At 38.8% G+C, this 288,358-nt stretch overlaps 3 protein-coding genes and 1 pseudogene across 7 annotated transcripts; 2 read left to right on the top strand and 2 right to left on the bottom strand.

Moving 5' to 3' along the window:
* Window positions 1-12,521: 12,521 nt before the first annotated feature.
* Window positions 12,522-88,349, bottom strand: MCM9 (minichromosome maintenance 9 homologous recombination repair factor). 3 transcript variants are annotated; one of them, XM_065888455.1, is made up of 12 exons: window positions 88,046-88,349; window positions 78,747-79,063; window positions 78,198-78,279; window positions 74,285-74,485; window positions 70,322-70,447; window positions 68,704-68,823; window positions 38,951-39,125; window positions 22,178-22,380; window positions 21,351-21,554; window positions 20,164-20,246; window positions 19,301-19,446; window positions 12,522-13,995 (listed from the first exon to the last, which is right to left on the bottom strand). In XM_065888455.1, exons 1-12 carry the CDS (start codon window positions 88,347-88,349, stop codon window positions 12,522-12,524), a joined length of 3,435 nt encoding a protein of 1,144 aa, XP_065744527.1. The 3 variants fall into 3 exon arrangements, with proteins under 3 accessions (XP_065744527.1, XP_065744528.1, XP_065744529.1); XM_065888456.1 differs by lacking the exon at window positions 19,301-19,446 and having other exon boundaries at window positions 13,918-13,995; XM_065888457.1 differs by lacking the exons at window positions 19,301-19,446; window positions 70,322-70,447 and having other exon boundaries at window positions 13,918-13,995.
* Window positions 52,554-65,181, top strand: ASF1A (anti-silencing function 1A histone chaperone). The gene is made up of 4 exons (XM_065888458.1): window positions 52,554-52,914; window positions 58,695-58,810; window positions 63,312-63,488; window positions 64,783-65,181. The coding sequence occupies exons 1-4, from the start codon at window positions 52,806-52,808 to the stop codon at window positions 64,993-64,995; spliced, it is 615 nt and encodes a 204-aa protein (XP_065744530.1). The 5' UTR covers window positions 52,554-52,805; the 3' UTR covers window positions 64,996-65,181.
* Window positions 88,350-166,445: 78,096 nt separating the features above from the next.
* Window positions 166,446-286,075, bottom strand: FAM184A (family with sequence similarity 184 member A). Of its 3 annotated transcripts, XM_065888811.1 has the most exons (18): window positions 285,908-286,075; window positions 229,038-229,892; window positions 228,189-228,324; window positions 226,574-226,755; window positions 222,240-222,437; window positions 218,500-218,622; window positions 210,247-210,408; window positions 207,893-208,014; window positions 207,278-207,428; window positions 187,693-187,905; window positions 185,498-185,651; window positions 181,684-181,811; window positions 180,131-180,315; window positions 179,541-179,687; window positions 173,147-173,264; window positions 171,084-171,188; window positions 168,379-168,581; window positions 166,446-166,792 (listed from the first exon to the last, which is right to left on the bottom strand). In XM_065888811.1, the coding sequence occupies exons 1-18, from the start codon at window positions 286,073-286,075 to the stop codon at window positions 166,711-166,713; spliced, it is 3,432 nt and encodes a 1,143-aa protein (XP_065744883.1). In that variant the 3' UTR covers window positions 166,446-166,710. The 3 variants fall into 3 exon arrangements, with proteins under 3 accessions (XP_065744883.1, XP_065744884.1, XP_065744885.1); XM_065888812.1 differs by lacking the exons at window positions 179,541-179,687; window positions 285,908-286,075 and having other exon boundaries at window positions 166,711-166,792; window positions 229,038-229,691; XM_065888813.1 differs by lacking the exons at window positions 171,084-171,188; window positions 179,541-179,687; window positions 285,908-286,075 and having other exon boundaries at window positions 166,711-166,792; window positions 229,038-229,691.
* Window positions 241,222-241,998, top strand: LOC136132050 (spindlin-1 pseudogene; annotated as a pseudogene).
* Window positions 286,076-288,358: the final 2,283 nt, after the last annotated feature.

The raw sequence follows: 288,358 nt of genomic DNA, 5'->3' as shown, positions 1-288,358 counted from the left end.
CAAGGTTACCTTTTTTAGATTCCACATTTTAGTGAGATATAGTATTTGTCTTTCTCTGTCTGACTTGTCTCACTTAGCATCATATGCTCAAGTAAATACAATGAAATATTATTCAGCCACGAGAAAGGAGCCTATCCTGCCATTTGCTCCAGAAAACCACTTTGCCAAAGGGGAGTCTTGACCTGGCCCTACAATCCATATTTTTGAGGAGAAGGAGACGGGAGGGAAAGGATGGGAGAAAAAAACACTAATATGTGTTAAGTGTCTGGGATGTGCCAGGCACTGTGCAGACACTTTAGACACATCCCTACTAGTGATACAGTCCTTGCTAGATTGTAATGTGCAAGAGTGGCACCAACCACGTCTGTCTTACCATTTATCATATCCCCAGTGCCTAGCCCGGTGCCTGGCACACAGTAAGTAGGCCCTTGATAAATACTTGTTGGTGTTGAACAGTCCTACAAAGGTGAAACTGTGCCGTTTTGTTGATGTTCAGATCAAGTACCTCTGGCAGTCACAAAGCTAGTGAGTAGCAGCTCTGTCTGGCACCCAACTCCATGCTCTTTCTGTTGTCACACCTGCATGGACGCTAAAATCTGGATTGCCAAAATGCAGGCTATTGGGAGGAGTGATGTTAGCATCATGGCAGAATAAGATGTCCCTTATTTTTATCCCCCTTTAACACCTAAGATTTGGCCTCTATCCATGGACAAAAGTGTCTCTGGGAGCTATGGGATCCAGCACCATATGCCAAGGGACCCAGAGGCATCTCACCCACCCGTGCATTGGGTAACAGGCAGACAGACCCTGGTATGGGCTATGCAGCCAGCAGGAGCCTGTGAGCCAGCTCCAACCCCTCTGGGCCACAGTCTGAGAGCACCTGGAAGATGCTGATTGTGGCAGATACCCATGGATGAGAGAGCCTTAATAGAAGTTCAAGTTTCTAGAGGAGAAGTTCCAGCACTCTGTTGGTGCAAAAAAATAAAAAAATACAAGTTTGGATGTGTTGGAGTGGGTAAGAGGAACTTTGCCAAGTTCCTGCCCTCCAAGGCAGCCCAGCTTAGAGAAGGAAGAGCCCAGGGATCCCTCTGGTGGGGGACTGGGGGAGTGGTGAGTGAGCGTCTGGCTGTCCCAGCTGTGCAGGACGCTGCTAAAGAAATCATCTCTCCAGAGCTGCACCCAGAGTACTGAAGCAAGAGTTCCATGATTATGGGGAGGGAGGAGGTTGGGAAAGAGGCAGATAAGCATATCAGAGGGCATTAAAGGGACACGGTTCCTGCTGACTGTGTTCTAAACTCCAGCAGAAAGCCTGCTTATGAACTGCTGGAGAAACCTCACCAGAGGATCCCCCAACTGGCTTGTGGGTACCCCTAACACCCTGAGGGCCAAACCCACACCTACTGTAAAGCTCCTACAAGAAAACAATGGTTTCTGTAATGACCTATATGGGAAAAGAATCTAAAAAAAGAGTGGACATATGTATAACTGATTCACTTTGCTGTACAGCAGAAACTAACACAACATTGTAAATCAACTATACTCCAATAAAAAAAAATTTTTTTAATAGGAAAAAAGAAAAGAAAAAACAGTGGGTAAGTTTCTTGACATAGGCCTTTGCAATTTTTTTGGATTTGACACCAAAAGCAAAAGCAACGAAAGCAAAAATAAGCAAGTGGGACCACATCAAACTAAAGAGCTTCTGCATGGCAAAAGGAACCACCAACAAAGTGAAAAGGCAACCTACCAAATGGGTAAAAATATTTGCAAATCATACTCCTGGTAAGGGGTTAATATCCAAAATATATTTAAAAAATCATACAACTCAATAGAAAAAAACTTCAATGATTTAAAAATGGAGAAGCTGAATAAACATTTCTCCAAAGAGATGCAAATGGCCAACAGGTACATGAAAAGATGCTCAATGTCACTAATCATGAGGAAAATGCAAATCAGAATCACAATGAGCTATCACTTCACATCTATTAGAATGGCTATCCTCAAAAAAAAAAAAAGAGAGAGAGCGATAACAAGTGTTGATAAGGATTTGGAGAAAAGGGAACCCTTGTGCACTGTTGGTGGGAATGTAAATTGGTGCAGTCACTATGGAAAACAGTATGGAGGTTCCTCAGAAAATTAAAAATAGAATTACCATATGATCCAGCAATTCCATTACTGGGTATATACCCAAAGGAAATGAAAACAGGATCTGCACCACCATGTTTGACGCAGCATTATTCACAGTAGCTAAGATACGGAAACCACTTAAGAGTTTGTCAATAGAGGAATAAAGAAAATGTACACATAAACAATGGAATATTATTCATCCATGAGAAAGGACATCCTGCCCTTTGCAACAACATGGATAAACCTTGAGGGCATTATGCTAAATGAAATAAGCCAGACCAAGAAAGACAAATATTGTAATGATATCACTTATATGTGGAATCTAAAATAGCTGAGCTCATAAAAACAAAGAGTAGAAAGGTAGTTACCAGGGGCTGGGGAGTGGAGGAAATGGGGAGATGTTGGTCAAAGGCTACAAACTTACAGTTATAAGGCGAATAAGTTCTGGAAATCTAATGCACAGCACGGTGATTACAGTTAATAATACTGCATTAGATTCTTGAAAGTTGCTAAGAGATTAGATCTTAATTGTTCTCACCACAAAAAAGAAATGATAATTATGTGATATGATGGAGGTACTGGCTAGCTCCACAGCAGTAATCACACACTATATAAACGTACCAAAACAACTGTTGTACACCTTAAACTTACCCTATGTAATGTGTCAATTATACCTCAATGACAAAAAAATAATGCAGGCTATTGCTTGTGGGAGATTCTGGGCATTTTTTTAAAGCTTCTGATTAACAAAAATCTATCTGAGGGCCTTGTGGATTGGAGTACAAGGCCCAAAGGAATCGTGTGATTGAATGTATATTCTTTCAGAGTACAGCTTCTATGAAACGGACTCTGACCTCATGGCTCAGAGGGTTTCAAAGCCCTGCTGCCGCCGGCTCTTCAGGTACACATTATCAAAGTCTTCAGAAGATGGAGCCTGTCCCACAACGATCGAATGGGGCGCCCGCTGAGGTGCTCCCACCTGCTCTGGTCCACCCCTCAGGTGGCCTGTGTGTCTGCTGCTGGAAGTGCCCGAGGAGGCTGATTGTGGAAGAAGTGTTTTCATCATGAGAGTTGAATGCAGGCAGGTCTTCAGCTTCTGCTGGTGAGTTTAGGCATTCCAGCCTTTTCAGTTCCCCTGCCAGATATCCTTCATGCCCCCTAGCGGTGTGAGCAGTAGACAGAACGGGCTGGCCTACATTCCCTTTCCGGGGGACTTGGCTTGTCAGAGCCATGTTTGTTCAAGGCAAGTAAACACAGGAAACGGACAGACAAAAACCCCTTCCGGAGGGTTATCTAGGGTCCCATGACTGAAAGCTTTTTAATGAGGAAAAGTCCTCCAGGAAGGAAAGTATTTGCACACATTTGATGGAAAATAAAAAGGGCCCTTTGGCTGGGCTGCATCTCGCCGTCCTCCACGGCAGCCTTCTCAGTGTGTTCTACGCGGATGGTGCCCAGAGCCCAGCACAGGTGACGGCCCTCCTGGCGTGGTGAAGTACAACTGCCCTGGGGTGTTACTGCATCTTCTTAGGTGCTGAACCAGGGCTGAGGCGTGGAGGAGTCCCCTGCTTCGGATATGGAGCAGCTGCCCAGGTCTGCTTGTAGAGGAGAGGGACCTGCACTCAGCCCAGCACTGTTGCCCTAGCTTAGTGCCCATAGGAGAGGGCTGTCCACACGTTTCCTTCTGAAAGCACATGATGACTATATGGGAGATGAGCCAGCGCCCTTATGACTTTGGCCTTGCCCTGACACAGTCACATTTCTTTTGGGAGCTGTCGTGATATAGCTGACGAGGCACTTGTTTTGAATCAAACAGTGCCTCCTCCAGAAGCCATTTGTTAGCTGTGTGACCTTGAAAAATTAACACAGTCCCTCTGATCATGTTTCCATCTGTAAACAGGGTTAATGATAACTTTCTTACAGAACTGCTGCGAGAACTAAATATCTATCTATCTATCATCCATCTATATCTCATACATGTGGACTCACACACATACATGAAGTGTCTAATAGGATGCCTAGCACATAGCAGGTGCTCAATACCAGTCAGTTCCTTCATCTTCCCATATCGTCACAATCGTCCACTCTCAGATCCCTCTGTGCCTGGGAGGAGAGCGGTCCATACATGTCATGAGGCAGGACCCCATCACCACCCCAACATCTGCATATATGGCTCTTGCTCCTCCAGAGAGGGGTGAACAACGAGACTCAGTTCATCTGCTTCTGAAACTTCTCAGGTCTAAATTTTTATTTGGCAGGCTTGTTTCTGTTTGTTTGTTTTGGCTTGTTTGGAAATGACATTGGAGATCTGGTGCTTGGGATTTCTTCTGTACTCCAGCCTTAGCAGGACACAAACAATCTCATTTTTCTATAGTGAGTGGGAGTTGCCTTTAACCCCCTGAGATTCTCATCTGACCCAGACTCCCAAGTTCCCTTCACTGACTAAAAAAGAACTTAGGATTGGTCGTGAGTGCTAAGAGGGCAGGGTGTGGTGACAACAGGCCCTCCAGTAAGGAGGGGACTCACTAGAGTCAGCGCCCGGCAGCCCTGACCACATCCTCTTCCAGCATCACGTGCAAAAATGCTCTCATCTCAGCCACACCTGGAGGGCGTTCCCTCCACGTGCTAACACCAACCTTAGTGCTCCGCTCGGATAATCATAAGTCTCAAGGAGATAAAAAGCAGGGAAGGAGAGCAGCCTGCTGACCTTTACATTCTCCACTTGGCATCAAGATTTGCTCTTCTGCTTTTGGTCCTGGAATCCTAAATCCCTCTATTCTTGGGGGCAGGGCAACTTTTTAGGAGCAGTTCTGAAAACTGTTTCTCATAATTATACAAGCCTGACAACAAATTAGCTGTTGTTAGTTAGCACAATGACATGCACTACATCTATCCCTTAAATCCGATGATGAAATCAAGGAAGAAAAGGCTTTCAAACACACACATCTCAAAACTGACCTTAATAATAAGATACATCCTATTTTTGTCAGGTGCTTTCCCTACATGGCACAAAGCTCCCTTCGAGTCTCCTGGCTCCAAGGAGAAGCAGCCTCTTGTATCTAGTCAACACTAACTGAGAAACACTGGGAAAAGAAGAGGGAGAAATGGGGAAGTGTAGACAAATGGTCGTTCTTCCCTCAAATGTCTTAAATGTCTCATTCAACAAATGTTTATCGAGCATCAACTATGTGCCAGGAACTCTTCTAAGAATTGGTCCATCAGTGAGTAAAACAAACAGAAACCCCTGCCCTCAAGGAGCTTACACTCTAGTGAGGATACACAGACGGTGCCATGCTGAGGCAAAAAGAGAGATCAGTAACGTTGATCCCGCCATTATTTAAAAGTTTGATATTTTGCTCCTCGTGGATTTTTTTTTTTTTTTTTTTTTTTGTGCTTTGACTTTTAAAAGTATTGCATCAGGGCTTCCCTGGTTGCGCAGTGGTTGACAGTCTGCCTGCCGATGCAGGGGACACGGGTTTGTGCCCTGGTCCGGGAAGATCCCACATGCCGCGGAGCGGCTGGCCCGTGAGCCATGGCCGCTGAGCCTGCACGTCCGGAGCCTGTGCTCCGCAACGGGAGAGGCCACAACAGTGAGAGGCCCGCGTACCGCAATGACAGCTCACAGCCGAGTCTCCGCCCCCGGAGATTACGCTCAGCCCAGAGCCCTAGCCCAAGGACAGGCCCTCTCCCCAGGGGCAGCCTACATCCGATGATTGATCCACGTGGAGAGAGAAGATCCCAGAACCCTAGAGGCCAGATGACAATGCTTAACTGTCAGAAGCAAGGTGGGAGTAAACGCCTCACTGAGGAGCAGGGTCAGAACAGCAGGGAGACGCTCACACAGAGCTGTGGAAATGGCTGGAGCCCGGAGATGAGTCCTGAGATCAAACTATACACAGTGTTTTCAAAGTGTAGTCTCTGACCAGTAGCATCAGCATTGCCTGGAAAATTGTCAGAAACCAATTCTCAGGCCCCAGCCCAGACCTACTCAGTTAGAAACTCTGGGGGGGTGGGGACCAGCAATCTGTAGTTTAACATGGCCTCCAGATGCACTGGTCAAGAGAAAGGATCTGGAACAGGCTGAGGGCAGCTGTGCCAATAAAGTCAGAATTCTCTGACCAGCTTCTGGACCTGGATTAAGTTCTGGACTCAGGGCCCGTTGACTTAAGCAAAGGTCAGGTCCTTAGGTAGAAGTACCCTGTAACACCTTGGCAAGACTATATGACAGAGATTACTCCAGTCCTTCTACAAAGGGACTGGCAGGTATTTACCTGGGTAACTATACCCTGGGGAAAGGAAATAGCCCAATACTTAATACTTTGAGAACCATTGGACACAAGGTCTGAGTTGAAAAATGATACCCAGTATGATACAAACACGTCCCCCCGGTAGAAAAATTGTGTGTGTGGGCCAGGTAATAGATGGACCCAGGTCTACTTCAGAGTAGGCTGAAATAGATAATACTTGGAAGTTGCCAGAACACTCACATATCCACACTGGTTCCTTAGCCTGTGAATAAAAGTGGGAAAGGACAAGTGGGAGCCTCTGAAGCTCCCCCTCTACTCGCCCTCTGAGCAAGACTGCAAATTACACACATCCCCGAGGCAAATAGCAGAAAGTAGCGCCACCCTTGAAGACCTAAAGGAAGGAGAGTGGTGATCCCCATCAATTTCCATTTAATTCATCAGTCTGGCCTCTACAAGAATTAGATCGGGGAAAATGTCAGCAGAGTACCCCAAGCTCCATTAACCTGTAGCGCCAACGGCAGCTGTTGTGCCCGATGTGGTATAAGCCACAGCCGCGCGCCTACCCCTCAGTCCCCCACCCCCTGCCCACAGCAGCTGATCTGGAGGCAGCAAATGATACTCAGGGTCTCTCTCCTCTACCATCCATTCTAGATATCCCTCACCCTTGGTTAGCACCTGTGACAGACAGTAAACTAAATGAGTAAATGTTATAGTGTCAGATGATAAGAATGCTACAGAAAAATTAAGTAAGGGGAAGAACGTTTTGCAATTTTGAAGGTAGGTAGTCTTCACTGAAGTGACATTTGAGCAAAAACCTGAAGGAAGTGAGGAGTGATTACCTCCAGAGAAAAAGCACTCCACAGACAGAAGAGCAAGTGAAAAAGCCCTGGGGCTGCTTCATGTCTGGAGAATTATAGGAACCAGCATGGTTAGTGTTTGATGTCAAAAAGGTAGCACGTGGCCAGATGTGCAGGGCCTTAGAGATCAATATTATATGGACTTTGGCTTTTACCCAGGATGAGACGAGAGCTGCTGGAGGGTTTGAGGTAAGAAGTAGTATTACCTGACAGGTTCACTCTGATTACTGTGCTGAGAATAGCATGTAGGGAAGCACAGTGAGAGAGTATAGTGGCTTGGACTGGTGTCATAGCAGCAAATGTGGTGAGAAGTGTACAGATTCTGGATATATATTTTTCTTTTTAAAGATTTTTTTTTTTGATGTGGACAATTTTTTTTAAATTATTATTTATTTATTTATTTTTGGCTGCGTTGGGTCTTCGTTGCCGCATGTGGGCTTTCTCTAGTTGCAGTGAGCGGGGGATGCTGTTCCTTGCGGTGCGCGGGCTTCTCATTGTGGTGGCTTCTCTTGTTGTGGAGCACCGGCTCTAGGTGTGAGGGCTTCAGCAGTTGTTGCACACAGGCTCAGGAGTTGTGGCTTGCGGGCTCTAGAGCGCAGGCTCAGTAGTTGTGACGCACGGGCTTAGGTGCTCCACGGCACGTGAGATGTTCCCGGACCAGAGCTCGAACCCGTGTCCCCTGTTAACCACTGCGCCACCAGGGAAGTCCCTAGATATATTTTAAACAGAGATTCCACAGGATTTGCTAACAGATGGGGTGTGAGGTACAAGAGAAAGTAAACGGTCAAGGATGACTCAAGTTTTTGGCCTAAGCAATTGGAAGGATGGAGTCTCTAATTTCCCAAGATGGATAAATCTGGGAAATGAACACATTTGATGGGGACAAGATCAGGAGTATTATTTGAAATATGTTGAGGTGGAGGTATATTGACTAGGAGTTGGATAGAGGAGTCTGGAGTTCAGGAAAGGAATCATCAGCTGACCAATAGGTGTGGGGAGTCCTAAGACTCAATGAGAACATGAAAGGTCTGGGAGAGAAGGAGAAACTAGGTAAGGAGAAGAAAAGCTGAGGAGACCAGAAGAGGTTAGTAAGGAAAACCACAGGCATGTGAGGTCCTGGAGGCCAAGTGACAAAGGGTTCCAGGGAGGGGACAGGAGTCAGCCACACCAAATCAAGTAAGATAACTGCTGCTCAGTGATCATTCAGTCCTGGAACCCAATTCGCCCGATTCCCAATTTTGCTGTGCTGCCAGTCTCCTTGATGTATCAGTAGGCACTGAAAAAGTTAGATCTGAAATATTAAGCAGTCTTTCAACACTGGTTTATTACGGAAGCCCTAAATTAAACCAACTTTGTCCCCACATAGAAGTGTGCCCGATACAGATACTTGCTTTCTGGTGGTTCGATTCAGCCAGGGCTTAAGGTTCCAACGAAACATAAAGAAGAGCGGCCTAAAAACCATTTACACTCACAAGATAAATAACTTACACCCGACTCCTTAGTGAGATCAGGCCCAGCATGCATATCCTATTTCCCTTGTTGTTCTATATCTTGCATCAGAGTATTTACGTAGACACATGAACAGTTTACTTGAGTTTAAGTTAACATTTCTGTCAAGTTCATGTTTACAAATATTACCTTCAGATGCATTTTTAAGCCTTTAAGAGGGAAGACGGTGGAACTGATGTAAGAACAACGGAAGAGTTACCACAGCTTCCTGTGTGTGTCCTCTGAGTGGCAGTGAAGGGAATGAGTGTGGGTGATGCTCCCCCGTATACCTGGGGTGGAGGGCTGCTTCGCCACTTGCAAGGTGGGTCATAGACAGCAAAACCTCTACTGGAGACAGTACTAATGTGAGCCAGGAGCCTTCTTTTACCTTTCCTGAATGTTAACAATATGGAAAGCAGACATGGAAAATGTTATTCTGAACACTGAGGAATACACACTGGCCTCGCCTTCCACATTTTGAGTTTGTCAGGTTTGGAACTAGGGTGTCTGATAAGCTGCATCTGAAAGGTTAACCTGGTCCCAGGTAGTCCCTAGACTTAGACATTCATCAGGGTAGGTAGGTTCTGAACACCCAAGTGTTGTGGATTGGCTGAAAGTGAGCTCTAGGGATCTTCCTTGTGGCTGACCTAAGATTTTCTCTAGAACTGTTCTTCCAATAATTCCACCAGCTAGGCAGATTTAGCACTAGGGGAAGGCATAGAAACCACATACAATACACACATAAAGAATACGTAGGTTTGCAAGAATTAAAGCCTGTCAATCAAGAATAGATCTCTATTATTATAGTTTTGGTATACCTTCAAAAAAAAGTTTACAGTTTGGCTGAGTTAAGCCAAAGAGTTAAAGATATCAGAATAATATGCTTGCTTTGTCTGTATTTCTAAGAAACACTAAAAATTAAAATAATAAAATCCCTATTATAAATTTTAGAATACCACATATACACTGAAAAGTATATCTTTAACAATGTCAGAAAACTCAACTCTTTTATGTAGTTATGATAGAATTAAGATCCTCTCACAAAGAAAATTAGGTACAGCTTTTATTGTGTTTATATAATATTACATTATTAAAATGTTTTCAAGGAGTCCACTGGCCTGAAAAAACTATATCCTGACATGTTGATTCAGAATTAAAGGTTATTTTTATACTTTCCTTTATTGACTACAAATATGATTTTTGAGACTGTACATATTTCCCCTGAGACATGTGTTTTTCCTTGGTACACACATTAAATACCATATAAGAGAAAGTCTTAGTGGTTGTGAAATCACACAGTATAAAAAAAAGTAGGACACAGCAGGATAAAACGTGACCTCAGGACATTAAACATTTTCGGCTCTGAAACTCAGGGACCCCACAGTAGTGGTAGTGCTGACTTCCCCATGCATCCCCAAAGCCCTATGTTCGGCCTTTAATACTGTTTGTCACTAAAGGAATAAAGTGCCTTAGGGGTAGTGGATTCTATGACTTGAGTTGGGAAAAAAAATAAAATGAGTCTGGAACATGCTGTTGTTTTCAGATAGCTTGGGTGCTTTTGGGACAGTCAGAGTCTTAAAAGGACATTGGTGTGAACATAAAGGGACTTCCCATTGACTGAGTTGTAAGAATTTGCACATCAAAAACAAGTACAGAGGCGGTCATAACACGAAACTAAGCTGTGACAGAAGTTTATTTTTTTTAATAAGTAGGGGAGCAGTCATATTGAGTAGTTTATTTCTTCTAATAATTATGTCTGTTTATAATATTTACATATATAGTTATTGCTCTCTGGGTAAGCACTGAAGAATAAACACATGGAACTTGTAACTTGACCAAATGATCCTGGCAGAAGAAGGTACTAAAAAAAGTAGGGTGGATTTATTAGCACAAATAATAGGACATATGGTGAGATAATACCAGGTGGAAGATGGCACAGACGGTCATATACAGTAACTAAGGAAGATGGACAATTCAACACTGTATTTTAAAATGTGAATTACTCAGTGTCCTGAAGAGACAAGTTAACTACATGAAACTAAGTGCTCTACAATCAAGATTGAAATGAAAGCTCTAGAATACAACCATATTAAATGATAAAAAACAGAACAGATCAAAATACCCTAATGGCAAATCAATAGGTTAGGAATTATCAGCCATGCCCAGCTTCATACCTCACTACTGCAAAAGAAACCAAGTTTCAAAGACAATAATTTATAAGAAAGGAACTTAAAAGTTTACCATAAAAAAAGTCAGCTCGACACTGTGGCTCAAGTTTGAAATACCCTAGTCTTCACAATCAGACCATATCCAGGCCAAGAATCACCAGTCAACAACCCAGATGCTTTGCTTTTCCTTTAGTTCTCGTAAGAATGCTAAAACTCAGGGAAGTACTAATACTTAAAAATTAGGACTATATCACATTAAGAATCATACTACACTGGGAAGTTAGTAAAGTACAGAAATAATGAAGAAACTACCTAAACCATAGCCTTGATGTTTTAGGACAGGTTTATGGGAATGTGCAGTAATAACTTATAATCACTGCTTGTGTATGTTGTTCATCAGCCGCTTAAGGTGTTTGAGGATTTCAAGACTCATCCGTACTAAATTTGTACTCATAGTTTAAAATTTTTCAGAAAATTTAATTAGTCAATTTTGGAATTAATGTTTAAACGCTCAAGAAAAATTGAGATTCCTAATTTTTTTTCTGTATGAATTTAATGAAGTGATTAGACAAAGTACATATAGTTTCCAGTATTCTTCATGTCTAAAGTCCCTCAGACAATGAAAGATTCTATTATCATTTTCCAAATTCGAACTTCAGAAGAGAACATCTGTAATTATGAAATCCTAACAACCCTTGCTAGACTCTAAAAGAAAAAGTTACTCTAAAAGCATTTAAGAAAGACAAAGCTTGAGTGGTCTTTTCCTACCAAACACAGTTATTGCTTGGTTTTAAAGACAAATGAATCATAACTTAGTAGGAATCATGTTTCCATGTTAACCACTTGGATGGATGCCATGATATATGACTGAGACTACTGCACACTCTCTTCTTCCAACTGTAGGATTTAAATTGTATTGAAGGTAAGTCCCCAAGACATAAAAAAGAATCTGAAGCACAAACCGTTGGCTCAAGAAAGAAAGGAAGACTCAAAAGGTCAATACCCCAAGAAAGCTACTATTTGACCAGTGGCCAGATCTCTATGACTATCATGGAACTGTGAGAAGACCTCTCAAAGAAACAAAAGCTTCAGTCATATTTAATCTGACACATGAGAATAAGTACAAAAAAATTATTTAAAAATCACATGATTTTGGCAAGTCATAATAAATATTTACCACACTCAGCACATCTTGGGTGAAAAAAAAAAAAACAACAAAGGAAAAAAACAAACAAACAGAAAAAGAGTTCATCTGACTTGTCAGCGTTGTGAGTGTTACCTTCCTGGCATTTGCTCCTGAGTGAATGGAGGGATCGCAGGAAAACCTACCCCCTAAAAAAAAAAACCAAACCCAAACAAAACAAACAAACATCTTTGGGAATATAAGTACTCTGCAAAATCAAGCACAATTGTTAATTAATTAGATTCAAGCACTGGTATCACACTGACCTTCATTGATTGTACAGCTTTTCAAATCATGAAGATAAACCTGAATTTATAAGATCTGATGGGGGGGCTGGTGTTCAGAATGGCGCCCAATATGGTCAATACTTCTATATATCCATAAACACCATGTTGATATCCTGAAGGTGCGGGCTTGAGTGGATGAGGGTGAAACTTGACCAGAAAGCTTTTCATGATTATGGCTTTTTTCTTATTTCTTCATCCCAATCAAAGTCTAATGGTTCATCATCTAGTTCCGGTAAAGTGAAGAGAGATGTTTTGGAAAGATTCAGTCTCTCGATGGATCCCCCCAGCTGAAAAGTTTTCCTTTTCCTGCCAAGCACTGTAGCTGCGGTCACAAGAAGAGGGCTGGGGCCTCCCTCACCCGGGTTCTTACTTTCAGGAGGAGGAGGGGATTCTGATTTGGATTCAGAGGGGGAAGTAAAGGAAAAGTTTGCCAGTCTCGTTAATGTGCAAGCATGAACCTTGCCACTTTTACTATGGCACGAAACCTCTTCCTTTCTGTCTCTTTCAGAAGCAAGATGGAAACGCCCAGTGTAGCTCCCAAGCTCTAATTCAGGCTGGACAGCTCCCTTTGCAAGGGCACGTTCCCTCTTCTCTCTCGGTCTGTCTCTGTCCGGTGGCTGCCGTGACACCTCCTTTGTCTTATCTTGCAGCTGAGCTGGGCTTCTGACTTCTGAGGTAGAGGCCAGCTTGTCTGGACCCTTCCCAGGCAGAGCTGCTTTCCCTCTTGCTCTACATTGGGGAATTTCAGGACTCTGAACTGCTGTTTCACTTGTGCCAGGAGACACAGGGCTGCAATCTTCAGGAGAGTGGATCAGTTTTGACTTCTTTTTGAAAGTAAATTTTGCTAGTTTGGCCACAGGGGGACCCGGACTCTCAACACTTTCAAGGTGGGGCTCTTGCACCCGAGCAAGGGATTTCTGTCTCTTTCTTTTGGGGGTTCCAAGCACTCTCTCTGGGCTCTGTACAGGAGTGGGCCGAGGATGAGGAGAGCTTGTGGGCTGCGAGGGCGGCCTGGCGGGATTCCTGCACCACTCCTGGGCCCTCTCCTTGCGCGGCTTGTGCAGTTTCCTGGGGACGTGATGAGTCAGTACTGAGTCTGGCTCGTCAGCAGATACTCCAGCTTCAGAAACCATTGCTGCCTTTTTTGCCTTTTCACCCTCAAGGCTGTCTGGCCTCAATGGAGCTTCTGTCTCTTCTGGTGTTGGAAGCGGTCCAGTTTCCAATTTGCTCCTTTGGCCTGGCTCCCTTTTCTCCTTACCCTGCGATTTGTTGTTGGAGATTTTCAAAGCCATTTCCCCCCCACTTGTTTTGGGACTAGGAGACACAGGAACGGTGTTTTTAGGTTCCATCGGATGAGTTGCTATGGAGTCAAACCCGTCCAAACTGTCATCTTGGCTATTTTTGTGCCCAGCTGAATGCCTTCTACTTGTGGGTCTATCGGGCCCCAGATGGGATGGGGGATTGAGAAGCGGGCTTCCCCCAGGCCTGCCTCCAGTAGAGGACAGATGTGTGCTACGGTTCACTTCCTGTTGAGCTGATGGTCTGAGCTTTGATTCTTCCCCTGGATCATCTCTCAGGGACCCTGAAGTCATCTCTGCTTCCATTGCCCGTGGCTGGTGTTGACACACACTCTGATTCTGTAACCTGCAGAAGATAAGGAAAACGTGTACTGCTTTAATCTTTTCATTTCTTTATTCTCTGAGATGCCATCTGAGGGTTTAAGTCCAATGTAATTCCGGGTTAATACCACATATAGTCCCTTAGAGCAGCAGGAGGAAATTATACTTTCATCAGGACAGAATTCAAGTGTTCTGATAATCATTCTAATTTGACCTAAAATGGTAGTAAAATAAAGAAAATGAAGTAGCAGGTTTGTGTACATATTTTCAGATCTCTCTGAAAGTCCATTTCATTCATTTTAGAATGCTCAGTCTTCTCTCTCGTGTTAAATGTTCTCCTACAAGACAGACTGGTGGCTATGTGCAGAGTCGCTGATTATGGACCAAGAGAAGTGGCTTGAGTTGTTTGGTAGCCAGTCCGCAGATCTGAACCAAAGTGAAAGACTATAGTTTACGAGCTCCTCACATCTCTTGACTTAACTGAGGTACTGAATTTTCGTGCATCTGAAAAATCACCTTCCTCAGGAGTAAACAGACTGTGACTCCTCCGCGCTGTGGCCCCTGCCCCTCTGGCAGCCACCTGCATGGTAGACCTCCTCCAGGCAGCTGTGACCTCTTCCCTGCCTAGCCCAGCCACGTTTCAGCCTGTGTTCTGGGCAGCCACTCTCCATTAGACTGATACAGAGTTGAAACCTACTGACCTGCCCAGAAGGAGGAGCTCATCTTGTGATATTCGTTTTAAACTGGAATAATGCCAGAGGACCAATTTCTAACAGGGATTGTAGCTTCTCAAAAGCATGTCCCTTAGAAAGCCCCTCCTAACAACCTAGAAATGCCTTCTCCGTATAAGGGGCAATATGACTCTGCTTCCGTGCACTAAATCCAAACAGAAACGACACCAAAAAGCAGATGAGTAAATTATTCTAAAGGTCATGGGTAATCATAGAAAAAGAAACAGGAGAAAACATGTTAAAGTTAAATGGATTTTAAACTTAAATATATTTAAATACATTAACCTGTTAATGATAGCTCTCTCTGGGAAATAAGATTATGTCTGATTTTTTCCTTATTAATTTATTATTGATACTTTCAAAATACTCTATGAAGAATGTGCATTATTGCTTACAATTGGGGAAAAAAAATACCCGAAAATTATTTTGGGCTATAGTCACTGGTAGAGTTGGGAACATCAATACAGGAAAACCTAGGTTCACTGTAGTCACAGCCAGACAAAGGCAAAACAAAAAAAAAAACCCAAATAGCTTTCAAAATTACTACTATCTAGTATACTTGCAGTATCAAATTGAGGTCAGGGATACTCGTAATTGTTAACACTCCATAACTTTAAAAATTTATGGGAATTTTAAGGGTAGAATAATTTAGCCCTACTATCTTAGTCTGATTCTGATGTGGGAAATTAATTTCTCCACTGTTTAAATTCTGCATTTTACTATACCTCCTAAGACATCTTTACACGCTGTTTTTGTTTTTTAAACATCTTTATTGGAGTATAATTGCTTTACAATGGTGTTAGTTTCTGCCTTATAACAAAGTGAATCAGCTATACATATACATATACCCCCATATCTCCTCCCTCTTGCGTCTCCCTCCCACCCTTCCTATCCCACCCCTCTAGGTGGTCACAAAGCACCGAGCTGATCTCCCTGTACTATGCAGCTGCTTCCCACTAGCTACCTATTTTACATTTGGTAGTGTATATATGTCAATACCACTCTCTCACTTCTTCCCAGCTTACCCTTCCCCTTCCCTGTGTCCTCAAGCCCATTCTCTACGTCTGTGTCTTTATTCCTGTCCTGGCCCTAGGTTCTTCATAACCATTTTTTTTTTTAAGATTCCATATATATGTGTTAGCATACTGTATTTGTTTTTCTCTTTCTGACTTAATTCACTCTGTATGACAGACTCTAGGTCCATCCACCTCACTACAGATAACTCAATTTCGTTTCTCTTTATGGCTGAGTAATATTCCATTGTATGTATGTGCCACACCTTCTTTATCCATTCATCTGTCGATGGACACTTAGGTTGCTTCCATGTCCTGGCTATTGTAGATAGAGCTTCAATGAACATTGTGGTACATGACTCTTTGAATTATGGTTTTCTCAGGGTATATGCCCAGGAGTGGGATTGCTCGGTCGTTTTGAGATGGGTAGAACAGCCACCATTTGAGGCTGGCTGTCACCAGTAAAGCATTTTCCCAAAGAAAAGTGATAGAAATACAAACAGCTTTATTATTAACATGTGCTCTCCTTAAGAAATAGAAAACTCTTTCCCAAGGGGATGAACCCATGCGCTACTGGGGGTTTTCCCTCTTGCTAAGCTTAGCTTTAGAGTGTGTCTTGGAGGTAATTCAGTTCCTTTGTGGGGCACCTGGCTTTGCTGCTGTGAGGATCAGCTCCAGAACATGCCCTTGCATTACAGAGAAATACCAGAAGAAAAAAAACATTTTAAAGGCCACTTTAAGGTCTATTTTTTAGACCATCACCTACTCTTTTTTTCTTTCCCTCCAGGAGGGTCATTTTGAATTTGGTAAGTCCAATTGCTATTTTTCTACCACACAACACTGGTTCTGAGCCTCACATTCCTTCTTTCCTGAATCCAGCATGTCAGTTTAGGGTAGTCAAAATGACCGGTGTCTGGCCACTCAAAATGAGCAGCCTTTCCAAAAGCAAAGCCAAACCCAGGACAGGCCTGAAAAGGATCAGCTACATCAAACTATAAAAGAACCAGAGGAAGAGCTTTTATCGTGAAAAAGCCAGGAGACCAAAAAAAAAAAAAAAAGAGTCTGATTTTAGACAAAGTGCAAGTTTACTGCAGGCTGGCACCTGGGTATTAGTGGGACAAAACCAGTCCCCACACTTCCCCAAAAGGCTGTGCTGAGGTTTTATAAACAGAACAAGAACACTGCTGGATAAAGAGAGTGAGCAAATAGGAGAGAAATGCCAGGAAAAGAATTCTCAAGGTTTTACTTAAACAGTCAATAATCTCAGTGTGCTCCCCAAATTCTCGCTGTGCAGCTGCTCTGCTCCCACATGCCCTCCATTCACCAGCCCCCAGCTTTGAGATCAACACCGGTAACCAGATTCAGGTCAGTCATTAACCCACTCACACGAACGAGGAAGAGGCCCGATGGACACACTTGCCATTCCTCACTCTTGCTTCACAGGCACAGACTCAAAGTCAGGCTTTTTAGAAGCTCATGTATTTAGGGAGCATGCAAACGTGAAAGTTCAGGCAAAAATTCTTTAGGTAATGTGTGGGACACATTCCTTCCCACATGTCCACATTTTAACAAGCCACTAGAAAGGGGAGTTTTGAAACATTGCTGTTGTCATTCCTGAGTTGTTCCCCTGTAGGATGAAAAACAGTTCCTTCATGGTCTTCCCTGGTGGCAAAATCCCAGTGTGAATAAGGCCGTAAAATCAGTCATTTATTCAGTATTCCATGTGAGGCACTGTGCTGAGTCCTGATACTAAAACAGAATACTTAAAATAAATGTCGGGACTTCCCTGGTGGCACGGTGGTTAAGAATTCGCCTGCCAGTGCAGGGGACACGGGTTCGAGCCCTGGTCCGGGAACATCTCACATGCCGTGGAGCAACTATGCCCATGCACCACAACTACTGAGCCTGCGCTCTAGAGCCCGAGAGCCACAACTACTGAGCCCGCGTGCCACAGCTACTGAAGCCCATGTGCCTAGAGCCCACGCTCCGCAACCAGAGAAGCCACCGTGATGAGAAGCCTGAGCACCGCAACGAAGAGTAGCCCCTGCTCGCTGCAACCAGAGAAAAGCCTGCACGCAGCAACGAATACCCAACGCAGCCAAAAAATAAATGTATAAAAAAAAAAGAAAAACAGTTCCTTCTTTAACATAAAATACCTCATTCTCACTGGGGAGTTTTTTTAGTCTGACTGTTAAATTGTAAATTTTTAAAAGTCATGGATTTGGGCATGTAGGGAAGGAAATCGTGATGCTGAAGGGAAAGTCAGTGCTGCTGCTAATGGACCAGGAAGGCCTTTCCTGGGTGAGAGTCAGTACTTCCACCTCTACTTCTGTAACCTTCCCAGTGTGCCAGCACAGGCTGGCCTGAAAGCAGTCTGGGTCTCTACCTGCGATTTTCTTCTACCAGAGATATATAATGACTAATGATCAAATATTTATTATGCTTTGAAGAAAGCTTTACAAACAGTAAGAAAAGAATTAAAATATTAATAAGCACTAAGATTCTTTATGTAAAGGCCATTGCACATGTCCTCTCCTGGTGATGAAAAACGATACAGCCAAGTTATAAAATATTTTGTGCCTGGGTCTGGCCCAGGATGGGATAGATCTCTCCCTTAGAGGCCAACTTCCTCTTCCTCAACAGCAGTCCCAGCCACCTCTCTGAATGGCACTGCTCTACTTCTTATACTGAGCCAAAGAAGGAGAAGAAGAAAAAGTGGTGGCAGTAAACAGGATACAGCCCATTCACCAAGGTTTCTTGATGGAAACTGTGTGTCATATTGGGTGTAAACTGTAGGTGGCACACCTTGGTGCTTCTCATATAATCAGGACCCAGTTTATTACATATAGTAAAGGACCAGTCAGTGTTCTCCATGAGGCTCACCAAACCAGTAAGCCAAGGAAATGCAGCTGTGGAAGGTGGTCTCCAAAGAGGCAGCCATCAATTCCCTCATTCCTACATGTCTATCCCACTTCTCCCATCAAGATGTGGTGTCCATTTCCCTTTACCTTGCATGTGGGTTGACCCTGTGACTTGCTCTGAACTACAAAATGTGGTAGAAGTGATGCTGAGTCAGCTCCGGCCCAGCCCATAAGAGGCCTGCAGCTTCCACTTTTGCTAAGCTACTTGAGTCCTAAGCTACCACCTCAGAATTCTTACTACCTTACCGTAGAGAGAGCCCAGCTAGCCCCCAGCCATTTAAGCCACCCCTGCGAAGGCACCACACATGATGGAAGATATCTTGGATGTTCCAATTCCAACTGAACTCCCAGCTAAATAAATGCAGGTGTATGAGTGACCCCAGCTGGCACTATGTGGAATGGAGATAAGCCATCCCCACTGAGCGCTCCTGAATTTCTGACTCCCAGAAAAGTGAGCACTAAAAAGTTGTGGTGTTTTTTTTTGTTTGTTTTGTTTTGTTTTTAAGCTACTGAGCTTTGAGGTAGTAGATTATACAGTACTAGATAACTGAAATCCCCTACTGAGAGTACAGACAGATTTTCCACTTACTTGATACTTCTTCCATTTCACTAAATGCCAAACAAGCATTTTCCATTATATGCTTTTCTTGGTTTTCTCTTCTCACCTTTCAAGTCTTCTTAGCTCTTCCCTTAAGAGGCTGTGCAGCTCCAGCTTTTCCAGAATAAGTTCACACTGCTTCTGGTACTGCTCCAGAGGGTTATCAGGAAAGGATGTGTGGAGTGCATTCACACCTCCCAGCAGAGCACCTCCCTGAAAGGGTGAGAAAATGGGAAATACCAGGGAGAGTCACCAGGCTAGCCTGCAGACAGGAAGTACACACTAGGGGCCACTGATCCCAGATGGCTGAGACCAGCCCTCTCCACCCCCATCATGGTATCAGAATCACCTGGGAGCCTTTTTCAAATTTCAGTGGTCCTCTCCCTCAATTCCTGGTGGCATGCATTGCTCTGGGAAGCCACACTGTCTCTAGGGGGACCATAATCATCTCCCAGGCGTGTTGAGGAGAAAAAGGATTGAGACCCACTGCTTCATACCAGTGGGTAAAGCAATGCTACTGATGCAGAGACTGTTTCTATGACAATTTTTACCCCTTCTTTTAAATAGTTTCCTTTGGGTATATTTCCAGGAATTACTAGGTCTAGAATATGATTATTTTTATAACTCCTGATAGGCTATAAATTGTCTCTTTTAAACAATGCTTGTAACTAGGTTCAAACATTAGGTACAGGGCTTCCCTGGTGGCACAGTGGTTGAGAGTCCGCCTGCCGATGCAGGGGACACGGGTTTGTGCCCCGGTCCGGGAAGATCCCACATGACGTGGAGTGGCTGGGCCCATGAGCCATGGCCGCTGAGCCTGTGCGTCCGGAGCCTGTGCTCCACAATGGGAGAGGCCACAACAGTGAGAGGCCCGTGTACCGGAAAAACAAAACAAAACAAAACAAAACATTAGGTACAAAATATCCTTACCTGCATGGAGGACTCCATGACCGACACCACTGTAATAGCATCTTCCAGAGTCACTGTGTCACGGAACATCAGGCGAGCATGAGCTAATAAGGTGCATTTGAAATTATGAAGAATTATTTTTATGAATTTTTGAGGTGATAAATGTAATACTCTCCTGGATCCCCCCTATTCCAAAACTGTATTTTATAAATGAGCTACTAATAACAAATAAATTTTACTAGAGCAAGCACATAAGTCTAACTTCAACTAGCTTTAAGGTTGTTTCTCTAATAATGGGCCTAATCCTTCTGCACAGCCCATGGCAGTTCTGTGTATTTACATGAAAAGGTACTCTGGGCTCCAGCAAAGAAAGGTGCTATGCGGCATATATTTAATATTCAGTGACTTTTAATCCTTACTTTCTAATCTATTATAAATCATACAAAATTAAAATTAATATTCATTTCTCATCTCTGATACATCTCTTTATCTGTGAGCTTTTCAAAACTGCCAAATTTGCAAGCCTGAATCTTGGGTATTTCTTGCCTTAATATTCATTATAAATCCTTGAAAAAGTGAGGGAGGCACTTTTGTTTTATAGAACTTTTTGGTAAGCATATTTATATCATCATATGATACAGTCAGCTCATGTGAAAAAAATTTAGGATTGTTTAATAAGGGCTAAATGTAAAAGCCAGTATTAGAAAAAAAAGAAGTCTGGAGACGCATATTGGCTGCAAGTACGCATGTAAGTCTCATACCTTAGGGATGGGATAGAGCATGGTACTGTTAATTCAGCATTATTGTGTTAGTGGTGGGCTGTGAGCGGCAACTGGTGAGAAATAACCCAGGGTGCTATATAGGAAATATTTCCCAGTAAGGGAGTATTCCACCCCACACGCTAATAGAAGCCATGGAGAAACAAAACATCTGTAAATAAGACCTTCTAAATGAATGATGTCTTAAGTTATGGGAGGTTCTGAGATGTCACAAAGATTCCACTTTGTGAACGACGCTTCGTTCCACTCAACAACTATAATCCGTCCCCAGAAGAGTGGTTTCATAGCTCCGAGTTTTTACTTTTTAAGCAACTGTGAGCAAGCACCTCAGAGATCATCCTCACTCATCTCTGAATTCATGGTGCCAAGCCCCATGCCTTGCTCACACTGGACACCCAATAAAAGTATTATCTGCTGAAGGAAATCAACCTTCTGCCAATCGTATCAAGCTTTCCAGCAGGCGGATGGTTGTCCGGGCAGCGTTCCGGGAATCGCTCTGCCTCTGCATCTGGTAGTACCGGAGGAGAACTTGATTACCCTCATCAGACAGTGTGGGCTGCAGATTCCTAATGAGGCAGAAATAGGTTTTCATCTTCTCCATGCTCCAGAGCTTCTCTGATTTGCTTGGATAACCTGTATATATCAGGTATTGGGTCAGTAATTTCTAACAACAGGCAAACATCTCATAGTAAGGGTTTTGCTGAAGTTCTTGTACTCATTTTTAAAAAGATAACCTTCAGGTTTTGTGGCCATTGAAATCTAGATGTGTCTCTGCATATAGTTCTATAATAAACAGTCTTAGGCACTAAGCTTAACAAAGGTAAGCTTCCCACAGAGGTTTAAATTATTCAGAATAATTCTGTTCTGCCATATACAGAGATAAATAGTACTTGGTAAATCTAAGTTTTTGACAGAAGTCCCACATTTAGAATTCTGTTTCATAAACTCAGTCCATTTTTTGTGTGTGCAAGAGGTGAACCACGTGGTAATTATATATCATAAGGTTGCCCCCTTTCACCACAAAGGACACATTTACCAACTTTAATCTCATCGATGGCAAGCAGAGAAAGACCCTTTTCCTTCCGTTTGTTATTCTGGGCTCACTAACTGACTCGTCTCACTGCTTTCTATCTAAGCCTCTCTCTACTGCCCATTAGTTACAGTACCTTGGGTATTTATTTAATTTTCTTCAAGGAAAATTTCATTTGTTACGTCTCCTTTTTGTCAATTTGAATGATTTGCTCGTCTCCACGTACCTTTGTTTTCTAAGATAAAGGCAGAAATTATACGATCCCAGTCTTCATTCTTGGTATCAAGCAAAACCAGGATCAGGTCAAATCGACTTAAGAGTGGGCTGCCAAGGGCAATGTTCACTGACACAGACTCATGGGGGTCGTACTGGCCTTTGGGGTTGGTTGCTGCGAGGATGGTGGTCCTTGTGTTCAGCTTGCACACGAGGCTACCAAAAGAGAAGGTACAATTCACTGCCTGTTGGGATTCAAATGAAAAGCAAGATTAAACCTGTTAATAGGAAGGGACTGCTCTTGCACTCATGTGAAAGAGAACGTGAATGATACAAACACCAAGTTCAAATGAAGGACATTTACACTAGCCTGTCTTGAAGAGAAGTTAAGTATTTAACAAACACTTCTTATGCCCTGAGTACGAGCAGACCCCTCTGCTAAGGGGTGTTAAGAGGTGTACAAAGTTGAACCACACATGCATACTGCTCTTAGGGAGCTTGCAGTCCACTAGCTATAATGGTAAGACAAGGCAGAATATGGTAAGTTCTAGAAACATAAATTTCCCAGGGGAAATAAAGATGATGTGTATTCATCTATGTGGATGGAAGAGACAGAGAAACATTACGAAGTAGTTTTTGAACTGGGCCTTTCATGACATCTGGACTTGTTCTGTGCGTTTACTTACTTTGTTTCGATTTTCTAAAAGTGAAAGAAACAGGATGAAGGGAAAGGGAGGGAGGGAGGGAGGGAGGGAGGGATAAAAGAAGAAGAAATCAGGAAAAAGAAAGGTTGATCACCGTAGTGTTTTTGAGGAGCAACAGTGAAGGGAAGGCTGCGGAGGAGGGTTGGTCAGATGGGGAAGGACCACGGACGGGACACGTGGGAGAGACAAGGGCAGTGGCCCAGGAAGAGGCACTCAAGTCTTCAACAGAGCAGTGACAGGATAGATACGGAGGTGACATAACTTAGATGTTGTTTTTAAACTTGTTTATGATGGGCAAGCCCTCAAAATAATATGGCACATTCACTGACAATAACAAGTATAGCATTCTTTCTCTGTAAAGTTGTATACTCTCTAGTGATGACTGTTTTCAGTTACAGCGGCATGTCTGCCTCTCAGCAGTCAAAACCCTGGGACATCGGCAAACATGTGCTATGTCTGTTAATCCCTGATCTATTTCCAGTTGGCTCTAGCAATTACCTCATGCCTGAAGACTGAAAAAGTTTGAGAATTTTTATTTTTGGTAAATGACACAAGAAGACACAGAAGAGAAAGACAAATGAGGCACTTTCACTGAAAACTAAATCCTCTTTTTAAAAAAATTATTGATAGGGAAAAATTTTGAACAGAGTGTCCACATCTTAACATTTATGTAACCAAAATGACTTTGTAAAGGCAGCTGTTTAGAACTCAGATTCAAGTTTGCCATAAAAACAATGTAATAAATGGTCCCTAACTAATCCCACAAAAAGCACATTTAATCCAATACTGAAGCAAGGCTGTTTGCATTTATCATAAAAAAGGAATATTGCTGCAATACTGGCACTGAAACAAAATACAACTGTATATGAATTAATTTCTCAAAAATTATGTTCTGAGAGGTAAAATTGATTGTTCTTCCTCTCTCTGATCAAGAGCTATTTACAAGCCATTTCCTGTGTGCAGAGGACTGTACTGAGAATTGAGAAGGGTGTATAGCTGGTCCCGGCCTTCAGTTAGTTTACAATAGGACTGCTGGAGGATAAGGCGGCTCAACACAGCGCCTGCCAGACAGGACGTGTGCAACGGAAGCTGGCGTCAGCGTCAGTGTCCGCAAAGAGAGACTTCTGTGGAGATGCCTGGATACGTGTAAGACATAGACTCTTACCGATATCCATGACGTGAGGAGGAAAATGAGCAAGCCAAGACAGAAAAAAGGTGGTGAGTTATTCCTGAGGTAACTGGGAAAAAATGAAAGGAGAAGCTTAGGGAAGGGGGCTAAGGAAGATTTATACGTGAAGAAAACAGGTTTCCTGAGGGGCAGCTTGTGGAAATTCAAGCAATGAAGGTAGAGCGGTGGGCAGGAGAAGAGAAGACTGTGTGGGGTAGTAAGTCAGGCAGCTGCCAGTAGCAAAGAGGAGGATGGGTACGGCGTCAGAAGGGACAGAGTGGTCTCGATCACTTGAAAGAGGGGAAGACAGCATATAAACCTGGTGGCTGCAGACCTGTGTACAAACATGACTGCATTACAAACTGAATGGGGCTGCAGCGAACAAAGATACTCACACAGTCTAAGTACTGTGTGCACAGTACTGCTTCGCTAAATACTACTGAACGAGGAACTCATGAATTAGTGGAAGGTAAGAGTCATTCTCCCAATCCAATACGAGCTCTACCTTCCTCAGTAATAAGAAGATAACTACCATATCTGTAATACCAAGCACTGTGTTAGGCTTTGTGTATACATATTACCCCTAATCTTCACAACAACCTGAAAGGTAGATATTATTATCACCAACTTGGAAATAAGGAAACTAGAAGTCCCAAGTTGTTAATAACTTCCCCAAGGTTACGTGGAGAGCTACAGAGCTGTGATTCAAACCCAGATCTGCTTAACTCCAAAACCAATGCTCTTTCATCTCCAGACTTCCACCCTGGTGGTGTCACATTTTAAACACTTCCTGTGGTCTTGAAGATTCTGCCTCATGTTTTAGGTATTCATTACTTGCCCTATTCTTTTATTTTTTATTTTTTTTGCGGTACGCGGGCCTCTCACTGTTGTGGCCTCTCCCGTTGCGGAGCACAGGCTCCAGACGCGCAGGCTCAGCAGCCATGGCTCACGGGCCCAGCCGCTCCGCGGCATGTGGGATCCTCCCGGACCGGGGGCACGAACCCGTATCCCCTGAATCGGCAGGCGGACTCTCATCCACTGCGCCACCAGGGAAGCCCTCCTTGCCTTATTTTTTTCCTACTTAATTTGATCCCCCTTGAGGGCCTGTGACTTACTGTTATAATGCTCACACTGTCTGTCACATATTAGATGCTCAATAAACATGTACTGTATAAGTGATAAACAAAAATTAATCTTTACTTTACTTAGTACAGTATTTCTAAAATTCAGAGTCATTTTATACTCACAGGCTTCATCAGTCATAAAATAATCACGCTAGTATATTTTGTTTTCTGCATTAACTTCAAGGAGTGAAAACATTTCAGTTTCTGAAAAAGCTATTTTCCCATTTTTAATCCACATGTTTAAAACTTCCTATATACATGGGAGTACTTTTTCTAAACATCGTAAAGTTAAGTTACTTAAATTATTTTTACCATGACAGGCCCTCCGGATAGTGCCCTTATTTTTGTGATGGTCCCCCATTACTCTCATTACATCTTTACCGGTGATCCCCATCTTTGCTCATGGGTTTAATCACTACCTATAGGCTGGCACTTCCAAATTTAGCTCTAGCCTGTGGCAGTGGCTGCTCTGTGTTCACCAAACCTTGTTTTCCTTTCTCCCTGGGGACAGAGCAAGATTTAATTTCCCATCCTTTCCAGTTAAGGAGAGCTGTAATAACAAGTCTTGCCAATGGAATGGGGGTAGGAGAACATATGCTACTTCCAGGTCAGGCTCCTAAAAGCCTCCCTGTGCAACCCTCCCCGCTTCTCTCTCTCTCTGCTGGTACAGGTGAGGATAAGGCCCTGGAGTCAGACAGCCACCTGAGGGACTATGGAGCACAGTGCCTCACCCACCACCCACATCAGACTGTGACTCAAGCAAGAAAAACTCCCTCTGGCAAAACACTGCAGGAAGAGATGAGCACAGGAGAGAAGTGACCACTTTTCAAGGAGTAACGAAAGAGAATAGACAGCTCAGGAATTTGAGGCTTTGAAGGGCTGGAAAAGACAGTTGCCTCTAGACCCCAGAAAGTAAGGGGAAAGACTGAAACAGGCTTTGAACACAAAGGCCCAGTCAATTTTCTCAGTAGTATAAAGTGGCCCAGATTAAGAGTGAAGCCTTGGGCTTCCCTGGTGGCGCAGTGGTTGAGAGTCCGCCTGCCGATGCAGGGGACACGGGTTCGTGCCCCCGGTCCGGGAGGATCCCTCATGCTGCAGAGCGGCTGGGCCCGTGAGCCATGGCCGCTGAGCCTGCGCATCCGGAGCCTGTGCTCTGCAACGGGAGAGGCCACAACAGTGAGAGGCCCAAAAAAAAAAAAAATGAAGCCTTCAGCTTAGATGGCCTTAGGGTAGCCACCATTAAGTTGAAGAAAAATGGAACGAAGGCCCACCCATGTTCACAGCAGCTATATAATAGCCAAGAGGAGGAAGCAATACAAGTGTCCATGGATGAATAAATGGATAAACAATACACACACTCACACAATGAAATGTTATTCAGCCTGAAAGAAAGGAAATCCTGCCACAAAATACAACATGGATGAACTTTGAGAACATTATGGTACGTGAATTAAGTCAGTCACAAAAGACAAATACTATATGATACCATTTATATGGGGTTTCTAGAGTAGTCACATTCATAGAAACAGAAAGTAAAATGGTGGTTGCCAGGGACTGGGGAGAGGGGAAAATGGGGAGCTGTTGTTTAATGGGTGTAGAGTTTCAGTTTTGCAAGATGAAGAGTTCTGAAGATTGGTTACATAACAATGTGAATGTACTTAACACTACTGAACTGTATACTTAGAAATAATTAGGATGGTAAATTTTATGTGTTTTTTGTTTTTTAACCACAGTTTAAAAAAATGGAATGGACTGCGTTATGGACTGAATGTTTGTGTCCCCCGAAAATTCCTATTTTGAAGCCCTGACACCCAAAGTGCTGATATTATGAGTTGGGGAGCTTAGGAAGGTAACCAGGTTTAGATGGGATTATGAGTGTGCAGCCCTCATAATGGCATTCACATCCTGAAAGCAGAGGATGAGAGACAAGAGCTCTCTCTTCGGGCTCGCACATGGAGGGGAGGCCATGCGGGCAACAGCAAGAATGCAGCTGTTTCAGAGCAAGGAAGTGGGTCCTCACTAGGAATCGAATCTGCTAGCACCTTGACCTTGGACTCCCCAGCCTCTGGAACTATGAGAAATAAAAGTCTGTTGTTTAAGCCAATCAGTCTACAGTATTTTGTTATAGCAGCCCAAGGCAAAGAAGGAAAAACCCCCAAAACCCAACAAACTGAGCTTGAGAAATATGTCAAGAAGGGAATTCTGGATACTGGCATATGCAACTGACTAGAAGCAAAGGGATCAGAGACCTAAATTACTACGGGATCTGCACTGCCAAAGAAACCATAAACTCAGTCTGAAGAAGCCTTTGTTGTGATGGAATAAAATTCATATTTTATGGCAAGACAAGAAAATTTAAACATAAAATTCTCTGCCTATTTGGGCCTCCTCCCTCCCCTTTAGTGTGTATTGTGTATTTGCATTAACCAGACCTCCTTAGGAGATAACCTTCTTTCTTAATCTTGTGAGGGGCCACGATGACCCATGACCTACAACTCACTTTGTATGTGTAGATCTGGATTGTGTAAACTGTCAATAATACATCCTTTGACATATAACCCATCATGTCAAAAACTTACATAACTGTGCTTTGACCTCAGAACAGTCCTCAGAGCTTCCTGAAAGACTGTCACCCAGGTTATAATCTCAGATTGGCTCAAATAAAATTCTCCATTTCTTTCTTAGATCGACTATTGATTAATTTTTTTCATTGACAATTGCTTTCAAGTTGTAAAAACAACCTTTTGCACATATGACACCAAAAGCACAAGTAAAAAAAAAAGACAAAATAGGTAAAATAAACTGCATCAAAATTTGAAACTTTTATGCTTCAAAGGATGCCATCAAGGAGGTGAAAAAACCCACACACAGAATGGAAGAAATTATTATTTGCACATCATATATCTGATAAAGGACTTATATTCAGAACATACAAAGAACTCTTAGAACTCAACAATAAAATGATAAATAACTCAGTTAAAAATGGGCAAAGGATTGGAATAGACATTTCTCCAAAGAAGATATACAAATGGCTAATAAACTTATGAAAAGATGCTCAATGTCTTTAGTCATTAGGAAAATGCAAATCAAAACCTCAGTGAGGAAACCATAAACAAAATAGAAAAGACAACCTACAGAATCAGAGGAAATATTTGCAAACAATGCTACTGACAAGGGATTAATTTCCAAAACACACAAACAGTTCATATAGCTCAATATCAAAAAAACCAAACAACCCAATCAAAAAATGGGCAGAAGACCTAAACAGACATTTCTCCAAAGAAGATATACAGATGGCCAACAGGCACATGAAAAAATGCTCAACACTGCTAATTATGAGAGAAATGCAAATCAAAACTACAAGGAGGTATCACCTCACTCTGGTCAGACTGGCCATCTTCAAAAAGTCTACAAATAATAGATGCTAGAGAGGTTGTGGAGAAAAAGGAACCCTCCTACACTGTTGGTAGGAATGTAAAATGGTACAGCCACGATGGAGAACAGTGTGGAGGCTTTTTAAAAAACTAAAAATAGAGTTACCTACCATATGATCCAGCAATCCCACTCCTGGGCATATATCCGGAGAAAACTATAATTTGAAAAGATACATGCATCCCAATGTTCATGGCAGCACTATTTACAATAGCCAAGACACAGAAACAACCTAAATGTCCATCAAGAGATGAAGGGAAAAAGAAGATGTGGTATATTTATACAATGGAACATTACTCAGCTGTATAAAGAATGACATAATGCCATCTGCAGCAATATGGATAGACCTAGAGATTATCATACTAAGTGAAGTAAGCCAGACAGAGAAAGACAAACATATAATCTTGCTTATATGTAGAATCTGAAAAATAATAAAATACAAATGAACTTATTTAAACAACAGAGATAGACCCACAGACATAGAAAACAAACTTATGGTTACCAAAGGGGAAAGGGGGGTAGGAGGAATAAATTAGGAGTTTGGGATTAACACATCCACACTACTGTATATAAAATAGATAACCAACAAGGACCTACTGTATATAGCACAGGGAACTATACTCAATATTCTATAATAACCTATAAGGGAAAAGAATCTGAAAAAGAATATAGATATATAGATATATAACTGTATATATATCTGGATCACTGTTAATCAACTACACTTTAGTTAAAAAAAAAACAGTGAGATACGACTTTAGATACACTAGTACTGTTATAATCACAAAGACAATAACAAGTGTTAGCAAGAATGTAGAGAAATTGGACCCTTCATACATCGCTCGAGAGATTGTAAAATGGTATAGTGGCTTTGGAAAACAGTTCCTCAAAAAGTTAAATATGGAGTTACCATTTGACCCAGCAATCTGCTCCTATGTATATACTCAAGAGTAATGAAAACATATGTCCCCACAAAAACTTGTACTTGAATCTTCTTAGTAGCATTATTCATAATAGCCCCAAATTGGAAACAGCCTAAATTTTTATCAACTGATGAATGGATAAACAAAATGTGGTATATTCATATAAAGAAAGACTATTCAGCCATATAAAGAAACAAACTATTGATACATGCAACAACCCGGATGAACCTTAAAAACAAGTGAAAGTTGCCAGACACAAAAAGTCACATCTTATATGATTCGATTTATATGAAATGTCCAGAACAGGCAAATCCACAGAGATAGAAAGTAGATTAGTAGTTGCCAAGGACTTGGGAGAGACGGAAAATGGGGAGTGAGAGCTACAGGATGTGGGATTTCTCTTTGGGGTGACTGAAATGCTCAGGAGCCAGTGGTAATAGCTGTGCAACTCTGTGAATACACTGAAACCTACAGAATTGTGTACTTCAGAGGGTGGGCTTTATGTAGCATGTGAATTATACCTCAAAGCTGTTAAGAGAAAAAGTCAGAGGAAAGAATCAAAATAAAATGGTACGTTTGTAAAAAGCAAACAAACAAAAATAACAATCTTGGTCCCCTAAGCTTGCTCCAGCAGGATGCAGGCTGGGAAGCTCAGGGGCCGCCTTCAGATATGGCCAAAGGAGGATAATGGACAAGAAGAACCCTTTGTGTGCTGAGCTGAGCCAGGGGCCAGAGAACAGAGCAAAAGGAGTTATCTTAGAATTAGAACCAGGGTTTAATCACAAAACCTCCCTTAATAATGCCCGCTCACCAGGACCCCACTTTACTGGATTAACTCATTTAATTTTCACAACAGCCGTATGAAACAGAGAGAACAATTCTCACCATCGGACCATGAGGAAACCAAGGCACAGAGGAGTCGGGTGATATGCCTGGCTAGCAGGAAGTGGAGATGGAACCTCAACCCAGCCAGACTAGCTCAGGGACTCTTGCTCTTCATCATTATGATAATTCTTTCCATACCCAATACGTTCTTGTGGTCATTTTTTAAAAGGCAGAGCTCTTGATGCAGTTTCCTGAACTTGTTCCATGTCTAGCACAGATCATGTTCCATATTTCATGATATAACGGGAAACCATATCTTATGTATGTACATATTCTGCAATAAACCAGCCAGCAGCTGAATTCGTTCGTCATGGCTGAGTTTGTGGGCCAGCCCATAATTTGCAGCATCTCATAGGTGGCACCTTAAAGGTTATCCATTCACTCATCAGATGCTTGAATTCCTTATATAATTTTTTTCTAGATGAACTTGAAGACCTCTAAACCCTATAGGCAGCCTACTTATCTCTAGGCAGCTCTAACCACTAGAAGTTTTGCTTGTACTGATTCTAAATATGCTTCCCTGAACCTTCAATCCATTGATTCTAAAGAATATAGAACAAGTCTAATTCCATATCTATATTTGAGCCCTTCAAAATGATTGCAGATAACAATCTAATTACTTTTTCTGGAAATGGTTCAAGGAAAACACAGGCAATGTTTTAAAAATATACAGCAAAAGTTGGTGTTATTTAAACAACAAGAAAGAATAGCTTAAAAAACAAAATGTTGACTTCCAGGCTTCTATAGGATAATGGCAGCTGCATATATCCAAATCTCTCAACACATGTTCCAGAGACCTTAGGGAAAAACAAGAAGGGCAAATAAACCTGTAAAACAAAACTGAAAGCTAGCTAAGAGAGAGACAGAATACTACAAACTTCAGTTTCCATGTAAACAGACATTAGAAACCAGCAAAGCTAATCTAGAGCCCATGTTGGAAGAGGAAGATGGGTGGAGACTTAGTGAAAAGGAGGAGAGGGCAATGGGTTCCTCATGATGGAGCAACACAGATAAAACCACCCTTACAAGGAGGGAATCCCACACAGAGCGGGGAAATATTGAGAACAGCCTTGAGACCTCATCAAAGCAGTGACTACTGGGCAATAGAAAGAGGAACCTGAAAGTTCCTGAGACCAGAGGTGGCAGGCTTGGGAAGGGTCCTGGAGTGGATGGAGGTGACTTACAAGGGGCAAGGGTCCCTTGGAGTGTTGGCAATCAGGAGAAGGAGGCAAGCAGTACATTAAAGATCCTACAGCACAAATGAGAAACACAAAATCAGAACACATCACCTGCCCCCCTTAAACCTTAGGGGGAAACTCTATTAAGTAAAATGCACTGAGCTGAGATTACTCTGAACTAAAAACTAGTACACCATCCAAACCTCTGACCACCACCTTAATAGAATAACTACTACTGATTCAGGAAAAGATAAGACATTTCAGAATGAATGGAAATAATATGCATTATTAGTACAAAACTACCACAAGAATCAAAATACCTTAGTTGGTAAAATCCCCACCCCACCTCCCCCTAAAAAAGCTCACAAAGCAGAAGCAACCTGTATTTAATATGCTCACTTAAATTAAATATTCTTAAACAAACATTTGTACGTACGAAGAACCATTCCAAATCAGAATTCAAAAACTCAGAACAGAAAAATATAAAAAAGAGGAAGATGAACATCCAGAGATGACTCAGGGAAGAAAATGGGAGAAGGGAGGAAGACAAAATAATTTCAGAAATGAACATTTAAATCTGGGCATCTAAAGAGAGGACAGACAGGAATGAAAATATAATAAAGGTTGCTAAGGGGAGGAATAAAAATGCCAAGAGAATAAAAACAAAACAGCTAAAAAGTCTCAGAAAAAATTTGCTATAGAATCTAGGCAAAGAAGACCTAACATACATGTAATTGGAATTTCTGAAAAATAAAAACAAAACAAAGAACAGAATATGTGAAACTATAATTCAAGAAACATTTCCAGAGAGAAATGAAGTCTTCTATTGATACATTTCAAAGAGCTCACTAACATCTAAAAAAAATGACCAAGGATAATCAACTAAGATATAGACTAGTAAAAGTATTACACTTAAACCACAAAGAGAAAAATCCTTCTGGGCCTTCAGGCAAGAAAATCAAATCACCTACAAAGCAAAGGATATCAGGATGGCATTAGATTTGTCAACAGCAACATGCAAAGCAAGATGACAGGAAAGAAAGTATACGGCTAGGTCTTTATATCCAGCCACGCTGTTCTTCAAGTATCAAAGCTATGAAAAATATTAATAGCTTTAAACCTGCACAAACTCAGTACAGTACTCAGGAACCCCTCCCAAGGAATCTGTTAGAGGAGACCTTCATTCAACCAAGAGATGACAGTGATACTCTGGCAAAAGGATTGATGGTGGACCCTGAATATATTTAATTTTAGGTCTAAGACCAAAACAAAGGAAGGTATAAAAGTAGAAGAAGAGTATATAAATATAAGTGTTATTTGTCCTGACAAAGTATATATAATATAACAATTTTTTAATAGTAAAGAGAAGGGAGAAAAGGGAAAGTAGCATATGCTCATTGGTTACCAAATGGGTAATGAAGTACAGTCAAAGGATATTATTTAAAGCTCCCAAGGGAAGATAAAGGGGGCTGCAGGCATTATAAAAGGTATTTATAGGTAAGCCCTAGAACAGGCGTCGTCAGACTACAGCCAGCAGATCATATCCAGCTCACTACCTATTTTTTAAGTAAAGCTTCACTGGGAAACAGCTACACCTATTGTTTTACATATTGTCTATGGCTTCTTTATTCTGTCCACATCATAGACATATTGATGCAGTCATATTGTCTACATTAGCAGAGGTGAGTAGTTGCAACAGAGACTATATAGCCCACAAAACCCTAAAGTATTTACTATCTGGACCTTTATACAAAAAATTTGCCAACCCCTAATGTATAACAAGAATGCAAACCTTCTTAAATGCCAAACAAATAGAAAAAGAAACAAAGTTTTTTAAAAAATGAAACACTTGACACCAAGCATATTGGTAAAACCAATAAATGTAAATGTGCTTAACTCACATTGAAAGAAAAAGATTTTCAGGTTACTTGTAAGACAAAGCAAAGTAAAATAAAACCAACTTTATGCTGTATACAAGAGAACAAATTGCAATCAAAAGGCTGAACATAAAGGAAGAGGCAAATATATTAGGCAAATGTAAGTAATATGAAATCAGGAGTTGTGATCTTGATACCAGGCAAGGTAAAATTCAGGCCACACAGCATTAACACAAACTGCAAATGCTAAAGCCACAGCAACTACCTTGATAAAGCAGAAACTTTATGCAAAGTTTCTGATGTGAGACATGCAAAGAGAAAACAACAGACACACAGTAATAATACTTTAACAAACCACTTTCAGCCTAAGATACATCAAAGAGACAAAAGGTAAATAAAGATATAGAAGACCTTATAAGGTATAGTTTATAGGTGTGTGTGTGTGTGTGTGTGCGTGTGTGTGTGTGTGTGTATCACATCTTGATTATAAAGAATATAACTTCTCAAGCAAAGATGGGCCAGTCATGAAATTGTTCTAACATGAGGCCACAAAGAAAAAACACTCATGAAGCTCCTTAAAGTAGAAATAATACAAACAACATTCTCCGACCACAATGCAATAAAACCAGAAATGAATAGCACCATTGAAAAACAAATAATTTTCAAAAGGTCCTTCTACCTGGAGGTTAAAAAACTTTTTAAAGCAAACCTTGAGGGACTTCCCTGGTGGCACAGTGGTTTAGAGTCTGCCTGCCGATGCTGGGAACATGGGATCGTGCCCCGGTCTGGGAAGATCCCATATGCCGCGGAGCGGCTGGGCCCATGAGCCATGGCCGCTGAGCCTGCGCGTCCGGAGCCTGTGCTCCGCAACGGGAGAGGCCACAACAGTGAGAGGCCCACGTACCGCAAAAAAAAAAAAAAAAAAACCTTGAGAGAAAGGGGATGTACAAACCAAAACTGCAGAATTTATAAAAAACATATAAAAAATGATAATGAGAACACTACATATAATAATTACAGGATACCATTAAAACAGTGCCAAAGAGCATATATATTATGCTATCTTTTGCATAAGAAAGAGGGGAGGTGCGCATGCGAGTGTGCACAAATACCCACACGTGTGTTTTTGACTATTTTTGCTAAAACAAGGAATATAGGAAGGATAAATCAGAAAGCAAGGTTTATGAAAGGGATAGGAGAAAACAGAATGGAAGGTGAAGGGATGTAAGTGTAACTTCTTTGGTATAATAGTTTTGACTTTTGAAATATGTTTTACAAATTCAGAAAACAAAATTAATCAAAAGGCAAACTCTAAAAGTGTACACAAACATAGGTTTAAAGACCTGTTTCCTAATTGTATACCAAATCAGTAATATGACCACACAAAGAAAAGAATTAATTCAAATAACTTTTGAACATGCACTCTGACCATATATAACCTTAGTGGAATATACTCTAAACCCAAAAAGAACAGCAAAGAAGTCTTAAATATTACTTAGTTTCTTTGTGGTGGTTGTTATTGGCAATGGTGTTGGGGTAATAATTCCGAAACTATTTTGGAGAATCAACTGAGTTCATAAACACGAGGAGTCCCTGTGAACACCTTCATATACAAATGAAGTGAGTAAGTTTGGAGAGTCATAGGTATCTTCTCACCCTCACTTTCCTATTGGCTAGAAAACTCTTTTGAAAAGTACATAAATGGTTGTACAACAATGTGAATGGGTTATATTTTTTCAAATTTGTATATTATTTTTTATTGTGGTAAAAATGCATATCATAAAATTCACCATCTCAACCATTTCTAAGTGTACATGCAATAGTGTTAAATGTGTTCAAATTGTCGTGTGACCAGTCTCCAGCACTTCATCTTGCAAAACTGAAACTGAACTGCAAAACTGTTTTCCATAGTGGCTGCATCATTTTATATTTTATATTTCCAATAATCCACAAGGATTCCAGGTGCTCCAATTGCTCCCCACCCTCACAAACACTTGTTCTTTCCTTTTTGTTTGTTTGTTTGTTTTATGGTAGCCTCCTAACATTTGTGTGGTGATATCTCATTGTGTTTGATTTGCATTTTCCTAGTGATTAGTGATGCTGAGCATCTTTTCATGTGCTTGCTGGCCATTTGTGTATCATCTGTGGATGAATGTATATTCAAGTTCTTTGCCCAGTTTTTAACTTGATTATTTTGTGTTGCTGAGCTGTAGGAGTTCTTTATATATTCTGGCTATTAACTCCTTTTCAGATACATTATTTGCAAATATTTTCTCTGATTCCACATGTTAATTTTTCACTCCATTGCATCCTTTGATGCTCCGAAGTTTTAAATGTTGATGTAGTCCAAATAAATAAATACATAAATAAATAAATCTATCATCTTGCTAATTATATTCTCTTTGTCTCATCTATTCTTTGTTCCCTTTTTCTTCTCTTCCTGCCTTCTTTTGGATTATTTATGATAGCATTTTACCTCCACAACTTACATATTAGTTTTAGTTTTGTCTCTTATTTTCTAGTGGTTGTTCTAGCATTTATATCTTTAATTGGTTACAGTCTACCTTCAAATAATACCATACCACTTCAGGTACAGTGCAAGACCATCACAGTTAGTCTGGGGATTGGCACTGCTGTTGTGATCTTTACCCTTAACGCAGCACAGACTTCAAATTCTCTCTATGCTGAGCTGTCATTACCCTGTGCTTCGTGTGGCAGTGTGAGCAGAGCTGGAACATTATCCTTGCAGTTTCTGCTCCACCTTCAGCTTTCAGCAGTCCCTGCATACCTGCACCAGAGGGGTCTCATTCCGCACTCCAGTGCCTTCCCCAGTGGCAGACTGCTATTGCGTGTTACTGGTGTTAGGCTTATTTTGGGGCCAGGTTGGTTCTTGGTCTCCTGGTCTTAGGCAGGTGCTGTGTACCTACTCTTGCAGGGGACAGACCAGAGAGCTGTAAGCCTTCCTGTCCCTCCCACCTGTGGCAGCTGAACCCTGCCATGTATCTGTGGTGGGTCTCAGGCAGGAAGGGTCTTTCTCTCCCTTTCCCAGTGGCACGGACCTCTGCTTTGTACTGGGTCAGAATCCTGGACCCGAGAGATTTTCCTGCCCTTCCCTTAGGAGATGATGGCTTTTGTTTCTACCCTCCTCCCAAAAGCAGCATCTTTTTGCCTGGCTCCTTTGGGAAGAAAGGAAGGAAGATTCTCTAACCTCCTCCTGAGGCAGAAGGATTTTTTTGCTTCTAGCCTTCCTCCAGAGGCCCCGGGGATGAGAGGGTTTGTTGCCCTGGCCCCAGTGAGTTAAAAATTTTGCTTCATATGAAAGATGTGTCTGGAGAAGCAGCAGGGCTTCGTGCCTAGTGCCCAGCAGCAATCCCCCCTCAGGTCTGCATGAATGATGAGGGCAGGCGAGGCGTCTGTGGAGACCCAAGGAGGAAGGGCTTACAAGTGAGAACTCCCCTTGTGCTTGGGGCTCCCAGTTATTCTAAACGGATACCCTATCCCATATTTGGACTTCAGGGAATTTAAAATTTTTTAGTTATTTCCTCTTATTTGCTTCCATGGCAGCCACCACTTCCTCTCATGCTCTGTCAAAGGTGAACAGTCTATGTGGCTCACCTCTCCTAGGAGGGGCTTGTCACACTTTGGAATTGAGTTCCCTTGATTTCCTTGTAAACTCAGCCCTCTGATATGTTCGGAAAGTTATGACTTTTGTGGGCTCTCTGGATTTTTCTCATTAGGATGAGAGTGACATGCTCTTACAGCTTTCTACATCCTAAGTGGAAGAAGAACTCAGGCTTATGTTTTGTATGTCTTTGCTTTTTTATTTCATTTAAAAAATAAATTTTATGTTATAAAAATATTGTTCTGTGGTGGATTGAAAAACAACAATAAAACTGGTCCTTCACCACAAATAGTACAAAAAGCAGCACTGTTCCAGTGCATAAAGTAGTCATGGTTATGACAAGATTGTCCAATCTGAGGGAACACTGTTTAGCTACAAGAACATTTCTTTTGGACCTTATGACATACTTATGGATATAGCACAAAAGGTTCATACTAATTCACATTTAGCAGAGGGTAAGGCAGTAGAAGTGGTTAATAAAATATTTTCACTTCCAAAGATTTCTTCTGTAGACTATCATACAGCGCTGCTAATTTTCTCCCTTTCTAAAACAGGTTCATAGCATTTGTCCCAATTTTCCCTGATGTAAGGGTTAATTATTTAGGAATCTTTCAAAATGTCTCAGATTGCCTCTGGAAAAGGCATATCAAAACAAACCATAGTTTCTACCAACCAGCAAAGGCGCTAATTAAATGGAGACATAATGAGAAGAGAAAGTAGCCTTGAAGACACTTGGTAAACTATATCTCTAATTTCCCCTGATAAAGAGTTTAGAAGCAATCATTGTTTTAAAGTATGTTCTCTTATAACACTTTCATTATGGACTTATCCTTTTGCTGCTCTTCAATCTTTCCCAACAAAATACTGAACACCTCAAGGATGGTGTTGTATCCATCTTTGTACTTCTCAGGGTCTAGCCCAGTGCCTGGCATATGCCAGGCTCTGAATGATTATATATTAAGTGAAATGAATAGATTTGATAATGGTTCTGCATAGCTTTATCGTGTATCTTTTTCCTCTGGGGTATATCCTTCTCTTACCACCCTCTCCCCTTTCCTTTTTTGTGAGTGTATATATAGATCTCACAGAATCCCTATCTACCAGCGTCTGCCTGGCTCTCAGGTACCCACTACTGTTTGAAGACTCTCCTGGCAGCCCTTTTTGCCTGATCAGCTGGCTTCACATCTATAATAGGAGCCTTAGGACTGAGATAGTTCTGGTTCTGTTCTTTGCTTGGATGACCTGGCAGCCTGCTTGATGGTCAGCCTTTGTAGCCAGGTAAGTTTCCCATAACCACCTCAGCACCTGGGTGAATGGATTTCTATCTGAACCTACCTAAGTCTCCTCCTCATTGGTCACGTGCAGCCAGAGACTCACATACCTGAACCTCTGAGTATCCTTGAGTCACAGTAGGTACTTCATCTTATGCTAATATATATTATTTAGGTTTCTATATGCAGTGATAAACCTTCCATTAGGATATATAAGGATAATGCCATCGAAAGCAGAAATTATATTTGTTTTCTTTTCGAATCTTTCAAAATTCCTAACATAGTACTATGCCCAGTGTAGACACGCAATTACTGAATGAGAGGACGAGTTGAATGCTGCATTGAAAGCTCTTCATAAGTTCCCTGCAAGAATTAAGTCAACTTACATTTATACTTTAGCCTCACCTTACTTTTTCTCAACACCTCATTTTTACTTCTTCACGTATCTCCATGGGAAGACTAATGTGTGTTGAACGGTGACAACTGATAATCTCTTAGAGGGCCAAACATACCTTGCAGTTCAATATGGCTCACATTTTCCCATAGTCATATATTAACTAATCTCACTATTCCCATACATTTTAAAGAAAAGAAACTCTTACCCAGCCTTAGCAACACTTATGGTTTGTTGCTCCATTGCTTCGTGGATACTGGTTCTGTCATGCTCTTTGAGGCTATTAAACTCATCAATACAGCAAAGGCCTGCATCTGCAAGGACTAACGCCCCAGCCTCCAAATTCCATTCTCCTGAGTCTTTTACAGCAGTTACCGTCAGACCTAAGGAAACAAGCAAGCTATGTTAGCTTTTATTTTCGAAAGCATATCTTATAACTATGAAGGTAAATAACTTCCTATATTTTAAAGGGAAGGGGATAGAGTCAAGGCTTTAATTTCTACCAACAACAGATGGCATCAGAACAGCTACTTCAGGTATCCATTCACTGGAAGATCTCGGGAGATTCTATGTTCTGAAAATCTAATATGTGTTATTGAGTATTTTGTGGCAGACAGAAGTCCCCAAATGTTCTGTCTCTCCTTGGTAGGTACGCTCACTGAGCAGTCTAAACTTTTAGACAGAGCAAACAGATCTCCAGAGATCTTATGACAATAAGTGCTGAACTATATGCTGTTTACAGAGAAGAGTCCAAAGACCGAGAACAGTAGGTACTGCAGTCCAATGATGAAAATGAAACGTTTGCTGCCAGTCACAGTGTGAAGGAGAGGATTCCCTTCATAAGTATTATCAGATTTTGAGTCATCCTTTATACCAGTCAATAAAGCAGAGCTGGTCAAACACAAAGGCTCTGGAGCCACCTAGACTTGGATTTGAACCTTGGATGTGTCATTCTGGCTGTCATATTATAGACAAGTTTCCTAATACAGGCATACCTTGTTTTATGGAGCTGTGCTTCACTGCACTTCACAGATACTGTGTTTTTTACAAATTGAAGGTGTGTAGTAACCCTGAGCAGAGCAAGTCTACTGGTGCCATTTTTCCAACAGCATTTGCTTACTTCATGTCTCTGTGTCACATTTTGGTAATTCTCGCAATACTTCAAACTTCTTCATGATTATTGCATTTCTTGTGGTAATCTGTGATCGGTGATCTTTCCTGTTACTACTGTAACTGCAGGTGTGGTGGGAATAGTGAGAGAACTAGAATTAGAGGTGGAGCCTGAGGATGTGACTGAATTGCTACAACCTCACGATAAAACTTTTTGAGGAGTTACTTCTTATGAATGGGCAAAGAAAGTGGTTTCTCGAGATGGAATCTACTGCTACTGAAGATGCTATGCAGATTACTGAAATGACAGCAAAGGATTTAGAATATTACAGAAACTTAGCTGATAAAGCAGCAACAGGATTTGAGAGAATTGACTCCAATTTTGAAAGAAGTTCTACTGTGGGCAAAATGCTACCAAATATTGTCACACGCTACAGAGAAATCCTGAGAGGAAGAGCCACTGATGTGGCAAACTTCCCTGGTGTCTTATTTTAAGAAACTGCCATGGCCACCCCAACCTTCAGCAACCACCACCCTCATGAGCCAGCAGCATCAGCATCGAGACAAGACCCTCCACCAGCAAAAAGATTATGACTTACTGAAGGCTCAGATGATGGTTTGCATTTTTTAGCAATAAACTATTTTTTAATTAAGGTATGTACTATTTTTTAGATATAATGCTATTGCAGACCTAATGGACTACAGCATAGTGTAAACATAACTTTTATATCATTGGGAAACCAAAAATTTCATGTGACTTGCTTTACTGCAGTGGTCTGGAACTGAACCTGCAGTATCTCTGAGGTATGCCTGTATATCCAGGCCTCATTTTATTTATCTATAAAAAAAGGATAACAATAGAAAATACTTAACAGATTCTTAGATTTTCAAATAGAATATAAATAAAGCTCTTTAAAAGGAGCACAATGAGTAATTATAATAACTACTGTTGATAAAAATTGATAAACCTCTGGCTAGACTGACCAAGGAAAAAAAAGGAGGAGACACAAGTTATAAATATCAGGAATGAAAGAGGGGACATCACTATAGGCCCTAAGGAAATACAATGAATGACTCTATGTCCTAGCTTAGATGAAATGGTCAAATTCTTCGAAATATATAAACTGCCAAAGTTTACCTAAAAAGGAATAGATAACTTGCAAAATCCTGCATCTACTTTGAAAATTGATTCTATAGTTAAAGACGATGCAAAACAGAAACCTACAGGCTGAGATGACTTCATGGTTAAACCTACCAAACATTTATGGAAGAAATAATACCAACTATACCGAAGCTTTCAAAAATATAGAGAAACAAGGAACACTTCCTAACTCACTTAATGAAGCCAGCATTATCATGATACCCAAAACAGATAAAGATATACTAAAACTACACACCAGTACCCCTCATTAATATAGATGCAAAAAACCCTGAAAAAATAAAAATCAAACAATACATAAAATGATAACAGATCATAACTAAATGAAGTTTACCTTGAGAATGCAAGACTAATTCAACATTCAACTATTGATCACTGTAATTCATCATATCAACAAACTAAGGAAGAAAAAGCAAACCTCAACAGATACAGAAAAAACACTTGATAAAACTCAACAATCATTCACGATTAAAAAGAAAAGAATAAATCTCTCAGAAAGCTAGGGAACAGAGGGAACTTCTTCAATCTGAAAAAGGGTATTTACAAAAATCCTGCAGCTAACATACTTAATGATGAAAGACTGAATGCTTACCCCCAAGATCAGAACATGGCATGGAGATCAACTCTCATCACTTATTCAAAATCATACTGGAGGTTCTAGCCAGCAAAATAAAACAAGGAAAAGAAATAAACAATGTACAGATTGAAAAGGAAAAATTAAAATTGTTCATATTTGCAGAAAATGATTACGTAGAAAATTCCAGATAATCTACAAAAACATATTAAAACTAATAGTGTAGTAATGTTGCAGGGTGCAAGTCAATATACAAAAATCAACTGTCTTTCTATATATTAGGAAAAAACAATTAGAAATTGCAATTTTAAAATAATATATTTATAATATTACCCCCAAATATGAATACTTGGTTATAAATCTTAAAAAATATGTGCAAGATCTGTGTGCAAAAAATACAAAACATTGATAAAGGAAATCAAAGATGATGTAATCAGATCAAGAGATTCTCCATGTTCATGGAATGAACTGAAAACTCAATACTTTTAAGATGTTTCCCCAAACTGCTCTATAGATTCAATGCAAGTCCAAACAAAATCCTAGTGGGATTTTTCTTGTTATAGAAATTGACAAGGTGATTCTAAAATTTAAATGGAGAAGCAAAGGAAATAGAAGAATCAAACCAAAAAAGAAACTAGGAGGTCTCACACGACCCAATTTCCAGATTTACTACAAAGCTGAAGTAATCAATTTTGTGTGGTATTGGAGAAAAGATATAGACAGACAGAATAATGAAATAGAATAAGAGTCCAAAAATAGGCCCACAAATATATGGTCAAGTAATTTTTGATAAAAATGAAAAAGCAATTCGATGGAGGAAGGATAATCTGTTCCACAAATGGTGCTGTAATAATTGGATATCCTTACGCAAACAGAAAAAAAATCATTTTTTCTCCATACCTCACATTTAATACAAAAATTAACTCATAATGAATTAAAGACCTAAATGAAAAATGTAAAACTTATAGAAGAAAACAGGAAAAAAGCTATGTGAACTCCTCTGGTTTCTGGTGCAGCACTTAAAGAGCTTAGAAGTTGCTAATCCATCCTAAAAAGTGAAAGCGTAAACAAACTGAAAAATCAACAATTGTTCTAAGATCCATCAAAAAAAATGAGCTCACAGGGCAAACTGCTGCCCCCAGAATTGGAAAGACAGAGAATTATAACTTACCAGAACAGAATCCTCTACCAGCACCAGCACTGGGACAGGAAACCCTGAACTGTAACTGACAAATTGCTGGAGCCTCCTTGTGGACAACTCTGAGAATTAAAAATTCCTTAGGAACCCAGTCATGGAGGGGGTGGGTACACACACTTCTGTGAGTTTCATCTCCAAGAGCTCTACCAGGTTCTCACATTGAATATCAACAATTTGTCTCTGACATTGTAAACAGAGAGATTAAAAGTCTAAGAAAAAATCAAAAAGAAATTCTAGAGATCAAAATCACTAGAGATGAAGAATGCCTTTGATGGGCTCACTTGTAGAGGGGACATGGCTACGGAAAGAATCTCTGAGAATAAGGATACTCAGTAGAAATTTCCAAAACTGAAAAGTAAAGAGAAAAACATGGAAAATAGCAGAACAGAATATCCAAGAACTATGGAACAACTACAAAAGGTGTAACATACGTGCAGTGTATGTAATGGGAATACCAGAAGAAGAAAGAGAGAAGGAATAGAAGCAGTATTTGAAGCAATAATGAGAAATTCCCAAAATTAATGTCAGACACCAAACCATGGATCCAGAAAACTCAGAGACTATAAAGCAAGAAAAACACTAAAGAAACCATACCTATGCATATGATTTAAACTTTAGAAAATCAAAGGTAAAGAAAAAAGTCTTGAAAAAAGCCAGAGCGGGGGAAAAACCACCTTACCTATAGAGGAGCATAAATGAGAATTATATCCAACTTCCCCTCAGAATATTTCAATACAATCTAAAAAATACATTAAGGCAAGACTAGCATTCAGAAGTGAAGATAAAATCACACTAAGTTCTGCACTGGTTAGATAACATCCAGAGCAGGAGTCAGCAAACTATGATCTGTGGGCCAAATCTGGCCCAACCACCTGTTTTTGTAAAAATCGTTTTCTGGAACACAGTCATGCTCATCATTTACATATTGTCTATGGCTGTTTTCACACTACAATGGCAGAGTCAAGTAGTTGTGACAGACATTGAATGGTACTCAAAAATCTAAAATATTTATATCTGGCCCTTCACAGAAAAAAGTTGCGACTCCTGATGTACAGTATTAATATCTACATTGAGACATCAAATTTTAAAAGAAATAAACAAATAATGAAGGACATGGAAATAATGCCACTTAAAAAATAGTTTACTGCATAGGCTATGATTAGCCTGAAACAAAGATTTAGAGAAGAGAAAGTAATAATTATTACATATCTAGAGAACTATCCTATGGAAGAGCAATTAAGCTAATTTGGGGTGGCTTCAAAAGAAATTACTGAGACCAACGTGCAGAATTTTACAGGGAACTACTGGAAACCTTGAGGTGTTTAAAAAGGAATGAGCTACTTTGCAAAGGAATAAACTTTTCGTCAAAGTAATCTTTAAGTAAAAGTGGAAAGTCCAGTTATCAGAGATAGTGTAGAAACGTATTTATGCAGTGAATAGGTGGCTGAACAACGTGAAATTAGAAAACACCGAGATGAAAGAAAATGAAGATACAACATACCACAACTAATGGGATGCAGCTAAAGCAGTGCTCAGAGAGTAACTTATAGCTATAAATGTCTACATTAAAAAAGAAGATAGATCTCAAATCAACAATCTATGCTGCCACCTTAAGACACTGGAAATAAAGCAGAGCAAACTAAACCCAAAGAAAGCAGAAGGAAGGAAATAATATATAACAGAAACTACTGAAACAGAGATATAAAAACAATAGAGAAAATTAATGAATCCAAAAATTGACAAATTTTAGCTAGACTGACCAAACCAAAAAGAGAGAGAAGAATAAAATTACTAAAATCAGGAATTAAAAAGACGGGACATTATTAATGACTTTACAGAAATAAAAAGTATTACAAAGGGATACAACAATAACTGTATATCAACTAATTAGATAATTTAGATGAAATTGACAAAACTCTAAAAAGACACTACCAAAACTGACTCAAGAAAAAAAAGAAAATCTGAACAGACCTATAATAAGTAGGGATTGAATTAGTAATTTAAAAACTACCCACAAAGAGAAAACCATACACAGATGGCCTCACTGGTGAATTCTACCAAACATTAAAAGAATCAAATATGAATCCTTCACAAACTCATCTTTAGAAGTAGAAAAGGAGGAAATACTTCCTAACTCATTCTCTATGAGAACAGTATTACCCATACACCAAAAATCAAAGTAAAGACCAATATCTCTTATGACTACATATACGAAAATCCTCAACAAAATACTAGCAAACCAAATCCAGCAATATATAAAAAGGACTATATAACCATAACCCAGTGAGATTTATCTCAGGAATCCAAGATTGGTGGTATAACATCTGGAAATCAATTAATGTAATATCCTCATATTAATAGAATTAGGGACAAAAGGCATATGATCATCTCAAAAGAGGCAGGAAAAGCACTTGACAAAATTCAACCACCCTTCATTAAAAAACACTCAAACCAGGAACAGAAGAGAACTTCTTCAACCTGATAAAGGACATCTTCTTCAACCTGATAAACCCAGAACTAACATCATTCTTGATGTAAGACTGAATGCTTCCCTGTTAAGATCAGAAACAAGACAGGGATGTTCACTCTCACTACTCCTATTCAACACTGTACTGGAGGTTCTAGGAAGGGCAATTAGGCAAAAAATGAAATAACAGACATCCAGAAGGGAAAGGGAGAAGGAAAACTATCCCTGTTTGCAGATGACACGATCTTACATATAGAAAATCCTAAGGAAATCACTAAAAACTACAACTAACAAATGAGTTCATCAAGGTTGAAGGATACAAAATCAATTTTAAAAAATCCATTGTATCTCTATATACTTGCAATGAAGAATACGAAAATATAATTAAGAAAGTAATTTCATTTAGAAAGCATCAAAAGGAATAAAATACTTAGGAATGAATTTAACAAAAGAAGTATATAAAACTTATACTGTGAAAAGTACAGAACGTTGTTGAAATTTAAAATGACGTAAATGAAAAACACCCCATATTCAGACTTTTTTTTGCTTGTGCTTTTTATCATCTCTCAAAAATACTGCCTAATCAAGGGCCAGAAGATTGATGCCTGTGTTTTCTTCTAAGAGTTTTATACTTTTAGCACCTTACGTTGATGTCTTTGAGCCAGTTTGAATTATTTTTTGCATATTGTGTGAAGAGGGATCCAAATTTATATTTTTGCATGTGGATGTCCAATTTCCCAGCAGTAACTTTTGAAAAGATGATTCTTTCCCTAATGAATTTTCTTGGAACCCTTATCAAAAAGGAACTGACCATAAATGTATGGGTTTATTTCTGGACAATCAACTCTGTCCTGTTGGTCTATATCGTTATGCCATTACCACATTGGACTTCATCAAAATTAAAAGCTTTTGTGATGCAAAAGACACCCCCAAGAAAATGAAAAGATAAGCTACACTACAGGAGAAAAATTTTGCAAACCTGGTAAATACAAGTCTCTTATCAGAGACTATATATTCTATATATATTTAGAATATATAAATAACTCACAATCTAACCATAAAAAAGACAAATAACCCAATTTTTTAGATGGCTAAAGGAGCTGAAGAGACATTTCTCTACAGAAGACATACAAATGGCTGATAAGCAAATGGAAAATGCTCAACACCTTTAGCCACCAGGGAAATGTAAATCAAAACCACAGTGAGAACGACTTCTCACAGCACCCAAAGGTATAATCAGAAAGACACAGTAACAAGTGTTGGTGAGGATGTGGAGAAATTGGAAAGCTTATACACTGTTGGTGGGAACGTGAAATGGTGCAGCCACTCTGGAAAACTGTCTAGTAGCTTCTCATTACCATATGATCCAACAACTTCACTCTTAAGCATATACCCAGAAAAATGAAAACATATGTCCCCCACAGAAATCTGTATACAAATGTTGATAGCAATATATCTGTTATTAAAAAAAAAATCACTGTGTAATCATACCGGGGGTATTTAGAGATAGATTCTTTGCATGCTGGATTCAAGGCCTTAACGGGCACAAATTCTACCAACAAGATCCACCAATTAATTAGCTATCAGTTCATTGTGAAACCTTTCCACTTCCTATCCTTGCTAGTTTTCTACCTTTTCTAAAAAACCCTGCATATAAGGCCTCCAATCTCAGGAAGCTGACTTGCCTAGCTTCCGTCAAGCGTGACTCCATCTAACATCATTTGTCTCTATAGTAACTGACTAAAAAAGCTGCTGTGCTTAGCAGAGGTTTTGTGCAAGCAGTGGTCCAGCCTAGAGATGTTTTAAAGACTTGAGTCCCCTCTCTACTTACCACTGAATGCTTCCTGGTACTAGGGAAAGGACAGAGCCTCTGACAAACAGGAGAGGTGGAGGGTGAAAGCGAAAAGGACTGAATGTAAAACATGAAGGACAGTGGACTACAAGTAGAGACTGAGTTCAAAAGGAAACGAGTTTAGAAGGAGCTTCATTTATAAGAGGACTAAGAACACATGGTTAAAAACTAGACACAAGAAACAGAATATAGGGCTTCCCTGGTGGCGCAGTGGTTGAGAGTCCGCCTGCCGATGCAGGGGACGCGGGTTCGTGCCCCGGTCTGGGAAGATCACACATGCCGCGGAGCGGCTGGGCCCGTGAGCCATGGCCGCTGAGCCTGCACGTCTGGAGCCTGTGCTCCGCAACGGGAGAGGCCACAACAGTGAGAGGCCCGTGTACCGCAAAAAAAAAAAAAAAAAAAAGAAACAAACAATATAATTATCAAGCATTTCCATCCATATTCTTCTGGTCAGAAACAATACCATGATATTGACATCAGCAGATTGTCCACAAGAAACATGATTATGGTGCTTCAGAAAGCTGTCTAGTATTAATAGTGATCCAAAAGATGTTTAACAGTATAGTCCAGCTATGGATAAGGGGCCAAACACAGCTTCTCATCAACAAATTTGTAACCTAATGGTGGGTAGCAATAAACACAAAACAGTGAAACTGTTACAGAGAATGGAGGAGGGGGACATACTTTATGTAACAAACATAAAAACCTTATTAAGAGTATAATGATGCATTCCAGGATCTATCCTCCCCACCTCCCAATCACTCCTCCCGCAACAGGAGACTTGGCATCTGCAGCCTCAATGGGGAGGCTCCCACAGCTCTGCCTTGGCTGCAGCCTCCTCTCACTCCCAGTATATACCGGGGCAAACCTCATTCATGGAGCTTTGTTCCTCAAGAGTTCATTCATCAAGTCATTACTACAGTGTCTGCCAGCCTGTGGGTTCTTCCAGGAAATTATACCAATTGCTTTTCTGCACCACGTAAAGTCCACTTTAAATATTATCCGACACAGTGGACAGAAAACAGAGAAGCACTAAGTCAGCACTTAAAGGAGCAGGTTTCTGAGCACCAGTGTCCTCATTTGTTATCTGGAGATGATAATATCTTACCTTCCTACCATACCAGTGTGCTACAAGGCTCAAAAACAGGTTATTTAAAAATTTTTTACAAATAGTAAAGAAAACATCATAGGTATATACATATATGCCATATATCTGTATGTATACCGTATATATATACACACACACAGCCTTTATTGTGATACCATATTTTGCCTCCTATAGAACTTTAACCATTACTGTTAAAGTTGCATGTAACACTTTCTATTCTGTGCCATACTGCCTTGATTACACAGTTATCTTTTCTACTGGACCATAAGGTCTTTGAGGATAATGTCCACATGCGTTTTTGTCTTTGAATATTCCGCAGAGCCTAGCACAATAATTCACATAATAAATACTCTCTCTCTACATATATAATGAGTTATTATTATTAAAATCATTACTCTAGGAGTATTCCTTCTGGAAATGTCTGTAAACTGCAGCAAATCTCTACGTTCTACATTCATACAGAAATTTTCATTTAAAACTATCGTGAAATTTTGACATCCTATAACTAATAAGAATAGGGAGCCCTTTAAACTAACTAAAGATCATATTACAACAAGCCTTACATGAGAATTTTTTTAAGAGATGGGGACAATAACGCAAATGTCTTCTCAAAGAGAATTCAAGACAGTGATAATATAATTACCCCAGGTGAAATTTAGGATTTGAACAAAGGCAAGAGGTCAGCATTTCCATACCTATGATAACTTCTGCAGCAGGTAGGGTCTGAGACTTGATTTAATTCTTAGTTCTAATACATTTTAATCCAGTATATTTTAATTTATTTATTTTTAATTTTTGGTTGCACTGGGTCTCTGTTGCTGCACCCAGGCTTTTCTCTAGTTGAGGCGAGGGGGAGCTACTCTTTGCTGCGGTGCACTGACTTCTCATTGCGGTGGCCTGCCTTGTTGCGGAGCGCTGGCTCTAGAGTGCAGGCTCAGTAGTTGTGGCGCACGGACTTAGTTGTCCCGCGGCATGTGGGATCTTCCCGGACCAGGGCTCGAACCCGTGTCCCCTGTATTGGCAGGCGGATTCTTAACTACTGCGCCACCAGGAAGGTCCCTAATCCAGTATATTTTAACTTAATCCAATTTAATTCTAGTACATTTTAACTCACTCCTTCATCTAGTTTTGTGCGTGACTTCAATTTAACTTCAAGTTTAAGATACTTAGGAGCCCTCTGTAGATGAGCTTTGGAGCACAGACGCGAGTTGCATCTGGTCTGCTCAGAATTTAAGGTGTGCACGCCCTACAGCAGGCACTTCCTCTGAGGAACAGCTACAGCACCCCACCCCACCCCACCCCACGGCCTGCTGGCATGGCTAAATGGCCCCTTGATAGATGGACAGTACGTGGATTAAACACACTTAGAGTACCAAATAAACTTAATTCTGGGAGGAAAAATTACACCTGCATTAGTTGGCTAGGGCTGCCATAACAAAACACCAGACTGGGTGGCTTAAACAACAGTAATCTATTTTCTCACAGTTCTGGAGGTTAGACATAAAAGATCAGGTGTCAGCAAGGTTGGTTTCATTTGACTTACAAATGGCTGCCTTCTTGCTGTGTCCTCACCTGGTCTTTCTCCTGCGCATGAGTGCCCTTGGTGTCTCTTTTTACGTCCAAATTTCCTCCTCATATACAGATGCCAGTTAGAATGGATTAGGGCCCAACCTAAAGGACTCACTTTAACTTAACCACCTCTTTAAAGGCCCTGTCACCAAATACAGTCACAGTCTGAGGGACTGGGGGCATAGTAGTGCTTCAACATATGAATTTGGGGATGGAGGGCACAATTTGGCCCATAACGATAGCTAACTAGGTTCATTTATCTCTGTCATTGGCATTAATTTAGGCTTTGTTCATTTAAGAGCCAAAGCATCCTTTTTCAGCCATCCTTCCCCCAATCAGTCTGTACAGAGAGAAGTGATTTGGGGATTACATTCGGTGTAGACCTCCAAGCATCATGTGGGTCCCCTTGGGTACCTAAGACATGACAGCATTCATGGTGACCCATCTGTTGCAATATGGTTAACTGTTTGAGGGTCACCAAAAAGTTGTTCAGCAACAGATCTTATAGACTGCCTCTGAAACCAGAATAATGCTTTTACAATCTTTACCCCTATGGCATGCCAGTTAATTTAGAGATATGCGAGGGTACGTCTGAGAATCCCTTTGGCCTTTCCTAGAAAGCACTGTCAGCGGTGAGGAAACTATTGGAGAGCATACCCAAAGGCTTTTAAATACTTCTGAGGGGCAGTAACAAAGAGAGTTAAGATGGGAAAGGCAATATGAAAGCCCTGGAGCCAATTCTGTGGCTTCCAGTGAACCAATAGGGAGGGTTTTTTTTCCCCTTAAATACTGTTATATACGACATGTTAAACAAAAGATTTCAAAGAAAATAAGCCAAACAAGTAGTATCCAGTAAATCTTCTCATTCTTCATGCTGCATATCCACCAGAAGCGAATCTTATGATAAGACGCACCTTATTATGACACACCTATGGTCAGATTCAAAATGCACTTGATTTTACCAAGCTTATAAGGTCATTTTTATAAAGCAAGTGGATTAGAATCTCCTCTTAATTGTGCCTGCAGTAATCAGGAAACTCCATACACCATTCTCAAGGGAGTCATGTTTTATACTTCAAATGGTTATTTATCTTATATGTCCAGTGTGTCTTACAGCATACAGCAATTTATACTTTATCTGAGGCGGTGTTAGGCGCAGCACTAATAACAGCGAACAGAAAATACAGTTGATTACTCAACGCAATCTGCATCTGTCGCCATAGTATCACTCTTATAGTCTAATGCACACAAGCAACTGGGCTTGAGGCAACCTTTTCTAGTAGGTCATATATGACTGCTAATCCACTGATGAATAAATGGGATCCCCACTCTAAGTACTTTCCCTAAATGCAGGGAGGCCTGGTATTAGCTGTCCCATATTAATTTTCAAAAGACCATCAGATGAAGAAGTCATCAAAAGCAAACTACTTAGGTATGAACAACGCCCAAAGAATGATAAGTGAAAAATTCTCCGCACCATACTAAGAGAAAACTTCCAGCATAGATGATACTTAAGAAGTAATTTTCTCTCTGAATTTAATTAGCCAAGTTTAATGGTTTCATTTCAAAATACTTAAGGGAAAAAAAAGGTTTATGCAGCAGCAACAAAAAAATCCCTTTATACCCCTCTTACTTAGTAAACAGAAACAGTTCAACAACCTTAAAACTGTGTTACAGCTCTCCCTTTCCCTACAGAGGTAGTAAAGCAGCATAAATACACTGACACTGAATGGAGAATAATCAAGCAAAGGTTCCTCTGAACTTGTGGTGTCTGCCACAAATTTTTACTTACTAACGGTTTAGGTCATGAATTTTTTGAAAATTGCATGTCTTGGTATGCTTTTGTGGTTTCTCCTCTGCTTTTCCCTTCTCTGTTATATCTGTTGCCCTTTGGTCTCCTGACACTTCCATTTTCTCCTTTTATGTTCCTGCTGTGCCCACCGCACGGGAGAAACCTGGGCGTAACTGATCCCACCTTTAATCATCTTTTTCTTATTCCAGACTTTCCGGTTGGAATGGGAGGAAGAAGACCCAGGTGCAGCCCAAATATTACCTATTCCACAAAGTGTGGGTGGAAAAGCGTCTCCTCGCCCTTCATTTTGTATCTATTTAACTAACGGCGCTGTCGTGCCCAAACGCATACTGGCCAAGAACTAGATTTCCAAAATGGCTTTGCTCCTTTCGAGCTGGCATCAGTCTATAAAATGCAATTTACTTCCACTGCAACCAACCCTTCCCTGTACCTCAAATACTACCCAATATACAGACAACTGAACCTAACCTAGTGTAGACAGCGGATTCACATCTGCTAAATTCAGTAGAGAGCCGGCACAGCCGTTGGACTTATGTAAAGAAAGCGTTAAAAGAAAAAAAAAAAAAACCAAAAAACCACACTAAGCAAACCCGAGGGGCGGGCTTCGCCGGAGATCGCGCTCTCCCGCCGCCGTGCGGACGAGCAACCCTCCCCGCCGTGGCCACGCCCCCTCCGCCTAGCCGTGGCCACGCCTCCTCCTCCGACCCCGCCCCACCGAGGCCACGCCCGACGTGAGGCGCGGGAGCCGCCGGGCCGGAGGCGGGGCTTGAGCCGCCCCTCCCACCGCCGCCGCCGGCGGCCTCCGCGCGGGCCTCACAGCCCGTATTCCACTCACTTTGTTCTCCGCCTTTGTCCTAATCCACACCAGCAGGTGGAGCCGCAGTTAAAGTTTCCGAGTCCATTCCGAGAGCGGGAGCCCATCTTGCTCGCCGCGGAGGCCCTCGCTGGAGGAGGAGGGTCAGAGCTCGGGTGCAGCCAATCGTGGACAACGCTGCTAGTTATCAGAGCAGAATGGGCTGTAGTTTAGTGAAATAGGAAAGCTGCAAAACACTGTGGAGTGTTCCCGTGTAAATAAAAAGAGGAAAAAAAAGTTTCTCAAGTCTCCGCTGCACGACGTCGGGCCGGGGGTCTGCGCTCTCCCGAGCGGCCACGCGCTGGACTTTATTGTGCCGCAACAAGCCCCCGTTCCCATTGTTTGTGTTTTTTTCAAAATATGGCAAAGGTTCAGGTGAACAATGTAGTGGTGCTGGATAACCCTTCTCCTTTCTACAACCCATTCCAGTTCGAGATCACCTTCGAGTGCATCGAGGACCTGTCTGAAGGTGAGTCGGGCGCCCGCCCGCCGCCGGGCTGTCAGTTGCGGGCTGCAGACGTTGAAAGTTTCCCGGGCCCGGCCTCGCGCGGGCGGCCGGTGCTTAGCGCCGGGCGGGCTGCGGGCTCGGCTCTGCGGAGGGAAACTTGAAGTTGATGGACGACGGCCGGCGAGGCGCGCGCGGCGTTCGGCCGCAGCCGGGGCGCCTGCCGCGGCTCAACTTGCGAGGAACTTGTTCGAGCGGAGGTAGCCATGTTGTCAGCTTTGTCTGGCGGGCGGACGGTTCGCGAGACCCGCACTCGCGCCCGTGGCGCCGGCCGAGGGTCGCGCCGGGCTGGCCCCCGGCCGCCAACGGCCTCCGCGGCCCCCACGGCCCCAGTGAGGAGGTGGGAAGGAGAGGCATGTATGTGTGGTCGCGCCGGCGAGTTCGCAGCGGAGCCATCTTACCGAGAGTAGAGAACTGGGCCACCGACCCCGGCGTCACGACGCCTCCTCTCCGCGGGTGACGAACGCGGCGCCCCGCCTGCCCACCTTCCTGCCCCCGAGCAAGAGGCAGATCCATTTTTAGGGCTTACGCTGGAGTTGCCGTACTCTCCTGGGTGGCCATGCCCGGCCGCCTCGGGGAGCAGAGCGAGGCTGTCCTTGCGCTGATTTCTGGCTCCCTGGACCAACCAGCAGGGGAGGCGGGCGCAGGCTCGGCCCCTCGGCGCCGCGGGCCGGTGCTCCCGGGGGCCGCCGGTGCTCGCGGGCCGGCGCTCCCCGGCCGGCGCCCGGGATGCTCGGGGCGCCTGGGGATGCTGGCGCTCAGGCTCGCCCAGACCAGCGTGGACTCCTCATCCTTAATGACCGAAATCTTCTCTCCTCTCAGGAAGAAAAATATTGCTAAGCTAGGAAGTTACATTTAACCCGAGAACAGAAATAAGTAAAATACTTAAATGATTTCCAAGACTTAATCACTGGCTTCTAAGTAGTCTGAAAGAAGACTTTCTTCAAGAACGTGTTGAAATCTAAATACAGTAACTCTACATCCAAATACCCTGAACATAAAACACTAAAGTGGGCTAGGAAATAAAAGGTAAAGTCCTGATGGCAATGCAAAATCTTTTACTATTTTTTTCTAAGTACGTTTTAAGGTCTTCAAAAAGATAAATATTTAATATATGCAGTAATAAATTTAAAAAGCTAAAATTTGCCAAGGTCTTTGCGATTTTATTAAAACAATCCAGTGCTCCATTTTCAAAATTTATGGGGGAAAAAGTTTAACTTCATCAATGGTAATTTAACAATTAAATAGGGGACATACTTCTTTGAACTTACAAGTATGTTTAGCAAAATGCACTTCAAATTATATGCTAATCAAGGCATGTAAAGCACTTTCACTTTAAAAATTAGTTCTTAATCTCTGTATAATGTATTTTATGTAGGGTGTTAACTTGTTAACTTTTTAAATTACGAAAACAATATATGCTCATTGTAATAGACTTTAAAAGTTGTACATACATATATAAAGTTAACAGTCCTCTGTACTCAATACCTTTCCCCCATCTCACTCTAAGTAACCATAATTAACACTTTAGTCTGTGCTCTTCCATATAGTTTTACTACATATATAAAGCACAAATGCACATATATAAGTAGGGCACATTTTCAAAGACGATTCATTTATTAAACTAATTCCTAAATAGGCCATTGGTAATAACATTAAAGGGGATTTTTCTTATTACGGTACTTTGAAACTATTTGGTTACTTTCCCATAGTACTACCATAAGCACTTCAGCCACCAGGCCCATTTTCATGCCCTTTTTATTACCAATTGCATATAAAAATGGGCAAATGCATGAAAAACTATTGAGTCCTTTCCAACTTATACTACAGTGTTTTAGGCATTAGAACTTCTTGAAATTACGGGTATTTCTAAGTGATACCTTCCATTTTAGGAGCCAGTTCTGAACAAGGAAGTTAGATGATTCAGGATGTTGTTACAGGGCTTTGACATTGGATGGTTGAAACCTGCCATTGATGTGTTCTGTTTGTTAACTAGGATCTGTTCAGAACCCAGCTGAATCACATAAAAGTTTTTACTAATGTCAGGAATATACCTACTTCTGCTTGTATACCTCTCTTCCCAGGGCATCTATACTGGGCGTTTATTTAGTATTGTTTAAGTTTAAGCTGAGTCATACCAAAGCTGCAAAGGAATCTTTCAAAAAGGTGCCATGCTTACATACTCCACCTAGAGGCTGTGTGGATTAAGGAAATTGAGTTTACTTAGCAAAGGTTTCTTATAGGTCCCATCTTTTATACTGCAGTTCTTTAAAAAAATTTGTTCTTGAAATTGAACTACAGAATATTCTGAAGAGAAATTTTCACTTTATAATTTTGTCTCAAGTCCCAAGCCAGAGGTTGGCCGCCATTTTCCATACTTTAAGTTGTCAATAGCCCCCAAATGTTTTCACTTTCCTTTAAAAGCTGCCCTGTAGCTTTGCTTCAGAAAAAGCCTTGAGGAGTACTTACTCTTAAGAGAATATACTTGTTTCTACTGTAAGACCTATACAGGGGTAGGACAGCAATCCACAGATTTAAGCAGAGGCTTTCCTGTAAATCTGGGAGATAGGAGACCTTGGATGTGTTTGATCTGATGGTTACCAAGCCTGTACAAGTTTTGATTGACTTTATTTCTCTTTGTTATGCCTTGTGGATTGCTGACTCTCTGCTTCTTTACTGAATGGAGCCTTTTTTTTTAAGTTGATCAATATCAATAATTATAGCTACTGTCAGTTGAATACTTATAATGTACCAGAATTGAATGGTGCTTCCTACTTTAAAACCTCAGGCTTGTACTAATTCACAAAGACTACATACTTCCCCCTAGATCACAGGTCTTCCCAAGTAGTGTAATTAGTTTGAAATTCCCTTGGTGACTTCCCTCACCTCCACCACAAATGGAGATAATTTGCAGGCTGGGATTACCATGATTAAATGAAACAGTTAACTTTTTAAACAAATGAGTAAACTCTTTCAAGTGATAATCTGTGCAAAGCATCTGACCATATATATCCCTTCTTGTTTCAAATATAGGAGACAAGGGAATGAAAGCTGAGTTCCAAAAAAAAAAGGACAAAACAACTGATGCTGATTTATAAATAAGTACTGAGCATTTTAAACCCAGTAGCTACAGCAAGCATCCATAAGCATAAAAATTAAGGTACAGGTGTTCCCTTAGTTACAGCCTATACTCCTTAAGGCTAGATTATCTCCTCATGGCCTCTGCCCTCACCCATTCCTTCCCACCTCCCACAATTAAGTTCCTTTATTTCACTATTCATTTGAGAGCTAAAAGGAATAATTTATCTTCCTTAGATTTTTGGAAAGAGCCCAGGCTTTGGAGTTGGGTCCAAGTTGGGTCCAGGCTTTGGAGTTTATGTCCAAGCAGAGACATAGCTTGGATTCTGATTCTTCGATTTACTAGCTGTATGAATTTGGGTATGTTACGTAGCCTGAGTCTTAACTTTCCTATTTGTATAATAGGTATAATTAAATCCATATGATACAAAGCTGTTGCGGTTTTAAACAACAGGTGTGAAGTGGCAAGGCCAATGCCCAGCACATAGTAGGTATTTTATGAAAGTAAGTTTTTAAGTCATAACCATGTTCCTATGCCAGACCACAAATGCCAATTTATACCAATTAAGCTAAGAGCACGATACAGAGTGGTACAGATACACATGAAATGAACAAAGCATTATGAAAACTTCTGTGTGACAATTCCCAGTCTTATCTCTATTCAGCTAGTTTAGTAGCTTCCACACCCCTTTCTTCTTAAAACCGTTTCTCCAACTGACTTGGGTTACCTACCTCACTAGCCACTAGTTTTGTAACTTTATTGATCTTATCTCCCCAACCTCTTAACTTTGGAGAGTGCCCAGGCTCACTCCCTAGGGATCCCACCTATTTTCAACTAAATTTTTACCAGACCTATTCATTATCTCCACTTATTCATTATCTCTAGAACTCCTGATTGTTTCCCTCCCCTGCCCCCTGTAAAAATAAGTGGCTCTTGCTGGCTCTATCTTCGGGATTTATCCAGAATATTACTCCTTCTCGCCCCCAGGGCTACATGTGGTCCAAGCCACCATAATTTCTTGCCTCAACTGAACTATTCTCCTGTTTTTTCCCTTGCCCTCTTACAGTCTACACTGAACACAGCAGCCAAAATGATCCTCCTAAAATGAAAGTCAGATCATGTCACTCCTCTACCCAAAACCCTCCAGTGGCTTCCCATGCCACTCAGTGTAAAAGCCTAAAATCTTTATGATGGCCTTCAAGATCTTGCATGAGCTGGCCACGCCTTTTGCCCCCAATCTCATGGTTGGCTGTTTTCCCCTTTGCTCATTCTGCTCCTGCACTGGCTGGCGACTTTGCTTTTTCTTGAGCGTGTCAAGCATGTGCCTACTGCCTGGCCTTTGTACTTGCTGTTCCTTCTGACTAGATATTCATACTGCTTGTTCCCTCTCTTAATCTTCATCAACAAACAGATGATCTCATGAGATGTCAGATGTAGGACCCTGCATCTGGAAATGTGCTAGAAACTGGAGATAAAGTGGTCTAGGTCTGGGACAGAACCATGACATAATAAGAGAAATATAAACCTAAGGGATCTTTTAGTTCAATAACTTGCAGTTTGTAATACAGTATGAATAAGTATTACCTATACTATTTCTGTTATCTATTTAGGGAACAAAAATATCTACAAAGTTACACAAAAATGACAATACATGGTGGCATTAACTGGATTCTCCACAGGTGGCCCAGAAACACCCTCTGGGATTGCTGGTGTAGACTCTGTGGAGTGAATCCAAGAGGCAGGCCACACAGTGCCAAACACCCTAAGAGGACCAGGAGGTCTCAGAGAATTTGTAGCGTGGTCTTTCTCCCCCTACTAAAGAGGAGGCCTCTTCCAAAGAACAATCATTTGACTCATCTCTGGGTTCTTCTCACAGAGCACACTGTAAAGGGTGCTCAATAAAGTCTGAATTACACGGAACGTCTTAGGTTGCACTTTATTCTGTCTTGTTACTCGTGCCTGTTCCCACTGTAAATATTCTGATGTATCAAGTGGTATAAGGATCCTTGGTTTTCCTCTTCCCAGTGTAAAGAACGTATGCCATGAAGGGGTGCCATGAGGGAAAAACCCCGCTGTGGACCCTTAACAGTTGATGAGTTGAAGCGCTAAGGGGCTTCTGATCCACAAGAGAAGTTTGCAAGTAATGATTTTTCCACTATGGAGCTCTTCGATGATTTGGATCTGTGCAACACAGCATGGGGGAGCCCTTCAAAAGTGTGTTTAGCAGGTTGTTAAAAGATGACGTACAGAAAAGGGGGGGAGGGATTCCTTAGCCAAATAAATTTGGGAAACACTGGATTAATGGTACTGGTGTTCCTTACTGAAGGATTTTTTCAGACCCCTTGCTCTGCCAGTGTGCTTTATGAATCCTCAAGAGAAGGTTGTAGTATTTCCCAAGTTTTTGGCCATGTTGTTTTGTTTGTGAGGAGCCCTGCCCAGGGACCAGTATTTCACAAAACAGCATTTTGAGAAACTCTGCTATGAAATATAAGAATTTCACACCCAAAATTTATAAGGAGCACTTCGGTGCCTTTCTGGGTTTTCTGCTATGAAAAGCCAATGTTAGCAGCCAATAAATGGTGTAAGTGGACATTCAAAGGGTCTTTGATGTCATCTCATGATGTAATTAATGAATATGAAATAATGTTTTGGTTTTTAACCCTAGACCTGGAATGGAAAATTATCTATGTGGGCTCCGCAGAAAGTGAAGAATACGATCAAGTTCTAGACTCTGTTTTAGTGGGCCCTGTTCCTGCAGGAAGGCATATGTTTGTATTTCAGGTAAGATTATTCTTGGTAAATATGTATGCCAAATACATTTCTAAATGGTCCTTAACCCTTTCCTTTTGGGTTAAATCACTCTGGTTCTGCTGCATTCACTTTTTGTCTGCTTCTATCATGTTTTAAGAAGTCTCTGTGTCATGAAGGAATGCCACTTCCTGATTTTGTGTGCTGAGAGATGTTACTGTGATGTTTATACTTCAGGGTTTGCAGAGCATGCAGTAAACCTTATACTCTGTCAGGGCCACGTGGTGGTTAATTTGGGCTCTTCCTGTGAATAGTCCCTTAGTATGAGACCTTCAGGGTGGCTGTCCAGCAGCCCCAAACAGGGATTCAAAATGCTTACTACTAACTGGGGATAGTTAGTAATATGCATTTTCAGATTATAGTTTCAGCCACTAGGAATGATGATGATATAACAAAACAACTTTATTTCAGCATAATTAATAACTCAGCTAGGTTATCAGGTATGTTAGAAGACAGAGATCTACGAGATCTTGGGTCACTGGAACTAAATGAAGTCCAGTGGTCTACTAAAGCATCTACTCTACACTTCTTATAGAGGATTACTGTTACAAATCCACAACTCTATCATTTGTGAGGAGAAATTCTACTAACATAATTATGTTCTCAGATACCACTGACAGTATTTAGGTCTGTGCCAAGTCTTCAGACATTGTCTTCTGCATTCAAAAATATTACTTCCTTTTAATCCATGTCAAATTGTTGTATAAAACTATTCAGTCACTTCTCAATTATCCATGTTTATTAGAGGGAGATATTTATAATAATCCAAAGAGTAACTAGCCATTGCTTTTTTTTTTTTTTTTTTTTTTTTTAACTGTATGCGGGCCTCTCACTGCTGTGGCCTCTCCCATTGCGGAGCGCAGGCTCAGCGGCCATGGCTCATGGGCCCAGCCGCTCCGCGGCATGTGGGATCTTCCCGGACCGGGGCACGAACCCATGTCCCCTGCATCGGCAGGCGGACTCCCAACCACTGCACCACCAGGGAAGCCCTAGCCATTGCTTTTTAAAAAACTATTAATTTTGTTACAAGTATTTCTACCCAACAGAGTCTCATTAGTTAAGTAGAACCCACTGAAAATCTAACTTTTCTCTCCCTGACCTCTCACTTCACTCACTGCACAGATGGGACCAATTTAAATAAATACTGTTGGTCAAATAATCCCACCAGATATGAGCTAAGAATCTCTCAAACATATGGTATCTCTAGAGCTGCTACTGCTCCCTCCCCTCTCCTAAACATAGAATTCAGAATTTTGTTCTCCTAGCCCTAGTGCTTTTTATTAAATAAAAAGCAACAAATACTGTATTTTAAATAAACAGTTAAGAAAAGCTTAAATATATTGACTAAAGGCTCAAATATATTAAAAGTGCTGTGAAGCTGAGTTGTGTGACTGGGGATGCACTGCAGTTGTAGACCTGGTTCAGATCCCACTCTGCTGCTTATTAGCCACGTGTGACTTCAGACAGGTTCCCAGCCTCCCCTAGTCACTCCAGTCATCCCTAAAACGTGGATACTAGCCTACCTCATAAGAACGTTATGAGGATTAAATGAGGAATAAAGCAGTTTAGTATAATCACTGACAGGCAGTGCCTATTTCTTCTATAATTGGAACTAAGCTTTTATTCTCTTAGCTTCTTGAAATTGTTATACAAAGAAGCAGTATTTGCTCTGACCCACAAGCCTGGAGAACCTCTACTTCACAGATGATAATTTATGATGCAAGAAACTTGATTTGAGAGGCAGTAATATATACCTTTCTATGCTGCTAAAACAAAAAACAGAACTTGCAAATAAATGCCATGTTTTTGAAACAAACTTTTAAAAATCTTTTCTATGTGTTTATGTTGGTTAAGAATACTCCTTAGCTTTTGGCTTGAAGTATCATAGGAAAAAAATTACTCAAAACTATTTCCCTCTAGTGATTTTTACCTTGGTATTCTGTGCACATGTTGCCAAAAGTACAAAGCAAGTACAGTGTGATTTAGATCATATGTTCAGCCTATGCATTTTTCAGAATTCACCATTATCAGCAGAAAGGAACTAAAACAGTTTTTATTTTATGTTTTAAACAAACTACCATAGCATTCTCCTGGTCTGCCAGGATTTTGCCTCAGAATAAAGCTAGCAGGAAGGTGCCCAGACGTCTGCCTAGTATTGCCTGTTGGAGTCAAAGATCTCTGCTGATCACTTCTCCATCCTAAATGATCTGAGAGGCCTGCAGGCTTCTCTCCTTGAATTTGCTCAAGCTGAATCCTTTAGCAAACAACTTTTAAAACACAAACATGCCTAGAACCAATTTGCTGAGGGGATGGGAAGCAATAGAGGGGAAAGTTCCCATATTACTGAACTACCTCTATTTCCCATCTCCACCCAAAGGCAAACGGCATATTCTGAGGACAGGCCCTCTGTCCCCATTCTGGTATCTCTCCAAGAGAGATCATAAACCACGTCAGGGCAGGAACTGAGTTACGAATGAATTTCAAAATACTAAGTATATACTGTGTGCCTAGAGCTATGCTGGACTCGAGATCACAGAGATGAGCTGGATGGGATGCCTGCCCGAGATAAAGCTTAGAATCGCAGAGAAGACTGAAGGGGAAACATATTTAGATCATTGGACATACATTAATAGAGAATTTGTGGGCTTCCCTGGTGGCGCAGTGGTTGAGTCCGCCTGCCGATGCAGGGGACACGGGTTCGTGCCCCGGTCCGGGAAGATCCCACATGCCGCGGAGCGGCTGGGCCTGTGAGCCATGGCTGCTGAGCCTGCGCTTCCGGAGCCTGTGCTCCGCAACGGGAGAGGCTACAACAGTGAGAGGTCCGCGTACCGCAAAAAAAAAAAAAAAGAGAGAGAGAATTTGTGTTGAATAATATGAGTGCATAAAGAGTGCTATTAATTACACCTTTGAGTTAGAAAGGGTTTCACTAAAAAGGATACATTTGATGCAAGCTTCAAAGATGAATTTTTCAGAATGTTAGGGAAGGAGTATATGCAAGGCACAGAGGCATGAAAGCTTATTATTACATTTTAAAGAACCTACATTTCTAGACCAAGAGATGTGGAGTTAAAGGGGTTGTGATGTTGGTTGGAGACCAGTTATGAAGGGCCTTATAAATGAAGTTAAAAACTGAGATCTTTATCTCAGAAATGAGGGTAATCATCTGAGGTTTTAAAACCTGGTAAAGGGATGGGAATGGATCTGTGCTTAGATAGCGAATGCTGGCCTCAGTGCAAATAGGCTACTGCTGGGGCAGACCAGTAGGGAAGTTTTAGCAATATTCCAGATAAGAGATAAAGACTTGAATTCTACTGTCAGAGATGGGAAACATTGAAACTGCCTAGATGGAGGAGGTAGGGAAGCTGAGGGTGACAGATTTTTAGTATGGGTAACTAGGTGAGTGTTTTATGCCTTTTTGTGTCACCTACATGTGGTAGGTATACTGTAATCATGAGTCTTCTATGATAATGGCCTGATTGAGAACACTAGTCAAGCTAAGACATTGGCTGAAGTGTTCACCAAGGCCCAGGGATGGTCCTTAGTGTCGTAGCAAGAGTAAGCCAATCTGCTGGAACTTCATGCACTTACCACTCAGAATAGCTGCTTCAGGTCATGCTCAGTGCCTCACCATCACTGCCTGTCCCCAGTCTGTGATTCCTTCCAACCAGTGTCCTTACTGTCTTCCACACGGCTGTGGACAGGGCGCTAGCTTTCACTCACGTTCTCAGCCACCTCTAGCTCACTTGCCCCACCTTCTGTGTTCCTCAAGGTTCAGCTTACAGCACTTTGATTCAAAACAAGATCATTGATTACATCTGCCTCAAACAATCTTTACCTTCATTGAATTTCCATATGTGGGACTATTTGTATTTTTTGAAAATCTGCTATATAACTATTTCCATTCCATTTTCAGTTTTACATTAATTTACTATTAGAATATCTGTGAAGGGTGGATGAGTGGATATGAGAATATGTGTCCTGGGAAACTGGATAACAAACATTTGCTGCCAAAAGGCTATATGGAGATAACTGAATATTTACTAATTTAGGTCTGAAAATTATGACTGGGAAAACTGAATATTTACTAATTTAGGTCTGAAAATTATGACTGGGAAAGGTTGGAATTAATAAGACTATTGATTTGCTTACTATATTTTATAAAAGGTTCTATTATTGAATACTGCATAATCCCTCATGAACAACCACACACTGTAGCCAGAATTATTTTTCTCTAGACGTAGTGATGCTTTCAGGTGCCCAGGGTACTTAGGTATACTGTGGAGAAACACGTGAATTATATTTTCTAGCTATAAGTCAGTTTCAAAAAAGTGAGCATTTGCCTTCCCAGTATGATTTCCACATTTTGGTTGCGGCACCCTTAACCAAAGGTGCTCAGTGTAACCAAAACTCCAGTTTTGCTTATGGTTAACAACCTTTTGTGATGTGTGTTTCTTTTCTTTTTAAATTATTCTAGGCTGATGCACCTAATCCGGGACTCATTCCAGATGCAGATGCAGTAGGTGTAACAGTTGTGCTAATTACATGCACCTATCGAGGTCAAGAATTTATTAGAGTTGGTTATTATGTAAATAATGAATATACTGAGACAGAATTAAGGGAAAATCCGCCAGTAAAACCAGACTTTTCTAAGGTAATGCTCTGATTATTCCTTTTTCATTAATTTTACTATACAACTTTTTTAAGCAATTGCCATTTCATGGTACACTATGAAAATGGCTTTGAGACAAAATAAATTTGAGGTCCTTGTGCCAACTGAGCAAACTAATCTTTGTTCCATTACCATGGATGACCTCAAACCCTACCTCCAGATTAGTCATTAGTAATTACTGTTGGTTCGGCACCTTGAGAGTCTCTGATGATTTAGAAAATTGAAAGTGCCTCCTATAAGAAACAGGTCTCTATTAATGGCTCCCTGTATGGCATTCCCCATACGTCATGATTCTATCCATTTCAGTCTTTAGACATTCAAATTCATGTTTGTTTTACTGATTATTCAATAATATTTTTGTCTGTAACTCTTCCCAAAATTGTGGGGGGAAGTTTTGTGTTTGTTTTTCATAGGAACGTTGTTATCTCAAAACTCCTATACGCCTTGCTTTATGTGCTGTTCTCAGAGGTTAAACTAAAGGTCTTAAATATTATCTGGTGGTGAAAACAGCTTAGCTTCTGAGTGAGAAGCTGAAAATCTGTGATTCGGTATTCTCAAAAATACTAAGTACTTTATGATTTTCCATTGGGAGCTGTAATAGTTTAGTAACTGGTGATTTTTGTGAGATTGAACATAACACTCTATCTGCCAGACCATGCAAGAAGAATTACATGGAGTAAAATGGAATGTTCTCCTTTCTGATAATAAGGCTGGAAGGTTTTTTATTCTGATGTGGAACGTTCCATTTCTAATTTATTAGTTACCTGTATGGTTCCTTGTATAGCAAAAAGAGAAGAAACTAGAATATTGTTTCTAAGAATGAGCCATAATAATTAAAAGATAGGAAACTATTAATAATGAGAGGTCATATGTGGGAATATTTTTCATTTTCCTTGAAAATATTAGTGAAGAAACACCACATTAATCTAGAAAGCATGTTAATTTGTTAAATAAAGCATCCTCTGAAGCACTCAAGAGATTCTCTCCCCTTTAGGAAACAAGTACAGAGTTAGAATATTTTGTTGGATAGTAAAAGAGCTGGATAATTCCCTCAGGTTCTCCACATCTTGCTTCCATTAGACTAAAATAATTTCTTTGCTTCGGCCCTATTTCTTGCTTATGTTATGTTTAATGTGTTTTACTTGACTTACACTTTTGTATATGAATTAGCCCTTAAGGAGTACTAACATAAAGAACCATTCTATTAAGGTCTATTTGTGTATGGTAATCTAACTTTCTTAGTGTTTACCATTTATATATTTCCTTCTTCCTCTAGCTTCAAAGGAACATTTTGGCATCCAATCCCAGAGTCACAAGATTCCACATTAATTGGGAAGATAACACAGAAAAACTGGAAGATGCAGAGAGCAGTAATCCAAATCTACAATCACTTCTTTCAACAGATGCATTACCTTCAGCATCAAAGGGATGGTCCACATCAGAAAACTCACTAAATGTCATGTTAGAATCCCACATGGACTGCATGTGACCACCTGCCATCCCTATAGTACAAATTAAGCTATAAAAACACACAGAACTATTTCCCTGAAATTCCGTAAGTCCATAGTCAAGATACAATGTGAAGAATTTGTTTAAAAAACATCCTGTAGAAAGTTTATAAGAAAACCAGTATTTGAGCAAATTGTGGAATATAAATACAACTATTTTTAAGTAATTTTTTTCTCTAATGTGTTATTTTATTTGTTCTGAAACTAATCTGATTAAAACATATATATTATTTTCTTTTCCTCTATATGTAATTAAAGCACTTATAAAGAAAAGTGAATCATTAGACCAGGTTGTAAAGATGTCTTAGCCTCTTGGACAGTAATCTTTGGACCACTATTTTACTAATCTTTGAAAGAACAAAGTTAACTTCAACTAAAATGTGTCTTCCTGTGATAACACATAATTTGGTTTGATTTAAGGGGCAAGTTTTCATTCTTTTTACAGCATGCCCTTAAAGAAGGGATTTGAAGTCAACTGTATGCTATCAAGAACTCTAGGATCTGATTTTCCAGGCCACCTTGAAGCTTCTTATGGCTACTGTTCAGTTCATATAATGTTAGCCAGCATTCAGTTTGGTTTCTAAGACAACAAGTGTGGTTAATTGTTTATAAGGTCCTCTGGCTATGATTTTTGTTTTTGTAACAGTTCAGGACATCAGAACACTCCTCGAATCATACATCATTATTACCCAGTGAATTCAGCAGGTCAAGAGCAGATACAAACTCCCTAAGTTTAAGAGCAGGAGAGTATAATGACTTCGTTCCGTTCGTTAGATTTATAATACTATGAACTTAACTCTTTAAAACTGTTTTGCTAGGTCATCTGTTGTTGGCAGCATTTATATAAAAGCAGTGGATTTGGAAAGATATATTTAGCTTTATCATAATAGATAAGTTACTATTTTGGAACTATATATATTTTCACATGTAGTACTCTTCTCCATATCCCCTGACACTCATGCACAATAAGATTAGGCATATTTGTGGTGGACATATTTCAGATAGCTTTTCCAGGTAAGTTTTTTAAAAGCAGTCTTGGAAAGGAATGCATTAACTAAATGGGCCAAAAGGTTCTTTTTCATTGATGAGAGCTAGGTCCTTCCTCAAAAAGTTTCTTATGCTCCAGTAAATTAAATGTAGAATATTCTCATTACTCTTGCTGCTAAGCAAGGCATTAGCCATATGATGCAGAGTTATGCAGTGCCTTCATATCTCAAACTTTTATACTGCACTTTTTAAAGCTTATTTTGAGGAAGGGAAAGGGGCATTTGTCTGCATATGGATTCTCAGTTGTATATATTTCCTGTCATTCTAAAAAGTGACTTTGTGAAGCAGAATTTTGCTAAATGTTAAACTTTGAAATTTAATATACCAGATAATTAAAATACTGTCCACTAACTAGTTCATAGACTTTAAAAGTAAAATACATCCGGCTGTTAAAACAATATGAAGAAAATTTCATTTTTGTCTAATTGCAATTAAAAGAAAATGTTAAAATATTAAAATGAAAATAAAAGTAATACTTTCCAACCAAGAGCTCAGTGATTAATATAACAACACAATATGTGCTTGTTAGGAATAAAGCATATATAAGCCAAATTTCCAAATCAATTCACTGCTGAGTTTTTATTCTGATTAATTATGATTGGTTTGTACTGACATCAAAGGGTTAGGTTTTTATATCAATTTGTAAACCAACAGCCAATTTTCACAAAAGTTTGAGACTTAAAAACTATTATCTCTTATTTAAAATTTTTATGGTTCTATAAGAGAATTTTAAAAATTAAAATATTTAGTATTCAGACATTAGGAACTAAGAAACTGTAATGCACAGGTTGTTTTTTATTTTTCCTGTTTAGCTAGATACTGCCTGAATTATAGCTAGAAAGTTTAGAACTGTTTTTTCCCTTTCTGATCACAGCATATAGCTGTGTCCTGAGAAGATAAACATGAACAAATTAGTTATTGCCACAAAAGAGATAGGCGCGTAGGCTGGAGGGAATGAGGATATCATTTGAGCTGAGAAAACAAGCAGAAGTCTGAGAAACGTGCATGCATTCGTTCATTTATAACCTTATACAACCGTAGGCTTCCATGTGGTCTTACCCTCAGGTTTGGGGTTTCTAGTTTTACCAAGAAAGCCCGTGGCAGCAGTTTTCAAAACTTTTTATGTAATCCATGGTAAAAAAAAAATTTAAGTATGACCTGATAACACAAATATGTATTTATATTAACAATTTTCATGAAAATGTGCCCTTAATAGTGCACCTTTACTGTGTGTACTAGTATATTCTAGTATCTTTTATTTTGAAAGTGCTGGTTTTGACCCACTGAAATAACTTTATGACCCTCTAATGGGTTGTGATACAGTTTAAAGAAAGGCTAGTCTGGCCCTTTGGGTAGACGAGAAGTAGCAATAACTTTTCTACAGTTCTAAAATTTATATTCCCTGTACCTGTCATTTCTTTCATATTCGGATTATGAATTCGGCAATAAGAAAAAGAAGGAAAAGGGCTAATACAGTGAATTCATCAGCCATTCACTTTAAAACTGTCCAAATACTCTGAAGTTACTAATAGTCCACAAATTGGACTCATTTCTTGACACTCCATATAATTAACTTAGGAAACATTCCACATTGTTACTCGGGAAACACCTTTATTTGTTTGTTGTTAATATCATTTAATACAGAACTCTAGAACACTGGGTTATAACAATTTTAAAATGCATATGAAGTGTTCTTCATATATGCTTGCCTCTAGTATCCTAAAGCTTGTCTACGCCTCTCAATCCATAAATCCCTTATCAGTGCTTAATGTACTGTTTAGTTATATTTCAAAACCTAAGAGCCCCATTTTAAGGAGCTCTTTAATGGAGCATTTGCTGTTTTATGGTAAGTTTTCAACTATAAGCTTCTCATAGGAAATCTGAGCACAAGCCACGGACAGTAGGCATCCCTAACAAGTAACAAATAACATTTTTTAAATGTGTGAAACCAAAGGCCTATTATAGGGGAATAGGAGAAATATTTCCCCAATCAAAACAGTGTAAAAATTCAAAATGGCATCAAAACATGTTTTTTAAAATAATTTTTTCCTGAAGTCACTTTATAATCAAATCTTGACATATCAGCAAAGGCTTTAAATATACTTGTTGAAGAATCATTACAATGTATGAATGAAGCTACACGTTGCAATGATGAAAGTATGCTTTCCACATGCTAAGACAAATTTTCTACCTAAGAATTTTCAGTAGGAATTACTGTTGCCCGTGAGATCCATGAGCATGAAAATGTCTTAAGCTTTACGCCAGCTATGTACTTTTATGAAGTGAGATTTTTTCCCCCTATTAATTTCAGCACTGTTCGCTGGGTCTTCACAGAATAACAGATGCTGCATAAACATGTTTGAAAGTAATCAGAGAATGAGAAAATTGAATAGGATCATTCAAAACTAAGATACAAAAAGATATATGGAATAAGCTTTTGGAAAATAACTTTAAGTGAAGGTGGAGGTTTTAGAATATTTTCTTGGAGCTACAAAAGTAATGCTACATATTTACTTTGGTTTTTGGCAGTAACTCAAAAATCTTGAAATGTATCCTGTTATAGGTACTTTTTCACAAGAAAGCAACCATTGTGTTAGCTTCTGCAGTAACATTAAATTAATTGAAATTGTCACATAAAATACCTGCACTAGTAGATCCAATTCCTGTGGTGAGCACAGACCTTGGTGTAATTTTTGCTGCATATTTGAGGAATTGAGATTTCCCTGTGCCAGGATCCCCAACCAATAAAAGATGAGATTCACCTAGAAAAACGTAAATAATGTAGTTTTAAATTTCTATGAAAAGACTTGTAAGTGTAATTAATCAAAAAGAAAATGGTCCACTTGGGATGCCCACACAATTTATATTTTATATGGTGCTTTGCTTAAGGTCATTCAAGGAGGGATTTAACCAGAATATCTTAGAAAAGTTGACTTTCAAGCACAAGCTAAGAGCTTGTGGAGAGCTCATGGAGCTTCTCCAGAGGTATAAGAGAGATAAATAACAATCTTTTAATTGATTTCTGAATACCATTTAAAATCTAAATTTTTTAACAGATTTTTGTGCTATTTCCAGATGTTTAAGACTTTAACATTTAAAAAAATTTTGGCTTATAAAGTTTCTGATTTTATTTAATCTATTTTAAGTATCAAAATACTGTGATTAAATCTTTCCATCCCACCATATAAGTATTTTATTCTATTTTTATTTAAGTATTTTTAAGTGTCTGGGACTTCATAAGTGCTTTATAAATACCAAATCACTTATGATTCTAACAGTTAAGTGAAAACCTTTTCATTCTATGAAAATTTTAGTAGTTTAATGAAATATCTATCTTAAAGTACTCTTATTTTTCAAACATAACATAGATGAACATATGAGCATCCTGCAGCATGTTATCTCACTGATCAAGCAAATTTATTCAGTAATATTCAAGTATTTTCTGAATACATTAATAGGGAAATACTATATAAGCTCAACATTGAGCAGAAGGCCTTGCAAACAGTAGGTAATCAAAACATACAATACACATAAACCTTATTATACTTACTATTCTATACTGTACAGTATGGTTTTTGAGTCCCTACTAACAGTCTGATTTACAATAATGTCCTTTTAGTCTTTCGGTTAAGCCTTTGGTTATGACCCTCATATTGCCTATATGAGGGCCATAATAAACCTAGTTTATGCCAGATTCAGGTCAGTTAAGTGTGTTAACCACAAAAGAGCTTTCTGCCATTTGGATGTAATTACACACTTAGCGAGTAATTTTTGCTGGAATGCATGACCTATGGCAGCACCTCTTGGCAGATGGCACGTTTGCAACCCACCAGCAGAAGGGGAACCAGCAGGCAAGATGACTGAGAGCAGCAGTCTGAGACAAACACTGACAGTCACAGATGGAGAGACACTGACTTGGAGACATTCAAAAGCACTATTTCTTATCTTTTCCTCTTGGAGAGAGACTGGGGATCCAATGAAAAACACAGACAATAAAAGAAATGTAAAGATTTTATTTTGTGGCACCCTGATAGGCTAGAACAAAAATATATACTCATTGAAAGTCTTTGGAAAGACTGGTATTCTACACAGTAGTTCCTGATGCTGGACTGAGTATTACATAGTGAACAACTGTCAGTTTTAAAAGATTACATTTGGAAAATAAAGCTCAACAAGCAATTTTTATTCAGGAAAGAAAAATTCTAGCTTCTCTTCTTACTCTGTGTTAATATTTCTCAAAAATTTTAAATGGGTACTAACCTCTGACCCGTGTTCCTGTAGCATCGGTCCTTTGAATACCACCAGCCAGCACCAGGGCCACAGCAAGCTTTACTAGGTACATTCCAAAAACTTGAGGGCACAAGCTAGCCAATATTTCATTCCTTCCTGGGAAAGGCAGAAAGATGAGTTACTAATAATTTTCAAGAAATCCTAGTTGAAATTTCCCTTTCTATCCTATCTTCTTAGAAACACTCTATGCTCTAAGATGATCAAGGGTACCATTTCCAAATGACTAAAAGGAGTGAATAACTTTGTTTTGGTCCTAAAAGTCTTCTTCTTATAATGCCATGAGATGAAAATTCTTTTTATTCCTGGGTGCTACCTGTTTGTTTCCATAAATTTAGCGTACTTTACAAGGGACAGAAAGAAATCTCTTTTCTCCCTCATTGGACCAACATTATCCCTTAAAAATAATACCAGCTGCACTTCTTGTGCAATAATTTCAGTAAAATTACTCCACTGCCTAAATAAAAGGAAGGTGTTCCATCTCAGAAACAATGAGACAGATTGTAGAAGCCTGTAATCTTTAAATACAAAAGGTACCTGGAGCTCATGGAGCTTCTCCAGAGGTATAAGAGAGATAAAATCAACCCATCCTGCAAGTCAGTTCAGCATTTGCTCTGAGCAGTTTGGTAAATTGTCTTATCTAGACTAAGCATCAATGTATCAGGATATTTAGAAGATCATTATAAACAACAACTCTAGCAATCCAAGCTGGAGGTCTCAGGATTCTTCTGATAACATGCTTTAAATAAGCGATTACCACGGTTTTAGGTTCTGTTTTCAGAAATATCAAATACCAAATCTGAGGTCTGCCTATGCCATCAATGAATAAAGTAGGTATTTCATTCTGTCATTGGCCAATCAACCAATGAGGCCCATAGAATTTACGAGACTCTAACAAGCCCCTACGAAGTCTGTCTTATACAGCATTCACTACTGTGATGGCACTCTGTATGTCTGCATTCAAGTTACCAGAAATTAATGTCCACGTGCTGGTAACTAATCTGAACGTTTGAGGGCTTTTATATTTAACTCTGAGCTTGTACTCATGTTTCAATGATAGCTCTTTTGAGGAGGAAAATAATCATAGAAGTACTACTTTAGCTGATGATTCCAGTTCCAGAAGCTTTTCTGTCAAGATAAAGGAAAGGGCCTTCCTCCATAATTTGTGTCCCTATGCACAAAGGCTACTTTTCCTAACGAATCAAAATTGACTCAGCGGCAATTAAGCTATGGTGATGTGACCTGGGATGGCAGAAATGGTTAAGAAAGAAAACATTTTAGTAAAAAGGGAACCAAAAAGAAGAATTAGTAAATCCTGGAAGGAAGTTCATTAACTGCTGGAGGGAATCCCTCCTTTCTGGAGGTAGAAAGTCTAGAGAAAAAAGATGAAAGGTCTGAGATCTACATAGTTAAGACCCGACAGCAGGTACGTAAATTCTGACCAGAATCTGGAGATTACACATACAAAGAAAGAAAGAATAGCCTCAACAAGCAGGGAACAAGTAGGCAAACTGGCCTGGAAGACACTCAAGCCAGAGCTGTTAGAGCCAGCTTTTTCAGTAAAGGTGGATTCAGTGACTAATGTGCTGACAGGAAGCACATCCCACAGGCTCTGGTGGCAGAGCCCAGTGCTACTGTTCACTAGCTGTCTGACCTTGGGCAGGTTTCTTACTCTCTCCACCTGCATTTCCTTATCTGTGAAATGGAGATAATGATGGTATCTCGTAGGGTTGTTAAGGAGCTAATAGGTGCACAGCACACAGAATAGTATCTGGCACATAGTAGGAGCTACTTACTTGTTAACTATTATATTACCTGTACTACTTGTGCTTATTTCTCATCTCAAGGTTTCCTCACACCGTGGTCAACACAAAAGATACACTCTGAAGTCAGGTCTGAGGTATCAGAGAAAAGCAAAGGGGAAGGTCCATTCCCTAAATTTGTTATCTAAAGTTGAAAAACTTGATTCCTTGGGTCATGGCAATAGAAGCTCCCATGACTATATCATGGAAGAGAATGCATTAGGGTGAATACTACCCCATTCCTTCCCTCCCTCCCTCTCAAATTTCTGGTTCTAGACCATGTTAATAGTGTGCCCATGTAATCCACTCTTGTGTCACGGCCTTCAGTTACCCCAAGGAAGAGAACTTCTGGGATTTAAGATAAATGAGTCACCCTGGAGTGGGTTGAGATGGCCCAGAAGACCCCAACCCCTATATTTGGGTTTCTATCCAGCCTCTATGCATCAGGGCCAGGGGATCCCTGAGATCAGTGTAGATCAGAAGAAAATCTTTAGCTCCTCGTCAATACTCACAGCACCAGAGCTTAATGAAGCAGGCCAACCTCCCAGAGCTGAGCAGTGAAGTCATCTCTGGCTTTAGACCAGCAAAATGAAGACACGCTTTTGGATGCAGCTCCCCACCTCCACCCTCCTCCCCACACCCCCCAACACACACACATACACTTTGAAATGGTAAAATATAGTGGGCTGATAATTGGTACTTAGGAAATGAAGAAAGCAGAATCTGTTCATACTAAAAAGAAAATAGTTGCCTCGTTTTCTCCCTGTCTTCTCACAGAATATTATATTTATTTCTTCTTTTCATCCAGTAAATGAGATGTATAGCTATAGCCTTCTAATTAAAACAAAACAGACTAATCACCAGCACAGAGAACTTCTGACGGCCTAGCTGGAACACTGTATGATGCCCTTCCTTCACTGTTACTAGGTGGAGTGTAGCTGTGGCACTGGAATTAATAAGGAATGATTATGATCCAAGGAAGAGTTACAGGTTTTTTGTGAGGATTTGAGCCTAAGAAACAATTTTAAGTAAAAAAGCTTATTTAAAAATACATATGATTCTTAAAAGGTTTGCTTAATAAAACCACAACATAGAGACCTTTGCTTCTTTCTGTGTGGATCAAATAAAAGAATGATCCGTAACTACCATACTCGTGTTACACACATAAGCAAAAAAAAAAAAAATCATCCCACAAAATAAAAGCAAACTGCCTATATTTAGGCAAGTGAAAGCCTTTTCTTAAATTAATTAATTAATTAATTAATTAATTTTTATTTCATTGAGCCACACAGCATGTGGGATCTTAGTTCCCCGACCAGGGGTCGAACCCACGTCCCCTGCGTTGGAAGCATGGAGTCTTAACCGCTGGACCACCAGGAAAGTCCCTGAAAGTCTTTTTTTGTGAAATAATATCTGTCCAGTTCAGCATGTGATTTAAGAATAAAGTAATCACTGTGTATTAGATTTGAGGTGAGGTTTATCAGAAATAGTCTTTTACTGGCTTCCGTTTATTTTTCTCAGAAGATGCCTCCAAGGAAGAATGAAAATAGACATTTGAAGATTTAATTGGTGTTTTATACATTTGGGATTTTTAAATAAAAAATACTCTACAAACCCAATGGCTATGTTTTAATCTGTGTAATGACATCTTAGTGTCAGTCAAAATTTTTTGCTGTGATGACAAAGCTTATTTTTTGCATCTCTTTCCTACTTCATATTTTTAAATCTTCAGCTAAAACCGTGTGAAGCTGTCTTAACTGTATCAGATACATCAGAAAAGAAATGGTTTTAATAGGATGAAGTTTCATAATAGGATGAGTTTTGCCTATTTAAGGCAGAACTATGTATTTAATTGGTAAAGAAGGTAGAAAGCTCTGAAACTATTTTGGCAATATAAGAGATGTTAAAATAATAGTTGAAATGGAAAATCTCTTGGAATTTCCAGTAAGATCTCTAAATAGAAAAGATTATACCAGAAAAGGGCTGCAAAGGGAGACTACAGCTAGAGGTACTGACTAATGCTACTCCCTTTGAACACAGTCACTGATACATAGCATGTAAATCACAAACATTATATTTAACTAATGAATAAAATGCCGTTAATAATTATCAGCTCTATACCCTTAACACAAACCTGCAAAAGGATCGCTCTTATAGTATTCCCAAAAATCTTCAAATTCTTTTCGGACCTCCTCATCCATGTTGATCCCTGCAGACTGCTCATTATTTACTTGGACGTAATTGGCTTTCAGGACTATCTCCACTTCACAGCGCACATCTTGCTGAAAGGGCTTCCACCGTTGCATTACAACCCCATAAATAGTGAGGTCATCACCTGGAACAAAGCACCGAGTGAGTCCAGCAGTAGCATCCTGCCTGCTTGGGCACAAACTCGACAAAGGACCAGAACCAAGAAATAAACCACTACCCCACCATGGTTTAGAGTAGTACACATTCTTCCAGAAACCATTTGGGGCAAAAGACCACCACAGAGTCCCGATTTTTTTTTTTAAACAGGCACTTGTATTTGCACGGCTAGAAGCTAAAGCCAGCATTTTAATTTTTCTTAATCTGCTACATGATAATCACACCAAATTCTAAACTTTCCCTGGGAAAACAGTTTACTGGATGATTTATTCATCATGATTATATTGGGTGAAATGTTCATCCTCTCAGAATCTCTAACCATATAGTTCTCACTTAAAGAAGAGGTGGGAATTGCAGCCAAAAGGTTAAAGTGCAGTCTGCCCTCAGTATCTGCAGGGGATTGGTTCCAGAACCCACCTCAGATGCCAAAATCCACGGATGCTCAAGTCCACAGTCAGCCCTCTGAATCTGAGGTTCCGCATCCACAGATTCAAGCAACCATGGATCGTGTAGTACTGTAGTATTTACTATTGAAAAAAATCCGTGTATAAGCGGACCCACAAAGTTCAAACCCATGTTGTTCAAGGGTCAACTGCATAATCAATTTGGTGTCAGGAAAGGAGACAATCTCATGATAATGGATACTATACTAGTTTTAGTTTCTTGTATATTTCATTTTTACTTAACTGCATTTGTTAACATTCACTCGCTGCCTTTTTTTTTTTAATGAACAAAAGAATGAGTGCACTAAGAAATGAATGAATACTTGTCCTACTTCAAAGCTCCTTTCCGTAAGCTATGAAAGCAGAAGATACAACCCTGCTTGTTCTTTCTTGGTTGGTTCCTTCCCATCTAAGGAAACTCTCCCATTCCTAATTGATGGGTAGAATATTAAACTTTTACAGATTTTCCTAAGAGGCCTTGGGTAACTTATAGGCACAATGACAACTTATAGGCACAATGACAACTGTTTTTATTATTACATACAATTCGATTAACGAGTATAGGTGAGTGCTTGGCATTCGATATTTTGGTACTGGAGAAAAGGGGGCAAAAAAGGAAAGATAATCCTAGTCCCCCAGATTTCAATCTTGTTGAACATAGGATGTTGGACATACCTTAAATCCAATCCTAGTACTTACACTCTGAACTAACAGGCAAGTCTTCATTTCCAAGCCTATGTCAAATATATGATATCTGCTGATACAAAATGCCTTTCACTCTCTAAATGTCAATGTATAATGTGTAATCCGCAGGGCTTTTGATTTCCTGAAGAAAAGTGTTCTGTGAATGCTAAATGCATGGAACTGGTGGTATAGCAATTCACCGAATAGAAGGCATATTTCTAGCCAAAGGCAACTTCACAGTAAATGGTGATGAACACATTAAATCTTCACACATTTTCAAGATACTTCCTCAACCACTGCTGGATGGTTTTCAAATCCAATCAGGAATAGTGATCATTTACTATATTGTCTGCCCCCAATTTTTTAGATAAAAATGGCCAGGGCAACTTTATATGAGCACTTCAAAGAATTCTCTACTACGGTCATTTTAATGGGTTATATATAGGTTGTTTCTACATTAAGTCAAATGAGAAATTTAACTTTCAGGTATTGCACCCACTACTAATAACCTGACTTTACTAAGCAGCAGTAATGTGGAAAATGTGAAGTACTCAAGAATGGACAAGAGCACTGACTCATCACATGTGGATTCAAATCCCAGCTCCACCACTCACCGGCTGTGTGGCAAGCTACCTAATAAACTGAGCTTATTTCTTGACCTACAAAATGGGAATAATTATACTTACATCATAGAACTATAGTGAGAATTGGGTCAGATAATATATATAAAGTACTTCATGCAATATCTAGAATACATGCTCAATAAATATTAGCTATTATTATAGTAAACCTACTTTACATTTGTAAAGCAACTAATACCATTAAACACCCTTTAATATATACATGTTTTCATTTATTCAGATATTTGAGAGACAGATTCATATGATCATCAGAACAATTGTGAGGTATACACGATAGTCCAAGGCAATAGATACTAATTTGAAACTTGCATGTTTTTCCATAGTAAATGTTATTGGAAAAAATGTGATTTTCAGAAAGCTAAAATTCTTACTTTTACAATCCAATCTCTTTGTCCCCTCTATCTTCTGCAGCATATTTACCACTGCAGCCACCCTGGTCAGACCCATCTTTGATCTCTTGCAGCACTTAACAGTTATCAGTACACAACCTCCAACTTTATTACTCTGCAACGTCAGACTGGGGTTCCTAACTAGACTGTAAATTCCTGAAGGGCAAGGATTATGCCATTTATGTCTTCTGATTCTCACAGAGGTTTGTAGCAATGGATAAATGAAAGACAGCTGATGACAGACTGCTTCCATCCATTCTCTATTGTTAGTGACATGTGAAAGAAAAATAGCTTAAGATTTTTTTTTTTTCTTTTTTGCGGTACACGGGCCTCTCACTGTTGTGGCCTCTCCCGGTGCGGAGCACAGGCTCCGGACACGCAGGCTCAGCAGCCATGGCTCACGGGCCCAGCCGCTCCACGGCATGTGGGATCTTCCCAGACCGGGGCACGAACCCGTGTCCCCTGCATCGGCAGGTGGACTCTCAACCCCTGCGCCACCAGGGAAGCCCAGATTTTTTTTTTTTTTAAGTGCAGAAAGAATTTAGTTTAGATGAACTGCATGAAAACATCTTAATCTCTATCAAAGGACATTTTCATGTTCTGGCTAAGCTCATACAAGCACTGCTTTGCTGATCCAGACATTACAGATTCTGGTTAAAATCTAGAGTCTTATATGAACAAGGTACTTTGACACAGCCTTGTCCATTTAGCAGGCAAACCATGATCAGAGCTGTTATTTACTTAGAATACTGTTTAGACAAGTATGAACTGTTAATATATTTGACATAAATTTCAAACTATGGGTTGGTGATTCTTGGTGGAAGGGGAGAATCTTTTGACAAGGAATTATTCTTGACTCTAGATACTGAACTCTGTTTCCATAGAGCCTTTGCCTCATCATTTTAATGAAACAGCAGCTCAGTAAAAATGAGGCATTTGGAGAAGCTTAGGGTTAAGAAAAGGAAATGATGGAATTTAGAGACATAAAGCATTTTCGACTTGTCCAGTAGGGGAGCACTGGGATATGAAATAAGAGGTCAGACATACCTGTTACTGCCCAGGGGACACATTGGTGCTAGTTTTTTTTTTTTTTTTTAAGAGATTAAGGGGTTCTTAGTGAGGGTGGGAAATATTTAAAGCAGGAAATGTTGAAGTTAGTTGAAAGGCAATCGTTGACAACAATCATTTCCATTTTCTGACCCACCTTCAATTTAAATTAAATGTTAAACAGCCAGTGGAAACTGCTAGGCAAACAGTAAAAGCAACAGTTTTTAAGTTGTTTGGAATAAGAGGAGGAAACACAAAGGATAAGCTCTCATGGGCAAATCAGGTTCTTCATCTGTAAAACAAGCAGCTAGACTAGATTGTTGAACTCCAGCCCAGCTTCTTTCCTGCTATTACCTACCTCCTCATGCCAGTCTCTGTTCTCAAGTTCCCCACACTCACTTGCCAGTGATCTTGGGAAAATAAAAAGTGGCTTTTCCTAGTCAATACTTTAGGACATACTATATAAACATTCTCACCAGATTTGCAACTGTCTACTAAGTCATCTTCCAGGATAACCTTCATTGTTCGTGGGATACTTCCAACAGATAGCCTTTGAACCTAGCAAGGAAAAGAAAGCAGACACTGAGTATGCTCAGATACATACTAAGTATTCAGAAGCCTAGCAGTTCTTGCAATTCCTGTTTCTATTTCTCTGGTATTATCACACAATTTAATTACGATGGGGATTTATGGAATTTTCTTGAAACTTGTGCCTACTATCAGTTTAAGAATTCACTAAAACTACAATAAAATAAAAAATCCACATGGAAAATATCTCAAAATATAATCTACCTTGTGGATGGTCAAAATAAACACATGCTCCAACTACTAAACACAATAACATTTACTTAACTTGAAAAGAGAAGCAGTTCTTTCCTGCATCTAGTCATAAGACAAATCACTCGGTTCCTCTGATTATTTCTTAGTAACAGATTACAAACGTGTTCCCTAGTCCTGGCAATTTGCCCATAGCTGAAAAACACTTCTTCTAATTTGTTATTTTTTGCATTTATTAGATCATTTACCTGTTCCTGAATTTTGATTTCCTGATAATCTCTACACCTAGCTGGAGATGAAGACAAGTCTGAGAGGCAAGTGAATTTTGCAGAATCACAGCTCTCCAAGCTGGGACATGAGGATGGCCGACAGAAGGTATAATACTGCTCAAAGTCGGCCCTGACCACAAATACATGCTTGCATTTGTTGCACATGTAATCCCGCTCAAACTCCAGGATCTTCACCAGACTCGTTCGAATCACTGTCCCAGTGACAGATAAAAAGTGTCCCACATCCTTGGTTCTAGGGATGTGCTCCCTCACCAGCTCAGGACAAACAGGCAATCCTGATGGAGAAACAAAACAAAAACACATCAACTTCTACTTGGGATTTGACTCCATGCAATACATTTTTCTCATATTTTCTGAGGGAGAAAGTATAATTTCAGGAAAAAGAAATCTTTGTGTTTTACTTAAGAAAAAAGATCAACTGAAGAAAATATAAAAGAACTATTTCAAATAACAATTATCAACGGACTCTCTTTAGAAGTATGTATCTAGATGATATATTGATAATAACCTGGATTAAAAAAAGAATTGATTCTCTTAAGAGGGCTATCTCAGTAGGATGTAAACGCAGTATATAATTTTAACCTCACTCAATGAAGAATATACTGCCACATACCACACATAAAATCAAAGCTGAGTGGTAAAGAGATGGTAGTGGAATGAACAAAGGCTAGTGCTTTTTCTAGTTAGGTTCAGGATTTATTAATACATAAATCGGATAGTGGTTTCAAGTCTTGAATTACCTAGAGGTTTACCTACAGCACCACTTCATCCTTTAAAAACCTTGTGTTTTTCATCATTAATAAACGGGCAACTTAAAAGGTGCAAAATGCCAAAGAAAATTCTTATGTGGAAATGCCCTCTTTCTCGTATTTGGCTACAAGCCACCACTGGAGTAGAGAGATGCTGTCTGTGATGGTCAAAGGCTGCCTCCTAACAGGTTTATCAAGGGAGCATTTGTTACACTGGTTCATGTCCCATGGTTTATGGTCTTGTCCTTGAACTTAGCTCTGAAACCTGATAAGTATGAACACTGAAGACAGATCTATTGGATTTGCCAAGCTCATAAGAAATAACCATAATAGGCATGATTACACTTTAAGTTTCTATGGTCAGAACACTTTCTCCCTGTTTATAGATCTATTCTGAAAGCCAAATCATTATCATCACTGTCATCATCACTGTCATCAGAAGGCAGTTTGGGATGCAAGGAATTTAAGGAAAAAAAATAAAAGCAGCAGACTGGTTAGATGAACTGAATGCTTAAGGCGCCAGCCTACATTAATCTGGTGATACAGCTTAGATGTCTACAGACAGACCTGAATTTTCTCTGCTGCTGGATGAGACTCTCTCTTCATATATCCTATACTGTATAAACAGGGTGGGCACTGCAACATTTGCCACTATGACTCTTTTATCTATGCTTCCAAGGCTGACTTGCCTGCTTTCTAATGGAAATACTCTTTATTTATATTAACTTGGATTGTATCACACTTTGCCAGTAAGGGAGCCATACTTTTGCTTACGATGATTTTGTGTATCTCTGCTCTGTTCTGTGTCAACTGTACAGTTTAACTATCAGAAAACAAACTTATTTTCCTATTTCCAAATTCCTAGGGAACGCTTCATTAAAACACCCTGGGGCTCACCAGTGCTACATCATACATGCAGGAATAGACAGAGAGGTTGGGGCAGGAATAAAGCAGGTTTTAGCCATTAAAATACCCACTGTATTCATTTCTCAGTGCTCATCTCAGGCGTCTGTTAATTCAGCTGCATGTAGCTAAATGTTGAGAACACACGAATATTTCTAGTTATAACCAAGTAAAAGCCAAACTATCAACCAAAAGCTTTTCATTAAGAACAGGTCTAGGGCTTCCCTGGTGGCGCAGTGGTTGAGAGTCTGCCTGCCGATGCAGGGGACATAGGTTCGTGCCCCGGCCCAGGAGGATCCCGCATGCCGCGGAGCGGCTGGGCCCGTGAGCCATGGCTGCTGAGCCTGCGCGTCCGGAGCCTGTGCTCCGCAACAGGAGAGGCCACAGCAGTGAGAGGCCCACGTACCGCAAAAAAAAAAAAAAAAAAAAAAAAGAACAGGTCTAGTCCTCATATCCTCACTGCTTATGTTTCAGGGGTACAATGTCCTCTTTTAATTCCCATCCGAGAATGTTAAGAAACAAAAATCCACCAAGTGGAGGTGTCTCTTCTTACTTGGCCTTAATTCGATGTACATTATGGCAACACATCTTCACAACGCTTGCAGATTCTCAATTACCTTTTTCTTGCTCCCCACATGAATGCTTTTTAAAAATTAGGATATAATTTAGGTACCATAAACTTGCCTTTTTAAAGTATATAATTCAGTGGTTATTAGTACATTCACAAGGTTATACAATCATCACCACTATCTAATTCCAGAATATTTTCACTGCTTCAGAAAGAAACCCTGAGGGCTTCCCTGGTGGCACAGTGGTTGAGAGTCCGCCTGCCGATGCAGGGGACACAGGTTCGTGCCCCAGTCCGGGAAGATCCCACCTGCCGCAGAGCGGCTGGGCCCATGAGCCATGGCTGCTGAGCCTGCGCGTCCGGAGCCTGTGCTCCGCAACCGGCGAGGCCACAACAGTGAGAGGCCCGTGTACCGCAAAGAAAAAAAAAAAAAAAAGAAACCCTATTCGCAGTAGCAGACAGTCTCTATACCCCCTCCCCTGCGCCTCTGGCAACCACTAAGCTACTTTATGTCTCTACGGATTTATCTATTCTGGACATTTCATGTAAATGGAATCATAAAATATGCACCCTTTGTGTCTGGCTTCTTTCACTTAGCATACATTTTCAAGATTCACCCATGTTGTAACATGTATCAGTTCTTCGTTCCTTTTTATGGCTGAATATTCCACTGTATGGATATACCACATTTTGTTTATACATTCATCGGCTGATGGACATTTGGGTTGTTTACATTTTTCTCCTATTATGAATAATGTTATTACAAACATTTATGTGCAAGTTTTTGTCTGAATACCTGTTTTCAATTATCTTGGGCACACACCTTGGAGTAGGACTGCTGGGTTGAATATACTTTTTATAATAATTTTAATTTTTAAGTTTTCAAAGAATCACTAAGTGTTCTCTATTGTAAGTATGTAAAAGGATACTCAAGTGGGAAACAGGATTATTAACCCAATTTGTTTCTTAAAGTATAAACAAAATCTATCAAAATTACTTCTGAGAAAGATGAGCAAAGTGAGGAGGAGAATAGGAAAAAAAAGTGATGGGTTAGAGAACTTAACAACAATTATATTTTTGAAAACACTTAGATGTTTGAAACATCCATTCTCTTTCTTGGCTCCTAAAGAAATAACACTTTTCATCCCATTTCTACTCCTCTCATTCCTAGCTCTGCTTCAGATGCAAATTGATTGTTCAGCTTAAATTCTACTGTCAATATATTAAAACTTAAGAAAAACTAAGATCACAAGAAGTGGGTTACGGAGAGTGCTATGTTACTCCGATGCCATGCACAGAGCAGAATGCCCAGTGAAACCACAGACTGCCCAGTGTAATTCAACAGACTCTGGATGTTCAATACGATGAAGTCATACATATAACGAATGAGGTCTTAACATAATCATTTAGTTAGATGCTTGCTATTTTTGTCCTAAAAACAAACTTCAGTTTAAAAATGAAGCTATGTATAATTTTATTGTAGTTTTTTCCTAAAAAGCTACTTTTAAATTGATTCTGTGTCTTACTCTGAAGAGCATCTTCAAGTGGAAGAGTGAAACATCATATTCCCTGGTGCTTCTATAGTAATCCAGGCAAGAAATAACAAAGGCCTAACTTTTAATCTCCTCCACTTAAACCCTTCCATGCTGCTCCCAGATCTAAGAATAAGGAACCAAATGTGGGATTGGACCACAGGACGTTTTGTGACGGGCTTCCTCAAACACCAAACCCTCTGGGCATTCAAATGCTCTCATACAGTGTCCCCTTTGCCCACTCTCCTCCCTACTCTGTCCCTCAAAAATGCCCACACTAAGAAGCAACATAAGGGTTCAGAATACATACTGTGGAGCCCGAATGAGTGAGTTGAGTCACAGCTCTAACACGCACTAGCTGTGTGACCTTGGCCAAATGATAACCTCTCAGATTTCCCTCCTGTAATACGGCAATAACAACAAAACCTACCTCATAGGATCACAAGAAGATTAAAAGAATTCATATAAAGTTTCTTGGAAAAGTAACTTGCACATAGCAAGCACCATTTAAACAGTTCTTATATGTAATCTTATCGTTTTCCCCCTTAAAAGGTTGGCTTAAACATAATTTTCTTAATGAAATCTTTCTTTAACCCATTTCAGGTTAAACTCCCTCTTTTATGTGCCTTAACACACTGTTCTTCATACCACTTACCACAATTTAAATAAAAAGAATACATAATTATTATGCTTCCACTCCATGGGGGCAGGGCAGAGGTAAATTTTATTCACTATTATATTATCATCGCTTTATAAATAATAAGCATTAAAAAAAAAAACTTGAAAGATAGATGAAAGGAAGGCAAGGAAGAGGGGAGGAATAGATATTAAAGATATTACATGAGTTTTGAAACCAATTAGAGATAAGGTATAAGGAAGAGGGTGAAATTTAGAGCGACTCCTAGTTCTCTGGTCCCATTAACCAAGTCAGGGAATTCTGGAAGGCACATGGTAGTCAATCAGTAAATATCTATTGAAAGAATAAATATGGAAATACGATTTTCAGATGGAGGGGGGCACAGAGAGGGGAGGGAAATCATGACTACCCTTTTTGATACACTGAGTTTGCAAGAAGATATCTCTAGTTTGAAACATCTGACGGACAAGAGGATATCTGAATACAGAGCTTAAGAGACAGATTCTGGCAATCAAGCAATCAATCAATCAAGTTGGCACTTGTTGCTCTATAAGTGGCAGCTGAAGCCTTGGTTCAGAAAGGAGGCCATCCCATCAGGAAGAGAACGCAGGATTCAGGAGCAGATGGCCACATCTGCACCCTGAGGACCTCACACCTACAGGACCAGTAAAGGAAGAGGCTCCCAGAGCAGGGAGAAAAGCCACAGCTAGAGACGGAGGAAAGGGCAAGACAGTGCTGTCAGTGGAGTTTCATAAAGGCGGGGGGGAGGCAACAGTATCAAATCCAGCAGGGAAATAAAGGAAGAGAAATCCCGACACTCGTCCCTCAGTCTGGCCATGAGGCAGCCACTGGGAAGGTGGGGGAGGGTGCGTTCAGTGTGGTGGAGGTGAAAGGGTGAATGGGGGAAGGTTATGCTAAAGAAGGCATGAACTCTGTCAAAACATTGTTATGAAAGGAGAGTAGATGGAGGGTAGAGGGGACACAGAGTTGAAAGAGGGGCCTCTCTCCTGAAAGGGAGACAGAAAGGATTCCTGGTCATTCTGGCCACTGCCCACCACACCCCCATAGGATGCATGTCTTATCTAAATCCAGATTCTTGAGTAGAGGCCATGGTTGGGCTTTAGGAAAGCCCTGAACCTCTTGAAATTCAGGCAGACATTTAAATATATATACACCTGCATCTTCTGAAGAGGATCTGTAACTTTCTCAACATATAACCCTGAAGAACCTCTTACTTAAATCCTCAGTCCCATAGTTCTATTGACTTGCATATCATTACCTCTAAGAATAGAAAAAGGGGCTTACATTGTGGGAACAGTTGCTAAACCTCCCTCCCCTCCTTTCATTTAATAGTAATGCCCTAATGTCTCTTATTGCCTACTCAGCTCCTGTTTAGATCACATCGTACATGACCTGCCCCAAATGCTATGACAACATGACAGGGACATTCATAATCACTTACTGCCTGGACCAGTCATTTAGGACCTTAGTCACGTATTGCTTTGCACTGCTCCTTAACCGTTTTGTATCTGGAGGGTAGCGTCACTTCTTGAGATCCTTTTCATGCTCCTCTGTGCCCAGCCCAGTGCTTTATTAAGCACTTTTAGATAAGGAGAAAATTAGTGAATAAGAGAAGGGGAAATGGGCTTTCCCTCTCTATCTAGCCTTCCCTTTATCACATCTGGCCTCCAATCTCCTAGTCCAGACAAAGTGCATGAATTTTTCTGTGCATTTCGTGGTACCTCTGTAGCTTTCCTTAGGCATGCTACTTTGTCTGGAGAACTCTCCCCAGTTCACTCAGCCAGGAAGAGTACACTCAAGTTTACCCTTTTGCAAGAAAACTTCCCTAAGTCCAGGCTAGCACCCTCACACAGACACAAATGGAACAGCTAAGCAAAATGGTCAAATGAATGCATCATTGCATAAAAGATGCTTCTTGTATCTGGAGGAAACTTCTGCCAGGAAGAGTGAAAAAGAAGATACTCCTTAGGTCCAGAGACACCTTCCTTTCCTTGCACATGATATCTCAGGCCTGTGCATGCTGGGTCATGACAAGTCTATGCAATACTGATTTTATTTCAATCAGCATAAGGAGATGTGCTGGGGAGATATTACACACTCAGGAAGAAGGCAGGTGAGAGGTGGAGGGCGTCAGGCTCAGCCACAAGGGTCCCTCATATGCTCACCAACCTTCTCTGTGTCCCTCCTGAAGTGTGGCCAGCAAGAGTGAATTCCCTGCCACCCACCTCCAACAAGGGGCCTGTGTCTAAACCCAATTACAGCACCTCTAAAGAAAAAACTATGTAAACATTTACAACCAATTTTTCTAAGATTAGCTTTTCATTATCTTCTATACTTTTATAATATGGGGCAATATGCCATCCTTAATGTTCTTATCTTACTGAATGGAATCATGTATATGGTACCTGTTAGGATAAACATTTTTTTTTTTTAGAATCAAGCAAATTAGTCTAAAACATGATATCATTACCATTAAGTGGTTTATTTTGTACAGTAAAGTAACTATATTATTTTAAGAAAAGGGTAGTAGAGGGGAGTACATTTTTGGATCTTCAGATTCTTTACTTTCATATCACAAGTTTTAAAGTAAATTTATAATATAAAGACAGAGATAAAAGTAACATAATGTTAAGCAAAACTGACCACAAAAATCAAAACCTTAGAACTAAAAAAGGGTAAGGGACAGTGTTTTGATAGAAATGTCAATTCATTTTAATCTTTCTGTCTTACTATATGCTACTAAGTGTGTTCTTCAACTATCCCGGTGAAGCAGGGTACATCAGGCACTAAGCCCCCATTAGTGCTAAACAACAAAAACCTTTGTCATTCTCTGACTCATTCACTGATCAAAATAAGTAAATAAATTTTTATTTAAAACAGAGACATGTCCACATCTGTGTTAGAGATATGTCCAGATCAATTACTTCAGGTCCATGGTTTCCAGCGTGCAGTCCCTAGAAATCGGCATCAGCCTCAGAGCTTTGAGAAGGGCAAATTCTTGGACCCCAGGCCAGAACTCTTCAGTGAGAAACTCTGGGGGTGGGGCCCAGCAATCGGCACTTTAATAAGCCCTACAGGTGATTCTGATGCCCATTAATGTTTGAGAAACACTACTTTAAATAACACGTGAGGGCTATTTTTTTCTTCCTCACTTATTCAATACTTCAATGCTAACTGCGTATTTGAATACCTTTCATCAAAACCACTGGGAATAGCAAGTAAACTTTCGACCAATAAAAATCCCAGAAGACAAAGAGCAATGCAATGTTCCTAAGGAGACTGAACCACAGAGGCATCCTGGGTTTTACTAATTCAGTGCCTTGTCTGGAGTCCAGGATGGAGGCGCAATATACCTAAAACCAGACTTTTCCCATCCCTGGTTCATTCTGCCTGGGACACCTGCATCCTCCCCTAATCTTACCATCTAGTCTTGAATCTTTGGGTGAAACCCCTAGGACAATTCACTCCCTGCCCAGTGAGCTAATATATCTCACACATACCTTGAGTGATGCATGCATCACATAAGCAAAAGCTGCCTGTAAGCTTCTTTACAATTATGTTTAATATGTACATATGCATGTACCTGTGGGCATACATACACGATATGGAAATATTTGAATATATAGCTGTCTCCCCTACAGCCTTGAACTCCTTTAGATGAGGGACTATACCATATTCGTTTTGGTTTCCCAAGTGTCTAGCAAATGCCTACACGGGATATGTGTGTAGAATGAATGTTACTATGGTAGTAACATAATTTGCAACTCACTTTCTCAGAGAATAATGAAGAACTAGGCTAAATTCACCTGAAACCAATAGAGTCACTCAGGCAGACAGAACTTTAGTATTTAAACTGAGCATGGAAAAGTTTCTAAACGTAAGGACATCCTAAAACCATTTGCTAAATACCATTTCAATAACATTAACTAAAGCCTCTTTTAATAATCCTTCTGCAACATTATCAGAAGAGGACATTTCTTCTTGATCCTAGCAAGAGATTACCTAGTGTCTGATGCATGAAGATTAATAATCTTCATAATTTTATTCCAGTAACTGCAATCGCAGATACTATTTTTTCACTCAGATACTATTTTTTCACTTAAATCAAATGTCTGGAATTTTTTTGAATCTTAATATCTCCAAGAAATTCTGTAGTGACTCCTAACCTTTTTTGGAATCACAGTAATCATTTTTGTTGATTATAAATCCCCACCTTTCTGAAATGTACTATAAAGTAAATATTTATTTTTAAACAAAATGGTACATGTGTTCTCCAACTTAATCAAAGAGTGCAGGAATTCAAAGACACAGCTTTGACACCACAAGTTGCTGATTGCTCCACTGCGATTTCTTTAAAGTTAAGAGGCTTTATCTGTTGTTCATTCAAAAAAAGTTATTGAGTGCCTAATAGGTGGCCAGCACAATGTTAAACTTGATATATAAAAATAATGAATTTCCTAAAATAGTTTTGAAGATCACTAGGTAGCATCTACCACTTTGCTAATGCTTTGAATTATCAATTCTTTCATTGTCAGGAGTCATAAAAGCTCAGAAAGCTGAACTAGTTTTGTACACACATACATATATGTATATATGCACACAAATATACTGCCTCCACACATTCTCCCTCTTCTCAGTTGGCATGGCTAGTACCCCAGCCTCCCAAATGTCCAGAGAAAACAGTATAAAATCATGATTCTTTTCCAAAAGTGACCATCAACTACATAATGGATATATTTTAAAGTATAAATGTCAATTAATTCTTAGTGCTTAAATTCAATATATGTTGGGATTTCTCAAAATCTTTCTAAACAATAACATGGCAGTAAAATCCTTAAGTGATTCACCTGATATCCTGGCGTGAAGATTCTGCTTCATGGAGACACCTTCAAGCTGAGAAAGGGACTGGAGAATTGTCAAGGCTGATCTTTGAAGTGCACTATCAAAAACAGTTAGCACTTCATTAGGGAACACGTTGAAATATTCCCCGATTTCCATGTTGGTCTCAAAAAGGGTCATGGCATTAACCACAACTGGGTAATGAGCATCTTCATCTCTTTCCTTCAAGATGAGAAGAATATCGTTCTTATGGTATTCCGAAACATATGACTCAAACACTTGACCAACCAGTGTAACTTGATCGCTATTCATCTTGGATCTAGGTAACGAAAGACAAAGGACTGTATTATACCTTTGATTTTCTAGACTTATACACTAGTTTACAAAAAGATTGGTTATAAATCATTCTAACTTTGGGCCACACTCTAATCTCAAAATACTATCTGAATTCAAATCTTAATTAGATCTGACAGAGTCACAGTCACTTATCAAATTTATTTTTTTCAGTGAGTGAAGTTAATTTTAAGTCAAAGAATTATGTTGGTACTGCTAACCGAAATCCAAAATGGTCCAATGCTTTTCCCATATCTTTTCCCCAAACTTCCTCCTCTTAACCCCATAATACATCACGTAAAAGTCCTTTGCCTTTTCTTTAATCAGATTCCATATATGCGTTTGCTCTCAAGTATAAAATCTTAAATGCCAGTCTTTTGGTTTAAGTTACTCCTAGTAGAGTTCTTTGCAAGCATCCTGGTTCTACATTTTAGTCACATAAAAAACATATCTTTCTCTCTGTCTCCCCGCAACCTAGTTACATACACGCACACACACACACACATTCATTTGTATTCTGCTACTTAAACAGAACACACACTACTATTCAGATTGGTCGCCAATTCTGACTTAAATAGTTAACAAATTGGCTTTAGAAATTTACATTTGGAGGTGAACTTGTTCCTATTTTCTTTTTCTAACCTAGGAAAACTATTAGCTTCAGCAAAAACAGCTGTCAAGAGTCTAAAAAAACTAGATCATTAAAATGAGGAAAGGAAATTGGTCTCTAAATAATAAATCACTACGATTGAAAGTAAATACAGTATATTAAATTCCTGGCTATATGTATATATTTTTTAATTTGTACCTACAGATTAAAAGGGCCTACCCCCATTCTATTTTCATGTACACACGTAGATATCTACCATGTACAAGGCACTATTCTGGGAAATGAAAAAAGCATAATAAAAGGTCCTCTATGCCCTCAAAGAACCAAGGTACAGATCAAATGAAACAGTGCTCTAACAGTGGCAAAAATGCAATACAAATAGGAGCACAAAGAAGAGAAGGATTAAATTTAAATGCAGTGACAATCCCAGATGTGACAATGGACAGTTACAAATAAACTGTCCAAATGGATCATTTAAGAAATTCTTATTAGTCAAAGGATAAGTGTCCTCTGACTAATTTCGTTCAACCAACGTTTATTGTACTAGGCTTTAGAAACAGAAAGATTAAAGAAGATTATGACATTCACAGTTTAGCATCCTAAATATGTATTACACGTGCTATTAGCAATATTTGCCTTCTCTGGGAATCTACTAGAAGGTGTGTGGGGGGGCACGGTATACCACAGTTAGGTCAAGAATCCTGACACCTAGAGGATGCCAATGTGAGATTAAGAGATGTGTAGGCCACTATATTGGTAAGTATTTAGTTTGGGTTAGGTAATATAAATTCACCTAAGCATAAAGCAGAAAAAGCACTTGGGAAGGAGCAGCTAATCATACAGTATATTCACGATGTGGCCGTTGCTAAAAAAAAAAAATCTGGAATCCCAAGAGTGGCTATAAAATAATCTCTAAGATTCTATAAATGCATATTAAATTTGGAGCCACAAATTTAGCAATTTAAAAGGCAGTTCCACATAGGGCAAGAAGGGGACAGCCGCAGAATTCATGGTTCAGATTAAGATCAGATTAAATTTCGCCTAGTCTTTTTGAAATAGCATCACTAAAAAAAATAGTACTCACTTTCAATACCTGGGCACAACTGACTAATCAAATATTTCTTAGCAGTTTGCAAACGCTAGAAACATGCTCACCCAGATTGACCGGTGGCAGTGTTTTACAACTTTCAAGTTCCGTTTCCTTTTTCTTATGGAACATTTGAAGACAAAATAAATAAAGACAAGTTGTGCTACCTTATCCTCTTGAGTAAACTGCCAACAAGAAAAATCCGGGAGAATGCAACAGCGGCAATCTAGCTGGCTCCCAGGTGCCAGCCCGCCCCCCGCCGCGCCGCCCCTCCAGGAGCCACGCCCCTCCGCGTCCCAAGACCCGCCCCGCTGGCACCGCCCCTTCCCCGCCCGCCCGCTTCAGGTCGGCGCCTCCTCCGTGCCTGGCTCGCCGCGGGCGCTCGGCAAACGTGGAGCCGATTTGTGCCCGGAGGACTGCTTTCCACACTTCGTCTCTGGACGTAGCCCGTACCCTACAAGAACTCGGCAGGTCTCTGACACTTCCCAGGCTCGGCTGCGGGCAGCTCCATCGCCGGCCTGGTCCCAGAGTTAAATAGTTTTGGAACTAACCAGGGTGTGGGCGAGACTTGGGACGCACTATGGGAAAAATAAATAATGGTGCAACAAGGCAGCGGCTATCACTTACTGGCGGATACGCGGTGTCAGAAGTCACCGAGGACGCACTGCTCCCGAGGCCGAGGGGCGCGGAGAGCTCAAGCCGATCGGCTGCGTCCAAAGAGGCGGGAGGAGGCCCGGGTGGGGGCGGGGCGCGCGCGTGGGGCCGCGCGGTTAGCCGTCGGCCGCGGGGGCGCGCAGGCTCCAGCGCGCCCACCTTGCGCCCGGACGAGATAGGCGCCACGCGGGCGGCTCTGCTGGGCCCGCGCTCCCGAAGGGCGCCGGGACGTGCACTGCCTCAACTTGGCGGCTCAGGTGGCTCTTCCGGGTGGAGAAGCGGGCGGGCGCGCGCCCCGCCAGCCGCTGCGGGACGAGAGGGGCGGGGCAGGGCTGGCTGGGAGGGGCGAGTAGGGTCCCGGGCGGGGCTGGGCGGAGCCGCCGCTCGGTAGTGGGGAGGAGTGTCGGGCTGTGCTTTGACTGTGAGGGAGTGTACGGCCCGGGCTTTCCGGCTCAGAACTCCGCCAAAGCCAAGGCCACAACGATTATCTGTCTGCTTCTAGAAGTTTTAGAATGAAGGTTTTATGTTTAGGTCTATGATTCATTTTGAGCTAATTTTTGGATATGATTTGAAGTGTGGATCTTAGGTAACTTTTTGTCATAAGGTTATCTACCACTATTTGTTGAAAGAGCTGTGTTTTTTCCACGGAATAGCCTTTGCACCTGTGTCAAAAATCAGTTGTCCTTATATGTGGGTCTAACACTTAATATTTCTGTTCCCCAATCTATTTGTCTAACTATAAGAACACGACGTTGTCTTAATTACTCTAACTATAATGAGTCTTGAAAGCGGGTAGTGTTTGGCCTCCAATTTTGTTCTTTCAAAGTTGTTTGGGCTCTTCTCTTTCAATATGAATTTTAAAGCCAGTTTGTCATTTTCTATTAAGCTGGGATTTCTGTTGGAGTTGCATGGAATCTATAGGTCAATGTGGGAAGAATTTATGTGTTAATAATATTGAATCATATGACCCTTGAACAAAGTAAACCTCACCATTTATTTAGGTGTTATATAATTTCAAAAATGTTTGATCTTTTGTCAAATTTATGTCTCAAGTTTATCCCTAAAATCATGGGGAAGGAGGAACCATACTTTTTAAAATTTTTTATTTACTTTTGGCTGTGTTGGGTGTTTCTTTGCTGCACACGGGCTTTCTCTAGTTGCGGCAAGCGGGGGCTACTCTTGTGGTGCGCGGGCTCCTCATTGCAGTGGCTTCTTTTGTTGCGGAGCACGGGCTCTAGGCGCGCTGGCTTCAGTAGTTGCAGCACGTGGGCTTAGTAGTTGTGGCACGTGGGCTCTAGGCGCGTGGGCTTCAGTAGATGTGGTGCACGGACTTAGTTGCTCCACGGCATGTGGGATCTTTGTGGACCAGGGCTTGAAGCCACGTCCCCTGCATTGGCAGGCGGATTCTCAACCACTGAGCCACCAGGGAAGTCCAAGGAACCATACTTTTTGATGCTATGTAAATGATATTTTCAATTTCAATTTCTGGTTCTTTTCTAGCATGTAGAAATACAATTGATTTTTTAAATTTTATTATTAAAATTTTTAAATTAATTTTTTTTTAGAGCAGTGTCAGGTTCATAGCAAAATTGAGCAGGAAGTACAAAGATTTCCTTTATGATCCTTGTCCCCACACACCCACAGCTTCCCTATCAATATCCCTTTACCAGAGTGGTGGGTTTATTACAACTGATGAACCTGCATTAACACATCATCATCACTCAAAGTCCACGGCTTATAGTAGGGTTCACTCTATGTGTTGTACATTCTGTCCGTTTTGACAGATGTATAATAACATGCATCCACCCCTGTAGTATCATACAGAATAGTTTCACTGCCCTAAATAAAAATCTTCTGAATTCTGGCTGTTCATCCTTCCCTCCCACCTAACCACTAGCAACAACTGATCTTTTTACTCTCTCTGTAGTTTTCCAGGATATCATATAGTTGAAATCATACAGTATGTTGCCTTTTCAGACTGGCTTTTTCACTTAGTAATATATATTTTAGGTTCCTTCATGTCTTTTCAAGGCTTGGCAGCTCATTTCTTTTTGGTGCTGTATAATAGTCCATTATCTGGACATACCACACTTTATCCACTCACCTACAGAAGGACATTTTGGTTGCTTCCAAGTTTTGCCAATTATGGCTAAAGCTGCTATAAACATCCACGTGCAGGTTTTGCCGTAAGTTTTCAGCCCCTTTGGGTAAATACCAAGGAGCATGATTGCTGTATCATATGATAAGAGTAGTTTTGTAAGAAACCATTAAAATGTCTTCCAAAGTAGCTGTACCATGTTGCATTGCCATCAGCCATGAATGAGAGTTCCTATTGCTCCATATCCTCTCCAGCATTTGGTGTTTTCAGTGTTTTGGATTTTAGTCATTCTAATACATGTGTAGTCTCTCATTATTACTTTGCTTTGCATTTCCCTGATGACATATGATGTTGAATATCTTTTCATCTGCTTAATTTTCATCTATATATCTTCTTTGGTGAGGTACCTTCAGGTCTTTTGCCCATTTTTAAATAACATTGCTTATTTTCTTATTGTTGAGCTTTAAGGATCCTTTATCAAATGTGTCTTGCAAGTATTTCATCCCAGTCTGTGGCTTGTCTTCTCATTTTCTTGACATTTTCATTCACAGAGCAGATTTTTAATTTTAATTAAGTCCAGCTTATCAATTGTTTCTCTCATGGACTGTGCTTTTGGTGTTATATTTAATAAGTCATCACCCCAGAGTATCTAGATTTTCTCCTCTGTTCTAGGACTCTTATAGTTTTGTGTTGTACACTTAGGTCTATGATCCATCTTGAGTTAATTTTTGTGAAGAATGTAACGTCTATGTCTAGCTGTGTGTGTGTGTGTGTGTGTGTGTGTGCACATGCCTGTGGACATCCAGTTGTTCCAGTACTATAACAGAGAAGAACAAACTTGACTTCATGTTGAATCTATTCCTTTAGCTCTAACCCTTGTGCTCTGTTGCCCGTGCTTAGTCATGCTGGCTCTGAACCTTTTATAAAAGAATGTTGCCTATAGCCTGAAGTATACGGGATAGCCCATGCTCAAGGCTCTGACCTTTAAAGCTGTAACACTTTTCCATTCATATAGAGATAAAAAGTTGCAGAACAGAGAATAACATCTGTCTTGTTGGAGGTTTATAGGAATATTGTGACTAGACCTACCTGGACAACTGCAAGAACAAAGGATTCCAGCACCAAGAAGTTTACAACAACCAGCCCCACCCCTCTCCCCTTTTAGCGCAAAAGAAGCCTGAGTTCTAACTGAGGAAAGATGGTTCTTTGGGACACCATCTTCTCAGTCTGCTGGCTTTCTGAATAAAGTCGCTATTCTTTGCCCTAACCACTCGTCTCTCGATTTATTGGCCTGTTGTGTGGCAAGCAGTAAGAGCTTGGACTCGGTAATAGTAGCATTTGTTGAAAAGACTATCTTTTGCTCCATCTGTCAACGATTTGTATTGCCTTTGCTCCTTTGTCAAAGATCAGTTGGCTGTATTCATGTGGGTCTATTTCTGGGCTCTCTATTCTGTTCCACAGATCTATTTGTCTGTTCTTTCACAAATACCGCACTGTCTTGATTACTGTGGTTTTATAGTGAGTCTTGAACTCAGGTATTGTTAGTAGTCCTCCAACTTTTTTCTTCTCCTTCAATATTGAGTTTGCTATTCTGGGTCTTTTGCCCTTTCACATAAATTTTAGAATCAGTTTGTCAACATTCACAAAATAACTTGCTGGGATTTTGATTGTGACGAGATGACTCTATAGATCAAGTTGGAAAGAGCTGACTTTTGACAATATTGAATCTTCTATCCATGAACATGGAATATCTATCTCTTCACTTATCTAGTTCTTCTTTGATATACTTTATCAGATTTTTATAGTTTCTGTCATATACATATTGTATATATTTTCTTAGATTTACACCAAACTATTCCTTTGGGGAGGGTGTTAATGTAAATGGTAATACATTTTTAATTTCAAATTCCACCTGTGCATTGCTGGTATATAAGAAAGCACCTGACTTTGCATATTAACCTTATATCCTGCAATCTTGCTATAATCACTTATTAGTTCTAGAAGATTTTTTGGTAGATTTTTTCCATATTTTCTATATAAACAGACATGTCATATGCAAATAAGGACAGCTTATTTCTTCCTTCCAGATCTGTATGCTTTTTATTTCCTTTCTTATTTCATAAAGTAGGACTTCCAGTATGATATTGAAAAGCAGTGATGAGAGGGGACATCCTTGCCTTGTTACTTATCTTAGTAGGACAGCTTCAAGTTTCTCACCATTAAGTATGATCTTAGCTGTAGGTTTCTTGTAGATGTTTTTTATCAACTTGAGGAAGTTCCTCTCTATTTCTAGTTTGCTGAGAGTTTTTATCATGAATGGTGCTGGATTTTGTCAAATGTTTTTTCTGCATCTCTTGATATGATCCTGTGATTTTCTTTCATTATCCTGACCATGTGAGGGATTACATTAATAGATTTTTAGATTGGAACCAGCCTTACATATCATGATAAATCCAACTTGGGTGTGGTGCCTAATTCTTTTTATACAATGTTGGATTCAATTTGCTAATATTTTGTTAAGGATTTTTGCATTTATGTTCATGAGAGATATTGGTCTGTGGTTTTCCTGTAATGTCTTTGTAAGATTTTGGTATTAGTGTAATGCTGGCCTGAAAGAATGAATTAGGAAGTATTCTCTCTGCTGTCATGTTCTGGAAGAGATTGTAGAGAATTTGTATAATTTTGTCCCTAAATGTTTGATAAGAATTCACCATTAAACCCATAAACCTGGTGCTTTCTGTATTAATTTTATATATATATATATATGTGTATGTGTGTATATATATATATATTATATATATATAATATGTATATATATACATATATAAGCCTATTCAGACTCTATTTGTTCTTTTGGCAGATTGTGTCTTTCAAAGAATTGGTCCATTTCATCTAGGTTATCAAATTTGTGGGCATAGAGTTGTTTGTAATATTTCATTATGATCCTTTTAATGGCTGTGAGATCTTTAATAATATCCCCTCTCTCATTTCTGATATTAGTAATTTGTATTTTCTCTCTCTTTTTCTTAGGCTAGAGGCTTATCAACTTTATTGGTCTTTTCAAAGATTTTCTCTATTGATTGCCTCTTTTCAGTTGCATTGATTTCTGTTCTGATTTTTATTATTTCTTCTCTTTTGCCTACTTTGGATTTAATTTGCTCTTCTTTTCCTGGTTACCTAAGATGGAAGCTTAGATGATTGATTTTGGATTTTTCCTTTATTCTAATATATGTATTCTATGCTATAAATTTCTCTCTAGGCACTGCTTTCACTGCATCTCACAAATTTTGATAAATTGTGTTTTCATTTTCATTTAGTTCAAAATATTTTAAGATTTTCTTTTGAGTTTTTTTCTTTGACCCCTTTGTTATTTAGAAGTGTGTTGCTTAATCTTCAAGTATTTTGTTTTTCCATCGTTCCTTCTGTTATTGATTTCTAGTTTACTTCCACCATGGTCTGAGAGCAGACACTGTATGATTTCTGTTCGTTTAAATTTGTTAAGGTGTGTTTTATGGCTCAGTATGTGGTCTGTCTTGGTGAATGTTCTATGTTAGTTTGAGATGAATGTAATCTGCTGTTATTGGATTAAGCTGTCTATAGATGTCCATTATATCCAGTTGATTGATAGTGTTATTGAGTTCAACTATGGCCTTAATGATTTTCTGCCAGCTGGATCTGTACATTTCTATAGAGGGGTGTTTAAGTCTCCAACTATAATTTAGATTCATCTGTTTCCCCCTGAGTTCCATCAGTTTTTGGCTCACTTATTCTGAGGCCCATACATATTAAGGATATGTGTTATGTGTTTTTGGTGTGTTGATTCCTTTATCATTATATAATGCCCCTCTCTCTCCCTGACAACTATTCCTGCTTTGAAGTCCACTCTGTCTGAAATTAATATAGCTACTGCTTTCTTTTGACTAGGTTAGTATGGTATATCTTTCTTTATCCCTTTACTTTTAATCTATAGGTTTTTATCTTTAAAGTGGGTTTCTAACAGAAAACATATAGTTGGGTCTTATTTTTTTAATCCACTCTGACAATCTTTGACTTTTAATTGGTGAATTAAGACCATTAGACATACAAAGTGATTATTGACATAGTTGGATTAATATCTGCTATATTTGTTAGTCTTTTCTACTTGTTACCCTTGTTCTTTTTTCCTATATTTGCCTTCCATACTTTTTCTGACCTTTGTGGTTTTAATTGAACATTTTATATAATTCCATTTTTTCTCCTTTCTTAGCATTCAGTTGCTTCTTTTTTTCTTTTTAATTGGTGCCTACTAGAATTTACATTATAACTATCTAAGTCCACTTTCAAATAACATTATACCACTTCAAGGGTAGTGCAAATATTTTATAGTAGCAAAGTAATCCTGAATCTTCCCTCCTATCCCTTGTATGATTGCACTCATCTATTTTGTTTATATAAGCTTATAAGACTTAGATATGCATAATGACTACATTGTTGCTATTATTATGTCAAACAAATTGTTGTCTTAATTGCTAGAGCAATTAAGAATAGGAAAAATAGAAGTTTTGATTTTATTTTTATTTAGTCCTCCTTCAATACTCTTCCTTACTTTATGTAGATCTGAGTTTCTGACATATTATTTTCCTTCTCTTCAAAGGACTTTTAAGTTTTCTTGCTAGGCAGGTCTGCTGGCAGCAAACTCCCTCAATTTTTGTTTGAGAAAAATCTTTATTTTTACTTCACTTTTGAAGGGTTATTTTGCAGGGTACAGAATTCTACGTTGGTGGGATTTTTCTCTCAACACTAAATATTTTACTCTACTTTCTTCTTGCTTGCATAGTTTCTGAAGGTAAGTTGAATATAAATTTTATCTCTGTTCCTCTACAAGTGTTTTTTGTTCCCCCCTGTCTTCTTTCAGAATTTTTTACCTTTATCATTAATTTGACATAAATTTGGTGGAAGTCCTCAGTCATTATTACTTTAAATATTTCTTGTGTTCCTTTCTCTTACTAGTTTTGGTATTCCCATTATTTGTATGTTATACCTTTTGTAATTGTCCCACAGTTCTTGGATATTCCAGTGGGTTTTTTTTTTTCAGTCTTTTTTCTCTTTGCTTTTCAGTTTTGGAGGTTTCTACTGACATATCCTCAAGCCCAGAGCTTCTTTCCTCAGCTGTGTGCAGTCTGCTAATGAGCCCATCAAACACATTCCTTATTCAGTTACAGTGTTTTTAATCTGTAATATTTCTTTTTGCTTCTTTCTTAGCATTTCCACCTCTCTGCATACATCACCCATCTGTTCTTGCATGCTGTCTATTTTATCCATTACAGCCCTTAGCATATTAATCATAGTTGTTTTAAATTTTCAGTGTGATAATTCCAACATCCCTGCCATATCGGAGCCTGGTTCTGTTGCTTGCTCTGTTTCTTCATACTGTGTGGGGTTTTTTTTTTCCTTTTAATATATCATATAATTTTTTGTTGAAAGATGGAGATGATGTACTGGATAAAAGTGCTGTAAATATGCCTTTAGTAATGTGGTGGTATGGTGTGGAGTGGTAAGAAGTTCTGTAGTCCTGTGATTAGGTCTCAATCTTTTAGTGACTGGATTATCTTTGCCACTGGATTATGAAGTTTGCATGTTCTTCTCAGTCCCTTCCCCAGTTATGTGGGACAGGATGGTTAGAATGGGCTGGAACTGGATATTTTCCTTCTCCCATGTGGAAGCTAAAGGAGGCTGGAGTTGTGTATTTTCCTTCCTTCATGTGGGAAGCTAGAGTCAGGTGGAGATGGATATTTCCTTTTCCCAAGGTCAATTAGTCTCTGATAGACCCCAGCAGGTTAGGCTCTGGTTAAATAGTTTCAGCTGAGGGCAGAGCTTATTAAGAAGAACAGAATGCTCTGGTGTATTTCAAAATGGCTCTCTTTCCCCAGCTCCTGCCAGAAGCAGGAAGGGATTTTTCTCCAGAAGAACTCCTGGAGGTAAAACCAACAGAAGTGTGAGTGGGCCCCTCTGGAGTTTTTAACTTTTCAGACTTGCCTGCACCAAGCCTCCAGTGATTTGTCAATTACAGTTCAAGTTTTCCTAAGCCAGCACCGGTTCCTGTAGAAGTTTTCAGCTCATGAGTTTCTACTCTGGTAAGTTGTGATTCTCTGTTGTCTCTTCAGTTTGGAGGGCAATAATTTGCCCTGTGACCTCACTCTCATGGATTTAAGAAGAGTTGTTGATTTTTCAGTGTTTCAGGTTTTTACTTGTTAGAACTGAGTGGCAATTTTCAGGTTTCTTACCTGCTGGACAAGAAATCAGACATCTCAATCATGTTTTAAAGAAATTTAAATAACAAGAAAATAATTGTATATATTTATGCATGCAGTTATGATTTCCAGTGCTCTTTCATTATTTATTCATGTATTTTCTGTACCTCTTCCCTTTGGCTCCTTTGCAGATTTTATACTTATCACTGGGTTCAGCAGTTTGTCATTTGCCTGGATGTATTTTTCTTCAATTTCTCGTTGAAAATGAAAAACTCAGTTTTTTCTGTGTTCCTTTCTATGTAGGAAAAAAAAAAGTTTTTTTCCTACTATGTGTTTTTTCTCTGTGAGTCTCCTTTAGTCCTCACAAAAAACACTTCACTTCTGAACACCAAATGTGTGGGGGTTTTACCCCACAAAAACACGCACGTCTGACACCAGTGGGGTGTCTTACAATTTAACTACGTTCTATTATTATCTACCCAGAGCTGGCATCAGATCCCATAGGTTAAGGGCTCAGTCCCACAAGATTGAACCCCTCCTCCCCACACACACATACTTCAGACGCCAGTTGCAAGCCCGGGTTATCACCTGTGCTTCTGACCAATCTGCTGTAGATCAGAGGTTCCAACGACCCCCTCCTTGGGTTTGATCAATTTGCTAGAACAGCTTACCGAACTCAGGGAAATACTTATGTTTACATTTATAAGGATATGATAAAGGATACAGATGAACACCAGCTAAAGAACTACAATAGGATCATGTCTGGGAAAGCCCCTGAGCAGCTTCTGTCCCATGGAGTTGGGGTGCATCATCCTCCTGGTGTCAAAGTGCTGGCTGACCTGGAAGGTCTCCAAACCCCATACTACTGGGATTTTATGGAGGCTTCCTCACATAGGCATGGTCTGTTATTAACTGTTTCCAGCCCCTCTCCCCTCTCTGGAGAAATGTGAGAGACTGGCTTAGTCTTTCTGGTGACCAGCCCCATTCAGGAGCCATCCAGGAGCCCTTTAGAGTCTTCTCAATAGAACAAAAGATGCTCCCACTGCTCTTATCACTTAGGAGTTTACAAGAGTTTTCAGAGCACTATGTCAGGAACAGTGTCAAAGATAAATATTAGAGATGCTCCAGTGTTCTTATCACTTAGGAAATTACAAGGATTTCAGGAGTTCTGTGCCAGAAACCAGAGGCAAAGCCCAGTATAGTTGATTCTTGAAAAATGTGGGGATTAGGGGTATTGATCACCTGCATTGTCAAAAATTCGCATATAACTTTACAATCGGCCCTCCATACCTGCAGTTCCACATCCAAGGATTCAGCCAACCTCAGATGATGTAGTACCATGGTGTGTATTTATTGAAAAAATCCACATATAAGTGGACCTGCACCAATCAAACCTGTGTTGTTCAAGGGTCAAATGTATATATCTTCTGTTATCTCACACTTGTGTTTTGGATTTGTTGCGTTTCTTGGATCTGTGGGCTTATAGTTTTCATCAAATTTGGAAAATATTTTGGCTTCTACTTCTTTTGATATTTTTCTGCTTCTCTTACCCCTGTCCTTTGGGGACTCCAATTATACATATATTATGCTACTTGACTTTGTCCTACAGAACTCACGATACCCTGAATATTTTGGACTCTGTTTCATTTTGGATAATTTCTATTGCTATGTCTGTAAGTTCACTAATCTTTTCTTGGGCAATGTCTAATCTGCTGTTAATCCATTCAATGTATGTTACATCTCAGCCATTGTAATTTTCTTCTCCAGAAGTTAGATTTGGGTCATTTAAAAAGTATTTTCTATCATGTCTCTACCTAACATGATCCTCTACCACTTATTGTTCATATTGTTAATTATGTAGTTTTGAATCTTTTATCTTGTTTTATTTCTGTAAATTTTTAGTTGTATAGTTTAAAATTATTATACTGTGTTACAAGAATTCTTAATTTCTATTTTTGTCCTACTGTTTTGTATTTTATTCTACTTTCTCACAATTTACATTCTGCTAAAATGCAAGCAGGAATTTTTGTTGGTTTTGAAGCTACTAAAACAGGGCCTTTCACATAGTAGATTCTGAATACTGTTTGTTGAATTGAATTCTTGTCATATTACTGAAATGTTTGTTCTTATGACTTGGTTCTAGTCTTTAAATATGTTTTTCAGTTTTTAAATTTTTCATCAATTTATTGCATATCCACTACTTTCTTCCTTTGCTCACTCCAATACAGCAACAGTGCTGCTGCTTAGACATTCCTGCTTTTCCTAGCACTTTGCATTTGCTGTTACTCCTACCTGGAATGCTCACCCCCAGTTCCCTACCTGGTTCAGTCCCCACATCCCCACTCCCTGCCTCATACTCCATGTCTTCCCTCCCTTGTTCTTCTCCATTTTATTTATCATTACCATCTGACAATACACAATTGTGCTTTTTACTGATTTTTTAATCTATCATATGTATATATGTATACAGATACACTCCCACAACAATATAAGCTCCACAGAGCACACAAAGCAGGTTTTTTGCATTTTTCCCCTCATTGGTATATCCCTAGTCATAAAACAGTTCTCAGCATATTGAAGGTGTGCAACAAATGTTGGAGATATTATTTTTACATAACTAATTTTTTAAAAATTTACTTCAACCTTTGACTTTTTACAGTTTTGTTTTTGTTTTTGGTGAGATTAGTTCACAAGGTTCACAGGATGTATTTTTCAATGTTTCCTGCTCTGTGAATTCAAACCATGGTCCCTAATAGATTCCAGCCCTCTCCTTAGAAACGGACAGACCTCTTTAAACTCAATTTGAACACATAGATTCATTCTGTCTAGATTTGGCTTCCTAACAAGGATATTTAATATGCCTCCTTTTTTTAAATATAAATTTATTTTATTTATTTATTTTTGGTTGTGTTGGGTCTTCGTTGCTGCCCTCGGGCTTTCTCTAGCTGTGGCGAGCACGGGCTACTCTTTGTTGCTGTGCGCGGGCTTCTCATTGTGGTGGCTTGTCTTGTTGCAGAGCACAGGCTCTAGGTGCACGGGCTTCAGTAGTCATGGTGCATGGGCTCAATAGTTGTGGCTTGCAGGCTCTAGAGCACAGCCTCGGTAGTTGTGGAGCACAGGCTTAGTTGCTCCATGGCATGTGGGATCCTCCCGGACCAGGGCTTGAACTCATGTCCCCTGTATTGGCAGGCAGATTCTTAACCACTGTGCTACTAGGGAAGCCCTTAGTATGCCTATTTTTTACACCCCTTGTTTGAGAGGGCCCATTTATTGTTTTGCTGCCTCTCTCAATTCAACCAATGAAGCACATATTTGTCTCTGACCATCTCAGTGCCACTGTAGGTGATGGTGTTGCTAAATCCTTTATGGAGAGAATATGGCTTGGAAGAATATTTTCCCATGGATCACTCCTCAATGAATCAAAGAGAAAATTTCAAGCTCCAATAATTTATAATGTATTATTTGGAAGGGCAAGTTATAGGAGAAAGTTTTCATAGAGAAACCTTTATCTGTGATCTGAGGAAGCAGTATTCAACCTCAGGGGGTGTGCAAGACGAACCACTGTGATGAAGAGACATTTATTGGAACTTCTATTTATATATTTTATATTTATTTCTGAGTCTAAAAATAATATATTTAAGTATTGTTGGACTTCCCTGGTGGCACAGTGGTTAAGAATCTGCCTGCCAGTGCAGGGGACACAGGTTCGATCCCTGCTCTGGTAAGATCCCACATGCCGTGGAGCAACTAAGCCCACAAGCCACAACTACTGAGCCCGCGTGCTGCAACTACTGAAGCCCACACGCTCTAGGGCCCGCCTGCCATGTACTGAGCCCACGTGCTGCAACTACTGAAGCCCACATGCCTAGAGTCCATGCTCTGCAACAAGAGAAGCTACCACAATGAGAAGCCCATGCACCGCAACGAAGAGTAGCCCCCACTCGCTGCAACTAGAGAAAGCCCGCACACAGCAATGAAGACCCAATACAGCCAAAAATTTAAAAAATTTTAAAGTTTAGAAAAAGTATTGTAAAAATTGCAACTGGACCCTTATGTTTATGTCAGATGATTTTCAGGTAAAGTTCTTGAGTTTTCAGGGGAGGGGGGAGGTCTAAAATTGCATGCGTGGACTGTAGCACTGTACCTAAATTTCTTTGTTTTCTGTTGTGACTGTGTTGCAGTTTGTGTATAGATCTACAGATTATATATTGTTCAGGTTATATCATATTTTTATTATAATGATACAATATGACATTGATGTATTACATTAGTATATAACAATGATATATTATTTAAATATATGTTGTCACCCTACAGATTATATGTCTCTAAATTTAACTAAATTAACATAGAAAAAACTTAGATTATATCATCTGCTATCATTAGCCATGAACTGTGCCTGAAGAGGCCTTGAAATATAAATGCCATCACCATAGTGATGGGTTTTTTTCTATATAATGTGTATATCAGTACAATAATATGTGCATCTACGTAAATTAGTTACTTCTTTGGGGTTGTGTGCTCACAAACATTTTACTTTGGGTATATAATAAACAAACATTGCTTTAGGGTTATAGTGAAAGTTTATGAAAAAGTTAGCCATGGTTAATCTTTGTAGCTCACCATGTGAATCAAATGCTTATTAAAGGCTGATACCTTGGCTCACCTGAGACTCATGGAATAAGAATCTCTGGAGGTGGGGCCCTGAAGTCAGTATTTTAAACAAGTAACCAAGGTGACTCATGCATACCAAAACGTGAGAACCACTGTGGTAGATGATGTTTAAATATTTCCCCTCAATCTTAATTTTCAAAATAACAGTTTCTGAGCCCATTGGTAACTATATTGTTGAAATTAGAGTATTATAAAAACTAAAATGAAGGCAGCTATCTGAAGATCTTTTGAACACTCCTGATTTCCCATGAAAAAGTTTCCCTCTTCATCTCCTACTAAAGCATTAATGACAGAAAGAGATCAATCGTTTTGTCACGTTTGTGCAAATGAGAGTATCAACACACAACGTCTGTCACCATACAAAGATAATAGTTTTAACTTCTGGTTAACCTAAGACTGCAGGGAAGTGAAAAGACATCTGGCTAAGGCAGCAAAACAATATGCCAAACTGCATTTGATAGAGACCGTTCATGAAGGTGGGTTTAAATCTTAATGCAAACTTCTTAGCTTCAAAGTAACAAGTGAAATAAATGCCATTAAGAGGGCACAGACTTGGCCAGATTATTAAGGATAAATCTATGGATATTATTTCCAAGTGTATGTGTTTTTAAGGAATTCTTGGCTGCAAATAACAGAAGCTAACTCAAAATAGCTTCAGTAAAATTCCTATAAAGATACTAAGTACCTTAAAGAGCCAAAGAGGAGGAATTCAGGTTAAGTCCTTCCTCAGGGAAGGACTTAACCAAGAAGTGAAAGCCCTCAGGAATCTCTGAATCTTCAGTCTCTTTCACACTTCTTTGCTCCACGGTTTCTTTCTGTTGGTTGCTGTTTCTTACTCCTCAGTTTAGTTGAACTTGGTGGCCTTGCAGCTCCAAGTCTTAGGTGTTACAGATGCAGCTACATGATAAAATTAACTGAACTTGCTTTGTGCTGAGTTCCACGTTCTTGATGAGAGAATCAGATTTTCCCAGTTAGAGCTCTATACTGATCTTTGGTTCAATTAGCTACAGCGAGGCCGGCCAAGTCATATAGTTAAACGTGACTGCCAGGGGCCAGCCCTGTGGACCAAAGAGTGTTTTTAGGGGAAGTACACAGAGAAAACAAGGATTGTTGATTCATTAGCTGGGCATAGATCCTCACTGATTCTCAGGAGCCTCCAAATGCCTGTATTTTTGTGGATCCCAAATACCCACCCAATGCTGGGATCCAGAACTCCTCTCGCCGTAAATCACTTTATTAAACATCTAAGTTGAGTAAATTAGAGTAATGATCTCTTATTACTAGAACACTTTAAAGCCTATTCTGGTTTCTAGATTATTTGGGGGGATGGATATCACTGATGCGTGCCTGGCCGTCATAGTCAATAGGACAAATTTCCCCACTTAAAACGTTTTTAAGAAACATGAATTGTGGCCTATTTTTAAATTATTAGAAAAAAGTGGTTCAATAGCAACTACAAATGCATTTTGAACACTAACTGGCACATAATGATTATGCAACAAAGTTATTAAATGAAAAATAAAATCAGTGACTTTTCCACAATATGTTATTTGTTTATGACATTGCTACACAGAAAATTGAATTTTAGTCTGGAAGGACTTTTTTCCTTCAGTTTTTTCAAGATATAATTGACTTACAGCACTGTATAAGGTTTATAGCATAATTATTTGACTTACATACATCATGAAATGATTACCACAGTAAGTTTAGTCAACATCCATTATCTAATATAGATACAAATTAAAAGATAAGGGGACTTCCCTGGTGGCACAGTGGTTAAGAATCTGCCTGCTAATGCAGGGGACATGAGCTGAAGCCCTGGTCCGGGAGGATCCCACATGCCATGGAGCAACTAAGCCTGTGGGCCACCACTACTGAGCCCACATGCCACAACTACTGAAGCCTGTGTGCCTGGAGCCCATGCTCTGCAACAAGAGAAGCCACTGCAATGAGAAACCCGTGCACCACAATAAAGAGTAACCCCCGCTCACCCTGCAACTAGAGAAAGCCCGTGTGCAGCAACGAAGACCCAACACAGCCAAAAATAAATAAATGAATTAATTAATTAAATAAAAGATAACTCTTAGGATTTACTCTTAACAACTTTCATACGTAACATACAGTGGTGTTAGTTATATTAATCATGTTGTACATTGAATCCCTAGTACTTACTTTCTTATACCTGAATGTTTGTAACTTTTGACCACCTTCATCCAGTTCCCCTCCCCCTAACCCCCACCTTCATCCAGTTCCCCTACCCCTAACCCCCACCTCTGGTAACCATAAATCTGATCTCTTTCTTTTATTATAAGTTTGTTTTTGTTTGTTTGTTTGTTTGTTTTTGCAGTACATGGGCCTCTCACTGTTGTGGCCTCTCCCGTTGCGGAGCACAGGCTCCAGACGCGCAGGCTCAGCGGCCATGGCTCACGGGCCCAGCCACTCCGCGGCATGTGGGATCTTCCCGGACCGAGGCACGAACCCCTGTCCCCTGCATCGGCAGGCGGACTCCCAACCACTGCGCCACCAGGGAGGCCCAAGTTTGTTTGTTTTTGAAGTGTAACTGACTTACAACACTCTGATGGTTCCTGGTGCACAACATAGTGATTCCATCTTTCTATACATTACAAAATGATCACAATAAGTTAGTTAATGTCTGTCACCATACAAAGATAATACATTATTATTGACTATACTCCCCACTCGGTACATTTCATACCTGTGACTCATTTATTTTGTAACTGGAAGTTTGTACCTCTTAACCTCACTCACCTATTTGTCTCCTCCCCTCTGGCAACCAGCTGTTTGTTCTCTATATCTATGCCTCTGTTTTCTTATGTTTATTCATTTGTTTTGTTTTTTAGATTTCACATGTAAGTGAAATCGTACAGTATATACAGTATTCACTTGGCATAATACCCTGTAGGTCCAACCATGTTGTTGCAAATGGCAAAATTACATTCCTTTTTATGGATGAGTAACATTCCATTATTATATACCATATCTTCTTATCCTTTCATCTATTGATGGGTATGAAGTTTGCTTCCATATCTTGACTATTGTAAATACTGCTGTAATGAACATAGGGATGAATGTGTGTTTTCGGGTTAGTATTTTTGTTTTCTTCAGATAAATATCCAGGGGCGGAATTGCTGGATTTTATAGAACTTATATTTTTACTTTTTGAGGAACCTCCATACTGTTTTGTTTTTTATTTTATAATTTTTAAAAATTGAGGAATAGTTTATTTACAATGTTGTTCCATACTGTTTTTCATAGCAGTTGCACCAATTTACATTCCCACCAACAGTGCACAGGGGTTCCTCACCAACACTTTTTTTATGTGATCTTTTTGATAATAGCCATTCTGAAAGATGTGAGGTGATATTTCATGGTTTTGATTTGCTTTTCCCTGATGATTAGTGATGTTGAACATCTTTTGATGTGCCTGTTGGCCATCTGCATTTCTTCTTTGGAAAAATGTCTATTCAGATCTTCTCATTTTCAATTGGGTTGTTTTTTTGATACTGAGTTGTATGAGCTGTTTATATATTTTGGATATTAACCCCTGTCAGTCATCATTTGCCAACATTTTATCCCATTGTGTAGGTTGTCTTTGTCTTTGCATTTTGTCAGTGATTTCCTTTGCTGTGTAAAAGATTTTAAGTTTAATTGGGTCCAATTTATTTACTTTTGCTTTTATTTCCTTTGCCTTAGGAGACAGATCCAAAAAATTACTACACCTTATGTCAGAGTGTTCTGCCTATGTTTGCTTTTAGGGGTTGTAGGGTTTCAAGTCTTACATTTAGGCATTTAATCCATTTTGCATTTATTTTTGTATATGCTGTGGGGAAATGTTCTAATCCCATTGTTTTATATGTAGTTATCCAGTTTTCCCAGCAGCATTTATTGAAGAAAATGTCTTATCTCCATTGTATATTCTTGCCTCCTTTGTCATAGATTAATTGACCATAGGTGCATAAGTTTACTTCTGTGCTCTCTATTCTGTTCCAATGAACCTATGTGTCTGTGTGCCAGTACCATGCTGTTTTGATTACTGTAGTTTTGTAGTATAATCTTAAGTCTGGGAGGGTGATACCTCCAGATTTTTTTATTTTTCTCAAGATTGTTTTGGGCAATTTGGGGTCATTTGTGGTTCCATATTTTAGGATTATTTCTTATAGTTGGGTGAAAAATGTCCCAGGTATTTTGATAGTGATTGCATTAAATCTGTAGATTGTTCTGGGTAGTATGGCCATTTTAACAATATTCTTCCAATCCAAGGGCTCAGGATAACTTTCCATTTCTTTGGATCATTTCCTTTATCAATGTTTTATAATTTTCAGTGTATAGGTCTTTCACTTCCTTGGTTAAGTTTATTCCTAGGTATTTTATTCTTTTTGAGGTGATTTTACATGGGAGTTTTAAAACTTTATGATAGTTCATTATTAGTGTATAGAAGAGCAATAGATTTCTGTATATTAATCTTGTATCCTGAAACTTTGTTGAGTTCATTTATTCTAGTAGTTTTTGGGTGGAGACTTTAGGGTTTTCTATATAAAGTATCATGTCATCTGCAAATAGTGACAGTTTTACTTCTTCCCTTCCAATTTGCATGCCTTTATTTTTTCTTGTCTGGTTGCTGTGGCTAGGACTTCAATACAGTGTTAAATAGAAGTGGTAACAGTGGGCATCCTTGTCCTGTTCCTGAATTTAGAGGAAAGTCTTTCAGCTTTTCACCACTGAATGTGATGTTAGCTGTGGGTTTCTCACAAATGGCATTTATAATGTTGAGATATAATCTCACCCACTTGCATGAGATTTTTATCATGAATGGGTATTGAATTTTGTCAAATGCCTTTTCTGGTCTATGGAGATGATCATATGATTTATCCCTCCTTTTGTTGATGTGGTGTATCACACCAATTGATTTGCAAATATTGAACCATCCTTGTGTCCCTGGAATAAATCCAGCTTAATCATGATGTATGATCCTTTTTTTTTGCTGTACATGGGCCTCTCACTGCTGTGGCCTCTCCCGCTGTGGAGCACAGGCTCCAGACACACAGGCTCAGTGGCCATGGCTCACAGGCCCAGCCGCTTCGTGGCATGTGGCATCCTCCTGGACCGGGGCACGAACCCACGTCCCCTGCATCGGCAGGCGGACTCCCAACCACTGCGCCACCAGGGAAGCCCTATGATCCTTTTTACATATTCTTGGATTTGGTTTGCTAATATTTTGTTGAGGATTTTTGCATTTATATTAATCAGAGATATTGGCCTGTAATTTTCTTTCTGTAGTGTCTTTGGTTATTATATGAGGGTAATTGTGGCCTTGTAGAATGAATTTGGGAGTGTTCCGTCCTCTTCAGTTTTTTGAAGTGGTTTGGGAAGGAAGGTATTTTTTCTTCTTTATATATCTGGTAGATTTTCCCTATGAAGCTGTATGGTCCTGGACTTTTGTTTGCTGGAATTTTTTTTTACAAATTCAATTTCACTACTAGTGATTGGTCTGTTCAAATTGTCTGTTTCTTCCTGATTCATTTTTGGCAGTTGTGTGTTTCTAGAAATTAGTCCATTTTTCTAGGTTGTCCAGTCTGTTGGCATATAACCATTCATAGTCTTTTTTATGATTTTCTGTATCTCTGTGGTATTGGTTGTTAGTTCTCCTCTTTCATTTATTATTTATTTGGGTCCTCTCTCTTTTTTTCATGAGCCTGGCTAAAGGTTTATCAATTTTATTTACTTTTAAAAGAACCCAGCTCTTGGCTTCATCTTTTCTTTTTTTTGTTCTCTATTTTATTTCCTCTCTGATTATTATTTCCTTCCTTCTGTCGACTTTGGGCTTTGTTTGTTCTTCATTTTCTAATTCCTTTAGGTGGTAGCCTAGGTTGTTTGAGATTTTCTTGTGTCTTCTTTTTTTTTTGGTCACGCCATGTAGCATGTGGGCTCTTAGTTACCCCAACCAGGAATCAAACCTGTGCCTCCTACAGTGGAAGCATGAAGTCTTAACCACTGGACCACCAGGGAAGTCCTGAGATTTTCTTATTTCTTGAGGAAGGTCTGTATCACTATAAACTACCATCCTAAACTCTTCTTCCTGCATCCCATAGATTTTGGAGTGTTGTGCTTCCATTTTCGTTTGCCTCAAGGTATTTTCTCATTTTCTCTCCTTTTTAAAAAACTGTGTTTATTTTATTTGTTTTTGGCTGCATTGGGTCTTCGTTTCTGCGTGCAGGCTTTCTCTAGTTGCGGCAACGGGGGGCTACTCTTCATTGCAGTGCGCGGGCTTCTCATTGTGGTGGCTTCTCTTGTTGCAGAGCACAGGCTCTAGGCACACAGGCTTTAGTAGTTGTGGCTCACGGGCTCTAGAGCACAGGCTCAGTGGTTGTGGCACATGGGCTTAGTTGCTCCACGACATGTGGGATCTTCCTGGACCAGGGCTCGAGCCCATGTCCTCTGCATTGGCAGGCAGATTCTTAACCACTGTGCCACCAAGGAAGTCCCTCATTTTCTCTTTGATTTCTTCATTAACCCTTGGTTTTTTAGTCACATGTTGTTTAGTCTCAAAATGTTTGTTGTTTTCCCATTTTTCTTTTTGCAATTGATTTCTAGTTTCATACTGTTGTGGTCAAAATATATTTGATATAATTTTTATCCTCTTAAAAATCTGAGACTCGTTTGGTGGCCTAGGTAGAATGTGATCTATCCTGGATGATATTCCATGTGCAATTGAAAAGAATATATATTATGCTGTTTTTGGATGGAATGTCCTGTAGAAGTCTATTTACTCCAACTAGTCCATTGTGTCATTTAAGACCAAGTTGCCTTATTGATTTTCTATCTGGATGATTTATACATTGATGTAAGTGGGGAATTAAAGTTCCCTACTATTATTATATAATTGTCAATTTCTTTTTATGTCTGTTAGTATTTGCTTTAGGTATTTAGGTGCTCCTGTATTAGGTGCTTGTGTGTTAACAAGTGTAATAATAACCTCTTCTTTTATTGCTCCCTTTATCGTTATATAATACCCTTCTTTGTCTTTTGTTATAGCCTTTGTTTTAAAGACTTTTTTATCTGATATGAGGATTGCTACCCTTACTTTCTTGTTTCCATTTGCATGAAGTATATTTTTCCATCCCCTCACTTTCAGTCTGTGTGCCTTTAGCTCTGAAGTAAGTCTCTTGTTTACAGTGTATAGAAGGATCTATCTACCCTGTGTCTTTTGATCAGAGTATTTAGTCCACTAGCATTTAAAGTAATTATTGATAGTTATGTACTTACTGCCATTTTGTTATTTGTTTTCCAGTTGCTTTGTAGTTCTTCTCTGTTCATTACTTCTTTCTGTTTCTTCTCTTTTGGTTTGGTGATTTTCTTTCATAGTATGCTTGTGTTTTATTCTTTTCAGTTTTTTGTATCTATAGTAGGTTTTTGATATTTGGTTACCATGGGGTTCATATATGTTGACCTGTAACTATGTCTACTGGTAGTTATTCAAGTTGAAACACATTCTAAAAGATATACATTTTCTCTTCCCTCCCCCACATTCTGTGGTTCTGATGTCATCTTTTATACCATCATGCTTATCCTTTAACTGTTTATTATAGTTATAGTTGCTTTGTAAATTTTTTATCTTTTAATCTTCATACTGTCTTAAGTGGTTGATCTTTAGTCCCTACTATATATTTGCCTTTCCTAGTGGGATATTCCCTTTTCTATAGATTCTTCTTTTTGACTTGAGGAAGAATTTTTAACATTTCTCTTGGTAGACTTAGTAATGATGGACATTTTAAAGTTTTTACTCGTCTGAGAAGTTCTTTTTCTCTCCTTCTATGCTAAAGGATAATCTTATGGCGTAAAGTACACTAGGTTGCAAGATTTTCCCTTTTAGGACTTTGAATATATCATGCCCCTTTTGGCCTGCAAAGTTTCTGCAAGGAAATTATGGAATAACCTTGTGGGGATTCCTTTGTATATGACTCTGTTTTTCTCTTGCTAACTTTAAATTCTCTCTTTAACTTTTGCCATTTTAATTATATGTCTTGGTTTGGATCTGTTTCGGTTCATTTTGTTTGGAACCCTCTGTGCTTCATGTACCAGGATATATGTTTCTTTCTTCAAGTTAGGGATGTTTTCTGCCATAATTTCCTCAAGTACATTTTTAAAATAAATTTAATTTAATTTATTTTATTTTTGGGTGCATTAGGTCTTCGTTGTGGTGGGCGGGCTTTCTCTAGTTGTGGCTGCGGGGGTTTCTTATTGTGGTGGCTTCTCTTGTTGCGGAACACGGGCTCTAGGCACGTGGGCTTCAGTAGTTCTGGCACAGGGTTCAGTAGTTGTGGATCACAGGCTCTAGAATGCAGGCTTAGTGGTTGTAGCGCACGGGATTAGTTCCTCTGTGGCACGAGGGATCTTCCTGGACCACGGCTCGAACCCGTGTCCCTTGCATTGGCAGGCTGATTCTTTTTTTTAAACATCTTTATTGGAGTATAATTATTTTACAATGGTGTGTTAGTTTCTGCTTTATAACAAACTGAATCAGTTATACATATACACATGTTCCCATATCTCCTCCTTCTTGCATCTCCCTCTCTCCCACCCTCCCTATCCCACCAATACAGGTGGTCACAAAGCACCAAGTTGATCTCCCTGTTTATACAGCTGCTTCCCACTAGCTATCTATTTTACGTTTGGTAATGTATATATGTCCATGCCACTCTTTCACTTTGTCACAGCTTACACTTCCCCCTCCCCATATCCTCAAGTCCATTCTCTAGTAGGTCTATGTCTTTATTCCCATATTACCCCTAGGTTCTTCATGATATTTTTTTCTTAAATTCTATATATATGTGTTAGCATACGGTATTTGTCTTTCTCTTTCTGACTTCACTTTGTATGATGGACTCTAGGTCCATCCACCTCACTACAAATAACTCAATTTCGTTTATTTTTATGGCTGAGTAATATTCCATTGTATATATGTGCCACATCTTCTTTATCCATTCATCTGATGATGGACACTTAGGTTGTTTCCATCTCCTGGCTATTGTAAATAGAGCTGCAATGAACATTTTGATACATGACTCTTTTTGAATTATGGTTTTCTCAGGGTATATGCCCAGTAGTGGGATTGGTGGGTCATATGGTAGTTCTATTTGTAGTTTTTTAAGGAATATCCATACTGTTCTCCATAGTGGCTGCACCAATTCACATTCCCACCAGCAGTGCAAGAGTGATCCCTTTTCTCCACACCCTCTCCAGCATTTATTTTTCTAGATTTTTTGATGATGGCCATTCTGACTGGAGTGAGATGATATCATATTGTAGTTTTGATTTGCATTTCTCTAATGATTAATGATGTTGAGCCTCCTTTCATGTTTTGTTGGCAATCTGTATATCTTCTTTGGAGAAATGTCTGTTTAGGTCTTCTGCCCATTTCTGGATTGGGTTGTTTGTTTTTTGTTATTGAGCTGCATGAGCTGCTAATAAATTTTGGAGATTAATCCTTTGTCAGTTGCTTAATTTGCAAATATTTTCTCCCATTCTGCGGGTTCTATTTTGATCTTGTTTATGGTTTCCTTTGCCATGCAAATGCTTTGAAGTTTCATTAGGTCCCATTGTTTATTTTTGATTTTATTTCCATTTCTCTAGGAGGTGGGTCAAAAAGGATCTTGCTGTGATTTATGTCATACAGTGTTCTACCTATGTTTTCCTCTAAGAGTTTGATAGTTTCTGGTCTTACATTTATGTCTTTAATCCATATTGAGCTTATTTTTGTGTATGGTGTTAGGGAGTGATCTAATCTCGTACTTTTACATGTACCTGTCCAGTTTTCCCAGCACCACTTATTGAAGAGGCTGTCCTTTCTCCACTGTACATTCCTGCCTCCTTTATCAAAGATAACATGACCATATGTGCATGGGTTTAACTCTGGACTTTCTATCCTGTTCCATTGATCTATATTTCTGTTTTTGTGCCAGTACCATACTGTCTTGATTACTGTAGCTTTGTAGTATAGTCTGAGGTCAGGGAGCCTGATTCCTCCAGCTCCGTTTTTCATTCTCAAGATTGCTTTGGCTATTCAGGGTCCTTTGTGCTTCCATACAGATTGTGAAATATTTTGTTCTAGTTCTGTAAAACATGCCAGTGGTAGTTTGATAGGGATTGCATTGAATCTGTAGATTGCTTTGGGTAGTAGAGTCATTTTCACAATATTGATTCTTCCAATCCATAACAGAGTATACCTCTCCATCTATTTGTGTCATCTCTAATTTCTTTCATCAGTGTCTTATAATTTTCTGCATACAGGTCTTTTGTCTCCTTAGGTAGGTTTATTCCTAGATATTTTATTCTTTTTGTTGCAATGGTAAATGGGAGTGTTTTCTTGATTTCACTTTCAGATTTTTCATCATTAGTGTACAGGAATGACAGATTTCTGTGCATTAATTTTGTATCCTGCTACTTTACCAAATTCATTGATTAGCTCTAGTAGCTTTCTGGTAGCATCTTTAGGATTCTCTATGTATAGTATCATGTCATCTGCAAACAGTGACAGCTTTACTTCTTCTTTTCTGATTTGGATTCCTTTTATTTCCTTTTCTTCTCTGATTGCTGTGGCTAAAACTTCCAAAACTATGTTGAATAAGAGTGGTGAGAGAGGGCAGCCTTGTCTTCTTCCTGATCTTAGTGGAAATGGTTTCAGTTTTTCACCATTGAGGAAGAAGTTGGCTGTGGGTTTTTCATACATGGCCTTTATTATGTTGAGGAAAGTTTCCTCTGTGCCTACTTTCTGGAGGGTTTTGATCATAAATGGGTGTTGAATTTTGTCGAAATCTTTCTCTGCATCTATTGAGACGATCATGTGGTTTTTCTCCTTCAATTTGTTAATTTGGTATATCACGTTGATTTGCATATATTGAAGAATCCTTGCATTCCTGGAATCAACCCCACTTGATCATGGTGTATGATCCTTTTAATGTGCTGTTGGATTCTGTTTGCTAGTATTTTGTTGAGGATTTTTGCATTTGTGTTCGTCAGTGATATTGGCCTGTAGTTTTCTTTCTTTGTGACATCCTTGTCTGGTTTTTGGTATCAGGGTGATGGTGGCCTGGTAGAATGAGTTTGGGAGTGTTCCTCCCTCTGCTATATTTTGGAAGAGTTTGAGAAGGATAGGTGTTAGCTCTTCTCTAAATGTTTGATAGAATTCACCTGTGAATCCATCTGGTCCTGGACTTTTGTTTGTTCAAAGATTTTTAATCACATTTTCAATTTCAGTGCTTGTGATTGGTCTGGTCATATTTTCTATTTCTTCCTGATTCAGTCTCAGCAGTTTGTGCATTTCTAAAACTTTATCCATTTCTTTCAGGTTGTCTATTTTATTGGCATAGTGTTGCTTGTAGTAACCTCTCATGAACTTTTCTATTTCTGCAGCGTCAGTTGTTACTTCTCATTTTTCATTTCTAATTCTATTGATTTGAGTCTGCTCCCTTTTTTTCTTGATGGGTCTGGCTAATGGTTTATCAATTTTTTTATCTTCTCAAAGAACCAGCTTTTATTTTTATTGATCTTTGCTATCATTTCCTTCATTGCTTTTTCATTTATTTCTGATCTGATCTTTATGATTTCTTTCCTTCTGCTAACTTTGGGGGTTTTTGTTCTTCTTTCTCTAATTGCTTTTGGTGCAAGGTTAGCTTGTTTATTTGAGATGTTTCCTGTTTCTTAATGTAGGATTGTATTGCTATAAACTTCCCTCTTAGAACTGCTTTTGCTGCAACCCATAGGTTTTGGGTTGTCGTGTCTCCATTGCCATTTGTTTCTAGGTATTTTTTGAATTCCTCTCTGATTTCTTCAGTGATCACTTCCTTATTAAGTAGTGTATTGTTTAACCTCCATGTGTTTGTATTTTTTACCGATCTTTTCCTGTAATTGATATCTAGTCTCATAGCGTTGTGGCAGAAAAGATACTTGATACAATTTCAGTTGTCTTAAATTTACGAAGGCTTGCTTTCTGACCTAAGATATGATCTATCCTGGAGATATTCCATGAGCACTTGAGAAAAATGTGTATTGTGTTTTTGGATGGAATGTCCTATAAATATCAATTAAGTCCATCTTGTTTAATGTATCATTTAAAGCTTGTGTTTCCTTATTTATTTTCATTTTGGATAATCTGTCCATTGATGAAAGTGGTGTGTTAAAGTCCCCTACTATGAATGTGTTACTGTCAATTTCCCCTTTTATGGCTGTTAGCATTTGCCTTATGTATTGAAGTGCTCCTATGTTGGGTTCATAAATATTTACAATTGTTATTTCTTCTTCTTGGATTGATTCCTTGATCATTGTGTAGTGTCCTTCTTTGTCTCTGGTAATAGTCTTTATTTTAAAGTCTATTTTGTCTGATATGAGAATTGCTACTCCAGCTTTCTTTTGGTTTCCATTTGCATGGAATATCTTTTTCCATCCCCTCACTTTCAGTCTATATGTGTCTCTAGGTCTGAAGTGGGTCTCTTGTAGACAGCATATATATGTGTCTTATTTTTGTATCCATTCAGCCAAACTGTGTCTTTTGGTGGGAGCATTTAATCCATTTACATTTAAGGTAATTATTGATATGTATGTTCCTATTCCCATTTTCTTAATTGTTTTGGGTTTGTTATTATAGTTCTTTTCCTTCTCTTGTGTGTCTTGGCTAGAGAAAATCCTTTAGCATTTGTTGTAAAGCTAGTTTGGTGGTGTTTAACTCTCTCAACTTTTGCTTGTCCATAAAGGTTTTAATTTCTCCATCAAATCTGAATGAGATCCTTGCTGGGTAGAGTAATTTTGGTTGTAGGTTTTTCTCCTTCATCACTTTAAGTATGTCCTGCCACTCCCTTCTGGCTTGCAGAGTTTCTGCTGAAAGATCAGCTGTTATCCTTATGGGGATTCCCTTGTGTGTTATTTGTTGTATTTCCCTTGCTGCTTTAAATATGTTTTCTTTGCATTTAATTTTTGACAGTTTGATTAATATGTTTCTTGGTGTATTTCTCCTTGGATTTATCCTGTATGGGACTCTCTGTGCTTCCTGGACTTGATTAACTATTTCCTTTCCCATATTAGGGAAGTTTTCAACTATAATCTCTTCAAACATTTTCTCAGTCCCTTTCTTTTTCTCTTCTTTTTCTGGAACCCCTATAATTCGACTGTTGGTGTGTTTAATGTTGTCCCAGAGGTCTCTGAGACTGTCCTCAGTTCTTTTCATTCTTTTTTCTTTATTCTGCTCTGCAGTAGTTATTTCCACTATTTTATCTTCTAGGTCACTTATCAGTTCTTCTGCCTCAGTTATTCTGCTGTTGATCCCATCTAGAGTATTTTTAATTACATTTGTTGTGTTGTTCATCATTGCTTGTTTCATCTTTAGTTCTTCTAGGTCCTTGTTAAATGTTTCTTGCATTTTCTCTATTTACAAGATTTTCGGTCATCTTTAGTATCATCATTCTGAATTCTTTTTCAGGTAGACTGCCTATTTCCTCTTCGTTTGTTAGGTCTGGTGGGGTTTTATCTTGCTCCTTCATCTGCTGTGTGTTTTTCTGTCTTTTCATTTTGCTTATCTTACTGTGTTTGGGGTCTCCTTTTTGCAGGCTGCAGGTTCGTAGTTCCTGTTGTTTTTGGTGCCTGTCCCCAGTGGCTAAAGTTGGTTCAGTGGGTTGTGTAGGCTTCCTGGTGGAGGTGCCTAGTGCCTGTGTTCTGGTGGATGAGGCTGGATCTTGTCTTTCTGGTGGGCAGGTCCACATCTGGTGGTGTGTTTTGGGGTGTCTGTGGACTTATGATTTTAGGCAGCCTCTCTTCTAATGGGTGGGGTTGTGTTCTTGTCTTGCTAGTTGTTTGGCATAGGGTGTCCAGCACTGTAGCTTGCTGGTCGTTGAGTGAAGCTGGGTGCTGGTGTTGAGATGGAGATTTCTGGGAGATTTTCGCCATTTGATATTATGTGGAGCTGGGAGGTCTCTTGTGGACCAGTGTCCTGAAGTTGGCTCTCCCACCTCAGAGCACAGCACTGACTCCTGGCTGCAGCACCAAGAGCCTTTCATCCACATGGCTCAGAATAAAAGGGAGAAAAAGTAGAAAGAAAAAGAGAGAGAGAAGGAAGGAAAGAAGGAAAGAGGAAAGAAAGAAAAAGAAAGGAAGGAAGGAAAAGAGGGAAAGAAAGAAAGGAAGACAATAAAATAAAATAAAGATTAAAATAAAGTAAGATAAAATAAAATAAAGTTATTAAAATAAAAAATAAGAAAAATTTTTTAAAAGAAAAAAACCAAAACGGATAGAACCCTAGGACTAATGGTGAAAGCAAAGCTATACAGACAGAATCTCACACAGAAGCATACACATACACATTCACAAAAAGAGGAAAAGGGGAAAAAATCATAAATCTTGCTGTCAAAGTCCACCTCCTCAATTTGGAATGATTCGTTGTCTATTCAGGTATTCAGGTATTCAAGAACACTGTATATCTTTCCATGCTTGTGTTATCTTCAATTTCTTTCATCAGCATCTTATAGGTTTTGGAATACAGGTCTTTTGCCTCCTTAAGTAGGTTTATTCCTAGGTATTTTATTCTTTTTGATACAGTGTTGAATAGGATTGTTTCTTTAATTTCTCTTTCTGATCTTTCATTGTTAGAAATGCAACAGATTTCTGTGTGTTAATTTTGTATCCTGAAACTTTACTGAATTCATTGATGAGCTCTAGTAGTTTTCTGGTAGCATCTTTAGGATTTTCAATGTATAGTATCATGTCATCTGCAAACAGTGACAGTTTACTTTTTCTTTTCAAATTTGGATTCCTATTCTTTCTTTTTCTTCTCTGATTACCATGGCTAGGACTTCCAAAACCATGTTGAGTGAAAGTGGACCTCCTTGTATTGTTCCTGATCTTAGAGAAAATGCTTTAGGTTTTTCACTGTTGATTATGATGTTAGATGTAGGCTTTTCATATATGGCCTTTATTATGTTGAGGTATGTTCCCTCTGTGCCCACTTTCTGGAGAGTTTTTATCATAAGTGGATGTTGAATTTTGTCAAAAGCTTTTTCTGCATCTATTGAGATGATAGTATTGGTTTTTTATTCTTCATTTTGTTAATGTGGTGTATCACAGTGATTGACTTATGGATATTGAAAAATACTTGCATCCCTGTGATAAATCCCAGTTAATTGTTGTGTGCGATCCTTTTAATGTATTGTTGGATTCAGCTTGGTAGTATTTTATCGAGGATTTTTGCATCTATGTTCATTAGTGATATTGGCCTGTAATTTTCTTTTATTTGTGGTACCTTTGTCTGGTTTTGATATCAGGGTGATGGTTGCCTCATAGAATGAGTTTGGGAGTGTTCCTTCCTCTGTAATTTTGTGGAAGAGTTTCAGAAGGATAGGTGTTAACTCTTCTCTAATTGTTTGATAGAATTCACCTAGTCCTGGACTTTTGTTGGGAGTTTTAAAATCACAGTTTCAATTTCAGTGCTTGTCATAGGTCTGTCCATATTTACACTTCTGACTGGTTCAGTCTTGGGAAATTTTACCTTTCTAAGAATTTGTCCACATCTTCTAGGTTGTCCATTTTATTGGCATATACTTGCTTGTAGTAGTCTTTTATGAGCCTTTGTATTTCTGTGGTGCCTGCTGTAACTTCTTTTTCATTTCTAATTTTATTGATTTGAGCCCTCTCTTTTTTCTTGATGAGTCTGGCTAAAGCTTTATCAATTTTGTTTATCTTTTCAAAGAACCAGCTTTTAGTTTCATTGATATTTTCTATTGTTTTCCTTGACTCTATTTCATTTATTTCTGGGATGACTTTTATGATTTCTTTCCTTCTACTCACTTTGGGTTTTGTTTGTTTTTCTCTACTTCCTTTAGGTGTATGATTACATTGTATGTTTGAGATTTTTCTTGTTTCCTGAGGTGAGATTGTATTGCTGTTAACTTCCTTCTTAGAACTGCTTTTACTGTGTGTCATACGTTTGGGATCGTCATGCTTCAGTTGTCATTTGTCTTTAGGTATTTTTTGACTTCCTCTGTGATTTCTTCAGTGATCCATTCGTTTTTTCATACCATATTTTTTTAGCCTCCACCTGTTTGTGTGTTTTTTCGCAGTTTCTTTCTTTCAGTTGATTTCTAATCTCATAGCATTGTGGTCAGAAAAGATACTTGATATTATTTCAACTTGCTTAAATTTTTGGAGGCTTGCTTTATGTCCCAGCATGTGATATATCCTGGAGAATGTTCATGTGCAGTTGGAAAGAATGTGTATTCTGCTGCTTTTGGATGGAGTGCTCTACAAATATCAACTAAATCCATCTGGTCTAATTTGTCATTTAAGGCCTGTGTTTCATTATTAATTTTCTGTCTGGATGATCTGTCCATTGATATAAGTGGGGTGTTAAAGACCTCCACTATTTTTGGGTTACTGTTGATTTCTCCTTTTATGACTGTTAGCATTTGCCTTATATATTGGGGTACTCCTATGTTGGATGCATATATATTTACTATTGTTATATCTTCTTCTTGGTTTATGCCTTGATCATTGTCTGGTGTTCTTCTTTGTCTTTTGTAACAGTCTTTATGTTAAAGTCTATTTTGTCTGATAAGAGTGTTGCAACTCGACTACCTTCTGCTTTCCATTTTCATGGAATACCTTTTTGCATCTGCTGGCTTTCAGTCTGTATGTGGCCCTAGATCTGAAGTGGGTCTTTTGTAGACAGCATACACATGGGTCTTCTTTTTGTATCCATTCAGCCAGTCTGTATCTTTTGTTTGGAGCATTAAATCCATTTACATTTATGGTAATTACTGATATGTAAGTTCTTATTGCCATTTTGTTAATTGTTTTGGGTTTGTTTTTTTAAAAATTTTTTTATTTGTTTTTGGCTGTGTTAGGTCTTCATTTCTGTGCGAGGGCTTTCTCTAGTTGTAGCAAGCAGGGACACTCACTATCGTGGCCTCGCTTGTTGCAGAGCACAGGCTCCAGATGCGCAGGCTCAGTAGTTGTGGCTCACGGGCCTAGTTGCTCTGCGGCATGTGAGATCTTCCCAGACCAGGGCTCGAACCCGTGTCCCCTGCATTAGCAGGCAGATTCTCAACCACTGTGCCACCAGGGAAGCCCTTGGGTTTGTTTTTGTGTTTTTTCTTTCCTTCCTCTTTTGTTCTCTTGTTATTTGATGATTATCTTTATTGTTGTGTTTGGATTCCTTTTTCTTTTTTGTGTATATATCTATTGTAAATTTTTGCTTTGTGGTTACCATGAGGTTTTGACATAGCAGTCTATCAGTATACAAGATTGTTTTAAGTTGCCAGTCTCTTAATTTCAAATGCATTTCCAATAACCTGCATTTGTACTCTCCTCTTCTCACGATTACTGGTTTTTTTTTTTTTTTTTTTTTTTGCGGTACGCAGGCCTCTCACTGCTGTGGTCTCTCCAGACGCACAGGCTCAGCGGCCATGGCTCACGGGCCCAGCTGCTCCACGGCATGTGGGATCTTCCCGGACCAGAGCACAAACCCACGTCCCCTGCATTAGCAGGCAGACTCTCAATCACTGCGCTACCAGGGAAGCCCTGATTACTGGTTTTGATATCATATTTGTGTGTGAATAATTTTCTACCTTTACTCTATGTTTGCCTTTACCAGTGAGCTTTCCCATTTGTCATTTTCTTGTTTCTAGTTGTGAGCTTTCTTTTTCCACCTAGAGAAGTTCCTTTATCGATTGTTGTGAAGCTGGTATGGTGATGATGAATTCCCTTAGCTTTTGCTTGTCTGTAAGACTTTTTGATTTCTCCACTGAATCTGAACAAGAGCCTTCCTGGGTAGAGTGTTCTTGGTTGTAGGATTTTCCCTTACATCACTTTATTATTATTTTTTTTTGAATTTTATTTTTTTATACAGCATGTTCTTATTAGTCATCAATTTTATACACATCAGTGTATATATGTCAATCCTAATCACCCAATTCATCACACCACCACCTCCACCCACCTGCCGCTTCACCCCCTTGGTGTCCATACATTTGTTCTCTACATCTGTGTCTCAATTTCTGCCTTGCAAACCAGTTCATCTATACCATTTTTCTAGGTTCCACATATATGAGTTAATAGACGATATCTGTTTTTCTCTCTCTGACTTACTTCACGCTGTATGACAGTCTCTAGATCCATCCACGTCTCAACAAATGACGGAATTTTGTTCCTTTGTATGGTTGAGTAGTATTTCATTGTATACATGTATCGCCTTATCCATTCATCTGTCGATGGATATTTAGGTTGCTTCCATGACGTGGCTATTGTAAATAGTTCTGCAGTGAACAAAGTGGTGCATGTGTGTTTTTGAATTATGATTTTCTCTGGGTATATGCCCAGTAGTGGGATTTCTGGATCATATGGTAATTCTATTTTTAGTTTTTTAAGGAACCTCCATACTGTTCTCCATAGTGGCTGTATCAATTTACATTCCCACCAACAGTGCAAGAGGGGTCCCTTTTCTCCACACCCTCTCCAGCACTTGTTGTTTGTAGATTTTCTGATGATGCCCATTCTAACTGGTGTGAGATGATACCTCATTGTAGTTTTGATTTGCATTTCTCTAATAATTAGTGATGTTGAGCAGCTTTTTATGTGCTTATTGGCCATTTGTATGTCTTCTTTGGAGAGATGTCTGTTTAGGTCTTCTGCCCATTTTTAGATTGGGTTGTTTGTTTTTTTAATACTGAACTGCATGAGCTGTTTATATATTTTGGAGATTAATCCTTCATCCGTTGATTCATTTTCAAATAGTTTCTCCCATTCTGAGGGTTGTCTTTTCGTCTTGTTTATGGTTTCTTTTGCTGTACAAAAGCTTTGAAGTTTCATTAAGTCCCATTTATTTATTTTTATTTCCATTACTCTAGGATGTGGATCAAAAAAGATATTGCTGTGATTTATGTCAAAGAGTGTTCTTTGGGGCTTCCCTGGTGGAGCAGTTGTTGAGAGTCAGCCTGCTGATGCAGGGGACACGGGTTCATGCCCCAGTCTGGGAAGATCCCACATGCCGTGGAGTGCCTAGGCCTGTGAGCCATGGCTGCTGAGCCTGAGCATCCAGAGCCTGTGCTCTGCAACGGGAGAGGCCACAACAGTGAGAGGTCCGTGTACCGCAAAAACAAAAACAAAGAGTGTTCTTCCTATGTTTTCCTCTAAGAGTTTCATAGTGTCTGGTCTTACATTTAGGTGTCTAATCCATTTTCAGTTTATTTCTGTGTATGGTATTAGGGAGTATTCTAACTTCATTCTTTTACATGTAGTTGTCCCGTTTTCCCAGCACCACTTATTGAAGAGACTGTCTTTTCTCCATTGTATATCCTTGCCTCCTTTGTCATAGATTAGTTGACCATAGGTTGCATGGGTTTATCTCTGGGATTTCTATCCTGTCCCATTGATCTGTATTTCTGTTTTTGTGCCAGTACCATATTGTCTTGATTACTGTAGCTTTGTAGTATAGTCTGAAGTCAGGGAGTCTGATTCCTCCAGCTCTGCTTTTTTCCCTCAAGACTGTTTTGACTGTTCGGGGTCTTTTGTGTCTCCACACAAATTTGAAGATTTTTTGTTCTAGTTCTGTAAAAAAAAATGCCACTGGTAATTTGATAGGGATTGCATTGAATCTGTAGATTGCTTTGGGTAGTAGAGTCATTTTCACAATATTGATTCTTCCAATCCAAGACTATGATATATCTCTCCATCTGTTCGTATCATCTTTAATTTCTTTCATCAGTGTCTTATAGTTTTCTGCATACAGGTCTTTTGTCTCCCTAGGTAGGTTTATTCCTGGGTATTTTATTCTTTTTGTTAAAATGGTAAATGGGAGTGTTTTCTTAATTTCTTTTTCAGATTTTTCATCATTAGTATATAGGAATGCAAGAGATTTCTGTGCATTACTTTTGTATCCTGCTACTTTACCAAATTCATTGATTAGCTATAGTAGTTTTCTGGTGGCATCTTTAGGATTCTCTATGTACAGTATTGTGTCATCTGCAAACAGTGACAGTTTTTCCTCTTTTTTTCCAATTTGTATTCCTTTTATTTCTTCTCTGATTGCCGTGGCTAGGACTTCCAAAACCACGTTGAATAATAGTTGTGAGAGTGGACGTTCTTGTCTTGTTCCTGATCTTAGAGGAATTGCTTTCAGTTTTTCACCATTGAGAATGATGTTTGCTGTGGGTTTGTCATATATGGCCTTTATTATGTTGAGATAAGATCCCTCAATGCCCAGTTTCTGGAGAGTTTTTATCATAAATTGCTATTGAGTTTTGTCAAAAACTTTTTCTGCATCTATTTAGATGATCGTATGGTTTTTATTCTTCAATTTGTTAATATGGTGTATCACATTGATTGATTTGCATATATTGAAGAATCCTTGCATCCCTGGGTTAAATCCCACTTGATCATGGTTTATGGTCCTTTTAATGTGTTGTTGGATTCTTTTTGCTAGTAGTTTGTTGAGGATTTTTGCATTTATATTCATCAGTGATATTGGCCTGTAATTTTTTTTGTAGTGTCTTAGTCTGGTTTCGGTATCAGGATGGTGGTGGCCCCATAGAATGAGTTTGGGAGTGTTCCTTCTGCTGCAGTTTTTTGGAAGAGTTTGAGAAGGATGGGTGTTAGCTCTTGCCTAAATGTTTTATAGAATTCACCTGTGAAGCCGTCTGGTCCTGAACTTTTGTTTGTTGGAAGATTTTTAATCACAGTTTCAATTTCATTACTTGTGATTGGTCTGTTCATATTTTCTATTTCTTCCTGGTTCAGTCTTGGAAGGTTATACCTTTCTAAGAATTTGTCCATTTCTTCCAGGTTGTCCATTTTATTGGCATAGAGATGCTTGTAGTAGTCTCTTAGGATGCTTTGTACTTCTGTGGTGTCTGTTGTAACTTCTCCTTTTTCATTTCTAATTTTATTAAGTCCTCTCCCTCTTTTTCTTGATGAGTCTGGCTAATGGTTTATCAATTTTGTTTTATCTTCTCAAGGAACCAGCTTTTAGTTTTATTGATCTTTGCTATTGTTTTCTTTGTTTCTATTTCATTTATTTCTGGTCTGATCTTCATGATTTCTTTCCTTCTGCTAACTTTGGGTTTTGTTTGTTCTTCTTTCTCTAGTTCCTTTAGGTGTAATGTTAGATTGTTTATTTGAGATTTTTCTTGTTTCTTGAGGTAGGCTTATATAGCTATAAACTTCCCTCTTAGAACTGCTTTTGCTACATCCCATAGGTTTTGTATCGTGTTTTCATTGTCATTTTTCTCTAGGTATTTTTTGATTTCCTCTTTGATTTCTTCAGTGATCTCTTGGTTATTTAGTAACGTATTGTTTAGCCTCCATGTGTTTGTGTTTTTTATGTTTTTTCCCTGCAATTCATTTCTAATCTCCTAGCCTTGTGGTGAGAAAAGATACTTGATATGATTTCAATTTTCTTAAATTTACTGAGGCTTGATTAGTGACCCAAGATGTGATATATTCTGGAGAATGTTCCATGCATGCTTGAGAAGAAAGTGTAATTTGCTGTTTTTGAATGGAATGTCCTATAAATATCAATTAAATGTATCTGCTTTATTGTGTCATTTAAAGCTTCTGTTTAATTATTTATTTTCATTTGTTACGGTCTGTCCATTGGTGTAAGTGAGGTGTTAAAGTCTCCCACTATAATTGTGTTACTGTCGGTTTCCTCTTTTATAACTGTTAGCTATAATATTGTGTTACTGTTAACTATAAAATTGTGTTACTGTCGGTTTCTTCTTTTATAGCTGTTAGCAGTTGCCTTATGTATTGAGGTGCTCCTATGTTGGGTGTATATATATTTATAATTGTTATATCATCTTCTTGGTTTGATCCCTTGATCATTATGTAGTGTCCTTCCTTGTCTCTTGTAACATTCCTTAATTTTTTATTTTTATTTTTTTTTGTGGTATGCAGGCCTCTCACTGTCGTGCCCTGTCCCGTTGCAGAGCACAGGCTCCGGACGCGCAGGCTCAGCGGCCATGGCTCACGGGCCCAGCTGCTCCGCGGCATGTGGGATCCTCCCGGACCACAGCACGAACCCATTTCCCCTGCATTGGCAGGCAGACTCTCTACCACTGCACCACCAGGGAAGCCCCAACATTCTTTATTTTAAAGTCTATTTTATCTGATATGAGTATTGCTACTCCAGCTTTATTTGATTTCCATTTGCATAGAATATCTTTTTCCATCCCCTCACTTTCAGTCTGTATGTGTCCCTAGGTCTGAATTGGGTCTCTTGTAGACAGCATATATATGGGTCTTGTTTTTGTATCCATTCAGCAACCCTGAGTCTTTTGGTTGGAGCATTTAATCCATTCACGTTTAAGGTAATTATCGATATGTATGTTCCTATGACCATTTTCTTAATTGTTTTGGGTTTGTTTTTGTAGGTCCTTTTCTTCTCTGGTGTTCCATACTTAGAGAAGTTCCTTTAGCGTTTGATTTAGAGCTGGTTTGGTGGTGCTGAATTCTCTTAGCTTTTGCTTGTCTCTAAAGCTTTTGATTTCTCCATTGAATCTGAATGAGATCCTTGCAGGGTAGAGTAATCTTAGGTGTAGGTTCTTCCCTTTCATCACTTTAAGAATATCATGCCACTCCCTACTGGTTTGTAGAGTTTCTGCTGAGAAATCAGCTGTTAACCTTATGTGAGTTCCCTTGTATTTTACTTGTTTTTTTTCCCTTGCTGCTTTCAGTAATCTTTCATTGTCTTTAATTTTCGGCAGTTTGATTATTATGTGTCTCAGTGTGTTTCTTCTTGGGTTTATCCTGTATGGGACTCTGCGCTTCCTGGACTTGGGTGGCTATTTCCTTTCCCATGTTAGGGAAGTTTTCAGCTGTAATTTCTTCACATATTTTCTCGGGTTGTTTCTCTGTCTCTTCTCCTTCTGGGAACCCTATAATGCAAATGTTGTTGCATTTAATGTTATCCCAGAGGTCTCTTAGGCTGTCTTCATTTCTTTTTTCTTTATTCTGTTCTGCAGCAGTTCTGTCTTCCAGGTCACTTATCCGTTCTTCTGCCTCAGTTATTCTGCTATTGATTCCTTCTAGTGTAGTTTTCATTTCAGTTATTGTATTGTTCATCTCTGTTTGTTCTTTAATTCTTCTAGGTCTTTGTTAAACATTTCTTGCATCTTCTCGATCTTTGCCTCCATTCTTTTTCCGAGGTCCTGGATCATCTTCACTATCATTATTCTGAATTCTTCTTCTGGAAGGTTGCCTATCTCCACTTCATTTAGTTGTTTTTCTGGGGTTTTATCTTGTTCGTTCATCTGGTACATAGCCCTCTGCCTTTTCATCTTGTCTATCTTTCTGTGAATGTGGTTTTTGTTCCACAGGCTGCAGGATTGTAGTTCTTCTTGCTTCTGCTGTCTGCCCTCTGGTGGATGAGGCTATCTAAGAGGCTTGTGCAAGTTTCCTGATGGGAGGGACTAGTGGTGGGTAGAGCTGCCTGTTGCTCTGGTGGGCAGAGCTCAGTAAAACTTTAATCTGCTTGTCTGCTGATATCTGGGGCTGGGTTCCCTCCCTGTTGGTTGTTTGGCCTGAGGCGACCCAACACTGGAGCCTACCTGGCTCTTTGGTGGGGCTAATGGCATACTCTGGGAGGCTCATGCCAACGAGTACTTCCCAGAACTTCTGCTGCCAGCGTCCTTGTCCTCACGGTGAGACACAGCCTCGCACTGCCTCTGCCAGAGACTCTCCAACACTAGCAGTAGGTCTGGTTCTGTCTTCCCTGGGGTCACTGCTCCTTCCCCTGGGTCCCGATGTGCACACTACTATGTGTGATCCCTCCAAGAGTCGAGTCTTTGTTTTCCCCAGTCCTGTCAGAGTCACGCAAGCAAATCCCACTAGCCTTCAATGTCTGATTCTCTAGGAATTCCTCCTCCCGTTGCTGGAGCCCCAGTTTCGGAAGCCTGAGGTGGGCTCAGAACCTTCACTCCACTGGGTGGACTTCTGTGGTATAAGTGTTCTCCAGTTTGTGAGTCACCCACTCAGCAGTTACGGGATTTGATTTTATTGTGATTGCACCCCTCCTACCGTCTCACTGTGGCTTCCCCTTTGTCTTTGGATGTGAGGTGTCTTTTCTGGTGAGTTCCAGTGTCTTCCTGTCGATGATTGTTCAGCAGTTAGTTGTGATTCTGGTGTTCTTGCAAGAGGGAGTGAGAGCATGTCCTTCTACTCTGCCATCTTGGTTCAGGCCTCTCCTTTCATCACTTTAAATGTATCATGCCGTTCCCTTCTGGCCTACAGAGTTTCTGCTGAAAAATCAGCAGATAACCTTATGCAGATTCCCTTGTATGTTATTTGTTGTTTTTCCCTTGTTGCTTTTAAGTTTTTCTCCTTGTCTTTAATTTTTGTCCATTTGCTTAATATGTGTATTGTCATGTTCCTCCTTAGGTTCATCCAGTATCAGACTCTGTGTGCTTCCTGGCCTTGCGTGACTGTTTGTTTCCTGTGTTAGGGAAGTTTTCAGCTATTATGTCTTCACATATTTTCTCAGGCTGTTTCTCTCTTCTCCTTCTGATACCCCTATAATGTGAATGTTGGTGCATTTTAATGTTGTCCCAGTGGTCTCCTAAACTGTCCTCATTCCTTTTCATTCTTTTTTTTTAAATTCTATTCCTCAGCAGTTATTCCACCATTCTGTTTTCCAGATCAGTTACCCATTCATCTGCCTCATATATTTTGCTATTGATTTCTTCTAGTGTATTTTTCATTTCACTTATTGTATTGTTCAGCAGTGTTCATTTGTTTTTTAAATCTTCTAGCTCTTTCTTAAACATTTCTTGTATCTTCTCTGTGCCTCCATTCTTTTTCCTAGAATTTTGATCATCTTTATTATCACTACTCTGAATTCTTTTTCAGGTAGATTGCCTATCTCCACTTCACTCAGTTGTTCTTCTGGGGTTTTATCTTGTTCCTTCAATTGGAATGTGTTTTTCTGCTGTCTCATTTTAAGTTTCTGTTTTGTGGTCTCACAGGCTACAGGACTGTAGTTCCTCTTGCTTCTGGTGTCTGCCCCCTCATGGGTGAGGCTAGTCTAAGGGGCTTGTGCAGGCCTCCTGGTGGCATGAACTGGTGCCTGCCCAGTAGTGGGTGGAGCTGGATCTTGTCCCTCTGATGGGCAGGTTCATGTCAAGGGATGTGTTTAGAGGCAGCTGTGGGCTCAGGAAGACTTTAAGCAGCCTGTCTGCTGATCAGTGGGGCTGTGTTCCTGCCCTTGGTTGGTTGGCTGGCGTGAGGCATCCACGTCCTGGAGCCTAAGGGCTGTTGGTTAGGACCAGGTCTTGGCATCAAAATGGCAGCCTGCAGGACAACTCATGCCAATGAGTACTTTCCTGTACCTCCACTAGCAGTGTCCTTGTCCCTGCAGTGAGCCACAGCCAACCCCTGCCTCCCCAGGAGACTCTCCAAGACCCGCAGATAGGTATGGCTCAGGCTCCTTTGAAGTCACTGCTTTTTCCCCTGGATCCTGGTGCACACGAGATCTCACCTATTCTTCATGAGTGGTGTTTTTGTTTTCCCCCAGTCCTGTGGAGTTCCTACGATCATGCCCTACTGGCCTTCAAAGCCAATTGCTCTGGGAGCTCCTCTTCCCGGTGCCAGACCCCCATACTGGGGATCCTGACATGGCGCTGAGAACTCTCACTCCTGTGGGAGAACCTCCTTAATATAATTATTTTTCAGTTTGTATGTTGCCCACCTGCCTGGTATGGGATTTGATTGTATTGCAAACGCTCCCCTCCTACCATCTCATTGTGGATTTTTCTTTGTCTTTGGAAGTAGAAAATCTCTTTTGGTAGGTTCCAGTCCTTTTTGTCAATGGTTGTTCAGCAGTTACGTGTGATTTTGGTGTTTTTGGAGGGGAGACATGCTCAGGTCCTTCTACTCCACTGTCTTGTCAGGAAAACCTGTGACTTTTTTTTTCATTGAGATTGTTGATGTACAATATGATGTAAGTTTCAGGTGTACAACATAGAGATTCACAGTTTTTAAATATTATATTCCATTTATAGTTACTATATACTATTGGCTATATTCCTTTGTTCTACAATATATCCTTGTAGCTTATTTTATACATAATAGTTTTTACCTCTTAGTCCCCTACTCCTATCTTTCCCTTCCCTCTTCCCTCACCCACTGGTAACCACTAGTTTGTTCTCTATATGTGAGTCTGTTTCTGTTTTGTTATAGTCACTAAGTTGTTTTATTTTTTAGATTCCACATAGGAATTATATCATAAAGTTTTTGTCTTTCTCTGTCTGACTTATTTCACTAAGTGAAATACCTTCCAAGTTCATCCTTGTTGTTGCAAATGGCAAAATTTCATTCTTTTTTATAGCTGGGTAGTATTCCATTTTGTGTGTGTGTGTATTTATGTGTGCGTATATATGTATGTGTATATATAATATACACATACATATCACATCTTATTTATCCATTCATCTGTGGATGGACACTTACGTTTCTTCCACTCTTGGGAATCGCAAATAATGCTGTTATGAACATCGGGGTGCATTTATCTTTTAGAATTAGTGGTTTTTTTGGTTGTTTTTTCCAGATATTTACCCAGGAGTGGAATTGCTGAGTCATATGGTAGTTCTATTTTTAGTTTTTTGAGAAACCTCCACACTGCTTTCCATATTTACATTCCCACCAACAGTGTATGAAGGTTCCCCTTTCTCCATATCCTTGCCAACATTTGTTATTTGTGTTCTTTTTGAAGGTAGCCATTCTGAAAGATGGGAGATGATATCTCATTGTGGTTTTAATTTGCATTTAGCTGATGATTAATGATATTGAACATCTTTTCATGTGCCCATTACCCATCTGTATGTCTTCTTTGGAAAAATGTCTCTTTAGTTCTTCTGCCCATTTTTTAATCAGGTTGTATTTTTGATGTTGAGCTGTATGAGCTATGCATATATATATATATATATATATATATATATAGTATATTAATCTCTTATTGGTCATATTTGCAAATACGTTTTACCATTCTGTAGGTTACCTTTTCATTTTGACAGTGGTTTCCTTTCTTGTGCAAAAGTTTTAAAGTTTGATTAGGTCCCATTTGTTTATTTTTCCTTTTATGTTCTATGCATTAGGAGACAGATCTAAAGAAATATTGCTACAATTTGTATCAAAGAGCATACTGCCTATGTTCTCTTCTTGGAGTTTTAGTATTTATGGTCTTACATTTAGGTCTTTAATTGATTTCAAGTTTATTTTTGTATACAGTGTTAGAGAGTGTTCTAATTTCATTATTTTACACATAGCTGTCCAGTTTTCCCAATACTTCTTATTGAAGAGACTGTCTTTTCTTCCTTGTATGTTCTTGCCTCCTTTGTCATAGATTAGCTGACCATAGGTGCATGGGTTTATTTCTGGGCTTTCTCTTCTGTTCCGTTGACCTATGTGTCTGGTTTTGTGCCAGTGCCATACTGTTTTGATGACTGTAGATTTGTAGTATAATAGCATGATGTCAGGGGGGAATGATTCCTCTAGCTCTCTTGTTCTTTCTCAAAATTGTTTGGGCTATTCTGGGTCTTTTGTGTTTCTATACAAATTTTAAAATTATTTATTCTAGTTCTGTGAAAAATGCCCATGGTATTTTGATGGGGGTTGCATTGAATCTGTAGATTGCCTTGGGTAGTACAGTCATTTTAACAAAATTCTTCCAATTCATGAACATGGTATATCTTTCCATCTGTTTCTGTCATCTTTAGTTTCTTTCGTCAGTGTCTTATAGTTTTTCGAGTATATGTCCTTTATCTCCTTAGGTAGGTTTATTCCTAGGCATTTTATTCTTTTTGATGTGATTGCAAATGGGATTGTTTCTTTAATTTCTCTTTCTGATATTTTGTTGTTAGTGTATCGAAATGCAACGAATTTCTGTATATTGGTTTTGTAACCTGCAACGTTACCAAATTCACTGATGAGCACTAGTAGCTTTCCGGAGGTGTCTTTAGGATTTTCTTTGTATAGTATCATGACATCTGCAAACAGTTACAGTTTTACTTCTTTCTTTCCAATTTAAGTTCTTTTTATTTCCTTTTCTTTTCTGATTGCTGTGGCTAGGGCCTCCAATTCTGTTGAATAAAAGTGGTAAGAGTGAGTATCGTTGTCTTGTTCCTGATATTAGAAGAAATGCTTTCAGCTTTTCACCACTGATTATGATGCTAACAGTGAGCTTGTTATATATGGCCTTTATTATGTTGAGGTATGTTCCCTCTATGCTCACCTTGTAGAGAGTTTTTATCATAAATAAAATGGATGTTGAATTTTGTCAAAAGCTTTTTCTGCGTCATTTAAGATGATCATTTTTTTTAATTCTTCAAATTGTTAATGTGTTGTATAACATCAATTGATTTGTAGATATTGAAAAATCCTTGTGTCCCTGGGATAAATCCTAATTGATTGTGGCATATGATCTTTTCACTGTATTCTTGGATTCTGTTTGCTAATATTTTGTTGAGGATTTTTGCATCTATGTTCATCAGTGTTATTGGTCTGTAATTTTTTTTGTTTTTGTTACCTTTGTATGATTTTGGTATAAGGGTAATGCTGCTCTTATAGAACTAGTTCAGAAGTGTTCCTTCTTCTGCAATGTTTTTGGAGAGTATTGGTGTTATCTCTCATCTAATTCTTTCATAGAATTCACATGTGAAACCATCTGGCCCTGGGATTTTGTTTGTTGGGAGTTTTAAAATTATTATTGATTAAATTTCATTAATGGAAATTGGTCTGTTCATATTTTCTATTTCTTTCTGGTTCAGTCGGGAGATTGTACATTTCTGGGAATTTGTCCATTTCTCCTCAGTTATCCATTTTATTATTGTATAACTGTTCATACTAATCTCTTATGATCCTTTGTATTTCTCTGATCTCACTTGTGACGTTTCCTTTTACATTTCTGGTTTGATTCTATTGGGTCCTCTCTTTTTTTCTGGGTTTATCAATTTTATTGTCTCAAGGAACCAGGTCTTAGTTTCATTGATCTTTTCTAATTTTTTCTGCTCTGAACTTTACGATTTTTTCCCTTCTACTAACTTTGGGTTTTCTTTGTTCTTCTTCTAGCTCCTTTATATGTATGGTTATGTTGTTTATTTGAGATTTTTCTTGTTTCCTGAAATAGGTTTGTATTGCTATAAACTTCCCTCTAAGAACTGCTTTTTCTGTGTCCCATAGATTTTGGATTGTGTATTTCCATTTTGACTTATCTCCAGGTATGGTTTTTATTTCCTCTTGATTTCTTCAGTGACCCATGGATCACTTAGTGGCATATTTATGGTATTTTAATGGTAGCATATTTTAACCACTACGTTTGTGTTTTTTCTGGTCTTTTTTCTGTAGTTGTTTTACAGTCTCATAGTGTTGTCAGAAAAAAAATTCTTGGTATAATTTTAATCTTCTTATTTTATTGACACTTGTTTTGTGGCCTTGCATATGATCTATCCTGGAGAATGTTCCATTTGCCCTTGAAAAAATTATGTATTCTGCTGCTTTTGGATGGAATGTTCCATACGTGTCTATTATAAGTCATTTAAGGTCAGTGTTTCCGTATTATTTTTCAGTCTGGATTATCTGTCCATTAATGTAAGTGGAGTTTAAAGTCTCCTGCTATTATTGTGTTGTCAATTTCTCTCTTTCTGTTTGGTAATATTTGCTTTATGTATTTAGGTGCTCCTGTGTTAGGGATATATATATTTATTTATTTTTGGATGGATTCCTTGATCATTATGTAATATCCTTTCTTATCTCTTGTTGCAGACTTTGTTTTAAAGTTTATTTTTTCTGACATAAGTATTGCTACTCCAGGTTTTCTTTTCTTTTTGGTTTCCATTAGCAAAGAATAACTTTTTCCATCCCTTCTCTTTCAGTCTGTGTATGTCTTTATTTCTGAAGTGAATTTCTTGTAGGCAACATATACATTGGTCTTGTTTTATCAGTCCATTTAGCCACTCTCTTTTCTTTCTTTTTTTTCATCTTTATTGGAGTCTAATTGCTTTACAATGGTGTGTTAGTTTCTGCTTTATAACAAAGTGAATCAGTTATATGTATACATATGTTCCCATATCTCTTCCCTCTTGCATCTACCTCCCTCCCACCCTCCCTATCCAACCCCTCTAGGTGGTCACAAAGCACCGAGCTGATCTCCCAGTGCTATGTGGCTGCTTCCCACTAGCTACCTATTTTACATGTGGTAGTGTATATATGTCCATGCCACTCTCTCACTTTGTCACAGCTTACCCTTCCCCCTCCCCATATCCTCAAGTGCATGCTCTAGTAGGTCTGTGTCTTTATTTCTGTCTTACCCCTAGGTTCTTCATGACATATTTTTTCTTAAATTCCATATATATGTGTTAGCATATGGTATTTGTCTCTCTGTTTCTTACTTACTTCACTCTGTATGACAGACTCTAGCTCCATCCACCTCATTACAAATACCTCAATTTCGTTTCTTTATATGGCTGAGTAATATTCCATTGTATATATGTGCAACATCTTCTTTATCCATTCATCCGATGATGGACACTTATGTTGTTTCCATCTACTGGCTATTGTAAATAGAGCTGCAATGAACATTTTGGTACATGACTCTTTGAATTATGGTTTTCTAAGGGTATACGCCCAGTAGTGGGATTGCTGGGTCATACAGTAGTTCTATTTGCAGTTTTTTAAGGAACCTCCATACTGTTCTCCATAGTGGCTGTACCAATTCACATTCCCACCAGCAGTGCAAGAGTGTTCCCTTTTCTCCACACCCTCTCCAGCATTTATTGTTCCTAGATTTTTTGATAATGGCCATTCTGATGGGTGTGAGATGATATCTCATTGTAGTTTTGATTTGCATTTCTCTAATGATTAATGATGTTGAGCATTGTTTCATGTGTTTGTTGCCAGTCTGTATATCTTCTTTGGAGAAATGTCTATATAGGTCTTCTGCCCATTTTTGGATTGGGTTGTTTGTTTTATTGTTATTGGGCTGCATGAGCTGCTGGTAAATTCTAGAGATTAATCCTTTGTCAGTTGCTTCATTTGCAAATAATTTCTCCCATTCTGAGGGTTGTCTTTTGGTCTTGGTTATGGTTTCCTTTGCTGTGCAAAAGCTTTGAAGTTTCATTAGGTCCCATTTGTTTATTTTTGTTTTTATTTCCATTTCTCTAGGAGGTGGGTCAAAAAGGACCTTGCTGTGATTTACATCATAGAGTGTTCAGCCTGTGTTTTCCTCTAAGAGTTCGATAATTTCTGGCCTTACATTTAGGTGTTTAATCCATTTTGAGGTTATTTTTGTCTGTGGTGTTAGGGAGTGATCTAATCTCATACTTTTACATGTACCTGTCCAGTTTTCCCAGCATCACTTATTGAAGATGCTGACCTTTCTCCACTGTACATTCCTGCCTCCTGTATCAAAGATAAGGTGACCGTATGTGCGTGGGTTTATCTCTGGGCTTTCTATCGTGTTCCATTGATATATATTTCTGTTCTTGTTCTAGTACCATACTGTCTTGATTAATGTAGCTTTGTAGTAGAGTCTGAATTCAGGGAGCCTGATTCCTCCAGCTCCACTTTTCCGTTCTCAAGATTGCTTTGGCTATTCCGGGTCTTTTGTGTTTGCATACAAATTGTGAATTTTTTTGTTCTAGTTCTGTGAAAAATGCCAGTGGTAGTTTGATAGGGATTGCATTGCATCTGTGGATTGCTTTGGGTAGTAGAGTCATTTTCACAATGCTGATTCTTCCAATCCAAGAACATGGTATATCTCTCCATCTATTTGTATCATCTTTAATTTCTTTCATCAGTGTCTTATAATTTTCTGAATACACGTCTTTTGTCTCCTTAGGTAAATTTATTCCTAGATATTTTATTCTTTTTGTTGCAATGGTACATGGGAGTGTTTTCTTGATTTCACTTTCAGATTTTTCATCATTAGTGTATAGGAATGACAGAGATTTCTGTGCATTAATTTTGTATCCTGCTACTTTACCAAATTCATTGATTAGTTCTAGTAGTTTTCTGGTAACATCTTTATGACTCTCTATGTATAGTATCATGTCATCTGCAAACAGTGACAGCTTTACTTCTTCTTTTCCGATTTGGATTCCTTTTATTTCCTTTTCTTCTCTGATTGCTATGGCTAAAACTTCCAAAACTCTGTTGAATAAGAGTGGTGAGAGTGGGCAACCTTGTCTTCTTCCTGATCTTAGTGGAAAAGGTTTCAGTTTTTCACCATTGAGGACGAAGTTGGCTGTGGGATTTTCATATATGACCTTTATTATGTTGAGGAAAGTTCCCTCTATGCCTACTTTCTGCAGGGTTTTTATCATAAACTGGTGTTGAATTTTGTCGAAAGCTTTCTCTGCATCTGTTGAGATGACCGTATGGTTTTTCTCCTTCAATTTGTTAATACGGTGTTTCACGTTGATTGATTTGCGTATATTGAAGAATCCTTGCATTCCTGGAATAAACCCCACTTGATCATGGTGTATGATCCATTGAATGTGCTGTTGGATTCTGTTTGCTAGTATTTTGTTGAGGATTTTTGCATTTATGTTCATCAGTGATATTGGCCTGTAGTTTTCTTTCTTTGTGACATCCTTGTCTGGTTTTGGTATCAGGGTGATGGTGGCCTTGTAGAATGAGTTTGGGAGTGTTCCTCCCTCTGCTATATTTTGGAAGCGTTTGAGAGGGATAGGTGTTAGCTCTTCTCTAAATGTTTGATAGAATTCGCCTAAGAAGCTATCTGGTTCTGGGCTGTTGTTTGTTGGAAGATTTTTTTTCTTTTGGCAATTTGATTTTTCTTTTAATAGTGTATCTTAGGCATATAGATCTATCTCATTTTTTACAGCTTTATACCATTTCAACGTGGCGGTGCAACACGATTTATTTAGTTGATCCCTATCATAAGAAATCTGGATGGTTTCCTCTTTTTTATTATTACTAATTAAATTAACAATGTATTAATTAACATTCTTACTACGCAGATCTCTTTGCACATACATAAGAGGATTTGTTCAGTTTTGATTCCAAAAAATGGGTTATCGGGGGCTTCCCTTGTGGCGCAGTGGTTGAGAGTCAGCCTGCCAATGCAGGGGATGAGGGTTCGTGCCCCGGTCCTGGAAGATTCCACGTGCCGCAGAGCGGCTGGGCCCATGAGGCATGGCCACTGGGCCTGCACGTCCAGAGTCTGTGCTCCGCGGCGGGAGAGGCCACGGCAGCGGGAGGCCCGCGTACCGCAAGAAGAAAAAAAAGGCTTATCTGGCATAAAAGGTATGCATGTTTAACATTTTTTTGATAGTGTCAAATTCCCTTTCAAATATAGTCTGCCAATTTATATTCTCACTAACAGTACTGAGTACCAGTATCCCTGTATCCTTATCGAGACTAGGTATTATTATTACTTTTTTCACATCTTTATTGGAGTGTAATTGCTCTAAAACGGTGTGTTAGTTTCTGCTTTACAACAAGATGAATCAGTTATATGTATACATGTGTTCCCGTATCTCTTCCCTCTTGTGTCTCCCTCCCTCCCACCCTCCCTATCCCACCACTCCAGGCAGTCACAAAGCACCGAGCTGATCTCCCTGTGCTATGCGGCTGCTTCCCGCTAGCTATCTACCTTACATTTGGTAGTGTATATATGTCCATGCCTCTCTCTTGCTATGTCACAGCTTGCCCTTCCCCCTCCCCATATCTTCAAGTCCATTCTCTAATAGGTCTGTGTCTTTATTCCTGTCTTACCCCTAGGTTCTTCATGACATTTTTTCCCCTTAAATTCCATATATATGTGTTAGCAAACGGTATTTGTCTCTCTCTTTCTAACTTACTTCACTCTGTATGACAGACTCTAGGTCTATCCACCTCATTACAAATAGCTCAACTTCATTTCTTTTTATGGCCGAGTAATACTCCATTGTATATATGTGCCACATCTTCTTTATCCATTCATCCGATGATGGACACTTAGGTTGTTTCCATCTCTGGCCTATTGTAAATAGAGCTACAATGAACATTTTGGTACATGACTCTTTTTGAATTATGGTTTTCTCAGGGTATATGCCCAGTAGTGGGATTGCTGGATCATATGGTAGCTCTATTTGTACTTTTTTAAAGAACCTCCATACTGTTCTCCACAGTGGCTGTATCAATTTACATTCCCACCAACAGTGCAAGAGGGTTCCCTTTTCTCCACACCCTCTCCAGCATTTATTGTTTCTAGATTTTTTGATGATGGCCATTCTGACTGGTATGAGATGATATCTCATTGTAGTTTTGATTTGCATTTCTCTAACGATTAGTGATGTTGAGCATTCATTCATGTGTTTGTTGATACTCTGTATGTCTTCTTTGGAGAAATGTCTGCATAGGTCTTCTGCCTATTTTTGGATTGGGTTGTTTGTTTTCTTGTTATTAAGCTGCATGAGCTGCTTATAAACTTTGGAGATTAATCCTTTGTCAGTTGCTTCATTTGCAAATATTTTCTCCCATTCTGAGGATTGTCTTTTGGTCTTGGTTATGGTTTCCTTTGCTGTGCAAAAGCTTTGAAGTTTCATTAGGTCCCATTTGTTTATTTTTGTTTTTATTTCCATTTCTCCAGGAGGTGGGTCTAAAAGGATCTTGCTGTGATTTATGTCATAGAGTGTCCTGCCTATATTTTCCTCTAAGAGTTTGATAGTCTCTGGCCTTACATTTAGGTGTTTAATCCATTTTGAGCTTATTTTTGTGTGTGGTGTTAGGGAGTGATCTAATCTCATACTCTTACATGTACCTGTCCAGTTTTCCCAACACCACTTATTGAAGAGGCTGACCTTTCTCCACTGTACATTCCTGCCTCCTTTATCAAAGGTAAGGTGACCGTATGTGTGTGGGTTTATCTCTGGGCTTTCTATCCTGTTCCATTGATCTATCTTTCTGTTTTTGTTCCAGTACCATAATGTCTTGATTACTGTAGCTTTGTCATATAGTCTGAAGTCAGGGAGCCTGATTCCTCCAGCTCCTTTTTTCGTGCTCAAGATCGCTTTGGCCATTCGGGGTCTTTTGCGTTTCCATACAAATTGTGAAATATATTTGTTCTAGTTCTGTGAAAAATGCCAGTGGTAGTTTGATAGGGATTGCATTGCATCTGTGGATTGCTTTGGGTAGTAGAGTCATTTTCACAATGTTGATTCTTCCAATCCAAGAACATGGTATATCTCTCTATCTCTCTGTATCATCTTTAATTTCTTTCATCAGTGTCTTATAATTTTCTGAATACACGTCTTTTGTCTCCTTAGGTAGATTTATTCCTAGATATTTTATTCTTTTGGTTGCAATGGTAAATGGGAGTGTTTTCTTGATTTCACTTTCAGATTTTTCATCAATAGTGTATAGGAATGCCAGAGATTTCTGTGCATTAATTTTGTATCCTGCTACTTTACCAAATTCATTGATTAGCTCTAGTAGTTTTCTGGTAGCATCTTTAGGATTCTCTATGTATAGTATCATGTCATCTGCAAACAGTGACAGCTTTACTTCTTCTTTTCCGATTTGGATTCCTTTTATTTCCTTTTCTTCTCTGAATGCTGTGGCTAAAACTTCCAAAACTCTGTTGAATAAGAGTGGTGAGAGTGGGCAACCTTGTCTTCTTCCTGATCTTAGTGGAAAAGGTTTCAGTTTTTCACCATTGAAGACGAAGTTGGCTGTGGGATTTTCATATATGGCCTTTATTATGTTGAGGAAAGTTCCCTCTATGCCTACTTTCTGCAGGGTTTTTATCATAAACTGGTGTTGAATTTTGTCGAAAGCTTTCTCTGCATCTGTTGAGATGACCGTATGGTTTTTCTCCTTCAGTTTGTTAATACGGTGTATCACGTTGATTGATTTGCGTATATTGAAGAATCCTTGCATTCCTGGAATAAACCCCACTTGCTCATGGTGTATGATTCGTTTAATGTGCTGTTGGATTCTGTTTGCTAGTATTTTGTTGAGGATTTTTGCATTTATGTTCATCAGTAATATTGGCCTGTAGTTTTCTTTCTTTGTGACATCCTTGTCTGGTTTTGTTATCAGGGTGATGGTGGCCTCCTAGAATGAGTTTGAGAGTGTTCCTCCCTCTACTATATTTTGGAAGAATTTGTGAAGGATAGGTGTTAGCTCTTCTCTAAATATTTGATAGAATTCGCCTGTGAAGCCATCTCGTCCTGGGGTTTTGTTTGTTGGAAGAGTTTTAACCACAGTTTCAATTTCAGTGCTTGTGATTGGTCTGTTCATATTTTCTATTTCTTCCTGATTCAGTCTCAGCAGGTTGTGCATTTCTAAGAATTTATCCATTTCTTCCAGGTCGTCCATTTTATAGGCATAGAGTTGCTTGTAGTAATCTCCCATGAGCTTTTGTATTTCTGCAGTGTCAGTTGTTACTTCTCCTTTTTCACTTCTAATCCTATTGATTTGAGTCTTCTCGCTTTTTTTCTTGATGAGTCTGGCTAATGGTTTTTCAATTTTGTTTTATCTTTTCAAAGAACCAGCTTTTAGTTTTATTGATCTTTGCTATCATTTCCTTCCTTTCTTTTTCATTTATTTCTGATCTGATATTTATGATTTCTTTCCTTCTGCTAACTTTGGGGTTTTTTGTTCTTCTTTCTCTAATTACTTTAGGTGCAAGTTTAGGTTGTTTATTCAAGATGTTTCCTGTTTCGTAAGGTAGGATTGTATTGCTATAAACTTCCCTCTTAGAACTGTTTTTTCTGCATCCCATAGGTTTTGGGTCATTGTGTCTCCATTGCCATTTGTTTCTAGGTATTTTTTGATTTCCTCTTTGATTTCTTCAGTGATCACTTCGTTACTAAGTAGTGTATTGTTTAGCCTCCATGTGTTTGTATTTTTTATAGATCTTTTCCTGTAATTGATATCTAGTCTCATAGCGTTGTTTTTGGAAATGATACTTGATACAATTTCAATTTTCTTAAATTTACCAAGGCTTCATTTGTGACCCAACATATGGTCTATCCTGGAGAATGTTCCATGAGCACTTGAGAAAAATGTGTATTGTGTTGTTTTTGGATGGAATGTCCTATAAATATCAATTAAGTCCATCTTGTTTAATGTATCATTTAATGCTTGTGTTTCCTTATTTATTTTCATTTTGGATGATGTGTCCATTAGTGAAAGTGGGCTGTTAACTTCACCTACTATGAATGTGTTACTGTTGATTTCCCCTTTTATGGCTGTTAGCATTTGCCTTATGCTTTGAGGTGCTCCTATGTTGGGTGCATAAATATTTACAATTGTTATTTCTTCTTCTTGGATTGATTCCTTGATCATTATGTAGTGTCCTTCTTTGTCTCTTGTAATAGTCTTTATTTTAAAGTCTATTTCGTCTGACATGAGAATTGCTACTCCAGCTTTCTTTTGGTTTCCTTTTGCATGGAGTATCTGTTTCCATCCCCTCACTTTCAGTCTGTATGTGTCTCTAGGTCTGAAGTGGGTCTCTTGTAGACAGCATATATATGGGTTTTGTTTTTGTATCCATTCAGCCAGTCTGTGTCTTTTGGTGGGAGCATTTAGTCCATTTACACTTAAGGTAATTATTGATATGTATGTTCCTATTCCCATTTTCTTAATTGTTTGGGGTTTGTTATTATAGGTCTTTTCCTTCTCTTGTGTTTCTTGCCTAGAGAAGATCCTTTAGCATTTGTTGTAAAGCTGGTTTGGTGGTGCTGAACTCTCTCAGCTTTTGCTTGTCTGTAAAGGTTTTAATTTCTCCATCAAATCTGAATGAGATCCTTGCTGGTAGAGTAATCTTGCTTGTAGATTTTTCTCCTTCATCATTTTAAATATGTCCTGCCAGTCCCTTCTGACTTGTAGAGTTTCTGCTGGAAGATCAGCTGTTAACCTTATGGGGATTCCCTTGTGTGTTATTTGTTGTTTTTCCCTTGCTGCTTTTTTTTTTTTTTAACATCTTTATTGGGGTATAATTGCTTTACAATGGTGTGTTAGTTTCTCCATTATAACAAAGTGAATCAGCTATACATATACATATGTTCCCATATGTCTTCCCTCTTGCGTCTCCCTCCCTCCCACTCTCCCAATCCCACCCCTCCAGGCTCTCACAAAGCACTGAATTAATATCCCTGTGCCTTGCGGCTGCTTCCCCCCAGCTATCTACCTTACTACGTTTGTTAGTGTGTGTATGTCCATGACTCTCTCTCGCCCTGTCAAAACTCACCCTTCTCCCTCCCCATATCCTCAAGTCCGTTATCTAGTAGGTCTGCGTCTTTATTCCTGTCTTACCCCTAGGTTCTTCATGACATTTTTTTCCCCTTAAATACCATATATATGTGTTAGCATACGGTATTTGTCTTTTTCTTTCTGACTTACTTCACTCTGTATGACAGACTCTAGGTCTATCCATCTCATTACAAATAGCTCAATTTCATTTCTTTTTAAGGCTGAGTAATATTCCATTGTGTATATGTGCCACATTTTCTTTATCCATTCATCCGATGATGGGCGCTTAGGTTGTTTCCATCTCCGGGCTCTTGTAAATAGAGCTGCAATGAACATTTTGGTACATGACTCTTTTTGAATTTTGGTTTTCTCAGGGTATATGCCCAGTAGTGGGATTGCTGGGTCATATGGTAATTCTATTTGTAGTCTTTTAAGGAACCTCCATACTGTTCTCCATAGTGGCTGAACCAATTCACATTCCCACCAGCAGTGCAAGAGTGTCCCCTTTTCTCCACACCCTCTCCAGCATTTATTGTTTCTAGATTTTTTCATGATGGCCATTCTGACTGGTGTGAGATAATATCTCATTGTACTTTTGATTTGCATTTCTCTAATGATTAATGATGTTGAGCATTCTTTCATGTGTTTGTTGGCATTCTGTATATCTTCTTTGGAGAAATGTCTATTTAGGTCTTCTGCCCATTTTTGGATGGGGTTGTTTGTTTTTTTGTTATTGAGCTGCATGAGCTGCTTGTAAATTTTGGAGATTAATCCTTTGTCAGTTGCTTCATTTGCAAATGTTTTCTCCCATTCTGAGGGTTGTCTTTTGGTCTTGGTTATGGTTTCCTTTGCTGTGCAAAAGCTTTGAAGTTTCATTAGGTCCCATTTGTTTATTTTTGTTTTTATTTCCATTACTCTAGGAGGTGGGTCAGAAAGGATCTTGCTGTGATTTATGTCATAGAATGTTCATCCTATTTTTTCCTCTAAGAGTTTGATAGTTTCTGGCCTTACATTTAGGTCTTTAATCCATTTTGAGCTTATTTTTGTGTATGGTGTTAGGGAGTGATCTAATCTCATACTTTTACATGTACCTGTCCAGTTTTCCCAGCACCATTTATTGAAGAGGCTGTCCTTTCTCCACTGTACATTCCTGCCTCCTTTATCAAAGATAAGGTGTCCATATGTGCGTGGGTTTATCTCTGGGCTTTCTATCCTGTACCACTGATCTATCTTTCTGTTTTGGTGCCAGTACCATACTGTCTTGATTACTGTTGCTTTGTAATATAGTCTGAAGTCAGGGAGCCTGATTCCTCCAGCTCCTTTTTTCGTTCTCAAGATCGCTTTGGCTATTCGGGGTCTTTTGTGTTTCCATACAAATTGTGAAATTTTTTGTTCTAGTTCTGTGAAAAATGCCAGTGGTAGTTTGATAGGGACTGCATTGCATCTGTGGATTGCTTTGGGTAGTAGAGTCATTTTCACAATGTTGATTCTTCCCATCCAAGAACATGGTATATCTCTCCATCTATTTGTATCATCTTTAATTTCTTTCATCAGTGTCTTATAATTTTCTGCATACAGGTCTTTCATCTCCTTAGCTAGGTTTATTCCTAGATATTTTATTCTTTTTGTTGCAATGGTAAATGGGAGTGCTTTCTTGATTTCACTTTCAGATTTTTCATCATTAGTATATAGGAATGCCAGAGATTTCTGTGCATTAATTTTGTATCCTGCTACTTTACCAAATTCATTGATTAGCTCTAGTAGTTTTCTGGTAGCATCTTTAGAATTCTCTATGTACAGTATCATGTCATCTGTAAACAGTGACAACTTTACTTCTTCTTTTCCGATTTGGATTCCTTTTATTTCCTTTTCTTCTCTGATTGCTGTGGCTAAAACTTCCAAAACTATGTTGAATAAGAGTGGTGAGAGTGGGCAACCTTGTGTTGTTCCTGATCTTAGTGGAAATGCTTTCAGTTTTTCACCATTGAGGATGATGTTTGCTGTGGGCTTCTCATATATGGCCCTTATTATGTTGAGGAAAGTTCCCTCTATGCCTACTTTCTGGAGGGTTTTTATCATAAATGGGTGTTGAATTTTGTCAAAAGCTTTCTCTGCATCTATTGAGATGATCATATGGTTTTTCTCCTTCAATTTGTTAATATGGTTTATCACATTGATAGATTTGCGTATATTGAAGAATCCTTGCATTCCTGGAATAAACCCCACTTGATCATGGTGTATGATCCTTTTAATGTGCTGTTGGATTCTGTTTGCTAGTATTTTGTTGAGGATTTTTGCATCTATGTTCATCAGTGATATTGGCCTGTAGTTTTCTTTCTTTGTGACATCCTTGTCTGGTTTTGGTATCAATCTGATGGTGGCCTCGTAGAAGGAATTTGGGAGTGTTCCTCCCTCTGCTATATTTTGGAAGAGTTCAAGAAGGATAGGTGTTAGCTCTTCTCTAAACGTTTGATAGAAATCACCTGTGAAGCCATCTGGTCCTGGGCTTTTGTTTGTTGGAAGCTTTTTAATCACAGTTTCAATTTCAGTGCTTGTGATTGGTCTGTTCATATTTTCTATTTCTTCCTGATTCAGTCTTGGCAGGTTGTGCATTTCTAAGAATTTGTCCATTTCTTCCAGATTGTCCATTTTATTGGCATAGAGTTGCTTGTAGTAATCTCTCATGATTTTTTTTTATTTTTGCAGTGTCAGTTGTTACTTCTCCTTTTTCATTTCTAATTCTATTATTTGAGTCTTCTCCCTTTTTTTCTTGATGAGCCTGGCTAGTGGTTTATCTATTTTGTTTATCTTCTCAAAGAACCAGATTTTAGTTTTATTGATCTTTGCTATCGTTTCCTTCCTTTCTTTTTCATTTATTTCTGATCTGATTTTTATGATTTCTTTCCTTCTGCTAGCTTTGGGGTTTTTTTTTTCTTCTTTCTCTAATTGCTTGAGGTGCAAGGTTAGGTTGTTTATTCGAGATGTTTCCTGCTTCTTAAGGTGGGCTTGTATTGCTGTAAACTTCCCCCTTAGAACTGCTTTTGCTGCATCCCATAGGTTTTGGGTCGTTGTGTCTCCATTGTCATTTGTTTCTAGGTAATTTTTTACTTCCTCTTTGATTTCTTCAGTGATCACTTCATTATTAAGTAGTGTATTGTTTAGCCTCCATGTGTTTGTATTTTTTACAGATCTTTTCCTGTAATTGATATCTAGTCTCATGGCGTTGTGGTCAGAAAAGATACTTGATACAATTTCAGTTTTCTTAAATTTACCAAGGCTTGATTTGTGACCCAAGATTGATCTATCCTGGAGAATGTTCCATGAGCACTTGAGAAAAATGTGTATTCTGTTGTTTTTGGATGGAGTGTCCTATAAATATCAATTAAGTCCATCTTGTTTAATGTATCATTTAAAGCTTGTGTTTCCTTATTTATTTTCATTTTGGATGATCTGTCCATGGGTGAAAGTGGGGCGTTAAAGTCCCCTACTATGAATGTGTTACTGTCGATCTCCCCTTTTATGGCTGTTAGTATTTGCCTTATGTATTGAGGTGCTCCTATGTTGGGTGCATAAATATTTACAATTGTTATATCTTCTTCTTGGATCGATCCCTTGATCATTATGTAGTGTCTTTCTTTGTCCCTGTTAATAGTCCTTATTTTAAAGTCTATTTTGTCTGATATGAGAATTGCTACTCCAGCTTTCTTTTGGCTGCCATTTGCATGGAATATCTTTTTCCATCCCCTTACTTTCAGTCTGTATGTGTCTTTAGGTCTGAAGTGGGTCTCTTGTAGACAGCATATATATGGGTCTTGTTTTTGTATCCATTCAGCCAATCTGTGTCTTTTGGTGGGAGCATTTAGTCCATTTACACTTAAGGTAATTATCGATATGTATGTTCCTATTCCCATTTTCTATATTGTTTTGCGTTCGTTACTATAGGTTGTTTCCTTCTCTTGTGTTTCTTGTCTAGAGAAGTTCCTTTAGCATTTGTTGTAAAGCTGGTTTGGTGGTGCTGAACTCTCTCAGCTCTTGCTTGTCTGTAAAGGTTTTAATTTCTCCATCAGATCTTAATGAGATTCTTGCTGGTAGAGTAATCTTGGTTGTAGATTTTTCTCCTTCATCATTTTAAATATGTCCTGCCAGTCCCTTCTGACTTGTAGAGTTTCTGCTGGAAGGTCAGCTGTTAACCTTATGGGGATTCCCTTGTGTGTTATTTGTTGTTTTTCCGTTGCTGCTTTTGATATGTTTTCTTTGCATTTAATTTTTGACAGTTTGATTAATATGTGTCTTGGCGTGCTTCTCCTTGGATTTTTCCTGTATGGGACTCTGTGCTTCCTGGACTTTATTAACTATTTCCTTTCCCATATTAGGGAAGTTTTCAAGTATAATCTCTTCAAATATCTTCTCAGTGCCTTTCTTTTTCTCTTCTTCTTCTGGAACCCCTATAATTCGAATGTTGGTGTGTTTAATGTTGTCCCAGTGGTCTCTGAGACTGTCCTCAGTTCTTTTCATTCTTTTTTCTTTATTCTGCTCTGCAGTAGTTATTTCCACTATTTTATCTTCCAGGTCACTTATCAGTTCTTCTGCCTCAGTTATTCTCCTATTGATCCCATCTAGAGTATTTTTAATTACATTTGTTGTGTTGTTCATCATTGCTTGTTTCATCTTTAGTTCTTCTAGGTCCTTGTTAAATGTTTCTTGCACTTTGTCTACTCTATTTACAAGATTTTGCATCATCTTTACTATTATTATTCTGAATTCTTTTTCAGGTAGACTGCCTATTCCCTCCTTATTGGTTAGGTCTGATGGGTTTTTATCTTGCTCCTTCATCTGCTGTGTGTTTTTCTGTCTTTTCATTTTGCTTATCTTACTGTGTTTGGGGTCTCCTTTTTGCAGGCTACAGGTTCGTAGTTCCCATTGTTTTTGGTGTGTGTCCCCAGTGGCTAAAGTTGGTTCAGTGGGTTGTGTAGGCTTCCTGGTGGAGGTGCCTAGTGCCTGTGTTCTGGTGGATGAGGCTGGATCTTGTCTTTCTGGTGGGCAGGTCCACGTCTGGTGATGTGTTTTGGGGTGTCTGTGGACTTATTATGATTTTAGGCGGCCTCTCTGCTAATGGTTGGGGTTGTGTTCCTGTCTTGCTAGTTGTTTGGAAAAGGCTGTCCAGCACTGTAGCTTGGTGGTCATTGAGTGAAGCTGGGTGTTGGTGTTGAGATGGAGATCTCTGGGAGATTTTCGCCATTTGATATTATGTGGAGCTGGGAGGTCTCTTGTGGACCAGTGTCCTGAAGTTGGCTCTCCCACCTCAGAGGCACAGCACTGACTCCTGGCTGTAGCACCAAGAGCCTTTCATCCACACGGCTCAGAATAAAAGGAAGAAAAAGTAAAAAGAAAGAAAGAGGATAAAGGAAAATAAAATAAGGTAAAATAAAATAAAGTTATTCAAATAAAAAAATAATTATTAAGAAAAAAATATTTTTAAAAAGTAAAAAAAAAAAGGAGGGATTGAACCCTAGGAGAAATGGTGAAAGCAAAGCTATACAGACAAAATCTCACACAGAAGCATAGACATACACACTCACAAAACGAGGAAAAGGGGAAAAAATAATAAATCTTGCTCTCAAAGTCCACCTCCTCGATATGGGATGATTCATTTTCTATTCAGGCATTCCTCAGATGCAGGGTACATCAAGTTGATTGTGGAGATTTAATCCGCTGCTCCTGTGGCTGCTGGGAGATATATCCCTTTCTCTCCTTTGTTAGCACAGCTCCCAGGGCTCAGCTTTGGATTCAGCCCTGCCTCTGCATGTAGGTCACTGGAGGGCGTGTGTTCTTCACTCAGACAGGCCGGGGTTAAAGGAGCCGCTGATTTGGGGGCTCTGGCTCATTCAGGCCGGGGGGAGGGAGGGGCATGATGCAGGGCGAGCCTGCTGTGGCAGAGGCCAGCGTGACATTGCACGAGCTTGAGGTGCGCTGTGCATTTTCCTGGGGAAGTTGTCCCTGGATCCCGAGATCCTGGCAGTTGCAGGCTGCACAGGCTCCCCAGAAGGGAGCTGTGGATAGTGACCTGTGCTCGCACACAGGCTTCTTGGTGGTGGCAGCAGCAGCCTTAGAGTCTCATGCCCGTCTCTGGGGTCCGCGCTTTTAGCCGCGGCTCGCGCCCGTCTCTGGAGCTCCTTAAGCAGCGGTCTTAATCCCCTCTCCTCGTGCACCAGGAAACAAAGAGGCAAGAAAATGTCTCTTGCGTCTTCGACAGGTCCAGACTTTTCCCCGGACTCCCTCCTGTCTAGGCGTGGTGGACTAACCCCCTCCAGGCTGTGTTCACGCTCCTAACCCCAGTCCTCACCCTGCCCTCCAACCGAAGCCTGAGCCTCAACTCTCAGCCCCGTCCGCCCCAGCGAGTGAGCAGACAAGCCTCTCAGGCTGGTGAGTGCTGGTCGGCACCGATCCTCTGTGCAGGAATCTCTGCTTTGTCCTCCAAACCGCTGTTTCTTTACTCTCCTTGGCACCTCCAAAGCTTCCCCCCTCCGCCACCCGCAGTCTCCACCCTTGAAGGCGCTTCCTAGTGTGCGCAAACCTTTCCTCCTTTACACGTCCCTCCCACTGGTGCAGGTCCCGTCCCTTTTTTTTTTTTTTTTTTGGTGGTACGCGGGCCTCTTACTGTTGTGGCCTCTCCCGTTGCAGAGCACAAGCTCCGGATGCGCAGGCTTAGTGGCCATGGCTCATGGGCCCAGCCGTTCCACGGCATGTAGGGATCTTCCCAGACCAGGGCACGAACCCGTTTCCCCTGCATCGGCAGGCAGACTCTCAACCACTGCGCCACCAGGGAAGCCCCCGTCTCTATTCTTTTGTCTCTGTTTATTCTTTTTTCTTTTGCCCTACCCACGTACGTGGGGAGTTTCATGCCTTTTGGGAGGTCTGAGGTCTTCTGCCAGCGTTCAGTAGGTGTTCTGTAGTTGTTCCATGTGTAGATGTATTTCTGATGTATCTGTGGGGAGGAAGGTGATCTCTGCATCTTACTCTTCCGCCATCTTCCCCCTCTCCCACTCTGTCTTTTGATTGGAAAATTTAGTACATTTAAATTTAAAGTTATTATTGATAGATATTTACTTATTGCCATTTTGTTAATTGTGGGTTATTTTTGTAGTTCTTTTTCTTTCTTCTTTTGCCCTCTTTTGTGATTTGATGATGAACTTAATCATTATGTTTGGGTTCCTTTCTCTTTTGTGTGTGTTTATCAATCATAGATTTTTGTTTTGTGGCTACTGAGAGTTCTATCTCTGTCTATCTCTGTCTTTCTCTATTTGTGATTATTTTAGGTTGATGATTTTCTTAACTTCTAATGCATTCTTACTACCCTGCATTTTTACTTCCCCCTTCTCGTGTTGAATGTTTTTGACATCATATTTTACATCTTTTTGTTTTGTGTATCTCTTAACTACTTATTGAGGGTAGAGGAATTTACTACTTTTGTCTTTTAACCGTCCTACTAGCTTTATAAGTGGTTGATATACTACCTTTACTGTGTACTTGTCATTACAAATGAGATTTTCCCTTTGTAATTTTCATATTTCTAGTTTAGGTCTTGTCTTTTCCATGTAGAGAAGTCCTTTTAACATTTTTTTAAAAATCTGGTTTAGTGGTGATGAACTATTTTAGCCTTTGCTTGTCTGTAAAACTCTTTGTCTCTGTGTCAAATCTGAATGATAGCATTGCTGGGTAGAGTATTCTTGGTTTTTTCCTTTCATCACTTTAAATATATTGTGTCTCTCCCTTCTGGCCTGCAGAGTTTCTGCTGAAGAGTCAGCTACAGTCTTATGGGAGTTGCCTTACATGTCACTAGTTGCTTTTTCCTTGTTGCTTTTTTTTTTTTTTCTTTTTTTTTTCTTGTTGCTTTTAATATTCTTTTATTATCTTTAATTTTTGCCATTTTAATTACAATGTGTCTTTGTGTGGACCTCTGGGTTAATCTTCTATCGGACTCTCTGTGCTTCCTGGACCTGGATATCAGTTTCCTTCCCCACATTAGAGAAGTTGTCAGCTATTATTTCTTCAAATAAGTTCTCTGCCCTTTTCTCTCTTCTCCTTCTGGGATCCCTCTAATGCAAATGTTAATATGCTTGATGCTGTGCCATAGGTCTCTTAGACTATCCTCATTTAAAAAAAATCTTTTTTCTTTTCGTTCAGCTTGTGTTTTCATTTTTGTCTTCCAGTTGCTGCTCTGTTCCTCTGTATCATCTTATCTACTCTTGATTCCTTCTAGTGTATTTTTTTTTCAGTTATTGTATTCCTCAGCTCTGTTTGGCTCTACTTTATATTTTCTATCTCTTTGTTAAACTTTTCAGTGTGTTTGTCCATTCTTCTGAGTTCATTGAACATAATTATAATCATTACCTTGAACGATTTTTTTGAGTGGATTGCTTAGGTCCAGTTTGCTTAGTATTCTTCCGGCGTTTTATCTTGTTCCTTCGTTTGGAACGTATTCCTTTGTCACTTCATTTTGCCTAATTTTCTGTGTTTATGTGTGTATTAGGTATGTTTGCTACATTTCCCAATCTTGGAGGACTGTCCTTATGTGGGATATGTCCTATGGAGCCCAGTAACACACTCCTTTTTGGTCACCAGGGCTATATGATCTCAGGGTGACCCCTATGTGGGCTTCATGGGTCCTTCTGTTGTGTTGGGGTGGACTATGGTGGGCACACTGGTAGGCAGGGCTGGTCCACTGCTTGGTTGATTACCACAGCCTGCCTCGTGTGGAGGCTGCCAGCCACTGGTGGGACTGGGTCATGGTGTGACTGGGTGCATGATCTGGGGTGTCCTGGCTACTGGTGCTTGGAGCCAGGTTGTAGCACTAATAGGAGAAGAGGGAGGACTCCAGAATGGTGCTTGCCAGCACCACTGTCCTCATAGTAGGACAAGCTTCCCAAAAAAGGCTGCTGCCAACATCTTTGTCCCTAGGGGGAGTCCCAGTTGCCTCCTACCTCTCTGGAAGGCACTCCAAGATCAGCAGGTGGGTTTAACCCAGGCTCCTTTCAAATTCTTGATTCTGCATTGTAACTGGAGCATGTGAGATTTTGGTGGACGCTTTAAGAGTGCAGTCTCTGTTTCCTACAGCCCTCCAGCTCTCCTATATGCAAGCCCTGTGGGCCTTTAAAGCCAGATGTCTAGGGGCACTTCTTCCCAGTGCAGAAACCCCAGGCTAGGGAACCCACTATGGGACTTGAACTCCTTGTTCCTTGGGGAGAACCTCTGCAACCCTCCTGTTTGTGGGTTGCCTACCCTGGGGATATGGGTCTTGATTTTACCAAGTCTCCACTCCTGTTACTCATCTCTTTGTGGTTCCTTCTTTGTATCTTTAGTTGTGGAAAATCTTGTCGGCTAGTCTCTAGGTCATTCTCATCAATAGTTGCTCTGTAAATAGTTGTAATTTTGGTGTGTCTGTGGGAGAAGATGAACTTAGGGTCTTCCTACTCTGCCATATTGGCCACTTCTCTGGAAGGACATTTTTCAGCTATATTATAAAGCAGGAAGTCATGCAGCTCTAAACAGATGCTACAGGGATGCATGACTGAGGCTGTTCTTTAGCCATGTTGGGTGATGTCAACAATTGCTTTGAAAGTGTTCCAGCCAAAATTATTTTGGCTATGCTTTATGACATGGAAGTCTGGAATTTAAGTAGAGTGATTTTAAAAAGTAAAATAGATTCAATTAAAATCAGATTTCTGAGGAAAATTTTCATTTTGCTTGAAATAAAACAGTCAGAGGAGATAGTCATAATATAGGTAATTTCAGATTTCATAATTTGATTTCAAATTTGCCATTTCCAAAGCATATTGTTCTACCATTGATTAGAAATACAAAATAACAGCATTCCAGGTATTGTCATCAGTAGCTTGTCTGATTACAGCCTCTTTCTTCTATCCAAGAGTCTAGCTAAGAGAAATGATATTTAAGGAAACTTGTCCAAGGGACTTTTCACCCCTGTATTTACAGTTCTATCCTAGGATCAAGTTAGACATTAGACAGTTACTGCTTAGTAGTCTGGCATTTTCTACAGAATTTCTTAAATTGAGTTGTTTTTTAATGCTACAATTTCCCTTTTTATATAAGGTTATTTAAGATAACAGCTTTAAAATTCACGTTTTGTTTTAAAAATAATTGAGAATACCATTCAGTATCATCAATTGAGAATTGTCTCCTATAATGAAGTTCTATGAGGAATTCTAGAATTCAGGGCTCAGAAATCTTTTTATCCTCATGAGAACCGTTCCTCTTTTATGATAATAAGAATCACATAACCATACACATCAGGCAAACACTGAGCTCAAAGACACATCAGGCAAACACTGAGGTTTAATTTAAGCCTAGTTATGTTAGCCTTCAACTGCATGTTTGTATTCTCCTTTCAGTTAGTGCTGATTTCCCACTACCATTTAATTAGCTGCTTTGATAAAGAATATATATTATTTTTTAAAAATAAATTTATTAATTTATTTTTGGCTGAGTTGGGTCTTTGTTGCTGCACGCGGGCTTTCTCTAGTTGCAGCAAGTGGGGGCTACTCTTCATTGCGGTGCGTGGGCTTCTCATTGCAGTGGCTTCTCTTGTTGCGGAACACTGTCTCTAGGCATGTGGGCTTCAGGAGTTGTGGCTCACGGGCTCTAGAGCACAGCCTCAGTAGTTGTGGTGCACGGGCTTAGTTGCTCTGTGGCATGTGGGATCTTCCCAGACCAGGCCTGGAACACTTGTCCCCTGCATTGGCAGGCAGATTCTTAACCACTGCGCCACCAGGGAAGCCCAAGAATATATATTTTTATTATATATCATCCATGTAGTCACTTCTAATCCTTTTTGAATGGAGCAGTGTGTGTCTATATTTTTAATGTATATCTACATATATGTTAAATTAACATATATCTACATATACAAAATGACAGTGAATTTAGAATGTAAAATAATTTTTGTATATGTGTTACCACACACATATGTACATGAACATATGGAACACACAGAGTCATTTATTTTATTAATTTGGTTGCACTGGGTCTTAGTTGCAGCACACAGGCTCCTTAGTTGTGGCATGTGAACTCTTTGTTGCGGCATGCATGTGGGATCTAGTTCCCTGACCAGGAATTGAACCCAATCCCCCTGCATTGGGAGCATGGAATCTTAACCACTGCACCACCAAGGAAGTCCCAGTCATTTTTTCTTCAAGATACAGACATATTTTATTCTATTCTTCCAGTAACCTACTAAGTGTTGGGGATTGTACTAGAAGGGAAAGGCAAAAGATAAATTACATAGTAATTGACTTTGACATTTTGGGGAGACAGGAAATAAGTCTTTCCTCCTGTATCACTTTTTTATAAGGCTAACCCAGACCATTCTGTTTAATACTGCATCATGCCCAACCCTTCTCACCCTCTGCACTCTTACACATCTTTCCCTTTTGTCTATAGCACTTATCACTTTCTAACATTAAATGTATTCATGATGTTTATTGTCTACATCCCCTGCTTCTAATCTGAGTTCTATGAGGACAGGGATATTTGTCTTTTTCAATGATATATTCATCCCAAACACCTTAAGTAATACCAGGCATATAGTAGGCACTTAACAAATATTTGTTGAATGATTGAATAAATGTAATATAAATGCTATAGGTGCACCTAGAAAAGAATGTCTAATTCAGTGTGAGGGTGTGGAATAAGCTTTCACAGAGGAGGTGACAAGAGAGTTCACTAGGTGTCAACAGAAAGATATTTCAGAGACAAGCCCAGATTACTCAGAAATAAGAAGGGTAAATGCCTTGGTAATACTCTGGGTAGAACCCATGCATTAGTCTGTACATGACATCCCTCCAGCATCTGAGGTAATCTTCAGTCATCCTCCATCTCTCTGACTGTACATTCCAAGCACTTTCTGTTCAGATAACATAACTTAAACATACTGAGGTACCAATAGCAGAACTTTCATTTGTGTAGCAAATGGCATGTAGAAAAAAAGCAAAAGGAATGGATCTTATTAAACAGAAGAGATTTCACCTTGAATAATTTGCAAATATAGCACCTTATAATTATTTTTATTCAGAAAGCAATGAAGAATCACTGGGATAGTATTCTACTACTTAGTCTTCCTTTTTAAAAAAAGTTTTAATTTAGGTATAATTGACATAATATTAGTTTTAGGTGTACAACATGATTTGATATTTGTATACATTGTGAAATGATCACCACAATAAGTTTAGTTAAAATCTATCACATTACATAGTTATACAAAATTTATTATTTTTGTGATAAGAACTTTAAGATCTACTCTCTTAGCAACTTTCAAATATGCAATACAATATTAACTAGTCACCATGCTGTACATTTCATCCCTATGGCTTATTGATTTCATAACTGGAAGTATATGTACTTTTTGACCCCCTTCACTCATTTCTCACACCCTTACTACCCCCCACCCCAACCTCTGGCAACCACCAATCTGTTCTGTGTATCTATGAGCTTGTTTTTGTATTTTTAGATTCACATATAAGTGAGATCATATGGTATTTTTCTTTCTCTGACTTATATCATTCTTTTTAATGATTGAATAATATTCTGTTATGTATAAATATAATATATATACATGCATGACACATTTTCTTTATCCATTCATTCACTGATGGACATCTAGGTTGTTTCCATGTCTTGGCTATTGTAAAGCTACAATGAACATGGGGGTGCATATATCTTTGGAGTTAATGTTTTTGTTTTTTGGATAAATACCCAGCAGTAGAATTGCTGTATCGTATGGTAGTTCTGCTTTTATTATTTTCAGGAATCTTCATACTGTATTCCAGAGTGGCTGCACCAATTTACATTCCCACTAATAGTGCACGAGGGTTCCCTTTTCTCCACATTCTTGCTGACACTTGTTTCTTGTCTTTTTGATAATAACCTTTCTAACCTAAGGTGACATCTCATTGTGGTTTTGATTTACAATTCCCTGATGATTAATTATGTAGAGCATCTTTTCATATAACTGTTGGCCATCTTTATGTCTTCTTTAGAAAAATTTTATTCAGATTATCTGCCCATTTTTAAATCGTATTGTTTGTTTTTTGCTATTGAGTTGTATGAATTCTTTATATATTTTGGGTATTAACCCCTTATCAGATATGATTTGCAAGTATTTTCTCCTTTTTTTGAATTTTATGTTTTATATAGCAGGTTCTTATTAGTTATCCATTTTATACATACTAGTGTATATATGTCAATCCCAATCTCCCAATTCATACCACCACCACCACCACCCCTGCCACTTTGCCCCCTTGGTGTCCATACATTTGTCCTCTGCATCTGTGTCTCAATTTCTGCCCTTCAAACTGGTTCATCTGTACTATTTTTCTAGGTTCCACATATATGCGTTAATATACGATGTTTGTTTTTCTCTTTCTGACTTACTTCACTCTGTATGACAGTCTCTAGATCCATCCACGTTTCAACAACTGACCCAATTTTGTTCCTTTTTATGGCTGAGTAATATTCCATTGTATATCTGTACCACATTTTCTTTATCCATTCATCTGTCAATGGGCATTTAGGTTGCTTCCATGTCCTGGCTATTGTAAATAGCACTGCAGTGAACATTGGGGTGCATGTGTCCTTTTTTTTTTTTGTGGTACACAGGCTTCTCACTGCCGTGGCCTCTCCCGTTGTGGAGCACAGGCTCCAGACACACAGGCTCAGCAGCCATGGCTCAGGGGCCCAGCCACTCCACGGCATGTGGGATCCTCCCGGACCGGGGCACAAACCCGCGTCCCCTGTGATGGCAGGCAGACTCTCAACCACTATGCCATGAGGGAAGCCCGCATGTGCCTTTTTGAATTATGGTTTTCTCTGGGTATATGCCCAGTAGTGGGATTGCTGGGTCATATGGTAATTCTATTTTTAGTTTTTTAAGGAACCTCCATACTGTTCTGCATAGTGGCTGTATCAATTTACATTCCTACCAACAGTGCCAGAGGGTTCTCCACACCCTCTCCAGCACTTGTTGTTTGTAGATTTTCTGATGATGCCCATTCTAACTGGTGTGCGGTGATACCTCATTGTAGTTTTGATTTGCATTTCTCTAATAATTAGTGCTGTTGAGCAGCTTTTTATGTGCTTCTTGGCTATCTGTATGTCTTCTTTGGAGAAATGTCTATTTAGGTCTTCTGCCCATTTTTGGATTGGGTTTTTGTTTTTTAATACTGAGCTGCATGAGCTCGTTTGATTCATTTGCAAATATTTTCTCCCATTCTGAGGGTTGTCTTTTTCATCTTGTTTGTAGTTTCCTTTGCTGTGCAAAAACTTTGAAGTTTCATTAGGTCCCATTTGTTTATTTTTGTTTTTATTTCCATTACCCTAGGAGGTGGATCAAAAAAGATCTTGCTGTGATTTATGTCAAAGAGTGTTCTTCCTATGTTTTCCTCTAAGAGTTTTATAGTATGTGGTCTCACATTTAGGTCTCTAATCCATTTTGAGTTTATTTTTGTGTATGGTGTTAGGGCGTGTTCTAATTTTATTCTTTTACATGTAGTTGTCCAGTTTTCCTAGCACCACTTATTGAAGAGACTGTCTTTTCTCCATTGTATATCCTTGCCTCCTTTGTCACAGATTAGTTGACCATAGGTGCGTGGGTTTTTCTCTGGGCTTTCTATCCTGTCCCATTGATCTATATTTCTGTTTTTGTGCCAGTACCATATTGTCTTAATTACTGTAGCTTTGTAGTATAGTCTGAAGTCAGGGAGCCTGATTCCTCCAATTCTGCTTTTTTCCCTCAAGGCTGCTTTGACTATTCAAGGTCTTTTGTGTCTCCATACAAATTTTAAGATTTTTTGTTCTAGTTCTGTAAAAAATGCCACTGATGATTTGATAGGGATTGCACTGAATCTGTAGATTGCTTTGGGTAGTACAGTCATTTTCACAATATTGATTCTTCCAATCCAAGAACATGGTATATCTCTCCATCTGTTGGTATCATCTTTAATTTCTTTCATCAGTGTCTTATAGTTTTCTGCATACAGATCTTTTGTCTCCCTAGGTAGGTTTATTCCTAGGTATTTTATTCTTTTTGTTGCAAAGGTAAATGGGAGTGTTTTCTTAATTTCTTTTTTAGATTTTTCACCATTAGTATATAGGAATGCAAGAGATTTCTGTGCATTAATTTTTTATCCTGCAACTTTACCAAATTCATTGATTAGCTCTAGTAGTTTTCTGGTGGCATCTTTAGGATTCTCTATGTATAGTATCATGTCATCTGCAAACAGAGACAGTTTTACTTCTTTTCCAATTTGTATTCTTTTTATTTCTTTTTCTTCTCTGATTGCTGTGGCTAGGACTTCCAAAACTATGTGGAATAATAGTGGAGAGCGTGGACATCCTTGTCTTGTTCCTGATCTTAGAAAAACTGCTTTCAGTTTCTCTCAAACACCATTGAGAACGATGTTTGCTGTGGGTTTGTCGTTTATGGCTTTTACTATGTTGAGATAGGTTCCCTCTATGGCCACTTTCTGGAGAGTTTTTATCGTAAATCGGTGTTGAATTTTGTCAAAAGCTTTTTCTGCATCTATTGAGATGATCATATGGTTTTTATTCTTCAATTGTTAATATGGTGTATCACATTGATTGATTTGCATATATTGAAGAATCCTTGCATCGCTGGGATAAATCCCACTCGATCATGGTTTATGGTCCTTTTAATGTGTTGTTGGATTCTTTTTGCTAGTATTTTGTTGAGGATTTTTGCACCTATATTAATCAGTGATATTGGTCTGTAATTTTCTTTTTTTGTAGTATCTTTGTCTGGTTTTGGTATCAGGGTGATGGTGGCCTCATAGAATGAGTTTGGGAATGTTCCTTCCTCTCCAATTTTTTGGAGGAGTTTGAGAAGGATGGGTGTTAGCTCTTAATGTTTGATAGTATTCACCTGTGAAGCCATCTGGTCCTTGACTTTTATTTGTTGGAAGATTTTTAATCACAGTTTCAATTTCATTACTTGTGATTGGTCTGTTCATATTTTCTATTTCTTTTCTACTGCCATTCGGTAGGTTGCCTTTTCATCTTGTTGATAGTTTCCTTTGTTGTATAGAAACTTAGTTTCATGTTGTCCCACTTGTTTATTTTTGCTTTTGTTGCTTTTTAAAATTGAGATTAAACATATATAACACAAAATTTATCATTTTACCCATTTTTAAGTGTACAATTCAGTGGCATTAAGTTCATTCACAATGTTGTGTAATCATCGCCACTAGCCATCTCCGGAAATTTGTCATTGTCTCAAGCAGAAACTCTGTACCCATTAAATAGTAACTCCCCTTTATCTCCTTCCCTCAGTTTCTGGCAACCTCTGTCCTTCTGTCTTTAAGAATTTGTCTATTCTAGGTACCTCACATAATATACAATATTTGTTCTTTAGTCTGGCTTATTTCACTTAGCATGTTTTCAGGGTTCGTCTATGTTTTAGCATGTATCAGAACTTTATTCCTTTTAAAGTTTGGATAATATTCCATTCTATGTATATACCAAATTCTGTTATTGTGAGATAATAGATAACACATAAATTGGTCTAAAACAAGGTTATACAAAAACAAACATTTTAGTGATATGACAAAAATTCAATTCAACAAGCAGTATTCAGTGGCACTAATTTTAGGAGCTTCAAAACCAACAAAAATTCCTGCTCACATTTTAGCAGAATGTAAATTGTGAAGTAAAATAGAATAAAATACAAAATAGTAGGATGAAAATAGAAATTAAGCAATCTTGTAATACAGTATAATCATTTTAATATACACAACTAAAAATTTACAAAAATAAAACAAGATATGTGTTTTTAAACTACATAATTAACAATATGAAAAATTAAGTAGTAGAGGAACATGTTAGGTAGAGATGTGATAGAAAAAAAAATTTTTTAAGACCCAAACCTAACTTCTGGAGATGAAAACTACAGTGGCTGAAGTGTAGCATACATTGAATAGGATTAACAGTGGATTAGACATTGCAGAAGAAAAGATTAGTGAATTTATAGACACAGCAATAGAAACTATCCAATAATGAAACTGAGAAAAAAGCTCCCAGAATTCAACAGGGTATTGATAAATTTTGTAGGACAATGTCAAGTAGCATAATATATGTATAATTGGAGTCCTCAAATGCCAGGAGTGAGGGAAGCAGAAAAAATATTAGAAGAAATAAAAGCCAAAATATTTTACAAATTTCATGAAAACTGAACCTACAGATCCAAGGAATTCAGCAAATCCAAAGCATACATGTGAGAGAATGGGAAATAAGTATTGGTCTCTGCTGTTGGTCCCTGGCACAGAGCTCCTGAAATCCTTTCCTAAAATGATAAAAAATTAGGAGCATCTCTTGTTCTAATATTGTCTTTAACCCTGTCCCTGACACAGTGCTCCAAAAACCCTTATAAATTCCTAAGTGATAAAAGCAACTTTTGTTCTATTGAAGTGACTCTGAGTGGGCTCCTGGATGGCTTCCAGATGGGGCTAGTCACCAGAAAAACTAAACCTTGATTAGAAGCTTAGAATTTTTCAGCCCTGTCTCCCCCATTTCTCCAGAGTGGGGAGAGGGGCTGGAAACAGTTAATAATTAATCATGCCTACGTGAGGAATCCTCCATAAAATCCCAATAGTATGGAATTCAGGGAGTTTCCAGGTTGGTGAACACATCCACACTGGGAGGGTGACACACCCCAATTCCATGGGGACAGAAGCTATTGCCCTCAGGACCCTCTCAGACCTTGCCCTGTGTTTCTCTTCATCTGGCTGTTCACCGGTATCCTTTATCATATCCTTTAATAAACTGGTAAATGTGTTTTTCTGCATTCAGTGAGCCAGTCTAGCAAAGTAATCAAATCCAAGGAAGGGGGGTCATTAGAACCTCTGATCTGTAGTGGGTTGGTTGGATGCACAAGTGATCACCTGGGCTTGAGCTTGGGACTGACATCTGAAGTGTGTGTGTGTGTGTGTGTGTGTGTGTGTGGTTTGTACAGTCCTGTGGGACTGAGCCCTAAATCTGTGGGATCTGATGCTATCTCCTGATAAGTGTTGGAATTGAGTTAAATTGTAGAATGCCTGTCTGGTGGCGGAGACTTGCATGTTGTTGTGGAGAAAACCCAAAACCCACCCACACATTTGGTGACCAGAAATAAGGTGTTTTGTATAGGGAGTAAGGAAGACCCACAGGAGATAGACTGAACTAAGGATTTTCCCTACAACAGGAGGGAAAGACTGTTTATTTTAGTTATCCATTTATCCGTTGATGGACATTTGGATTGTTTCCACTTTTTGGCCACTGTGAATAATGCTGCTACAGCCATTGGTGTACAAGTAAATGTTTGAATTCCTGCTTTCAATTCTGCTTTTGGGACTATACCTAGAAGTGTAATTGCTGGATCATATGGTAATTGTTTAACTTTTCGAGGAACTGCTAGACTATTTTCCACAGCAACTGTACCGTTTTACATTCCCACTAGCTGTGCAAAAGGGCTCCAATTTTTCTACATCCTTGTTTTTTTTTTAAATAAATAAAAGCTATCCTAATGGGCGTGAAGTGGTATCTCAATATGGTTTTGACTTACATTTTTCTATTGGCTAGTGACATTGAGCATCTTTTCAAGTGCGTATTGGCCATTTGTATATCTTTATGGAGAAATGTCTATTTTTTAAAAATTTATTTATTTTTGGCTGTGTTGGGTCTTTGTTGCTGCGCCTGGGCTTTCTCTAGTTGTGGCGAGCGGGGGCTACTGATCGTTGCAGTGCACGGGCTTCTCATTGTGGTGGTTTCTCTTGTTGCGAAGCATAGGCTTTAGGCACGTGGGCTTCAGTAGTTGTGGCACGCAGGCCCAGTAGTTGTGGCGCATGGGCTTAGTTGTCCTGCGGCATGTGGGATCTTCCCAGACCAGGGCTCAAACCCATGTCCCCTGCATTGGCAGGTGGATTCTTAACCACTGTGCCACCAGGGAAGCCCTGGAGAAATGTCTATTTATGTCTGTTGCCCATTTTTGAATTGTTTCTTTGGTTGAGTTTTAGTAGTTCTTTATATAGTCTGGATATTAATCCCTTACCAAGTATATGCTTTATAAATATTTTCTCCTATTTGGGGGAATTGCATTTTCACTCTGTTAGTACTGTCCTTTGGTGCACACGTTTTTAATTCTGATGAAGTCCAATTTATCTTTGTGCATTTGTTACCTGTACTTTTGGTGTCATGTCAGAGAAATCATTGCCCAATCCAATATCATGAAGCTTTACCCTTTGTTTTCTTCTAAGAGTTTTATAGTTCTTATGTTTGGGTCTTTGATCCACATTGAGTTAGTTTTTTTATATATGGTGTAAGGTGTTAAGGGTCCATGGTTCATTCTTTTGTATGTGGATATCCAGTTTTCCCAACACCATTTGTTGAAGACTGTCCTTTCTTAATTGAATGATCTTGGCACCCTTGTCAAAAATCATTTGGCCACATATGTGAGTTCATGTCTGGGGTATCTGTTCTATTTCAAAGAGATTCTGACTATTAATAAGGGTAAATTAAAATTGTTAAAATATAGCTACATTCAGAAAATTACAAAGATATTATATTCCTGGTATTACCAGAGGTGGTTAATGTGTAGTAATCTTCCAAACTGAAATTAATATGGTATAATCCATTATCACAGTGGTGTCATGTGACAGAGAATCTGGAATATTTATAACAACATGAAACGAAAAATTATGCACACCATTATTGTCAAAGAATGTCTATTCCAAATAATGTTGTTGCTCTTGTTTTGCTGGAAAGATAAAATGTGTTCTCCTTTCGTATATGAAAGTAAGTTAAAAGTTATGAGACTTCCTATGGATAATTTTTAGCTGGGTCCAAAGCATGATACTGCTCTCAAAATATTTTCATATGCTTTGATCATTAATACATTTTTTAGAGTCTGAATGCATAACTAAAACTTGTTTTAGACCTATTTCTAAACATCTAATTTGTATTGTTTTTGGACAAACTTTTGCATATGTTTCCTGTGTACATGAATGAAGCATTTCCTACCATGTTATACATTTTTCCTTCTCCACTCCCTAATCCACATTAACATTCCCTACAACATAAAGAGGGACACAGCAACAAAAACCAATCGTGGTTCAGCTTTTCAAGAAGCACTTTTTCTGCTCTAGCTGTAGTATAGAGTGCCATATATAGAAAGAAAATATTCCTTATGATTGTCCCATTAGGACCTACCTCTTCACTCCAGATTTAAAATCAGTATTTGGGGAAAAGCTATGAGTTAGGAACTTCCTGTTTGATGATAATGAAAAGCCTTAGGTAAATATTTTAAGATATGATGTTAAGATAAAAATAAGGATTTTAATCATACTTACATATGACTGGTTATGAAGGAGGTGACAGAATGAGATAAAAACTAAGAACTAAACATCTTGACCTAAATACAAAGATTAATTTGACAACTTCTAAGGTAAGAATGATATTGTGTTTATAGATTTGGTCTTTGTCCCAGTTTCTGGCACAGAGCTCCTAAAAAACCACTGGCATTTCCTAAGTGATGAGAGGAATAAAAAGGTGTCTTTTTTTATGTTAATAAGGTGGTTTTTGGACCCCACCTAAGGATAGCTGACAGAAAAACCAACCATGTGATTAACGGGTTAGAGCTCCTTGGTTCTCAAGGAAGGGGAGAAAAGAGGGGCTGGAGATTGAGTTCAATCACCAATGGCCAATGAATTTAATCAGTGGATTACACTGATAATGCCTATGTAATGAAGCCTCCATAAAAACCCAAAGGACTGGGTTCAGGGATCTTCCAGGTTGGGGAACCAGTACACTTTCATGTGCCATCGTGCTGGGCCCCAAACTCCAGTAGGACAGAAGCTCCTTTGTTTGGGACCTCACGCTATATATATTTTCATCTGGCTGTTGATTCATGTCCTTTAATATCCCTTATAATAAACCAATAATCTAGCGAGTAAATGGGTTTCCTGAGTTCTGTGAGCCACGCTAGGAAATTAATCAAACCCAAGGAGGGGGTCATGAGAACCTCTGTTTTATAGTCAGTAATAGCCTGGGCTTATAGGCATCTGAAGCAGAGGGCAGTCTTATAGGACTGGGTCCTTAACTTGTGGGATCTGATGTCATCTCTGGGTAATTAGTGTCAGAATTGAGTTGAATTGTAGGACACCCAGCTGGTGTCAGAATTGGATGTGTGGGGAAGTGTCCCCGACACACATTGGAAATTGGTGATGAGACCCTTTGGTAAGGCAATTGATGGTTTTACTTCTAAAATTCTAGTATAAAAAAAATAATAATCAGTTCTCTGCAAACACTCTTGCTCCTCTGACTTTATTCCTTTTGTTGTACTTACCTAACAAAATCCTAATCCTGGTTAAGTGTCCATTATTATCCATCCATTCCTATAATTCTGCATCCAAGCAGCCGAACGTGGTCAAAGAGCAAAATCATGCTGCTGGGTGTCAATATAAACATATAGCCTCTGAGCTCAACCACTGCCTGACAATCCTTGTACACTTCTCCAGTATATTTGCTCTACTTTCCGAGACAACTATTTACTCACCTATAGTAATTTATACCTTTCTCAAACTCTCTCATCTTTGTAGGAAGGTAGGGTTAAGAGTATCCATCTTACTACAAAGCCCAGGAGACTGAGTCACAGAGGTTAAGATACTTGTTGGTGGCAGAGCCAGTAGGCAGGGAGGGCGCCTCAGAGGAGGTGAGCTTCCTATCACTGAAGTATTAGAGTTCACTCAGGGATGTTATAGAGGAGATTCAAGCATTCTGTGGGAGATTAGAAGAGATGGCCTTTAAGGCCTCTTCTAACTCCAAGATCCTAGATTCCATGTGGCTTCTTATATTCTATCAAAATAACTGTCTTGCTGAAACTTCTTCTTCAATCACAATGTTAACAATGTTAGAGGACTTCTTTGACCATCTCTTTAATGTTATTACGTGTAACCCAGTGACACAGTTGAAGGTTATAAAATTGTTGCTTGTCTCTTCTTTCTCCTTCTCTCCCTCCCCAGTAGCAAAATATGATAAAACACAAACAAAACCCATCTGACCCCCCATCTCAGTCTACTACCTTCTCTGCCTCTTTCCCTTACCTGTATAGCCAAATGTCCTCAAAGAGGGGTTTTCACTCACTCTCTCAACTCCCTTTCACCTCACTTCTCCGGAATCTAGCTTTTGCTCCTGCCATTTACCGTGACTCTGCTTTTGCAAAGACCATTTTCTAGTCGTCAAAACCAACAGACACTTTTCATTATTCCCCTTTCCTGATCTCTATGGCACTTGACACTGTTGGTTGGCTGCTCTCTCCTTGAAGCATTCTTCTTTCACAACATCATGCTTTTGGGGATCTATAACTCTGCTTCTCATTCTCATCCAAGGTCTGCGTGCCCTTTAAGTGTTGGTGCCCCCGCAAAGTACTGCTCACAACTCTATTCCTTGTTGTTTCATCCACACACCTTTGGCTTTATCTCATATATGCCATACTCCACTCCAGACCCTTGTGTTTAACTGCTTGTTATTCCAGAGAAACTTTAATTTCAACATACCTGAAATCACACTGCATCTTTGGCCCACACTTCATTTTCTTTCACAATCCACACATATCTGTCACCAACTCCCAGCAATTCTACATCTTCACTCTTTATTCCCTCATTTCCGTTCCCATGAACAATTCTTCCTTTCAGTCCTCGTCTGAACCAAATTCAATAAATCTTGAATTGGTCTTGCTGTTAGTCAGGTTCCCATATTTTCTGAACATACTGAGGCCAATATGCTGACTAAACAGTTTAAAACCTAACCATTGCTATTTATTACCTGCTCCAAATACTAAAGGATCAAGTTGAATTCATTACTAAGCATTCCAGGCCGTTTGTAGCATAAAGAGTACAGGTTTCAACCTTTACGAGTTGTGTGTGTGTACGTATGTCTGTACAGTGGGGGGATGACAAAGAGGGGGAGTTCAGGTTTTTCATCTGGGTGGTTGAAGGGTTAAAAATGTTAAAATTATACCATCTAATACAAGGTAGGTGCTCTCATTATGCCCCATGGTCCTACAGGATTACACTGAGTTCTTTGGATGCAGCTGGCCTGCTCCTTCCTGACTGTTGTTTCAGCTTGTGCCTTAACCAGACAGACCAAAGGTGGGGCTGTTTAATTCCTACTCATCCTTCAATATTATATTTTATATATATATATATATATATATATATACACACACACACAATATTATACTTGAGTTCCACTTCCATATCCAGCTTAGGTAGCTTGACACTGTAGGCAAGTAGCCACCACTTAGGGAGCAATCACTTCCTCTTCTCCACTCCCAATGCACCCTCCATAGAGCTGACTGTGGCCCTTCTGATACTGCTGTAAAAAACCATTTGGTACTGAACTATTTCAGTGAGTATATGATTAGCTCCTTGAGGCCAGGTGTTCATCTTTGTATACCCATAGTCACCTGCAGGAGTTTTAATCATCAAATCTTTAGTAAATAAACATCCAAATTATAAGATATGTATAAACTAGGGGCAAGAAAATGAGCTTATAACTGTGTTTTCTGAAATAAGCATTAACCATGTTTTGTTGGAAAATTCAATCTCTTATCTGAAGAAAAAATTCAAAGCAAGCATTTTATAAGAACTTTTTCTCAGGATAATTTAAAGAACACACTACCAGCCATGCATACTCATATGCAGTGGTTTATTCCTTGAAGATTTTGTGAGGATTAAATGAGATAATCTTTCTACTGGCCCCTCAGCACAGTGCCTGACACACAACAATCATTTAAAAAGTTGGTCTTTAACATTATTATAATCATTCATAGATCATGTTCACCCAGGTTCTTCTAAAATCTACATTACTGAGTCAACTATAATTACGGAGTCAACTGTATTTAGCACTCTTAGAAATGGATGCACTCTTTCAGGCCACAGAATACAATACAGTAGCCTGCCAAGGTGGACTGAAAACTTAAAGGAAGAAAAGGTCTCATTAACATGTGATAGTTGTTAGTTGGGTCCATGTTCATGTGTCAGTACCAAATTGCCTATTTAGAAAACTAACAAGCTGGCTTCGTAACACTGAGCATAGATGCTGTACTAGAAATCCTAGGTTCTCAACTATCAGAATAATTTTAAAAAACAATATAAATAAGTTGGCAGTATTTTATATACTCGAAAGTCCATAATTTCCACATGTGTTTTCATTCTAGCCTTGTAAACTTAGAGAACACAGTTACAGTTATACACGGAAATGAAACAAATTAACAGGTTATATTTCCCTGTCCTGATTTTGTTATTGAAGTAATTTGATATTTTATGATTATTTTGTAGTAAAACTTTTTCTGACAAGTCTTACCTGGAATTAAAAAGTATTTAAAAGTTAAAACAAACTTACTAGCAAAAAAGAAAGACTGTTTGTTCTAACAAAATTTATTATGCAGTAATTACAAAGATTAAAGACTCTCCCATCTCAAATAAAAATAACTGTTATAATTACACACATAATACAGTACCTTATAGAGTGATTCCAATAAATATCACAGGAAATACAGGGCATTTTCAATTGGAGAGACAAATACTTTCACCGTGTCTGACATAGGAAACCCTGTTCACATAACGATCTGCATAAGGTCATGCTTTTAGTAACAGTCCGCCTAGAACTGTGCCAAAGCAATTCTTTCAGAACGTGAAGTACCGGGCAAACCACTCCTGGCGCTGGGGATCTGGAGAAGCCACCGGGGAAGCTTCACTCTGAGGAGGACTGAATTCATAAAAAGAGAGACATGTAACCCAGCATTAAGCTGTTTTGCAAAATGAAGGGAAAAGCACATAAAACATCAGTGCAGATGACCACAACTGGTTCCCTACATTAGGAGATGCATTTTAAAGATCTGCTACTTCCTCTACACTGGACTGTGTTCTCCACTCCATGAGACTGCAGCAGCAGCTCAGATGAAGTCCGTGAAGGAGGAGCCACATTACAACAATTACAAGAAACAAAAAAAATCAAACAGTTGAGAAAAGTCAGGTGACCTTCTTGGAATAAAAAAGTTCAGGAGGAACTGTAGGAAATAAGAGAGAACCAGGTAACATTCTTCTTGTTCAGCACCTTTTCTCTTTTAGTTAATTAAAAAAAATTTTTAGAATCTGACACAAGCATTTCTTACAGATGTGTCCTTAACTATAACTAAATTAAGTAACTAAACCATGGTATAATATTTTTTATATATGTATGTTTTATATTAAACTTTCATAATTCCATCAGCAGATACTCTAGGGGAAAGGAGTACATTAAAATGCCAATTTCCCCTCCATCTTCAAATTTATATAATTTATACTTATCTTAACTCTAACTAAAGATTCTTTGGGCTAGTTAAGAAAATAAAAGGATCCCTACCGTCTTTGGGGGAAATTACAAGGCACGCAACAATGTGTAATGGAAACTCCAGTAGGCATGTTCCTTGAGCCCATGCACATGCATCTTACTGACACCTGAACATACCCATGCACAAGGGAAAATAAGCAACACAAAGTATTTAGCAGGAGACACATTCAAAGGTGTATTTGACTATTTTTCATTCTTGCTATTTTTTTCTATTTAAAATAATGTCATTAACTAGTCATTAATCACTTAGCCTAGAAAAAAAAGTAGTCTACCTGTATGATTATTACTAGTGACACTGAGACTTAGTAAGAATAAGTCAAAAGATAAATTTTAAAACAGCACAAGATCAGTAATAGTAAGGTAAGCACAAAATGACAGCACTTTCTGACTAATTATTTAATGGATAAACAATTGGATTTCATTCAAATTTTACTTATTAATACATTCAAGGACTCTGAGATAAAGCTGGAATATTAATTATAAAATTTTTTTCCTAAATTTCCTACTTCTGTCATTAAGTTCCCAGAGCTTATATATTTTTTATTTTGGCAATAAGTGCATATATATTTATAAATAAGCAAGGGAAAAATAAACAGATAAGAAACAAAAGCAATAAAAAATATCTTGAATTTCTGTAATAAGGGGGATGGATTATTAATGAAAAACTGGTGATAATTCTAAAAATGAAGCACCGGTCCATAAATATAAATATTAAAATTCTAAGCATATGAATTACATTAGTACCTCTTCAAGCATTTAGAAAATTGACAAGGAAACAGAAAAAGTCTTTTTAACAGAGTTAAAAAGGAGTTCTCTAGAGAGGTGGTGACTATATTTTGAAAATATTTCACAGTAAAATTTCTTTTCCTAGGCTGTTCTTAAAGTAGTAGATTTCTGCAATGTAAGAAAGTAAATTTCTCAAGTTAAAAAAGAAAAGAAATCACTGGTGAGACGGGGCTCACCTCAAAAATGTCTTGGGCTCTTTGGGTGGCACTGGCTGTGGAAGTGGTTTGCTGCTGTTGAACTCAATATCGTGGACTGGAGAATTAGGAATGGGATCCAGGCGGTTAGGATGTCCATTGCCCACTCCACCAGATTCCAGAGCACTTAGATTGGGAACACTCACAAACCTGTTTGTTGGTGATTTATTGTTCTTCTTCTTTTGCTGTATTAAAAATAATACATGTGAGGACAGTCCCTGCATAAGGACGAATGAGAAAATAGGAACAATAGAAGATACAAATTTGGCATGGGAAAATTTCGGAAGCTGGATGTTAAGATGAACCAGTGTTACCCAAAGTGCGGTCTGGGGATCCTTGGAGGTGCTCTTTATCTACATGGAATCCTCACAGACAGACATGCTGCTAGGACAGAAAGAATGAGGAAGAAATGTTTAGGAATGGTTCATGGGGAGGAGAGGAGGGGGTGGAAAGAAGGCCAACGGATAAAGAATATTGGGAGGAAAAGGGAAAGGGGGAAACAGCAGATCTCACGGATACCATGAGGTTAAATGGGTTTAAGCTAAAATTAGGAGAAGGTGAAAAGTTAACATAATTTTAAAAGAGAGGTCTGTGAACTTTAGTCATCTGTCAAAGGGAGGCAGTCCTTGCCTGGAAAATAAAAGGAATGAGAAAATGCTTGGCAAAGTAGTTTGAATCAAATCTCACATTTCTACCTAAGACTTAGAGCTGACCTAGAGAAATAATTTGGTTTTAAATTCACTGCACCATCTCTCTGAAGAGGGAAGATGAAATCTGTATACTTAAGTCTCAATTACCAATTAATTAGTAGTATTACCATTAGCTCACAATCTTTAAAAAAAATTAAAGGTTATAAAACAAAGGCAATCAATGTTTTTTTCTTTTAATTGGTTTTTAAAATTGATGGATGAAAAGAGCAATACAATTTCAGATTATTAAAATCTATCAGCTTTCAAATCATTAACTTTAGCCTCTATTCATGTGTAGATTCAATGAACATCATCTTGCTTTGTGTAATAAAAATTAACATAAATGTGTGCTAATTTATGAAATAACTTTTTGCAAAATGATTCCAGAGTTTGAAAAAAATGCAATTAATAGACAAGATGGTCCTTTTCCTTTGCTTATAATGATCTCAACTATCTAGACATTGTCCTTTGTCATTTTCTATGAACCACGAAGTCTCTGAAGCCTATTTTAGCATAACTGCAAAAAGAAAGGAAGAACAATATCTTCTTCAGAATTATTTGTGAAAATTGAGTCCCTATTAGGAGTCAAAATTTACAAAGATGTATCTTTAGCATTTTCTTGTTCTAGTCATGAGAGGGCATAATTAAACCTACTTAAGGTTTCTATTTTAAGAAATCAAAAGTATCATTGGTAAAGTTCTACAGTAATGGTTTTGTGGCTAAAAATGTAATTCCAATAAAATAGGTAAAAAGGAAATATTTCTAATCTTGTTTCAACAAGTCTCATAACCTAGCTTTTTAATTAAAAGCTTATTTCACCCTAAATAATGAATTTAAAAACTGAAACTAACTATATTCATTCATTCACCAATTTTTTTTTTTGAGAGGCCTTTATGTGCCAGACACTGTTTTGGACTCCGGAGATACAGCTATAGCCTTCCTGACTTTAGTCATTCCATTTTGCAAATCATTCAAGTCATTCTGTTTTAATGAACATTTAAGTTTAAAGTTTGGAGCACTTTAAGTTGTGAAGAAAGGATAGATTCCATCTTCTTAATAGAGAAGTTTTATGAGCTTTGAAAGCAGAAATTTTTCTAGCTAAGGGCCTAAGAGAAATTAGATATGATGTGCAAATTAATTAAATCTGAATCCAAAACATAGCTTTAGCATGGGCATTTTTATTTCTACTACTGATTCCTGCTAAAAGATATGTAATCCCTATAAAGCCCATATACATAATTATTGATTCTTTATTACTTGCTTTATTCACTAGAATAATTTGTAGTAGCTTATAGAAAACATGATGAAATTTTGCAACTGAACAAATATTTACTTAGTACTCACTATACCTATAGCACTATGATGGGAGTCATAGGAAGCTCGGGTACAAAGATGTATAATACTTAGCCATGTCCGTTTCATTTATCTGCAAGGCTCTTCTATCTGTCCTAAGACAGCAACAAAATGTAAGAATAGGTCATGTTCAATTTTAATTGTCAAGAAAGGTGATTAAGACTGTGAGAAGTAAGGCCCTTCTCTGAAGATTAGTGGGCAACAAAATACATGTCCAACCCAAGGCCCATTAAGATGGCAGGCCTTAAGTCAGGGAGAGCTGTTGGGTATACAGGGCTTGGAGTACTTTTCAAGACCCCATAGAGGACAGTGAACACTAAGGAAATGACAAGAAGTTATCCTGAAGCAACTCAGAAGTGAGTTTTCTTTTTTTTAAGATATAAGAAAACAAAATGGTATAACCAAGGTTTTATAATATTAATAAAATACTGTTTTAAGGAATATGAATTCTCAACAAATAAATGAATATTATTAGCATCTCATTTGAAAATGAGTATATAAAGAATTCATAGATTTTAGTCCTAGATTATTAAATTTAAGAAAACATTTTTTGGAAGTTTTATCTTCTGCTGCTCTAAATATTTTATAAAAAGTTTAATCAAGTTTTAAGCCATATTCCTATTTTACAATGTTTACAGCACATACCTTAGTCAGTGGATTAATAACACCAACAGTAGGACTTGAGTTAAACACTTTGTTGAAGTTAGTTTCTCGATTGACTAATTCCAGCTGATAAAATTTATTATCCTCCTATGAAAAAGAATTACAAACATTTCTTAAACATTTTCTATTGAATATTTAAAAACTTCATTGTATAAATGCCATTTCATTCAAAATTTAATATAAAACCTGAATGAAAATTTATATACCTTATTCAAAGATTTCTAGACCTGTCAGGTCTAGAAATCTTAGAAATCTTCAAGTCTGCTAGTGGGTGAGTTTTCAACACATTTTAAACACTGTGCTCCGGGATTCTTCTCTACCCTTTCATACCTTTTCCCTCCAAGGCTAGAGCTAAATGTTTTATTTGGCCCATCTCTTTTCCAGAGGGCTGACTGTGCATTTTGAGCAGGCTTAACCTGCATTCATGGAGCTGCTCTGTGCATGGCTGAGTTGTTTCCAGACATGAAGATGGCACTATGCTATATCATTATTCTTGAGTACTGGAAAAGTATTTGATCTTGCCTAATCTCCTCTGTGAGACATCAATGTATTACAGCAATGGTAACCACAGAACAGAGAAAAAGTGAATGGCCCATGCAAAGATAAACCCTTTGCCTTTGGCTTCACCAACAGGTGCTAATTGAACAACCAGACTGTAGGAAGTAAACACATAAGTGAATGGATCACTGTGTGTGTGAAAGGCAGGGTTGTGTGCTCTAGGAGAACTAGATTTTCAACCCCCTCCTAGTTACCACTGACCATCATTAATCTCAGCCCATGTGCCTCACAGTCCACAGACTTAGGGTGTAGTGAAAAGAGTGTAGACCATTCCCTGGCTAGAATTGGAAAATCAACAGCTATTTCTACCATAGGTGAAACATAGTAATACATTTGCTAATTTCATACGTAGAATATAAGGTAATTTTTCATGACTCTACTGTTGTCACACAGAGACAGAGCAAGCTATGATGCCTGTGCTCATGTTCACAAAGCTTGGAAAATTGGGTGGTTACTGGGATGAAGTAGCACATATTCTGTCTTTCCAGGAGCCCTGCTCCTGGGCTCCATCTGTGAACCCCAATCAACTACCTGTTGCTTTTTGGCAGGAACTTCTAGTCCCATACAAAAGGATGGCTTTCCTAAATGCTAAGAGAAATAAATATGTTAAGGAAAAAGGACTTCAGAAATAAATGCTCTTAGGCTGTCTTTCCATGCTAATGTCCAAAGTTTTCATGAAGAGATCAATGAGTAAACAGAATGATTAGCATTCTATTTCTAGTTTTACTGACTTTTGTTAGTGGCAGTAAAAAGCAATATTTTAATTATTGATCAGGTCATATAATTTTAGAAGACTCTGAAATGTTTTATGAATTTTAAAACATCTGTGTTTTTTTAATTCTTGAGGAATAATGACTTTAATGAAGGCAGTGTACTTATTGTTAAATCTGTATTTTCTTCCCTGATGGACTTTTCAGAGCCGCTAACATCTCAGTGTGCACTGAGACTCTCAAGACAGAGCCTGTAGCTTTTCTTAGGCTAGACCCCTAAGAAAATAGAATCCTTTTTCCATGAAGCATGTCTTTGGATCAGGTTTTAGTGGGATGCACTTTAGGAAGTTAATAGGACTAAGTGGAAGGGCACAATGCAGGCTTGTGCATGTATGTGTTGACCGTTCTTTCCCATCCAATTCTAATTCTCCATGTACAATACACACACACACACACTTCAGTAGTATATTAACTGTACACTGGCAATAACGTATTATTAAACATTCAATATGTATTAAAAAGTATTTCTTTTTAAAAATTACTGAAAAAAGCCACAATCTCCTTACCATAATACCAAATTTAAAATTACTTTGTATTTCTTATCCTCATTCATAAACATTTTAATAAACGTTCAATCACAATACACGTATTTTGTACTTTCAACTTTTGTTTAGCATTACTTAAAAATATTTTCTCATGTTTTCCCAATCAACAGTCTACAGGTTACTAACATGGTTACACCAGAACCCCCTACCCCCCCAAACCAAAACAACTTACCAATAGTTTCTTTATGACCTGATCTCTTTCTGTAAGCATGGCTTTTAATTCTCCAATCATCTGTAAATCTTCTGGTTTTGATTCTCTCATTAGATATTTTTCTTCCATCTCTTCTAGTCTAAAAACAAGAAAACCTTTCATTGATACGATGCAGACATTCTTTTGCAATGCCTATATTTTTCAAATTGGTTCAGCTGAACACACAAAAATTTAAAATCAAACTTTTTCCGTTAAAACTTGTAAGCATAATGACATGATTGACTCAAGAGGTAGTGTTATGAAAGGCTCTCCAAGTGCAGATGATGTTATTAAAGGCTTTGCAGATTACTTTTGGAAGAATTCACTCATTTTTAAGTCATTTAAGTGTATATGGGAATGAGGTGAGGTATGCTCTGTAGAAGAAATAATATACTGAATAATACTAACCTAGCAATGCAGACTTGATGCTGGAAATGTAGGCTTACTATTAGGAGAACTTACCACATATACGATATTGTGTGATGACATAACGTTTGTTAACATATATAAAAAGGACAGAAGATACAGAGGAAAGGGGTACAAAGGACACACACATATGACATCATTCTTTCCCGGTTTATGGGAAATGCAGTTTACAAATTCTGCGTATCAGTTAATATACTGAATATATAAACTGGAAAAAAAAAAAAACCCAGTTCATCGGATAAAAGAAGAATCATATTTCCTTCTAGGCCTGTTCTGCCCTGAATGAAATGAGAAGGTAACAGAACTAAATGCCACTGAAGACTCTAGAATAGAGGCCATTTTTTATGAGCAGAGGTGCCATGGACCCTGCAGAGTCTAAGAATATAGCACAGGGCAGAATGACGAGGGTGTAAATGGAAACTGCTACTGTAGTTTGAAAAAAAGCACTCTCAATTTTAGAAAATTCAAATAATTAGAACAATCTTAAAACTTGTTTTCCAAATAAGCAGAATAAACTAAGCTCAACAAAATTATGGTTAATGAAGAGTCACAGAAAAATTTATTCAGTCAACAAATACTGAGTAACTTCTAGATGATCTATCCTCTAGGTACCAGTGATCCACTCCCACCCTCCAGTTCCAGAGGGGCACCAGAATCTGTGCATTTTAGTACTTTTAGTAAATTCCACTAACTCAGCTCAAGCCAAAGACTTGGAGATAACATTTTTGGCTCCCTACCCAGCCCCATGGCTGAAGTTCTAATCTGGGAAGTAGGGAGGTATGAGGGAGAGGAAGTGTGGGGTTAGGGAGTGACTGTCTCAGGATCAGTTGGGACTTCGTCAGTTCAGTGTGAGGCTAGCTTCATTATCTTCACTTTTGTTCTTCTGTGACAATTCACTGAGCTCGTATAAAGTAACCTTGCATTTTATCATGATGTGGCATTATATGGGCAAAGGTTTGTTTTGAAAAGCTTAAGAAACATGGAAAAAGGCATTTGTGTTTCATACCAGAGTAGCCACAAGATGTCACTGGAATACTTTCTTTATCAGTAAAAACAAGGTACAAGATTTTTGAACTGTTTCCTGCAGCTGAACAAAAATACTTGGTAGTAAATGTTCACTAAAAAACTCAATTTAAAGCCTTATTTAAAACTATTATGTCTTAGAATAATTCTGAATGTTGCTTTTAAGTATGGAAAATTCAGAAAGCATCTTCTTGGGGTGTAAATAAATACATGTACTTCATTTGTAAAGTTAAAAAAAAAAAACAATAACTATGTCTTTGTTCCAGTACAATGAGAAGTTAAGGTAAAGTGAGTCTAAAATAGTCAGTTACTATCCCTGAATCACCTTTTTTGCATAATAAAGGTCTCTGAACTTAAATTCCAGTGTATGTCTTTGTTTAGTTTCAACATTCTTTACCTACAAAATTATTATCAGTTAATCTTCTCCACAAAATACCTTTATAGCACCAAAAAAATTTTTAAAAGATACCTGGATAGTAAAGGGAAAAAAATAATTGATTAAACTGAAGAAACATCCATATAAACACAAATGGGAAAGCATTAAAGGAGAGAACAAGTAATATGATGTAGATTTAACCTGCAAACATATTCCAAGAATTATTAGTCTTTCAAAATCCTGATGGGGGAAGCACACTTCGTCCTCTTCTGATGCCCATTCACGCCAACACCGGGCAGTCAACATTTTCCCTTTCAGTTGCCCCACTCAACTCTCTAAGCCAGCTGCTTCCCAAAGACTAGGTGTGAACGACTAGTGATACAGGAGACAGTTTAGTTTGTTCTCCTTTAATCTTTCTGACCACAAGGAGAAAGTCTGTTAGGTTCTGTGTATCTTGACTGGTCTTCATAGCGTATATGCTTGTTATGCTGTTTCACAGCACTCAGGCAGGCCTCAAGCATCAGTGCTAGCCAGGATCTAATAACACTGTTGTATTTTCACAGAAGTCACATTTATATAGTTATGGCTTAACTTCTATTTAGAATAATGGGTGAAATTTTTCAGTAGTGATAATGGTTTTACTGCAGAGTTAAAAATTTAACAGGAAAAGTTGATTAAGTTAAAACAAGTCAATTAAAAATATTAAGACAATAATATCATAGGTAGCCAGAAATGACCAAATGCCCAAAGGCTGTATAGGAAGGATTAAAGCCTGGGAAATAACTGCCTTGAGGGAACCACACAAGTACATACAGACTTTTACTCAAAATACAGATTCCCATTAGAAGTAATACAAAGAACAGACAGAAGTAGAACATATAAAATTACTAATTAGGGTCACTGCTTGATTCTCCCCAGGCACGCATGCCCTGATTTTTTTTTTTTTTTTTTTTTTTGGGCTCTGAGAATATATAGGTCAGTGTCTATGGCTCATGGATAACACAAACCAAAAATATGAATGCATAAAAAGCTGTATAAAAAAGTTTCCCAGTTGATAGTCCTTCCACACTTTTAAAATAAATGACAAAAAATCAGTAAGTTGAGATTTTAGAGCCAAACAACAGTATTATTAGTCACTAATGACTAATTTCTAAAATATGACTAAATTCTAAAATAGTCATATCTATTTTAGAATTTTAATTGTATAAAATGAAAGAACTCTAGTATACTATCTCCTACAGCCTTAAGGTAAAGGAAATACAGTAATTCAAGCAGCTTAACGTCAAACTTCTCTTTCCCATAAATTACAGGCACAGATTCAGACTTGTGACAATAGAACGACTTCATCTTTACCTCACAAGATTATGAAAATAAGCTGTATGGCAACTTAAAAATCAAATAACAACAACAAAGAACTATTAGGGTATTATAGATTTAAAAAACTCAAACAACTTTTAAGGAATAAGTAATTCTGGTGTGGTGGAGAGCTTCTTTTTAATCAGGTATTACTGACCTACTTAAAGTCCAAGTACAGAAACTCAAATGTTTCCCCCAATTAGAAATTACCTTTTGGCTTCAGTACAGTGAGAAGTTAAGGTAAAATAACCCTAAACAATAATAATCTCTGAACCAAACTACCTTTTTTGCATAATAAAGATCTGCCATGACTCCCAAGTTCTGTGTATATTTACATTTAGCTTAAAGTTCTTTAAAACAGCCCATTCTCATTTGTTTCTAAAACAAAAACCACAACATATTTCTTAGATACAATGTTTTTACTAAGATACTATACCACTCAAGAAAATAAAACAATTTCTGTAGCATATCTGAAAACCTAAGTAGACTTTAATACGCAGCACTAGAGGATTTCTAGTAATAATTCCGTAAGAGACACAGAACTCTTACCACCATTTCAACGATGTTTAGAGGGTACGGTTCCTCCTTTAAACTTTTGTCCCCATTTCATTTCCCTGGAGTCCAACAAGGTTTGGGGCAGGGACAGAAGCAAGAAATGTCCAGCTGCTCCAGAGGCCCCTCAGCTGCAGGCTTCAGGTGGCAGGCTGACCCGTGCCCCTCCAGTCCCTCCACCATACCCACTGCCAAGCATCCCCAGGGCTTTGCGGATTTTGAAGTTTTAAAGTCAGCATGCGGTTGATTAGGAACTTCAGTAGGGTACCCTTAGTTCTCTGAAACAGGCTGAGAGTAGTTCAAAAGTTGTTCTCCCCAGTTCCTTAAACTGGAATGGACCCTCCCTGCTTTCCATCTGTTTAAATCCAAACCATTCAGCAGATCCCAGCAGGCTGCATCTGAGGATATGCGCCAGAAATATCCACCTGTCTAAAACTGTGCTTTTCAATATGGAGGCCACTAGCCCATATGTGGCTATTTACATTTAACTTAATTAAAATTAAATGAAGTTAAAAATTCAGTTCCTTGGTTGCGCCAGCCACTCTTCAAGTGCTCAACAGCCTCTGTGGCTAGCGGCTACTATACCGGATGGAGCAGATACAGCACATGTTTGTTATTACAGAAAAATCTACTAGACATTGCTAGCCTAAATACAGTTGTATATGTGTTTGTTTTTAACTAAATGAGTAGATACCTAAGACGAGAGGTTAATTACATAATGACAGCAGGCGAAGAAAGAAATATGGCTGGTTAGCATAGACCTAGTTGAATGGTAGATCTAGAAAAACAGATAAAATATTTGACTTATGAGTCACACGAATCCTTTGATTAAAAATGAATATCAAAATACTAAATTATTTTCTATCTACTGAAAGTTCATAATGCGCAAAACCATAAAAAACGGAATAAAGTAAAAACAAAGATATAACCCTTACTCTTTGTAACGTAACATTCCTAAGGAGACCGGACACACGGACAGACAGAGGTTATTCTTTCCGTGAGCATGTTTTCTCAGAGTATGAAGAGGGGGATACCAGGATTTTAGCCTCTGCCTGATAACACTGTGGTCACTGGGGTTCACTGTAACTCATCTCTGCAAAATGCCTGAGATTATTATCTTTTCGACACGGCAGGTGTGCAAGCTCTTACTGCAGCCCACAAGATTTAAAAATTACCCCCAATAACTGCAAACACCCAGAATCACTGTGACTGGGGAAACGACCTCATGAGTCTCTTTACCATTTCAAGGGTAACTTTATGAAGTGGTAAGTATTATAGGGAATCCTCAAAGATTTTATTTGTGAAATATTCATTGAGTGCCTACTGATGTGAAAATTCTGTATGTGTCCATTAGAAAGAACACCTCACCTCAGAGGCATCTGAAGTAAATGCCAGTGACTGGGGTGGGGGGTGGGGTCTGTTTTCTGTTTCAGCTGAAGTGAATGTTGGCCTATGTGGTACAAATTTAACAAGACTTACTGTGAGGCTTAGCTGGTTAAATGGATGAAATGCGAGATGATTTTTAGATTGGAGGAAGGTAATAGGTAGGAATGACACAGGAGCTTATTCTGGACTGTAGAGGATAACACAGGAGACTCTTAGAAGGAAACTGTGAGCGTCAGTGTGGCTGACACAAAGGTAGCAGACAGGGAATATGGGTGGCTGTGGGATGAGGCAGGAGACGGCACACTGGAGCTACGACTTTAAGTTTGACTTTGACACTGAGGGTAATGGGAATAAGTCACTATTTTGACTTTATTGAAGTATATGGAGATATTTATATTTTTTTATGAAGGCTTTTTAATTGATTGGAAGAGGAGAGACTGAAAGTGAATAAATCATTGAAGCAGCTTAGAGTAAATTATTTCTGAGATAACTTAAACTGGACCACAGTTTAGGCCACAGAGATGGAGTGAATGCCAGGTGCATTAGCTATAGGAGTTTATAAGTAAGTGTGTAGGAAAGAGAGGGGCTATTAAATATTTTTTAAAACATAAAGCAATAATTAGAACTTTGGGTTTTAATGATATTGGAGCTACTATATATGAGTACTAACTTTGTGATGTTTTACATTTATTGATTTTTAAAATCATAAAACAATCAAATGCTTGTTGTAGGAATTCAAACAATGTGTAAGTAGAGTATATAAAATTAAAAGGAAGTTTTTGCTCTTCTCCATCTCCAATACCTCCTAATCCAGTCCATAGATGGAATCACTACCATTAAAATTTGTATTTAAGATCTTTTGATACTTTTGTAAAATATGTATTATTAGTGTATATATAGGATCATAATAACCCCATTGGTCACAATATGCTCTTTTTACTTAACATTATATAATGGGTATCTTTTGAGTTTTCACCATGGCATGATAGGTTCATGATCCTGAGGGACAGGTCTTTGGACAAATATTATCCTAGTAGAACCACAGCAGTAGCAGCTGATAAAACATAATTGTTCAACTGCCTTCTTGTAATTAAAGAATACATCATATTGCAGTTACCATCTGTAAATACAGCACTTAAGTTTTCCTTTTAAAGTATCATTTAATTAGATTCAAAGGACTAGCTAATCTGAGGCTAGACACAGTGCTCCTCAGTTTATTCTCCACACATGAATTTTCTTTAATATAATGCGACTTACGACACTTGTAAAGCTGCATTTATTTCCTTGAGTAGCTCGTTAGTCTTATTAAAATCTGCCCGCATGATATTTTTCTCTCTGAGGTGGTCTGCTGTCATGACATCCAGCTCTTTTTCAAGTCTCTTGTTTAAATCTTGTTCATGCAACCTGTTTAATTTATTTTTAGTTAAGAAAACGTTATTCTGAAGTCGAGCTTTCAAAACTTTCTATATTCTAACAGATTTGAAATGGTTTTAGGTATAATATACAGAAAATTAGTGGAAACAGCCTAAAGTAAAGTACTTACTTTGCTCTAATCTTCTAGCTTGTTAAAGTTGTCTCCTTTAATGCTTTTTAAAATAACATTTTTAAAAGATTTTAGTTAATTACATACAATTTCCAAAGTTAGTGAATGTATATACATCTTTCAAAATATAAACATTTCTTCTACATCCAAATTATAACATAGTCAACAAATAAAGTAAAAAGTGGTCCTCAATATCTTACTAGAAGGCTATCTAGTCATAAAAATAGGCATGTATTGCTAAATACCATTGCAACAGTCTTTCAGGTAACACTGCAAATTCCTTCTGTGGTGACTGAAGGCATACCTCATCTGTTGGTTGGATTCACTTCTTACTCTGAGAATTTCTTTTCCCTTAAGTTCCAATTCCTTTGTTAGGGCATTTATATTTTCATGAAGGTGCTGTACTTCCTTATCCAAGTCTGAGATGTGATGCTCTCTGTGCCTTACTTCGTCTTGTAGATCTGTTATTCTACTCATGTGCTCCTTACTCTGAAAAATACAAATAGTTCTTAAAAGTTTTCTGCATATTTACTTTCTGTGTTTAAGGGAAAGAAAATGACATACTGGAATGTCCAACGTAAATCTGACATTGCTTCAAAAGCAAACTGCTGAAATAAGGAAACCTCGAGGCCTCCTCTATTTTCATAATCAATATACAACAAGTGTTTATATGGATGCCACAGGGCCACAGGGGACCCAAAAGACCATATAAGCACTTCTCCCTCATTTTACTGTTGAAGACACCAATACCCAAGAGATGATTTGTCCAAGGATGATCTATAATCAATGGCAGAGCCGATATTAGAATACAGGGCTCTTAAGTACTCAATAAGTTACATGGTCTTGCAGTAAAATGCTGGTGCCATCGTCCTTTAATTTAAAAAGGACCTGCCTCTATGGAGGCCATCCCAGTATATACACATCCCATTGCTTAGAAGACTTTGCTTCATGCCGGTCTAGTAGTTATCCTGTCTGACAGATAAGCTCCCTTCCATTTTCCTACAAGTCACTGTTTTCTGCAAATTCTGCAGGCCTAGATATTGTCAATTTCAGCAGCAGCCTAGTTGGAGAGAATATAAGTTCCCTCCATGGTTATAAGGTGGCTCATTTAAAACTTTCTAGTAATGAAGAAAAATTTGAGCTGATTATTTAACATATCTGAAGACTAACAAAGTGAAAGTCATAAGTAATAAACTAATAAACAGGGAATAACCTTCATTGTACTATGACTAGAAATCCATTCATCCAGACATACATTCAGGATCACAAACTATCTAATTAAAGAAAGTACACTTGGCTAATGAGCAAAATTTTAAAAGTGTGAATAGTAGCTGTGCTAGTGATATGGACATATAAATTATCTTTTCTTTCCTGAGGACCTGCTACTTCGATAGCTGTGCTATCTGATATGGCTGTTTAAATTAACTGAAATTAATTAAATATATTAGTAAAATTTAATTAAAAATTCAGGTCCTTGGTCACACTAGACATATTTGGCTTGTGACTATCATAGTGGATAGCACAGATATAGACGAGGTCCCTCATCATGGTAAGTTCTACTGGACAGACACTGCTGTTTTATAGTATTCTGTTTTCACTCTTTGTATTATTTATATTTCATTGTTTACTCAAGATGCAAATAAAATTCAAAATATTCAATTAAAAGGTCATAAAATAAACTGACCACTATACTAAAGTTGAATTACCTAACTCCCTTTAAAAATAAAACTCTTTAATATAGATAGTAAATAATTACTAGTGAAAATACTAGTTATTACAAAATAATTTTCAGAAAATTGTGAACATTCAAATCTATTCACATTTATTTAAGACATCACAGAACAGAATGTTCTCTACCTGTCTTCTGCTGATATCTATGCTTCTCTCCAATTCCATTTTAGCGGCTGCCAATTCTTGATGATGATTATGCCGTAACAAATCAATTTCAGCTGCATGTTGATGGTTTAGTTCTGAGCGTAAAGAAGCTGGAATCCAAGAAAAAAAAGATTTAGAGTATTTTTAAAATATTAGTATTTTAGATAAAAATCATAAGAGTATTATTTTTTAAAATTAGGACACATATTCCCATTAAAATATCATAGGATTGTCTATGCCTCTTAAAATACTACATACTATCATAAAATATAAATTTAGAGGCCATCTGGCTTTGAAGAGGATAAGAAAATTTTCAGCTGCTCAAATGGATCAAGGTTTTCTATATATGTTTTCAGTTTGCAAGTAAGGTGCTAATGGAGAGGAAATTTTTAACTCTTCTCACTCACTAGTAGAATAACACATTTTAGGGTTGAATGTTACTATAACGTATATTTAGGAGGCAACTTCCCACCCACGTAAGACGTCTTCCATGATATCCCTCAAAGATGTTAAGCACTGACTGGTGATTGTTCTTAGTGATTTCGAAGTCATTATTTTTATCTGAATTTGAGATTATTTCATACAATCCACACTTACTGAATGCCAGGTACTATACTATGGGAGAATAAAATACGACCCTGTTCTTATAATTGCACAGGCTAGAGGGAAGGGCATCAAGGAATTAGGTGGGATATCAGAGATGAACATTATAATGAAATACAGTGTTTCAGTTATAACGAAAGCAGGGTGGTGTAAGAACCCAGATTTCCTAGGAGAGGGAAACTGGGGATGCTATCAACAAAGGAATTGTCACGGTAACACAGTCTAAAAGACTGAGCTGGGGTTCTCCAAGTGGAGAAAGATAAAAGCATTCAGGAGGAAGGAGTAACATATGCAAAAGCAGAAAGAACCCGCTCTGTCAGACAAGCTATAAGAAGTTTGGTATGGCAGGCGCCCACAGAGCAAGTGGTCATACTGGGAAGAAAATGGAGCCCAGCCTGAGAAAGTTTTAGTACAAAATGATTTTCACTCCATGTTTACATTCATGGTCCTCAAACTAAGGTGTGTGTGGCAGTGTGCCTGAGGGACTTTTAGAATATACATGATCATCTTCCAAAACATGAATTTTACATGAAGATTTTTGGAAAAGCCACTGTTTTTAATGTTAACACTGAATATATGAGTAAAATACAAGTTACAAATTTCAAAGCTGAAACATGAGACTTCAAAGAAATGCTGTGCTTGTAGCAAGTCAACTTAGGCTCCTCCCGAGACCCTCATGTAGAGCATAAGTTCAGTTTCCCCTGCTGTTAAGGGCTGCTTCAGTGGAAAAATTGACAGGACCTGGTGAAGGATATGAGAAATCACTGAAGGATTTAAAGCGGGGAAGTCACATGGTGAGATTTGAGTCTTGCAAAAATTAACCCAACTGGGGCTTCCCTGGTGGCGCAGTGGTTGAGAGTCCGCCTGCCGATGCTGGACCCGTGGCCACTGAGCCTGCGCATCCAGAGCCTGTGCTCCACGACAGGAGAGGCCACAGCAGTGAGAGGCCCGCGTACCGCAAAAAAAAAAAAAAAATTAACCCAACTGGAGTTTGGAGAATGGACTGTGGGAAGGAAGATCAGCAAGAAGGTTGCGGTAATAATCCAGGTGAGAAATGATACGACCGTGAATTAAGGGTGGCGAAAGGATGAAAGAAGAGGAAACAGATAGAGAATATTTAAGAGGAGGGAATAACACGACATGCAAGCAAAAGAAAAGAGGTTGAATGCATCTCCCAGATTCGTGGTTTTGGCAACTCAGTAAACAGTGATATCATAAATTCAAGTGGGAGGTGTGGGAATGGAAATATATTTTAGACCTGAGGGAGATGGTGAGCTAATATTTTAAAACACAGTGTGAGTTAGAATATCTAACAGTGTAATAGCAGTAAAAAATATAAATCTAATTCACAAGGAAGGCAGATTGGTCTAGAAATACATATTTGGAGTCACAAGCACAACAGATGGCGCTGAAGCCATAGATGCGTGTGTAGAAATAGAAACAATACAATTGGAAAAGAAGATACACAAATGGCAAAAGAGCACACGGAAGAATGTTCAACACCATTAGCCATTAGGGAAATGCAAAGTAAAATTCACAATGAGATATCACTACACTCCTACCAGAATGGCTAAAATAACAAAATAATGACAACATCAAATGCTGGTGAGGATGTGAAGAAACTGGATCATTCATACATTGCTGGTGGGGATGTAAAATGGAATAATCACTCTGGAAAACAGTGGCGGTTTCTTAAAAAAACTAAACATACAATTATCACATGACCCAGCAACTCAACTCCTGGGCATTTATCCCAAAGAAATAAAAACTTAAATTTGCACACAACTGAAAACACACAGATGTCCTTCAGTAGGTAAAGGACAACCAATATGGTAGGCCAATACCATGGAGTACTACTTAGCAATAAAAAGGGACAAACTATTGATACATACAACAACCTGCATGAATCTCCAGAGAATTATGCTGAGTGAAAAGAGCCAATCTCAAAAGGCTACGTATCGTACAATTCCATTTACAACATTCTTAGAATGACAACATTATAGAAATGGAGAAGAGATTAATGGTGGGGGCGGGGAGTGAAGTACATGTGGCTATAAACGGGCAGCAGGGATACCATGGTGATGGGAATGTTCTGTGTCTTGACAGTATCAATGTCAACATCCTGGCTGTGACATGCACTTTAGTTTGAAAATGTTACCATGGAAGGAAACTGGGTAAAAGGTTCAGACGATTTCAGACGAAAAAGATGCTATTTCTTATAATCTCATGTGCATCTACAATTATCTCAAAATAAAAAGTTTAAGAAACCACAAAAAGTCTTTTGTCTACAAAGACAAATGTATTTAAATCATGTTTCAGTGGATACAAGTTCCAACACTTTGCCCATTTTTACCTCTCCTCGGGAAGAGGAGAGAGCTATAACGACTTGGCCTAGAACTCCCAGCAACAGTAGAGAAGATGAACTGGGTCAATTGGTTTTCCCTTTGAGGCCCCAAATATTCAGAACACTCTGGTCTTCTTTGTTCTCAATTATTACTTGGAAAAGAGTGTGCCACTGAGGTGTGACAAAAGACGTCAAAAACAATAGGAGAATTTGGAAAAAAACACAAACAGAAGGAAAATGAGATGACAGGAATAAAAAGTCACTGAATGACACTAAAAAACAAACAAAAAATCCTTTAAATACATATTCAGTTTTTCTTCCAAACTCAACTGATCTCCTATAAAAACTATAGTGATTTTAATACCTCAGAGATAAAAGTCCTATTTAATAAAAATTCTGGAAAATATCCAAACAAAGAGTCAGACCTAGACATGACTTTTCTCATTAAAACAAAATCCTTAAGTGGAAAAAAAACCAATATGATGATCTAGTCTAAAGACATGTGGCTCCATCCTTGTCTATTCCTTTCAGTCACTGGATTGTGGGAAGCCTGAATGTTCTGACTCCGTTTAGTCCCTTAATGACAAATGGAAGCACCACTGGGTGTTGCTTACACAGCCAGAGTATGGAGAACGTTGAGGGGACCTCAATTTACTGTTTGTGTTCTATCCATTCTCCTCTGCCATACTTGCTCCTTCACCCAGGTACTTCAAATAAAATGTGAACACCACTTAGATATTCATTTTGATGTTTCAAAAATTAAGAATAAAACTTTGTGATTTCTTGTTGAATTTTAAGTTAGAAGGATGTAAAAATAAATATGACAGGATTATAATCTTTTCAAAATACCAAGCATAGCCTTTCCTTCATCTTCTAATTCAAACCGAAGCGTCTGAAGTTCCTGTTCCATTTCTGTCCGGAAGCCCTCCATTGACTCTCTGTGTGCATCTTTTAATGACTGAAGCTCTGCAGAATGTTTCTGTTGTAAATGATTTTCAAGAGCCTTGAATAAGAGAAACATATTCAAATTATTATGCTAGAATATAGGGAAGGAAATGGAAACAAAATAGAAAAATTACTAAAACTCAGTTATTATTCAAGGAAAACAAGTCTTTTTAATTCATTTTCATGAAAATTAGATATAAATGATCATCATTAGAAAATAAATCAGTAGGTTCACTTCAGTAGAATAATCATCATGAAATCAGGTTGAGTCAATATACAGTGTTTGAATTGGGATACAGACCCTTTACCTAAGGCAGTTTTCAAATAAAGCTGTTTTCTGAAGCTGCTAAGGGACATAAACCACCTAAAATGAATGAATAATTCCTCCGTGTGCACAGACTTAGACTTAGGAAAGAGGTGGGGGAGGGCAGATCAGAAAAGATCTCCTTCTGATCAGGAAAAGAGAGATGAGGGCTTTTCCTACTCCAACCTTAACAAAATTTTTGTAGCTATTTTCTGTAGTCATTCTTTGCTCCTGCATTTGTGAACAGAAGCAAAAGCTGAGAGGAGGCAGCTGGAAAAGTGAACTAAAGCCCTTCATGTGATTAATTTTAAAAGCCTAGCCAGAGAGAACACACTACACGTGGCCAAGACGAAGAGAAGCTATATGGCCACAAGAGAAAAAAAACAGAGCTCAGGGTACTTCAAGTTTAGAGTGAACTGTATAGCACTCAGCCAGGAAGTGTTTTCCTTACTGTAATCTATAACATGAAAGGTTTCTGAGAAAGATACCACATTCTAACTAGGGCTGTGTTTCTTCAACCACTACTCTAAAATGCTGCTTTTAAAAATTATTTGACTACTTATGTCCTTTCTGAAACGTACAGCGTAAGTTCCTTTGGATACAGGTAAAAATAAAGGACTTCTCGTATAGACATCATGACTCAGGTAAGCTTGGCTAACCTAATGACAGACAACAAAACTGCCAGTTCCGACTTCTTTTGAAAAATGATTACAGTTTTGAAAAGACTGAATGTGTAAAATTAAAGCACTGATGTGAAAGCTTACAAGTTATCACAGTTCACAAATGGAATCCAATGAATAGATTATTTAGTTAATGCAAACAGGTCAAATTTTTAACCAAAGGAACTTCCTTGATTTTCTGGACAAGATCAATAGACTACAACTTATTGTACAGGCAAATGAGTTGTTTTTAAAAGAATATGACTTTTTTGTTTTAACAATCTTTAAATAACATACCATTTCTTAAAATAGTATCTATACCCAAATAAAGGATTAAAAATGTGTATCTGTAATAACTAAACATGGTGAAAATTACTGTTAGTAACACTTTTTCTATCAAATCTTTATCTTTATCCATAAGGTCCCTAGAAGAAATTGAAAAATACAGTGTTAAGAAGTGAACTAATCCAAAATTAATCACACTAAGGCTATGTCAAACTAACATTTTAACACAGAACTAAATAATGGATATGGGGCGATTCTGGCATATAATTAAACAAATAATGTATCTGTTTAAGTCTTTTTTTAGTGATTTATTTGTATCACTACTTTTCATATAGCTGTTAGGGCTGTATATAGGGAACTATACTATTTTAAAATGTCTCCCATTTCGATTCATTGTGACTTCTGTACATAAGAAAAAGTATGAGGGACAAAAATGTGAGATTAAAAAATAAAAATTCCTTGGGTACATGTGTCTTTTGTAGATCCAGACTGAGAGAGAAAAATTAAAAATTTGATGAAACACTATTGTAAGTTCAAGATAGTATTAAGTGATTACAGTGGTTACAACTAAATTTATTTCATCACTGCTAACATATGACAAGCCAGACGGTGTATTAGTTTCATCATGAACTTGGCAATATCATGGGAAACAGAAATAAAATTTGTCTGCTATAGTGTATAATTAGTGTCTGTGTTTAATTACTGTGACCCCCAACAAGAAGTCATAGCCTAGAAAACACAAATAAAGCAATATATAATTTTTTGGAGCAAAAAATGAACTCTTTAAAATTAGAAGGCTAACAATTTTTGGGCTGTTGATTACATTTGAACTTATGTCACTTTAAACTTACTCTTTGTTCCTTTTCCTTTTCTTCTTCCATAGTTTGAAATGCAAGGACATGTGCTTCTTGTAAAGATTTATGTCTTTGTTGATGCTGTTCCTCTAATTCTTCAAGCTCTTGTGTAAGTCGTTGTCGTTCTTGTGTAAACTGGACTTGCAGTTGCTGCAAAGAGGTCTGAGACTGGGAAAGCTGCATCTCCAGATTGTGTTTCAGCAAGGAAATCTATGCCACAGAATGGTACACAAAGAAGAATAAATACAAGGCATGTTTCACATATTGCCTATCTAAGGAAAAAAGCATTTCAAAGATACTAACAAAAGCAAAATAATTGCCTTAACAAAATATCCACTTAAAATGTTTTATAATATATCACAGATAACTAATCTTTAGGTATTACCACTTTTATTCTGTTTTCAGTAATTATCCTAAAAATAGACTGTTTTAGCGGTATTACGCTTGTAGACTCTCTGAAGAACACTGCAGCCCACATTTTAAAAATACAACAAATACGTATGCTGCACTGCCACAAAAATTCATGATGTGAAATAAAAACAAAGATAGCTAACGTATTTACTAGGTTATGGTCACTTTACGGAATCACACTATCTAGTAGGAGAAGTTAAACTGCTTATTTTTGAGGCAGCAAAGTTGAGTAGTTAGGACTGTGGGCTCTGAGTTAAAACTGTAGCTCTGCCACTTGTCACTGTCAATACCTCACCAGGCTGTGTCAGAGGGGAGAGTGTTACTATACACAGTTCACTCAGAATGGCCCCTGCAACGCAGTAAGTGCTCAATGAAAGCTAGCTAAGATTATTTGAGGATTAAAAACCTACTCTTTAAAAGATTTATTAGTTTATAATTTAGAATTCTTATATTTAAAAAGGTTTTTATTTTTGAATTTTGATTTAATTCAAAGGATTTCAAGCTTTTTAAAAATCACAAACCCCTCACAATCCTCCAGTTACAGCCTTCTAATAATGACAGGTGCTTTTCATTCACTATGGAAAACTGATTTGTCCTTGCTTTTGAAAACAGACAAATCACCCTTAATATGTCCACATTGCTTCTATGTGTTTTAAAATACTTAAATTTAAGTCCATTTTAAAGACTAAAAGCACAAAATACATGCATCTGTATATGTGTGTGTGTGTTCATTTACACATTTGTTGAAACCAAATTTTTATTTGATTTATTTCTCTTCTCACATACAGGAAACTATAAACTTGAAACTAGATAACTCAATCATATTCTAGATGTCTGAGACTAAGGGGAACTTACGGGAACCAGATAAAAAGGTGTCAAATGTGTTCCATTAAATAACTTAAGATACTGTGTTTATACACAAGTAAAACCGTTTCTGTGGCCAAGAAAGCTAATGGAAAGAGAGAACTTTAAAGTGAGTTTTTGTAAATGAGGAAAGACTTTCTTTCGATTGATGGAAGGCAGATATAGTCTGCCTCACATGTCTCACCAAGGAAGGTACCTGAGAAAGAAAGAGAAAGGGTGGAGAATCACCAGAGATGCAAAATAAGAAAGAAAAGAAAGAAGGAACTGGAAGACAGGAGAGGTCAGAGGTCAGCGGCTGGAAACAGTCACAGACTGTAGTGCGCTTAGGGTGGATAACAGCTGTCTGGAAGGGTTTTGAGCAAAGTTATACATCAGGATTAGTTGTAAAGGTTAGCACGTGCCTTTGTATAAAGGGTCAAGCACCGGTGAGAAATGATATAACTGACATATGTTCAATCTGTTTTTTTTTTTTTTTTTTTGCAGTATGTGGGCCTCTCACTATTGTGGCCTCTCCAGTTGCGGAGCACAGGCTCCGGATGCGCAGGCTCAGCGGCCATGGCTCATGGGACCAGCCGCTCTGCGGCATGTGGCATCTTCCCGGACCGGGGCACGAACCCGTGTCCCCTGCATCGGCAGGTGGACTCTCAACCACTGCGCCACCAGGGAAGCCCTGTTCAGTCTGTTTTAACGTATTTCCAAAGAAGTAAGTTTACCTATTGAAAGTTATATGAATTCTACTTATTAATTTCTACATAAGCCTAAGATTTCAGAGGTTATTTCATATGTTTGGAGTCACGGTGAACTGCAACACTCTGACCCCAGGCAATGCAACTCCCTACACCTCTAAATGGCAGTGGCACTCATGATTTACAGCTCAAATAAACCCTGCAAGTGTGAAAACTGCAGGAGAAAGCAACAGCTAAGCCTTATTTGTGGAGAAGGAGGACCAAAACAAATTATACTATGTGATTTCTTACCATTTTATGCAAAGAAAATCAGGCTGAAATGAATATTAAACACAATCCAGAAAGAGAAAACAAATCATAAAAGGGTAAAAGACAATAAAAATGTTTGTGAATCCTGATGTGTAAAGTGACAGAGCCATTTTCTTCCCAGCTAGGTGGTTCTTGAAATAGAGAAGGCACCTAGCCACTCTCTTCCCAAGCTCAACCCTAATCCCAGACCCAGCACAGGGACCCACATGACTACCTTGTCTCTGGTGACAACTTGTTAGAATACATATGAGAACATTAGGAAAAGACTACTGTTACATGTAGAATAATGACTCATATTGTCAAAGCTATTATCTGGCCACGTGAGGACTAATCTACCCAGTGAATGAACTGCTCACCCCGCCATCTGGCCTGGTACGCATCTGTCTCCACTCAAAGAAAACGGGCATGATTTTCTGATGTGTACACAGGCACTATGTGGGCTAGCAGTGGCCCTGGATTCTGTCCTCCAATGAAGTGTGCACTCAGGTTAATAAGAAGCCCATCAGTTCACAGCAGTGTAGCTTATTTTCTGAAATACCTACTTCAAAAGTTCACTGTGTCAAAAAGAGCTCCCACATGTTAATTTGACTATAATTTGACGCACACTTGAACCATTTAAGGATGAAATTTATCAAGAATTATAACATATTATGAAGTACCACAGTAATACAACAGTTATACATTTAAAATCTAAGCACACTTTCCAACCTCTCAAGCTTAAATAAAATACACTTAAATATGTTATATCATAATATACTTTACCTTGAAAGAACTCCAAAGTAATATTTTTCATTTTAGGATATATGATTAATCTTTATTATCTATACTCAAGAAAACAAAGTATATGCAAAAAGACATTATCATGCAATTTAGTGTTCAAGTATACTTAGTTTATATATTTTATATTCTTAATTTTGAAAGCACACCAAAATAATATTAAGGCTATCTAAAAATCTTTGGATTCATGCTCAAGACAGTAACATGAATTATAAGCAGGAAGCCTTTACCATGCAATGCAGCACCAAAACTTACTTATTTTGTTCTTTTTACAAATTAATAAATTAGTAGATTGCACCATATTGTCAGCCTTTATTCAGCATGAAAATTACAGGGCACTTTAAAGACAGAAATGAGCAAAGCAACATAAAATGAACTAATGTTTTATAGCTATAACTTAAAACAGCAGAGTTTAGTATACTTTACGGAAATACAAATACTATAAAATTTCATCAATGCAAAATCTGTCGTTCTCTTTAATTCAAAATAAAAGAGAACGACAGATTTTGCATTAAATACTTTTGGTAACCTTGATCAATACTTTTATTACAGTATTATAGAAAGGCATGTGTTGAATAAATGAGAAGTAGTTACTTCAAATTATATTTTCAAATTATGAAGCATATGGTACTAGTTTCTACACATTTGTTATAATTTTAAATCTTAAGGCTTTTTATTTTGCTGATCTTAAATAAACCAAAGAGAATATTTATTTCAGTAAAAATTTTAATCCTAATTAAAAAATTCTAACCACAGCAGTTTAGATATGAATTATATAATGTATTCTACTGATCAAGGAGGTACCAGATACTTTCAAACAATTTTAAAAGCCAAACTTCGCTGATAGTGATTGCTACCTTCTGATCTCTACCATTTAAAATACTATCTTTTTGAAAATAAAGTGTAAAAATTTCAAAAAGACAAAACTAAAAACATATGGATACATTTTTCTGAAGAAGGGAAAGCTTTACCTACTTCCTACAGGGCAGTTTCACAAAGATTCTGTACCTCTACAACGGTGCCTGCAGAAATCCCTCAAAATAGAAACTGAAACCTCAAATCTGAGGTACTGGATATGATAGGATGTCGACATGAGATATGTCATTAATTATGTACATCCTACGTTTTTGATGCACTGTTGGGTTTTTTCCCCCCCTTTAAAAAAAATCACTCTTGTTACAGAAATGAAAGAATACAGAAAGTATACAAATTGTTTATCCTCGAAACAAAGCATTTCTTGAGATAGTAAATGTAATCTGTGGTTCTCAAACCTGGCTGTATATCAGAATTATCTCTGTAGATGTTAATAAATGTACTTGCCCAGGCCCTGATCCCTGGATATTCTGATTAAATAGGTCTGGAATTGAGCCCAGGCTACCTAATATATTTTTAATCCTAACTAACAAAGTAATAAGTGTTCGTTGTGAAAAATAATTTTTTTAAATAGTTTATAAAATGAAAGTGAAAGTCTCCTTCCTTCCCTTTTCCTTGCCAAATTCCAATCCCTAAGGGTAACCAGTTTTACCACTTTGTTATCTCCCCAGACTCTTACGACTTATTTCTCTTTTGATATAATTTCCTGTTTTGCTTTTTTTTTTTACTACATTGTGTGTAAACAGGTGGATGCTTTCCACCATGTAGAGAGTACAGCTGCCTTGACATGACAAAATATTGGCTATGTCTTACACACAAAAGTTACTTGGGGTCCCCAGGGCACACCTTAAGAGACCAGTGCTTAATGTCCAAGGTAGCTGGAACAGAGACCCATGGGGCTGCTGATTGGGACAGACATTCCCTATGTCTTACACAGAGAAAGAAACACTACTTCATTTGCGAAACCATGAGGGAGGGTGTCCAGACCCGCAGGTGTTGCTATGTGATGGAGTGGCTTCTCAAACACTGAAGTCTATGTAGCTCCCTTCAAGATGAGTATACTCACGGATTTGCTCAATGATGGTCAATGATTTCTCCATTAGGGAGGCCAACAAGTTTGGTTTTAGAGGTTTGTTTTTCCTTGCACGGTGACATTTCTAGGGTACATAACCCATGACATGTAGGCATGCCCCATTCTTTTCAATGACTACATATAATGCGAATGGCAGGCACTGTTTCTTGCCTCCCCAAATGCCCATCTCCCCCTTTTCCTTTCTTCCCAGTTAGCTGAACTCTTGAGTTTGTTCACGGACTGAATGGAAATCCCTGTCTTCAAGATGGTATGCCCCTCTCCCAGCACCAAGGAGTGAATTATGACTGGGATAAGAAAGTCACGGTAATCTAACTCTAAGGTCATATCACTCTGTTTTAGTTAATAAGCTCAAAGGAAGTATGTGGGGAACTTGGGGGGGGAGGGGAAAGACTTTATTTCCTGATAAAAGTAAAAAATGCTTAAGGAGAGTCTCTTGCATTAGCACAGCTGTTCAAGAACATGACAGCTGGAGCTGTAGCAGCCATGTTGCAACTATGACATGACAAACTTGAGGTCCAAAAGTTAACACATTGAGCATGGCAAAGCAGAAGTACAGAAAGTACCTGAGCACTTAATTATCTTGACAGCTTGAGCCACTGTCACCTGGGTATTCTGCTGCTTATAGCCAAATGTATCCTAATAGACATCATTCCAAAGTATAAATACACTATAATTACTTTAATTCTTACTGATGGAAATTCAGATCATCTCATCTGGTTTTGCTATTATAAACATTGCACCAACCCCCCCCCAAAAAACCACAAATGGTCTAAATGCACACACACATGAGTCTATCAGAAGGCTGTACATAACTCTCTTTTAGTTTCATAGATGAATTTAATGCACAGTCACAGTCAAGAACCACTGCTCCAGAATTCATAAAATGAAAGACTCTTCTTTAATGATAATCTTAAAGCAATATCTAGAGAAGTCTTTGAAGCCCTGGCCTTTCACTTGTCCTCCGCTCTCCGTTCATTTTATGAGATCAAGGAGGAAAACAAGATATTTTCCTCAAGTAGTATTACCTATGGTTTTTTCTTCCTGTAGTTCTGATCAGTTTATCAAGATATTGGTGAACTGTTTATCTTGTGCTTCTGTGTGTTTTTGAAGAAGGCTGTTCCATAAATCATGATTTTTCAAAAATGATTTGCTTTTTAGGGTAGAGGTTTTGTGTGAGAGGGTTCATTCATTTTTGTGAAAACAAGAAAATTTGTAAGGAAAAGCAATTTGAAAAATAGGATGTATAAATATAATTTCGCTTTTCAGTAAGTTATAGGTATGGAGTTGTGCTGAGCCAGAACACTTATTAATTTTGACAAGAAAGGCCAACACAAACTATTAGAAAGTCTAAACCACGTGATATTAATATTCAGTGCAATACTTTCAAATATATGAAGCAACATTAAAAACTGCTACCATAGGCTTAGTAGAGGACGGTAAGGCTAATTTACTACTATGTCAACAACTTACATAAATGCTCATGTAAAATGTTTGAAGGTGTCTGAATATTTTAATTCTTTCTATGCTGTTTCCTTTTTTAACCTCTAATTTGCTATTTTTGGAGAGTCTAGCTAAGAAAAGTAAACTTAAGCTTCTGGAATTATGACCATCCTGAAAAATTCTCAATTGTTCATAATTTTTTTGCTATTTTCTAAGATCTATAGACTGAGTTGATTAAGAACCACAGTAATGCCTAATTAATGTCCTCAAGATATTTCTGGAATATGTTTCTAATCATCCTCTCAGTTGGAAAAAATTATAAAGCTTTTATAAAGAACAGAGGAATCAACAATCACTTGTTTTTTTAGAACAAGACAGCATATAGTGGGAAACTTCTTCCATGGAAGGCTGGCTGAGGACGGTGTGTGGAGCGGGTGGGTAGGTCTCACCCTGCTGAATGACACTGACAAGGTCACATCTTGTTTGGTTGATGACTGAGTGATGAGTTCATCCTCAATGACTACAATGTTACAAAAGAGAATTAATGAATGGGGATGTCAGTGTGTTACAGACCCCTTTTACTTATTTTGTAGGAGATGAGTCAACGCATTCTCATTTCAATTACTAATAGATTCAACTTCAGTAAGGTGGTTTTTATTTTAATGAACACCTTTTCATTTATAACTATTTAGGAAGAAGTGACTATGTCGTTGCAAGTATTCTGAAGTACAATTCAACTAATTTTTGACAGTACTCATATCTTATTTGGGTTCGTATTTCTATCCCAATCAGCACATATGTCAAAAAGTCTGGATTAATATAGCAATCATGCCCAAATTCTCACTATGTTCTATGTGACTGTTTTAAAACATTTCTAAATGTAGCCTTATTTCACCAACATTGAGATAAATATCTTTATTGCTTACTTTAAAATATATTAAAGAAGCTGGCTTTAAACGTATTCATATATTTCTAATTTTTACATAGACAGTAAAGTTGAATCTAAAGAGTAGATAAAATTTTTCTTGCATAGTAGAAAGAAATTAGAAAGGTATGAAAACATAGTTTTGAAGTTATCAAAATTTCACAGGCTATCTCTAGACTCAAGACCTGGTTCCTCTAGGTCAGGAATTGGCACATTACATACAGTCTGTTTCTGTAGATTAACGGATTCATTCACATATTGCCTGTGGCTGCTTTCACACAGTAGCAGAATCCCGTAGCTGCCACAGAAACTGCCTGACCCACAGAGCCAGAAATATTTACCGTCTGGCCCTTGGCAGAAGAGGCTGGCTGACCTCTGCCCTAGGATATCAAGAAAAATATTCAAAGATGCTTACTTAGCTCTCTGTTAACTTATTTTAAAAAAACAAGTTGGGTATGGGTTTGATGTGAAAATAAATCTCATTTTCTCTCTTCACGTGTAAAGATAAAAAATTTTAATGTATTTAAATGGAATATAACTTTGAAGCTTAATTTCTGCACATTTTAGTGTACGTTAAGTAGAAGAATAGCTTTGCCAATTCTTAGGAAAGGGATTTACTCCATTTGCTTTAAATCTTTTAGTAATTTTAACATTAAAATGTAGAATATGTTCTAAATCTATGAACCTGCACAACTACCTAACACTCTAAGAAGTCAATTGATGCTACTTTTTCAAAAAATAAACTAGTTTAACAAAAGAAGAAATACATTTATTTCCATTTTTATGAGAGGCAACAACTTAACAGTTTTTCAAAAATATTACTATATCTTTCAAAGTAAACATTAAAATAATGAAGTTTACGTGTGAGAGGTAAAATCTTGCTTGGCTTTAAAATAAAATACATGCTTATCAATACAATGTGGTAGATGTATGCACATACACAAATGCATGCCTGAAAGTTAGAAGCTTTTGTTACCCATATACAAAACATATCTTACTGAATGCCAAAAAGTGTATTTTTTAAAATCATAAGTTAAAGCGGTGATGATGTTTATGCAAAACCAAAAGTGCAACATGCCCTTATGTACAAATTGTAAGTGCCGCTCACTTACATTGTTGATAGATTTATGCAAAGCTTCACCCAGAGAGTGCCTCTATGAAAAAGATCACAGGAATAAAGGGAAACATTCAGAAATCAACTAAGTGAAAGAAAGAAGAATAAAAAGGGAGAGTAACATACAGAACATTAATTACAATATGCTCAAGAAAAAAATAAGTTGAAAACAGTTCTGAGAAAGAAATCAGACAAAAAGAAATTTACAACATAGAGTCTAAATTATTTATAGTCCCTTAGAACAGTGTCTGATGCTTGTGGGCTGGCAGACTTACCTATGCAAGAGACCAAAGGCTAGTACAAGTAAACCAGAGGTCAGTTTAAAAGATAATGGTTACTGAAGCACCTAGAAGGAATATTACTGTTCTAAATGCCTCCCAGAAATCTGCAATATAATGCTTCAAAGCATTCCACTCAGCATTGGGGTAGATTTTAGAAGGATTTCTCTTACGAGAAATGAGCAGATGAGAACTGAAACACTAACTTGATTGACTACATAATTTGGGGGCCAGAAATAAATATGGATAATCATTGAAAATGTAAAGATTTGATAATAATCAGGTTTTATACTCAGGGGAAAGGAAGAAGAGATGCCTTCATATCTTTTCAACCCTCTTCTCTAGGATATATTTGGTAAAATTATGTATGATCTAGGTTCATTTTTAAGAAGTTCACTGGAATTCTGAGTGACAAACCATTGGAAAAACACACACTCTCCCTCCCCCAAATGTGGGGAAAATGTGATTTCATTTTCAATTGCCTCACTTTTGTGCCTTCCAAGGATACAAAATAGTATTTTAAATTTATGTTATTAATATAACTAGAAAAGTTCCTATAAAATGGTTTTTACTTTGGACACTAATCAAATTTTCAGACAAAACATAATTTTCTTTTTTTCCTCATAATGTGAATATCCCTTGGTGTGTCATAAACTAAAGCTAGCTTTTATTTGGTAAACAATTTTTTACCAATAAATTAAGACTAATACAAAATATAGTTTAGGATATAGTTCACAGAGTTGAAAAAATAAGTTGAGAAAAATGATTAACTTTCTATTTGATTACACCATAACTTCTTAAACGCTCATACTTTTAAATAAATTAGTTTAATTTTATTTTTTTCTTTATGCTTTCTCATACTCATAATATGCTTTATATACTAATGAGACACAACTTCTCCAGACTTCACAAAACTTATGAAAATCTGAGGGATTTTTAGCTGTAGTTTTTTTTTTTTTTTTTTTTTTAACCTCTTTGTATTTCTCTGAATTGATGTTCTGGCATTAGAAGTTAACGTAAAATGTATGGCATTTACTTATGAAGTAGATTTTTTCACTCTTTAAGGTATCATCAGACAAAAATATATATGTTATTTAGGATTCCTGAACTAACTGATAAATTAGAACAATATGAAAGATCAGAGGTTCTTCTGTAGGAATTCTAGATTTTAGATTTTATTTGAGAGTATATTTGAACATTTGGAATCTAAACTCATATGGTCACTAACTCTGTCAACATACTGTTGGCAGGCCATGGAAATATCTAAACCAAAGGCATGGTCACTAAGCTGTGCCCTGGGGTGACTTACACCATAGACCTGGCAACAGCAATTAGAAAAGGCACAACAGTGGTGCTGGGTCACAGTGCCCTTATTGATGAGTACATAAACGAAATAAGATTTATTCTTTTGTTTAAAAAATTTTTATTAGAGTACTATTACATCCCAGGAAGTACAGAGTGATATAGAGAACTGAATAAGATAGTAAAACAAACACACACAAAAAATAAGAAAAAGTTCATGGTAAATATTATGACAAAAAAAGGTTGATGTGACAGGAAATGACTAGAGGTGATACTGGGTTGATGGTAAGAAAAGATCTTTTGAAAAATGTGACATTTAAAATGGCATGATCCGATTTACATCATAAAAGATTACTTCAAGTCTGTGGAAAAAAGTGAAATTGGGGAGGCTAGATAGAAGGCTGTTATATGGTGTCTTGGACTGGTGTTTTCTAAGGCAGGTGGAAGCAGGTGGCGCTGGGAGGTGGAATAAACAGGATTGACATTTACATGAGAGAGAAAGGAAAGAGGGAAAGCAAGGATGACTCCTCATCCTTTGAGCAAAAAGCAGTGCCAAGAAGCAAAGATGATGGGTTGGAGATTGAGAATCAATACTTTTGAGTCAGACATGCTAAGCCTGAGATGCCTATTAGACAACCAAGTGACTGAATTGAGGTGAAGATATCAAGGCTGGAGGTTTAACTCTGAAAGTCACTGACATACAGATGGTGTTTAAACCACAAAACTGGATGAGATCCCCCAAGTAAATGTCTGCTTGAAAGAATATCGGATGTACTAAAAATCTGTATGCAAAAATATTATTTGGCAATATTCTATATGAGCAAGATCCGTGCTAATAAAAATCAATGCCCTATATAATAGTCAATTTGTTTTAAAGCATCTTAAGCTACTTGTTAGTTTTTGAGATGAGTGAAAAGGGCCTCAAGAGGTCCTCTTCAGCTCATTGAAAGCACTTGGATACTTCAGCATAGAAGGCTTACTAATGTGTTTCAGCATTTCTAGTCTTGAAGGACGAATATAAAAAGACTTTCAGCTAAGTGAGGAAGAAAACTGAAAATAACTAAAAATTGCTGCACTTAATTAGAAACTTACAGCTTTGTACCTAAGAAACTATGCTCTTAGAAGTAATCTCATTGTTTTAAACCTGTTTATTCATTTAGAAAATAGCACAAGGTTTTTTACATGTTTGTAGTTTGCAATCATATTGGTATATAACTATTGAAATCCACTGAATTACAAGCTTTTAGAGGACCCTGCCTTGTTCATATTTTGTATCCAAAATGCCAGACTTGGTACCTGGCAGAGTAAGTGGTCAATAAACGTTTACTAAGAAACTAAATGAATGACATGGACTTTTATTATTGAGTCAGTTCTTACTACTCTACCTTTTCCCCTTCCCCACAGTAACATAGGCAGTAATGAGAAACTTCTAGATAACGAAAAAGAAAGAAATTATTTAGAAAAAATATGTATATCTTGCATAAATCCTGTTGACAAAAGCCAACAGAATCTAAGACTTAGAAATGTAACCCTTCAGAGAAATGAACTAATGAGTATACTAAATATTTGTTCAGAAAATATTAATCTGAACAAAGACAGACTGCCAAGAGGGAAGCAACATACACTGAATGGCACCTATCTTGCCCTGCTCTATTTTGTTCTCCATACTGCAGTCAGAGTTTTGAAATTTCAATATTTGAATGCGTCACGCTCCTGATTAAAACCTTTCAGTAGCTCCTCATTGCCCTTTAAAGTCTCAACAAGGCAAACAAGATCTGACCCTGCCTACCTCTACCACCTTCCTAGTTCTCTATTCCCCAGAACAAAGGTATTTGGGGGCAGGCTGAGGAACTCTGCACGTACTTCCCCCTCTCCCCAGATTGCTGTTCTCCTTCCCCTCTTGGCCTGACTATTGCTTCTCTTTCAGGTCTCAGGTAAAGGATCCCCCACTCAGAGAAGCCTTCCCCAAGTTCCCAGACTATGGTAGGTCCTAATGGTACATACACTTGTGTCCCATGGTTGTAATGAATTAATGTGTCACACTGTTATTTCTATTTGCCTTCTTTTCTAGATTACAAGCAATGAGAAGGCAGAGATCATTACAACCCCATCACTGGTCTGACACAGTGCATGGCATATCAGAAGCACTGAATTTTTGACATATGTCAAAATGTCATCAAATGCCAATATATAGAATAAAATTTTCATTACTAACAAAAGAAATGTCATTTGTTAAATTTCTAAATTCCTTGAAGCAATATCTACACTAATCTTATGTTGCAATTCAAGTAAAATATGTTAGATCTTAATAAAATGTTCCAAAATTAAATACTTAATATACAATACTGTAATTTCTTAAACTATATAAAGCTTTTTCTAATATTAATTTCAAATATACTAATATCTAGAGAAAAGCAACCAATAAACCTAAGATTAGAAGTAGGAATCACAACTTTAATAATTCTCCTGAAGCAAAAAAATAGAAGAAAAAGTCATGAACAACTATTTAATGTTTTAACTAAATTAGTAATAACTGGCTTTTAAATGAAATTAAGGCAGAGAAAAGCTAATATGTTAGGTAATCTTAACACTTCTCAGAGACTACGTCTTTAAATAACTTTATAATCATACATCCATTAAACGCCTTCATATCCAAAATATTTTAATTCTTTTTAGTATCTTGCCATAGGAAATAGAGATAGATTAAATTGATTTATTACTACAGTGCCACCTAGAAATTCTTAAGTATTTCTCAGGTGTGTTCTGGGCCCTAGTACCCCTGAAGGCACAAACTGTTCTGCATGTCATCACAGTCCTACTATAGTATTTTGCAGAACAGATACACACACACACACACTCAGTACACATTAAAACTACCCAGTATTTTAACATCTCTTTTAAAGTTAGGTATAGATATCATAGTTTCATCTCTTCACTCTCTTCTCCTAAAGATGTCAATATAAAAACTGGATAGACTTAAATTTGCAAAAGGGAGTTTTTGGCAGGGAAAAGAAAATAAAATATTTTTAGATTTGCAAATTAATTCAGAAAGCAATTTAGTACTATTTATTTTAGAAGAAAAAAAGCATAAAAATAACATAGGTCTGATAAAAGAGGATATAACATAGTTGAAGTAAGAATGTCATTAACTTTTTTGACTGAAGAAAAATTTTAAACTTCCGTATTTACTAAGGAAAACATTGCAAATTAACTTTGAATCCAGGAACTGAAGTAGGAAGAATGACGTATCATGGATGTTGGCTGGTTTTTGGTAGACCTTAATTCCATTCCACATTTTCTGAGAAAGCAAAATTGAGCCATGCCTGCTATTCCCACTCTCTGTTCTAGCTGGCTTTTCTCTTTTCTCCATGTTATTTCCCTTCGTCTTCCTGCTTCTTCTTCTTTTGACTTCCCTCTTCCTTACCCAAGTTCTCTCTTTTCCCAGGGTTCAGGCTGGATCTCTGATGCTTCTTTTACATAGTTCCTGCCCTCCTAATTTCTTGGGAGAGGATTCTGAACCTTCAGGGTCAAGCTTCACTGATCTCCTGGCACTGCTTAGGGCTTCTGTCAAGGTCATGGTTCGAATCAGCTGAGAAGAGATGATTATTCCAAGTCCTTTTCTATTCCTTCTACCTCAGAATCTGCTTGCAGCTCTTCTTCCATTAAACGGTAGTACTGTTACTCATTTAAAATGGGCATAAAACTGATGAAAATATAATCTTTTTTCAATAGACAGAAATATGATTTCTAAAGAGAGAGAATTCCTTTCTTCCTAACATAAAACTTCTTAAAGAGTTAAGAGAGAGAGCCAGCAGAATGAGTCCTGAGCTTATAGTGCCAAATTTACTCAAAATTTTGCATTCTAAATAGTCTAGTCCAGTGCTAATAGAATTATAATTCAGAGCCACATATGTAATTTTGATTTTTTAGTAGCCATATTAAAAAGAAAGTAAAATTATTTTTAGGCATATATGTAACCCAATATATCCCAAACACTAGCATCTCAACATGAAATTATATAAAAAGTACTAGTGAGACATTCCACATTCTCTTTTCATACTAAAATTTTGAAACCCGGTATAAATTTTACACTGACATCTGAGTTTGGATGAAGTTCATTTCAAGTGCTGAACAGTCATAGGTGGCCTGTCACTACCATTTTAGACAGCACTAGTCTAGAAACCAGAAAGCGGTCTGCAACAGCCTTAAGAAACTGGCTTTTCAGTCACTCTTGATCAAGAGCATTGATTTTAATGCTCTGTTTCTTATTCATGTCATTGTTCTTTCCTACTGAGTGTGACAAATGCCAAAATACCCTGGGATTGTAGAATCAATGCGTCTAAAACCACACTCACCACCTCAGCCCCCTTCAGTGAAGTGGTTTGTCATGACCTCCCTGTCTCAGACGATGGTCTTCTTTTCGTTATCCTGGTTTCAAATCCTGGGTCAGTTTTAACATTTCCTTCTCCTTTACCAAAGTACTCCATCAAATTACATGATTTGTTCCTTTACAGTTTTTCTGGTAATTCTCAGTGAAATCAACTTAACTCACGTCCTATTTGGGTAGAATTATTTGTACTTCATATACGTGACAACTTCCTCTTTGGATGCCGTGCCTCAGCTTTTCTTTATTCAGCAACTACTGAGGGCTTACCACATGCCAGGCACAGTTTAAGCTGCCGGGGATGCAGCAGTGAACAGTACAGATAAAGATCAGCTCTCATGGAGCTACATTCTAACAGGGAAGGGAAGCAATATGATGCTATGTGGTAACAAATGTTCTGAAGAAACACAAAGCAGAATAAGAAGACAGAGAGTGACAGCGGGTGCTATTTAAAGTGGTCAAGGAAGCTCTTTTTGAGGAGTTAAGATCTGGGCAGAGAATTGAACAAATTGAGGAACAAGCCATGTAGATCTGGGGAAAGAGGATTCCGTTTGGAGGGACTGGCAGATGCAGAGGCCCTGAGATGGATTAAGCTTGGTGTGTGTGGTCCAGAAACGCCAAGTAGTTCAGTATGACTGTAAGAAAGGAAGGGAGAAAGTGGCAGAAGATGACACTGGCAATGCAGCCAGAGGCCAAATCACAAGGTCCGAATCACGAGGCTACTGCAGGCCATGATAAGAGTGTGGAGTGTGTTCTAAACGTGACGCGAAGCCACTGGTGGATTTGAAGCAGAAGAATAACTTCATCCAACTTAATTTTTTTTTTTTTTTTTTGCGGTACGCGGGCCTCTCACTGTTGTGGCCTCTCCCATTGCAGAGCACAGGCTCCGGACACGCAGGCTCAGCGGCCATGGCTCACGGGCCCAGCTGCTCCGTGGCATGTGGGATCCTCCCGGACCGGGGCACGAACCCGTGTCCCCTGCATCGGCAGGTGGACTCTCAACCACTGCGCCACCAGGGAAGCCCCAACTTAAAATGGCCGGATGGAAAGCAATTTGTAGGTAGGTTCCAGGTGCGGTGCAGAAGAGAACTGCATATGGCTTGGCCTGGGCTAGTAGTGCAGGAAGTGGTGAGACACGGGCAGATCCGGGCTTACTTACTCTGAAGGTAGAGAGCAGGAAGTGCTGACAGGCTGGCTGTTCGGTGTGAGAGAGGAGGCTGAGCAGTGAGGAACGGCAGGGGTCTAGGAGGGGCGGGCTGCCTTAGGCTGGCATGGCAGAGGGGTGCATGGCACGCATTCAAGAGGTCTGCTTCAGACACTTTAACTTAGGGATTTATATCGAGATGTCTCCATTTCATCCTCACTTCAACATCACAGCCATATTAAGCTGTCTAACATAAAAATTTCAGCATGTTATTCCTCTGTCCACAAACCTTTGATAGAATCTCACAGCTTATTGTGCGAACTTTGAACTCTCAAGCCTAGAAGTCAAAGTTTTTCACAATGATCTCTCTCCCCAACTGTCCTCTTATTTCTCTGTATTCCTCACAGTGCCTGGGAAATAAGAGTATATTCAATTAAATGTTTGGTGAATGAATAAAAATACTTGTGTTCATCCTTCACCTTATTCAAGAGTCACACTAAAGCTGACCTCCTCAATGAACTCCTTCCCAATCGCACTGGTTATACTACTCTTCCTCTACTCTTTTCTCCTACCCAGCAGTATGTTGGTAAATGTTTAACAGCTCCCTGAAAAACAAAGCCCTCATCTGTAGCATGTGCTGTATCTGTGATGTAAACACTCCCACCATGGATGACTGCAAGCCACCGCCGTGATGACCCTGAATATGAAGCTGAGAAGGTATGTGCATGACAAGCTTGGTGAGCTGGTAGAGCTGCTGCACCATTGCTCCTACAGTACGAACTGTCCAGACCATTTATAAAGTCACTTACTACACAGTGACTTTTACTGTAGGTATCTGTATCCAAATCTTTCCCCTATTACACCGTAAATATGTGGAGAGTAAAAATTGTGTTATATACATCACTAAAACCAGCTAAATGACCTTGGGGCCTCAAAGTTCAAAATGGAAAGACACACATGAACTACAAAATTCCATAATTTTATGCCTGAATGATCCGTGTGTCTCTCAAATTTCTCAGTCCACTGATCTGAATGAGGGCATTGGAATATGAAGTCATATTGGTTCCAAAATTAAATCTGCCTTGAAAAAGGTGAAATAAAGAAATAAATGATGACAGTTTAGGATCACAAATAGAAAATACGATCACAGGGGAATCTATATAATCGCTTTGCTTTAGACTGAGTTGAAAAATAACAATGTAGTTCTTTTGCTTTCAAGGAATTCAAATGTATGCACCGATCAGCCCAGGAAGCATAATTAGTTTTGCACTGAAGTGTAATCATTGAATAGAAAGAAAAGAACACAATGAAATATTAAAAGAAAACTAAAAGATATAAAATTAGGCTCTGATTGGTCCGCCTGCCGATGCAGGGGATACGGGTTCGTGCCCCAGCCCGGGAAGATCCCACATGCCGCGGAGCGGCTGGGCCCGTGAGCCATGGCCGCTGAGCCTGCGCGTCCAGAGCCTGTGCTCTGCAGCGGGAGAGGCCACAGCAGTGAGAGGCCCGCGTACAGCAAAAAAAAAAAAAAGAAAATTAGGCTCTGATTGGAGCACAGAATGAAAATAATAGCTTTTGGAACTTTTCATAAAGTAAAAAACATCTGATTAAAGAAAAATGAAATTCTTATGCTTTTCTATGCCCATTTTTCTGATACATAGGCTATGAGGGTTAGTTTAAATCAAATTTAACTCTCAAGAGTTTAAATTCATGTGAAAGACAAATTCTTCTTTGCTCTAAGTAGGATGAAATACATGTAAGCTAAGGCGCAAAAGTTAGACTTGTGTTCAGTTCACTCAGAAATAATTAAAATACATGAAAATGCAGATCTTCTGATACCTTTCATAACATACGCTTCTGCCTAGGCCCTGGCTGTTTCCTATTCTATTCTCTACTCTTACTTCCTTAATGTCACGAACCCCAAGCCGGGTCTGTTTTCCCTAAGTGCGGAGGGGTGCAGGCTGTGCTGGGTGAACAGAGTGGAGTGGCTGTAGCACTCAGGGTCGGGGGTGGAAGGTTTGAGGAGCTGGGCTGAGCAGGAGTCAGGCAAGTGGAAAGTGGTGGAGCAGGTGTCAGAGCACAGCCTCTAGGAAACTATCAGAAAGAATCAAGAGAACAAGATCCAAAGGGCCAGGAAGGGTCTTCTTTCCAAAACAAAGTCCCATTAAAAAATTGCTGGCTTGCTAGAACCGTTGTCATCTCATACGTCTACAAAGAGTGAAACCTCTAACATAATACCCACTTTCATTTCAACGTGAAATCCTTTGTTTAGTTGTTTTCTTAACTTTCCTCAGGTAGACAATCCTGGATGCAACAGCTATTTTCCAGCTTATCTACGGTAATGTGTGTGGCCTATATATTTTAGAAGTGGCGAGAAAGGAAGATACTGTAATTTTGGAAATGGCCTGATGGCCTGAAGCAGCACAGAACAGTTTTACCTTTGGAGGCAATTAATTCTTGGTTATCTTGGTATTTATGGTTAATCTGCTTTGAAAACTGATTTAAAAATTCTTTCTATCAAGCTAGTAGAAATTGGAGCCACATGTAATGAAGTATTTTATGATGCACAGACCTCGAACAAGATGCAAAGCATTATGTCCTCTCGGGAATGAACAATGTAGACGAGGTATCAAAAAAAAAAAAAAAAAGACAAGATAAGAAAAGAATATCAGAGAAGCATGGATGAAATCTGACAATTTAATATAAGAAAGAGTAAATGAATAATGAATAAAATAATTTGATAGAAAACAGGTGGGAGAAGTGGTGGGCCCTCTTTACATTGCCAAATCTAGCCAGAAAATGTCTATGTCAATACTTCCTGATTGAAAAACAAGGCGGACTTTTAAGGATGTTTTCCATTTTTATCATGTAGTTGAATTATATGATAAAATTAAATCTTCCAAAGTACGGAACATCATAGAGGAGTAGTACCACTCTACCCAGTAAAACTTGTCCTTCTAGATCCCGAAGTAGAAATGTAATGTAAGTATACAGAAGGTAACTAATAAGCAATGCTAACATGCTGACCAACTTCTAATGAGAGTTGTTGTTTTCTTATTTTTGTTTCAAAGGTTTCAGATTTATTTATTCACAAAAGCTCATAAATATTCATGTAGGTATACTCCCTTTCCAGAGTAACATTATAAGTTATTATGAAATACCAGTCACGAACTGGCAGGCTCAAAGTGCTCTTGAAAGACACTGCACGTATGTACCTATGTAATAAGTCATTTTACAAAAAGCTTGCCCTGTTTATTTTGAAATTCATCATGATCACAATAGAAAGATAATAGTGGATTTCTGGCACTGTACTGCTGAGCTGCCTCTCGTCCAAGTTCTGCACTTGCTTATCAAGTGGTGACTCATGCAGTCAGTCCTATTTAATTACTGGCTTTGCAGGAGACTGTTAAGAATTCATAAATTTAGAAGTTGTGTAAATGAGTGAAAATGTGCAAATTCTTTTAATTACAGTTATAAATGTTCTGGAAGTAACAAGCCTGACATAAGAAGATAGATTTAGAAAACCACCTTTCATTTATGTCATTTTGAAGCATAAGAGGCAACTTCCTGTTGGTGAGAAAGTAAATTACTCACTTCTGGTAAGTGGTTTTAGGAAATCAGAATAACATCTAATAAATTTTACCTTCCACTGCCCAAATGGTATCTAATGGCTTGGAAAAAGATGGTATACTTTCAAATAATAAAAGTTTTCCATTTAAAATCTTTAATGCATTCATTTCAAATATTAAACCAAAAAACTGTAAGTGCTTCTCAGTACTTAGGACTGCAGATGTAACACAATTATTTAGCACACGGTTTCATAAGTTTCTGTCTCCTTGATTTTATACATTTAAAAAATTTTAAGTTTGCCTTATGAAAAATGACAAAATACAGTGAATTAATAACATACAATGTTTTATATTTCTGTAGCTAGAGAATGTCAAAGAAAATGAACCTCCATAATCTACAGACTATTAATTACCTGGTTTAAGAGATCTTCTACTTTTTTCTGCCATGAATCCCTGGCTGCATTTTTCTCTCGCTCTTTCAACTGCAAAAGTTGAGACATCGCTGACTTTTTATCCTCTTCGTGTTGAAGCCTTAACTCTTCGCGAAGCTTAGAACACTCTTGTCTAAAATAGAACAAATGCACTTAATTTGTGAAGAGAATTATTCCTCTCAATAACTGCAGTATAGTTGCTTGCAGGTTTTCTAAGCATTTAATTAATCCTCCTCAAAAGCCAACTCAGAATAAGAGGTGATTATTTCATAGTTAAGGACCATAAAGTAAATTGGTAACTTATCCAAGATCATTTATTTATCAAATTATTAACAGCAGAATAGGTATGAGAGCAATAAGTCCTCTGACTTCAGGTGAGTACTCTTCCTATGTTATAGTCCAGGAAATGAAATAAAAAGTAATCTATACTTAAGCAGAAAAAGAGAATTCCAATTTCTCTGCAATTAATCATGGGAAAAATTCATTAAAAATGCTGCTACTACAGCTTCAACAGTGAGACAATATAAGCCATATGACAGAAAACCATTTTCTGCACGTCTGTATAGGTAAGATTACATTACTGAGTAAAGAATGTACCTAAGGTTTTCAGTCCATTTTATCTCTAAGTCATGGGCCATTTTGTCCACTCTCAGTTTCTCCTCTTCTTTCATGGCAGCAAGTGTTTCTTCATGCTGTTGCCTTTCTTGTTCTAGCTCACTCTGAAGAATAAAAACTTTTCAATGAAGACTAGTCTTCAAAAGCAAAGTCACTGTTGCTTATTTCAAATAACGGAGTGCTTGCATTATAACTTTTAAATTCTACAGCACAATAATTGATAGTGCTATCTATGACAATTACTTGAGATTTTCTGACAATAAAATCATGGTACCCATTTAATATTTTAAATGTCCTTGTGCAAACTATATTTTATTAAGGCTTATAAGTTTGCAAATTATTTTAATAGTTTAAAGTCAGCATTAAATGAATAATCTTAACTAAATTTTCCATATCATAGGTATCAAAGAATTCAATTATCTTCACCTGTACACACATTACATAGGCAGATACGCTGTTAAAATTCATTCCCATTCATGTCAAAAGTATGCTATCTACAAAGCTTAAGCATTATCATTGTATCTCACTGACGTGATTAAAATAATCATGAGAAATTTAGGCTTCTATTTTCATCCTGTAACTTCAAACCAGTGGTCCATGGGTTTAGTGTTATTATGATATATATGAAGTCTCTGTAGAGTAGCATAAATCAAGTGGTTTTCTGGAGCTTGGGGCTGGATGTGACCTGTTCAGACAACACTGGCAACCATCGATCCCTGCCAGCAGTGTAGCTGCTCTTAGGGTACAATGGAAAAGGAAGAGATGATGGTCCATCCTTCTGTTAACACAATGATCCTTTCTGGATCACCCACTTGCCAGTAGCACACTGCACAATGACCCTTTCTGGATCACCCACTTGCCAGGGGCATATGCAGATTGATGGGAAAGTAGCAAGTCAGGGCTGTAATTGTTGACCTGGCTAGTAAGCAGTAAGTACTGAAACCTGAATTCAGCCATCTTAGCCAACTGTCATTTTCACTAAGTACTCTGCCTCTAAGAATTATGTTTTCCACCAAAGACAGTGTTGAATGGAGTAGAATTTCTCGAAGAGTATCTCTTTTACTGAATGCAAAGCACTTTATTAGACATTACTGGGGTGGGAAAAGAAGAAAGCGCTTGCTCTTAAGAAGCTTACTCAAAGTTATGGTAAACTGTGATGCAGCACCTTATATTTTCTCAATTAAATTTGTCCAGCAGAACAGAAAATGAACAGTTGATACGGTTTTGCTTAAGTTTTTTATTATGTTCTACTATTTGATAGAAGGACAATGTAAATATGAGCAAGGAACTTAAAGAAATGAAACTGAATCCAATTCTAAGCGAAAAAAATAAAATTTGAAGGCAACATGTACTGAGTGCTTACTATCTTGCTAAGCGCTGTGCTGTAATGGTTTACCTCGGTCAGTTATGACAACAGCAGTGTGACGTGCATTATCATCATCCCCCACCTCTCCTGCATTGTGTGGATGAAGAAATTAAGACTGAGAAAAAGTAACTTGCCCAAAGTTACACACTAAGTGATAGATGCAGAATTCACACCCAACCAATCCTACTTCAGAGCCCACACCTTAAACCATCTCTCTGAAAGAAAAAATGATAAATCTCTAGCTACTGTCCCCCTAGATGTATGGTTCATTTCTCTACCTTCTAATGCAGTCTAAATATCTGCTCTTCTTCATGACCCTGAAGAGGAAAGACAAATCTTTTCCAAAATCTGTAGGTCACAGAGAACCACTGAGTTGCTATACATGGGAGTTCAACTCTTACCAGTAAAAGAACTGTGCGTACTAACTGTAAATGGATTGAACTGTGTTTCCAAAAAGATATGTAGAAGTCCTAACACCCCAGTTCCTCAGAACGTGATGCTATTTGGAAACAGGGTCAGTGAAGATGTACTTAGGTAAGATGGGGCCACGCTGAAATAGGGTAAGCTCGTAATCCAGTATGACTGGTGTCCTTACAAGAAGATGTGAGGACACGGGAAAAATGCCATGCAAAGACAGAGAGAAGATTGAAGTTGTGCTGCCACAAGCCAAGGAATGCCTGGGGCTACCAGGAGCTGGAAAAGACAAGGAAGGATCCTCCCTTAGAGGTTTAAAAGGGAGAATGGCCCTGATAACACCTTGATTTTGAACTTTCAATCTTCAGAACTCTGAGAGAATAAACTTCTGTTGTTTTAAGCCAATTTCTGTTGTTTGTAGTACTTTGTTATGGCAGTCCTAGAAAACTAATAATAATAATTATATATAAATGTGATGTTTGTAATAAACTTTAAGCAAAGTAAATTATATTTTTACCTCGCTGATATTTAGATTATAACAGGATAATGACATTACCTCAGCATTTAATAGAGCATCCTCGGTCTCCTTCAGCCTGCCTTTAGTCAAGTCCAGCTCATTTTGAAGTCTTTCCTGGGAGTCCTGAAGACTAGCAATGAGTCCTTCTGCAGAGCCAAGACCTTGTTCACTTTTGCTTACCATTTCTTGGAGGTGGCCAATCTGCAAGTAAATACAGTACTTTTAATACACCTCAGTGTAATCGACTAGCAAACAGTCACGTTTGTCTTCTTAAAGTCTTTTCTTTAGATGTAATTTTACTGATGGATCTTTCTTGATGAATTTGGAAGAAGCACTCAACCATGATAGTCTTCATTTGTTGTTTTTTGAAAAGACCTCTATATTTATGATTTCCCTTTGTCATGGCAACCATGTAAATACATGGATACCTCAAGCTCCTGTGAATTCCTGGTTCTATCATATAATCAAATACCTATAAAAAAGAATTGAAGATAAAGATCATACCCAAGATTGAGAAAAAAGGATCTTTTAGATAAAAATATTTTTAAAACTGCTCTTTAAAATTGAATCACTTATATTTCATTTGAGCCCTGTTCTCCATCTATTTATAAAAGTGACAGATTTAGGTCAATATTGATAAGCTGGTAAATGTAGCTTAAATTAGGATATGTTGTGATCTCTATGTTTCCATAAAAAATGTGTGTCTTGAAATTGTTAAGAGTTGAATTCACACACTCTTGAAATTAGGAGCTAATAGACAATTTGTTGATTAAGCAGACCTCAAGTAATGAGAGCTATTATAAAATCAGTAAATGAAATACTTTCAATTATCTAAGAAAATATTACAAAGTAAAAATCTCATTTTTATAAAACAGCCGAGCTTATCAAAACTCTACAGAAATGACAACTGGTAATTAAAAAATAATACCTGAGTATTTCTCACTGTAAATACAGACATCACAAAGAAAACTGAAAATCCTTCTTTAATCCCCTCTCTGACCCGAAATCCCCTGCCCCCAACTTCCTGTCTCCTTTCCATGCAGATATATGCACATGCTGAACAATTCCAGGGATGGCAGCATTTTATCTTGTTAGTATCTTTAAAGGGATGCCAACCTCATAAAATGAGCTGGGAGCTTCCATTTTTTTCTGGGCTCTGAAATATTTTCATAGCTAAGATTTACTTGTTTTTTGAAAATTTAGTATCATTCATCCATTAAAATCCTCTGGGTCTAGTGCCTCTCTAAATACATGTTGGACTATTTAGTTTCTTTCATGGCTATAATTGGTTTGGCCAGGTTGTTCAACTACTTTGAGTCATTTTAGAAATTTAAATTCTCATAGGCAGACATCAGTTTTCCTTAAATTTGAAAATTAACTAGCATATTTGTAAATAATATTCATTTACAATGCTGTAAAATTTTCTCTGTCACTGTATTTATGTCACATTTCCCTAGTCTACATAGATTACTTGTATCTTCTCTACTTTTTGTGTTGATCTGGCTTGCAGAATGTGTTCTGCAGCAGTGAATGAATGAATGGAAGAAAAGTGACTGTTAACAGAGTTAAAGGGGACTGAATTTACGAGAAAATCTAGTTTCAAGTTCTGGGTCTGCCGGTATAAAACAGCAGTAAAAATACCTACCTCACGGAGTTACTATGATAATTAAGTTCAAGGATATATGGAAAAAGGTTCTTTAACTAGAAAGCAACATACAAATATTAGGTACCGATCAATACTCATACATTTGCCAATCACCTATTCCACCCCTCCCAGCTTCTCCTCTCATAATTTTGCTTATGGTGTGTTTTGATATCTGTACAAATATTCTGTGTTTTTAATTCATGACACTGCCATCATATTTCAAAAAGCCTTCTTTGTCCTTGTATTTCTGTCACTTGAGTTTTATTTATATTTATATTCATGATTTAATATTACATTTCAATGCTTAGCCCACCTGGAGCTTTTTTGGTACAAGGTTGAAGAAAGAATTTAACTTCATTCTCCTCTTCTCTTCCATTTACATACAGTCTTAAAAAAGCATTGTCATCCACTATGATTCAGATTAAACCTATTAACTCTGGCCTCTATCCTACTATTCTACTGACATTACAGGTAAGTCCTCAGAGAACTCTTGATTGCATAACATTTTCAGGCCTCACAGTCTGATCCTAATCACCGTCTGACACTGACACTTCCACCCTCTTGCAAGTGTCTGCTTTCATGCTTTTCTGATATCCATTAATCCTTGTTCTCATGCTTTTGATTTCTCCTTTTCAATCGCTTTTCCCGGCTCTGTTAATTCAATATTGGTGCACTTCTTGTTACCAGCAATCTTCTCATTAGCTACCCTTGGGTAAGCTCCTCTTCTACTTAAATGGCTTCCAGAACTGCCCGATCTTTAGCTCCAAGCCTGCACACTCTACTTAGTTCCAGCCTCGATGTCTCACAATCACCGCAAAGTCAGCATAGCCAAACGACTCAATGTCTTGCCATCCAATGTATTTTTCCTCTACAGGAAGTACAGATTCCTATCTTCCAATAGTGGCATTATTATCTGTCCAAATACCTAAGCTAGATACCCGAGTCACTTTCTACCACTCACCATATCAAGCCCTATAAATTTTATTTTATTAAAAAATTTTCTTATTTTTGTATTTTATTGACATATAGTTGATTTCCAATTTTATATTAGTTTCAGGTACACAGCATAGTGATTCAATATTTTTATAGATCGTACTCCATTTTAAAGTTATTACAAAATAATGGCTATATTTCTCCATGCTGTACAATATATCCTTGTAGCTTATTTTATACACAGTAGAGTGTACCTCTTAATCCCATACCCCATCTAACCCCTCCCCACTCCCCGTCCCTACTGGTAACCACTAGTTTGTTCTCTGTATCTGTGAGTCTGTTTCTGTCTTCTTATATACATTTGTTTTCCTTTTTTAGATTTCACATATAAGCATTAACATAGGGAGTATTTGTCTTTCTCTATCTGACTTACCTCACTAAGCACAATACTCTCTGTGTCCATCCCTTGTTGCAAATGGCAAAATTTCATCCTTTTTTATGGCTGAGTAACATTCCATTATATACATATTGGGTTGGCCAAAAAGTGCCTTCAGCTTTTAAGTAAAAATAAAAGACACAGTTTTCATTTTCACCAAGAACTTTATTGAACAATGTATTCACCCTTTTGTTCCACTACCTTCTGCCATTTTTCAGGCAACTTCATAATTTCATCTTCCCGAACTTTTTTACCTTTTTGAGCAAAGAACTGTTCCAGGTACCTTTTACAGTCTTCCAAAGAATTGAAATTTTTTCCATTAAGAGAATTTTGTAAAGACCAAAATGAATGGAAATCCAAAGGTACAACGTCTGGTGAACACAGCGGATGAATCAGAACTTCCCAGCCAAGCTGTAACAGTTTTTGCCTGGTCATCAAACAAACACGTGGTCTTGTGTTACCCTGATGGAAGATTATGTGTTTTCTGTTGGCTAATTCTGGATGCTTTTTGTCGAGTGCTGCATTCAGTTGGTCTAATTGGGAGCAGTACTTGTTGGAATTAATCGTTTGGTTTTCCGGACGGGGCTCATAATATAGGACTCCCTTCCAATCCCACCATATACACAACATCACCTTCTTTGGATGAAGACTGGCCTTTGGCGTGGTTGGTGGTGGTTCATTTCGCTTGCCTCATGATCTCTTCCGTTCCACATTATTGTACAGTATCCACTTTTCATCGCCTGTCACAATTTGTTTTAAAAATGGAACATTTTCATTACATTTGAGTAGAGAATAGCATGCGGAAATATGGCCAAGGTTTTTTTTTGCTTAACTTATGTGGAACCCAAATGTCAAAGTAATGAACATAACCAAGCTGGTACAGATGATTTTCAACACTTGATTTGGATATTTTGAGTATGTGGGCTATCTCCCACGTGGTATAACGTAGATTGTTCTCAGTTAATGTCTCAATTTGATCGCTATCAACTTCAACTGGTCTACCCAACCGTGGAGCATCATCCAGCGAGAAATCTCCAGCACGAAACTTCACAAACCACTTCTGACATGTTCGATCAGTCACAGCACCTTCTCCATACACTACACAAATCTTTTTTCTTTTTTTTCTTTTTCTGGCTGCACTGGGTCTTCATTGCTGCGTGCAGGCTTTCTCTAGTTGCGGTGAGTGGGGAATTACTCTTCATTGTGGTGCACAAGCTTCTCATTGCAGTGGCTTCTCTTGTTGCGAAGCATGGTCCCTAGGTGCACAGGCTTCAGCAGTTGTGGCGCATGGGCTCAGCAGTTGCGTCCCGCAGGCTCTAGAGCGCAGGCTCAGTAGTTGTGCTGCACAGGCTTAGTTGCTCCACAGCATGTGGGATCATCCTGGACCAGGGATTGAACCCGCCTTGTCCCCTGCATTGGCAGGCAGATTCTTAACCACTGCACCACCACGGAAGTCCCACAAATCTTATTTTGTGTTTCGGTTGCGTTTTTACCTTTCTTGAAATAATAAAGTGTAATATGCTGAATATGTTGTTTTTTTCTTCCATCTTCAATATTAAGATGGCTATACAAAAATTAGCCAATTTTGGTCTTTTTTTAAATGCACATTGATATGACAGCTGTCACATACAATCTAACAAAATTGTTTCAAATGAAGTTAAATACACCTAAGGGCTACTAGAGCCATCTTGTGGAAAAAACTGAATGAACCTTTTGGCCAATCCAATATATACCACATCTTCTTTATCCATTCATCTGCTGATGGGCACGCAGGCTGCTTCCATATCTTGGCTATTGTAAATAATGCTGCTATGAACAGAGGGGTGCATGTATCTTTTTGAATTAATGTTTTTGTTCTCTTTGGATATTTACCCAGGAGTGGAATTGCTGAATCATGGTAGTTCTATTTTTAGTCTTTTGATGAACCTCCATACTGTTTTCCATCTTGGCTGCACCAATTTACATACCCACCAACAGTGTAGGAGGGTTCCATTTTTCTCCACATCCCTCTTCTCCACATTTGTTATTTGTAGACTTTTTGATAGTAGCCATTCTGACAGGTAAGAGGTGATATGGCATTGTTGTTTTTGATTTGCATTGTCTAATAATTAGTGATGTTGCACATCTTTTCATATGCCTGTTAGACATTTTTCCAAAGTATACATATGGATGACTACTTACGTCTTCTGCTCATTTTTTGATTGGGTTATTTTTCAATATTGAGTTGTATAAGCCGATTATATATTTTGGATATTAACCCCTTATTGGTCATATCTTTTGCAAACATTTTCTCTCATTCAGTAGGTTTTTTCTTTTGTCGATGGTTTCCTTTGCTGTGCAAAAGCTTTTACATTTAATTAGGTCCCATTTGTTTATTTTTGATTTTATTTCTTTTACCTTAGAAGACAGATCCAAAAAATATTACTACAATTGATGTCAAATATTTACTGATCTCCTACCACGTGTCAGGCAGCATAACAACTGTGACAGAACATCTTATAATAAACAAATCCAAATGCTTTTCATTTTAACAAAATATTGAAAATATATATATCCACTTAAAAAGCTTATTTCCAGAAGAAAATCTACAACTTAAATGTTATAAGAACACTTTAAAAGACCATAATGGTCAGAATTATTGATGATTCAGCCTACTATTTTGTCTTCAAAGGTGATCCCAAAATAACATTTCATAGGATAACAGGGTTATCCTCCACCTGAGATTTTAAACTCACTAGCTTCCCTTAATATACTATTATGATTCTGGCATTCATGAATTTATCATCTAGATCCACAGCTGAACTACTTACATTTTGAGGCTATTTCACTTGGAAGGGTATCAAGATCTACCAACTTATGAAGATAGTACATTCCTTAATTTTTTTCTAAAACAATCACTTTCCGTTTTTATGAACTATCCCCCTAATTCTTTCCTCCTGTCTTTCCACAGATGTGTCTATTTTCCATCCAATAAATGTAAGTGGAATAAAATTTTTATTTAAAAGGCAAAACTTCTGACTAGTTATTTTTTAAAATGCAGCTCTATGTGTTGGGCAAGAGGCACACGTAAACATAGGATGCAGAAAAACAGTCAGTGGATGAAAAAAGATATACCAGACAGCTTATACAATATCAAATAACACAGACTAAGCCAAAAAGTATGATTCGTTAAGTTGCCAAAACAATTTTATATTTGTATGCATATAACAAAGCCTCTAAATATACAAAGCAAAAACTGATAGAATGTAAGAAGAAATAAGCAAATACACCATCATAGTATCAGTGTTTAGAAACTCATAGATCAAGAAGATAAAAATTGAAAAGAATACAGAATATTTGAAGAAAATAGCTTAAAATCTTGATTTAATGAACCGGAATACAGACTACATTGCATTAAACGAGTGGATGCACTCAGAACATTAAACTTCTTTTATGTGTGAGGTCACAATGCTAGGCCTTAACAAGTTTCAAAAGTTGTTTTCACATGAACCACAATGCAATTAAGGTTACAAAAGCAGTTCAATCTCACACAGCTTTTCCAGAGAACAGAAAAGGATATAAATCCCACTTCATTTTATGAGGCTTGATATAACCTTGATTCCAAAACCAGAAAAGGATGGTATAAAGAAGGAAAAGAACGAAGCCATCTTATTTAAGCCTAGACTTAAAAATCCTAAAATCAATATTACAAAACTGAAGCTAGTATTATATAAAAAAGATATATATAATCTGTCATGACTAACTAGGACTTATTCTAGAACTCCAAAGTTGATTTAAAATTATAAAATTGATTAATGTAAGGTACCACATTAAGTTAAAGAAAAATGAGTATGTTCCCAATAGATGCAGAAAGATCAACATCCATTTGTAATTTTTTTTTGAATTAGGAAACTAGAATTACAAGAGAATTTTCTAAACCTGATAAAGAGCATTTACAAAATAAAGCTTCAGAGAAGCATCATAATTAACTGTGAAATGTTGACACCCTTCACTTTAAGAGCAAGAAACAAAACAATGCTTACTGTCTCTGGAGATCCTAGCCAGCAAGGTAGGACAAGAAAGAAAATGTCCCAGTGTGAAGGGAAGGCAGATACATACAGAGGGATGAGTCAGGCAGATGCTTGGGAGCCACTCTAAAGCAGCACCAAAATATTACCAAGGCGCTAAAACATAATTGAGAATGCATCTAGAAGCAAAATCAATTACATATTAATTAGAACTCTTCTCAGTGAGATTACAATATGTAGGTTGGAGGAATGCTGAAACCACTTGGAATTGAGAGTAGAACTCCAGGGCACATGCATGAGAAACACAGATGGTCACTAAACCACCTTCTAATGACAGCAGGACACCATAACCACAAGGATCACAGACCGCGAGAGAGGTATGCAGTGGATGATCTTGGACAGTCGAAGAGAGACTGAGCTAATACCAGTAACGACATTAATTCTCTTTTATATCCAAATGTCGTGCTTGGTACCTTCTCTGGATAAATGTTTAAAGATAATTAAAAAATACTGAGTGCAAATCATTAGCCTGCCCAGGGGCACTCATGTGTTTTGGTGTGGTTTCTGTGAGCAGAAGCAGACTGATGAGAAAGCAGGACTTAAAGACTGTTGGGAATGATGAGGCTAGTGAGGTAGGAACAGCTGACAAGATGAGACACATCAAGACAAGAACTTGTTTTAGGAAGACCAGTCTACGAGCCCCATGAAGGATGAGCTGGAAAGGAAGGAAAAGAGGACAGTAGGGGGGCTGTTCTAGGACGCAGATGAACCAGGACACAGGACAGCAAGGGATGGAACAAGCAATATTATAGCTTTTCAACTGTCTTTACATTTCTTCTATTCACAACTTTTTGATTTATAACATTTTATTCTATTCTATTCTTACTCTTTTCTTTTCCAAGCTAAACAATACTATTTTCATATAGAATTTAAAAATTATTTTAGATGTCACTACCTAAAGATCCAGGGCAGAGAATACAAGGTCAATGTTTTGCAAAAGGGTAGAAAAAACTCTTTTGTTTTCTTTCCTGTAACGGGATATTCTCCCTTGTTTTGCTTTTCCCCACAAAAGCATCTTGGTCCAACATTTTTTGTAGTAAATTTTTACCTGGTGAGATATAATCAATGTCACTATGAAAATTTCAGTATTAAAGAAAGTTACTCCAGATATGTTACCTTCATTGAGGCTCATCTACTTATACAATGTTACCAAATAAGGTACTATCAGTGAGATATAACATAGGTGATTGATTGGCCTAAAGAATTCTTGCCTGTTGATTGGCTGAATTCAGCTTGTCTTCCAGTTCTTCCTTCAGGTTTTCTAGCTCTTGTTGAAGCTGATTTTTATCGTCTTCCAGGTTTAGCTTTTCCTTTTTATGTTGTGCCTCCAATTCCTTAGAAAAAGAAATTTTTTAGAAATTAACAAAATTGCAAATATTGTATACTTCGAAGACTCCAAGAAAAAGACTGCTCTGTTTTATATTTTGATGCCTTGCTCTTCAAGTTAGTCTTATACTTAATTATTAATATCAGAGTTAACGGTGAATCTAGTTAATCCTAGGGGCTTAGACTCTATCATTCTGAATCACTTATGATGCAGTGGTTAAGTCATTTTTTAAATGGTAAGAATATCTGACTAGTCTAGATCAACCTGAAGTCAAAAAAAAGAAATGTGTGATATAAATGATAATTTGGTGAGATGAGAAAAAATTCTAACTATCTCTTGGGTTCATAATTCTTTTATATTTACATAAAAATACAAAATTTAGTAACACTTTTGGAACTCAGTGGTCTAGCACTGGAATGTGGTCAATGATTAACAAGTAAGAAATTAAGGTATCTAAAGAGCAATACTACTAAAATTGATACTTACTGAAGAACACCTACTATTTGCCAGACATGCTACTTACTACTTGGGATACAAAGGCAAAAAGACATGGTCTCTGCCCTTAAAAGGCTCATTAAAGAATATGTGATTAAAATTAGATGTAATGGGGAGTACTGGAGTATATGAATAGGGAACTGATAAGTGCTGGCTTGTTGTGAAACTTCCACAGAGAAAGCAATTCCTAAGCATAGTTTAGGGTGTACCAGTAAGAAAAGGTGGTGAAGCAAGAGGGAGATATAACATTCTAGGCAGAAGAAAAAGCATGTGCAAAAACCATGGAGGTAGCAAAGAACAAGGTATGTTACAGGTGTGCAGTATTTCTACAGTGTAAGGTGAGAACAGTAATAAATAGGGTTCTATGTTGGGTGTCCCCAAGACAAACCCCAGGTTTGATGATTTGCTGGGATGTCTCACAGCACTCAGCATTTAGTTGTACTCACAGCTATTTGTATTACGGCAACAGGATACAAAGCACAACCAGCAAAGAGAAAAGGCACATGGGGCAAAGTCTGCAGGAAGCCAGCCTCCAGCTTCTAAGAGTCCTCTCACACAGAACTCTCCCGCAAGCTGGGACAACACATGTGAAATGTCCACTAGGAAAGCTCATGAGGGAACTAACACAACACTCTAAAGTAACTATACTCCAATAAAAATTAAAAAGAAAAAAAAAAAACTTTCATAGAATCAGATATTGGTAAATAACTAAACATGAGAAATATAAAAAATACATTATTATAATTATTATTTTATAAATTTACCTTAACCCTAAATGATACCCTTACACTTAGGATGGATTTGTAAAATTGCCTTTGTGTCTATAAAAATGGTACAGAACTTTGTCAGTTCAGCCAAGTGGTTAGGTATCTACTTTCATGATGATTAATTTCATTTCCCAAATAAACAACATACTCCGGGGGGTGGGGGGGAAGAGAGCTCATGAGGGACTTAGTGCCAGGTTTCTTACTGGGGCCTGGCCAGTTTAGCAGGTTCCAAAATTTGAGACTCCAGGAAGAAAAGTACATGTTCAGGATAAACCATATTGTTTGCATAAACAGTTTAGGCACAGGGAGCCATTCTTATCAGGGAATGGTGGGAACCCTCCTGAAATTCAAGTTCTAGACACCAGCCAAGGGCCAACCTTGCACCATGTCTTCTAAGGATGGCAGTTTCAGGCCTGCTATGTTATCTCTTTTCTGCATGATTCTCTGTATATTCACATCCTTTTTGGTAGCTAAGTAATAAGGAATGGTGAAGTCACTTTTAGCTAAATGTTCTTTAAAAGATAATTTGACATAGGAGAAAGACTATTTGGAAGGAGGTTGGTTTTGGCTTAGGCTCAGACATGAACTAGCTGGGCAAGAAAGGAGTGAAGCAGCAAGTGATAAGTTATTCTGAGAAAAGGATAAAGATGAGGCTATCCTAAGAGGTTTTGACTATGTTCACATACAGGAAATTCATGTCATCTGCCTTAGGGCAACCATGCTTTAATGAAAGTTTGTAAGAAATGCAAATGGATGAAAGTAGATTTTCAGGTAGCTCAGAAATTGAAATTTAATGGGTGAAGGGATGATTAGAAGAGGAGTAATGAGGTAAAAATTATATTGATGAAAGATGCCTTGATTCTAGCACTTAGAACTTAATACAGAGGAATAAAGACAGGCAAAAGGCACCTGCAATTTAAATATTCCAGTAAGAGAGGAGGAGGTTAAGGTGAAAAGAGAATGTAGAAATGAAAAAGAATAACAAAAAATAGCTACGGGAAAGATTACTGAAGCCACAGTTACCGCTAAATCCTTTACTATAAAACCTCGAACACTTGATACATATACCCAGAGTCGGTAAGCATGCACACGCTTAATTAATTAACTAATCAATTAAAGCTGTACTGATTGGTTCTGGAATAGTGAGCTGGCACAGAAAAAAGGACAACCACAACTTTGAGAAATAACATATCATCAAGTTTTGTCTTTAGTCATATAAACATACAACAGTATGTTTAGATAGACATATTCTAAACGGAAGTTTTATTTTGAATTTTTAATTAACTTCAGGTGTTATTTTTTCCAACTGGTTGTCAGAAAAGGAAGAAATATAGAGGCAGAAGATCTCAATTCACATGCTACCTCTTCTATTTACTAGGTTTGTGGCTCTGAGTAAATCATTTAGGTTTATTAAACCTATTTCACCACCCACAGAATAAAAATGTCATTAATCTCCAAGACACAAACAATAAGGAATATACAAGAAAGCTTTCAGTAAACTGTCAAGTGCTATTATATAAACACAGAACAACCATCATTAATACATGCCTACACAATGTGGTGGCTAAATGCCTCAGGGTTTGATACCTGAGACCTGAATTCAAGGTCTGACTGATTCTTACTAGTTGCATGCGCTTGAGCAAGTATTTAACCCCTCTGTGCCTCCACCTCCTCTTCAGTAAAATGGGTACAGCAATGAAACCAAAAGCAGTGTTACAAGGATTAAATGAAAAAATAAACGTAAAACATCACGGCAGTGTCTGGCACACACAGTAAGAAATACTAACACTTATTTATCACTATATACTCAGACATGTCTGGGTTTTTATATTTTGCCTCACTTAACCTTCACAGGGATATCACAAGATGGATCTTATCTTCATCTGTCAAATGCAGACAGCCTCAGGCATAGCTTTTGGGACCCAAGAATAAGCAGCTAGTCAGCAAAGAGCTCAGTGTAAGGCCCCAATCTGTCAGACACCTTGCTTTCTCTACTATATAATTGCCGTCTGCCATGTATTACTATTAGCGAGCTGATTACTTATTTGAGGGCAAAACCAAAACAAAACAGATCATTTTCCCAGGGAAGGAAACTGTCTACAGGAGAATAAGTGCTTCAACTAGTGAGGCTTCCTGAGGAGGACACCAATGTTGCTGTCTCAAGATCAAGGGAGTGTTTCTATTACGGCTTACACCAAGTAGAAGTGCCTCATATCAATTTAATAAACTACATCCCCTATAAAAACTTTTATGTATGTTACTCTTTGAACCGAGATTTACAGAGTGATTACAAGACAGCAGCCAGATCGTTATAGAAAGCCCACCAATTTACAATGCAATGCTAAGCTGAATTTTTACTCACCATTTGCAGTTTTTTCTTATCCCTAATCGCATTACTGTGGACAGCCTCAATTGCCATATGGTGCTTCCAAGCTAATTCTTCCAAAGTCTTAGAATGGGCCTCATTTAACTGGGCCATCTCTCCTTCCAGTCTATTTTGCAGGTTGTTTAGCTCCATCTCATAATATTCTTGCTGAGTTTTCTTTGCCTCATTTACTTTCTAAAATTGAACAAAAATAAAGAGCAATAATTGGCACCTGCTTTTCTCATTACTGCTATTAGTATTTTGAATACCCAGTAAATAAACTTGGATGAACTCAGTGCTACAGGATTTAGATATGGTACATGAGAATACACCATTGGGTGTTCTCAGAAAATGACAGGGTGGCACAGGCAAAATGAGTAATTTTCAAGCAAATGATAAAATACATTATTATTAGGTTAGAACCAAGTGCGAGTCAGCACATCTGCAGGCTTAAGAGAAAAAGGCTTCCTATATGTCCAAGTTGTACACAAAATGGCTTACCAATTTACCCACTCAAATGATTCTATCCAATACAATTTTACTGTGTGCCAATTATATGCCTTTTAAGCATGAACAGTCTAATGATGAAAAAAGAGGAGTGTGGCAGTATAGTTTTTTAAGTTCTCTGAAAGGAGCATGCGTCGTATGTTGTGAGAGTATACAGGAAAGGAACCTAACCTGGATGGGGTGGGAAACAGTGTGATGTGTGTGAGAGACAAAGAAAGAGAGAGAGAGAGAGAGAGAGAGACAGAGTGAGATTGATCGATCAGGGAGGGCTTTCCAGAAGAGAAAACATCTGAGCTGACGATGACACATTCTCTCATTTAATTCTCACAAGCCCGCCAGGAAACAAGAGATGAGAAAATTTCAAACCTAGATCTGATGTCAAAAGCCTGCATTCATAACCATTTCCAGCATTTTGAAAGCTGAGAAGCAGTTTACCAGGCGGTGAAGTTAGCGAGATGGAAACCCATGCAGCTGAGCCGTGTGGCTAGAACACAGGATTCAAGGCTGGGAGTGGAGAGGGATGAGGCTCCGAAGCAGGCAGGGTCAAATGATGACCAGGGGTCTTTCATGCTAAGGCCTCTGGATTCTATTCTGATGGCAATGAGAAATCACTGAAACTGACATCTAAAAAAAATTTTTTTTTTAATTTTTAGTTACTTATTTATTTTTATTTACTTTTTTTTGCGGTACGCGGGCCTCTCACTTGTGGCCTCTCCTGTTGCGGAGCACAGGCTCCAGACGCGCAGGCCCAGTGGCCATGGCTCATGGGCCCAGCCGTTCCGCGGCATGTGGGATCTTCCTGGACCGGGGCACGAACCCGCGTCCCCTGCATCGGCAGGCAGACTCTCAACCACTGCGCCACCAGGGAAGCCCAAGTTACTCATTTTTAATGTTTGTTGTTTAAGCCACCGAGGCTGTGGCATTTTGTTATAGCAGCCCCAGCAAACCAAGACAACTTGTCAAGGGGAGGAAGTAGAAAGGAAACAAAGACAGGAAGAACTTTGGGAAGTATCTGAATTTCGGGAGCAGGAGGAGGAAGGGGAGCCGGTGAAGGAGGCGCACGAGCCGTTGGGAAGGAGGAGAGCCATAGAGACAAAGGGTGGGCAGGGGGCGGACAAGAGCTGTGAGTGCTGCTGAGAAAACGCGTACAGTTTTTGGGTGTGCTGGTTGTGTTCCCACTGATGCCTTAGGACCCAGTACAACAGAGCAGGAGAGGGGAAGCTAGCCTGAAAGGAGGAAATGGAGGTACTGAATGAAGGCTACTCTTTGAACAACTTATGTGGTGTTACAAAAGAGGAAGACAAGAAAGTAAAAGTTCAAGAAAATGAGGTTGAAAGATGTTTTAAATCTCTTTAGGGGCTGGAGCAGATCCCCCTGACCTGGATGCTCTGTAAGACTCTCAGAAGACAGACACACCTCATCTGGATCATTAATTCCTCCCGGATGGGCAGAGCGATCCTGCTGTCTGGCCTCTACAGCACCTGCCTGCCTGGCTCAGTCTGCAGGTCCCTAGAACTACCCAGGTGGAAATAAAAGGTCCTCACGTCATAGGAGGCAGCACACTGCAGAGGTGGAGAACATGGGTTTTGGAGTCTCACAGACCTGGGTTCAAGTCCCAGCTCTGCCACTTATTAGCCATGTGACTGGGGGTACCATGCGTGCATAACGTCTATAAGCCTCAGTTTCTCCATCTGTGAGATGGGAACAATAAGGAAGAACCTATTTTACAGGGTTGCTGAAGATGAGATAATGTGCCCCCAAATGTTTAGCAATATACCCAGCCTACTGTAAATATTTTATAGTTGTTAGCAATGATTTTACATAATAAAGAGATTATCATTATTCCCAAGGCCCAATGAGGGGGAAAAGCCCTAGGGAAGATTCTTGAATGTAAGGCACTGGACTTTCTTTCCTTTCAAAGCCAGAAGGTTTAGACAGAGGAAACAGAAACTCCCAGCTTCTTCTTTCTTGCCTGGGCCAGACTGGGTGTCAGCTCTTCCCTTCAAGCCTCCCCTACAGGGATGGGGGTACTGGGGGCTCAGGGCTCAGAGCAGTGTTCTAGAACTGGATCCCAATCCCTCTGCTAGCTCTCCCTGACTTGGAGTCACCAGAAACCAGAGCCCCTACTTGAATACTTGAATACAACACCCCCAGGTCTTTTTGTTTCACAGCTCAGACACGAAGCCCCCCTCATCATAGATCATAGCTTTTACCTATAAAACTGTACCAGTCAGGGCTCAACCAGAGAAGCAGGAAGGAGAAAGAAGGGGAGGGGTGCTGAGGAAGAGAGAGGCCATCAGGAAGGGTGGGCAGGAACTCTTGGGCATGGGCTAAAGCTGCTGTCCACAGGCAGAATGTCTTCAGTGACTGACATTTTTAAAAAAAACAATCACCTTGGCAGTAGGCTAGTGAGCTGATGGAAGGCAGGGAGAGTGCAGAGCTGACAGGACTTGGGAACCAATAAGGGGGTTAATGAAACAGTAATCAAGAACGACTCCCAGGTTTCTGATTTACCAAACTAGACAGACTATAGTGCTACTGGTTGAAAAAAGGAGTAAAAGAAATATAGTATTTTGAGGGGAGAAAGTTCTAGGCAGGTTGATTTGACACATCTGTGAGAAACAGATATTTGTCTGCAGTGGGAGTTATCTAGTGGGAGTTAGATACACAGGACTCAAGTTCAGGGAAAAGATCTGGCCTAGACGAACGGCTTTGGGAGATATCACTGACCACGTGACAGCGGATGTTACTGGAATGGATGAGCTTGTGGAATGAGATGAGAATGCAAGAGGAACATTAAAGGTAAGGACACAGAAAAGACTCTAAAAAAGACTGATATATGTATATGTATAACAGATTCACTGTGTTGTACACCTGAAACTAACACAGCACTGTAAATCAACTATACCCCAATAAAAACTTTTTTTAAAAAAATTAGATAAAAATTTAATTAAAAAATAAAAAATTTTTTAAAAAGGTAAGGCCACAGAGAGAAGAGGGAAGCTCACAGACTCAGGGCCTGGGACTGCAGGGCCTGGGAGACAGGAGGAAAGTGTGAGAGAACCAAAGAGAGATGCTGTAAATCAGAGGAGTCAGTATCCCAGGAAGACAAGATCCCCCCAGTCCAGCAGCCAGGACGTCACTGGAGGCTGAGGCCAATGTCGAGCCTGTGGAGTGGTGGCAGGAGAAACCAGCCCACACGAGGTAAGGAGTGAGTGGGAGGCGAACCAGGGCGAGGAGAACAGACACTTTTCAATACACTTGGCTGCTGAGAGAAGGAGGAAGAGTGTCCCAAACCCTCACCTGGTATTGTAGATATGTGAAAAACTGGAATAAATATTCAGCAATTACTCTACACATCATATGTCTTATTTATTTCATTTAGAAATTAAGTATGTTGGTATATGAATTTTCAGGGCTTGATTTTGGTCATCCTTTTCAGTTTAACAGACATTTCCTAGGTGTATACACAATAATACGTTTCATCAACAGAAAAATAAATACGATTAACCGTAATGTACATCCCACTGAAGTAAGAGTTCATTCAACTTCTGGCTTGAAATAGGTTGAAATGTCCTAAGTTCTTACGTTATAAATTGTTATCAGCAATATTTTGAACATATACACAATATGGGATAGCCCAGCTTTATATCAATACCTTTTCTCCTCAAAATAAAAACAAAAAATTCCTAGAGTTAAGACGTAGACTGTTACTATGAAATAGAAGTAAACACTCTAAATAAAATCTGAAAAAGAGGAAAACTGAACTTTTCTTTCTTTTCTTTCATGGGGGGTGGGGGGTGGAGTTCTCCATCATTCTTTACCTTCTCCAGTTCCAAAATCTGCTGCTTCTGCTCTTCATTCAGACTCTGGGTTTTGCTTTGCAAAAAAGCTCTTTCTTCTTCAAGCTGAGATAATCTCTCATTGGCCCTTGATTTTTCTGATTCTAGATCTTTAATTGTAACCTCCTGGGTCATTTGAGTTGCTTGAAGCATTCCAATATGACCTACCCCCCCAAAAGAAAGCCCCAATTTAAAATCTGTTACATTGTGGTATAAAACAGTTTATAGTTAATGACACAATGTACTTACTATGGAAGTAAAGTAAATGGTCTGCATGTACAAATAGTTCTTTGGTTTCCTCACTGTATGCCATAGAAATATTTACCATGCGAATACTTATTATCCAAGTAGAATTACTTAAACTAGAAAGCAGTCCATTTTCACATCACTGATGTTGCTCCCTGCACCTAGGACCATTCCAATCATTTTTGAAGATTTCAAGCTCTACAGGTTGAGGTAGAAACAACTCCTCAGGGTACATATAAAAGTCCTGGGAGTAAAGCAAAGTAACAGAAGTTGCACTGAGTAGCACGATGGCACTACAATGAGTAACTTATTCTTTTCTAACCTCTTTTTTTTCAAACTTTAACATAAAGAGGAAGAAATCTGTATGCAGCAAGGAAAGACGGCAGGCGGCAGTTTGGCTGAAACTAAATTTGTTGTAGACAACAGACCTGATAAAGAACTGAGGCAGAGCAAGAGACAGAGAAGGACAGCAAGGCTATGAAAACCTAAAATGACAACAGCAAAAAGACAAAAGTGTGCGGGGGTGGTATGAACAGAGACAGAGAGATGGAAAGTGAATATGAGAAAATATGCTCAGAAGGCATATGCGTTAGGACAGCGGTTCTCAAAGCGCCCTGGACCAGCAGCGCCTGGGAGCACCGGTCACAAGTGAAGCTCGCCCCAGACCCCTACTGCGTCAGAAACTCTGGGGCTGGGGCCTAGCGTCTGTGGTCGCACGAGCTGTCCAGGTGATTTTCATACACATTAAAGTCGAAAAGCTTCTGCTTCAGGGGGAGGGTAATCTGGGATTCACCAATGAGCCAGTCAATCACATGACATCCTCACAGAACTCATTCAAGGGCCTCCCCTGGCTCACCAAACACCCCAGCGAAATGTCACTCCAGATCGATACAGGCCACCCCCCTCCTCTAGGGAGGGCTTCGAACTGAGCATGTCAGCCATGTCAGGACGGGCAACCCAGCTTTAGTACGTAACATGATCCTCATTAATAAGCCAAATGAAATGAGGCTGTTGTAATTTAAATATAGTTCCACTAATTTAAGTATTTTCAAATATTTATGTTTTAAAAGGACATGTTTTTAAAGGACAAAGCCTCTTAGAGTGTTTTTCTTTTAGTGACTGACTTATTGGTGCTAAAACCTATAATTCTTAAATTTTTTTATAGAAATATATTCCTAAAAATAAGTTATCATTTGCTTATCTTATGATTAACAAGATAACAGAACCCTTTAACATGTTTAGAATCTAAATAATTTTAAAATATGAGAAGAAAAGGCTAATTCTGTCTCGAATTAACATTTAAGTGTTGGTTTTAGCTGAGGAATACACCAAGAACTGTGGTCAGACATACTAGCTTTAAGGACAAGATCTGAAGCTTGCTGCTGTAAACGTTCTCTGGCTGCTGCTAGCTCACTTTCCACTTCCTTGTGCCTGCTTAATAAGGCCATTTCTCCCTCCTTGGCATCATCAAGCTGTTTTTGAAGAACCTAAGAAAAATCAAATAGTCATTATTAATATGCAAGAATGATGCTAAGCTAAAAAATTCATTTAAACTACGAGCAGCAACTTTCTCTTATTCAAAAGTCACACTTAACAATACCTAGTTATGAATCTGTATCAGTGACACATAACTTATCTTCATAAGTCATATGACCCAACCATGAAAGGCTATTCGACCCTTTCTAATATATTTAAATGCTGTGCAGATATTAAAAACACACCTATGAAATTTTCTATGCCAAGAAACAAAGACTTGCCAGAGAGACTTTTTGGCTTTTTTTTTTAGACTTGTGCCATACCCCTATTTATAAAGCAATCTTAATTTTTTGTTCAGGGTCTGGACATCAACTGATGTGCAGACCCCATCATTAATGGAGGAAAAGGAAAAGAAACATAATTAAAGACCAATATTTTAAACTTCCCAAATCACTGGGAAAATATTAACATGTTATTTAAAAATCCTTTCATAAACAATCAATAATGTTTTAAGCTTATCTTTTTGGGCCTTTCATATCTGAAACTGTTGTAGGAAATAACAGCTACAGGGTAATAAAGATTACCTTTTCACTGATTTTCTCACAAAAGAAAAGTAGAAAAAAAGCAAAATGGAAAAAAAAAAAAGGTAAAGTGGTCTAATCGAAAAGAAAAAGAGAAAAGTGGGAAAAAAATCCATGTGTTGAATGTAATATTCTTTACTCACCTGAACACTGTTCTCTGCTGTAACAAGTGCTATCTGAAGCTTCTGGCATTTGTCATGAAGACTTCCAGCTTCATCCTGTACCATCTGTAACTCTGTCTTTAATTTTCCTATGGTTTTTCGTAAAATTGCTTCTTGTCCCTGAAATTCTTTTCTGAGATCTGCCTCCTTTTCTTTGCTAGCCTGGAGGCTTTCTGCTGTAAAAAGCTGTGACCTTTTCAAAGTATCCAGCTCATGTTCATAAAAGGACTGAGCTTTACGCAACTTGCCTTCATAATCCTCAATTAGCTTTTTCCGCTCAAGCCTTAGCTCTTCCAGCGTCTTGTTTAAGGCCTCCACCTCCACTCTGTGCAGCTCCTCTGCTTTCTCCTGTCCTTTACTAACGGAGGCACTGTGATCCTGCTGTGACTTCAGCAGCTCTTGGATCTCCCGTCTGTGAGCAGTTCGCAAATCTTCCAATGCCAACCGTTTGTCTTTTTCAAACTGTACTTGGACTTGTCCAAAACTCCGTAATCTTTCCTCAAATTTCCTTCTGATCTCTTCAACCTCTCTAGACATGGTTACTATGCGTTGGACATGCTGGGCTTCTGCACAAAGTTGCATGTCCTCAACTCTGTGCTTATAAGCCTCAAATTCAGTCAAAGCCTGCTGCTTCATTTTTATGTGATCTTCTAATGATGCTTCTAAAACTTGAATCTTCCTCTTAAGGTCTAACTCCTCTGATACTCTGCTTTTATACTGCAATATTTTTTCTCTTGTTTCTGCAAGAATTTGTTGGATTTCTTCTTCATGAGCATCTTTGAGGGCTTGAACTGCAGATTCGTGCTCATCATTTTTAGTGTTCAAAGCATATATTACCTGCATGGTTTTAAAGAAAAAGGGAGAAGAATTCAGTAAACCATGTTATTTTCTAATTGAAGTTAATTTGGATTGACACTTTTTTCTATGCAGATAATATTGGCTATGGTAAATATTAAATACTAAAACTTCATGCACTGTTTTTGTACTCATAGATTTATTTAGCAAATTTACATAGCCCAATCTTAAAATCTGTACTTGAAGACTTTTTGAGTAGGTTTTTAAAGCATTCAAAATTAAGAATGTTTTCCTAGAAATGAAACAGTGAGGAGGAAAGAGACAAAGGAGGCTACCTGGTCTATGAGAATGGAGTTTTCCTACGGCCCAGTCTAGCTTCCTGGGGACTGTGGTGGGATCAGGAGAAAAGCCTCATGGTAAGTCTCCGCCCTGCACTGGAGGCCTAGAGATGAAGGAGGCTTTGCATGAGTGGAAGTTCTAGGCCCTACGTCTTCCCAAAGGCCTCTTTCAACTGCCTAAAGTCTGGTATATTTTAAATTTAGAAATTTCCTTTTCTAATTCCATTATGGTCTGTTTTTAAAGCTGATCCTTTTCACTCCCAAGTGGTCTCCTTACAAAATCCAATTAGTACTTTTGTGCTCACCTATCAAATGTTGTAGTATTACTCATTGCCTAATTTTCCCTCTGCCTCCAAGCAAGCCAGATTCCTAGAGCCAGAGTGTTCTGAGTACAGGTCTTTATTTTCATTTTTGTCCTTGCGTTTTAATGATTCCATTGAGATTTCCCCACCTTAATTCCAATGACAACATACTCCTTTTATAGTAACACTCCCACTCTCATATGTTCCTTGATGTCCTCCACATAGCCCTGTGGTCCAACAGTAATATTCACAACTGTTACTTAAGGCTTAGAGATGTGCCTACTTTCTTCTGAAGTAAAAAAAAGTAAATATTATACACTCCAGCAAAAATCCAGAGGCTTAAAAATCAGCGTCCTGGAACTTCACTTATTTTAATATGATCTTAGTTTGGCCTCAGAAATGAGGTCCAGCACCAAATACTACCTATCATCTATCTATCTATCTATCTATCTATCTATCTATCTATCTATCGTTGTGTTGGGTCTTCATTGCTGCACGTGGGCTTTCTCTAGTTGTGGAGAGCGGGGGCTTCTCTTGTTGCGGAGCACAAGCTCAGTAGTTATGGCTCACAGGCTCTAGAGCGCAGGCTCAGTAGTTGTGGCACACGGGCTTAGCTGCTCCCCGGCATGTGGGATCTTCCCGGACCAGGGCCTGAACCCGCGTCCCCTGAATTGGCAGGCGGATTCCCAACCACCGCGCCACCAGGGAAGTCCCAGCACCAAATACTTTTGCAATTAAGATGAGGAAGTGTTGCCCTTTTTGTAGAGAACTTGTTTACGCAGACTGAGGCAACTGAGACAAACTACCTGGCTCTCCACAGATCCTGGTAACTCCAAATCCTGCTGCTAAATCTAGGCTGTCACCTGCTAAGCCTGCAGCTACACTGGCAGAAGGCAGAATACACACTGGAGCTACCCCACTGCAGGGGCTTCACTCCCTCCATACAGGGCTTTGTCTTCCACACCCAGTCTCCCTGTCCATACACTCGGCTAGGTCTGCTGTATCTATTTTCTTCAGCGTGACTGAGATGTGGTCATACCAAAAGAAAAAAGGTTGAGAGATGGCAAGATTCTACCTGTCTTGCCACAACTACCCTTCTCCTACAAGGGCCACAGGAAAACATGTGCACAGAGGAAAATAAATACTTATTCACAGTGTCTCTCTCTTTTTTAATAAACCTAATTCCAAATTCCACGTTATGTCCCTAAATGGGCTAACACACATCCCCATGGAGGACTCCTTTTATTTATACTTTTAATCTTAAAGGTAGCCTATAAACCAAGAAAGTTGGGTGGCTTCCTATTCCCTTCCCTCAGGGTCATACCTGTCTACCACACTGATGCCAGGAAAGACTGGAAGGGGCACTATGGAAACAGACACCAACCAGCTGGGGAGAAGTCCATTTGCCAGAGTGCCTGGAACAGAGCTGGTCGAGCCCACAGGTTGCAAACCTTCCCAGAGCATGTCTGCATGCATTCCCTCTTCATCTTACTAATAAGCACATGGAAGGAAAAGAGATAATCCAAAGAGATGGGATCCCCAAAGAAAATAAGTCATGCTGTTAGCACTTTGCTCCAGGAAATGATCATGTAAAGGACCAGTAGGGATTCCGTATAACTGGTGATGAAAAGGGAGAGGGAAGCAACATGTGAGCCTCCCCTTGTCAACTATTTATTGAAATACTCTTCTCTTTTTTCTAATTTAATTTCCCTCAGTCTTCAAGAGTCAGCTCAAGTTCTGCCTCTTTTAATAAGCCTTCCAAAGCCACCTACATCCATGGGATTCTATCTTTTCTTTATATCCAACATCACCATTTCCTTACCACCACTCATTCCTGAAACTCAGCAAATGTTAGATTGGTTTAATTTGGGGTGTCCTGACAACAAGGCTGGAAAGCTGTGTGATGATGTTAGCCTAGAAAAGTAGCTGAAGGTACAGAAGCTCAGGAGCACACAAAAATGTGAATAAAAAGGTGAAATTAAAGGGAATCAAGGTTATGAATTAAAGCATTAAATTAAAACAGAATTTAGGTAAACAGAACTTCTGATAAATAATAGGGAAATATTATGGTGAGAAGTTCTATTTCATTATATATTCTAATCCCTGGATCAGCAAACTAGAGCCCACAGGCCAAATATGGCTGCTGCTTGTCTTTGTAAATAAAGTTTTATTGGAGCACAGCTAGGTCCATTCCTTTATGTATTGCCTACAGATGCTTTCCCACTACAACAGCAGAGTTGAGTTGTGGAAAAGACCTTATTACCAACTCTTGTCCTAACCTATACATAGCCATCTTACCAGCCAAAACTGGCAGCCAAAAATAAAAAAGTCTGATTTTGCACTAGCTTTGTTAACTCTCTACTAAACAGTCTAGGCTTTGTACCACTACAACTCATACAGTGACAACACCAATTATGTGATTCTGAAAGTATATTACATAAAATAAATACAGTATCATGCTGACCATATATTTGTATCTTCCAGGAAAGCAATGTTAAAATAAATTTCTAAAACCTTAAAAAGGAACAATAAAAAGATGGCAAGGATGATAACAAATTAGCAGTGCTCTTAGAAACGACCATATAAAATATACCACTAATTATATTATTTTTAAATGAGAATGCTATATATGAATTTTCAAGTACCTTAACTATACAAAGTACCTTCTAGCTATTCACTTTTCTACATAATTACAAAGGTAACCATTTATTAGTATCTTTCTCTGATTAATTATTATTTCTCAGACAAAGGTAACATAGATGGTTCTATGTTCTTTGAACACATAGAAGATATATGACTTGAAGTAACAGAATGGACCCAAACTGAATTTTTGACCCTAGGTAAAATAATTTCTCCAAGCTTCAAGTTTCTCAATATTAAACGGAGATTGTATTTATTCTACCCTAGTGACACTGTTATAAGATCAACTTATCAATGACATTTTAAAATGATGTTATATAAATATTTTTAAAAATATAAAGCACTATAAGATACTAAGCCTTCCTTGTTAGTTGTATCATTTATTTATGGAGAGAACGAGGCTAATTTTAATAGAAACTTCAGTAACTGATCATAATCATCCAAAAAATTGGCTATGATTTTCCACATAGAAAAGGAAATTCTCTAACGTCTCTTTTCATAAACTATTTTAAAAGACATTAAGAGCCATTCGCAATTTTTCTGGAACTATGAACATTCATGGAATGGGACAGTACAATCATTTCAGCAATTTCATGCAATTTCACAGTTCCATTTTATGCCAATGATGCATAATTTAACTATATAACCCATGATGAGTAAGCAATTGTGAGTAATTTTAATTTTTTCTATGAAGATTTTCAGGTACTCTTACCCACAGATAAAGTGAGAACAATTCTAGATCCTAATTTTAAAAATGCTACTTAGGTAAAAACAAAAGTGTCTGAAATAGTTCTCACTGTTGACTGCTATGAACTGAACTGTGTCTCCCCCCAACCCCACAAAATTCATATGCTGAAGCCCTAACCCCCAACATGATGTTATATGGAGATAACAGGAGGTAATTAAGCTTAGACAGGTCATGAGAATGGGGTCCTCATGATAGGACTTAGTGCCTTTATAAGAAGAGACACCAGAGCTCTTGCTTCCTCTCTCTGTCTCCGCCATGTGAGGACACAGCAAGAAGTTCTACAGTACTCTGCTACGGTCGACAGAGCAAATACATTGGCAATATAAATGTTCCCACTAAAAGCTAACTCATTAGTAATAAAGCATGTTCATTGATAAGTATGTTATATTAGCTTAAAATATTTTAAGTGGACCTCAATTGTTGCATATTATACCAACAGGTTTAACCCTGCTAAGGTAAGGGAATCGTTGAATAAATGATGGTACATTCCCACAATGTAAAACCATGAAACCATTAAAAAGCACATCTCATTTAGGAGGATATTTCAAAGAAAAAGCTTGTAGTATAAGGCACATACACATGCTACTATACACAATAAGATCCAACCGCGTACAGAGAAAACAATGAGTGTGCATGTGTGTGCAGATGCATATTCAAAGGTGTATTAAGAAATTAACCAAATTGTAACGGAGGATATTCAGTATTTCTAAGCCTTCTGTAATGAATGCATGTTACTACTATAATCAGAAAACAATAAACCGCTTTCAAAGATTAACATTAACAGTGCTAAAAGAATGAATCAATACTCGAAATGCCTTAGCTGTAGAAAAACATGACAATGGAAACGAAAACAGAAAGTTAAAGGAACATTAATTCCAACAGATACCCTTCAAATTTCCTCAAAAAATCACTGACTGAAATAAAACTGATTTATAAAAATCATCCGTAAACTTTTTCAAGAATACTGAACATTAATCATTACACGTATAAAAAAGAACATGTATTTCGGAAATGTAAAAAAAATCGAATTACCTAGATAAAGTTTGCTAGTTTACTAGCAAACCTTTAACGGTCAATTCCTACTTCATTCATTCTTCCCGTCAACAAAAATTTACTGCACGCCTGCTACGTGCCAAGACCTATCATCGGCGCAACGGTGAACTGGATGCATATGTGTGGTGTCTATTCTCTTGCAGCTTAGTGGAGACTGGCCTTAAAGAAATATTTACTCAATGTGTCAAAGTGAAATATTGTTAAGTCTTACAAAGGAGGAGAAATACAAAATGAGTCTTTGCTGGGGTGGGAGTGAGGATGGTAATGTATGAGTTTTCCCTTATTCTGAGTAAAATGCTTCTTTAACCAGAATCTCTTTTTTAAAAAAATTTTACCAATGTATAGTTGATTTACAATGTTGTGTTAATTTCTGCTGTATAGCAAAGTGATTCAGTTATACATATATTCTTTTTCATATTCTTTTCTATTATGGTTTATCACAGGATATTTTAACCAGAATCTCTTTTAGTCAAAACGTTAAGGGGAAGGCTACAGAGATGGAATTACAGGCTGAAGGAACGGTATGAGCGAAAGACACATCGATGGGTGAGCACAGGACTCTGTGAAAGGAAAGATGGGCTCTGGAGCTAGAAAAGTGGGCATGGTCCACACTGCAGAGATACTCATAGCTGCTGAGCTGGACAAGCTCAAGAGGGAGAAACTACTGAGGAAGAATGAAGAAGACCGAGGACCAGGCCTTGGGCGGGTTTCCGCGGCGGGAGGAGGATGAGGACCCACAGACAGAGGCCACGTGCTGAGAGAGATGAGCAAGAGCGGAAGCAGGGCATCACAGTCCACGGTGTGAGGGACGGGCAGGGCGTCTTGTCAAAAGTCAAAAAGCTTGACAAAAGCTTGACAAAAAGCTTGACAAAAGCTTGACAAAAAGCTTGACAAAAGTCAAGAAAAAGGAACACCTGAAGCCCCTGCATTCACAATCTCAGAAATAATCTTTGAGGGAGCACATTCAGTAGAGTGGTGAGGGCAGAGCGAGTGGACAAGTGGATACTGAGTAAATGGAGGCACTCAGCTAGCAGAAAAAAAAACTCCAAGAAATAGTCGGTCAAAGGAAGGAAATAAATAGGGACAACTAGGATGATGGCTTAGGGGGCAGCAGCGTCCATTCCAGGGAGAGTTGTTTTTTTTTTTTTTTTTTAAAAGAGGAATTGAAAATGTATCCTAGGGAAGGGCTAATTGTTGCACCAAAGTCATGGAGAAAGTCTGAGGCTAGGATTGCCTGACACAGGCGGAGAGACTGGCACTGACTGACAGTAGGGAAAAACTCCTCCCGAGAGAGGAAGGTTAAAGAGGTGGAGAGGGAAGACAGGCAGCTCCCGTCTGACTGCTGCATGCCCCTCCGTAACAGGGAGATGAGATCATGCTCTTAGAGCGCAGAAGCCATCAGTAGCTTCTCTCCACTGGCCACGGATGATGCTCTTCACCTTGGTGAGGCCAGCTTCAGTCAGTCTTCCCAGTGTGTCTGTCTCACGACAGACTCAACCACTCAGCAACCATGAGCAGACCCTGTCATCACTGCTCCTCAGGGGGATGTTTTCCTCTCCCTCTTGCTTATTTGAAAATTCTGGATATTTGTTCACTTTCCTTTTCTGATCAATGCCAGAGACAGTCAGACAGACCAACAGAAGAGAGAGAGAGAAAAACTCACCCTCAGAGTATATAAGTACTACACGAGGCACAAGACTACTTAACAAAGCAAAAAGGAGCAATCTCAGATTCGACAATATTTTTTAAAGTTCTGGTACAATTAATCTATGATAAACAATATATAATGGAAAATAGCCTCTTCAATAAATGGTGTTGGGAAAACTGGACAGCTACATGCAAAAATAAATAATCAAACTGGACTACTTTCTCACACCATATACAAAAATAAACTCCAAGTGGATGTAAGACTTAAATGTAAGATGTGAAACCAATCACAAAACTCCTGGAATAAAATGTAGTTAGTGTGCTTTTTTTTTTTTTTCTTTTTGCGGTACGCGGGCCTCTCACTGTTGCGGCCTCTCCCGTTGCGGAGCACTGGCTCTGGACGCGCAGGCTCAGCGGCCATGGCTCATGGGCCCAGCCACTCCACGGCATGTGGGATCTTCCCAGACCAGTGCACGAACCTGTGTCCCCTGCACCGGCAGGCGGACTCTCAGCCACTGCACCACCAGGGAAGCCCCAAGTTAGTATGCTTTTTGAGATCAGTTTTAACAATATTCTTTTTGGATATGTCTCCTCAGCCAAAGGAAATAAAAATGAAAACAAACAAATGGGACTACGTCAAACTTAAAAGCTTTTTGCACAGTGAAGGAAACTCAACCAAACAAAAAGGCAGACTACTGAACGGGAGAAGATATTTGCAAACGATCTATCTGATAAGGGGTTAATATTCAAAATGTACAAATAACTCATACAACTCAACATCAAACAAACAACCCGATTAAAAAATGGAAAGAAGACTTGAATGGACATTTTTCCAAAGAAGACATACAGATGGCCAAGAGACATAGAGAAGACACTCAACATCACTAATCATCAGGAAAAGGCAAATCAAAACCACAGTGAGATACTACCTAGCACCTGTCAGAATGGCTATTATCAAAAAGACAACAAATAACAAGTGCTGATGAGAATGTGAAGAAAAAGGAACCCTTGCGCACTGTTGGTGGAATGCAGATTGGTGCAGCCATTATGTGCCGACGCACAGTGAAAGCAGGAAGAAGGTTCCTCAAAGAATTAAAAATTGAACTACCATGCAATGCAGCGATTCTATTTCTGGGTATTTTTCCAAAGAAAACAAAAACACTAATTCAAAAAGATATATGCACCCCTATGTTCACTGCAGCATTGTTTACAACAGCCAAGATATGGAAGCCACCTAAGCGCCCATCAATGTGTGACTGGATAAAGAAGATGTGGTTCACCCACATACCCACCCCCACACACACAATGGAATGTTACTCAGCCCTAAAAAATGAAAGTAAAAACAATTTTATTTTATACTGGAGTATAGTTAACAATGATGTGTTAGTTACAGGCGCACAGCAAAGTGATTCAGTTATACCCATACAAGTATCCATTCCTTTTCAAATTCTTTTCCCATTTATGTTATTACAGAATATTGAGCCAAGTTCCTTGTGCTATACAGTAGCGCCTTGTTGGTTATCTATTTTAAATATAATACTGTGTACATGTCAATCCCAAACTCCCAATCTATCCCTCCCCTCCCGCATTTTCCCCCTGGTAACCATAAGTTCGTTCTCTAAGTCTGCGTTTCTGTTTTGTAAATAAGTTCATTTGAAACTTATTTACAAAATGAAATCTTGCCATTTGAGACAACATGGATGGACCTAAAGAGTATCATACTAAATGAAATAAACCAGACAAAGACAAATACCATATCATTTCGCACATGTAGAATCTAAAAAAACAAAACAAAGAACAAATAACAAAACAGAAACAGACTCACAGATACAGAGAACAAGCAAGTGGTTGCAGGGTGGGGCAGGGCCGGGGGTGGGGGTGGGGTGAGTGAAATAGGTAAGGGAGGTTAAGAGGTACAAACTCCCAGTTACAAAATAAACAAGTCGTGGGCATGAAATGTACATCATGGGGAATATAGAAAATACTGTAATAACTTTGTATTATGTCAGATGGTAACAGACATCATTTTGTAACATACAGAAATACCGAATCACTATGTTGTGCACCTGGAACTAATGCAGTGTTGTAGGTCAGTTACACTTCGATTAAAAGAACAGATCTCATACATTTTAAACAAAGGAAGAACTTCCCTGGTGGCGCAGTGGTTAAGACTCTGCGCTCCCAATGTAAGGGGCCCGGGATTCATTCCCTGGTCAGGGAACTAGATCACACATGCCACAACTAACAGTTCGCATGCCACAACTAAGGAGATCATGAGCCACAACTAAGGAGACCATGAGCTGCAACTAAGACCTGGCGTGACCAAATTAAATATTAAAAAAAAAAAGCAGCCCTAAACACAGGAAGAACACGTTTCTATAATTCTGTTTTTATTATTAAGCCCTCAGATACAATTAGCAAAAGGTTACTTGGTCCTTAAGCCACCAAAGTTAAAGAATATTGAAAAGAGTCTCTCAAACTTCTCAAAAACAGTGGGTTACTGACCTCTGCCATATAGGGTCTGTTCTATCTGTTCTAGAGCAATAACACAGACCAGAGAACTCTGCACCTCAATTTACATTCAATGGCACTCCCAGACCAGCTTTACAAGTAAATGTTTCACAAATTATTAAATATAACTGATGAGCTCTAAGTAGCTAACTTAGAGAATCTAATGTTTCTATAAAATGGTTCACTTTTTGGAACCTGATTATTATTAGCATCCTTAAGGGCATGTTAATCAAATGCATTTAAAATGTGTTTTAGAGGTGATGAAATTGCACAAATCCATCCATATTTTACTATTCTACTGATGATCAATAATAGCATATATTTATGCTACCTAGGTTATAGGATTAATCATTGCAATGTAAGAAAAGTTTACAGAACGGAATTCAAGAACTAGCCTCAAGCACATGCTAGCAAAATGAGGTGGAAAAAAGGAAAAGGAAAAAAATAAAATGAGATCACAAATGACCATTCATCCTGAAGAAAAAAAAACAAGAAGCAAAACCCACAGAACATCATTTAGTGTAAAATAAGTGTCTGAAAGAAAAAAATCCCGAACTCATACAGCACTGAGCATGTGCACGCGCGCACGCACGCACACACACACTTTTTTCTGAACCATCTGAAGATAAGTTCCAGGTACTTGTCACCCCTAAATACTTTAGTCTGTATTTCCTAAGATCAAAGACAATAGCACTATTATACCCAAGAAGTTCAGCCTAATGGAATATTAACTAATATACAGCCTATATTCAGGTTTACCAAATTATTCCAATAATAAAATTTATAGCAGCTTTTCTCTATCAGTGCAGATCCAATCAAGGATCCCACACTGTACTGAGTCTTCAATCTCCTTTAATCTGAACATTGACATTTTTGAAGAGACCAGGCTGGCTGTCTCGTAGAATACATATGATACAGACTCATAGAATTATGTCAAGTTCCTCTTTGTGGAAATTTTATGTTGTGCTTTCTCAATCCACCCTATTGGTGACTAGAGTACTTAATACCACATTATGAGGGCACATTTATCAGTTTTCTTTTCAACTATTACTCTTTCCCAACCTTCTTCCAACCCACTGTTCCTTTTTCATGATGTCCTTCCTACTCAGTTTAAAGAAACGAGAAAAAAATGACAAAACGAATTTAATTTTGTTTAAAAAGGTTTAGTCCCTATGAAAACCCATCCTACCTATATGTGACAAGCCCTCCAAAGGGGCTGCCTGAATAGTAAGAGCTCCCGCTGTGGGCTACCTGTCCAAAGGCCAAGCATGAACTGCTCATAACTCTGAGGGGATTTTTTAAAGAGGCTGAGAGAACGGTGAAGAAACAAGGCAACTGGCAGGCTAGGTATTTAGAGAGAATTTTAACAGTCTTTTGGAATATGATATGAGATGTAAACCTTTTAACCCATATTCTCACAAAATATTAAGCCACATATTCATTTGCCATTATTAACTATGGAACTGGATCTACCAGGAAGATTCACAGAATATGTGTAGTTCAAGGTGAGTGGAAGGGGAACAGATGCTACCCATATACAGTAGTTTACTCCTAGCAATGAATTACTTCCACATTTTTCTTTTCTTGGTCCAGTTTCTTTTGTTATAAGTTAGAAAAAAAAGTTTTTTAAACAAAGTCTGTTCTTCATTCATTATGTAATCAAATTAATTCCAACAACAGACTTATGTCCAAATAAAACATTTACGAACCAGTTAACAAAATAAAAAGCTCATCTGGATTTATTTAAGCCAAAGGCACTATAAAACTCTAAATTAAAAAGACCTTTGGGTAGTACGGCCCGGCCGCCCGGCCATCGGAGGGCGCATGCGCTGTGGGGCCGGGGCAGCGCCGTCTGGCTCGGTCGGGCAGGGGCCGGAGCTCGGTGCGGGATCGCAGGGCCAGCGGGCTGCCAACGGTGGCCTAGGTGGCCGGCCGAGTACTAGGATTTCACGTATTTTTGCTGAACTTACACACACACACACACACACACACACACACACACACACACACACAAAGACGCTTGGGATGATGGATTAACAAGAACATTGAAATTCTGTGAAAAGTTTCAAGTTGGAGCATACTGAATTTTCATCCTAGTCCAGCAGCTCTGCTGCTCACTTAAATACAGATGAATGAAGACCCCATTCGGGAAGACACCTGGCCAGCGGTCCAGAGCTGATGCAGGCCATGCTGGTGTATCTGCAAGCATGATGAAGAAACAAACATCCCACAAAAAACACCGGACCAGTGTGCGGCCGAGCAAACCTGTTTCCCAGCCCCAGAGGAACATCGTAGGCTGCAGGATTCAGCATGGGTGGAAAGAGGGGAATGGCCCCATCACCCAGTGGAAAGGAACCGTTCTGGACCAGGTGCCTGTAAATCCTCTGTATCTTATAAAATACGATGGATTTGACTGTATTTATGGACTAGAACTTAATAAAGATGAAAGAGTTTCTGCGCTTGAAGTCCTCCCTAATAGAGTTGCAACATCTCGAATCAGTGATGCACACCTAGCCGACAGGATGATTGGCAAAGCAGTGGAGCACATGTTTGAGACGGAGGATGGCACTAAAGACGAGTGGAGAGGAATGGTCTTAGCACGAGCTAATGAACACATGGTTTTACATCACCTATGAAAAAGATCCTGTCTTGTACAGGTACCAGCTCTTCGATGATTATAAAGAAGGTGACCTTCGCATTATGCCCGATTCTAATGATTCACCTCCAGCAGAAAGGGAACCGGGAGAAGCTGTGGACAGCCTGGTAGGCAAACAAGTGGAATATGCCAAAGAAGATGACGCTAAAAGGACTGGCGTGGTCATTCATCAAGTAGAAGCCAAACCATCTATTTCATCAAGCTTGATGATGATTTCCATATTCATGTGTACGATTTGGTGAAAACATCCTAGATGTCATCACGAACGTTGCCAAATTTGTGGAACTATTAAATGTATAATTTGTAGACATAAAGACTTGATTGCTTTCCAGTTTAATAAAAGCTTAAATGTCCCTGTGCACCCACAATCTCTGCCAGCAGAACTGGTTTTGTTCTGAATAGTACAGATTTAGGTGAACACAAAGCATTTTGCGTAAGGAACTCCTTCCTCTTAAAAGAAGTCTATCTGTTTGGAAGGGACTTACAGGCAAGTCCGGTAAAAGTTAAGCTAGTATCACAGTCATTTAAAACTGCAGTAGATCTTATCCACTTTCCCCTTCATGCTTAACACTCTTATTCTGCTGCCACAATGCAAGCATAGTTTGGTATTTTTGTTATTGCCTTTTTTTTGATATATATGTATCTATATCTACCTACCTATCTATATCTGTGTGTATACATATATAACGTATATGTACATACAAACAGATCTGTGTGTACACACACGCACTTCACAGGCAGTCCTTCCTTTGTGGGTTGGAGTGGGGCTTACATAATTTTCCCCAGTTTAACAGCAGTGCTGACCCAAGCCATTTGTATTCAGTGTACTCAGTGTATTACTGCTGTTTATTCAAACTTAAATTTGGGCACAGGAAGCACATCGGGACATTCAGCTTGTTTTGAAAGTCAAGTTCAGAGCACCGTTTCAGTCTGGAGGCTTTAAAGTGTAAATTCAAATATGAATCACCTGTGAACATTTAATGACCCACATTAGAATTTTACAAAACAGTTAGAAATCTGGGTAAAAGGCTGCCTTTAATTCTAAGCTTTGTACATTATTTGTTTACATTTTTATCATAAATACTTCTTTTTAAGCAAAGCCCAGGTACTTGGTCCACATAGCGCAATGCAGGTGTATTTTGGATGGCACATTTGGTCCATTATTTGTACAAATTAGTAACCTGGATTTTAGCACATGGATTTAAAAGGCAACAGTATATCAGTGGTTTCTGTGTATTTGGTAAGTTCCTGGAAGAACATAGTGCTTTTATATTAGAAATGTAAGTTTAAGAACGGCGGTGTTGCCTTTTAACAAGTTCTCTGGGATACCTTTATTTTTATTACTATTATTACTGATATATGATTATGGTCAGAAGGCTTTTCCCCTCAAAGAATGACTAGACAAATAACAGCTTGAATTCCTGACACCTCCTGTGGTGCTGTATGTTCTTGCTCATGGCGTGCTGCTGATGTGGACTCATTGCATTTGGTAGATCTTGCCACATCAGGGTCAGTCACCTGCACTGGCTTGTGGGTGGGACTGACAGCAGCCCTTAGCCATTGAATCCTTTCCTGCAAGTTGTCCTTAGCTAAAATAGAACTGCAAAAGTGGTTCGTTTAGAAGCAAAACGTCAGTCTATCACTTTGTTTTGGATGATCCCTGGCAGTTTGAAAGCTAGGGGAAAGATGGTTTGTGAAACCAGTCTTGTGGAGATTGAAACTCTTACCTCAGATTTGGGCAGAAGGCTTAAATGCATATGAATCTCAGCCAAACACCAGGTCTGTGTGACGTCTGTCATGGCTGTTCTTGATGTTAAGAGATTCTGTAGTTTCAAGGCCGCGCTATGCGAGGTCTGTGTGATGCCCATTTTTGCCTTCAGGAAGGCTGTGCCTTGTTGTGCTGGTGGGTGGTAACCTCGCGCACCATGTGAATACAGCACCCCCGTTCTCTCCAGCGTGCCCGGTGCCTCACCGAGGGCAGCCAGGGGTAAGCTTCTCCATGCAGCGGGTACCCAGGTCTTAGAGGTTCCTCCTGTGCTTGAAACAAGTGTCATGCTACAGATCTGTCATCTGTTCTCCCGGTGGCTCTTGTAAGAGTTCCTGCATGTGAATCTCAAGGCTGAGCCCAGCTCCCTGTGCCCAAGTGGACACGTGTGGCCCAGAGAGGGAGTTGTCCAGCGTGCACTGCATGAACAGGACACAGTGACTTCAGACTGAAAAACAAAGTCCTTTGGAGGTATCCTGAGGGTTGGGGCAGCTGAAACATTTCTGGCATTACTTAATGACTTGCACTGTGGTTTTTCTGCAAGTACCTTTAGCAACTTTTAATACCGCATGATCTCTCTAAATGAATGTGACGTGATTTATTATCATCATTGTTCCATTTATTGCCTTTAGGGTTGAAGGAGGGGGAAGGGTTTTCTTGTTGTTGTTTTTCCTTTTTCTTCCCCCATTCTTTTTTCTTTTGTTGGCTTAAACCACACTTCCCGATGCCATGACTAACTCTGCTCCCCAGCCAAGTATTTCAGCCTTCGTCTAGGCTCATGTTTCAGATCTGCATGCATTGCTTGCATTTTCCTGGTATCGGAATGTTGGTTCCTTGTTCTAGGAATACAACGTTAATTTCTAAAATTATCATGGGACTTGTGACAACACAAGACATGAAACTCTGTATAAAATGTATTGGCCTTTCTCACTGACCTGCTACAGTATGATTGTGTCGTGTGTGTGTGCGCGCGTGATGTCTGGCTGCCATGTAAAGCTTCAAAGGAAAACCTTAAAAGCAGACCATCCTTTTTTGCATGCTCTATTCTAAGTAGAATGTTCAATGTAACTAACTAAAATTGCATGTTAAATATATTTCGGTTTTTTCTTTTCTATCTTTGTTTTTATTTGTTTTCAGTTTCTGTATATTTGCTTAATTGTGCTGTTTTAGTAGTTGTAGGATAAAGATGCACTGGTGAAGCAAATGTAGTGCCAACAGAAGGTGATTTTCCAGTTGTGTATGTCCTGCAGCATTTGAAGGGACTGTGCGTTCTTAAAACAATCACAGCTGCTTCTAAACCAGATTTCATTTCTATTATTGCTTTACGTGCCAAACCCCGAAATGCATTGGTCTTGAATCTCTGAACGCTGTGGACCCATAGAAGACTGTTTTGATTGTCACAAATTGTAGTGCCTGAAAACATTCTTCAAGCTGATTGTCTTAAAAAAAAAAAAAAAAAAAAAGATAAGAAAGTTCTCCAAAGACAAGACAGGAAATATTGTAACAGAAAATAATTACGGTCGAAATGTCTGTGGTTCCTTGGAAATGCTGCGCTTTTTGTATTTTCCATCATTAGTGCAGTTTGAACGAATGTGTATAGTTCCGAGGTCTTCGTGTTCACATTTTAAAATTAGGTAAATGACCTCATCTTTCAAGCTTGAATTCATTTTTAATTTTAATTTTACTTTATACAATGTGTAGACAGTTCCCTGTTCTCTGCATTTAGAAGTATAAACAATATAAATCTGTTAATTCTGTAAGTAATTTTTATAATTATGATGTAACTCTATCCTATCCTTAAAACATTTAAAACAAACCCTTTATGTGCAAAAATAAATAAAAATTTTAAAAAATAAATAAAAAGACCTTTGAAATCCAATTGCTTTGGGAAAGAATTACCTTTAAAGATATGTTTGTTCTATGCATTTCTATAATGATTGTCAGAAGAACCTTTTTAAAAATATAAAGTCTAATAACATTGGAGGTATTTTCCTTGATGGTAATGGTAACAGAGAATACATCTGTTTCTCCAAGAAAAATTTAACTTGACTTTTGAAATAGCAAACAGAAGTCTTACTATAAGGCTTATTATTTAAGGTCCATGCAATGGGATCTGTGTTACCAAATCTTAACCAAAAAAAAAAACAACAAAAAAATCAATCAACAAATTTTGAGTGAATGCCTTACTATGTTCTCAGCACTTTTTTAATATGCATTATGATAAAGAAAAGTATAAATGTTCGTACTTAATCTTACTTAAATAGAACTGCTTAACACACACACAAAATTAACGGCAGACAATTTTAGATAATACACGTAAAGTGTCAAGCTGTTGAGTACAGAATACTGTATATATAGCATGAGAGGTTTTCAGTAGAGGAACTGGATGAAGACTGCAGTAAACAGAAAGGCTTGAAAGGACAAAGGCCGGTGGAGAGAACTGTGAAGAAAGCAACCTGAGTTAAGGCACAAGACAGGAATGGTTTTGGCGGGTGGCTGGTATGGTCAGATAATCCTGAACAGAGAGACGCGTGAGTGCCAGGGAAAGCCAGATAGAGTCAAAAAGTTCCTGGTGATGCGTTTTGTCCCTGCAATTTAACTGGGAAATGAGTCTCTCTAAGGATTTTAGGAGATTTAGAATCTATACATCTTTTTCGGTCTGTATGCTCACAGTGGTGCTGGACAATGATTCTAAGACATACATTTCTTTTCCCCCACATTTAAACATCTCATAAGTTGAGAAGAATCTTATAATCAATTGTGTATCACAGATGGACAGCATTTTTTCCCTCTAAGTGGTACATAAAACAATGATGCATCTTAAAAATCAACCACCACCACGAATCTAGAGTGCTATGAAGTCATTAGAAAAAAACGAATGAGTCAAGTCTTTTATGTTTAAAGTAGAACATAATCAATTCTCAATTCTACAAAAAATTGTCTGAACCTCTTGCTCACAAGGAACAGAAGAAACCTGAGGGTCTACAGTAGGAAGGCGCAGGAACAAGTAAGTCTAAATTGACTTTCTTAACACAGAAAGTGAAGATGAGTCCAAGCCAGAGAGACCAGAGGATATAAGGCAAATGCAGAAATAGTAAATTATTCGTCAGAGTACAAGCTGTAAAACCTAAATGCTGAGAGAGAAATGCCATTGAAAAGCAAGTTGAATTGTCCAGCAGAGTGCTAGAAAACATGGGGTAAAACCAGGGGCTGATGATAAAGAGGTTGTTTCCAAGTTTGTCAGGAGCAGTTAAGCCCTCAGGTCATCACTTGTACCAAGCAGACAGTTAACCCTCCTCTATGCTGGTAAAAAAAAAACAGAAGAGAAGTGAACGGGGAAAATAAGCTGGAGCAGTTCCAGCCTGGGGAACCAGAGGAGAGCAGGTGATAAGGCATGAAACTAAGAGCAGAGAATTCAGAGAGAGCCACGGACTGGGAGATGATATTTGCAAGAGACATCTGATAAAGAATTGCTATCCAAAATATACAAAGAACTCTTAAAACTCAACAATAAGAAAATGAATAACCTGATTAAAAAATGGGCAAAAGATCTGGACACCTCACCAAAGAAGATATGCAGTAGTAAATAAGCATATGAAAAGATGCTCAACATCACATGTCATTAGGGAATTGAAAATTAAACAATGAGTTACCACTCTACACCGGTTAGAATGGCCACACTCCAGAACACGGGCAACATCAAATCCTGATGAAGAAGCGGAGCAACAGGAGCGCTCATTCACTGCTGGCAGGAATGCCTTTCAAAGCGGCTGCACCATTTTGCGGTTGAGCAGTTTCTGACAAAACTAAATGCTCTCTTGCCATACGATCTGGCAACCTTGCTATTTGGTGTTTACCCAAATAAGCTGAAAACTTATGTCCACATAAAAACTAGCACATGTATGTTTTATAGGAGCTTTATTCATAATTGCCAAAACTTGGAAGCAACCAAGTTATCCTTCAGTAGATGAGTGGATAAATAAACTGTGGTATCTCCAGACAATGGGATATTATTCAGCACTAAAAGGAAATGAGCTATCAAACGATGAAAAGACGTGGAAGAAATTTAAATGCATATTATTAAGTAAAAGAAGCCAATTGAAAAGGATACATACTGTATGTATATGACATTCTGGAAAAGACAAAGCTATGGAGACAGTAAAAAGATCAGTGGTTGCCAAAGAGGAGGGAGGGATGAAAAGGCAGGGCACAGAGGATCTTTAAGTCGGTGAAAGTGTTCTGTATGATACTATAATAGTAGACACATGTCATTACACAGTTGTCAAAATCTATAGAATATACAGCACTAAGAGTGAACCTTAATGTAAACTATGTATTTGGGGTGGTTATGTGTCAGTGTAGGCTCATCAGTTAACAAATGTATCCGTCTAGTGCAGGATGTTGATAGCGGGGGAGGCTGTGTCCATTAGGGGAGAAGGGTATGTGGGAATTCTGTACTTTCTGCTCAATTTTTCTGTGACTCTAAAATTGCTCTAAAATATAGTCTATTAATAAAAACTGCAGCCTGTACAGTGAGTCCCCATTCCCCTTCCCTCCCCAGATTCCAAATGCCAGGAGTCAGGCTTATAACAGGTCCCTGGCAGCAGACTAAAGAACCCTCTGGAGGAAGTGAACCACTCAAAGCAAAAAACCTAATCGTAACGACATTTGGGTGTGTGCGCTCAATTAGAAAAATCATCTGAGGGGCTTCCAGTTTCTATGCAGGATGTAGAAAGATGGAAAGAGTAATGCTCCTCAGTAACAACTAAAAATACCAAACAACCTACAAAATCATAAGTTTTCTTGAACCTATCAAAGAGCTGAAATCACAACACAACCTCCTGGCTTTAAATCTAAGGCAAGCCTCCCAGGACACACAGGACACAAACTTACGGCAGAGCACAGACGTAAGATGAGGCTCTCATACAAGTGAGTAAGAAGAATTCAGCTAAAATTTATAACAAGCTGTTAAAGGTAGAGCATGGGCTTAGCTAAACCACTCCACAACATTGCTGCCTCAGCATCCATTTTGTGTGGTCAATCGGCCTGCAGGGCCTTGAACTGATACTATCCTCTCCATCTAGCATGCATGCCCTAGAAAACAGCCCACGGGCTCATAAGTAAATGGAAGTTCCTGATGTGACTCCCCCATCTCCCCTGGTGATCGTCAGTCTCCCCCACCTCCCAGGGTCTTCCTCTTGTGCCCCTTAGATAAAAACAGGCCCCTGAGAAGCTTACCAACCACCTCCCCCTCCTTTTTGGTTTGAATTGACCTGTCTGGCCTTAGCCTGGGACCCCCCCCAAAGTACTCCCCTTGGATCCACCCCGATCGCTGCCTACACCCTGCCTTAACCTCCCTCATGGCCCCTTAAGGTGTGCCGTGTACCTCCTCCAGGACCTGTAAAGTAATCAATTCGATTTCAATTCTCTTGTGGTCTTTTATTGAACCATCCATCAAAAATGTTAACAAATGTTAATTTAACAAGCGTGAGAACACAGAACCCACGAATGCCACAGGCACTCGGGACTGCGCACACTCACAAGCTCTCAGCCATGACCTCAGTGGGTGACCACAGGGAAGACTGGGGACAGGGCAGAAGACCAGAGAAAGCCTTCCTCCAAGCAACAAGCCAGCCAGCCTCAGCAAAAGCACAAAACCCCACCCAGATCCTTATCATCTAAGGAACAAGAACCATAAGCTACCCCGGTAAGAGCAACAAACCTTGTTTCCCCATTGGCCCTACCTCCCCCCTCCCCCCAGGGCACAGACCGAGTCTGGGGAAAGAGAAAAAGAGTAAAACCTTTTGGGCAAGGGTGAAAATGAAAACAAAACATATCAAAACTTCTGAGATGCAGCTGAAATGGATTGGCAAACTGCAGCTTGTTTCTTATAAATTTATTTATGTATTTATTTTTGGCTGCGTTGGGGCTTCCGTTGCTGTGCCTGGGCTTCCTCTAGTGGCAGCGAGCGGGGGCTACTCTTTCGTTGTGGTGTGCGGGCTTAAGGCAAGTGAAACCATAAGTGACATTCCTTCCTTCATCTACTCATCTTCCATGGCTCTGTGGTCAAAGAACCATCTCAAAGACCCATGGAAAAGAAAATTAGCTCCTAATTACAAAGAAGCTAGGAAACCCTTGCTATATTGATAAAAATAAATCAAGAGTAAAGGAAGGCTTGTTCCTCTCTTCCACTCACCAACACAAAATGCTATTACTGGCCGTGAGTCTCTCAAGACTTCTGCTTTTTTTGTTTTATTCTTCTAATTAGATCAAGGAAAGAGACCCTAATAGAAACTAGCTTTTTTTTTTAAACCACTTACTGGCTTCTAGTTGTTTCTCCTCCTCCTAGCTGCTGAGCAGCTTACATGATCATCTCATAGGGCTGGCTCTTGCTCAGGTCTCCTCAAAAAGCCACTCTGGCATTACTCCCTGCCCTACCAAATCCTATTTCTCCAGTAGAAAAATCACCCACAGGGATTTCCCTGGTGGCGCAGTGGTTAAGAATCCGCCTGCCAGTGCAGGGGACACGGGTTCGAGCCCTGGTCCGGGAAGATCTCACGTGCCGCGGAGCAACTAAGCCTGTGAGCCACGACTACTGAGCCCTCGTACCACAACTACTGAAGCTCGTGCGCCTAGAGAAGCTCCGCAACAAGAGAAGCCATCACAATGAGAAGCCCACACACTGCATTCTGCAGCTTGGACTTGGAGGAGTCGGAATAGTAGTAGAGAGGGAATGTGGAGTAGGCTACAAAAATGGCAAAGGAGACCAGAGTGCCTGCCATCCTCATTCACAGACAGACGATGCATAAGGCACCGCAATGAATTTAGTAATGAGAATGGCAAATAACAAAGCTGCAACAAAAAAGATCTCCTATATTTTCAAGTTCAACTCAAACTATCTTCTCAAATACAATGAACAATTGTTTTTTAAAAAACATTTATACTGCAAAAATCTGGATTAGGGAAGTAGATAAGTATTTCGTAACTAATTATGCTTTTCTCTGAACCTTTGCCAATACTCGTGTTCTCCCTGGAATGTCTTCCTCTTGTTATGTCCAATTATCAAAAACTATCTTTTTAAAAAGTAGTATGTTCTATATATTTTCTGATTACTAAAGTAATCTTTGTGCCTCGTAGAAAACTTGAAGAATATTGGGTTGGACAAAAAGCCTGTCTGGGTTTTTCCGTAAGATGTTATGGAACCCAAACGAACTTTTAGGCCAACCTAATAGAATAGATAAAAACAACAACAACAACAAAAAAAAGGAAAAAATATTTGTCACCCTTTATCCTATTACAGTTGTTACCTTTTTTTTTTTTTCACCTCTCTCCTTATAACAGAATTTTATAAGAGATTGGATACAGGGAACAAAGTACAAAGAAGAATAAAAATCACACTAATACTTGTAACCTGAGAAGTCAGAAAAGCAGTTGTGTCTATGGTGGAAAAGGTATACTTTGTAAAGTTAATTCTACCAAGTTGATCCTCAGATGAACAGACAATTTTGTAGTAACTGTTATGCCCACCAAATAAAAAATTACCCAAATACACCATAACTATGCACCATAGTTTTTATGATACCCATCCAATTTCCTGTAGTATTGCTCTTCTCCATTTCTACTTTTCTTCTCAAAGGAATTTCGGTCAGAGACATGCATAATATATAATACACTAATCAATACTGTCAAAACTGAAGTGGTAAGGCTATGTAAAAGTATTTTTAAATCTACCATAATATCACCTCTATTCCAACCAGCATATGAATCCTAGGGAGACCTACAATATGTAGGTTCCTATAATATTTTGAACATATCTCCACTATGGTACTTATTTAACGTGATATAATATATCCCATTCCCATAAAAATCTATTTTTTATCCTATATTTAGAGGCTTTGCAATAACTGGATATATAAGGTATCATATGTAAATGTGTATTGGGCAGTATTAGTGAACTGTTAACCAACATTTTAACTCAAGTCCTAGAAGGTTCTGTATCAGATATACAAAACAGGATAATAATAATATTCCAAAGGTCCTGTGCTGTGGAAACAGGATGAAGAGTAAAGTGTCATCAGCCAGGAAGAAGGAAGATGAAGCCAATGAACATTCCTGCAGCTAACAAGTACCTTCTTTTCAGGAGGCCCAGGCAGGAAGCTGATTCTTCTACCATTTTCCTGCTTCTTACTTCAAGAAGCAGTACATCAAAAGCATGAATTCCCTGTGCCACATATCAAGAGAGTGAAGCCATTATGACTGGCATGTCTCCAGTATTTGGGAGAAGCCACGTCAGACCCCAATCCTTGTTTTTTGGCCCCAGCCCTACTCTTACATACTCCAATACTGTGCCTCTGAATGGCCAGGAATGCAGAAAAGATATTAAGAAGAGTGAATGTCACTACAACAATTACCTGGTACATCACAGGATCCACAAGACTGTGGAATCTTTATTGGTAAGAACATTCTGCCACTGGATGGAGAGGTGGAGTTAGAATAGGAGGGCTATAGTGTGTTATCTTGTCTGGTCACAGGACTCAAATAAGTAGGCGTTTGAATAAGGGCTTGGATGTCAGCAAAATTCAATAAGGTGAGTCATGTAAGATTGGAATAATATTATTCCATACAACATACACTAAGCTCTTTAGAACCTGGTTGAATTTGGGGAGATACCCTCCTTGAAAAAGCAGAGCCTTCAGAGCCAGTGGCCCTATACAGAGGCCCAGGTCCCCAGACACCAGTGTTGAAGACTCGGGTCCTGAGCTGGGGTGTGGACTCCTGAATAGCTCCTGAGGTACAATCAGTCTCTCAGACTGGGCCCTCCACTATGTCAGCCCTTGACTAGCCCTTATGTCCTCTAAGTCACGTATTCCCTTGCTCAAGCATAATTCAAGGACTTAAAATAATATTAATTATCTGTTTTGGATGTAGACAACTATATTATATTTTTCTCATTTCCTCGTTTTACACCTAAATACGCTATTTAGAATGAAAATATACAAATGTGTCACCCAAGAGTTCTTCCTTCTCTTTTCCTCACCTCCCACATGAAGTCGTTGTTAAGTCCTATCAGTTTTACTTCCAAAATATATCATGAATCTCTGCAGTTCTCCATCTCCACTGCAACCACCCTAGTGCAAGCCACCATCACCACTGGCTCCAGAGCAAGGACCACTGCAGTGGTCTCTTCAATGACCTCCCGGCTCGCATTTACGCTGTGCTGCAATCCATTCCTCACTCAACAGCCAAAGTGGTCCTCTCAAAATATAAATCGTAACTGACCCTTGCTTTCAACCCTCTAATAGTTTTCCATCACACACATACAGGGGAAAAAAAAGCCAAAATCCTTTTCTGTGGCCTTCAAAGTCATACTTGACCTGGTCCCCACTCCTGACCTAAGCCTAAAGCCACTTTCACCAAAGGAATCAACAAACATACCACCAGAGACAGGTCAGGAAGCAGCAGCAGCTGAGAGAGACCAACTGTGTAGCTGTGTTGAGAGAGGTTTTGTGTAGAATTCATGGGGCATCTGAATTTCTATATACTGAGTTTTCTTAAAGGAAGTACCCCAATATAATGAATCCATCAAAAGTCAAGGTACCAACACTTCACAGAATTCAATAAACATGCCTTTCTTTGTACGTAATGGAGAACCAGTGAAGGATTTTAAGCAGAGAAATAACTAGATCTGACTTGCATTTTAGAAACTGAAATTCTGGTTGCCTTGTGGAGGATATATGCAATGGGAGGAGACTAAAGAACAGTCAAAATGCATCAAAATAACTCAGGAAACAGCCTGAGGTTCCTACACAAATCTTGATGGGGAAGGATGAGACCTGACTGAAGAGCTGTTTAGGAGGTCACACATAGCATGAGAATCTGGTGGTTGATTCAAGGTGGGAGGAGAGATACCCTCTCCGAGCTGTTCAGTCTGTCAAGGAGGTTATGGACCTCTATAAATTTTATTCTAGCTTCAAGTAGGGCTCATATCTGACGAGTTACCGGGACTTGTATGGCACCCCTAACTGAGATTACTCACATGCTCCCTGCCTCATTGGCGATCTCTGGGCTGGGATGGGATGTAACGCAGGAGCCTCTGACTCCAGGTCCACCGTTCCATTCTGAGCATCTATCTTCCCAGCAGAGCGGGCACTGCTAAAAACACACCACCCAAATTTCTCTAGCCTTCGCTACAGCTCGCTGTGCTGAACTATTTTCTACTCAATCATCAGAGGGCTGTTATACTCCCATTAATAACTTGTGATCACCATGGTGGTCATTCTCAACCTGATGTAGGGGTAGGACACGGTATAAGAATCAGCAAGTGCCCTTTTAAAAAACTACATACTCATTCCTCTCCCCTTTCAGATGGCTATCCACACACCCACCAAGGGGAGTGACTGATTGGAAAGATTTTTTTTTAATTTTTAAAATATTTATTTATTTAGTTTTGGCCGCGTTGGGTCTTTGTTGCTGCTCGCGGGCTTTTCTCTAGTTGCGGCAAGTGGGGGCTACCCTTCGTTGTGGTGCGCAGACTTCTCATTGCGGTGGCTTCCCTTGCTGCAGAGCACGGGCTCTAGGCGCGCGGGCTTCAGTAGTTGTGCTCGCGGGCTCTAGAGCGCAGGCTCAGTGGTTGTGCGCACGGGCTTAGCTGCTCTGCAGCATGTGGGATCTTCCCGGACCAGGGCTCGAACCCGTGTCCCCTGCATTGGCAGGCGGATTCTTAACCACACCACCACCAAGGAAGTCCCTGCTTGGAAAGATTGAGAACTACCTGCTGCTTTACTAAATGCAAAGATAAGGGCCTATAAAATTAATTCAGTAATTAAAAAGAAGAAACACTATGCCAACCTATTCTATAAGAATAAGAATTATGAAACATAACAATAGTATCCTATACTGAGTTCCAAGAGAAGTTACTCTGTGTTTTTGAAATATTTTTTTCTGTTGTTTTTTACGATGATAAACATTTTCAGGTCTCAATTTATTTCTCAGCAGGAACTACATATAGTTTAATGAAACAAATATTATGATGCTCTTCCTACTGAGAAAACCTCAGTGCCATTCTGAAAGGATCTGAAGAAAGGTAATGAAATTCTAGAAGAGAGTTTTAAAGTTGTCAATATTCAAATTCTTTAGAGAAAAAAATTCATATTAATGACCAAAACAAAAAACCCCACATATTCCTCTTTTTACCATCCTGTCTCTGCTTTTTTTTTTTTTTTTTTTTTTTTCGCGGTACACGGGCCTCTCACTGTTGTGGCATCTCCGGTTGCGGAGCACAGGCTCCGGATGCGCAGGTTCAGCGGCCATGGCTCACGGACCCAGCCCCTCCGCGGCATGTGGGATCCTCCCGGACCGGTGCACGAACCCGTGTCCCCTGCATTGGCAGGCGGACTCTCAACCACTGCGCCACCAGGGAAGCCCCTGTCTCTGCTTTTTTTATCAGCAAATTTTAAAGAAAATACTGTATGTAACCCTGAAAGGAAAGCTAAGATAAATGAGTGAATTACAATAAAATAAAGCAGGTTGGCTTAGTAATTAGATACAATAATCTAGATTTTTCCAAAGTGTGACACAGGAGATGACTTTAAGTATTCAATATATTTATTTTAATGGTCCCTAGAAATAACACAGTAGTAGCACATCAAATCTGTGCAGTCATGTATTATTGCGTAAGGTAAGATTGAAGCAGGCAGAGGAATTCACACAGACACCTTGTCTTATAGGTCCTATACTCAGGAAAGCTCTTGCTCTGAGCCTTGAGTAACTGAACAGTGTGACAATCCCTTTTTAAAAGATAACGACGAGATATAACTCACATACCAGAAGATTCACCCTTTTAAAGTGTACAACTCAGTTCTGAGTATATTCACAAGGGTATAACCGTTACCGCCACCTAATTCCAGAGTATCTTCACCTAAAAAGAAACCCATGACCATTAGTAGTTATTCCCACTTCCCGCTTCCCCACAGCCCCTGGTGACAGCTATCCACCCTTGGTCTCAATGGATTGGCCTATTCTGAACATTTCAGAGAGTGGAGTCACACAATATGTGCTTTTTGTGTCAGGTTTCTTTCACTTTTGATGTTTTCAAGGTTCATCTGTGTTTTAGCATGTACCAGTACTTCATTCCTTTTTTTTTTTATGGCCAAGTAAAATTCTACTACATACCACATTTTGTTACCCATTCATCAGTTGACGGAATTTGGGTTGTTTCCACTTTTTAGCTATTATAAGTAATGCTGCTCTGAACATTCATGTACAAGTTTTTGTGTGGACATCTTTTCAATTTTCTTGAGTATATACCTAAGACTAGAAATGAGGGGTCACGTGGTAACTTCACGTATGTTAACCTACTGAGAAACTGAAAAGCTATTTTCCAAGGTGACAACATCATTTTACAATCCCACCAGTAATGCAGGAGGCTCCAATTTCTCCATACCTTTGCCAACAATTTATTGGCCACTTTTAAAATTATGGCCACCCCACTGGGTGTGAAGTGGTATCTCATTGTGGTTTTGACTTGCAGTTCCCTAATGACTAATGATGGCAACCTAACTCCTTGAAAGTACACGTGGTACAGATAATACATCTCTCTGGTGTCCAATCTCATATTCTACATTTCTTTCGGCATTACAACAAGCTCTTTTACCCTCTATTACTCTCTGCGGTGGATGTGGTTTATTGCGGGCTTCTTCCACCCTTTCAGCCCTTGTCCTGACTGCCTCCCCAAAAGCCATGCCCTTTGTCTAACACACCTACTCTCTTCTCCCTCCTACAAGGCCTGCAGCACCCACTTCTTCTCTGCAGAGAAGCCTGGTCTTTATCATTTTCCTGCTCCCACCCAACGACACATACTCCACTTTACCTCAGAGAGCCCTGCCCTCATACCAGTAGCCTCTGTCAATCCTAACTCTGCAGACTTGAGTCCTTCCCATTCTTTCAACTCCCTCTTCCATTTCCCAGTCTGACATTCCACATTTCCAAAGTCCTTCCTAATTCCTCCACATTCCAAACCACCTCTCCCTGTGACTCCAGTCTCCTCTGTGCCCCTCTGGTCCTCTCCATGTCTCCCCCTCCTGACACGCCTCAGGCCACAAGCGCTACACCTAGCCCTTCACTGACTCTCTCTTCTACGCAGTATGAAATGTTATCCCACTCTTGTTCTCTACTCCCCACTTCTCACTACAGCCCGGAGTCTGTCTGCCATTTGAGTTGTAAGTGACTAAAAGCAATAATGGAAGAAAACCTTTTCCAATCGAAGTGCTGTGATGGTTAATTCTGTGTCAACCTGACTAGGCCATGGGGTACCCAGATATCTGGTCAAACATTATTCTGAGTGTGTCTGTGAGGGTTAGTCTGCATGAGATTAACATCTGAATTGGTGGACTGAGTAAAGCAGGTTGCCCTCCCTAACGTGGGTGGCCTCACCCAACCAAGTGAAGACCTAAATAGAATAAAAAAGGCCGAGTAAGAGGGAACTTCTTTGTCCCGTTTGAGTTGGCACATCTGTCCTCTCCTGCCCTTGGACTGGGCTCACCTGAGTCTCCAGCTTGCCGACTATAGATGTTGGGACTTTTCAGCCTCCATAATCATGTACGCCAATACCTAATAATAAATCATATTTATATATCCTATTATATATTGCTAAAAGATAAACGGAGGTATATTTAAAATTTTAAGAGTTTATTTGAGAAAAAATTGAGTCGCGTTGGGCAGTAGCAAACCAGAAGTGATTGGGACCACTCCACCAACAGGAACTCGGGGACGGGCTTTAACAGAGAAGAGGTAGAAGCAAAGCAAGGAAGTTATGTGGCTACAGCTTAAAGCCTAGTTGGCTCTTTGTGATGGGTTCTCCTTAGGCTTAGATTTCATAATCTTGAGGCATTTACAGGCTTAGATTTTGGTCGGCTTACCTAGGCCACCACGGCATTAGAGCCACCTTAGTCTAAGAGCCACCTTGTTTAATTAACTTAACGATATATATCCTACTGGCTCTGTTTCTCTGGAGAAATCTGACTTATACTTAAGCCCTGGAAGCCCCTTGTCCCACGAATAGGCAAATGAGCAAAAAACATGCAGAGGAGTTTAGATTTGGTCTAGTGAACAAAGAAGAGAAAATGAATACTCATGCAGGGGATTACATTTATTAATCATACCACAGCATTAAGAAGCAAGAGAAATTGAAATAGGGAGAGCACGAAAGTCAGGAGACTACAAAAACAAGGTCTACACTGATTCCTACCTGGGGGAATGCAAATGAAAAGGAAAATCTAATAGAAATACCAAAGAAAAAAACAAAAATACTTAAAAAGAAAATTTTAATCCCCAAATTCCACTCTCAAAGGAAGGTAGGGTCAGACAGAAATGCTAGAGTAGAGAAAGGAAACTAGATTTTTTTTTTGGCCTATTTCTTTTATTCTGTGGCATGTGGGAGATGTCTGATGGAGAAGATGATTAATTCAATTTTGGACATGTGGTATTTCAGGTGATGGCAGACATCCAGGTACAGGCGACAGTCTTAAAAATTAAATGGACAGAAGCTTCCTAAAATTAATTTAGAGTTCTACCACCCCACAGCAACATTTTATGCTCACCAGAATATATCTCTCGTCTTGTTCAAGGGCATCACTTGGCATTGGGCATCAAAGTAACTGGCTACTGAATCACAGTTCCAGCATGCAGTTAGTTTCAGTTCTGTCACGAAAATCTTCAAATATCTCCCAAACTAAAATTATTCATATAATATACCAAGTATTTTATCCCTTTCCAAAGTGATGTAAATTTGGGCACGCAAACATGCTGAGCATTTACACTGTGATAAAATGAAGCCAAGGACAAATACAAAGGAAAGAGCTGTCATAAATATTCAGTATTCGAACCACAATATCACGAACCTCCTTAAATCACCCTCGATGGAACTATGTCCTAGATAATCCCAGCTTGGTGGGATCTCACCAGTGTGCTAAAGATTTGGTTCTCTTCCTTCCTGACACACTACTTATGTAAATACTACCATCTGCCCCCTTCTCAAAGAGGATAGAAATAAGAGCTTAATCAGATTGAAAATTTTCTTCCACAATATGGTTAAAAATTAATGTACTGTAACTTGAAGCCAATAAAGGTTGTTGCCCAAATACACACATACACCATTACAAAAGATCCGAAATCTTGGAAGTAATCTCCAAAAGCCTTGAAATTACTGTCTTCTTGCTTATTGTCCCAATAGGTAAGTAAGACTGGCAAGTGGCTAAGCAGTGAAAAGATCCAAAATGCACACCAGTATATTTTCTAACTTTCTCCTACACTCATAATAGAAAGTTTTCTTATTACCATATATTACCATATATCTAATAATGCCTTCGTTAAATATTGAGGGAAAGCATCTCTGCTAATCTGGAGATTCTATATTTGTGTTTAAAATGGCAGTAAGAGGAAGATGGTGGAAGAGTAAGACGCGGAGATCACCTTCCTCCCCACAGATACACCAGAAATATATCTACACGTGGAACAGTTCCTACAAAACACCTACTGAACGCTGGCAGAAGACCTCAGACCTCCCAAAAGGTGTGTGGATGAAAGGCTCTTGGTGCTCCAGCCAGGAGTCAGTGCTGTGCCTCTGAGGTGGAAGAGCCAACATCAGGACACTGGTCCACAAGAGACTTCCCAGCTCCACAGAATATCAAACAGTGGAAATCTCCCAGAGATCTCCATCTCGACACCAGCACCCAACTTCACTCAACGACCAGCAAGCTACAGTGCTGGATACCCTTTGCCAAACAACTAGCAAGACAGGAACACAAGCCCACCCATTAGAACAGAGGCTGCCTAAAATCATAATAAGTCCAGATACCCCAAAACACACCACCAGATGTGGACCTGCCCACCAGAAAGACAAGATCCAGCCTCATCCACCAGAACACAGGCACTAGGCACCTCCACCAGGAAGCCTACACAACCCACTGAACCAACTTTAGCCACTGGGGACACACACCAAAAACAATGGGAACTACGAACCTGCAGCCTGCAAAAAGGAGACCCCAAACACAGTAAGATAAGCAAAATGAAAAGACAGAAAAACACACAGCAGATGAAGGAGCAAGATAAAAACCCATCAGACCTAACAAATGAGGAGGAAATAGGCAGTCTACCTGAAAAAGAATTCAGAATAATGACGGTAACGATGATCCAAAATCTTGTAAATAGAATAGACAAAATGCAAGAAACATTTAACATGGACCTAGAAGAACTAAAGATGAAACAAGCAATGATGAACAACACAACAAATGTAATTAAAAATACTCTAGATGGGATCAATAGCAGAATAACTGAGGCAGAAGAACGGATAAGTGACCTGGAAAGTAAAATAGTGGAAATAACTACTGCAGAGCAGAATAAAGAAAAAAGAATGAAAAGAACTGAAGACAGTCTCAGAGACCTCAGGGACAACATTCAACACACCAACATTCGAATTATAGGGGTTCCAGAAGAAGAAGAGAAAAAGAAAGGGACTGAGAAAATATTTGAAGAGATTATACTTGAAAACTTCCTTAATATGGAAAAGGAAATAGTTAATCAAGTCCAGGAAGCACAGACAGTCCCATACAGGAAAAATCCAAGAAGAAACACGCCAAAACACATATTAATCAAACTGTCAAAAGTTAAATGCAAAGAAAACATATTAAAAGCAGCAAGGGAAAAACAACAAATAACACACAAGGGAATCCCCATAAGGATAACAGCTGATCTTTCAGCAGAAACTCTGCAAGCCAGAAGGGACTGGCAGGACATATTTAAAGTGATGAAGGAGAAAAACCTGCAACCAAGATTACCAGCAAGGTTCTCATTCAGATTTGATGGAGAAATTAAAACCTTTACAGACAAGCAAAAGATGAGAGAGTTCAGCACCACCAAACCAGCTTTAAAACAAATGCTAAAGGAACTTCTCTAGACAAGAAACACAAGAGAAGGAAACGACCTATAGTAACGAACACAAAACAATATAGAAAATGGGAATAGGAACATACATATCGATAATTACCTTAAGTGTAAACGGACTAAATGCTCCCACCAAAAGACACAGATTGGCTGAATGGATACAAAAACAAGACCCATATATATGCTGTCTACAAGAGACCCACTTCACACCTAGAGACACACAGAGACTGAAAGTAAGGGGATGGAAACAGATACTCCATGCAAATTGAAACCAAAAGAAAGCTGGAGTAGCAATTCTCATATCAGAGAAAATAGACTTTAAAATAACGACTACTGGAAGAGACAAAGAAGGACACTACATAATGATCAAGGGATCGATCCAAGAAGAAGACATAACAACTGTAAATATTTATGCACCCAACATAGGAGCACTTCAATGCATAAGGCAAATACTAACAGTCATAAAAGGGGAAATCGACAGCAACACATTCATAGTAGGGGACTTTAACACCCCACTTTCACCCATGGACAGAGCATCCAAAATGAAAATAAATAAGGAAACACAAGCTTTAAATAATACATTAAACAAGATGGACTTAATTAATATTTATAGGACATTCCATCCAAAAACAACAGAATATACATTTTTCTCAAGTGCTCATTGAATATTCTCCAGGATAGATCATATCTTGGGTCACAAATCAAGCCTTGGTAAATTTAAGAAAATTGAAATCGTACCAAGTATCTTTTCTGCCACAACGCTATAAGATTAGATATCAATTACAGGAAAAGACCTGTAAAAAATACAAACACATGGAGGCTAAACAATACACTACTTAATAATGAAGTGATCACTGAAGAAATCAAGGAGGAAATAAAAAAATACCCAGAAACAAATGACAATGGAGACACGACGACCCAAAACCTATGGGATGCAGCAAAAGCAGTTCTAAGAGGGAAGTTTATAGCAATACAATCCTACCTTAAGAAACAGGAAACATCTCGAATAAACAACCTAACCTAGCACCTAAAGCAATTACACAAAGAAGAACAAAAAAACCCCAAAGTTAGCAGAAGGAAAGAAATCATAAAAATCAGATCAGAAATAAATGAAAAAGAGATGAAGGAAACATAGCAAAGATCAATAAAACTAAAAGCTGGTTCTTTGAGAAGATAAACAAAATTGATAAACCATTAGCCAGACTCATCAAGAAAAAAAGGGAGAAGACTCAAATCAATAGAATTAGAAATGAAAAAGGAGAAGTAACAACTGACACTGCAGAAATACAAAAGATCATGGGAGATTACTACAAGCAACTCTATGCCTATAAAATGGACGACCTGGAAGAAATGGATAAATTCTTAGAAATGCACAACCTGCTGAGACTGAATCAGGAAGAAATAGAAAATATTAACAGACCAATCACAAGCACTGAAATTGAAACTGTGATTAAAAGTCTTCCAACAAACAAAAGCCCAGGATGAGATGGCTTCACAGGCGAATTCTATCAAATATTTAGAGAAGAGCTAACACCTATCCTTCGCAAATTCTTCCAAAATATAGTAGAGGGAGGAACACTCTCAAACTCATTCTACGAGGCCACCATCACCCTGATAACAAAACCAGACAAGGATGTCACAAAGAAAGAAAACTACAGGCCAATATCACTGATGAACATAAATGCAAAAATCCTCAACAAAATACTAGCAAACATAATCCAACAGCACATTAAAAGGATCATACACCATGATCAAGTGGGGTTTATTCCAGAAATGCAAGGATTCTTCAATATACATATATCAATCAACGTGATACACCATATTAACAAACCGAAGGAGAAAAACCATATGGTCATCTCAATTGATGCAGAGAAAGCTTTCGACAAAATTCAACACCCATTTATGATAAAAACCCTGCAGAAAGTAGGCATAGAGGGAACTTTCCTCAACACAATAAAGGCCATAATATATGACAAACCCACAGCCAACATCGTCCTCGATGGTGAAAAACTGAAAGCATTTCCACTAAGATCAGGAGCAAGACAAGGTTGCCCACTCTCACCACTCTTATTCAACATAGTTTTGGAAGTTTTAGCCACAGCAATCACAGAAGAAAAGGAAATAAAAGGAATCCAAATCGGAAAAGAAGAAGTAAAGCTGTCACTGTTTGCAGATGACATGACACTATACGTAGAGAATCCTAAAGATACTACCAGAACTACTACTAGAGCTAATCAATGAATTTGGTAAGGTAGCAGGATACAAAATTAATGCACAGAAATCTCTGGCATTCCTATACACTAATGATGAAAAATCTGAAATTGAAATCAAGAAAACACTCCCATTTACCATTGCAACAAAAAGAATAAAATATCTAGGAATAAATCTACCTAAGGAGACAAAAGACCTGTATGCAGAAAATTATAAGACACTGAGGAAAGAAATTAAAGATGATACAAATAGATGGAGAGATATACCATGTTCTTGTATTGGAAGAATCAACATTGTGAAAATGACTCTACTACACAAAGCAATCTACAGATTCAATGCAATCCCTATCAAACTACCACTGGCATTTTTCACAGAACTAGAACAAAAAATTTCACAATTTGTATGGAAACACAAAAGACCCCGAATAGCCAAAGCAATCTTGAGAACGAAAAACGGAGCTGGAAGAATCAGGCTCCCTGACTTCAGACTATACTACAAAGCTACAGTAATCAAGAGAGTATGGTACTGGCACAAAAACAGAAAGACAAATGAATGGAACAGGATAGAAAGCCCAGAGATAAACCCACGCACATATGGTCACCTTATCTTTGATAAAGGAGGCAGGAATGTGCAGTGGAGAAAGGACAGCCTCTTCAATAAGTGGTGCTGGGAAAACTGGACAGCTACATGTAAAAGTATGAGATTAGATCACTCCCTAACATCATACACAAAAATAAGCTCAAAATGGATTAAAGACCTAAATGTAAGGCCAGAAACTATCAACCTCTTAGAGGAAAACATAGGCAGAACACTCTATGACATAAATCACAGCAAGATTCTTTTTGACCCATCTCCTAGAGAAATGGAAATAAAAACAAAAATAAACAAATGGGACCTAATGAAACTTCAAAGCTTTTGCACAGCAAAGGAAACCATAAACAAGACCAAATTTGCACAGCAGAGGAAACCATAAACAAGACGAAAAGACAACCCTCAGAATGGGAGAAAACATTTGCAAATGAAGCAACTGACAAAGGATTAATCTCCAAAGTTTATAAGCAGCTCATGCAGCTTAATAACAACAACAAAAAAAATCCAATCCAAAAATGGGCAGAAGACCTATATAGACATTTCTCCAAGGAAGATATACAGAGTGTCAACAAACACATGAAAAAATGCTCAACATCATTAATCATTAGAGAAATGCAAATCAAAACTACAATGAGATATCATCTCCCACCGGTCAGAATGACCATCATCAAAAAATCTAGAAAAAATAAATGCTGGAGAGGGTGTGAAGAAAAGGGAACCCTCTTGCACTGCTGGTGGGAATGTGAATTGGTACAGCCACTATGGAGAACAGTATGGAGGTTCCTTAAAAAACTACAAATAGAACTACCATATGACCCAGCAATCCCACTACTGGGCATATACCCTGAGAAAACCATAATTCAAAAAGCGTCATGTACCAAAATGTTCATTGCAGCTCTATTTACAATAGCCCGGAGATGGAAACAACCTAAGTGTCCATCATTGGATGAATGGGTAAAGAAGATGTGAGGGCTTCCCTGGTGGCACAGTGGTTGAGAGTCCGCCTGCCGATGCAGGGGACACGGGTTCGTGCCCCAGTCCGAGAAGATCCCACATGCCGCAGAGTGGCTGGGCCCATGAGCCATGGCCACTGAGCCTGCACGTCGGGAGCCTGTGCTCTGCAACGGGAGAGGCCACAACAGTGAGAGGCCTGCATACCGCAAAAAAAAAAAAAAAAAAAAAGATGTGACACATATATACAATGGAATATTACTCAGGTATAAAAAGAAACGAAATTGAGCTCTTTGTAATGAGGTGGATGGACCTAGAGTCTGTCATGCAGAGTGAAGTAAGTCAGAAAGAGAAAGACAAATACCGTATGCTAACACATGTATATAGAATTTAAGAATTTAAAAAAAATGTCATGAAGAACCTAGGGGTAAGATGGGAATAAAGAGACAGATCTACTAAAGAATGGACTTGAGGATATGGGGAGGGGGAAGGGTAAGCTGTGACAAAGCGAGAGAGTGGCATGGACACATATACACTACCAAACGTAAGGTAGATAGCTAGTGGGAAGCAGCCGCATAGCACATGGTGATCAGCTCGATGCTTTGTGACCACCTGGAGGGGTGGGATAGGGAGGGTGGGAGGAAGGGAGACGCAAGAGGCAAGAGATATGGGAACATATGTATATGTATAACTGTTTCACTTTGTTATAAAGCAGAAACTAACACACCATTGTAAAGCAATTATACTCCAATAAAGATGTAAAATAAATAAATAAAAATAAATAAATAAAAATAAAATGGCAGTAAGAGCTATTTCCTAGTAATGTATATTAGGTACCATCTCTCTTTTTTTAATCCCTTAAAAGTTTGTGGTTAATCACTGAAAAAGCTGTGTGAGTTAAATTTTTTCCTCTCTTCCCGGAAAGTGTATGTTTTGGCAGACTGTATTTTCCAAAAACGATCACAACATTTCCCATCCCACATGCTCTTCTGCAGTGGGACCTTCCCACTCCCCCATCAAGAAGTAGAGTCTGACTCTCCTCCTCTGAAATCTACACTGGCCTAAATGATTCATTTGCAACCAACAGAATGTGGCAAAAGTGATACTGAGACTTCCAAGCCTACATCAGTAGACGCCTTGCAGCTTTCTTTCGTCTCTGGAGGACCCAGTCTCCAGAAGCCGACAAACTGTGAAAAGCTCCAGCTACCTGGACAGGACATGTAGTTCCTCTAGTCAACTGCCCCAGCTGAGCCCAGCCTTCAAGTCATCTCAGTCCAGGCACCACATGAGTAAAGAAGTCATCCTGGAAGTGGATTCTCCAGTCCCAGTTGTTTCAACTCCCCCTGATCAAGTCATACCCAGCTACTCTGGTCTTCCCATCGGAAAATCCAGACATTGTGGAGCGAACCATCCCCACTGTTTCTTCTCTGAATTCCCAACCCAACAATGTATGAGAATAAAATGGTGGTTGTTTTATACAAGTTTTTGGGTGGTGTGAAAGGCAGCAATAGTAACTGGAAGGTATGTTAGGTAACATGGCCATCTCCTCACTTTAATGACCACAGTCCACATTTTTCTTCCCGTTTACTTTACTGAAACTTTCATTTCCAATTTTTTTTTTTTAGATGACCCTGTTAATTTCCCCAATTTATTTTGACAGCTCAACTTTAGAAACCATCATATCCAATAAAACTATTTCCTAGGGTTTGGTCTTCAGCTTATTTGTTTTATAAATTTATCTATTTACTTATTTATTTTATTTTTTTTTTGCGGTACGCGGGCCTCTCACTGTTGTGGCCTCTCCTGTTGCGGAGCACAGGCTCCAGACGCGCAGGCTCGGTGGCCATGGCTCACGGGCCCAGCCGCTCCGCGGCATGTGGGATCTTCCCGGACCAGGGCACGAACCCATGTCCCCTGCATTGGCAGGCGGACTCTCAACCACTGCGCCACCAGGGAAGCCCTATTTACTTATTTTTAGCTGCACTGGGTCTTCATTACTGTGCATGGGCTTTCTCTAGTTGCAGCAAGCAGGGGGGCTACTCTTCGTTGCGGTGCACAGGCTTCTCATTGCAGTGGCTTCTCTTGCTGTGGAGCATGGGGTCTAAGCACATGGGCTTCAGTAGTTGTGGCACACAGGCTCAGTAGTTGTGGCTTGCGGGCTCTAGAGCACAGGCTCAGTAATTGTGGCTCATGGGCTTAGTTGCTCCATGGCATGTGGGATCTTCCCCGGCCAGGGGTTGAACCTGTGTCCCCTGCATTGGCAGGAGGATTCTTAACTGCTGTGCCACCAGGGAATTCCCAGCTTATTTGTTTTAAAAGCTTCTTTCTAACATCCCTCTTTACTTACTGGAATTATTTCAGTTTTTTTCACCTTTTTATTCCAGTCTGTGTTTGAATTAGGTCATGACTAAAGGCATAATTACTTGAAGCAAATGCTGTGCACCCAACTATACCATGATAAGTAAATATTCTGTCAGGCATAAGAATTATTCAGTACTTATCATAACAATAAACTATACCAGTACTTCAGGCGTTTATCATTATAAATGCTGTGTTAATAAGAATTTTATCTACTCTTACCCATAAGAATTATCTTGGCAGAAAAGCACATTTTACTATTTTCAGCAAAAAGACTATTCTTATTTGAGATACAATCTTAAGATAAACTCTTCAAACCACTGCATCTTTGTAAGTACAGCCTGCTTTATAACTTACTACTATATTTAATAAGTATAAATTGGTCACTCACAAATCACAGCATAAAAAAGTCAAATTCTTCATTTTCCTAATGGAACTTCATTTTCTTCATGAGTATTTGGTTGATGAAATGTGTGAAAATGAGTAGTAGTCACCTGCAAAAGCAGCAGGGGAAGGCAGTATCCTGAGGAGGGAGCCAGGTTTTCAATTAAAGTAAGAAGACGGCATATTTTCTGAAGAGATGTGGCTGCAGAGAAGTTGGCTAAGCATGGAATAAGAGTTCCAGAGAGCAAATATAAAACCCCAACAAGTGTCCGGGAGAAGAAAGCACAACTGCCTGAGGATAAGCCAGGTGACCCAGGGGGCTATATGTAGAGCCGGGTCCAGGGACAGAAACGTGACGTAAGATAGAAAGAGCTGGCTTGAAGCTTCCAAGATGGGCTCTGGTCTTACCATTTTGAACACAGCAGACTGTGGGTTTTACACAGGATCCCAGATATGTTAGAGAAAAGTGACCAAGGCCAGCCTTCTTACTTCCACTGTACAACTGTGAGAAAGTTACTTTAAACGTCTCCAAGCCTGGGGGTTTTTTCTGTAAAGTGAAGAGAATACTGCCAACTTCATAAACGTATGATGACGAAACAACACAAGTAAACTGCTTAATACAGGGCCTGATAACACTTTAGTGTGCAATACGCTTTTTGGTTTAATGGCTTTTGTTCTTGACGTGGTCCTCCCAAGAAACTGTAACCAGGTATGTGGGAGGCAAGACTGGTCAGTCCCACTGCCTCCCATCTGTGGTGAAGGCAGCTGTGCTCAGTAGAGGATGAAAGCACTCAAGAACGTTCTTGCTGATCTGACCAGAGTTCCACTCAGATAACACTGACCATTAAGCGGTTTACTGAATACAAATACCGCTTTGCCTCAGGTAACTTCTGTCTCGTACCTCTGCTAGACTGCAGGCTCTTAGAGGACGTGCTCCTGACTTACTCGTGCCCCCCCACAGGGTCTAGTATTTGTCAGACACTCTGAATGGCTGCTGAATGACTATCCATACAGGGATAAAGGCAAAGTCCCACACCTCAGAGATGTTCACTCCAGAGGTTACATTTTGCACAAAATCTCTTCTTTTGTTAAATAACTTCTATGCTAGTTTTCTAAAAGATGCTTAGATTTTATAAACTGTCATTTTCAGATTTAAGATTAAGTATCAATCAACAAAAAGCTGACAATCTAAAAAAAGTCCCAGATATTTAGTAAATAGGCATTTTTATTTACGTTATTCACTACTTTTAGGAGGACAAACTATCCAGAAATGTTGTATAAACAAGTTAATAATCAAGTTGAAAAGACAATTTGAGCAAATAATTCACTTAAAAGCATCACATTTTTCTCAAAAAATCTAGCCCCTTGTTTTACATTTGTTGAATACCTATAATTTTCTAGTTGATGCTAAAAAAAAAAAACGCTTAAGCAAAATAAGATTCTGCGTTGTAAGACCATATATTCCAGCTTAGTTAGACATGTGAATGCAGAACGGCTGCAAATTAAATTCCAGTATCCATCCTCAATCCCTGGTTCCTTCACCCATCTCTGTCCCTCTCAGCCAAAGACACAGATTCTCTTCCAACAGAAGCTGGACTTTACATTGTACCTAATACATCATGGGGTCTGGAAGTGATGCGGGCCTTCACCTAGCTGCCTAATGCTGCTTTCTAAAAAGTCAGACAACCGAGGTTCAACTCCTACCTCTTCTAGCAGCAGGGCCCAGGGCAAGTCACTTAAACTCTCTAATGCTCAACTTCCTCATAAAGTCTAATAACCTCACAGGGTATGGTAAGAATTGAATTAAATATCATAAGAAAATAACACGAAATCATTGCTTAAAAATGGTATTTACTGTTAACCATTCCAAATCATTATTCTTCCCCCATAATGAAAACAGCCTCTTGCTTTATTACTTAGCTTTATCACTCACTCCACCTGCCTCATCAGAGTAACAAACCAGGCTCCCAGTCACTGCCCACTTTAGAATAAATTTAGCCATGGGACTCGCAAATCCTCCTATCCCAACTCTGCCATTATCTTTGGAGATTTCAAAAATGCATGTAGAATCCAAAAGACCAGACTTAAAGTTCTTTGGGATTCCTAACTCTAAGAACCTCACTCACCCTTAAACATTCTCAAGACTGTGCTCTGGATCTGTTATAACTTAGTCCATCTTAGAAATCTTCATATAGCTCTCTCTAATGCTACAACTCCTTGTGTTATCCCTCAACCACTGGCCATTATCTACATTACACACCGATGGTCCTCTCAATTCCTAAATTTTCCTTTATCTATTAGCTCCATCCTAAACCTCACTTCCTTCCCCATGCAGCACACCAGGGTAGATTAACTGAAGTATTCTCTATCAAAGCTCTTTAAGTCTCTTAAATCCCAGTTCTGCTACACCTCTCAGGCAAAACTCAGACTCTGGATTAATCCTTTAATAACATGCCTTTTCTCCTACATTTGGTGAACAATGGTCCTCTCCACAGTACGGCAGGACTTTGCAGAAAACTGCGCAGCATTCAAACTGATACCAAATATCACGTCTAAATTCCTCCTGGGTCAACCACACATCTCACTGATCCTTTCACTTGAATCTGGTTAGCTATTTTCTCCTCCTTCCCACCGCAGCTATTCTAAATGTTTTCTATTCTGCTTAAGGCCCCAGTCACTCATGACTTTAATAATCACCTATATGAGGGGAGATTACTACACTTCCCCTCATATTTAGTAACCTCTCCTCAACTCCCTCGCAACACCTGCTACAGAGAATCTCACTTGGTGAAGCACTAAAGTCCCACACTAACAGCCACGAGTCAACTTGAAGCTGGAGCCTCCAGACCCAGTTAAGTCTTCAGAGTGACTGCAACCACACGAGAAGCCCCGAGCCAGAGCCACCCAGCTAAGTGACACCTGGATTCCTGGACCTCAGAAACTGGGAGATAATAAACATTTGTTGTCTTAAGATGCTAAATTTGGAGGTAATGTGTTACACAACAATAGATGTCCTTCCTATATTCCTATCTCAGTTTACATCAATCAACAACTATCTAGTTGCTCATTCATTCATTTAACCATTATTTGAGTACTTACTTACTATGTGACAGAGACCTGTTATCCTCAATCTTCCCTACAATAAACTGTCATAAAATCTTTACAACTTTATCTCCAAAACGTTTCTCCAATCTGCCCCTCATATTTGAGATTTCCCAAATCACCTCTTTCCCTCTCTCACCATAGTCCTAATTCAGGCCCTCACAATTCTCACCAATACTATATTACAATAGACTCCCAATTAGTTTCCTTGATTCTCATCTGTCCCTGTCAAGTGTGATCTATTTCAGAAACAGAGAAACAGCACATACACAGGAGTTAAGGTGGCAGGACCAGGAGGAAGTTCTCTCAAGGATTAGATGACTCTGTAGTCTTTGTACACAAGTAACTCAGGCTTGATAGTCTTCAGTTTTAGTAAAATAGAAAGTAGCTTACCTACTCAATGTGTATACAGAAAGAGGAGAGGATACAAGTGTGGACAATTCAGAGACAGCCACATGGCACAGCGCAGCCATACTGAGTTACGTGATGTTGATTAGGTACCACTGGGTTACATGATGTTGTAGAGCAATAGAAGTCCATGCACTGGTTCCCTGTTGCTACTGTAACAATTTATAACAAAGTTAGTGACTTTGAGCAACACAAATTTATTAATCTTATAACTATGAAGGTCAGAAGTCTGAAAAGAGGCTCTTGGGGAGTATCTGTTTCCCTGCTGTTTCCAGCTTCTAGAGGTCATGCGTTCCTGGGCTCGTGGTCCCCTTCCATCTTCAGTGCCAGCAATGGCTGTCAAGTCTTTCTCACACCCCAACACTCTCACACTGACTCTCCGGCCTCCCTCTTTTGCTCAGAAGAATCCTTGTGATTATACTGCCCCATCCAAATAACCAAGGATAATCTCCATTTCAAGATCCTCAACTTAATGATACCCGTAAATGTAATGTAACACATTCACAGGTCCCAGGGATTAGGACGGGGACGTCTTGGAGGTGGGGGGAGGGTGGCAGTATTCTGCCATGGTCCAGTCCCAGAATCTGCTCTAGCGATGCTCCACAATCCAGAAATACAAACAGAGAAAACAAATAGCAAGTGTGACGCAGGATTGAAGGTTAAAAATATGTAGAGTCCTAAAGAGCAATATTAAAGCGACAGGCTTGGCTTCAGATCAAATTCTTATTTTTTTCTACAGCAGTTAACTTTGCTAATTCCTTCATGACCACAGAGTAGTCTTACCTGGGCTCCTTTTTCACCAGTATTTTCTGATTATCACCAGGAGATTGGGACAAGAAAGCCTGTACCGATCTGAACATACCTTACAATTAACAACATTGAAAGTGCACATTCTTCTAGGTCATTTAAGGAAGATCTATGTCAGAATAGAAACCAGTAAGACTAATTATCTGCCAAAGACATTCTATATTTGAATAAATAGTTTTTAAGAGTTTTCTGTATGTTGCATGAAGTCAACCCAGAAACATCCAACCAATTGTGCTGTAGTCTCAGTGAGTAAAAGATTTCTAGTCATCTTTAGGTGCCTAGACAAAGGCTTTTAACAAAACCGACTCCCACACTGACAGTTTGTGCTGGAAAGAAAGTAACTGTAACTGCAAACATTTTAAGCAAATGATGACTATAAAAAATAAGACTTTGTTTTACTTAAATTAAAATAAGTCAACATTATATTTTTAAACGGTTCACTCCATGCCATGAAATAATTTATACATTTCCTTTTTCTGACCTAGGGCAATACGGTAGACCCAAGTTCAGATTATGTAGATTACAATTTACATACAAGGAGAGAATCTGTTTGTAATTTTATCCCATGCTTATGATTGCAGGGTGGCTGCTAGGTGATTGGCAACTCACACAAAAGATGAGTATTCCCATCCCCACCATCCCTTCCAGCCGTCTCATCTAAGGGTATTTAGGGAAACATTAAGTCAAACTCACACTCACATGAGGGTGTTTAGGGTGTAATAAGAGTCATAGTCATACAGGCCCATGACAACATCTGACAAACCAGAGCAGGACTAAGTAAACAGCAGATGCAAAGTTCCACATCCATTTTTAGATACACTAGATCCTCGTTATTCATGGATTCCATATTTCCAAATTCGGCTACTTGCTAAAATTTATATGTAACCTCAAAATCTAACACAATATGTTAGACAAGCTTTATTCAGGCATGAATTATAGTGCTGTTTGCTGTGAATACTCTGTTAATGAATCAACAATATGTATTAAATAAAGTGCCATTAAACAGAAATACACCTAAAACAAGGTTATGTATTGATGGCTTGATGAAAATGTGACCACAGGGTGTTAGGACCATAACCCCGTATTTCCCCTATATAACTTCATAGAATATAACTATCTCAAATAATGAGAGTCAAATGTATTTTATTGTCCGTCCAACCTTTACTTTTGATAGCTGTGGTCCCTAATAATGTAGAATATATTCCCATCAGAGGAGAAAATATATACAAAAACAAATACGTTAGAGCAGAGGCTGAACCAAATGGGAGAGGCCTGGAGAGTGGGTATAAATCGACATTTATTGACCTCCTCTCCTACACAAATTACCTTATTTCATCTTTACAGTAATTCTATGAGATAAGCTTTGTTATTCTTATTTTACAGATGATGAAGCTGAGGCTCTGAGAAGTTAAAACACTTACTAAAGGTCACAGCCTAGTAAGTGGTGAAACAGAAATTCAAACTGGGGTCTGTCCAACCCACTGAACCACACCTCTGACCCGTGTGGCAGGCACTGCTGCCTTATTGGGCCAGTGGCTCTGGGAACGTCACCCCCTGGCCCACAACCGAGACACCGAAACCCAAAACATACCCATTAACTCCTGGGACTCAAAAAACCGAAATTTCCCTCATCCCCTTTACCCCTGGTCATTACAAAGGTTTGTAACCAGAGAATGTGTCAACCTTATTCTTTAAATTATTCTTAAAAGCCTTATTAAAGAAGAAGTTGAAAGGTATTAGCATAGTTTCTCTAAGAAAATTATATATTCTACTCAAAACAAAACAAACAGAAAAAGCTGCCAATAATTAAACATTTAAAATTTGTCATATTAAACTAATCTCTTGATTAAAATGTTCACCTACTTTATTCTGGTCACATTTTCTCAAAAGTCTATAGAAGTTAGATAGCCTCATCCAGCAGAGGGCAGACAGCAGAAGCAAGAAGAACTACAATCCTGCAGCCTGTGTAACAAAACCGACATTCACAGAAAGACAGACAAGATGAAAAGGCAGAGGGCTATGTACCAGAAGAAGGAACAAGATAAAACCCCCCAAAACAACTAAAGAAGTGGAGATAGGCAACCTTCCAGAAAGAGAATTAAGAATAATGATACGGGCTTCCCTGGTGGCGCAGTGGTTGGGAGTCCGCCTGCCGATGCAGGGGATACGGGTTCGTGCCCCAGTCTGGGGGGATCCCACATGTTGCGGAGCGGCTGGGCCCGTGAGCTATGGCCGCTGAGCCTGCGCGTCCGGAGCCTGTGCCCCGCAACGGGAGAGGCCACAACAGTGAGAGGCCCGCGTCCCGCAAAAAAAAAAGAATAATGATAGTGAAGATGATCCAGGATCTCAGAAAAAGAATGGAGGCAAAGATCGAGAAGATGCAAGAAATGTTTAACAGAGACCTAGAAGAATTAAAGAACAAACAAACAGAGATGAATAATACAATAACTGAAATGAAAACTACACTAGAGGGAATCAATAGCAGAATAAGTGAGGCAGGAGAATGAATAAGTGACCTGGAAGACAGAATGGTGGAATTCACTGCTGCGGAACAGAATAAAGAAAAAAGAATGAAAAGAAATGAAGATAGCCTAAGAGACCTCTGGGACAACATTACATGCAACAACATATGCATTATAGGGGTCCCAGAAGGAGAAGAGAGAGAGAAAGGACCTGAGAAAATATTTGAAGAGATTATACTAAAAAACTTCCCTAACATGGGAAAGGAAATAGCCACCCAAGTCCAGGAAGCACAGAGAGTCCCAGGCAGGATAAATCCAAGGAGAAACACACCGAGACATATAGTAATCAAATTGACAAAAATTAAAGACACAGAAAAATTATTAAAAGCAACAAGGGAAAAAAAAAGCAACAAGGGAAAAATGACAAATAACATACAAGGGAACTCCCATAAGGTTAACGGCTGATTTCTCAGCAGAAACTCTACAAGCCAGAAGGGAGTGGCATGATATACTTAAAGTGATGAAAGGGAAGAACCTACAACCAAGATTACTCTACCCTGCAAGGATCTCATTCAGATTTGATGGAGACATCAAAAGCTTTACAGACAAGCAAAAGCTAAGAGAATTCAGCACCACCAAACCAGCTCTACAACAAATGCTAAAGGAACTTCTCTAAGTGGGAGGAAACACAAGAGAAGAAAAGGACCTACAAAAACAAATCCAAAACAATTAAGAAAATGGTCATAGGAAATACATATCGACAATTACCTTAAATGTGAATGGATTAAATTCTCTAACCAAAAGACACAGGCTTGTTGAATGGATACAAAAACAAGACCCATGTATATGCTGTCTACAAGAGACCCACTTCAGACCTAGGGACACATACAGACTGAAAGTGAGGGGATGGAAAAAGATATTTCATGCAAATGGAAATCAAAAGAAAGCTGGAGTAGCAATTCTCATATCAGACAAAACAGACTTTAAAATAAAGAATGTTACAAGAGACAAGGAAGGACACTACATAATGATCAAGGCATCAATCCAAGAAGAAAACATAACAATTATAAATATACATGCACCCAACAAAGGAGCACCTCAACACATAAGGCAACAGCTATAAAAGAGGCTAACAGCTATAAAAGAGGAAATCGACAGTAACACAATACTAGTGGGGGACTTCAACACCTCACTTACACCAATGGACTGATCATCCAAACATAAAATTAATAAGGAAACACAAGCTTTAAATGACACAACAGATTAGATAGATTTAATTGATATTTATAGGACATTCCATCCAAAAAACAGCAGATCACACTTTCTTCTCAAGTGCGCACGGAACATTCTCTGGGATAGATCACATCTTCATTCACAAATCAAGCCTAAGTAAATTTAAGAAAACTGAAATCATATCAAGCATCTTTTCTGACCACAACACTATGAAATCAGTAATGAATTACAGGGGAAAAAATGTGAAAAACACGAACACATGGAGGCTAAACAATACGTTACTAAATAACCAAGAGATCACTGAAGAAATCAAAGAGGAAATCAAAAAATATCTAGAAACAAATGACAATGAAAACACGACAATCCAAAACCTATGGGATGCAGCAAAAGCAGTTCTAAGAGGGAAGTTTATAGCTCTACAAGCCTACCTCAAGAAACAAGAAAAATCTCAAATAAACAATCTAAACTTACACCTACAGGAACTAGAGAAAGAAGAACAAACAAAACCCAAAGTTAGCAGAAGGAAAGAAATCATAAAATCAGACCAGAAATAAATGAAATAGAAACAAAGAAAACAATAGCAAAGATCAACAAAACTAAAAGCTGGTTCTTTGAGAAGATAAACAAAATTGATAAACCATTAGCCAGACTCATCAAGCAGAAGAAGGAGAGGACTCAAATCAATAAAATTAGAAATGAAAAAGGAGAAGTTACAACAGACACTGCAGAAATACAGATCATCCTAAGAGACTACTACAAGCAACTCTATGCCAATAAAATGGACAACCTGGAAGAAATGGACAAATTCTTAGAAAGGTATAACTTTCCAAGACTGAACCGGGAAGAAATAGAAAATATGAATAGACCAATCACAAGAAATGAAATTGAAACTGTGATTAAAAATCTTCCAACAGGGCTTCCCTGGTGGCGCAGTGGTTGAGAGTTCGCCTGCCGATGCAGGGGACACGGGTTTGTGCCCTGGTCCAGGAAGATCCCACATGCCACAGAGCAGCTATGCCCGTGAGCCATGGTTGCTAAGCCTGTGCATCCAGAGCCTGTGCTCCACAACGGGAGAGGCCACAACAGTGAGAGGCCCGCATACCACACACACACAAAAACAAAAACAAAAAATCTTCCAACAAACAGAAGTCCAGGACCAGATGGCTTCACAGGTGAATTCTATCACACATTTAGACAAGAGCTAACAACCATGCTTCTCAAACTCTTCCAAAAAACTGCAGAGGAAGGACACTCCCAAACTCATTCTATGAGGCCACCATCACCCTGATACCAAAACCAGACAAAGACACTACAAAAAAAGAAAATTACAGACCAATATCACTGATGAATATAAATGCAAAAATCCTCAACAAAACACTAGCAAACAGAATCCAACAACACATTAAAAGGATCATACACCATGATCAAGTGGGGTTTATTCCAGGGATGCAAGGATTCCTCAATATACGCAAATCAATCAATGTGATACACCATATTAACAAACCGAAGAATAAAAGCCACACGATCATCTCAATCGATGCAGAAAAAGCTTTTGAGAAAATTCAACACCCATTTATGATAAAAACTCTCCAGAAAGTGGGCACAGAGGGAGCCTACCTCAACATAATAAAGGCCATATATGACAAACCCACAGCAAACATCATTCTTAATGGTGAAAAACTGAAACCATTTCCTCTAAGATCAGGAACAAGTCAAGGATGTCCACTCTCTCCACTATTATTCAACATAGCTTTGGAAGTCCTAGCCACGGCAATCAGAGAAGAAAAAGAAATAAAAGGAATACAAATTGGAAAAGATGTAAAACTGTCACTGTTTGCAGATGACATGATACTATACATAGAGAATCCTAAAGATGCCACCAGAAAACTACTAGAGCTAATCAATCAACTTGGTAAAGTTGCAGGATACAAAATTAATGCACAGAAATCTCTTGCATTCCTATATACTAACGATGAAAAATCTGAAAGAAAAATTAAGGAAACACTCCCATTTACGATTGCAACAAAAAGAATAAAATACCTAGGAATAAACCTACCTAGGGAGACAAAAGACCTGTATGCAGAAAACTATAAGACACTGACGAAAGAAATTAAAGATGATACCAAAAGATGGAGAGATATACCATGTTCTTGGATTGTAAGAATCAATATTGTGAAAATGACTATACTACCCAAAGCAAACTACAGATTCAGTGCAATCCCTATCAAATTACCAATTGCATTTTTTACAGAACTAGAACAAAAAATCTTAAAATTTGTATGGAGACACAAAAGACCCCGAATAGCCAAAGCAGTCTTGAGGGAAAAAAGCGGAGCTGGAGGAATCAGACTCCCTGACTTCAGACTATACTACAAAGCTACAGTAATCAAGACAATATGGTACTGGCACAAAAACAGAAATATAGATCAATGGAACAAGACAGAAAGCCCAGAGATAAACCCACGCACATATGGTCAATTAATCTACGACAAAGGAGGCAAGGATATACAATGTTGAAAAGACAGTCTCTTCAATATGTGGTGCTGGGAAAACTGGACAGCTACATGTAATACAATGAAATTAGAACACTCCCTAACACCATACACAAAAATAAAATCAAAATGGATTCGAGACCTAAATGTAAGACCGGACATTATAAAACTCTTAGAGGAAACTAGGAAGAAACTTCTTTGACGTAAATCACAGCAAGATCTTTTTTGATCCATCTCCTAATGGAAATAAAAACAAAAATTAAAAAATGGGACCTAATGAAACTTCACAGCTTTTGCACAGCAAAGGACACCATAAATAAGACAAAAAGATAACCCTCTGAATGGGCGAAAATATTTGCAAACGAATCAATGGACAAAGGATTAATCTCCAAAATATATAAACAACTCATGCAGCTCAATATTAAAAAAACAAACAACCCAATCCAAAAATGGGCAGACGACCTAAACAGACATTTCTCCGAAGAAGACATACAGATGGCCAAGAGGCACATGAAAAGCTGCTCAACATCACTAATTATTAGACAAATGCAAATCAAAACTACAATGAGGTATCACCTCACACCAGTTAGAATGGGCATCATCAGAACATCTACAAACAACAAATGCTGGGGAGGGTGTGGAGAAAAGGGAACCCTCTCGCACTGTTGGTGGGAATGTAAATTGATACAGCCACTATGGAGAACAGTATGGAGGTTCCTTAAAAAACTAAAAATAGAATTACCATATGATCCAGCAATCCCACTACTGGGCATATAACCAGAGAAAACCATAATTCAGAAAAACACATGCACCCCACTGTTCATTGCAGCACTATTTACAATAGTCAGGTCATGAAAGCAACCTAAATGCTCATCGACAGATGAATGGATAAAGAAGATGTGGTACATATATACAATGGAATATTTCTCTGCCATAAAAAGGAACGAAATTGGGTCATTTGCTGAGACGTGGATGGATCTAGAGACTGTCATACAGAGTGACATAAATCAGAAAGAGAAAACCAAATATCGTATATTAACTCATATATGTGGAACCTAGAAAAATGGTACAGATGAACCGGTTTGCAGAGCAGAAACTGAGACACAGAAGTAGAGAAAATACGTATAGACAGCAAGGGAGGAAAGCTGTGGTCGGGTGGGGATGGTGGTGTGATGAATTGGGCGATTGGGATTGACATGTATACACTGATGTGTATAAAGATGATGACTAATAAGAACGTGCTGTTAAAAAAAAAAGTCTACAGAAAAAAATGAGAAAAATATATAGGCTAAAAACGGTACTATAAATTGATAGTATTAATTAATAGTGCCCAGCACAGTATCTTTCAAGGACTAGACAGTCAACAAAAGTTTACCAACCTTTTAGATGTACATGCTCTATTTTAGTCATATTTAAGTATATCTTCTCTTGTTGCTCTGAGTAGATCATTATATTAAACATACACAAATACACAACTTCCTCTCAAAATTACTTGTACTTTGTTTACATAGTGCTTCACTAGGCAAAAGATCGAAGAACAGACAGGGGGCAAGGGGGGAGGAGGGATAAATTGGGAGACTGGGATTGACATATACATAGTACTATATATAAAATTTATAACTAATAAGAACCTACTGAATAGCACAGGGAACTCTACTTGATACTCTGTAACGGCCTATAAAGGAAAAGAATCTAAAAAAGAATGGAGATATATATATATATATGTATAACAGATTCATTTTGCTGTACACCACACCTGAAACTAACACAACACTGTAAGTCAACTATACTCCAATAAAAATTTTAAAAAGAAAAAAAAATGAATAGAACACTATTTAGTGTTTTGGTTATGAAATGTTTTCTGAAAGAAATGAGATTCTGTTAAGACTGTGCTTAAGGAGAAACAGGATGAAAAATGCAAATACCTGTGAACACTCAGACACACATTTAGCAGAATAAACAAAATCTTTCCAACAGGAAAGCCCAATATCTAGAGTATGTAACTATCCAAACTCCGCACTTCATTTTATAAGGAAGAGAGACATGGCAAATAAAAAATGAAAGTAGGACTTCCCTGGTGGCGCAGTGGTTGAGAGTCCGCCTGCCGATGCAGGGGACATGGGTTCGTGCCCCGGTCTGGGAAGATCCCACATGCCACGGAGTAGCTGGGCCTGAGCCATGGCCACTGGGCCTGCGCATCCGGAGCCTGTGCTCCGCAACGGGAGAGGCCACAACAGTGAGAGGCCAGTGTACCGCAAAAAAAAAAAAAAAAAAAAGAAAGTAACAATTTATTCACAAATAAAGTTTCAGCATTTGGCAAAGGACTGGTATATGTCTGGTCTAATCTGTAAATATACTGATTATCAACAAGGATCTGGAAGTGATAAAGGACTCTACATAATTTATGAATGGTATGACTTGAATGTAAGTATATTATTTTGGAAGGTAGAAAATCATTAATCCCTATGGTTAACTTCTTGTTAACTAAAATAATTCATTATCCAACAATTTTGAATAGGGATTTATCTGTATATTTTACTAAAATTAGCAATTTTATTGATAATTTAAATATTAGTAATGCACTTTATGAACCAACATTTTATTTTCAAACCTTCTTAAACCTCAAAACAGAGATGTACATATAAAGAAATACAGATTAGTAATTTTTAAAAGTCATTAAAATACTATCTCCCTTATAGTAAATAAGGTGTTACCGCGTAGCTGAGTCTATTATCCAAATCCCAAGTATTATGGTTAATCACTAAGTCTTGTTTTTCCATCCACTATAGGTCCTTTGGTAGTCTCAGCCTCCCTTTATATCTCAAAATGACAGTAATAAAAGATATAGGACAAACATTTTTCACATATTCAAGTTCACTACTTTTTATACATTCTTGTTAAAGTTTTGGTAGGAAAGAAAGATGTAATCATTAATGAAATAAGTTTGAGGCCTACAAATGACAGTACTCACTGCTGTAGTTTAATAGAACGCTAAAAATAAAAGGTTTATTTTCTAAAATATTTGCTCTGGTCTCAAATGTTAAGTATACCAAACTTAACTGACTATAACTGGTGATCCTCAACCTGCAAAGATTGGTGTTTCCAAAATTCATTTCTATATATTAATTGATTGACAGTCAGAGACTATTTTCCAAAATATTTTAAAGGACCATTAAGTTATGGAGTTAAAGTAAAAAAAAAAAAACAAAACCTTTATGGCTCAGAGCACACCTGAAAGTAGTATTTTCCCCACATATTTATAAAACAGTTTTTATTTAAAAAAAAAAAAAAAAAACACTGAATTCAGTTAGCAATTTTCTCCCATCTCTCCTCAGGTGTTTGTCTCCCAAAAGGGATGGGGGACACCAATTCCAATAGACTCACTGTTGTTTTCATTCAAAAGTAGCCTGAAGAATAGAAACTTTCTCCAATGAAAAAACAAATATGGAATTAAGAATTTCTATTATTGGGCTTCCCTGGTGGCGCAGTGGTTGAGAGTCTGCCTGCCGATGCAGGGGACACGGGTTCGTGCACCGGTCTGGGAAGATCCCACATGCCGCGGAGCGGCTGGGCCCGTGAGCCATGGCCACCGAGCCTGCACGTCCGGAGCCTGTGCTCCGCAACGGGAGGGGCCACAACAGTGAGAGGCCCGCGCCCGCGTACCGCAAAAAAAAAAAAAAAAAAAGGCATTTCTATTATTCACATCAATCCCATTTTCATGGCATAATATTCAAGTTTATTTGCTCACAGATAAAAGAGGTTTTTAATCTCATAACATAAATTGAAAGGGCAGAATAACAGTACTTTACCACTCTTACCCCACCCCCATTACCTCCTATTGTCATTTGGAAGTTAACTGGCTTTACAGACCCAGGTTACTCCATTCTCATCTCAAATTTAAGATATGAAAATTTCAGAAATACTCATAATTTTAAGAAAGCATAGAAATTTACTTATTAATTAAAATAAACAAATTGTTTCAATCAAATTTTGCTGAACCCTTATCCTTCATACTACTTTTTAAGAGGTTGACAATTTAGAAGACAGCACAAGATTTTCATAAACAAATAAGACAGAGAGGGGTCAGAGGGAGAAAAACTGGAAAACTTCCAACATACTGCCCTCAGAAATGGGACTTAAGCCAACAATCCAATTAAGAAAGCAAGCAGTCAAAAGAAAAATAATTAAAATAATCACATAGTAGTAACTTTGACACCAAGTATGACAGTATCTAAATCAACCTAATTAAAGAATTTTTAAAGTCTGGAACGACTGAAGCTGTTAATAAAAACATGAAAATATTATGACATTTATCTGAGAATATAAAAAAAATAGCTGTTACAAATCTACCAAAGCCACAGTCACAAACTGTACAACCCACATATCCAGAAATTGTGCAGTGTATGGAAGAGGCAGGTGGGTTTCACTCTCATCAGGTCTGTGATTCAAATGGTAAGCAAAACATAGTTCCAACATGGGGAAAAAATTCCGTGGCCTCTTAGGAGCTGAGTGGGTAATATTAGTTAGAAGGAAGGCATACACAGCAAAAAGAGACCTGCTAGTATGGCTGCCCCTCTCCTAGACCATTCCAGAGACCTGGGTTCGAATCCAAGATCTGCCATTGACAAGCTATATAGTCTTCAAATGACTTTACACCCTCAACTTCCATACCTGTAAAATGAGAGGGTTAGGCTGGTAAGAATCTATGGTTTCTTCCAGCTCTAAACCTTTTAACTATAAAGGCAGTCAATTTATAAGTTTTTAGACAATTGATTAATAGCATATCATGCTTTTGTGCCCATTAGTAAAACACAGGAAATTAATTCAAACCACTCAGCTATGACCAAAAGATTACACCTAAGCTGCTGCATAATAGAATGACAAAGCTGCAATGTAACAAAGGAGGGATAAAAAGATGCTACGTTTGGTATATGCCAAGCTGAAACAATCCAAGTCATAACCAAAACTAAATATTATTATGAAACAGTATTTAGGTAATTCAAACAAACCAACTAGTGAGAAATCAGTTGAAGTTAACATAGAGAAAACAGAATTGTTTGAAAATTTCACTGGTTTTGGTATTATATAAACACATTCAGGTTTTGAATATAGTAAAAGCAGAGTTAATATTAAATGATCAAAAGACTATTTTTGCATATTTGCTAAGAATCTGGCATATAAATTATCTTCCTTTTGAAATGATAAATAATATTTATATTTTAGACAAAGTGCTTTATGTTTTTATTTTTGCATCAAAAATAATAAAATAATATATAGCTTTTTGAAGCAGTTTAAGGGGAAGCCAAATATTTAAATATTTAAGAGTAATTTAACTCAGCTGAAATGATCTAGCATTAATCCAGAAGAATAGCAGATACAACTCCTGAAAAATATTTACTGACTTACTCTACTATATAACAAAATTACGTGGTACATCATTATCTTCAATAAATATTTATTAAGCTTTTAAAACACTACGTGCAAAACATTCATATTAAGGTTACATGAAATATATAGTCTCTACAGCTGAGGAACTTAGAGCCAAATTAGAGAAACAAAGTATATTTATAAACACAATAAATGGTGTGCAAATGTGTATTATTAAATATCAAATAAGAAGTACAGACAATAAATGTTACAGTAATTCAGAGTAAGGCAAACCCAAAAAGGCCCAGGTTGGTCAGGGCAGTTCTTGGGAGGAGACACATAAGTTTGATATTAAAAGAAGACTTTTAAGAATGGTTTGATGCTAAGCACAGAGAACACAAAGCAACTGTTCCTGCTCTTTGCAACCTTACACCCAACCTTGTACTAGTTACATCTGTAAGTGATAACTGGACTAAACTATATCAAAAGTGCAACAACTGGGGCTTCCCTGGTGGCGCAGTGGTTGAGAGTCCGCCTGCCGATGCAGGGGACATGGGTTCGTGCCCCGGTCCCGGAAGATCCCACATGCCGTGGAGCGGCTGGGCCCGTGAGCCATGGCCGCTGAGCCTGCACGTCCGGAGCCTGTGCTCCGCAACGGGAGAGGCCACAACAGTGAGAGGCCCGCGTACAGGAAAAAAAAAAAAAAATGGTAGAGCAGGAGTTTTAACTCAAGACAGTGTGTCAGATTCCCAAGCCATGCTAACAATAACATTGAAGAGGTGAGTTCTGCTGACTCATTTCCAAAAGAAATAAAATCTTATTTTAATGGTTACCTTTATAATGTCTAATTTTGAAACACAAGCTATTGCCAAGTTCCAAACATAGTTCTATTAACAAACCTCTACTGGTGTGAATTTATTAATAAACTCTTCATGAGTGAAAACTCTGTAAAGCAGATAGCAGTAAAATTTCTATCAGTCAATATATTACTCATGATATCATTCTTATGGTATTTACCATAAGTATATGTGACTATAAAACTGACAGTTTCCAAGTTGGTACCTAAAGCAAGCAGGTCTTGTATGTTTCAGAAACTGAAGGGTGTTGGCTGAAACACAGCCCTATTATCAGACTGTTCCATTCTCCTGCATTGTCTTAGTAACAGAGATTAAGAGACAGGGTGGGATATTTCAGTGTTAATCAGCGGTTCTCCACCTGCCCGTTCCTCCCCTGGGAACATTTGGCAACATAAATTGGCCTGGAGACATGTGTATTGTCACTACTGTGTATGCATGTGGGGACTACAAGTAGAAGCTGCTAGGTAGCACCAGGGATGGTGCTAAACATCCTATAGTGCACAGGGCAGCCCTGCCCACTCCCAACAAGAAATTATTCAGTCTAAAATGTCAGTAGTGTCGAGGCTGAGAAACTCTAGTGTGAGATTAAATGTCTGAGGCACTTAGCAGAGAGGGTGGCGTGAGTGTTTAGAGACTGTAACTATAAACACTAAATCAGAGTCCAGTAATACTCAGGGAAGATTAGATACAGCACTCAAGCCGTGATGAGAGCGCTGGCAAGAGGGCAGCCTCCTGCTTTGTTAGGTTTGAGGTGGGTAGTGTAAAGAAAGTGATTGCCACTTCTAGTAGTACTCCAACATTTCACAGTTGTGATTTTTTTTTCTGATAAAAGAACAGGAAATTGAAAAAGTATAAGTAAAAAGAAAAGTAGTTTGCTGGAGAGAAAAGAAACTTCATTTGTTAAATTGTACACAGTTCCACTACCAGCTTACTGAGTGTTTCTATGACTTACAGCAGGGCCCTACAGGGTTACAACCTAAAACAAAAATAATGGATGTTTTGGACACACTGTAAGAGAAAATCAGAACAAATAAATATACATGTGCTTCATTCTGGACATCAGTATTCTAAAGACCAAACATGATCTCAGAAAGCCTGGCTTTTAGCTCCCAAATGTGTAAATGCTCTGATGGTACACTACTGTTCCTTCTTGGGCCTTCCCTTCTCCGAATTTGGGGACCCTCAGTCAAAAGAAAAAAAGTAAAAACTGGACACGTAGCAACCTCTGAGATGGTGCTGACATAAAACAAACACCAACAAGCAAAATTGCTTGGAGCTGAAAGAGTCGGACTTCAGAGGTTATCTAGTAGCAAACCCCACAATGCCAGCCTCTCTTCACATACCAACACTCCTAACAAGTGGTTAGCCAACTCCACTTAAACACTAAACTAAGGTCTATCACTTCTACTAGCTTTCAGAAACCACGAATCACTTCTCACGTAATGGGTATTGAAAGATTGCTCCTGAGGTCTAAAGAGAGCAATGTAATTGATCTAAGTTGCTCCTGCTTCACAGATACCAACTGTTTCTCATTATCAACATTTCCTTAAGCAGAAAAAAAGCTCACCATCCAAAGACGATTCTAAACTACAATTGGCCAAATCTGCGGGCGTATTTGCCCTTTGAAAATTATCTTCTGATAGATTGAAACATTTAAGTAAATGCAGACACATGATTCATCTAAAAAGCCTTGTTTGACATTCTGTCAGTATAAAGAATGACTCATTAAATCCTGAAAATGGCACGCTAGGTATGTTTTATCCTCCTACATCGCTCAGCAGGATTTATTCTCCCCTTAACTATGTAACCAGTGAAAGATACTGATGGAATTCGAAGACTCCGGATCATATTGGGTAAATACGGTACTGTACTTTATACAGTTACAGTAAAGCCTCGAGGAGCCTTGGCAGATGCACGAGAGCAAAACTAAAGTGATTTATTATTGTGCCGTAAAAGAAGTAGATCCTAATTTGTTCTGTGCTGGCTTACCCCAAAAGGGTAGCGGGGGGCAAGTCCCATAAACCCAGCTTTGCTGTCGGGTTTAATTTAGTTTAAATTAACGTCACCGGCGTTGCACCGAAGTTTGAACGGTTACAGGAGGTAAGCCTCTGGCTGTTGCTTCCCCAAAACAGCCCCCTTTCAACTCGCCCGGGGCGCAGGGCGCGCAGCCTCCCAACCAGGCAGGTGGGCCCCGCGCGGCGTCTCCGCAGTGCCCACCCCGCAGCCGCTCCCTTACCTTGGTGAGCTGGGCGATTTTCTTGCTCATTTTCAGGTGCAAGTCCTGGCTGTAGTCCATGCAGTGCCCCGCCTGCTGCGCGGCGGCCGGCGAGGGCGCGAATTTGGCCGCCCCAGCCGCCGAGCCGCCGTAATAGTGCTGCTGCCAGCTCATGCCCGGGGTCGCCATCTTCCCGGCAGACCCCGGCCGGGGCACCAGTGCCCGCGCTCGGGGGGCGGCCCGCCGAGCAACGGCGACGGGGGCGCAGGAGCCGGGGCGGACGCTTCCGGACCCGACACCCGACGCCCGCCAGCCGCTGCCGCCCGCGCCCCCCGGTCCGCGAACCCCGAGTCACCGCCGTCCAGGGACGGGGCTGCCCCGCCAGCCCGAAGCCGCGGGCGACACCGGCGCGGGGCAAATGCCCGGGGTGCGGCGGCGGCCCCGGGCCCTATCCGCTCTCACCCTCTCTTCAGCTCGCGCCTGGCGAGGGGAGACGTGGGCAGCGTGGCCCCGCAGGTCCCGCTGCCACCCGACACCCAGAGGGACAGCCGCCTAGTGGGGTGCGGAGGGAGGAGGAGACTGGGCGGGCTGCTGCGGGGGGAGGCGGGGACCTGGAGGAGGACGCGGGAGCTGCGGAGCCGCCGTTACCAGGGCTCGCGGAGCGCGCGGGGTGGAGACGTCATTTCCCCGCAGCCAAGCTCCGCCCCGCGCCGCCGCCTGCCCCGCAGCCCGGCGACCGGCGCGGGTGCCTCTTGCGGGGCTCGCAGCGAGTGTCTACCCCTGCGGCGGGGAGCCCCGAGCTCCGGCCGGCTCGTGGTAAGCCCCGTGTCCCGCGCGCGTGCCAGAAAAAACTGGGCCGTGGTCACCTTCGGTGTGTAGAGCGCGTGCCGATTTACCGAGCCTTTCCACGTGCATCATCGCGTGCGCTGGGCCCAAGTGGCTCTTCCCCAAGAAAAGCGGCAAACTCACATCCCGCTCCCTCCCAACGATGGCCTCAGCACCGGAGACGTGCGTAATGAAGTCGCGGGGAATCCGATACCCCCTACCCAGACCCTTCCTTCCAAACTCACACAAACATGATTGTTAGAGTGTCTTAGGCTGACCGACTACGTGCCAGGCACTGTCCCTCATTCAACACCAAGTGTCTATGTGGAGAGGACACATTTCATCAGTCAATTGGTACAGCATTGCACCACTACTTCTTCCCAGTCTAATGGAGCCCCAGACAATTATATATGAAATCTACTTGGCTGCAAGTAAAGGGAAAAACAGAAGCTGAACAAGATGTCCTTAAGGATTTGGAGCTGGGCTAAAATGTGTCATTACTTGTGCATTTTCACCTTACTAAATGTGTTATTTCCTACTAATTTTCTCCTAACATCTCTACTTCTGCAGGTCAAATAATTTTTTTTTAACGTAGTGTCCTCTGTTGAAGTAAATCATTCATTTTAGAGCATTCTTAACACAAACTTTAAAAATATAGAATCGTACCTATTTAAAAAAAATATGCTGTCATGCAGTTTTGCAGGACTGAATCCTCTCCTGTTATAATATGTAATTTCTCTTTAGCATGCAACTAACCACCATATAAATCTGATATTATTAACAAATCCGATTGGGGGCCATATTAAAGTATTTGTGACAAAATCTAAACGTACAAGATGAAGGTCAAATAGGATCTTGAAATACTTCTGGAACTGTTGGAATTCCAGAAAGGAATTTTGAAATTGGCTACCTCTTTTCCCAGATGCTAAGTACTCAGCCTTCCCTCTAACAGAACTTTCAGAAAATAAGTTGTCTAGTTCCAAGGTCCTGAATGGAGCAGATAGCCAGAAACAAATGTCATGCAAATTTTGCTCCCTTCTTAAGCTCTAATGATTAAATGAAATTAAAGAGAATTAGAAGGTGGGTTATTTCATCAAATTCTAGGCATGGAATATTCACAATCATTTTAGAACCCTTGTGTCCTTTGTATTCTATGCAGAAGTGTGTTTGCTCCAAATGCTCCTAAGTTTCCCTAAATTTTTATAGCTAACTTTTGCTAGGGCAAAGAAGGTGTTTTTTGTTTTTGTCTCTATGATATAGTGGAAAGAATATAGGACTGGAAATAAGACCAACATGTAGCCTCAACTGAGTCACCAATCTTGTTCATCCCTCAAGTGCATCCTCTGAAGAGTGTTATCAGCCCCTTCGCGGTCTAACTTGGGAGTTAAAGGTTGCAACTCTGGTCCACTAGTAGTTCACTCTGAACCCCATCACAAGAGTTCCTGCCATTGCTATACAGCATAGCCCAGGAGGAGCCTTTTCCTAAATACTCTGCTCAATAGACACCCAGTGTCATTCCATGAATCAAATAGTTCTACCTGACCACAGTGGGATAAAACAGGTCATCTGATACAGAATTCTATTTAATTATGAATGATACATAGAAATATAAAGTCTAATATAATACACTCATAATCCCATCACTCA

The sequence above is a fragment of the Phocoena phocoena genome, chromosome 12, assembly GCF_963924675.1.
Source record: "Phocoena phocoena chromosome 12, mPhoPho1.1, whole genome shotgun sequence".
In the NCBI taxonomy this organism is placed as follows: Eukaryota; Metazoa; Chordata; class Mammalia; order Artiodactyla; family Phocoenidae; genus Phocoena; species Phocoena phocoena.
This window is presented reverse-complemented; position numbering and strand designations above follow the sequence as displayed.

Excerpts from the sequence above, each read along its gene's own strand:
- ASF1A (XM_065888458.1), top strand. The coding sequence starts at position 52,806 with ATGGCAAAGGTTCAGGTGAACAATGTAGTGGTGCTGGATAACCCTTCT. Across the intron at positions 52,915-58,694 it reads CATCGAGGACCTGTCTGAAG|ACCTGGAATGGAAAATTATC; the intron begins GTGAGTCGGGCG and ends TTTTAACCCTAG. Across the intron at positions 58,811-63,311 it reads GGCATATGTTTGTATTTCAG|GCTGATGCACCTAATCCGGG; the intron begins GTAAGATTATTC and ends AAATTATTCTAG.
- MCM9 (XM_065888455.1), bottom strand. The coding sequence starts at position 88,349 with ATGAATAGCGATCAAGTTACACTGGTTGGTCAAGTGTTTGAGTCATAT. Across the intron at positions 70,448-74,284 it reads TAAGAGCGATCCTTTTGCAG|GAAGGAATGAAATATTGGCT; the intron begins GTTTGTGTTAAG and ends TGCCTTTCCCAG. Across the intron at positions 68,824-70,321 it reads TACAGGAACACGGGTCAGAG|GTGAATCTCATCTTTTATTG; the intron begins GTTAGTACCCAT and ends ACGTTTTTCTAG.
- FAM184A (XM_065888811.1), bottom strand. The coding sequence starts at position 286,075 with ATGGCGACCCCGGGCATGAGCTGGCAGCAGCACTATTACGGCGGCTCG. Across the intron at positions 218,623-222,239 it reads ATAAGAAAAAACTGCAAATG|GAATTGGAGGCACAACATAA; the intron begins GTGAGTAAAAAT and ends TCTTTTTCTAAG. Across the intron at positions 179,688-180,130 it reads GAATCCAACCAACAGATGAG|GTTGCATGAACAAGATTTAA; the intron begins GTATGCCTTCAG and ends TAAATTAAACAG.